This window comes from Balaenoptera acutorostrata, chromosome 12, assembly GCF_949987535.1.
Source record: "Balaenoptera acutorostrata chromosome 12, mBalAcu1.1, whole genome shotgun sequence".
Classification (NCBI taxonomy): Eukaryota; Metazoa; Chordata; class Mammalia; order Artiodactyla; family Balaenopteridae; genus Balaenoptera; species Balaenoptera acutorostrata.
In genome coordinates, this window is record NC_080075.1 from 14,841,791 (window position 1) to 15,129,223 (window position 287,433).

The window sequence follows — 287,433 nt, forward strand, 5'->3', positions numbered from 1 at the left end:
GTCAGAAGAGGGCGGGGCACATGGAGATGCACCGGGAGTTATGGATGCCCTTAATGCCACTGCAGCCCTTGCCTTTAAGATATAAACGGGTACACGGACTTCCCTGGCGGTCTGGGGGTTAAGACTCCGCGCTTCCACTGCAGGGGGCGCGGGTTTGATCCCTGGTCGGGGAAGATCCCACATGCCGCATGGTGCGGCCAAAAAAAACAAAAACAAAAAAAACCCAAAAGACTTGGAAACTCAAAATCTGAAACGTCACAATGAAACACTCATTTTCTTTGCCTTTATAGTCCTGTATGTTTGACACGAGGACTGTAAAGCATAGCAGCAGCAGGTAAAGAAGACGATAAGAGGATTGAAAGAAAGAAGAGATGCAAAGGAAGGCTGAAAATCCACTCATTAATCATTTCCTGAGCCAAGTCCAATGTCAACAGAACTGATATTAACCAGGTTAAGAGCTGACAAATAACAGAAAAGCAAAGTTATAAAATTTAAAAGCTGACTTGGTTCAGTGTCATAAAGAAGTATTTAGTATTTATGGTGCTAGATTACAGTCACTTGTTGATTTTGATGTGAATTTTCATATGTTGTTAGACTTGACTTGGGGAAATACACAGGATTCCAAGGAGATGGACCCGGGTTCTGTGACTTACTAGTTGTATTTTGGGTAACGTATTTAACCTTCTGTGAGCTTCAGTTTCTGCAAATCTAAACTAGGGACAGATAATATCTCCCTTGCAAGGTTGGTATGAGGGTTAGCCGTCTTGTGGATACATGCTGGGACGTAGTAGGTGTTAAATAAATTCCACTTTTACATATACTTGAATGTCATTTAGATAGACCCTTTAATGTAATGAGATGTTTTGTTGTCAAACTATAAAATCACTGTAGATGATAAGCCCTGCTACCCATAAAACAAAAATTACATGTATGAAAATTCCCTTTCCCCTAAATCATCTGCCTGTCAGCCCTTCCACTTCAGTCCATCTCTGGCTGCTGGGGCCTTAGCCAGCCCTTGTCTCTACCTCTCCTGCCCCTGGCCTAGAGAGGAAACCAAGGTGCTCTGAGGCCCAGGGACCCTGTTGTCCACATTGCACTAAGAAGTCACGGAGGTGGTTGAAAAGGCTCCTCCTCCTCAGCTTCTTCGGGCACCAGATCCATCCCGCTTCCAGGGGTGAGTGGAAGAGGTAAGGAGCCAGGCAGGTGAGAAATGATGTGGAGGCCTTGTGAGGGACTGGCTTCTGCTACCCCAGAAGCATGAGGAAACGAAAACCCATCAAAACAGAAAGCCATTCCATGTGTCAGGTTCTTGAGATTCTTGTCTCAAATCAAATGTCTGTTCTTGGGCTTCCCTGGTGGCGCAGTGGTTGAGAATCTGCCTGCCAATGCAGGGGACACGGGTTCGAGCCCTGGTCTGGGAAGATCCCACATGCCGTGGAGCAACTAGGCCCGTGAGCCACAACTACTGAGCCTGCACGTCTGGAGCCTGTGCTCCGCAACAAGAGAGGCCGCGACACTGAGAGGCCCGCACACCGCGATGAAGAGTGGCCCCCGCTTGCCACAACTAGAGAAAGCCCTCGCACAGAAACGAAGACCCAACACCACAGCCAGAAATAAATAAATAAATAAATAAACCAAAAAAAAAAAACCAAACCATTAAAATGTCTGTTCTTTATTAACTGGTCCCATAAATAGACACACGCTTGGCCTTGGAGCTTTAGAACACTCTCTTGTCACTTTTCCTTTTAGTGAACACACACTGGTTTCAAGGAGTTCCTCCAATAATCCTAGTCTAACATGCCACAGAATTCCAATTTGGTTACCTTTTATCTTAATCTATTAATAGAGGAACTGCATCTTATCATCACCAACTATTATATTAAAGGATCTGAAGCAGTAATTGAGGCATAATTGTATTTAATAAGGGTTTTTCAACCAGTCAAAATGCTCTGCTCTTTGAAAATGCTTCCCAGATGATTCTGACGGGAGAGTGGAGAACCACTGCCCTAGACTATAAGCATCCTGAAAACCTGAATTTTCCTCAATGCCACTTACCTGACCCTCTCCATGTGAACAATGCTTAACTTTTGCATCGTTTCTAAAAATGACTGAGATTACTTTTCCCCTTTAGATTCTACAATGTGTCTTTGGAAAATTTTGGAAAAAGTTTACCCTCACAATTAAAAATATGAAATCTCAAGTGGATAAATGAACTTTTATAAAATACAGTATCTTTTAACTCTTGGTTAAAAAGTTTTTGTCTCCACTTATACAGCCTCTTTAGCTTCACGAATGAGCATACTGAAAGGCTATTTCATTTACTCCTCTCAATAAAAATCCTGTTCCAATGAACTAAGTGAGAACTGTTATGAATGCAGTGAGCCTAGTAACCCAGACGTGTTACCACCCCAGGCTCACCTCTGAGGGAAACTGCTCACGTCACTATTTTTGGCTCCATGTGAACCTGCTAGCCCAATCAGATGGGCCAGGGTGGGCTCCTGACCTCAGAACAGCCAGCCCTACACTGGTCGGTGACCCCTGGTGAGGCCTGGTGTAAAAGGACAAACTGACCCAGTTAGAGTCTCTCTGCAGTTAGTTAGAGACTGGAGGTAGGAGCTGAGGGTCACGACGTAGAAAAGTACCTCAAAGGTGCACGCTAGCTTTACTATGGGAAGCAGACAGTAAGAGTAAACAAAAGCTGTGAATCAGAGAAGTTGGTGAGGAAAGAGAATGGAGCCAGTGATGTAAAAAGAACTGAGCCCCGTGCATGGCAGACCCCCAAGCCTGAAGATCCACCACTTCTGCTGCTGAGGCCCCTGGAGGTGCCTCAGATCCAGTATCACCGTGTAATTTCTGCTCTTCCTGAGGCCTGGGGGTTAGTTCTGGGTGGGAGATGGGGCTGTGAGGTGCTCCTGCGTTCCCAGGCACATATCCTTAAGATAATGTCACACTGCTTGAGCTAAATTGTTAGCTTTACAGTCTTTTTACATTTGTCCTAGCTGGAGATTCCTTGCAACTAAATAAGCCTAATTGGAACAACTATTTAAGCCATTACCATTTGTTAAAAATAATCAAAATTTAAAATTTCGATTTCTCTGAACAAATCTGGGAATGTTTAATCCATTAAGTTTTAAAACATTGGTTAAGTTTAATGTTGGTACTGCATGTTTCCATATCAGTTGGTACAATTTACATCATGTCTTTGTAATGTTGGGCTTATGAGGAAAGAGAAAATACTTAAAAAAAAATGTATTTGTCAGCACAGATACTATTTCATCTTCACAAAGACATCATATACACAAAGATACACATTCAATAACTGGGAAATCGTAAAGCTTCTGATCTATACTTTCAGGTTTGTTCGGTCATGATACTTCTGATAAAGATCATCAGCATACCAGTTTCGCCTCTTCCAGAATGACGTTGTCATTTTATCTAAGAGCTTACTTTGGGTTTTATTGCAGAAGACAAATTCCCTCAAGCGTCTTTTTCTTGCAACCGTCTTCTTCCATAATTTTTTCTTATAACCAGCCTGTAAGATAATATTACAAATACAGTTTAAAACATTATATAGGAAACAACAGATATGTTAACCACTCATGGTTCATAGGTCCGCTGGAAACAAAGACTAAACTTTCATAGGGGCTGGTATGTTTTTCAGAAAAATGTGATTCTCAGTATGGGGTTAGACAGAGAAATCGTGTGTAGTTTGAAAAAGGAATACTAATAATTTAGGAGTTTTAAAAAGATTATTTAAATTAAAGCCACAGCAAATAAAGCTAAATAAATCGTTGTGGCTGGTGAAGTACAGGGTAATGATATGTAATTATAACAGCTAACTTTATATGCATTACCTTATTATCTCTTCAACAATCTTCAACAATAGCATACTATTATTCTCATTTTACAGACAAAAGAGAAACAATTAGAGCAGTTAAGCAGCAGACTGAGGTCGGAGAACTAATAAGAGTTCTTAACCACTACACTGCTATCTTCCTAAAGTGGAGGATGATGAAGGGAGTACTGGCTAGTTGGTGACACTTACGTTCATTTAAGGGGGCCTAAGTATTACAAAGGCTGAGAGGCAGAGTTCTCAAGTATACTGTGTCATTTATTCTTTTCACACACTGGGGGGACCAGTTTCTACAGTAAGTACTTTTCTAAGGAATAATGACTGCAGGAAAACTATTATTGGGAGTGGTGAAGGAATAATCCATGCATTATTAATTTTGAAGAATTTTTGGAGAAATAGATAATTAGATCGAATATAAAACTATAATCATAGCCTGTTTATTTTTTTTCTTTTGGCCGTTCTGCACAGCCTGTGGGATCTTAGTTCCCCAACCAGGGATTGAACCCAGGTCCTCGGCAGTGAAAGCGTGGAGTCCTAACCACTGGACCACCAGGGAATTCCCAATCATAGCTTATTTAAACTAGAAGAAACCTTAGTTGCCGCCCAGGTTAGTGCTTGGCTAAAAGAGACCTTAGTTGCCCCTCAGGTTAATGCTTGGCTACAGTAATTTATAGGAGAGGTGAGACTAGAAACGCAGCTACTGGTAAGAGCATTTGGGTCCTTTCAAACCAAGGGCTCTTTAGGGCAGCACACTAACTGAACAAAACCACAGCTCTTTGCTGAGAAGGTGCCTTGGGGTTCCTGACATGCCTTGGTGTCATCACTGTGACCAGCAACTTCTACAGTACAGTGATGCTTAGAAATAAGGAAGGGTCATTTCAGAGTTCTGGCTTTAAAATGCCAGAGATTAGATGGTTACTTCTCATTACTTACAATTCTAAGTTGAAAGATAAAAAGAAAAATCCCCGTATTTGTGTAACAATTTTCTAGTTTGCAAGCCAATCTGGGTCCCTGTGGATCTCTGACATACAAACAGCTAGTTTGCTGTCCTGCCCATCAACAGCAGAATAATCTCCTTTGAAGATTATTCTGTGGAATGTAACCACTGTTAAAATGCTCGAGACTTTTTAGACAATCTACAGGTTCAGAAATGGAAGGAGGGAATAAGCAATAAAAATTAGGGACACCTGGATGAAACTGTGCTGCAGAAAATGCTTTCTCTTTTTATACGTTAGTGTAAATTAACCCACCCAGCTTTTTGTTTTCTTCTTAAAATTAGATTTTGATGAAGCAGGCCATTCTGCATATGGAATACTTTTGGGGGCCTTGAGCAGGAACTAGGTATTATGATTGGAGAATTCGATCAGGTCATTTATAACAGTGTGAGGGTTTCAGGGCCCAGTAAAAGGGATGTGGAAAGGAAGGCAAGGAAACCACCCATGTAATTTTATCTAGGGCCAGATGAGGACCTGGAAATAATTAGTATAACAAAGGGGAGGAAATGTTTCCAATGGTCCAAAATTCATAACTGTCTGCTGAATTACTTAGTTCAGCTACTTATGGATTATATGAGCTTCTACTGACTAGTGTAGGAAACTAACTACCACAGTATTGTTCCAATGGAGAAGTGAGCTGAGAGTTCCAATTAACTTATTTGTCTACAAATTTAGGATGGTTTATAACAGAGTACCTTTCAAATAGTGTGAAAATGCTACCAATTATCTTATTTTCACAGGGAACAAATTTTGATCTTTAAAGAATTATTTGTTTGTTAACTCCCAAGTAGTAAAAGGGAATTAGGATTTGAAGTTATCAAAACTCAAAGGTGTTTTGCAAAACTCTGGTCTTCAGCTGCTTTCTAATTATCACCTACACTGTTTCCATGAATAATAAGGACATGAATGGAACAGACCTGCTGCTGTGGGAGAAGACAGAGTAGGAATACTCTGTCAGAGTCCCCCTCTAGAGGCCATGGTCCCTGGCCAGAATAAGTATTGGAGTTCTGTCTGATATGATCACCAATCATACACACCAACAGAGAAAAACTTACAAAGTCAAATTTAAAACAAGTATATGAGGGGTTAATGTTCCGCCATAAAGATTAAGCCACCTGGAGAACCCAATCCAAGGTAGGCTGGAAGCTATTCGGTCCCAAATCTGCACCACGGGACTAAGTCCTCGCTGAAGTCCGCTCCGCTGTTTTAATGCTTTGGGCTTAAACAGAGCCTCCCCACAGGTTATTTACATATCAGGGGCTTCAAAGGGATTCCGGTAATCATCAGACAAGACAGACATGTAAGAGACCTGAGATGAACCTGTCCTGCAGTGAAGACTTTCGCCATTGTGAATAATATTTTGTTGTATGAATAGTTAAAAATGTTTTCTTCACATGTATTCACTTACATGAAGAGATGCCTGCGAAGCCGGGACTTAAGCACAGCACTGTATAAGCTGCTGGTAGGATGGGGGGAAGATGTGTCAAGGAACAGGCTGACTTCTGCTTCAGTTTAATCTAACCTCACACTCCTTTTCTAAGCAAGTAACCGTGTGAAGACTCACCTTCCTCCTTAGCCACAGGCCAGAATGAAGTCGAAGAAACCTATAGACGGCAGCTTTCACAGTCTTTCTCTTGCCTTTTCTTGAACTGTAGTATGTTACAGTTCTGACTGGTGGCTTCAGGACGTTTGGGAGCAAGGGGACCACTCTAAAATATATTAAAAAATTTTTAACTCAGCAATAAGACATTAAAGGATAAAATCCACTTCTATACTTAGAAATGAAAGCAGCAGCTCCACTGGAATAGAGCTCACTTTCAATAAACATTGTTACTCCAAATGATCCGTGACACTACACATAAGAATGGCAACTATCATCAATTTGCAAGTCCTCCATAATCTAGCCCCTCAATCCCTAGGAGAGAATTCATCCTGCTATATTTTAATCACCTGATTCCTTATCCATCTGCCACTAGATTATAAACTCCTTGAGGACTTTAACTTATTTTTATCTTCGTATCGTTTTTGCCAAGTATGGTGCTGGGCACCCAGGAGCGCTTAACTAAATACCTGCTGACTGAATGAGCACGACACGCAGCCGAGCCTTGCAAGTTGAGCATCTTGTTCACCCCCCCACTTTGGCTGACAGCTTCCACCCAGCAAACCACATCTTAGAACATCAGAAGTGGGCCCTGTGTAGTCATCCCTGATGCTGGCATGTATATTCTCCCATCCTTCAGGCAAAGTCTATATAATAAACCGGCAAAGAATATCATCTACTTCTAAGATGTTGTAGGCATGAAGATTTTAGAATTTTTGCCCAAGCATCATGTTTACTGAAATATACTCAACCTATTGAGGACTGTGGCAGTCTGCCCACATGTCAGGTTTCTGACAGATGTGATCAGTCTGGGAGCAGAGGACACAACCAGTGTCTGAATATGACTGAAATGTTGGGAAGACAGTGCAGAACTAAGACAGGCATTCTTGGAGCAGTTTCGATAGGCTGAAGATGCCAAAATATTCAGGGGCCGTAAGATTCCTGGAGAGAGAGAGAAGCATATATACTTAATATGACACTCCAAAATACACATCCAGGGAATTCCCTGGCAGTCCAGTGGTTAGAACTCAGCGCTTTCACAGCCGGGGCCTGGGTTTGATCCCTGGTTGGGAAATTACGATCCCGCAAGCTGCGGGGCGTGGCCAAAACAAAAACAAAATTATGCATTCAGATATTTAAAACGAAGCAATGTACCAAAGCAACCAAGTATTATACATAATTAATGGGTCCTGAGCATCAGACTCACACGTGGAGCTTTTTATCCTTGCTGAGGTATAGCTTACGCACCACAAAATTACCCATTTATGTACAATTCAATGCTTTTTAGGAAATTTAGAGAGTTGGGCAACCATCATCACAGTCCAGTCTGATGTGTCCTAGTTCTACACTCAACAGTAGGGGACAAAAGACGTGTGACATTAATTCCCACCACCAGATCTTACACTGTGAATACACAGAACTCCCGCATGTAGGGAACAGCATGGCAGAAACACAAAAGCTCCTCGGCTCCGCAGAGAGACGGCAGGTGGCAGGAGGAGGATTCATAAAGAAAACAGAAGAGGTACTTGAGCTTCCCTCTAGAAAATGAACAGGCCATGAGAAGAGGAGACACAGAGTCCAGGCAGGATGAACAACATACGCAAAGGCAAGGAAGCCGAAACAAATCCATGTCGGGAGCGGGGACTGGACCTGCCACAGAGACTGAGCACTGTTTGCCTGACTATCGGAGATGCCTGGGGAGTAGTGGGTAACAAGGTGGGCAGCTCAGAAGGCAGATCATGGAAGGCCTAGATGTGTGGACTGAACGCAGTCCTCTTTATCAATCCTTCACACCATCACCGGACTCAAGAGTCCACGGCTGCAAAGCAGAATCACTCACAGAGCTCTGACTCCACTTGTAGATTCTGAGTGAGGCTAGTGTGGGACTCAAGAATGTGCATGTTAACAGAAACAGAGTCACAGATATAGAAAACAATCTATGGTTATCGGGGGGAAGGGGGAGAGGGATAAACTGGGAGATTGGGATTGACATATACACACTACTATATATAAATAATCAACAAGGGCCTACTGCATAGCACAGGGAACTCTCCTCAATATTCTGTAAAAACCTATATGGGAAAAGAATCTAAAACAGAGTGTACATATGTATAGGTATAACTGAGTCACTTTGCTGTACAGCAGAAAATAACACAACATTGTAAATCAACTATACTCCAATAAAAATTTTTAAAATAATAATAAAAAAAGAATGTACATGTCAATAAAACTCCACAGGATGATGGAAATGTCTGAAAAGAGGATTGCGGTGATAGCTGCACAACTCACTACATCAAACTGTACACACAGGGCCTCCCTGGTGGCGCAGTAGTTGGGAATCCGCCTGCCAATGCAGGGGACACGGGTTCGAGCCCTGGTCTGAGAAGATCCCACATGCCATGGAGCAACTAAGCCTGTGCGCCACAACTACTGAGCCTGCACTCTAGAGCCCGTGAGCCACATCTACTGAGCCCGCGTGCCTAGAGCCAGTGCTCCACAACAAGAGAAGCCACTGCAATGAGAAGCCCAGGCACTGCAACGAAGAGTAGCCCCTGCTCGCCGCAACTAAGAAAGCCCACACACAGCGACGAAGACCAAACGCAGCCAAAAATAAAATAAATTAAAAAAAACTGTATGCACAAAACAGGTAATTTCATGGTATGTAAATTATACCTCAATAGTTGGTTAAAAAAAAGCTCCAGAGGACTTCCCTGGTGGCGCAGTGGTTGAGAATTTGCCTGCCAACACAGGGGACACGGGTTCGAGCCCTGGTCCGGGAAGATCCCACATGCTGCGTAGCAGCTAAGCCCGCGAGCCACAACTACTGAGCCCGCGCACCTAGAGCCTGTGCTCCGCAACAAGAGAAGGCACCACAATCAGAAGCCCGCGCACAGCAACGAAGAGTAGCTCCCGCTCGCCGCAACTAGAGAAAGCCCACACGCAGCAACACAGCCATAAATAAATAAATAAATACATAAATAATAAATAAATTTATTTAAAAAAATCTTCACAGGTGAGTCTGATACTAAGTGAGGGCTTGGAATCACTTTCTTATTGTCCACTGCACTGATTTCACATGACAAATGAGGGGCAGTGTGGAGAAGTGAAATGCCAGTGTTTGAGCCAGACTGGGTTCATATTCTAGCTCTACTACTTACCAGCTGTATGACAATGGGCCAGTTAGTTAACCTCTCTGTGCCTCAGTTTCCTCAAATTTAAATGAGGTTAATCATGGGCTTTCCTGGTGGCACAGTGGTTAAGAATCTGCCTGCCAAGGCAGGGAACATAAGTTCGAGCCCTTGTCTGGGAAGATCCCACATGCCGTGGAGCAACTAAGCCTGTGCACCACAACTACTGAGCCCACGCACCACAACTATGGAAGCCTGCACGCCTAGAGCCCACGCACCGCAACAAAGAGCAGCTTCCGCTCACTGCAACTAAAGAAAGCCTGCATGCAGCAACAAAGACCCAACGCAGCCAAAAATAAATAAATAAATAAATAAATAAATTTATTGAAAAAAATAAATGAGGTTAACCATGGGCAGGTAATGAGAATTAAATAAGATAAAATATGTAAAGTACTGGGAAGAGTGCCTGGCATAGAGAAAACATTTAATAAATGCTAAAAGCAGACAATAGAAGAGCTGAGGAATGCTTAAAAAAGATGGTATAATGTTAACAGGTGGCAGAAGGAAGATGGAATACTTAAAACCCTTATTTTGCTTTTCTCTTCTCCATTAAAGATAACAATTTCCAGTCACCTGGTGACCTAGTGGTTAGGATTCTGGGCTTCCACTGCTGTGGCCCAGGTTCAATCCCTTCTAATCTCCAAGTATAAATAATTAATATCTTTGAAAGATTAAGTGAATAGGTGGATTGTAGACAACAAAATGTCCCAATTTTCACAGATCATCGGAGCTTGATATATCTCAATTATAAAACACAACAAAACTCTCAGAAGTTCTTGGAAACTGCCCCTGAAGGAGGTGAGCAGATGCAGTCCAGAAATAACTGGGTAAACTTATCTGTAGAAAAAAAAAATGTTAGGATGGATAAATAGAAATGCACAGAAAAAAAAATTTTTTTTCATCAACCGGGAGTGAACTGTTCCTTGAAAAGAACTTCATTTCACTTTTTGATGTAGTCACCAGCCTGAGAAATCATGAGAATATCTAGACAGTGTATCCTGACTTTAGGAAGGCATGTGAAAAGGTTTCTTATATTCTAAATAAATATAGAAATGTGGGCAGGACAATAAATTAGGTAAATTCCAAGCTGATTGGAAACTGTACTCAAATTAGTTGATTGCTGCTCTCCTGGTGGAAGTGTCTTCCTGGCTCCCTAATTGACTCTTATTTTTCCCCAATTTATATGAAGGTCCTGAAGCTGTACAAGGCATGTTTAGCAAATCTGCATAAAAAACAAGCTGGGAACCATGGCTTATTAACATACTTGTGAAAAGATAGGCTATCTAGACTCAAAGTGATCTCAGTAAAAGGAAAAACAGACCAAAATTAACAAAATGAAACCAGGGATAAACAAACTGAGGTTAGAAAAAAATGGTTCCTGGAACAACAGGAAGGGTGACTGTGGCTTGAAAGCAGTTTCTGGGAAAATGACTTGGGGGGCTTTATCCACCATACCCTCTCCTGGACCAACACTTTGATTTAGCTTGTAAAAACCAAAGTCCAACTTAGACTGTGTTAACCAAAGGGCAGCTCACAAATCAAGGGCAGTAATTAACTGCTCCTTCAGTCTTCTGCCCTCTTTGGGAATTTCAGTACAGACAGGCTTTCTCTTAAACACCCTCTTGTATGGAGAACACTGATGTTTTCATGAAGGAGGTGACACAAAACCAGTTTCGAAGGAGTAAGAGGAGGTAGTGGAAACAGGAGGCCAAAAATGGAATACGTAGTATGTTTGGGGTGCTCTGTTTGGGGAATTACAAATAGCCCCCCTGTGGCAGGAATCAAAGGAACATGGGGGTAGGGGGAGGTGAGTGTGACAGTGTCTAAACTAGTGGTCTTCAAGTTTTTTTGTTTTTTTTTTTTAATTAATTTATTTATTTTTGGCTGTGTTGGGTCTTCGTTTCTGTGCGAGGGCTTTCTCTAGTTGCGGCGAGCGGGGGCCACTCTTCATCACGGTGCGTGGGCATCTCACTGTCGCGGCCTCTCGCTGTGGAGCACAGGCTCCAGGCGCGCAGGCTCAGTAGTTGTGGCTCACGGGCCCAGTTGCTCAGCGGCATGTGGGATCCTCCCAGACCAGGGCTCGAACCCGTGTCCCCTGCATCGGCAGGCAGACTCTCAACCACTGTGCCACCAGGGAAGCCCCCGTTTTTTTTTGATCCCATACCCTCTAAATGAATTTTGAAAAATTATGTACCCTTTCACAAAATTTCAAGTAATATCTAAAATTTTAAATAGTTTAAAAAGGATATAATTTCCAGTATATTTCTAAAACTGACATTTAAAAATAAGCTGTCGCGTCACTCTTTTAAATGTTTTCAATGGAATCTAAATACCATAGTGAGTTAATACCCGCCTACATCATCAATTGTTAAAAAACAAGGACAATAAATCCAAATTGATGAAAATAAGAACTTTTCAACAAAAGATACTTTAAACAAACTAAAAAGTCAAGCCAGAGTGGGAGAATATATTGGAAACACATTTAAATGAGAACAGACACACATCCAAAATACATAAAGAACTACTATAAATCAGTAAGATAATTCAATAGAAAAATGGGCAAAATATTTGAGTATTTCACAAAAGAAATTCAAATGGTTAATATACATGTGGAAAGGTATTCAGGCTCATTACTAATCAGGGAAATGCTATTCAAACCGCAACGAAGACACCACTAAATACTCACCATATTGAAAAAATGTACAGGTCTAACAATACCAACTGTTGATGAGGATATGGGGCACACAGTGCTGGGTGACTTTAAATAAGCGCATCGCTTTGGCAGCATCAGGCAATGCAGAATATATACATACTCTCTGATTCAGCAATTCCACAGCTAGTTTTATATGTATAAACGCACACACACCTTAGAGAAACTCTTGCACTCATGCACCATGACACAAGGCCAATCAGCTTTGTACCTAACCGCCCCAAAGTGGGAACACCCAAATGCCCATCAATAGTAAAATGGAGATTTGTAGGGTAGCCCCATAAGAGACTATTCTATAGCAATGAGAAAGCATGACAGCTACGTGTAAAATGAATGAATTTCACAAAGCAAAAGAAGACACAAGGGTACATACTATGTGATTCCGTTCCTGGAATGTAAAAAAACAGGCAAAACTAAACAATATATTACTTAGAGATGCACATATAGATCTTAAAACTATTACAGAAAAAAAGACAAGGTAATAATAAAAGTGAGAATAGTGTTTATGTTTGGTGGAAAGGGGCAATTTTGGTTGAAGAGGCACACAGAGGTGAAGGCTCCTGGTAGTGTCCTATGTCCTGGCCTGGGTGTTAGTTATACCGCATGTGTGCCAGGGAGTTATTTGTTAAGGTAGTCGTGTATGCTATATACATTTTTCTTTATATGTTATATTTCACAATTGAAAAATATCCCACAAAAACCAGCTCTTCTGTAACAGTTGGAAACTTTACCCTTTTTTCTTTCTAGTCCTGTTCCACAGAATTTTATCCTATTTTGTGTGAACGTAATTTACCGATCATCGTATCTTATTTGAATGATCTTTAACTTTTGCAAAAGTCCCTACAGTGAAGGTAGCCCTTCACTTCTGTCATCTCTCTGTCAAGAAGTCCTTAAGGCTGCCCCAGGGCCGCCACTGAGTGAAGCAAGCAGCCGCACTCCCTTCACGTTGTGTGCATTTCATACAGCCACGCTTACCACGTGTCGGGTACTACACGACGCGCTTTACGTGCTCGAGCTCATTTAGTCCTCAGGTGGATGGTGTTATCCCTATTTTAGAGCCGTAGAATCTTAAGTTCAGAGATATTAAATAACTTTTCAAGGTCAAAGCTCGTGAGTGGCGGCTCCTAGCCTCGGTGGGACTTTTCTGTCTTCCTCGCCCCCCACCCCCGTCCTTCTGGTTTGTTTTCTAGGGAAGGCGGAAGGGCTAGGAGCCGGTAAGGAAGCCAAAACTGCGGGACACCCCGGTTCGCGAGGGTCCAAGAATCTCGGGGATCTCCGGTGCTGGCGGCCGAACACAGGCCGCCCCGGAGAAAATTCGGAACAAACCTCTGGCCTCATATAACGACCCCCCCCTCCTTTCTCTTTTTTTTTTTTTTTTCCCTGTTAACCTCCACGCTAAACGCTCACTCCATCCCGCACCAGTCCCTCCTTCTGTGAAGGCATGAATCGAGCTCCTTGCTGCCCACTGACCTGAGGCTGCTCTCACAGTACACGCAAAAGCGGAGGCCGCCATCTTGCCGCCTTGCTTTACGGCAGCCGAATTGGATCTAAAAGCTTCAGAGCACGAGGGCGCTAAGGAAAAGTAACCTGGGCGGAGTCGGGGAAGGGAGTTAAAAACATGAATAAAGGAACGGTCAAGTCTATCTTTATTGAATATCTTCTTTATGCCAGGCTGTCCTTCACCGCTGTAAAACAAGTGGCTACAGAATAGTGCCTGGCATATAGTAGGCTCTCGGTAAATTCTTACTGAGCATTTGATTGAAAGATGTATTTAAGTACCAGCATATTTGAAACAATTTCTTTTTGCTCATTTCATTAAATTAGTTTGAAAGAATAAAATGTATCCTTCCAAAGCTGGGATATGTTAGGCTAAATTAACAGGAAATAGCAACATTATTAGAATTTTTTTTTAATTGAATGCCAACTCTAATCAAATGAATGTAAGTATCCCGAGGACATCAGACACACACACACACTTTTTTTTTTCTCTCTCTCTAATCAATAACACTGTTATTTGGTAGAACAGCACCTCAACTCTTCCTGAACAATCTACATACCTTATCTTATTCCTGAAAATTAGTGATCATACATTTTTAAACAATGTTCATTCAAACAAAATAAACAGCAAACCTCTCTCCCATCCTTGTAGTCTAAGATACTTGACGCATATACAATATATGGCACTATTTACTGGTTGAAATGGGTAAGGGTCAAACACTGAGTCTCAAGGAGTTCACATTTAATAAGGAGACAACTACAGACCATAATAGGCAGATAAATGACTGATGGGGCAGTTCAAAGTTAAGGAGGGAAGGCTTCTGGTTGGGGTGATCAGGGACAAGGAGATAGAGTATAACATGGATCTTAAAGAATGGGGAGGATTTTTTAACAAGGGCAAGGTCACTGTTGGCAGTAAGAGCATCAAGAGCTAAGGTGAGAAGAGAGGAAGCCAAGACAGAGACACAGGATTTATTTAGAGCAGTGGTTTTCAAACTTTTTGGTCTTGGAACCTCTTTACATGCTTAAAAATTGTGGATCCCAAAGACCTTGTAATTATATGGATTATATCTATTAGAACGTATTATATTGGAAAGTAAAATTGAGAAAAACTTTAAATACACATTGTACTAGTTTCCTATAGCTGCTATAACAAATTAACTCAAATTAGGTGGCTTAAAACAACACAAGTTTATTATCGTACAGTTCTGTAGGTCAGAAGTCCAAAATGGGTTTCACAAGGCTAAAATCAAGGTATCCAGGGCTGTGTTCCTTCTGGAGGCTCTAGAGAAGAGCTTGTTTCATTGTGTTTTCCAACTTTTAGAGGCTTCTTGCCTCCTTCCATCTTCAAAGCCAAGAATCACATCACTCTGACTTCTGCTTCCATTGTCACACCTCCTTTTCTGATTCTGACCCTCCTGCTTCCCCCGTCACTCCTAAGGACCCTTGTAATTACGTTGAGTCCACACAGATAATTCAGAATAGTCTCTCCATCTCAAGATTCTTAATCACACCTGCAAAGTTCTTTTTTGTCATGTAAGGTAACATATTCACAGGTTCCAGGGATTAGGAGAATGTGGACCTATTGGGCGATAAGTATTCTGCCACTGCACTTATTAATTCATTTTAAAACAACAATTGTAAGGACTTCTCTGGCAGTCCAGGGGTTAAGAACCTGTGCTTCCACTGCAGGGCACAGGTTTGATCCCTGATAGGGGAACTAAGATCCCGCATGCTGGCGTCGTGCAGCAAAAAACCCCAAAAGACCTATTACATATTAACACAGATATTTTTATGAAAAATAACTATTTCAAAATTTTTAAAAAATTAGCGAGACGAGTGGCATTGTTTAACCTTTTTGCAAATCTCTGTAAGGTCTGGCTTAATAGAAAGCTGGATTCTGAAATTTGCTTATGCATTCAATTTGTTGTGGTATCACTTGTAGTCTCTGGGAAAACTCTACAATTATGTATAATTAGTAAAAACAGCAAATAATATCTTAATATTACAAAGGTTGTTTTGATTTTTTAAAAATATATTTATTTATTTGGCTGTGTTGGGTCTTAGTTGCAGCACGCGGGATGTTCTTTGCGGCAAGCAGGATCTTTTAGCTGCGGCCCTTGGGCTCTCTAGTTGTGGCGTGCGGGCTCTAGAGCGCACATGCGTTCTGTTGCCCCGTGGCATGTGGGATCTTAGTTCCCCAACCAGGGATCAAATTCGCGTCCCTTGCATTGGAAGGAGGATTCTTAACCACTGGACCACCAGGGAAGTCCTATATGAAGATTGTTTTGATTTTATGGACCCTCTGAAAGCGTCTCAGGCTCACCACGGGTCCCATACCACACTTCGAGAACCACTGAGATGCTTTCTTGCGTTAATTCTCCGGAGTCACACCTGCCCGGTTTCCGCGCGGACCAGAGCCCGAGTTTCAGACGCACTGCTACCCTTCTCATTCACCGAGCAACCCGAGCTTGGGGTAACAGCCAAGAACCCCGAGCGCGACCCGGAAGGAGAAATCGCCCTTTCCGCCTAAGCAGGGCCCACCCTCTCCCAGCGGCCTGGACAAGGGCGAGAGGGGGCTGCGCGTGCGCAGTGGCGTTGGCTGCCCTTCCGGTACGCCCGGCGCGGAGAGGCGGCACGGACGCAAGCACGCACGGACGCAAGGTCTCCCCTATTTGCGCCGCCGCCCTAGGTCCCACTTACACCTGCAGCGCGGTCAGTCCCGCAGAGATGCTGCGAGCCTGTCAGTTATCCGGCGTGACCTCCACCGCCCAGGTGAGGACGCGGGCGCCGGGAAAGAGCGCGTGGTGAAACTGACTCCCGGCAACCGGCGGAAAATAAGGGAGGCTTTGGCTCTGCCTAGGCCCGGGGACAGAGGCGTGTCTCAGGGCCGCCCTTATCGCGAGAGTCCCGGGTGAGCCCTTGAGGCAGCTAATTCGGGAGTTCGGTGGACGGGGATGACTTGAGGGTTATTGCTGAATAGGGATGGGGCGTGGAGAAGAGAAGGTGGCGGGGAGGCGGGCGTAGGACGGGAGGCACGGCTTCGGGGACATGCCATCCAATCAGCCCCGCGCTGCCCCAGTCTAGGACCAATTGAGGCTGCTGGCGCCCGGGTCGCCGGTTGGGCGCTTGATAGGTTTCGCGCAGCCAGTGGTTGAAGGTCGACGGGGGAAAACTGCAGTTCCCAGCAGGACATGCATAGCCTTGGCTTGTTGCATCTTAATAAGCAGGTACCTGGACTGCTAGAGTCCGCGTTTTAGGGGTCAAGGTTGTAATTAATCAGGAGGGGCTGCCTTTCTTTTCGTAGCGGAGAACACCTCTTGAGCTATTCTTACTCTGAACAAAAATGAAAGATTGTAATTTATGGAGCTTGAACACCTGGTACTCGAGGAAGGTTAGGCGTCATGACCTTGTGCTCATTTCTGAGATTAGCCTGAGGATCTGTGTCTCTAGGTGCTGGGACAACTTTGGCAGACATTCAAGGAGCCCAGACACCCAGTTATTTTTATTTCTGCATAATTATCAAAGTAATTTTCTGAAATTAAAAAAGGAAACCTATTCCCATTGCTCACAATTGAAAGAAAATTGGTATTTTGGCAAGATGTGGTATTTGCAAAACAGGTACTGTGACTCAAGCAATTGAGCAAAATCCCTGGACACAGTGAGTTAGAAATAAAAGTCAAGATTTTTTTTTTTCAAGTTTGCTTATCTCCCCTTTCGTTTCCAGCGTAGGAGAAGCAGCCTCTTCTGTAGGAAAGTGCAGGGTGGTGTTAGTTTTCTATTGCTATATAACAGGTGCCACAGATTGAGTAGCTTAAAACAACACATTTATTATCTTACTGTTTCTGGACATGAATGGTCGGGGTTCTCTGCTCGCTGTCACACAAGGATGCAAAGTGTTTTCCCTGCTGTGGTTCTCATTTGGAGCTCCTCTTCTAAGCTCCTTCAGTTTGTTGGCAGAATTCAGTCCCTTGCAGCTGTAGGGCTGAAGTCCCTGTTTTCTTGCTAGCTCTCACCTCACCCCTCCTGGGGGCTGCCTGAAGTTCCTTCCCGCAAGGTCCTCAGAGGCAGTTTGTAACACAAATGTTTACTTTCTTGCAGGCTACCAGGAGCTTGTCTCTCAGACTTCAAAATCTCTTAACTTCCCTGTTTCTGATCTCCAGACCCAGATTTAAACGGCTTATGTGATTAGGCCAGGCCCACCTGGGTAACTCCCTTTTGATTAGTTCAAGTCAACTGATTAGAAACCTAATTACATCTGCAAAATCCCTTTTGGTATGCAACTCTAATCATGGGCTTAACCTCAGGGGGCAGAGATCATGGGAGCCGTCTTAGAATCTGGCCTATCATAGTGCCCAAGTGGGGCTAGGAGGTTGGAGGAAGCAGAACTGCCTTTCAGGGCAGAACTGGTGAGGTATGTTTTTGGAGCCCTCCTTTCAGGCCCAGTCTTGTTACATCATGGTTGTCACTGATCTGTCTCTGTCTGCCCTGAAGTCCAAAATTACTTTTTCCTTCCTTGCCTTTATCAAAATATTTTCCACTTAATGGGATCCCAATTAGGAAATTAGGAGAAAACTGGTTAAAACTTCATACTAAACTATGAGCAGGCTTTTCTAGCCTGCAACCAAGATTTCTTACCTTCCTAAAACTGCTGTCTTGAAAAATTCATTGGTTTATTCTTCTTATCTCCTCTTCATTCTATAGTATTTGCTCCTGTTGCTTTGTGAAACTCTTTTTGCTCTTCTCATGTAGTATCTTGGGTCCCATTTTACCCTTCATCTCTTTTATTTTCCTTTGTTGAGTCGACTTCTTCTTGTACCTCTAGGAACTCTAGTACCCCAATGAACTTTCCCCCTCTCCCCCTTTCTCTTTTCATTTAAGACATTTTTCTCTTTTCATTTAAGACATTTCCAGCAAACTGGAGGGCATTCCCCATATACCCTGTGCCTGAGGGATGCATAGCCTACCCCTGTATTAAGATCCGCCACCGGAGTGTTACATTTGTTACAATTGATGAACCTACATTGACATATAATAATCACCCAACATCCATTGTTGACACTAGCGTTCACTTTTGATGTTGTACATTCTGTGGATTAAGACACATGTATGATGATATGTATCCATCATTATGGTATCATATAGAGTATTTTCACTGTCCTAGAAATCCTCTGTGCTCCACCTGTTCATCACTTGCCTACCCCCACCTCCTGGCAACCACCAATCTCTTTACTGTCTCCATAGTTTTGCTTTTTTCAAATGTCATATAGATGGAATCATACAGAATGTAGCCTTTTCAGATTGGTTTCTTTCACTTAGTACATTTAAGGTTCCTCCGTGTCTTTTCATGACTTGATGTTTCATTTCTTTTTAGTGCTGAATAATATTCCATTGTCTGGCTATACCACAGTTTATTTATCCATTCACCTACGGAAGGACATCTTGGTTGCCTCCAAGGTTTGGCAGTTAAGAATAAAGATGCAGTAAACTTTTCAGTGCAGGTTTTTACGTGGACATACATTTTCAGCTCCTTTGTGTAAATACCAGGGAGCACGTATGCTGGATCATATGGTGAGAATATGTTTTGTTTTGTAAGAAACTGCCAGTCTGTCTTCCAAAATGGCTGGACTATTTTGCATTCCCAGCAGCAGTGAATGAGAGTTCTCGTTGCTCCACATCCTCACCAGCATTTGGTTGTGGTCAGTGTTGGGGATTTTGGCCATTCTAAGAGGCATGTAGTGATACTGTCCCATCTCTTTATATGCTCTCTTACCGGGATTACATCAATTCTCAGAATTTTAATCCCTAAGCAGATGATTGTCTAGCCTCCGCTTTTGAACTTTGTACTCAAATTTCTAAATTCTTGTTTGATTTTGTCAAAATCCTTTCCACTCCATCACACCATCTTCTTAAATGTCTTCTGGCTTTTACTGTTGCCCTCCTAGAGTCAGTTCTTCACCTGGTTGTTAACAACGGCCTTTAAAAAAGCATACAGACCATGTCATGCCCTCCCGTGACATCCCGTCTCATCAGAGTAAAATCTAAACTCTTTACCGTGCCCACTGGGCCCTTCATGATCTGGCTCTTTGCATATCTTATTTTTCTACTCGGCCTCATTCTCTTCTTCTCACTGCCTTTTCATTTGCTGTTTACTCTGAAGTCCTCCCATACATCTTTGCTTAGCTCACTCCCTTCAGGTATTTTCTCAGCTATCACCTTCCCTTCAGAGAGGCCTTCCCTATCTAAAACAGACCTCTGACCACTCTCTCCTTTGCATCACTCTGAACTTACCCTTACCCTACTTGGTTGTACTTTGTAGCTCCTACCACCGCCTGACATACTGTGTATTTATTGTGTATTTTCCACATTAAAATGGAAGCTCCTCAAAGGGACTGTATCCATATCAGTACTCACAATCATCCCTAGCTCCTAATAGATGCTCAGTAAATAAACATGTCTCATTTGTGGCATGTTTGAATGAAAGAATAAATGTGTTCTGTGAATTTTTCTTAATTTCTGTAAGTGGATGTGACCTCCCTTAAACTTAAACCTCCATTGGTTTTAGAACCTCCAGAGAAACAGAACCGATAGGATGTGCAAGTAGATAGAAAGATTTACTATAAGGAATTGGCCCATGCAGTTGTGGAGGCTGGCAGGTCCAGCGTCCGCAGTGGAGGCTGGCAGGCTTGATACGCACAGACCCAGAGGAGCTTGCGGTGCTTTTTCAGTCTGAAGGCTGGCAAATTGGAGACCCAGGATAGCTGATGGTGCAGTTCCAGTCTGAAGGCAGTCTGCCGGAGAATTCCCTCTTGGCTTGGGGAGACTGGTCTTTTTGTTCTATTCCGGTCTTCCATTGACTGGATGAGGCCCACCCACATTATGGAAGGCAACCTGCTTTATTCATAGTTCATTGATTCAAATGTTAATTTCATCCAAAAACACCCTCCAAGTTGACATATACAATTTACCATCACGGCTGGCATCTAGCTTATCCTCGTGTCTGGGCTTAATCATCCTTAAATTCCTTACATGTGGGTATTCAGCAGAAATGAATTGCTCTTTCTTTCTTTCCCAGAAATGAGCTTCAGAGCTCTGGTTCTTCCTCACTTTACTTCCCAGACCTAACACCATCTGTCTTGTTTTAGTCCCAGGACTGCATGGCCAGGCCCAACCTTTTTTGAGGTGGGCATTGGGTTTGGAGGACCTGGGCTTTCAGCCTAGCTGGCCCTCTCCCAGACTACAAATTTGGGAGTGGTCATCTGCATGTGCATTGATCTTATCTGCGTATAATTTTGAAAAAGAGAAAGAAACATTATTTTTGAGGGTTGACTAAGCTAGCTTATTTAACTAAGACCAAGTTTGATAGCAGGGCTAGTTTAGGACTGAACTTGTGTGTGGACATTTTTAGCTATCATCTTCCGGAATTCTTTCTTTTCATTAGGGTTATAAAACACTGTTACTCAATAATAGATGTAGGTAGTGAGGCACATGTGGTAGAAAGTAGTTTAGTATATGATGCAGCTTGTTTGCTTCTATGCATATTAGAATCCTTTTTTTTTTTTAAATAAATATATTTATTTGTTTTTATTTTTGGCTGTGTTGGGTCTTCATTGCTGTGCACGGGCTTTTCTCTAGTTGTGGCGAGCGGGGGCTACTCTTCATTGCGGTGCGTGGGCTTGTCATTGCGGTGGCTTCTCTTGTTATGGAGCACAGGCTCTAGGTGCTTGGGCTTCAGTATTTGTGGCACGTGGGCTCAGTAGTTGTGGCTCGGGGGCTTAATTACTCTGCGGCATGTGGGATCTTCCGGCCAGGGCTCGAACCCATATCTCCTGCATTGGCAGGCAGATTCTTTTTTTTTTTTTTTTTTTTTTAAAGGATTTTCTTATTTATTTATTTATTTATTTATTTTTGGCTGTGTTGGGTCTTCGGTTCGTGCGAGGGCTTTCTCCAGTTGCGGCAAGCGGGGGCCACTCTTCATCGCGGTGCGGGGACCGCTCTTCATCGCGGTGCGCGGGCCTTTCTCTATCGCGGCCCCTCCCGTCGCGGGGCACAGGCTCCAGACGCGCAGGCTCAGCAATTGTGGCTCACGGGCCCAGCCGCTCCGCGGCATGTGGGATCCTCCCAGACCAGGGCTCGAACCCGTGTCCCCTGCACCAGCAGGCAGATTCTCAACCACTGCGCCACCAGGGAAGCCCGGCAGGCAGATTCTTAACCACTGCGCCACCAGGGAAGTCCAGAATCCTTTTATATTATTCTTCATTTTTATTTCTCTGGGCCAGTTGCTTTCAGACCATTTTGAAATACATTTTACATCGTAACTTAGAACACAAGATTGAGAATATATAGGTAATATATATTTTCACACATATATGCAGAGAAAACTAGAGAAATATCACCTGCCTGCTTTTGCCATACTGATGAATATCTGCTATTTCCTTGTCATAACTGAAGAGCACTTTTTCTCCTAGATATAGAATATGTTTTTACTGGGAAATAATACTGCTTTCATGCCAAACTTAGTTGGATTTGTGTATGTGATATATTTTTAACCTTAATGCATGATTCCTATAAAATATTTTTAGTCAACTATAGAAAGAGTTGTTGGATATTAATCTGTAATTCAAATGTAGAACTTGCCATTAACTTCTGGATACCTTTTGTTTGTTTGTGTGGGAGGAATCCTTATGACAAATCTCAAAACCAAAATGTCAGTTACAGCAAACCACATCTAGAAGGGAAACCTGCAACCTCCAGATAGGGTTCATATGTGGGGACTTGTATTCTAGTCTCTGTTTCCAGGATTGTGGTTCCTTTTCATATGTTCACTTTAATTTGGAAGAGCTAAGGAATAAGTGGTCTTTGCAAGAACATTACAGGGCTTCCCTGGTGGCGCAGTGGTTGAGAATCTGCCTGCCAATGCAGGGGACACGGGTTCGAGCCCTGGTCTGGGAGGATCCCACATGCCGCGGAGCGACTAGGCCTGTGAGCCACAATTGCTGAGCCTGCGCGTCTGGAGCCTGTGCTCCGCACCAAGAGAGGCCACGATAGTGAGAGGCCCGCGCACCGCGATGAAGAGTGGCCCCCGCTTGCCGCAACTAGAGAAAGCCCTCGCACAGAAACGAAGACCCAACACAGCCATAAATAAAATAAATAAAAAAAAATAAAATAAAATAAACAGGGACTTCCCTGTTGGCACAGTGATTAAGACTCCACGCTCCCAAGGCAGGGGGCCGGAGTTTGATCCCTGGTCAGGGAACTAGATCCCACATGCATGCTGCACCTAAGAGTTCGCATGCTGCAACTGAGGAGCCTGCCTGCCGCAACTGAGACGGGGCCCAAATAAATAAATAAAATACTTAAAAAAAAAAAATTAAAAAAAAAAAATAAACAGGAGCTGTTGTTTAAAAAAAAAAAAGAACATTACATGGGAATTGTGTGTTTTAACTTGCTTTTTTGGGGTTTGTTAAAATCATGTTTCTATAGGTTGGAAGCAGCAATGCTAACCTTATAACATTTATTACAAGGCTATGTGTCAAGGCAAATTGTTTTGAAACAGTATTGTCTTTTCTACATTGTTGGTTATTATTAATAAAAAGGTATTCCAGAACTAAGAAGTGTCCAATATTTTGTGTGTTAAAGTTAGGACGTTTAGTTTATATAAATAGAGAGTTTAGTTTGGTGCTTAAGAAAGAGAGTTCTGAAGGTAGACCTTGGATTTGTCAGTGGTTTCTTACACGTGACACCAAAAGACACAAGATAAATTGGATTTCACAAAATTAAAAGATGTTTTGGGGCTTCCCTGGTGGTGCGGTGGTTAAGAATCCACCTGCCAATGTAGAGCCAGAAGTAGATAGTGGCTGCCAGGAGCTGGGGAGAAGGGAAAATGGGGAGACTGCTTAGTTGGTACAGGAATTTACTTTTGGAGTGATGAAACTGTTCTGGAACTAGGTAGTGGTGATGGTTGTACAGCATTGTGGATGTACTATATGCCACTGAAATGTACACTTTAAAATTTAAAGTGAATTTTATAAGCCAATTTTACCACACAGAGAAAAAAACAAAACACTTAACACCAGGCAGTTGCAGATGGCCTGATATATACAGAGCTAGACTCAAATATATATATATAATTAAAGTAATATAAAATAATATATAATAAACTTGAAGTAGCATCCATAAGCCAAAAATGGGACAATTTGAGTTTTCAAAAGGATAACAGTTGCAACTGGTTTAAGTTCATCTAAAGTGTTTAAATCCATGAATTGATAAAGATCTTGTTTTAGTTTGCTAAGGCACCTTGAGCTTGGGGTAAAAGATTTATTTACTGCCTCTCTCAGTTCTGGGGGTTTCCTGGCCTCAGCTGGGCATTTTGTGTCCCTCGTGAGGTTTTAGTCAGGCCATGGCTGGGGCTAGAGTCATCTCAAAGGCTTCCTCACTCCCGGTGTCTGGCAGTTGATACTGGCTGCAGCTGAGACCTCAGCTGGGACTGTTGGCTGGAACACCTACATGTGTGTCTGGGTTTCCTCCCAGTTTGGCGGCTGTGTTCCAAGAGCAAGTGTGGCGAGAGGCAGAGCCAGGCAGAAGCTGTATCCCCTTTATGTCCTGGTCTCAGAAGTCACAGGGCCTCACTTTCACTGCCCTCTATTAGTAAACTAGTAACTAAGGCGTGCCCTGGTTCCAGGGAAGGGCTCAGTTTGCTGGAGGAGTAGCAAGTTTCTGGAAGAGCATGCGTTACAGGAAATATTGTTGTAGTCAGTTTTGGACAATACAGTCTGCCTTGTAGCCACAACAACTTGCATTCCTCCCACATGTGAATACATTCACAGCCTTCCTCATAACCCTCCAGAACCTCATCCCATCACAGCATCAGGCTTAGACTAACGGACCAGGATCTTGCTGTCAAATCAGTTCCCTTTGCAGGTAAGACATCTTGAATGTGGTCTGTTGGGTACAGTTCCTTAAGTGCCTTTCCTTTCAGTCTAAAGACCTGTGAACTAAAGAGACAAGTTACCTGTTCCCCATATACCCTACACACAGTACAGCGTGACACTCCCATCCAAAGAGGCACACAGCAGTCACCGTTCACAACAGATGTCAAATCCAACTGGCACATGTTGCTGCTTGCTTAATTAGGACTGAGTCCTCTTGCTTGGGAATGTTTCTCCATAGCTCTTTTTTTTTTTTGGCTGCACTGCGCAGCATGCGGGATCTTAGTTCCCCAAACCCGAGCCCCCTGCCGTGGAAGCGCGGAGTATTAACCACTGGACCGCCAGGGAAGTCCCCCTCCATAGCTGTTGGTTCTACCCTCTGGGCTTCAGATTTCACCCTTTGAATCATCCTTCCTTTTCTTTTTTTAATTATTTAATTAATTAATTAATTTATTTTTGGCTGCGTTGGGTCTTGGTTGCTGCGTGTGGACTTTCTCTAGTTGCTGCGAGCAGGGGCTACTCTTCATTATGGTGCGTGGGCTTCTCATTGTGGTGGCTTCTCTCGTTGCGGAGCACGGGCTCTAGGTGCACGGGCTCAGTAGTTGTGGCTCGCGGGCTCAGTAGTTGTGGTGCACGGGCTTAGTTGCTCCACGGCATGTGGGATCTTCCTGGACCAGGGCTCGAGCCCATGTCTCCTGCATTGGCAGGCGGATTCTTAACCACTGCGCCACCAGGGAAGCCCCATCCTTCCTTTTCCAGATATGTCGCCTGTTGGCAGCTGAATCGTTTTCTCAGACTGCTTTCTGTCTGTAGAAGTTCTAGAGTCCAAAAACCTCTATTTGTTTTATACTCTTTTCACCTTTAAATCCAGGCCGGCCTGTTTTTTTTTCATCTTAAGGACTTTGTGGGTTTCTTGTGGGTCTTACTGGGGTTTTCTCCATTAGACAAAAGCCACACCCACAAATCTGATCAGAATAAGCTCTTCTCCAATTTTGGGCTCGCTGTGAGGCTGCTGTGGTCTCAAACCCCTAAGATTTTCAGTTGCCCTGTTGTTTAATAAAAAGAATATGGGATGCATACTCTTAAGATCCTTAATGGGCCTTTTCTCAGTATAAAAAGTTCTGTGAGGAGCACCTCCTGAGATCTTTCTGAGGTCTTAAAGGATCGTTGCTAACTGGAGAGGCTGAGAATGAGAAACAGTCTTATTTTTCAACCCACCAAGTACTGGCTCCTTTATATTTCCTTCAAATTTTGCTTGAAAGCTAAACAGTTTTTTTTGGTTTGTGTGTGTTTCAGAAGCCCGGCTCTATCCTTATCATACTCTGCTAAAAGGAAGCAGTTGGCACTTGTGAACGTTCTGCTTAGTACTCTCTTTAGCTAAATCCATCAGTTCATTAGGTATAGCTATACCTAATTTTCTATTTTCCATGTCTTACCACGGAGGTGACGATTTTGATAAACTTCTGCCACTACATACAAAGATCCCTCTTTCCTCCAGGTTCCAAAAATATTTTTCTCACTTTTCTTAAGCCCTCACCAAAACAGCTTCTGTGAAGGCCATTAGGCTTCTGCTGACAGTCTCCTCAAGGCCCTTCCAACTTTCACTCCCCACCCCCCAGTCCCAAAGTCATTAACACGTGCCTTATGTTTTATAGTAGCACCCTATTTCCAGGTACAAGCATTTGTTTGGTTATAGCTGTAAAACAGATCACCTCAAACCTAGGCTTTATTTATTCTTTTACGGTAAATAATATTTATTATTATACAGATAAAAATTATATTGTATTATATATACTTATAAGGAAATAACATATAAGTAAATATCTTTCATTTCTAAGGAGGTTCCATTAGGAGGTTCTTGGGGTCTCACGAGCTTGCAAGGTTCTGGGGAAGTGGCAAGGTTCTAGAAAAGCATGTGAGATGTGAAATATGGCAGTTTTTGGAAAATACAATCTGTCACAATTAATAAATGAAAACCAAAGAACCGCACAATTGTTCATCATCAGAGGATAACTGGATAAAAGGATAAGAAGAATCAACCATTTATCCTGCCTTTCCTATATGAACTGTACTATTGAGTAATCAAATTGTAGATGAGGGGAAGCATCTCTTTATAAAATACGTCAAATTATAAATGAAAAATAGAATTAGAGACCACTTTTTGCAACTTCCAATAAATTAATGGATCTAGACATTGTACATAAGCACAATTGATAACAGCACAAAAAGAGAGGCAAGCAGACGTTGTGTGCCTCCCAATGAAAGAAAACACCACCCCCTAAAGTCTTGCCAAAGAGACTAAACCTGAGTCTGATCAAGTGTCTGGTTCCAGCTCCAGCTTGCAGGAAATACAGAGGACAGGAACGTGTTAAATTGCACCTTGAACAAAATCCAGTCTGTGGAAAATTCTGCAGGTTGAACAAGCAGATTTCTTCAACTGAATGATTACTGGAGGGAACACCTATAGAGTAAAAGACCTATGGATTAATAGACTTAGAAGATATCCATATTTTTTTAATAGGCAAGACTAAACTTTGTATCTAGGGATTCATACTTGGGTGATAAAACCGTAGAAAACTTAAATTTCCTGACTCTTAAAGCTCTGTTTGGAATATGAAATGCAACATAGACTATGACGGTAGCCTAACGAACAGGATACTTAAATTTTTTAAACCAGGAGCCACTATTTCAGATAAAAATCTATTTATTTGCGTCAGGATACAATCAATTTTCTTTTTTTTGTACAGAAGTATGAAACTTCTTTTAAATTAATTTTTAGGCTGCGTTGGGTCTTCATTGCTGTGCGTGGGCTTTCTCTAGTTGCGGCGAGCGGAGGCTACTCTTTGTTGTGGTGCGCAGGCTTCTCATTGCGGTGGCTTCTCTTGTTGCGGAGCATGGGCTCTAGGTGTGTGGGCTTCAGTAGTTGCAGCGCGTGGGCTCAGTAGTTGTGGCTCGCGGGCTCTAGAGCGCAGGCTCAGTAGTTGTGGCACACGGGCTTAGTTGTTCCGCAGCATGTGGGATCTTTCTGGACCAGGGATCAAACCCATGTCCCCTGCATTGGCAGGCGGATTCTTAACCACTGCGCCACCAGGCAAGTCCCAAGCGTGAGACCTTTTATTGCTACTATTTTTTGGTCATAAAAGATGAATTTTTTCACATTTTATCCCTTCTTAAATCAGGGTGCATATTACAGTTGTTTAATTGAAAGCTCAGCTTTCAAAAACAAAAACAAGAATATCCAGAAAAATTCTGAAAAAGAATAGTACTAGAAGAGAGGACTAGCTCTACCAGGTTAAAACCTAATTCTAAGATGCAGTAGTTAAAACATTGTGGTATTAGTCTATGAATAGAAGTGTGTGAATAGGTGGAACAGTGGAACAAATTAGGAAATCTAAATGCATCAAGGAATTGAGTATATTTTAAGGTGGCATTTCAAATTGTTGGGGAGAAAAAATGGATTATTCAGTCTACGATTTAGGGACCACTGAATAGACATTTAGGAAAAAATAAAGTTGAATCCATGCCGTATACTTTACACTGGATTCAAAGATTTAAATATAAAGAAGATGAAACCATGAGAGTAAAACCATGGAAGACTTATTTTATCATCGGAGGGTGGCTTTCTAAGAATAGGAGAAACCCCGGAAGTCATAAAAGATGGACACTTTTGGCTATAAAAGTATCACAAACTGGATAAAACCATTTGCAAGTAGCAGGGACATGGCTAATTTTTCTTCATATGTAAAGAACACTTAGAACATGAAGATGATCAATCTTATTTAAAAGTGGTCAAAGGATACACTCTGATAGTTCATAGAAGAGGAAATAAAACAGATCATAAATATATTAAAAGATGCACAGTCATAACAAAGGAAACTGTGGTTAAAACTGCACTGCAAGGCTGTTGGAGAGGCTGTGGGAACCCGCGTCCCCTGCACTGGCAGGCGGACTCTTAACCACTGCGTCACCAGGGACGCCCCTAATAGGGCAATATTTACCAACGTTTCAGGTGTTACTTTTAGGAATACTTTTAGGAATTGACCCCAAATGATGTATGTTTCTCATTGTTTATTATAATAAAAATTTAAACAAAACCTCAGTCACCATCAAAAAGAGGCTGGTTAAATATATTAAGTGACAACTGTTGGAGGCCAGAGGGAATGAAATGTACCCACCGAACTGAGAGCGTCTTGAGACCAAAACACAAGGCAGGCAGCTCCACATAATCAACAGATCAGTTTATTATAAGGTAACTTACAGGATGGGATCCGGCAGACAGTGATCCGGAAGCATTCACAACTGCACTCCGCACGTCTGAGGGGCTATTGGGACGATTTTATAGTTAACCTAGAGTACAGGGGTACGTGCTTGGGAACAGGACGTGCATTCCTAAGTCAAGATGATTGAGTGGGTAACTGGTCTCATGGGTAGGGGAATACGTCAGCAAAGGTCTTCAATGTTTGGGGACTAACAGAGCATAGAGGCCCCCTGGTCCTAATGATTATTAAACAATATCTATTAAGTACAAAGCCTTTGATGACAGAGTAGCGATTTACCACACAGTACCATCCTGGGCAGGGTCTGTGGAAGGACAGGAGGAACTATGTGGGCCTAAGATGGCATCAGTTATGCTAACAGCCGTGCAACCAACCATACAGTGGAGTACTGAATCACTCAGATCCAGTAGGAAGATTTTCATGTGCTGATATAGAATGAGCTCAAGTGTATATTGTTGAGTGAACTTTAGTACAGGACTGGGTGTATGTTATGGTTTCGTTTGTGTAAAGGAGGCGTGCCCGGAATTCTCCGTCACAAAATATCTGAATATATAAGAAACAGATTAGCATTGGTTGCCTATGGAGAGGGAATCTAAGTGGCTGGAAGACAGAAGTATGAGGGAGACTTCACTCTGTATGTAACTAAACATTTTGAATTTTGATTTTGAATTTTAGATTTTAAATTTACTTAATGCTAGGAACTATAAACTTACAATCACATCAAATATATCTGTCAAAGGGAGGGAGGAGGGGCAAGGTAAAAGTAGAAGATGGATAAAGGAGCAGATTAAAAAATATATATTGCTGTGAATTAGGGTGTTCTCAAACTCTAGTGTTGAATTTGGCTCTGTATTACACAGAATCAAGTATCCATTATTATGTTTGCTGCTTGACATTCCAATTAGCTAATTATCCACTGTTAACAGTGCCTTAATTTTTGACTTGAATACCTTTTTATACCCATTGAGGTAAAAAAAATGCTTTCTTAAACAAAACACAACTTTAATGGTTTCCTAATATTTCATCCCTAAGTGAACAAAATGGAGTTGTTGATATATGAAAGTAGATGCAATTCTGTTTGAAATTTCATGCTACTTGTCTTATAGAACAGTAGGGAAACACCCTTTTCTTGTAATTTCGGTTGAGAATTCTACACTAAAGGTACTAATTGAAATACTTTTAAAATACCAATTATAGCTGCTTTACACATTGTAAAACATACAGTTTTTCCTCCCCCAAGTGTATTAATATGTTAATTTGATGTTTACCTCTAGGCTTTGGCAAATAGAATGTAAGTGCAGCTATAATTCTAATAGAGTAATTTCATGTGCTCTCTGACATGTGATATATTTTCTTAAAATTTAAGATACTTTTAAAAGGAAGTTTGTGTTTTTCTGTTATTCCTTAGATGCAGTTTCATCAAGGAACCTAGAGAAAGCATTTTTTTTCCCTTGCTGCTGTTTGATTTCCTACTTGGTATAAAGAAAGATTTTATTTCTGGATACAATAAGTTTGAAATTTCAAATTGATAGCTATGAATGGCCTTAAGTTTATCAAAACCCTCCCCAAATAGTATTTAGATGCCCAATTATTTGTTTTATTTAAGGGATCTACATTTTGTTAAGAAACATTTGATGTTACGTGCTTTACTTTGATTAAAACAAATCACACAACATTGTCTTGATCATTTGCTTTTGTGTAAAGGTAGACAACTTATATGGAGATAAGTATTTATATGAACATTTATGACATTAGTAAAATTAGTTTTTTTTCTTAAAACTATTGACTTTTAGTCTAATTACACATTAGGAGAAACCAAAATGAACTTTCAGATTTAGATGAATGCCTGTTGGAATTGAGTAGCTACATAATCATCGTAGAGATGGGAAACTTGGTTTTCTGGGTAGATTAAGCTAAGGTTGGATCTCTGCCCTGAGTGCATTCATATGTATCTTATAGTGCAGTGTTGTTTGCTAGACTCTGTAGGTGATTTTTCAGATGTCTGCGTTTACAAAGTGAAAATAGATATTTTATACTTTGTTTTGTTTTTTCTTGCCAATTAAGAAAACATGGTGCTTCCCTGGTGGCGCAGTGGTTAAAACCTGCCTGCCAACTCAGGGGACACGGGTTCAAGCCCTGGTCTGGGAAGATCCCACATGCTGCAGAGCAGCTAAGCCCGTGTGCCACCACTACTGAGCCTGCGCTCTAGAGCCTGCATGCCACAACTGCTGAAGCCCACGTGCCTAGAGCCCGTGCTCCACAACAAGAGAAGCCACCACAATGAAGAGTAGCCCCTGCTCGCCGCAACTAGAGAAGGCCTGCACACAGCAACGAAGACCCAATGTGGCCAAAAATAAATAAAATAAATAAATTTATAAAAAAGAAAACATGGCAAATTGTCTCTAAGAAATAATTAGCATACATAACATTAAAAGTGCTGATTGGCACCCCAGTGTTATAGCAGCAGTATTTACAATAGCCAAGAGATGGAAGCAACCTAAGTGTCCATCAACAGATGAGCGGATGAAGAAGATGTGTGTGTGTGTGTGTAAAATGGAATACTACTCAGCCATAAACAAGAATGAAATTTTGCCATTTGAGCAACATGGATGGACTTGGAGGGCATTATGCTAAGTGAAATAAATTAGGCAAAGACAAGTACTGTATGATATCACTTATACGTGGAATCTAAAAAATACACAACAAACTAGTGAATATAACAGAAACAGACTCACAGATACAGAGAACAAATCAGTGCTTATCAGTGGGGAGAGGGAAGTGGGGAGAGGCAAGACAGGGGTAGGGGATTAAGAGATACAAACTGCCATTTGTAAAATAAATAAGCTACAAGGTTATATTGTACAACACAGGAAGTATAGCCAGTATTTTATAATAACTATAAATAGAATATAACGTTTAAAAATTGTGAATCACTGTGTTGTACACCTGAAACTTATACCGTACATCAACTATACCTCAATTTAAAAAAATGCTAATTGATCATGGTCTCATAGTCCCTTTTTTTTTGAAATCTTAAAAGTAGTTTGGGCTTCCCTGGTGGCTTAGTGGTTGAGAATCTGCCTGCTAATGCAGGGGACACGGGTTCGAGCCCTGGTCTGGGAAGATCCCACATGCTGCGGAGCAACTGGGCCCGTGAGCCACAACTACCGAGCCTGCGCGTCTGGAGCCTGTGCTCCGCAACAAGAGAGGCCGCGACGGTGAGAGGCCCGCGCACTGCGATGAAGAGTGGCCCCCGCTTGCCGCAACTAGAGAAAGCCCTCGCACAGAAACGAAGACCCAACACAGCCAAAAATAAATAAATAAATTAATTAATTAATTTAAAAAAAAAGTAGTTTTATATGAGCCTTGGGGCGCAGGAAGCATCACTGTTTTTAAGGGTTTGTAAATGTTTCATGGTAAGTTGGTTTCTGAAAGTAAAATAAATTTTTGTTTAATGAAGACGCTTGTATTTGTAATAAAAGTACTACTACTGAGTTCCCAACCCTAAAGTCCTCCCAGATTCTTATAACTCTGTTGGTTGTGGTGTTTTCTCCTTCTTTTCTAGAGTTGTCTCTGTGGGAAGTTTGTACTCCGTCCATTGCGACCATGTCGTAGATACTCCACTCCAGGCAGTTCTCGGTATGTAGCATGTCTCCTTGTAAATAAATAGGCTTTTAACTGTATGCTGAGGGGCGTGTGTGTGTGTTCGTTCTTTGGATATGAGAACATCTGCTTAAAGTCTTTTTTTTTAAGGGGTACAAACACTGGAGCTTTGCCGTAATATCTTTGGAGCATTATTTATTTGTAGGTGAAAATTTGTTATGGTGCGCCTTTCGGTTCTTTGGTGACTGGATGGAATCCAAGGTAGACCCCCCACCCCTTTATGGCAAATAGATTTACATCCAGAACTCAGCACGTTGGAACTTAAAAAGTATTTGTTCTACTTGACATTTGTTTTATTGTATTTACGGAAATGTTTAAGGGAGAGGACTGTTGAAAATTAGTGATACTTGTTTTTTGGGTTCAAAGGAAACCTCATGATTGTGAACATGCCAAGGTTTTTTTTTTTTTGATGTGGACCATTTTTAAAGTCTATTGAATTTGTTACAATACTGCTTCTGTTTTATGTTTTGGTTTTTTGGCCCAGAGGCATGTGGGATCTTAGCTCCCTGACCAGGGATCAAACCTGCACCCCCTGCATTGGAAGGTGGATTCTTAACCACTGGACCGCCAGGGAAGTCCCTGAACATGCTAAGTTTTAAGTGTTAAAGGGAAGATTGCTTCATTCTTCCTATCCTAGATATTACTGTTAAAAAATTATCCATAAAGAAATATTATTTTTTGTTGTGAACATATTAAAAAACAAATCAGGGAAAGGTGATGTGCAGCTGTGGTGATAAACTGGGCTGCTGTGATCTGAATCAGTGATAGAGAAATAGAGGCTTGAGGTCTTTGAGACTCTTACATTAGTCTAGGGAAGTAGGTTTAGGAGAGCCAAAAAATAAAAATGTGTTTCCTATTTCTTTCACTTAGGTTGTCTCCTAGCAAAATTGCCGGAGCTGGCATCTTGTTTGTTGGTGGCGGTATTGGTGGCACTATCCTGTACGCCAAATGGGATTCCCAATTCCGGAAAAATGTAGAGAAAACCATACCTTACTCAGACAAACTCTTTGAGATGGTTCTTGGTTCCCCACCGTATACTGTTCCATCGCCAAAGAAGCCGGTAAGAGTTCTAAGCACAATTTCAGTTTATCCTAGAGAATACTTTGAAAAGCAGGTTGTTTTCATCTTGAAAATATTTTGCTGGGTATATGTTTTCATTTTTTTAAAAATTGAAGTAATATTATGTAGAGCTGGGTTTTTATCCCGTGGAGTCCCATAAGTGCTCTCATTTAGTCCACGTGGTATAGAAAATAATTATGTGGCACACAAGGCTAAATGGAAGGGGCAGCTCGGGCAGAAGTAACCCCAGCTGCCCTGCGGATGGAGGGGGTTCTGTGTCAGCCTACAGCATTGCAGCTCTCAAACTCTGACTTAGAAGACTAAAAACATAAATGTAGAATGGCCATGACACAGGACCCACATGTCATAGTTAGTAATGGCTCCTTTTAGACCTCAAAACAGCCACAGAATTTTCAGCTACATACTGATTCTGTGACGGGAATACCTTCTAGTATTCCTGGAAGTTTGTGCATATTCTTCAGTTTCACCCTTTTTTACCCCGTCAGGCTTACAAATTTTTTTTTAAATATCTTAACATATTTCTTCTTTCAAACGGGTGCTTGAAAAAAATGTATAAAAGAGAGCATGAATTTTTGGTGATTTGGTATTGGATATTTCTTTATGCTGTGAGGCTGGACATGGCTGACCAGTTCTTTTTTTTTTTTTTTTTAAATCCATCCCCATGGGGCCATTTTATTTTTTATTTTTTTAAATAAATTTATTTATTTATTTATTTATTTTTGGCTGTGTTGGGTCTTCGTTTCTGTGCAAGGGCTTTCTCCAGTTGCGGTGAGCGGGGGCCACTCTTCATCGCGGTGCACAGGCCTCTCACTGTTGCGGCCTCTCCCGTTGCGGAGCACAGGCTCCAGACGCTCAGCCTCCAGACGTGCAGGCTCAGTAGTTGTGGCTCACGGGCCTAGCCGCTCTGTGGCATGTGGGATCTTCCCGGACCAGGGCATGAACCCGTGTCCCCTGCATTGGCAGGCGGATTCCTAACCACTGCGCCACCAGGGAAGCCCCCAGTTCTTTTTTAGAAACTGAGTAGACGTCTGTTCTCCAGTATCTAACATGGTCTCGAGACCAATCCTATGACAGAGTTATTATGTGGAAAAGCAGGTGCCCTCTGATTTCTCTCACCTCCACCCCAAATGACTCAACATGTTCTTGGTCTTCTACATCATTTATTCTTCCATCTGAACTTTAAAATGTCTACGTGGGCTGAGGGAGGTAGTGTTGCAGCTTCAGTAGTCAAGGAGCAGAATCCTATGACTTCATTCTAAAGTCCTGGGCCTATTTTAAGCTCCATGACCTGGGAGAAAGAGCTGGAAGCAATTTCAGGAGCATACAGTCAGGCTGAACAGTTCAGAGTAGTGTTCTTTTCTCCCTTGACATGACTTCAGGTGTCATTCTCAATAGCCTTGGCCTCTTCTTGTTCCATTTTCCCTACCCTGCTGAACATCGCCACTTGTGAACTTTGCATGTCTGTACTCTACCACCTCAAAACTTGCACTCTTCCTGATTTGCTTTTCATGTATTAAAGATTGTACCACGCTGTCAAGTAGCTCCGTTAGAATTCTTGGATTCATCTTCACAGCTGCCCATATTTTGTAGCTATCCTATCTTTTTTCTTTTTAAATGTCATTCATTTCTTTTTTTTTTTTAATTCATTTATTTATTTATTTTATTTATTTATTTTTGGCTGCATTGGGTCTTTGTAGCTGCACGTGGGCTTTCTCTACTTGCGATGAGGAGGGGCTACTCTTCGTTGTGGTGCGGGCTTCTCTTGTTGTGGAGCACGGGCTCTGAGTGCGTGGGCTTCAGTAGTTGTGGTGTGTGGGCTCAGTAGTTGTGGCTCGCGGGCTCTAGAGCGCAGGCTCAGTAGTTGTGGCGCACGGGCTTAGTTGCTCCGCGGCATGTGGGATCTTCCCGGACCAGGGCTCAAACCCGTGTCCCCTGCATTGGCAGGCGGGTTCTCAACCACTCTGCCACCAGGGAAGTCCTAGCTGTCCTATCTTGTTAGATCTCTAATGTTTATTCTTTTTCTTTCCACCATCTTTATCTCATTTCTGACCTTTATCACTTTGTATTTAAATTAGCCCTGTTCCTCTCCCCTGACACACAGCCTTTCCCACTTCCTCCCAGTCTCCAACCCCCCAGTCTCTCTTCCTAACATGATCTAGGCCATCCTTATATCAGTATCAGAGAATCTTTTAGAATAAGTGCTGTGATGTTTTCATGATATTTTCATCATATCACTTAATCAAGAACTTTGATTCCTATTGTTTTAAAGACAGAAGAGAGATTGTCTCATGTTCTGAATAAGGAAAGTGAAACCAGGAGTGGTTAAATGTTAACCTGGGAGCTGGCTATTGGTTCCTTTATTTCTGTCGTTTATGGCTTTTGCTGGTTCTTAGGTTGATATTTATTACCCTTGGCATTCTGGCTCTCATTTACATTTCCAGTCTTATCTCTGTATGGTCCTGCTCATAAATACTTAGTTTCATACTTGTTTACCTTACAAATATGCCTTGTGCTTTTCATTCATTCATTTACTCAAATGTCACTCAAGTGATTATTATGTACCAGGCATTGTTCCAAGGTCCTTGGTAAACTAGAGAACTAAAGAGTGATCCTTTCCATTTGTACAACTCTTCTCATGTCTGTCTTCTACTCAGAATGACTTCCTTTCTTTTGTCTTTCAGTGTTCTCTTCAAGGCCTGCATCCTTCACTACACAGCTGAATTCCAATAGGAATTAATGTTTTTATTTTTTTATTTTTTTTTAGGGCTGGGTTGGGAGGAAGGTTGTGACTTTATTTATTTATTTATTTGTGGCTCTGTTGGGTCTTTGTTTCTGTGCGAGGGCTTTCTCTAGTTGTGGCAAGCAGGGGCCATTCTTCATCGCAATGCACGGGCCTCTCACTATCATGGCCTCTCTTGTTGCGGAGCACAGGCTCCAGACGCGCAGGCTCGGTAGTTGTGGCTCACGGGCCCAGCTGCTCCGCGGCATGTGGGATCTTCCCAGACCAGGGCTCGAACCCGTGTCCCCTGCATTGGCAGGCAGATTCTTAACCACTGCGCCACCAGGGAAGCCCAGTGTTTTTATTTTTTAATTTGTACCATTTATTCAGCACTCTATACTGTTGTGTGTTCTTACAAACTTGTTTCTTTTAGAAACTATGCATTTTATTTCATGGTAACCCTTTTAGTGTCAACATGGTTATTTATGCATAGACAGTAAATACTGAGAGAAGATAAACCTAAAATCTTTTTGATGGACATAGAATAAGACCTGTCTAAATGGTGACAAATGTTATGTTCCTGGATGGGATGTAATATTAAAATGTCATTTCTCTTAAGTATATGCATTTCTCTCAAATCTCTCTTAAATATGTATATATTTGAGAGAAATAATGTTTTTATGATGTGTGTGTATGTGTACATAAATACACACACAGACATCTAATATGAATTCTAATTGATTTTTCCAGAGGGTAAAGAACCAGACAAGATGATTTTAAAGTTCATGTGGAGGAATAAGTAATGTATAAGACTAGTCAAGGACATTTTTAAAAAGTGTTGGGGTAGGGGGTCAGAGGTCACTTGCTTTTCCAGATACTGACTGTTATAATCCTACTTTCATAAAACAATAAGGTTTTGACGTAGGAATAGAAATTAGAGGAACAGAACAACGGAGTCTGGAAATAGATCATATTTATACACAAACACATACACACACATTTGTTGTGAGAGTGTGAGTTGCCAGAACCTTATGTGAAAGTGATAATATCTTAAAAATATACAAGCCCTCTGACCCAGCACTCCCTCTTCTGGCAGCTATCCTGCAGACATCACACTCTAGTGCTTTTCAGTTGTCTGTGGACAAGAATGCTTAACAAAAATCAGGAAACAACTTGAATGTCCATAAGTAGGGTAGGAATTGACCAAATTATGGGATTTGCCACTCCATTAGGATATACGATTAAATTAGGATATTATTCAACTAAAAAGAGTTTCTTGACCGGAAGCGAATGTACATAATGTGTTGTTAAATGAAAAAAAGCAGGTTACATGATAATTTGTATAATATAAAATTAACTATTTTAGTTTGTTTAAAGAAATGAAAAATTGTATATGTATATATACCTGAGCTCATGGGTGGAAGGATTAATTTCAGGGCATTAGCAGTGGCTCCCTGAGAGTGCTGGAAGGAGCAATGAAGGGGCAAACTAAAACAGTGATGTATCTTGATGTTATTTTGCTTGTTAGATAGTGAGCATGCATTTCATGAGTTAAAAAATAACAAAATTTTAATAGTAAGAAAATGGCTATATTTCTGATTTCTGGTAGTGACAAAATTCAGAACCATTTCTATTATGTTTGAGTAGTCATCTTAGGGATATCTGAGTCCCAATGCCAAGTTCTGGCAAAAAGGGGGACCACATAGGTGGTAAATGAAAACATCTCTGTCACTCAGTAATTTTCTGCGGCACATTGCCTGGCAGTCCTGTTAATGGGCGGTGCCTTAAGCTTAAGGCAGGTGGTTACTGAGAAAGAGAAAAACAGGCATGACTCACAATTGGATCATATATCTTACAGTGTGCAGGTAGGGGAATCTTGGAGATTAAAGAGAAAAAAGATGAATTTTCATTTTTACTCAGAGCCTTCTAAAAACAAATTTGATTTTAACTGAATTTATTTAGAAGACACCATAACTGGATTTAGAATGCGAATGGAAATAGCCTTCTCAGTGTTGTATATATAAAAGGACTGGTGTTTAAAGGGAAGGTCATATATCATGTACTTTATTAGTTGCCCTAAGAGAAGTCTTTGTTGCTATTAAAATATAGACCAGTCATTTGGAATGACATTTTTGGACTGCGTTTTTCTAGTACGATGGCTTCTCTTACTATGGTTAATAAAATACATTGTTTTGGCACATATATACAATGGAATATTACTCAGCCATAAAAAGAAACGAAATTGAGTTATTTGTAGTGAGGTGGATGGACCTAGAGTCTGTCATACAGAGTGAAGTAAGTCAGAAAGAGAGAAACAAATACCGTATGCTAACACATGTATATGGAATCTTTAAAAAAAAAATGGTTCTGATGAACCTAGGGGCAGGACAGGAATAAAGACGCAGACGTAGAAAATGGACTTGAGGACACGGGGAGGGGGAAGGGTAAGCTGGGACGAAGTGAGAGAGTGGCATGGACATATATACACTACCAAATGTAAGATAGATAGCTAGTGGGAAGCAGCCGCATAGCACAGGGAGATCAGCTCGGTGCTTTGTGACCACCTAGAGGGGTGGGATAGGGAGGGTGGGAGGGAGACACAAGAGGGAGGGGATATGGGGATATATGTATATGTATAGCTAATTCACTTTGATATAAAGCAGAAACTAACACACCATTGTAAAGCAATTATACTCCAATAAAGAAGTTTAAAAGAAATTAAAAAATAAAATACATCGTTGTAAATTGTTGATACCTTTATGTTAAAAGCCTGAAAAACTTGACTTTTAAAATAATACAAGATACTTTGTGCTGCCTGTTTTTAAGAACACTCTCATATCTGAAATGTTAAATGTTTTTCATTTCCAAGATTCAGTCTGGTCCACTAAAAATCTCTAGTGTATCTGAGGCAATGGAAGAATCTAAACAGCCTGCTTCACAGCTCCAAAAACAAAAGGGAGACACTTCAGCTTCAACAACAGGTACCTATATTTAGAATCATTCTTTTAAAATTATAGGTAAATGAATTGTTTTAATGTATTTGTACCCATGGTCAAGAGGGGGGCCCGTCCCCATGAAGGACTCTTCCCTCACCTTGGGGAGGGAGTATTCTCACCTGTCATCTTGGCTCTCATTTTAAGGGTTGAGTGGGATATGAAATTGGGCTTTATTGTGAACAGCTACTAAGTAATGGTAACAAGAATTGTCTTGCCTGCAGCACACTTATTTTTCTGTTACTTTTTCCTTTTCTCTGACTCCTAGCTTTCCCTCTCTTTAGATTTTAAGATTTGTTCTCTTTCCACACCTCTTTTTTCTCCCTGTTCACCAACTCTTTCTTCTCTCTTCTTTCTTAGTGATGAAGTATCTTGATCTAGTTTTGATCTGCAGATTTTTTTTTCCCTTGATGATTGTAATCCCACAATAACTTATAGCACTTCCTAGTCCTAACCTGGTCTGCATGCATTTGAATTTATTATGTTTCTCCTTTCACTTCTGTCCTTGATTAAATCACCTGACTTTCACTCAGTAAATACTGAGTATCTACTGTGTGCCAAGTGCTGGGTGTCTTTTAGGCACTGGGGTTATAGCAGTGAACAAAACAGTAAAAACAAACACACAAATGCTGTGAAGATTCCTTAGTGGGATGAGGGGAGGGAAGTCGCATATAAATATACAAGTAAATTATGTATAGGATGTCATGCAGTGATAAGTGTGGGAGGGAATATTGCAATTTTAAATGGAGTGGGTAAGAAAAGTTTCCTCTGGAAGGTGTCATTTGGGCAGAGACTAGAAAGAGATGAGGGAGTCAGTCATGTAAAGGGCTGGTGGGGAAGAGCTTCCAGGCAGAAGGATTAGCTAGTGCAGAGGCTTGGCGTATTCTAGCAAGGAGCAAATGAAACCCAGGTAGAGTAAGAGGAGAATAATAGCAATAGTAGAGAGGGAGCAGAAAGCCTATAGTGGCAGTCTTTGGAGGCCATCATAAGAGTTTTGCTTTCTAGTCTGTGTAAGATGGGAAGTTGTTGGGAGGATTATGAGTCAGGGGATTGATAGCTGACTTTTAATAAGATTACTGGCTATTGTGGAGAATAGATAAAGGAACCACGGACAGAGCAAGGAGACCAGTTAATGGGCTTTGTGATAGTCCAACTTTAACTCTTAAATGGGACCTTCAGTTTATTTAAAAATTTTTTTTCTCCATTTTGTTGCTCCCCACCCCACCATCTATTCCACCTTCAGAATTACTCATTTCTCTTCCATCAACACTTTTATTTATAATTTATAAGCTCTTGATTTTTCAACCTTCTTTTCTTTAGAAATATGTCTATGAAGTAATTTTTTTAACTGAGTCCTGTCCTTTACTCACTTGCCATCTAAACTGTGAACTTTTCTCGTTTGTGTTTAAAATTGCCATCCTGTTCTTGCCCGCACCTCTTTCATCTCTACCACTCTTCAAAGCAATTAAAAAATGGTTTTTGGTTACTTTCTTTTATCTACCTTCTTCATTACAGGCTGTTTTCTCATTTGTTATTATATTTCCATGCTATGTAAATCTTATGTCCCCTTCTCATGTTAAGATTTAGTACCATTTAGCGCTGTTATTAGAAGGCTTGCCTGAGAATAATGGTTAAAATGCAGGTGGATGCTGACCAGACTCTCTTCTCTTGTGCTCTCCCAGCCATTGCTCATTGTGTGTGGGTTTGTGCAGTGGGCAGCGCCCCTGACTGTTTGTGTGTTTGAGTAGTGGCAGCACATGTGTTTGTGTCTTTAAGGAGTCAGATGTGAAGTGGGAGGTAATAGTAGTGGATTCCTGTGTGTTTCTCTGTTAACCCAGGAAACTGTAAATACCATGTGTAACATATATTTATAGCACCTACAGATGCAGCTCAAATTATTTCTGCAGCAGGTGACACACTGTCCGTCCCAGCGCCTGTGGTTCAGCATGAGGAATCTACAGGAACTGATCACCCTGAAACTGGTGAAGGAAAACCCAAGCCTGCAACTTCAGGTAGTTAAATTATCTGTATTTGTGGTTATGTAAACGATATGCTCATCAAAACTATGCAATGTCTAGGCATTCCCTAAATTTCAAAGTCTGAATAAATCTTTGAAAACAAGGGGTTTAAGAGCTGACCCTTTACTTCTTCGTGTTGGAATCATTGAGTGATGATGTGGTTTTAGAATCTTCATCACAAAAATGCCCTCAAGTTGATACATCTGGCAAGCACAAATGATGGTGTTTTTATGTCCCCATTAGCTGTTGAAATTCTGTGCTGAAATTTGATTTCCTCTCATTTAGTTTTGCTGCAAGAGGAAGCATCCTCAACTTCTGTAAGGGAGCGGCCACCTGAAGAAGTTGCAGCTCGGCTTGCGCAACAGGAGAAGCAAGAACAAGTTAAGATTGAGTGTATGTAAACCTGACGCTTCTTAAGTACTTGGGTCATCTCTCTCGGTTGCTCTCTTCAGCTGTCGCACAAGTTTCTCATCTGTCGGCTCTTTGTGGTTTCTTTAGTGGTGTTGCTCTGTTCACCATCTTTATTTCATCACTTGTGTTCTTTCCATCTAAACTTTTACCCAGGTGACAAGGGCTATTCTAATCCGCATAAATTCAAGTGATTCACGTACTTTGTCCTTTTGTTTTTATTATGGTTAGTGCTGAAGATTCTTTGTACTCTGCGGAACAGAAATTATTTATGTTTTGGCCACTTGCCTAAGAGTCTTCTGTTACACTCATACATATATTTGTGCAGGTTGGAATGGCTCCCACTCTGGTTTATTACCTGGCCTCTGGACTCAGTCTAGCTGCCCCCTTATCTGACATCATTGGGGGATGGAATGTTCCACACATTGCTGGTTTCCACCGAACCGAAGCATATTCCTTTTTAAGTTTCAGTTTTACATTAGGTTTTTTGATGGCTTAAAGAAAGATGTTAGTGGGACTTCCCTGGCGGTCCAGTGGTTAGGACTCTGCGCCAAGGGCCCAGGTGTGATCCCTGGTCAGGGAACTAAGAGCCCGCCTGCCGCAGGGCCAAAAAAAACACAGGTATCAGTTACCTAAAAATGTATTTTCCTGTCTTAAACGAGGTACATGGAACATAATTTATTGTACTGTGCTGCAATATATTGATGTCCCTGGAGGTAGTGTGCATGTAGCTTTTTGCTGGACCAAGAGATGTTAGTTTTAAATTCTTAGGACAGCTGTTTATAGTTTTTTGTTTTTTTTTGTTTTTTGTCTCCACGTTTTTCTGTTGTTTTTTTTGCCTTGAGTGGTTCTTGTTTTCCTTCAACTTGCTGGCTCTGTCCTACTCCTAGGAGGCAAGTTTGTTAGAATTGTGTACAGAGTAGAAGAGCCAGAATGAGCACAGATGTAGGGCATTCGTTTGATTACTTGGATTTGGTTTTTCGTCTCAGCTGTGTGGGTTTATTTTGGGGCTCTTTATTCTGTTCCATTGATCCATATGTGTCTCTTTTTCTTTCAGTACCACACTGTTTTGATTACTGAGCTTTGTAGTGTTGCCTGAAGTCTGGGAGTGTTATCTTTCCAACTTTGTTCTTTTTCCTCAGGATTGTTTTGGCGATTTTGGGTCTTTTCTGGTTCCATATAAATTTTAGGATTATTTGTTCTAGTTCTGTGGATAATGTCATGGGTATTTTGGTAAGGGTTGCATTAAATATGTAGATTACTTTGAGTACTGTGGACATTTTAACAATATTAATTCTTCCAGTCTAAGAACATGGGATATCTTTCCATTTCTTTGAATCATATTCAGTTTCCTTTATCGGTGTATCGGTCTTTCACCTCCTTGGTTAGGTTTATTTGTAGGTATTTTATTTTATTTTTTGGTGTGACTTTAAATGGGAATTGTTTCTTTACTTTCTCTTTCTGATGTTTCATTGTTAGTGTAAAGAAATGCAACAGATTTCTTTATATTAATCTTGTATCCTGTCACCTTGCTGAATTCATTTATCAGTTCTGCTAGTTTCTGTGTGGAATCTTTAGGGTTTTCTATGTAGAGTGTCATGTCATCTGCATATAATGACAATTTTACCTCTTCCCTTCCAATCTGGATACTTTTTATTTCTTTTTCTTGTCTGATTCCTGTGGCTAGGACTATCCAGTACTATGTTGAATAGAAGTGGTGAGAGAGGGCATCCTTGTCTTGTTCCAGAATTTAGTGGGAAGACTTTCAGCCTTTCACCGTTGAGTATTATATTGGCTGTGAGTTTGCCATAAATGGCTTTTATTATTATGTTCTCCCACATTGGTGAGAGTTTTTATCATGAAGGGGTGTCGAATTTTATCAAATGCTTTTTCTGCATCTATCAAGATGATCGTGTGGTTTTTGTCTTTTCTTTTGTTGCTGTGGTGTATCACAGTGATTGATTTGCATATGTTGAACCATCCTTGTGACCCTGGAATGAATCCAAATTGATCATGGTATATGATCCTTTTTATATGTTGTTGGATTCGGTTTGGTAATATTTTGTTGATGATTTTTACATCTCCATTCATCAAAGATATTGGCCTGTAAATTTTCCTTTTTTTTTGTAGTGTCTTTGTCTGGTTTTGGTATCAGGGTGATATTGGCTTATAGAATGACCTTGGGAGTGTTCCCTCCTCTTCAGTCTTTTGGAAGAATTTGAGAAGGATAGGTATAAGTTCTTTGTATATTGTTGTAGAATTCCCCAGTGAATCCACCTGATCCTGGATTTTTGTTTGCAGGGAGTTTTTTTAAATTATAGATTCTATTTCACTTCTAGTGATTGGTCTGTACAAATTATGTTTCTTCTTGATTCAGTTTTGGCAGGCTGTATGTTTCTAGAAACTTGTCCATTTCTTCAAGGTTGTCCACTTTGTTGGCATATAACTGTTCATAGTATTTTCTTCTTAATGATTTTTTTGTATTTCTGTGGTATTAGTTGTTATTTCTCCTCTTTCATTTCTTATTTTGTGTATTTGGGTCCTCTCTTCTTGGTGAGCCTGGCTAGAGGTTTGTCGATTTTGTTTACCTTTCAAAAAACCAGCTCTTGCTTTGATTTTTTTTCATTTTTTTAATCTCTGTGTTATTTATTTCATCTCTAATCTTTATTATTTCCTTCCTCCTGCTGAATTTAGGCTTTGTTTGTTCTTCTTTTTCTAATCTTTTAGGTGGTAGGTTAGGTTATTTATTTGAGTTTTATTTATTTGTTTTTGAGGAAGGCCTTTATTGCTATGAATGTCCCTCTTAGGACTGCTTTTGTTGCCTCCCATAGATTTTTGTATGGTTGTGCTTTCATTGTTGTTTGTCTCAAGGTATTTTTTGATTTCTCTTTGACCTATTATTGGTGTTTTAGTAGCATGTTGTTTAGTCCATATGTAATAGGTTTTTTTCTCGTTTTTCTTTCTGTGGTTTATTTCTAGTTTCGTGCCATTATGGTCGGAAAAGATGCTTGAAATAATTACTATCTTTAATTACTTATCCTCAATTTGTTGGGCTTGTTTTGTGTCCTAGTATGTGGTCTGTCCTAGAGAATGTTCCATGCGCACTTGAAAAGAATGTGTATTCTGGTTTTTTGGATGTAGTGTCGCTGTAGATAGCAATTAAGTCTAACTGTTTTATTGTGTCATTTAGGATCTCTTTTGCCTTGTTGATTTTTTGTCTGAAAGATCTGTCTGTTGATGTCAGTGGGATGTTAGTCTCCTACTATTTATGTATTCCCATCAGTTTCTCCCTTTATGTCTGTTAGTATTTGTTTTATGTGTTTAGATGCTCCTATATTGAGTGCATATAAGTTAATGAGTGTAATATCCTCTTCTTGTATTGATCCTTTTATCATTATATAGTGTCCATCTTTGTCTTTCTACTTTGTCTTTCTCCATGTCCTTTATTTTAAAATGTATTGTTTCTGGTACGAGTATTGCTGCCCCTGCTTTCTTATTGTTCCCATTTGCATGAAATATCTTTTTCCATCCCCTCACTTTCAGTCTGTGTGTGTCTTTCGCCCTAACATGGATCTATTGTAGGCAGCATATTATAGGTTCTTGTTTTATTATCTAATCTGCCACTCTGTGTCTTTTGATTGGAGCATTTAGTCTATTGACATTTAAGGTAATTATTGATAGGTATGTATTTTTTGCCATTTAAAATCTTGTTATCCAGTTAACGTCTTCTTTGTTCCTTTCTTCTTCTTTTGGTTTTTCCTTTTGTGGTTTGATGGTTTTCATTTGTATTATGCTTGAATTCCTTTCTTTTTGGTTTTTGTGAATCTGTAGCATGTTTTTGATTTGTGGTTACCCTTGTTTTCAAGTGTGTTAACCCATTGCTATATCTGCTTGCTTTAGACAGATAGTCATATAAGCTCAAACACATTCTAAAAGATCTACATTTTCTTATTCCCCTCCCCCACATTTTGTGATTTTGATGTCCTATTTTATATCTTCATGTTTATCCTTTTGCTGTTCACTGTAGTTATAATCGCTTTCACAAAATTTTTTTGATTGTTTCTTAAACTATATGCTGGCTCATTTAAGTGATCTTCAATCCTTTTATATATTTGCCTTTCCTATTGCGATCTTCCCTTTCATATAGAAAACACAAAACATGTTTTATTTTGAAAAAATTCAGATATACATAAAAGTAAAAATAGTGTAATGAACCTGCATAGATTCACCATCTGGATTCAGTGATTATTAATATTTTATCATACTTTTAAGTGAAATTTTGATTCACTTAATCTGTATTTTGTTTGTTTTGAGGGGGAAATGCAATGCAAGACTCAACAGGTGAAGAGGGAAAGATTAAAGTCATTTGGTAGGAGGGATCTAGTTTTTAACTTTTTTTTTTTTTTTTTTAACTTCAGCACTAGCCAAGAGCTTAGAAGATGCTCTGAGCCAAACTGCTTGCACTACTCAGCAGGCTATTGTGGCTCAGAATGCTGCGGTCCAGGCTGTCACTGCCCACGCCAACATACTGAAAACAGCCATGGACGATTCTGAGGTGGGCCAAAGAATGTTAGACATGATTTCTTCCTTCTAAGTTGGGCTTTCTCTCAGTAAGCGAAAACGAACTAGAATGATGGTCTTTTTAGAAAAACAAAAAAAAATGAAAAAAAAAATTTCAGGTGTTCTTTTTAATGAATTTTATATATGGTGCTTTATCTCACAACAGTGATATGGTATAAGAATTAGTTCAGATTTGCTTTCATATCTTAATAGTGCTTGAATGTATTTGTTGTTTGCCTTTTTTCTTTTGCTTTAAAATCGCCAACTATTTTTTAAAATAAACTTTTTTTGTCAGATACTTTTAGATTGACACACAGTTAAAAGAATAATACAGAGATCCCAGGTACCCCAAAACACCAGCTACTTTAAATGCTTATGTTGATTATTTAACTTACATTGGACACCTCAAAGAATAAAGTAATTACACTAATTAAAATGTAATACTGGGACTCGGGGCTTCCCTGGTGGCACAGTGGTTAAGAACCCACCTGCCAACGCAGGAGATCCGGGTTTGAGCCCTGGTCCGGGAAGATCCCACATGCTGTGGAGCAACTAAGACCGTGCACCACAACTACGGAGCCTGCACTCTAGAGCCCGGGAGCCACAACTACTGAGCCCATGTGCCACAACTACTGAAACCCGTCCGCCTAGAGCCCGTGCTCCCAATGAAAGAATCCACCACAGCAAGAAGCCCGAGCACCACAACAAAGAGTAGCCCCCACTCGCTGCAACTAGAGAAAAGCACATGCGCAGCAACGAAGACCCAATACAGCCAAAAATAAATAGATAAATAAATTTATTAAAAAAAAATGTAATACTGGGACTCAATAAATTTCCTTTATAATTACATTCAGTTATTCACTATATAAAAATGTATCTTGACACCAAGTCATTTAAAGAATAAAATGGGGGGCTTCCCTGGTGGCGCAGTGGTTGAGAATCTGCCTGCCAATGCAGGGGACACGGGTTCGAGCCCTGGTCTGGGAAGATCCCACGTGCCGCGGAGCAACTAGGCCCGTGAGCCACAACTACTGAGCCTGCGTGTCTGGAGCTTGTGCTCTGCAACAAGAGAGGCCGCGATAGTGAGAGGCCCATGCACCGTGATGAAGAGTGGCCCCCGCTTGCCACAACTAGAGAAAGCCCTTGCACAGAAATGAAGACCCAACACAGCCATAAATAAATAAATAAATAAATAAATAAATAAATAAATAATTTTTTTTAAAAAAGTTCAAGTTTGGGTTGAAAAAAGATTTGGTCTGCTACTTCTAACAAATGTAACTTAAAAAAAAAAAGAATAAAATGAAATAGAGAACCTATAAATCTGAGGAATCAGGATCATGCATGATCCGTAAAGTTACTTTGCTACCATGACTGTGGTTTTTAAAATATTTAAATACACTTCAAATTGCTTTAGTTGTATGTACGTGCATCACGAAGGAGTTAAATTAGACCTCTGATGCAAACGGTCAAGAAACTACAACCTTTGAAAAATTAAAAGAAAATTCTGTTTTGTTCAAAGTCCACGAGAAAAATTTAAATCTTAGAGTTCAGTCAGGAAAGTAAAAAGCACACAGGAAATACTTACTATGCTGGTTATACACATGTATAGAGAAGGCTGGAAGTTGCATGATAGCAGGAAGTTGAGTTCAAACCCAAGTAGGTTCTTTCAGAAGGACAGTGATTAGAAGCTTTAGATGTCCATGGTACTGCTTTGGGGGAAGGCTGCATAAGAGGGTATTTCCTCTTCCCGCTGAACACATAACATGTAGTGCATGTGGATTAGACAGTATGAGATCGTTTACAATAAGGATGTTACAACTAAAGGATACTTTATAGTAGCACAGTTAACCAGATTCGGGAACATTAGCTGGTGTTAACAAAATAATCAGAAAAACGTATTGAACACAAGTTTTGAAATGTTAAAAATTGATCCCAACTCTGTTTCTTGTAGCAAAAGAAGCTGTAGGTGTACATGGGCTCGTTCTATAATATATACTGAGTTAATTTCTCAAAGCATTGTTTGTAAACAGTTGGACCAGGCTTGATCGTAGGGGAATCCGATGTCTGTTTTACAGGACAGCTTATCCTTGGACCTCTATAAACAGGAATACCTTTAACACAGGGAGACACATTTTGGCCCCCAGATATGTCATTGACATTTACATGATTCATGAGTCTGTTTGGGTTAGTTATGAAGAGTTACCTTAATACAATACCAGGGTCTTGTAACAGCATATGATAAAGTCTTGGAAAATTTTTTATACAGGATACTGATATGGCCCAAACCAACAACATTTTTTGATGTATTTTATTTTGCAAGATGGCTAAAGTGGCAGTTCACTGAATCTTCAACTTGATTATTCACACCATGAAATTAATTGGTTTTGTCACTTTGCAACAATCTGTGTAGAACATAAAAATTAGAAAAGTGAGATACAAAGATAGAAAAAAAGTACCAACTATTTTCTAAAAGCAGGGGTTCTTAACCTAGAGTTGGGTCTGTGGATAGAATTCAGGGGCTCGCTGAACTTGGATGGAAAACATCTTTATTTTCCCTAGCCTCAAAAGCTTTTCCTTCAATTACGAATAGTGACAACAAAAGCAGTAGTGTTAGTAGTATCCATAACTTTATTACCAAGAGAAAGCACAGGTATTTTTGTATTACGTTATGGTACTTGCAGATCTCTTGAAATAGCATTTATGCTCATCACTACTTCTGGATTAGGGTATTTATTAGTTCTACTACTAGATCTTGGTTTCTATTTCACAAAATTAAAAAATGTATCTTTTATGACCATATTTCAATGTAATTGGGCTTCTCTGCAATCTAATAGTTTCATTTTAAGCATTTAAAAATGTTACCCTGAGAGGCTTCCTCAGACTGCCACAGTGGTCCGGTGGCAGGGTTAAATCCTGCCTTAAGGAGCTTGGTTGTTTAAACTTTGCATTGATAATGGATGTACCTTTAAAATCGAGATCACACTAGATGTCAGTAGGAACATAATGTGGAGAATTGCTTGTGAATGACCCACACCAGAGGCATTACTTTTGCTGAGCCCTTTTCCCCTTAAAGTAGCAGGCCTGGGGCTGCAGAGGCAAAACCACTTCTGTTTCTAACAAGGGAAGATACGGGTTGGGCATCCAAGGCCCAGGACACTGCACTGAGATTGCACTCGTGTTTCAGGTGTGCAGCAGCCCCTGTAGTGGCCCTCTTTGGGCGACTTGAAATATAATTACTGAACCAATTCAGTCGTTTTTTTCTTTGATAAAAAATATTTCATTCTTTGGTAATTTAGTATGTTCCTATTCCTCTCTAAGGTTCTAGCATAGTATATAGTTACCCCTCGGTATCTGCAGGGGATTGGTTTCAGGACCCGCCACGGATACCAAAATTCACAGATGCTCAAGTCCCGTAGTTGGCCCTCCTGCATCTGTGGATTCAGCCAACTGCAGATTGTGTAGTACTGTGTTGAAAAAAATCTTTGTATAAGTGGACCCATGCAGTTCAAACCTGTGTTGTTAAAAGGTCAACTGTACTTTGAAGAGAAGCCATAAGGTGGATTTTGCTTCATATCTACACATAATATACTACTTTAAACTATATGTACTTGGCAAAAGAAAAGGGAGGGGAAAAAAGTCATTTAAAATAGTTAATAACTAATTTTAAAAATAGTTTTAAAGAGTTGAAACAGTTCCAAACAACATTCCGCTCATTGTTTATATGATGCAAAGTGAGAGGGGGATGGAAGCTGGACTCGCCTATGCCACGCCTTCAGTGATCGGCTTTCTTACACCTCTCTTGTGTGAGCATCTTGCTGCACTGAGTGTGATTATAGTGTTAGAGGTGGTTTTTGTTTTTGGTATGATGTATCCCCTAAGTATTAGCCAACTCTGCTCAGTTGAAGAAGTGGCTGGCAGTCAGTTCCAGTGCTGGAGCAAAACATGTTAGACCTGCCTGAGGAATTTTCAAGGGAGACATATATATATATATATAAAGATAAAATTCGCCTTCTGTAGAAGTCAGCCCAAGGTGGAGTGGGGTTCTTGGGTTCTTTTTTTTTTTTAATTTAATTAATTTATTAATTTATTTATTTATGGCTGTGTTGGGTCTTCATTTCTGTGCGAGGGCTTTCTCTAGTTGCGGCAAGCGGGGGCCACTCTTCATCGCGGCGCACGGGCCTCTCACTATCGCGGCCTCTCTTGTTGCGGAGCACAGGCTCCAGACGCACAGGCTCAGTAATTGTGGCTCACGGGCCTAGTTGCTCCGCGGCATGTGGGATCTTCCCAGACCAGGGCTCGAACCTGTGTCCCCCGCATTGGCAGGCAGATTCTCAACCACTGCGCCACCAGGGAAGCCCCTGGAGTGGGGTTCTTGACAGTAGTTGATTTTCTCATTAAAAATTATGGAGGCTCGGGCTTCCCTGGTGGCGCAGTGGTTGAGAGTCTGCCTGCTAATGCAGGGGACACGGGTTCGAGCCCTGGTCTGGGAAGATCCCACATGCCACGGAGCGGCTGGGCCCGTGAGCCACAACTACTGAGCCTGCGCGTCTGGAGCCTGTGCCCCGCAACGGGAGGGGCCGCGATAGTGAAAGGCCCGCGCACCGCAATGAAGAGCGGTCCCTGCACCGCGATGAAGAGTGGCCCCCACTTGCCGTAACTAGAGAAAGCCCTCGCACGAACCGAAGACCCAACACAGCCAAAAATAAAGAAATAAATAAATAAAGTAGCTATAAAAAAAAAAAAAAAATTATGGAGGCTCATTCTTTAGGGTAATGTTTTGGAGGAGTAAGGACCCTACAGATGTGTAAACTTTCTACTTATTCTTACTATGATTTCAGTAGACCTGCAAATAAAATTTTAAGCACCGGTGCTTCATTGAAGAATGATTTAATCAACAAACAATTCATGACAAGTTATTGTTCTTACTAATCTTTTCTGCTTCATATCTCCTTTTGAGACTCTGATAAAAAATATCTCTCCTTAGAGAATGCTTGTGCGCTGGAGCACAGTCTTTTACAGTTTTGGTGCGGGTGGTTGACGGGAGACGGTTCATGGATTTCTTTGAGCCTGTACGTGAACATTAGATTAAGAGTTCCTCTTCCGGAGAAATAGTGTATATAACTTTTTACCTTTGACTTTCATGTCACTACTTTCTGCATTTAGTCATGTTATTGTGACAATAATAGCAGTTTATTCATGTTTACATAATTAAAACTGTTTGCTTAGATTGCAGGTGACAAGAAGTCAGCTCAGTGGCGCACAGTGGAGGGTGCCTTGAAGGAACGCAGAAAGGCAGTAGATGAGGCTGCCGATGCCCTTCTCAAAGCCAAGTAATTACTCATGGGCTTTAACAAGCAATTAGGGCCTCCGGGGGGCTTTCTTTGTACTGTCTGCACAGAAAGAGGAGGCAGAGAAACCCTTCCCTACCCTCTCCGCCTGTACTGTATTGGTGATAGGAGCACGGAAGCTTAAAAGGGAGAGAGGGAAAAAAATATTGATATATAATCCAGCCAAAATAAGCTTGGCAGAAGCCTATATAAAAGATCTTGTATAAAAATCAAGTTTTTCTTTGGATTATTATTTAGGTGATATGTGTTCTACAGATTTACTGAGGCTCTGCCATCATTTCAGGATTTTTCTGGGATGGCTTGAGCAGTTTTATCAGAAATTAAAGAGTATGTCACAGTCTCGTTGCCTTAACTACCAAAGTAGTTAGCGTATAATGAGTCTAGTTTTATGCCACCTTGACCTTTCCTGGAAGTTGGCTAAAGCTAGGATCAAGCAAGCAAACCAAGTACAAGATCAACCTCTGACAATGGGAACCTACATTTGAATAAAGGGCTCTCATCAACATTATGGAATTGTTATTGGGTGGGCCAAAAAGTGCCTTCGGTTTTTTTAAGTAAAAATGAAAAATGTATTTTTCATTTTCTCCAAGAACTTTATTGCACAGTGTTTTCACCCTTTTGTTCCACTGCCTTCTGCCATTTTTCAGGCAACTTCATAATTCCATCTTCCCAAAACTTTTTATCTTTTTGAGCAGAGAACTGTTCCAGGTGCCTTTTACAGTCTTCCTGGGAATTGAAATTTTTTCCATTAAAAGAATTATGTAAAGACCAAAATAAATGAAAATCCGAAGGTGCAGTCAATGTGTGGCGAATACAGTGGATGAATCAGAACTTCCCAGCCAAGCTGTAACAGTTTTTGCCTGGGCATCAAACATGCAGTCTTGCGTTATCCTGATGGAAGATTACGTGTTTTCTGTTGACTAATTCTGGACGCTTTTCGTCGAGTGCCACTTTCAGTTGGTCTGATTGGCAGCAGTACTTGTTGGAATTAATCGTTTGGTTTTCCGGAAGGAGCTCATAATAGAAGACTCCCTTCCAGTCCCACCATAAACACATCACCTTCTTTGGATGAAGACCGGCCTTTGGTGTGGTTGTTGGTGGTGTATTTCGCTTGCCCCACGATCTCTTCCATTCCACATTATTGTACAGTATCCACTTTTCATTGCCCATCACAAATTTGTTTTAAAAATGGAATGTTTTCATTACATTTCAGTAGAGAATTGCAGGCGGAAATATGGTCAAGAAGGTTTTTTTCCGCTTAACTTACGTGGAACACAAACATCAAAGCGATTCACATAACCAGGCTGGGGCAAATGATTTTCAGCGCTTGATTTGGATATTTTGAGTATGTCGGCTATCTCCCATGTGGTGTAACATAGATTGTTCTCAATTATTGTTTCGATTTGATCGCTATCGACTTCAACTGGTCTACACGACCATGGAGCATCGTCCAGCAAGAAATCTCCAGCACGAAACTTCGCAAACCACTTTTGACACGTTCGATCAGTCACAGCACCTTCTCCATACATTGCACAAATCTTTTTGTGCGTTTCAGTTGCGTTTTTGCCTTTCTTGAAATAAAGTGTAATATGCCGAAAATGTTGGTTTTTTCTTCCACCTTCAATATTAAAATGGCCACACAAAAATTCACCAGTTTTGATAATTCTTTTTTTAAATGCGTGCTGATATGACAGCTGTCACATACAATCTAACGAAATTGTTTAAGTACTACTAAAGCCATCTTACGGAAAAAACCGAACAAACCTTTTGGCCCACCCAATCAGTATTTGTCATTCAAATTTTTGCTGTCTTCTTAACAAAATATTTAGAGAAAGAGAAGCCTTCTAATAAAGCCAGCATATCTTTTAGGAGATTGAAGGCATTATGCTCACATCAGTAGACCATGAGTCAGGGCTCTGAGTTCTGTGTTCTGTGGTTGGGTAGACCATAGTCCATCCAGCCTGAATCGTGAGGGCTCCTGAAGACCCAGCTATTTGCTTAGTGAGCTCTTAGGCCTCCACCCTTGCCTTTGCCTTCCTCAAGCTCTCATTGGCAGGGGAGTCAACCTAATCCTTGCAAAAGCTGCCATTTATTGAGTGCTCCTGATGTAGCAGGCACTGTGCAAGGTACTTGGCATGAATTACCTCTACTCCCTATATAAGCGTGAGCAGCAAAGGAGAGGCTGGTCTGGGAGCTGAATCCAAGTCTCTCTGGTTCTGAAGCCTATGTGTTTTCCTGTACACCATGTTACTCGTCTGGTTCACTCTATAAATCTAGCTTCTCACCAAGGTGTTTTCAATTGTTGATGAGGAAAGGTTCTCTGCCTGTTGACTGAAAAAGCATTGAGTAGTTTTATCCAAATTAAATTTTTCATAGACTTAACAATTGTTTGTCATATTCTTTAATAAAGTTGATAAGGACTAATACTAAACCTTTGTTTTGTTTTATTGGTTTCCAGAGAAGAGTTAGAGAAGATGAAAAGTGTAATTGAAGATGCAAAGAAAGAAGAGGTTGCTGGGGCCAAATCTTATATAACTGCTGCAGAGGGGAAACTTCACAACATGATAGTTGATCTGGATAATGTGGTCCAAAAGGTGTGTTTCTTAGATCTTGTACAAGTACTTTTTATTTTTAAATGTAATTGTTTTGTCAAAGGATTTTTAAGAATTCCGGAAAGTAGTAAGATTCCTATCATCTTTCTCTCTTTTCCCTTGAAAAGAATATTAGTTGTAACTAATTTTAAAAACTTGCTTTGGACACGAAGTGGATTCTTCAGTATTGTTGATACTTTTTATAATAGGTAAATATTTACTCATGGTCATTACCACTTATGGAAATTTCACAAGTCTGCATTTGTGATGTGTATGGGTAATTTCCCGTGACCCAGAGAAAGAGGGACAGGGGCACAGTGAGATGGGACAGGGCCTGTCCATGGCATTTGTGTAGAATTAGAAGGAAACAAAGACAAGACTTACATTCCTTTTTCTGAGCTTGAGATTTCTTTCTATATATTGCTTATATATTCACAACCAAATGTAAATAAATAAATGAATATGACTTAGAATATTCTGGAATGTTTATGGCACTTTTTGTTCACTTTAACCACATACCCCTTGTATCTGTTCAGGTTAAAGCAGCTCAGTCTGAGGCTAAGGTTGTGTCTCAGTATCATGAGCTGGTAGTCCAAGCCCGGGATGACTTTAAACGAGAACTGGACAGTATTACTCCGGAAGTCTTGCCAGGGTGGAAAGGGATGAGTAAGTACAACTGAAGTGTTGGTACTTTCCCTTTTGTGTTTTTTTTTTAACGACTGATCAACTGATCTAAACTTGCTTCAGCTCCATTCTCTAGTCTAAACCCCTGTGGCATGCATATCTCATCTGATATGCAGTATCGTGTTTTCAACATTTTATTTCAGTCACACCTGTGACAGGTGACACACCTGGTTTAGCCATGGTGGACACAAGTTCCAGCCAGTGTAATTTGGAATCTAAGTGAGTGAAGTGACATAACCTTGACTCTATTAGCATATTATATATATGTAAAATTATTCAAAACCTTTGTTACTTTAAAAATATTCATAATGAATTACTTAAGGCACACCTTATGACTGCTCTGTGACAACACTGTGGTTGAGAACTCACCCAGGGGTGCTGGGTGAAAAGGAAATCTGCTGTGTGGCCTTCAACTTGCAAATAGCTCAGACTGCATGGAACTTTGATGGCTCAACAATTACACGTTGTAACTGCAGGGAATGGTCACATTTCCTTGAAGCTCTGTGAGAATAATAAGAATCACGGAGATTACCAGTCTCAACAAAATCAAAACAGTACTTCCTAAATGCCAGTGTCTGTTAGAAACTGAACATCCGGTAGCACCTGAAGAACTGGCATTATAGACTTCTCTGGGGTGAAGGTGTCAAGGCTGCATCACAGAACCGTGGCTGGTCTAAGGAGCTCAGGTAATAAAGACAGTGCAGGAATTTTAACAGCGTCATAGCCAACCAAGGAGATGTCATGGCAAGAAGTAGAGTCAAGGCTGTTATTAACTCAGATATGTAGTTAGTTTTTTTAATGTAGTTGACTCACTTAAGAGGGAGATAGATACCAGATTCTTGTCAAAGCAAAAAATAAAAGCAGGATTTGTAAGAGAGGATTAAATGGAGAATCGCACAAAGTTCAGTGTGGGAACAGTGAGTCAGTCTTATTTAAACATTGTTGGTTAAACTTCTTTAAACTGACTAGCAGCAGAGGGGACAGTGTGTCCTTGAGCAGGCTCCCTTAGGCCACAGCTGTACCATTTCCCTAACCAGAATTTTCCAAGGGCGGCTTCATTGAGGTTATAACTGAGACAGATATTATTATTCCCAGAGACATCCTCCTCCACAAGTCACTCTACCACATTACCTTTTTTTAATCCTTCTGAAGTACTTACTCACTGGTTTTTGTTTGTTGTGTGTGTATCTCTGTCCATTGGATGTAAGCTCCTTGGCTTAAACCTGACGTTGGTAGACAGTAGGGAGTCTAGGTTGGCTGCAGTAAATTAAATAAGATTGAAAGGGCAGGTCACGCTTTGCCTATGGAGAGTTAGTTATGAGTGCCATCCCTAGAAATTTGCATTCTCTCATCTAAAATACTTGTCTTTGGTCTTCCCAGTAGGCTAAATCCTACTCATTTTTCCATGCCAGCCTGTGAAGTTTTTAAGCTTAAAAAGTTGGGGGGCCTGGGTCGGGGGGAGTTCCTTGGTGGTCCTGTGGTTAGGACTCCGTGTTTTCACTGCCAAGGGTGTAGGTTCCATCCCTGGTCAGGGAACTAAGATCCTGCAGGCTGCGTGGTGCGGCCAAGATAAAAAAAATAAAATAAAAAATAAAAAATTTTTTTTTGGCTGATTTAAAAAATGCCCATTGTAAAGCATGAAAACATTAAAGCAGGTGTTCTCAGCTCAGGGCATTTTGCCCCCAGATGATATTTGGCGATGTCTGGAGACAGACTTGTCACATTGCGGGGGGGGGGTAGAGGCCAGAGGTGCTGCTCAGCATCCTGCGGTGCACAGAACAGCCCCTCCAACTAATAATTACCTGGCCCAGGATGTCAGTAGTACCAAGGCTGAGAAACCCAGCATTAAAGAAGCGTATCGTATAGAAAGGGAAAATCCTCTGCAGTGTAATCTTTGGATTATTTTTTAGAGGGAGGAAGGCAACGTCCATTTAATTTCTTATTTTTAAAATAGATTGAAAGGTACAAATGGCACCTGCTGAAGTTTTTCCTTTCCAGCCATGCCTACAGCTGCAGAGTTTTCCTGCCAGTGCTGCTGACTTCTTGTGTCCCTCTGGAGATAGTGACTTATTCCATGATTACCTCAGCCCTCAGTGTATGTTCTCGCTTTTAAGACCTATACTAAGCTCATTAGTACTGATTTGTGTTACCAGTTACTTTTCTCTTATTAGTCTTATTTCCCTAAGTTATAAGTATCCTGGTGATACTCATCTGTCTAGTACTTTTTCTGTGTTCTCCATAGCTGAGCACAGTGGCAAACATAACAATATTTAGCTAACATTGTTGAGCATTATTTTATGTCTAGCACTGTGTTCTGAGTGCTTCACATGTAGTAACTTTTTTAAAGTTCATAACAGTCCTTTGAGGTAAGTTTTATTATTATGCCCGTTTTATAGATGAGAAAACTGAGACACAGAGGGCTTAAGTAGTTTGTCCACGTTTGGGGCTAGGACCAGGATCTCATTCTTACCTACTAGCCTCACTGTTCTCTGGCTGATTGATTCGTGTTGGCAGCACAGGACCCCCTTTTGAGCTTTTGAGAAGAGGAATGATGTGATTATAATAAGTAGGAAAATTCATTTTTATGAGCTTGAGGGTGAGTTTGATGTAGGGAGGGATGCCTCAGGGTAAGGAAACTATTTATAGCTGCTGGAGTAATCTGAGGGTGAAGTGATATGGGTCACCACCCAGTGTGTATGCCAAGGGCACTGAAAATGAGGAATAGGAAAGAGACTTAGAAGTGATCATTCACCAATTGTTTTGTTTTGTTTTTGGCTACACCGGTGTGTCTTGTGGGATCTTAGCTCCCCAACCAGGGATCGAATCCAGGCCCCTGTCAGTGAAAGCGCCGAGTTCTAACCACTGGACTGCCAGGGAATTCCCAGCAATTGGTTTGTTGAACCATAACTTGTATCTAGTGAAGTTGACGATGTATATACTCCCGATCCAACAGTTCAGTTCCTAGGTATGAGCTCAGGAAGACTCACACAGGTGCTCAGGAAGATTCATTAAAATGTTTATAGCAGCACTGTTTGTAAGAGCAGAAAAATCAGAGACAGTTAAATACCACACGTATGGCAGTGCAAATGAATGACCCAGACCATTTCTCTTGAACATAAATGTTAAGGAAAAGCAAAAAGTTGCAGAAGAATATGTAAAATAGGATACTGCTTACATGAAGCTTAAGAACATGTAAAATGAAACTATATGTTGTTTAAGGATGCATGCATATGTGAAGTGTAACAAAATGAATGATAAACACTGTATTCAGATAGCGGATACCACTGTGGGAGGAGGGAGGAGGAGCCACTAGGAAGTGTGCACATGGGTGTTGCCAGGATGAGAGGATGAGGTGCAATTTGTAGGTTGTCAGTATTCCCGAGGGACATTTCCTTTATTGCTAGTAGACTAGTATATATAGCCATACTTACCTGCCATGTTCAGACTGACCTATTATCTCCTAACCTTGTCCATCTTTTGCCGGTTTTTCCTGCAGCATTGGGACAGATCCCTGTGTCTTTGGTTGAATACCAGATTAAGTAGTTGAACTTTTAGAGCCATTTTGGATGAAAAATACTTGTCTTTGAACTTGTTGAATCCAAGGGTCATACCCAGGATGTTAAGAAGCTTATTCCGAGGGGCAGGAGACTGTCTGCGGGTCCCCTCCTGTCAGGTGTTCACGCAGTGGTACTTGTGATCATGGTGGGGTACATCATCCAAACTCTTTAGAATGGTATTTTTTTTTCCTTACCGCCACGTCAGGCAGTCGTAGTTCTTAGTTTAATTTGCACACATTAAGCACAAATTTAATGTGAGTTCACTGTTTTCACATTTCCAAAGAAGAAAAATTAATTTCTTAAGTATTTGCAATGTTAGGAGAGGCGTGGTATTGAGAACACAGTCAGGACTGTGACTTTGTGAAATAGTCTACGAACTAATGCAGACGGGATAAACGAGAATTGTAGTTTCCATGTAAAAACTAAGTTGATTGCTTTACAAAAGTAGTTAGAGATGAGTCCCCGGAAACCAAGACTACTTTAATATCATTGACTCTCTTATTTTCTGAAATGTTAGAATTTACCTTGATTTATGTAATGTTTTCTGATCCTTTAAAAAATTTTGCTTTCCAGTACTAAAGTATGCTTTTTCTACTACTAGCTTCTGGTTCCTTCTTGCTTTCTTTTGGATATTCCTACTTAATGATTAATAACTGAAACATGTACTTACTTTTTTTCAAACTTATTCTTTTTCTTTGTAGGTATTTCTGACCTAGGTGAGTAATTATGTGTATTTTATGTTTAAAGGCTTCTGTTTTGAGTCTTAAAAGACTCAAGTCTTTTTGTTTTGCCTATGGTTCTTATACTAAACCATCTAAATTAATCTAAAGTAGAATTATGTTGCATGTGATAAATCTGATTTGTATATTTTTGTCATCTGTGTGCTCTCAGGAACAAAAATGTTTTCACTATGTGATTGGAAACCTGTAGATGTGATAGATATATATGTATATACATTTTAAAGTTTTTATTTTGTAAAATTTGAAACATTAATAAGTAAGAAAACTATAATGAACTCCTGTTTACCCATCACCCAACTTTAGCAGTTACCAACACATGGCTGGTTTTGTCTCATTTATTCCCCCAACTTATGTTGAAGCAGATCCCAAACATTATATTCTTCAGCTTGTAAAAACTTTCAGTATGTTTTTTAAAAAATGTGATCACCATACCATTGTCCCAGTCAACAATAATTCCTTCATGTCATCAAAGATATCTCTTAAGTGTTCAAATATCCCTAATCACTTTATAGAATGAGTTTTTTTAGTTGTTTTGTTCAAATCAGTATCCAAAGGAGCTACACATGGTGAATTTGGTCAATAAATCTCTCATCCTCACTTCGTTTTTTGCTTTTCAATCTACGTATTGTGGAATTGAGTTGTTTATCATAGTATTTCCCATATTCTTTATTTTGCTGTTAGAACCATAATTCTTAACCTGTGATAATATATCAGAACACTTCTGGAGTGTGAGATTGGGGAAAGAAAAAGAAACGCATCAGAATCAGACTCTTTGGGTATGATTATTTTTAAAAGCTCTGCAAGTGATTCTGATGGACAGCTCTGGCTGCAGGTCACTGTCCTGGATAATATTATCTGTGTCAGAAAAAGTAGAAAACTCTTATTAGGGAAAAGTCTGAGAGAATTTGGATTTGATTCAAGTTTTAGCAGAAAATGTAGAAGTGAGTACATTTGTAAGCTTTGTATTTGTAAGCTTTGTCCTTAGAGGCAAAACTATGGTGAGTTACAAAGCCAATTTATAATCAGTTCAGATTGGAAGTACTACTAATTTGGGTTCCTGGAAAAAAACTGATTGTGTACTTGGAGGCCTCCCTGAATTATTTTGCTTGGGATTGAAAATGCTTAGTTGCTGGCCACGAGCTGTGAATTTCTGATTACACGGCAGCCTCTACATCTCTTTTTTTTTTTTTTTTAATTAATTTATTTATTTATTTATTTTTGGCTGTGTTGGGTCTTCGTTTCCGCGCGAGGGCTCTCTCCAGTTGCGGCAAGCGGGGGCCACTTTTCATCGCGGTGCGCGGGCCCCCCACCACCGCGGCCTCTCTTGTTGCGGAGCACAGGCTCCAGACGCACAGGCTCAGCAATTGTGGCTCACGGGCCCAGCCGCTCCGCGGCATGTGGGATCCTCCCAGACCAGGGCTCGAACCCGTGTCCCCTGCACCGGCAGGCAGACTCCCAACCACTGCGCCACCAGGGAAGCCCTACATCTCTTTTTAAATGTCAGCTCCTCTTGGCTTTTCTTCCTAGCTGTTTAAATTACAATCAGTTGAGGCAAGTTACCTTGTAGATGTATGATTTTGGTGAAATCATTAACATTTTCACGTGGTTTTGTTTAGCTGACAAGCTGTCCGCCGACGACCTAAACTCCCTGATTGCTCACGCGCATCGCCGCATCGACCAGCTGAACAAAGCGCTGGCTGAACAGAAAGCCACGGAGAAGCAGCACATTGCCTTAGCCTTGGAGAAACAGAAGCTGGAGGAAAAGCGGGCGTTTGACTCTGCAGTAGCAAAAGCATTAGAACATCATAGAAGTGAGATACAGGCTGAACAGGACAGAAAGGTAAAGAAATGAGCAAAACTGCCTAATGTTTAAAGTGAATCTAACTTGTTTGCTTCTAGAGGTAATACCAGCAGTCACTGACTTTAAAATACTAGCTGTAAGTCAGGCCAACCCCCCTCTTGAATGGAACTTTGGCCCTTGTTCTAGTCAGAACTTCTAGGGAAGGATTGGTCTAGCAGAGAGCCTTTATGTTGAGCTGATGCAGGAGTGTCAGAAAGTAACGAGCTGCTGGCATTCAGGATTATCTAGCTTGCCTTTTCCCAGTGGAGCCTCTGTCCCCTTAAGCAGTGCTGAAAGAGTCTGTTGGATTCTAAGTATATTTTTCTCCTCAAGTGTTTTTTTTGTTTCTTTGTTTATTTGGGGTGTTTTTGGCTGCAACACATGGCCTGCAGGATCTAGTTCCCTGACCAGGAATTGAACCCGTGCCCCCTGCAGTGGAAGTGCTGAGCCCCAACCGCTGGACCGCCAGGGACGCCCCTCTCTGCAAGCATTTCTAAGTAGTTAGTGGTGAAGCATGGACGAAGTAGCTGTAGTCTTCTGTCTGAGCACATCATGTATTAAATAGGTGTCTACAGGCTGATTTGGGAACCTGACTACTCATCCTACCTTCGGGTTTTCTCAGCTGCACAGTTGACCATTCCCTCCTCCTTTTTAAAAAAAATTAATTAATTTATTTATTTTTGGTTGCGTTGGGTCTTCGTTTTGGTGCGCGGGCTTCTCATTGTGGCGGCTTCTCTTGTTGCGGAGCACGGGCTCTAGGCACGTGGGCTCAGTAGTTGTGGCGCACGGGCTTAGTTCTCTGTGGCATGTGGGATCTTCCCAGACCAGGGATTGAACCCATGTCCCCTGCACTGGCAGGCGGATTCCTAACCACTGCGCCACCAGGGAAGTCCACTTCCTCCTCCCTGAAGCTCTTTCTTCCCTAGGCTGCCAGACCCCACACTTGCTGGCCTTTCCCCCGCCTTGCTGACGCTCCTTGGCTTCCTTTGCTCAGCCTCTCAGATATCCACGTGCACTGGCATTGTTCTGAAACCTTTTATCCATCTAAGCTGCCTCCAGGTGCTCTTTGCTAGTCCTGTGGCCTTGAAGTTTAAATACCGTCTATTACTGACACTTATATTGCTGGCTCTGACCTCTGCCTTGGCTTCAAGGGCTGTCCAGCAGCTGACTTGATGTCTTCAGCTGGATTTTCAGTAGTCATTTCAAACTCAGCATGTTCAAAACAAATTTCTTGATTCTCTCCAAACTGTCTCCCAGCCCCTCAGCTGTTTCTCTCTAAATAAACCTCCATCCACTCAGTTGATCAAGCTAGAAATCATGCTCAGTTGTTCCTCCATCAGTTTTTGCATCCAGACCATTGACAGAGTCTACCAGCTCTGCATTCAGAATAAATCCCTAAACGCTCCACTTTTCTCTCTTTCAGTCACCACCACCTTAGTTCAGAGTATCATCTTAACAGGGTCCCTGTGTGCATACCCATCTTTCTATGTCTATTTACACAGGCAAGTGGTCCTTATAAAATGTATTCTCATCAGACACTATGCTGCTGAAAATTCTCCACTGACTGCCGACTGTATTTAATATAAAATCCAAATTCTTAACTTATACCAAAGAAGCCCCTTGATCTCATTCCTGTTTGCTGTGAGCCAGGCTTCCCTTACTTCCCTTATTTCCCTAACGTACCAGGTACCTTGGGTTTTTTTTGTTGTCGTTTTGGTGCCTTGACTACATCTTTTGCCCTGGGGTAGCCCTGTCCTGTTCCCTTCAATCTAAAGTAGAGTCTCTGTATTACTTTCTCTCATATTGCCCTATTTATTTTCTTAAAAACAAGTACCACAGTCTGAGATGTCCACTTTGCCTATCACTGACTGCCCTCTTGAAATGTGTACTGCAGAGGAGCGAGAAGTGTGTCTGCCCTGAGCACCACGGCGTCCAGGCGTATAGTAGGCACTGCCTGGCACCGGGCTGGCACTTCGGAAGTATTTATGCACTGACTGAATGGATTCATTTATTAACTATATTGTTTCTGAGAAAAAGGAAGTTACGATTTCCAGGTAATTGGTATTAAATAATTTGTAATATGACACACGGCTAATTGTTAGGCCAGACATTATAGGCTTTTCATAGTTTTGGCTTGATTTGGCCTGTGTTGAATCTAAATTCGTATTAAAATAAGCAGTTTCAGAGGAGCTTTCTTTGTTGAGAGAAACTGTGTTCAGTAACTGTCAGATACTTGTTAACTTTTCTTAACAGTTCTGCATGGTAGGCCTTATTATTCACAGACAAGAAAATGGAGACTTAGAAGATGAATAATTTCCCTAAGGTCACACAGATGGTTGCGGTGAAGCTGTGTTTGATCCCAAGTCTTTGTAGTTAGTTCTGTGGTCTCGGATTTATTGATTCTCAGGGGAGTATGTGATGCAGGAAATGAGTGTTTGCTTTGTACAGGAGGCAGCCTGGTGATATGGAAGAAACTCAAGTCTGGGGGTTAGAGAGAGCCCTGTTTGAAATCTGATTTCGCCACAGCCATGCGACCTCGTTTGAGTTACCTTCCAACATTCAGCTTTCTGACTCATGAGAACTCGAAATAAGAATGTGTTCCCACGCACGGCTCATCGTAAGGGGTTCTGGACGTGGAAGCTGCCATCATCGTGGTTACTGGTCTTTCTCTCTTGCTAAAAGCGTGTGTGGAGAATTGAGAATTCCTCATTACTGTACTTGGCTTCACAGGTGGAGGAAGTCAGAGATGCCATGGAGAACGAAATGAGAACCCAGCTTCGCCGCCAGGCTGCTGCCCACACCGATCACTTACGAGATGTCCTCAGGGTCCAAGAACAGGAACTGAAATACGAGTTTGAGCAGGTGAGGACCTGTCGTAAAGCGTCGTCTCCCCTTCAACCTCCTTTTCCCCTTTACGTTATAAACAGTCTCTGCTTTCCTTCTAATGTGCTCCATGTCGTTCAGTCTGAGAGTGTGGAAGAACGGGGAAAGATTTCTAATGGTGCCTATCCTTGCTGGAGGGGGACTTTTGTATATTTCACACCTGCTCCTTTTTACATAAAGGTGTACCTATGTGTTACTGATCAGATGTGTTTTGTATTTATGTCCTAGTCATTTGGAGCCTTCAAAGCTTTAAGGAGGGTTGGTACAGGGGGTTTCAGGAATGCAGGTAATAATACTTGACACATGTATCTCCTGCTTTATCTCCACAAACTCTTGTGGATTATGTGGTAGTTCTGAGATTTTTATATTTGAGGAAACATGCCGGAGAGGTTAAGTTTGGAAACCACAGCAAACCATCAGGATACCTTTAATCATAATTAGTTTCTACTCAGCAAGTCATTTATACTATATTAACTTATTATTCTGTCTCACAAGAAGGGAATGAGGTTTTCCAAGTAAGGAAATCTTCCAGAAAATTGAAATTTATGCCGGTATGAAAAGGTATATTACTTTGAATTCTCTTTGATGAGTATTTTGAGAAAAGTGAACTCTTAAAGTGGAAGATATTGAATACAATTTAATGTCTGGGTGGCCACAGAGTTACTTTATTTTCTAAAGTTGTCATTTTCTCATTTTAATAGACTTCTTTCTTCCCCTCCTGGTCTTCTTCCTCTAATATTAGGTTCCACCGGTAAATTTGTAGAAGATGAACCATCACATATAAGCTTTAGGAAATTTTTGAAACCTTACACATAATGTAGGAGTTTCATGACACCTGTTTTGAGATGTTAAAGGCCCTCTTTACTTTTGGAGGCAGCAGTTACTGGAAGACTTAGTGGCCCGATAAGTGACATGCACTGAGGTAGCATTACTTTTCTCTGTGCACTGTTTACCATTTCAGGACCTGTCTGAGAAACTCGCTGAACAAGAATTACAGTTTCGTCGCCTCAGTCAAGAGCAAGTTGACAACTATACTCTGGATATAAACACTGCCTATGCCAGACTGAGGGGCATCGAACAGGCTGTTCAGAGTAAGCACACGGGCCTCTTACAGCTAATTTCATTCAGCCCTACTTCTCAGGGTAAATTCTTGCTATGAGGATAATGGTATACGTGCATTGACATTAGGGAATAAAGATGCCGAAGTCCCTCTAATAAATTTTATTCATTTCTTAGAAAATTAGCCCCAGATTTAATAAGTTTGTAGTATAGAGAGTTGTGAGAAGAAATTTTAAAGGATCTAAAAATTAAACCTAAGTAACTTGAAGTTTTACTCCTTATGTGACCGGCATGAGATCACCATTTACAAGGCGGTTTACCCAACACACTTTGGTTGTGTCTCACGTGCCCTGAGTGGAGAAAAAGGTCAGTGTGCTGCATGTTCGCCCTCCAGGCTCTGGTGTTGGAGGGTTACCTGGAGGTGGTGATTTGCTGGTTCCACCCACCAAATGGATGGTAGTTATGCTGAGGCCTCCATGTGCCACACTGGAAGGGAAATGCCCTGACAGTGAGGATGCTATTAATAAAATGGGTTTCTGTGGGATGTGATGGAATCTTTTTTGTCAGGTAAGCATAGCAATAAGCTAAGTACTCATGAAATTTCAAGATCCAGTAGTCTTCCGTTCCTTTGTAGAAAGTTTCTGATGGCCTTAATGTAAGTCTTGGCTTAATTTAAATATCACATTTCTTTCTCAAACATTTCTAAAGATAAATGTATCTGAATTTAGACACCCTGCATTCTCCTAGATGTCACAGGAAGAAAGAAGGGAGACTCATCTGTGCACATCCACCCTCCCAGCTTTCTCCACGGCTACAGTAAAAACAAGTGTTCAGCAGATTATGTCGTGCCTTGTTGCCTCGTGTGAAGAGGCCAGCTAGGAAAGAACGCACCATAAATAAGTGGTGGGATGGGCTTGGAAGAGGCTCTTTCCAGCCCTGTCTTCCACTTCTGTGGAAGGTGCACCAGTTCTCTGTGTGTATGAGTACATAGTCAGGTGGAGAAAAAAGTCTGTCTTTGCCTTTTTTTTTTTTTTTTTTTTTTTTAATAGGTCACGCAGTTGCTGAAGAGGAGGCCAGAAAAGCCCACCAGCTCTGGCTCTCGGTGGAGGCATTAAAGTACCGCATGAAGACGGCATCTGCAGACCTGCCCACTGTTCCCCTGGGTAGCGCAGTGGAGGCCATCAGAGTCAACTGTTCCGATAGTGAATTTGCCCAGGCTCTAAGCGCAGCCCTCCCTCCAGAGTCCCTGACCCGTGGGGTGTACAGTGAAGAGACCCTTAGAGTCCGTTTCTATGCCATCCAAAAACTGGCCCACAGGGTAGCCATGATCGATGAGACCAGGAATAGCTTATACCAGTACTTCCTCTCCTACATACAGTCCCTGCTGCTGTTCCCACCTCAGCAGCTGAAGCCACCAGCAGAGCTCTGCCCTGAGGACACAAACACATTTAAGTTACTGTCATATGCCTCCTATTGCATTGAACATGGAGACCTGGAGCTGGCAGCAAAGTTTGTCAATCAGCTGAAAGGGGAGTCCAGACGAGTGGCACAGGACTGGCTGAAGGAAGCCCGAATGACCCTAGAAACTAAGCAGATAGTGGAGATCCTGACGGCATATGCCAGTGCCGTAGGAGTAGGAACCACTCAAGTCCAGCAAGAGTAAGGTCCAGGAAGAGCCTGGTAAAGTCGCATTTCATGTCAAAGGAAATCGGCAGTAATACATGAAGGGTTTGCAACAGGGTCTCAGAATTGCCTAGAAATGAGCAGGTTACAGGTACTGTTCTAAATGTTAACACCTGTTGCATTTATATTATTCCTTCTTGCTGTCATGTCAGTCAACTCCAGGAGCACTTTATTTGCAACTTGTGTAACATTTTCTGTTTTTCAGGTTTTACTGATCAGGCTTGTGAGCCAACCAAAATAATGTTTGCCATCACTGTTACTATTGGTTTTGCCCTTGGAGCAAACTGAATAAAACAAAAATTGAAAACTGAGTAGCTTATCCCTTTTCAAAAAGTATCATTTCTAGTTTGTTGTGTATATGGAAAATTTCCTTGATTAGCAGAAGTAGCAACTCCTGGGTGCTCAGAGTTTCCAGGCTGTGAACTGGGTTTCAGAAGCCCTAGGCCTGTTCTTGGATTTGAAGGTCCTGGTGAACTGATTGCTGCTGGTCAACCTCAAGAGTGATGTAAATATAAGCCAAAATGCCAATATATTTATAATTGGAGATACATCATTCCAGTGATTCAAAGGCACTAGAGATAGTATGTATCCCAAACTTTGATTTCCACAGGGAAAAATTATATTTTATACTGGGACCCAGTACACCCGCATGCACCCTTATGTGAATGTATACATGAAACAGTTTCTGGAACCATTGCTTCTCCTTTCTACTTGTGATGTACTGTGTTCTGGTCTGTGGCATTAGAAAAATGGTGTCTTCTCTGCCCACAAATTAATTCCACAGCCCTCAGAAAAGTTCATGGCTCCCAGTTCTGGAACACTGGTAGTTGACCTTGCTCCTTTCTGGCATGTTGACTGTGAATCTCTCCATTGAAGTAGGGGTGGTGAGCCTGGAATCTTAAAGGGATTCAATAATTTTGTGGTATATTTGAACTGGATTGCTGTAAAACCCAGAGAACTTGCTTACATAGTTCACTTCTCTGAAGATTAGAACAGTTGCCATATTGGATAAACATTAACCAGTGTTTACCTTTCATTTTTTACTTCATGAAATTACCGTCAACATATTTTTTCAAAATCATGATTTTTTGTTGGTTTTTTTTTTTTATAAATTTATCTTATTTTATTTTTGGCTGCATTGGGTCTTCGTTGCTGCGCGCGGGCTTTTCTCTAGTTGGGGCGAGTGGGGGCTACTCTTTGTTGCAGTGCGCAGGCTTCTCATTGCAGTGGCTTCTCTTGTTGTGGAGCACAGGCTCTAGGTGTGCGGCCTTCAGTAGTGGCTCGCGGGCTCTAGAGCGCAGGCTCAGTAGTTGTGGTGCACGGGCTTAGTTGCTCTGCAGCACGTGGGATCTTCCCGGACCAGGGCTCGAACCCATGTCCCCTGCATTGGCAGGCGGATTCCTAACCAGTGCACCACCAGGTAAGTCCTTTTTGTTGAGGTTTATGTGTTCATAAACAGATTATTGAAGAGGCATTTTTATCTGAGCAACATATCTGGAAATCATGAAAAAAAGAGGGTTGTCTATATATTTCTGCAGGTGTATCCAGCTCCTGATTGTTACACTCAAGTCTGCATGGCACTTGACGTTGTCCTTTGATTTGGGGATCCAGTGGTTCGTTTGGCGTTATTAACCGTCCTTATGTTCCTCCTAAGTGGATTCTTAATTCAACACAATACATCTAGTTTCTCTGACTGGAACACACACTTCGTGTGATGTCCTTAATCTCTGCAGGTAGAGGGACTCTTGGCACCTGTGGGCCATTAGGCTTTTACTAGAAGATAATGAGGCTGTTCTAAATTAAGCCTTTCTTCCCTTTGGAATAGCATGAAATTGTAGAATACATTAACTTGCAAAGCTGACTAACTTATTTGTCATGTTAGAAGTGTTCATAATTTTTATTTTACTCAGGAAATGTGTAAAACATTACAGATCAGAAGGAAATAAATTTCTCTAGGAGCCCAGGAATAACTTCCTTCAGATGTGATTATCTGAGCTCACAGGAAGCAAGCAATACTGAGCGGTTTATTTCCACTCTCTAAATCAAAATAACAAAAGCCACTGGCTTTCAATTTTAGTATTCCTTTAGCAAACCTCCCCAACCCTCATTGCATATTGAGAAACAAGATGTTGAAAGGGGACTCTGCTTGTCCAGACCTTGATTTTTCTTCCTGATGCCCAGTAAGATTCACATCTTCCTGAGCTATCATTCAGCAACCCCTTAGGTGAAAAGGGCCTTTACTTGGGCCTAAAGAGCCTTTACGTGCGTTCTCAGTTCTACCTTCAAGAAGGTGGAATCATTAAAACTCTGATTTTTGCCTTAATGTTTAAAGTTTCTAAATCAATAAAGAAGGAAAATGTAAACTTAGGCAGTCTCTTTTTTTTAAGGCACGGTACTTCTGTATTCCTGAGTATTCACTTAAACCCTCTGCTTTCTTAACAGGTTCTGCATAAAAGCAGTCTCCAAGTCCCAAATTAGTTGTAATTTAAACTTTTAAAGTAATTTGAACTCAGTGCAGAAGAACAGATAATTTAACATAAACGGGAAATAAAAAGTGATTACATTTTAGGCAAATCACTCATCAGGTCCAGTGGGCACCATTTACCTGAACCAGGGCTCGGCTCAGCTCCCCTGGTTTCCTCCCTGTGGATGCATTCAGGGGCTGGGGGGCTCTGAGAAAGCAGAGGGAGCGTTGAGGAGGAGGGGCTTTGCCTGGCCACGCCACCCTTTTCCACATGGGGTGGTGACATGGTTTCACTGCTTGGTCCGGGTTAGCTGTATGGACACTGCCCTGGGGTCTCAGGAAGAAAGAAAGAGGAAGGGGCTCTGGAGGGACTGTGGGGCACAAGCCAGCAAAGGCGCTGCTGTCGTGGGAACAGATGGCGCTGGTATCGGCAAAGCTTAGGTTTTCCTGGGGATGAATTCTATCGTGACCTTCACTTCTCTTGGACGTTCTGAGTTTTCAAGAGTAAAGTCTTGCTGAGCTCTGTAAACTTGGGTTTGATCTCCAGTGTTCCTTCTAAAATCTTCTATAAAGTCCACAGCTATGCAGGTCAGCTAGACAACTTTTTTTTTTTTTTTAATAAATTTATTTTACTTACTGATTTTTGGCTGTGTTGGGTCTTCGTTGCTGTGCGCGGGCTTTCTCTAGTTGCGGCGAGCGGGGGCTTCTCATTGCGGTGGCTTCTTGTCGTGGAGCATGGGCTCTAGGCACGTGGGCTTCAGTAGTTGTGGTGTGCAGGCTCAGTACTTGTGGCACACGGGCTGAGTTGCTCCACAGCATGTAGGATCTTCCCGGACCAGGGCTTGAACCCATGTCCCCTGCATTGGCAGGCAGATTCTTAACCACTGTGCCACCAGGGAAGTCCAAGGACAGTATCTTGATGTTGAAGGTGATCATATGGATGATGGTTTCTTTGTCCAGGGAAGGCCCTAGACAACATTCTTTTACAGGTTAGGCTCCTTCCTGGACCAGGCTGGAGACTCCCTCACCCCCCCTTTGTGTACCTTACATTTGCTCACTCCATGTCCTAGCACACTGCCTTAATCAACCGAATAAAATATGCCCATTTCTCAGGTAAGTTGCCACTCTACCACTGAGATCTAATCTAAGTGATTCTGTAAACCTTGCCCTGCCCATCCACACTCCTGGTGACTGCTATCTCACAGCACATCCTTTTACCAGCAGTAAAATAATTTACATCACCATCAGGTACACTTATACGTGTTTATCAATATGCATACATCTGTGGTGCTGTAAAAATGTCAAAAAACTTTAACGTATGCAATGTACTTAATTTTCTAATCCATTTCATTAAAATATTCTAGTCATCATCTGCAAAAATTGATTTCAAACCCTGCAGTTTGAAAGACGTAAGACAATCCATTTTATTAAGAGTACTCAAATGTTCTACTGGACCAAAACCAAAATTGATAGGTTATTAACTTCGGCATAGAAAAACAGAACACCTTATACTATTAGAGGCTAAAGAGAGAATGGAGACCAGTCCTACAGGCCTTCCTTAATTTTTTTCTGAAAAGCTGGAAGCAGTTATTTTGCCCAGAATCGGAATCTGGAATATCTGTAGCACAGAGTGAAGACCACATGGCCACGTCATCACCCACTTGGAAAGTCCACTACAAATTCATGTGCCATCGGCCCAGATGGACCTTTCCCCCATCAACGCCATAGCTGCAAAGCACGATGCTGAGGATTGTTCTCTGGCAGGATTCCCCGGCAATGGAAGTGTTCTGCATCTGTAAGGATTGCACTGAATGGATACTCAGCCCAGAAGAATCAGCCATTTCCAGGTGCTGATGAACCAGAGGGAAAGGGAGGGGCCGAGTTTACAGAAGCTTCCAGGTAGCCAAGTTCTCTTTGCAAGTTTTAAGGCAAGATCAGAGGCTAATCTGCCCTACCTATCCCTTTTGCTCATTTGCTATGTCAAGGGGCTACTGGGGCGATGCACATGAATACTTAAGTAGCTAGTTACTGTCATTTCCCCTGCCCTCTTTGTGTCTCACTTAGATATCTTAAATTCTGGTGATCGATCGAGGAGAAAACATGAGTCAGTACTTAGGTTTCTGAGGATGTATGACTGGGTCCTGGCCAGAGGATAGCAAATGGAGATGGGGACAGGCACATGTCACAGACACATGTACAATACAGCAGCCCACAAATGGCAACCCCGGCAGGGTAAGGATGAAGTTGCTCATCTGAGAACTCCTGGGATGCCTGGGTAAATCTGGCAATCAGATTATGAGCTAAGCAGCCTGCGCTAGAAACCCCTGTAGCTCCTGCAAGCCTCACAAGTTCCTGTTTGCTTCCCATACCACTTGCAAGTCGTGAGAGAGGCTGGAGTAGAGGTTCTTGACCTACTCGATTACCAGCAATACACAGTCATGTCAAGAAGACACTTCAATCCTCTTGTCACCACATACATTTAGACCACTTTAAGTACAGCACAACTGAAGAACGTGCCAGCACTCACACAGAGAGAAAGGGAGAGACGAAACACTGCTGTGCAAGCCCCAAGCCTAGTGGGAGACTATGGGCTATTTTATAAAAATAATGGAAATGCATACATATGTACCTTGGTTACAGTATTTACAGTCTTCATCTTCCCCGCTGTGCAGCCTGAACTCCTGACGTTGTTTAATCAGTTCTAAGATGAATAATTTCCCACATATAAATATCCCTGAACTTGGCTACTACTGACCCAGCACCAACTGTGATGTGATTGTACAAAAACTTCCTTTAGACGCTTTCTGAGTTGGAGGAAGTGTCAGGTCATAGCATCAGCCAACAAAGGCTACAGTCCCCAATGGGGGAGGGGCAAACCACACTGACATCAGCTGACAAACACTGCAGTTGTGCAGAGCTTAAGAACATCACAACGTGTGTCCAAAGAAATGAAAATGGTAGTGCCCCTTCTGTTCACATGGTAACCCTGGCATGGATGGTTTAGTTCAGGAATTAAACGTAAATAAGTAAGCGTTGTTATCAAGTTTCACGAAATCTGTATTCTCTTGTTTTCTTCACATTACAATTAAATACTAACGTCTCAGTTCTCAAGTGTAATCACAACAGCCATGCTAGGCCACAGGAGCTCCTGATTCGACCACTTTTATTTGCCTTCGCCGACGTCATTGTCACTGTCACTGCTGCTGTCACTGGTCAATGCAGTTAGGTCTCCCAGGGCTTCCCTGTAAGAAAAATAAATGGGAGGGTTACATTGCAACTCAGGCTTGGGGCTGGGGGACTCTGCAGCTGCACTAAGCAACAAAGGAAAAGGTTCCAACCAGCGAATAAACCTATAGGCCTCCCTGACTTTTATGACAAACGAAAAATATCGTGAAACCAATACTTTCTGCAAGGAAAGGAAATTCAGGGGGTAGAAAGCTACAAACATCTGAATGGGCAGACAGACAAATGGTCTGCTCCATTTTCATAACTTTCCTTGATGGTGATGATACAGGACCCACTTACTTCTGCTCCTGGCTGAGGGTGAAGTCAGCCATTAATGTCTGGGTGAGGCTCTCACAAATAGGTAAGCTGAAGGCACCCGCCAGCTTCACTATCTCAATGGCCTGGGCAGGGCTGCCGGATGCTTTTGCACTGCCCATAAACTCATTCAGCAACTCACTCCTGTAAAAGGCAAAAATGTCAGCATTCCCCAACTAAACCCCTCAAAGATTTACATACAAAATCTAGTATCTTATAAAGATCAGTCATAAAATCCTCAACAGTAGCTTTGCAGACAGTTACATGAAGTCTAACTTTAAAGGGCCAAATAGATAATGAACACTGATTGGTTCATTATGCCTTCACTGAGGATCTAGCCAATGTATCCCCAGTGTGCTGTCATCACTGAGCACAGATTAAAAAAAAACAGTGCTTGCCTCAGGATGCCTTAGATGGTAGGAGTGACTGATCACCTACTTGCCTAACAGAAAAGTGCCCAATTGCCATGGCTGAGGTATGTGAGGAAATTCCAACCCCCTTCCCCCAATAAGAGTTAAACGCATGTGGCTAATCCAGGATGTACCCAGGCAGCCCTGTTAACTTGAACTTACCTAGGGATCTTATTATGTGTCCTGAAAAGCCCCAGCATTTTCCTGTTCAAGATGAGATAGGAAAAAGATTATGAATACTAATAGAACAGAAGGCAATCGAATGACCATAGCTTTTCTCCTGGACTCAGAGACCAAGTGTCCTTCCTAACAACCAGAGAGGAAGCTCCTGAAGACACACGTCTGTGAGCTCCACCAGCTCCCAGCCCTGTCTTCCCATCAGAATCACCCCAGGTGCCTCAACTTCCTCTTCCCAAACTTCATATATGCACATTACGTTACAAATTTCAAAGGCAAATCTGCTTTGTTGCCAGTGTTGAGAATTGCTGGGGTACATCCTCCTCCAGAGGATCACTTCAGTCCCCCCAGGGAGGGAATGTATGATATTATGTGGGCAGTGGGAAGAGAGGGACGCAAATACAATTTGATCTCTTTTCTCTTACAATCCAGCGTGAGTTCAGTGTGTCCTATGATGACGTTATGAAGAGCAGGCTCAGATTCAGGCATCAGTCTCATGTAAGTGCTTGCCGTCATCCTGCCACACGCAGGACAAAGGAGAAACACGTACACTCAGCTCCCATGATCAGCTGAGGTCCGTACCCCTGCGCCAATCATCACAGCCTGGTTCATAACAAGCGTGTGTCACCCTGCCCTCGTCAACAAGTCCAAGCATCAAATGTTAGTCAGCAGCTGTGTAGCCGGCTGTGTGATTCGCCACCAGCTACGATCAGAGGAGGCAGCAAAGCCTTTACCAGCCCTTCCTGGAGAGAGCAGACACCCACACCGTGGACTGACCATCAGGTTCAAATTAAGGTCCTCGCTAGTGAACAGCCAGGCACAACAACCCCGTCACTGGCTCTTAAAACCAACACACGGTTATATCCAAAACAATACACATCGGAACCACCCAACTGTGACCGCCCCTAGCAAGGACTCTTCCACTGACTTCTCCACTTTTGGAAAAACCACTATGCATAAGGTCTCTATTCACAGTTAAACACCAGAAATTAGTATGTGAGTGAAGTGCTGACGAACACACAGAACTAGAATACAGTGGCACAAACCAAAGACGGGTTCTAGTCAAGGCCAGGTTTAGTAAACACTGGTAAAATGCCAGTTTCTGGAAGTCCCAGTACACAGCCCACATTTTAAGCTGGGGGGTGGGGCGGAGAAGCATCCAGGAGATGACTTGAATAAACCAAATGACCAAAACATTTTCAAAATTAAGATTCTCTGATCACTTTGTTCTACTTAAGTGAACGGAGAAGTGACTTGCCCACGAATACAGAAAACGAAAATGGAAAGAGAATGAGCCCACTGAACCACGTCTTCTCTTAAACACATCATGTATACTGGTTCCTCTTCCCCAAGTTTGCTTTTTTAGTGGGTATTTGGAAATTCCTATAGAAAACTCAGTACGTAGAAAACTCGTTTGTCTCCTGATAAACTACACAGTATACAGCCAAATTAGAGAAACTCTAATGACCAGGGTAAAAGTTCTCTGAGATCCAAGCACAGATGCTTCCAGTGACACGTGTGGCATGTACTGTACTCACCAGGCTTCCTGGGTTCTCCCGGCCCTTAAGAAGAGGACGGCTATGTAGTTCAGAGAGCTGGCCAGCCAACTGGGAGCCGTCTGTCTGGCATCCTGGCTTTCATAAGTCGATTTGATATCTGCAGCACAGTCAGCAAACGCCACCTGCAGCTGAGATGCTCTGAGAGTCAGCAGAATTGCCCAACTGGTTTTTTTTTTATTTTTAAATTATTAGCACCTTTTAATTAATTAATTATTTATTTATTTATTTATTTGGCTGTGTTGGGTCTTCGTTTCTGTGCGAGGGCTTTCTCTAGCTGCGGCAAGCGGGGGCCACTCTTCATCGCGGTGCGCGGGCCTCTCACTATCGCGGCCTCTCTTGTCGCGGAGCACAGGCTCCAGACGCACAGGCTCAGCAGTTGTGGCTCACGGGCCTAGTTGCTCCGCGGCACGTGGGATCCTCCCAGACCAGGGCTCGAACCCGTGTCCCCTGCATTGGCAGGCAGATTCTCAACCACTGCGCCACCAGGGAAGCCCCCAACTGGTTTTATGAGAATTTAAGTTCAGGAGACTCCATAGGACCATTAAAATTTTTAAGCAATGCATTTTACCGTGGGAACACATCACATGTACGGCACACAGTAATACAGTATTTAAAAAAAAAAAAAAAGCAAAGCACTCTGCCCTGGGGTAATAATGGGATCAGCCACGTATTTCAAAGCCAACTATGGGTTTTCTTTTTAGAGAGAAATTTAAAAAAAAGGAAGAAGGCAAGCTGCTATTAATTGTCAGGATTGAGAGGATCCATTTTCATGCGGCTTGCTTTGGACTAGAGGAATAAGACTGACTTCAGACGGCAGAATTCTCCACAGTGATAGGCAAAACCATGGAAATGACCCTCACCGGGCCATCAGTATTAGAGGATACACTGGTTAGTATACATCTAACAACGACAGCAAAACCTGAGTGTCAACACAAGCTTACCTCTGGTGGGTGCCGATCCCTTGCCATGAGCATCAGAATCTCTTCTTTAAGGTCACGGCGAAAAGTATGACCGTATTCTTTACTATCTTGAAACAAAAAAGAACAGAGTGAGAAGTGATCACTGGCATGTAAAACCAAGACTCTTTGGCTGACCTCTGTCCACTGTCAGCAGCCACCCACATTTTTTGGGGGGGTGAAAATACATTGCTGACATGTATTCCAGGATTCCAGAAAACTAGCAGGATGATTCATGGTAGGAAAGGACAAATGAGCAGTTAAAGCCAGCACCAGTAACGTGCTCCCAGGCAAGCGTTAACACGGCACGTGCACTACTCTCCAGCAGCCACCAGCTCTACGTGGTTTTTCAGCACGTGGGAATCGTCACTAGTCCTTGTACACGATCATTAGAGCAGCCTTGTAAGGTAGGAGGGCAGGGCTGTAGTCTCTGTCTCAAGGGAAATGAGGCAGACAGAAACTGATTTTATGATCAGTCACCTAGTGGATGAGATACAGCATCTTCTGCAGCCAGTTTACACACATAACCACACACACAAACCCACAGTCATGGCTGTTTCCTAGAAACCTGAGTATCACTGATTGGTTAGCTTTTTTTTTTTTAATTTATTTATTTAACTTATTTTTTAATTTTTGGCTGCATTGGATCTTTGTTGCTGTGCGCGGGCTTCCTCTAGTTGCGGCGAGCGGGGGCTACTCTTCCTTGCAGTGTGCAGGCTTCTCATTGCGGTGACTTCTCTCATCACGGAGCATGGGCTCTAGGTACTCAGGCTTCAGCAGTTGTGGCACGCGGGCTCTAGAGCGCAGGCTCAACAGTTGTGGCGCACTGGCTTACTTGCTCTGTGGCATGTGGGATCTTCCCGGACCAGGGATTGAACCCATGTCCCCTGCACTGGTAGGCGGATTCTTAACCACTGCGCCACCAGGGAAGCCCCTGGTTAGCTACTGAAGCACAGTGATGCAACATGGTATACAGGAATGAACGGCACAGGCTTTGGGGGTTGATATTTTGGGTGTCCCAGGTAATTAACACTAATGTCACACAAGTGCACAAAACCCAGCCTTTTCTTGTCAGAAAGGAACTAATTTAGGTCTTTTCCACTACACTGTCACTCATGCAATCCAATATGTAACATGAGCAAATGACCCTGAAGTAGACCTCAACTATTGCATTCAATTTAGTCAAAAATGGAAGTTTTTGGGACTTCCCTGGTGGCACAGTGGTTAAGAATCCGCCTGCCAATGCAGGGGACACGGGTTTGAGCCCTGGTCCAGGAAGATCTCACATGCCGCAGAGCAACTAAGCCCGTGTGCCACAACTACTGAGCCTGCGCTCTAGGGCCCACGTGCCACAACTACTAAAGCCCTCGCGCCTAGAGCCCATGCTCCGCAACGAAGAGCAGCCACTGAAATGAGAAGGCCGTGCACCGCAATGAAGAGCAGCCTTGCTCGCCGCAACTAGAGAAAGCCTGCGCACAGCAAGGAAGACCCAAACAAAGCCAAAAAATAAAGAGTAGTAATTAAAAAAAAAAAAAAAGGAAGTTTTCTTCCCTAACAATGTTAACATGCTTGTTAATCAAAACATAAGACAAGGGCTTCCCTGGTGGCGCAGTGGTTGAGAGTCTGCCTGCCAATGCAGGGGACACGGGTTCGAGCCCTGGTCTGGGAAGATCCCACATGCCGCGGAGCAACTGGGCCCGTGAGCCACAATTACTGAGCCTGCGCGTCTGGAGCCTGTGCTCCGCAACAAGAGGGGCAGCGATAGTGAGAGGCCCGCGCACCGCGATGAAGAGTGGCCCCCGCTTGCCGCAACTAGAGAAAGCCCTCGCACAGAAACGAAGACCCAACACAGCCATAAATAAATAAATAAACAAATACTTAAAAAAAAAAAGTAAAAGTCTATAAAAAAATTAAAAAAAAAAAACCAAAACATAAGACAATAAAATGAGATGGGTCGGGACACATAAGCTGAAACTGACCTTTCCAGATCTGAGGAATCAATTCTAGCCGATTGGCCACATCTAATGCTTGGAGAAGATCTATCAGTGTTTGGGAATGTGGAAAGAATACCTGATTCAGAAAAATAAAAATACATTTTCAAGTATTACTCAGCAAAGACACCCACAAACATCTACAATGATAAATGGTAAGTAATGAATCATCTTACTGAAGGTATCAGGTCCTTATACCACTTCAAGGTGACATCAATTTGTTCCATTAGACAAAGCAAACCAAAGAACTTGGAACTGTAATGGAGAAAGAAAGCATGTTTAAAATCCGTGCTTAATAGGGGAATGATTAAATTACAGCACAGTCATATAATGACATTACACAGAATTTAAAGACAATAAGTTACACACAATTTCAAGTTACACAGGCCAATGCTTGACCCAGGAGGTGCTGCCAACTGTGCTTTCCGGACTTCCCAGTTAACACCTTCTAATCCTCAACCGGTCACTGATGCCACCTCCTGGTTATACTCTCAGCTCATGGTGAGGAGAGAGTGGATATCCTATTCATTTTAAAAGCGTTCAACGTAAAGCGAGGATTTGGACCACATAGAAGAGAACCATCACACACCTATAAAAAGGCTGCCTCCTTAAGTTCTTGTTTTTCTCTGCTTAAAAGCAAACCCATTTAAGGAGTCTCTTTGGGCTCCAACACGTTCATCTTCAAAAACAAATGAGGCTGTGATGAAATCTTTAGGGACCCACCCTCCTATGAATTCAAAAACATAAAACAGGAGGGTTTACAGGGAAAAGATATATGGATTTAAAGTGTTACAGGGACATCCCTGGCAGTCTGGTGGTTAAGACTCCACGCTTCCACTGCAGGGGTTGCGGGATAGATCCCTGGCCACGGAACTAACATCCTGCATGCTGTGCGGTGAAAAAAACAAAAAACAAAAACAACAACAAAAAACCCCAAAGTGTCACAAATAAAAACAGCTTAAAAGATACACAGCAGACATCTCAGTCTGACAAATCAGTTTTACCACTGCTTGACTCTTCAAGTGTTCAATTAACTTACATTGTTAAGTCAGGGTCAAGCTGCCTAAAATCAGGCCGCCAACAGCCTCCCACTTGCAGAACTGACTACTGGTTGCATACAGGTGCTCCGTTAATGCAGAAGGATATATTTCCAATACACTTACTAATAGAAATTACGCCGATGATCGGGTCCAATGAATTTCCGGTTGTCTCCAGTGTTTAAAAGGTCATGGACCTGGTAAGCAAGTTCTAGATCTCTGAGAGATGAGCACTGAAAATTTACAAGTAGTAAATAAGCATCATTCTGCGATCCTTATCAGCCAGAGTGGCTCTTATATAAAGAAAAAAAGTACAGTTACCTGCGGAAACATCTATGCTGATTTAACATTATTACTGGTTGACAGCAAATGAATTACAAGAAAATGGGGGGGGAGGGAGGAATCAAAACAAATCACCAAGTTCTGTGAAATTTAAAACAAAATAACCTTAATCTAGTAATTATACCTATATTTAGTAACTATATGAAAACACCTGGTTGCCATGCACAAGACAGCTGGAGTGCTCACTCCAGCATCACTATACTGGCAAAAAACCCATGAAATAACTCCAAAACCCACCCACAGAAGTCCTTCCCTCCTGTGAAATAACTGTACTGCTGTCAACAAACAAGATAACATGGAAATGAGTCTGGACATGCATGTTTGAATAACCAAAGGAGAAAACCTGGAAGGACACACACTAAAATGGAAAGCAATTATCCTTAGGGAATAGGATATGCTAATTCATTCTGAAACTGCTTGAAAATTTTTCCTATGATTAGCATGATAAGATGAAAAACCAAACTTAAAAACCATCAATTTAAAAAGTTACCAATAGGCAAATATGAAATACTCTGAAACCTTACTTTCAAACCTTACTTTCTGAAGAAAGGTATGAAAAAAGATAATGTATACAATAAACACAGGGCAGGAATGTTATGATTTTGTAGAGATTTTAGAGGAATAAAAAATTAGAACTAAAGACGTGAATATAAGTAAGAGTCAGGAAGTGAAAGAATCAGGGAGAATCCCCCCACCCCCCCAATGATGAATTTAGGAGACGGATAAAAGAAAAAAGGAAAACAAAAGTTAAGCGAGAAATTGTACTTACAACCCTCATGGCTGACTGAAAAAACATATCTGAAAATCAAAGTTCACAAGAGCCTTGGTTACTATGGATAAACATTTTCAAGTCAGTAACATTAATAAAAATCCTGGCAACAAAACTGGTAACATCGGCATAAAAACTCAGGACAGGAAGTAGAGGAAGCATACAGCTTCCAAAAATTACTAAGCTAAATTAAACCCTGTCCTCATCACAAGGCTCTAAGACCTAGCAGTCAGGAAAACGGGGCTCTCTGTCTTATACAAGCAATTTCTGTACATACCGTCATCCGGGTCCTTTGGAGAAAATTTCTTTCCCATTAATTCGTTCATGATGTCATAGATGATGAGGGACGATCCTTTTGAAGGGCTTTCTGCAGAACAAGAAGGCAACTGGGTTTTCTCACGAGTCCACTTCCTGTACAACCACCGGGTGTGCAGAACTAGTCCTAAGGCCGCATTTCTCCTTCCTCCACCCAAGGCACGGAGCTGGCCGGGCACATCCCTGCTAGAGGAACGAGTGCACCCTCTGCACAGAGAGCAGCTCTCCCCAAGACCCGGGGCAGTTACAGGTGCTCCCAGCAGAGGCTCTACCCTTCCTTCTTAGGCTCCTCACAAGGTCGACTTGCATTGAAACGGGAGACAGACAGACCCTCACTAAGCCTGCATACTTAGAAAACAAACATGTTTTTGCTAATAAACATTTGTGCTCCTTTTAAATATAACCAGGATGAGAGCCAAGAAAAAGAAAACTGTAGAATTAAAACGCACCTATGACATTTCCAGTTAAACATTTCACATTATTAATCCACATCCCTTCCCCACCTTATCCATATGCAAGCGGTAATATACTTTCCATGACAGCCCAGATGTACTTTTGAAGTTCAAGCATGTTTTCATTTGTTAGCGATCCTAATTATTCTATTAGTTTTATAATAACCTATTTTATATGTATCATTTCTTCATTATTTTAGGCTTTCTCCTTTGGGTAAATTCCTAGAAATTATTATTACAGGCAGCCAATTTATATCCCTCAGACACACCGACACTCCTCCCCCCACGGCCCTGGGTGTTACTCAGGAAGCACAAGTACCAATGACTTTAGTTAGCAACCGAACCAAAGTGATATGTGATGTTGAGGAGAAATGGAATAGGCTTTGGGGTCAGAAATAACAGTTTCAGCAAAATGACACCAAAGTTGACTAAAATTTTGGAACACAGAATTACCGTGGAAACTGTTTACCTGTTTTCAAGATAAAGTCAGTTAACTGCCCTTACTTCCCGATAGGTGAGAATGTGAATTTTGTTAAAACTAGCCCTCCAAAATAGATAATCAAGGTTTTCTGTTGTTTTCACACGTAAAGTCTACCACAGGAGAGAAGGACTAGAATTGTCATTTCTGAACCCAGAGGTTCTTCCTCAGATTGGGGCAAATGGTTAAGAACCAACAGACTGTGAGCGCCTACTACCTGCCTTCCAAGCACAGGACAGGACATTGTGCATAATTCATTTCATCATTACACCGTGATGGCATCACTCAAGTAAGGTATCCAGTTCCTTCTGACACAGGTGGTAAATGGTAGAGGTAAAATTTCAACTCAGGTGTGCCCTGCTCCAAAGTCCATTCAATAGAGCACAGCAGACCTAAAACTAGGTGACAAACAGAGCCTCAAGGTTCTCCCATGAGGTTTCAAAATAAGGTTACTGTGGAGCAGCACTGTCCAGCAGCTTCCTGCAAGGATGGAAACGTTCTGTACCTGCATCGCTGAACACGTAGCCAGCAGCTACAAGTGGCCACTGAGCACTAATACAATGAAGGAATTTTTAATTTTATTTAATTTTAATTAAATAGCCATGTGTGGCTAAGTGGCTACTGTATTGGACAGCACAGCTCTGGAGAGCAAAAGGAATTACAGTTTCTCCTGACCAAAACTGTACACCATCCTTTCTTTTTTTTTTTTTTTAAAATTAATTAATTAATTAATTAATTCTGGCTGCATTGGATCTTTGTTGCTGCGCGCGGCTTTCTCTAGTTGCGGCGAGCAGGTGTTACTCTTCGTTGTGGTGCGCGGGCTTCTCATTGCGGTGGCTTCTCTTGTTGCGGAGCTCGGGCTCTAGGTGCATGGGTTCAGTAGTTGTGGCTCGTGGGCTCTAGAGTGCAGGCTCAGTAGTTGCGGTGCACGGGCTTAGTTGCTCCGCGGCATGTGGGACCTTCCCGGACCAGGGCTCGAACCCGTGTCCCCTGCATTGGCAGGCGGATTCTTAACCACTGTGCCACCAGGGAAGCCCCACTATCCTTGTTAGTATATTTAATGACCTCCCTCCCCTCCAGCTCAAGTTTTACATCACAAACAAGATGTTACTCCCCTCAAGAATAACGTTTTGCTCAGGCTGTAGACAAGGTTATTTTGTGAACTGTCTAGTCTTAATTCGTAAGCAGTGAAGTTAGCCTAATTTCTACATAAATTAGTAGCATAATGACATACATACCATGTTGATAAAACAGCTGAATAATATAGTGATACGTTGCAAGCGAGGGTTCTTATGTTACCAGGTACATAGAGGAAAAAAATAAAAGAAGTCATACACAGCTATACAAAATACAGCCTACTGAGGCACACTGAACTAAAAACATACTAATGTTGATATTTAAGTAAAAGATACATTTCTGTTCCTCTGAACAAAGACATTTGCTAGCTCATATGATTAATGTAAAGGTGGAAAGGTGTCACAGAGATTGAATTCCTCTTAGAAAGTCCAGACACCTATTACAGCCAATGCACAATGAGTTTCATTTAAGAACACTAAAGCATACTGAAATGAATTGATTCCCAAAACATCCTTCAATAAAGTAATTACTGAAAAATATACAATACACTAGCACACAATTGGGTTCAAATAATTATGCTAGAAAATGTCACGAGTTTAAAACCAGCCAACTGTAGGAGAACAATTCTCCCTAGAATCAAGAAATCCGTAAAAAAGTACCTAAAATACTAAAAGAATGTAACTTCCTATAAACAACACAAAGATGATAAAAGAGCTCCCATCATAGTAAATACACGTAATTAAAATGTGCCGAATGGTGGAAAGGAAATTCCCAACACACTACGTAAACAGCAAAAGAGTTTACAGTCTCTTTTTTGCTTGTCTGGACCTGAAACCTCTGGTCAGCACTGTCTTCAGTGAGGGACACTAGGACACATCCTCACCTATTCCAATGGCTTTCATTTCCCGTAAAGTCTGTAAGGCTGGCAATTTTCCAAATGCATGAAATCGTCGGAGACATTTCAGAATAGTATTAAAAGTCTGTAGATTGGGTTTCACGTTCTGTGCAACCATTTGTTTCAGCAGGTCCTAGGTGAATCAAAAGCAGGAAGTCTTTTTTATGCCTGGTAGGTAATTTATCCAATAAACTAATGTAACATACTAAAAAAGACTTGGGCTCTGTGCCTATGTTTAAAGTAGATTAATAAATACATCCCCAATTTCAGAATTATCTAGTAACTAGCAGGACCAGTAACTCTGCCCCTTAGAGAAGCCCCTCCATCAGTTACCCTGACCCCACGTGATCAAGGTGTCCAACTGTCTTTAGCGGCCTAGTGAGTCTGAGACTGAAGCAAGAGAGCAGACTAGAATGGATTGCATTTTTTCCTTTTTTACATGCGCAGTATGGTAATAACACGGTTTCTATTCCTGCCACTTCAATCCAGTGATTTCAATCTTTGTGTTGCTGCCGTGGGCTTTCTTTAGTTTTGGAAAGCGGGGGCTACTCTTCGTTGCAGTGTGCAGGTTTCTCATTTCAGTGGCTTCTCTTGTTGCGGAGCACGGGCTCTAGGCACGTGGACTCAGTAGTTGTGGCTTGAGGGTTCCAGAGCACAGGCTCATCAGTAGTCGTGGTGCACGGGCTTAGTTGCTCTGCGGCATGTGGGATCTTCCCGGACCAGGGCTCGAACCTGTGTCCCCTGCATTGGCAGGCAGATTCTTAACCATTGCGCCACCAGGGAAGCCCCTCAATTTTTTAAAACTTAGCTAATAAATTTTTTCAATAAATGTGTCTCATTTTAATGAAAAAACCATTATGAGAAATAAGTAAATAAAGCAAGCCAGGTCTTCCTGGATTCGAGCTGTATGCTTGGGTCACATGTCAGATACACCTACGTAAACTACACGGTCGCTGGAAGGGTGTGAACAGGTCACCATGAGCTGAGCGCCCAGCACAGTGACTGCCATGAAGATGCTCAGTGAATGCTGCCTCCAGCCCACGTACTCCTAGCAAGGGATATTCTAGGCCCATTAGAAGACAAAGTGAGGGTTCCTCCTTACCAATATATTATTCCATTTTTCTTCAAATTTCTCATTCACCACCAATGCTGTTGCTTCAATCAATGAATTGAAGGTGTGTACATCAGCTATAAAAGAAGACAACAACTTTAACAAAATTTGGGGTTGAAGATTAAAGGCAAAGTGGTCATGCACACATGTCTACAAAACTAGAAAACTACTCTTTTCTCTGGCTCTGGACTCCTGCTTCAATCACCAATACCACAGGAAAAGATTAAGAATGAACAAATGGGCTTCCCTCGTGGCGCAGTGGTTGAGAATCTGCCTGCCAATACAGGGGACACAAGTTCGAGCCCTGGTCTGGGAAGATCCCACATGGCACGGAGCAACTGGGCCCGTGAGCCACAATTACTGAGCCCGTGCGTCTGGAGCCTGTGCTCCGCAACAAGAGAGGCCGTGACAGTGAGAGGCCCGCGCACCGCGATGAAGAGTGGCCCCCACTTGCTGCAACTAGAGAAAGCCCTCGCACAGAAACGAAGACCCAACACAGCCATAAATAAATAAATAATTAATTTAAAAAAAAAAAAAAAGAATGAACAAATGATTGAGGTAAGATCCTATGATTTTATAGATGCCTGAGAGAAGGAAAGAAAAGGAAGGACAGAGGGGAATTCTCCAAACGCACTTACCACGAAGTCTGTTGTTTAATAATTCAGTGTACAAGTTTAATGCCTGCGTAGGAGCTCGGTGCTGGAAAAGGGAAAGTATGAAAATTAAGGATCATCAAATTTGTTCAGTTAAGAAATATGTGCGTATCGACTGCTCTAGGGTTTGGGAACACAGCAGTAAACAGACATGGTCTCATTCTCAAGAAACGTATCCTCCGTGCAGTGGTTCTCTACTGGGGCAATGCTGCTTCCCAGGAGACATTCAGTAATGCTTGGAGACATTTTTGGTTGCACAGCTGGGGCGGGAAGGATGGACCACCAGCACCCAGTGGATAGAAGCGGCTCCTCAACGTCCTTCAAGGCACTGGACAGCTCCACAACAACAGATTATCTGGCCCAACTGTGAACAGTCCTGAGGTTGAGAAGCGGTGACTTGGGGGAAGATAAAGATATATAAAACAAACGTTACCTTCACCATTCCTCGGATCATTGTGCAGTAGGAATGTGCGTTTTTCTCTGGCATTAGAGCAAAGATTCTCTCAGCGTTGTTTTTTGCTCTAGACACAAGAAAGTAAATGTGAACCAGAGGAAACAGGAAAAACCAGTAATAGCCACCAACTTACCATGTTCCAGGCACCGAGCTAAGCATTTTATGCATATAATTTCAAGTAATTCTTGCCACCCAGAGAGGAAGACATGGTCATCATCATTTTGAAAACAGGAAAAACTGAGGCTCAAAGACCTTAAACTGACCAAGGCTTTACAGGCTAAGTGGCAGAACCAGGACTTAAAAGGTGTAATATGTACTCAAGGTATTAAACAAAAAGCCAACTGCACAGCAGGGTACATAGTGACGTTACCCCACCCTCTTTCAATTGGATACAATTCCCCAGAGGCAACCACAGACAAGCGGTGTCTCTAGAATCCTTTGTCCTGTTCTAGCCTATCAATGTGCTATGTTATACAAATCACGCTGTACCTTGATTCTCCCTGTTACCAATATGTCTTGGAAATCAGACAGAACCAGGATTTGGGCCAAAATGGTACTCCAAAGTCAATGCTCTTAACCACTATGAGAAATTATTAATATCTACTGAAAAAATTTAATTTTTGATTCTATTCATTTTATCACTTCAAAAAAGACTTTAGATATTAATGGTAGCTTCCCTTTTCCAGATATCCATATGAAATACCTTTCTTTTATTTAGATATTTCTACTCAGTTAATTTAATTCTGAAATGTTAAATGATATTCACCTTTTGTTCGGAAGTGAATACTTCTGTTTGCTGGCCAGTAGTCTGAACTTAGAACTATGGTCTAGCATATGTGTATTCTAACATAATAAAAAATTATGAACCTTTTAGAATTAGAGGTATATATTGCAAGGTAGGACTACTGATGAAACTACCGAAAGAACCATACCATGAAGGTTACATGGAGTTAGATGGAAAAAAAGAAGTCAGGTGTCAACCTTGTGCTGCTGGTTGGAGGTAAAGATCTAATAAAAAACGGTCCAAACACATATGAAAACCAACTGAGCCATTTATACTGCACACTGAAAACAAACTGCATTTTAGAATATTCCAGGATCGTACCTTCTTCAGGGGCTGATGGGGAACATTCCACGCACTGTACAGAGCCATAACACAAAGTTCTAATCATGCTGTAACATACCTCCAAGTAACTCCAAGCTGATGACCAGCCTTCTTCTTAGGTTTCTCGTTATTTCCCTCTGTGGCCTCTTCCTGAAATGAACCATCACCAACAGATATAAAACAAAATATGACAATAGAATGCATTCTCTGAGGAAACTTCAGAAAAGCAAAGGACATACAGATCCCCTAGAAGGCAAAAAGGAAACCCAGTGTTTATTAAGAAGTATCAATTTCTAAAGTATAGAGTATGCTCACTCCTCTCTGCCCACATATGTATGAATTTTTTAGGGGGCTGGGGCCAGGGGTTTTTCCCCCCCGTCCCTTACACATCATACTATCACTTTAAGTAACAACAACAAAGGGGCCTGTCCAAACATTTCTGGTCAAAGGTTTGCTGCATGTGGCAGGCAAGGTCAAAATATTTTTAAGGAGGGAACCAGGGCAAAACAATTGTTAAAATCCGTCTCTTTCTCCACATCACTTTTTGTCCAGGCTACGTACTATGCCACACCACACCTCAGAACAAATCTCTTCGACCCTAACACATGGCACAAGAACCTGCCTTAGTCTGAGGAGGTATTACTACCAAAAGAAACTTTAAAAATCACTGCCAAAGCCATTACCAACTCTTCTGCTTGTTCACGTTGTTGAAAATTATAATTAGTTGAGGGCTCTTGGTTACCACAGTAACACAATAAATCCAAGAGACAGTTAGCTGTTTCCAGAGATACGGTGGTTCCTGTGGGTAGGAGAAAAAAAGGGAAAGAAACCTTGAAACATCAAAGAACTAAAGCCTATTAGATTAAAATTCTTCACTTTTTCTGTGAGCTGTGGCCTTCCCGGCTACATATTCAGTCTCATCCACCACTTCCGCGATGGATGAGTGTGCACTCCACGTCAGCTTAAACACCTGGAGTGATGCAGACAGGACACAATTCCTAACAGTGCTGTGTGACAGAAAAGATAAAATACAAGATCACGTTTGACCCTGTGCTCATTTGTTTTATGTACTCATATCCCCAGAGAAATTATCTCACGGTTCTAACTATCATCTTCAAACTGAGCCCTCTGCAAATGATTGCCACGTTGTCCCCCGGGCCCAGTTCCATTTTTACAAATGCAAGCAGAACTATTCCACTTGGATCCAGGCCCTCACTGAAATCCTTGCCTAGAAATACTAGCATAAATGCCTAATTATAGTAGCCTTTAAAAAATTATTGCTCAAAACATTATGTTCCCGTCTTGACTCTTATGAAGGGGGAGAAAAGGGAACAGGAAGAAGTATGAAATATAATTTAGTGCTTTAAAAGAAAACTAACTGTGTTTTTCTAAAGAAAATATACTGATAATACAAATGCCCATCAGGAAACTTAAAAGCCCAGAAAAGACAGCATGGCAGAGTGGAGGGGACACCGGTGATGGAGTGTAACTTGACTGGGTCTTACCATCTCAAAGCTGTGTAACCCTAAAGATTACTTGTAATCAGTTTCCTTTATAAAATGACTATAAGCACACCAACTCATAAGGTGTTGTAGAATTAAATGCATAGCAAAGTGTTTGGCACTTATTAGGGCCTTGATAATAAAATTTTGTTTCCTCTCCCAGTATGTTGCCTCATTCCATTACTCTGAATGAGTCGAGTGTTATGGGTTTGACACACTGTCTTTAGTAATGCTTACTGAACGTCTGCATGTGCCTACACCACACAGTGTGTAAAACAAAGGAAGACAAGTCTTAGTACTAAGATGTTTATCGTACTCAATAAGCAGAGGGAAAAGCCTTCCTAAATGATAACCTGCATCAGCAATTCATTTGTACACCCGAAGCTTTAACAGGCTACACACCAAAATTTTCAAATCAAACACAGCTTTCTGCAAATGTTTCTTGTTGTGTTTAAGACTGTATTGAGTGGTTCAGTCCAGTTTCTCTCTCTTGCATGTTTGGCTGATTTTTCTCCTAAATCACTGAACAGCACTCGGGATTCTAAAACTTAATGCTGCTGCCTTCCATGTTACTATAGGTACATTCTCATGACAGCTTACAAGCCCTGCCACCTAGATCTACACCCCTGGAGGTTCATCCAGATCAAATTCAGAGAGCCGCAGGATTTGACAGAAGTGACTTTTTCAAGGCCACAGTGCCAATTGGTGCCAGAACCTATCCAAACCTCTGATCCCGCCGCTTAGCGCTCTTTCCTTTTTAAATATTTCTTTTTTGTCTGCTTTATGCCTTCCAAACATACTTAAAGAATATGGGAAATGTGAATAGAGTATGTACACACCTGATGTTAAAAACAGAAGCTAAGGAAGAATAGCTGTATAATTTCTCTACCTGTGATACAGCACAAGAGGACAACATACTAACAAAGTTGCAACTCTACCCCACCCACAGTTTTAAAATGATGCTCAAGCAGAACATGGAATATGACTTATTAAACCATAAAAAACACAAATATAGCCACTGAGCAGAGGAAGTAGCATAGCACTTGTAACTTGTACTCATAACTTATCTGGATCACATACGTAACTGTGGCCCACTTCCAAGCCCATGTTCCCAGAGAGGCTTCAAATGAACTTAGTCACCTGTTTGCAAGAGCTGATCAAACATGTCCACAGAAGCTTTGACTTTTCTGAGCTTGATTCGTTCCTGCAGAGCAGCCTCACTTATACCTTCAATCTGAGGTTCAAAGTACTCAGGCATAAAACACTAGGAAAACAAGATGGCTAAAGTTATTGCAAACAGGGCAACGTGAAAGGGAACTGAGTAGGACAAAATTTTGATCACCAACACACCAAAATAAAACTTCACTGCTCCGATTCATGCTTCATGCACCAGATACTATTTATCATTTTAACAAGAATACCTCTGTAGGGAATATAACTTATTTCAAAAAACCTCTCCAGTCTCCAAAACAAGATTACTTAGCGATCTCCTAGCTTGGGGCAGAGAATTTAAAAGCACCCAAACATAAATATTTAATCCATATCTGAAGAATCTAATTTCCAACTAAACTTCCAATTTCAAGGTGAACTTATTTTTCCCTTGCTAAAACCATCCTTCCTACTTTCCTCCCTATCTTGGTTAAAAGTGCCACAGTACACCCAGTTTGCAAAGACAGAAACCTTTCATCCTTGATACTTCTTTTACTCTAAATGTTTAGTACTACCAAGGTATGTTGATTTTACCTCCTCACCAATGTACCCAAATATTTATTGAAGGCCTACTACTTGATGCCAGGCACTAAGCTAGACACTGGGGATAAAGAGACGGAAGTCATTCTCTACCCTCAAGATGCTCACAATCTAACAGAGAAAGCAAATAAGGAAATAGTTATGATACAGCGTGAATGATAAATGATGTAAGAGGTCTCAGAGGTATGGGAATGCTGCCCGCCATGGGGGCACGGGATCCACGGACGGCTTTAAGCAGAAGTGAGCTAAACATAGAAGAGTAACTGTTAGAAACATAACGGGGAAAGGATGGCCAACAAATGATCATTCCACTGCTGCCACTGTCTTAGTTCAGGATTCTAATATTTTTATGGACACAATCACACTGACTACCTAATTTGTCCCCAAGAGTCGCTGCATGAGAAGCACAAGAGGGTGTGTCTGGGGGGTTTGTGTGTGTGCATGCTTTGGAAAGTAGGGAGATGTGAGAGGGAGCAGTTTTAGACATAATGAGTCTGAGTTACTATTTCCACTAATAAACTCAGGAGGGCAGTGCCCGTGTTTCGCTCACCACTGTATGACACGCTAAGCACAATGCCTAACACACAGCAGGCCCTGCACACTCCTCATGACTACAGAACAGAGGCAGCTGGAAATACAATCTGGAGTTCAAAGTAGAGATACCTAGGCCAGATATACAAGAATGCCAAATGGAGTATAAGGGTCACTGAAGCAGGAAGATTTTGGACAGAAAAAAAAAAGAGAAAGTGACTGAGCACGGAACCCTAAGAAAAAGACACCAAGGCTTAAGGAGTAGATAGAAAAGCTACTGAGGGAAACTAAAAAGGAATAGTCACAGAGATAAAGATGTAAGAGTCTGGTGTCACAGAAGCCAAATGGGGAAAATAAAATGAAGAGCAAAGACATATAGTTTAAAAATAATAATAATAAAGGTTAGTATTTATTGTAAGCAAAGATAACCGTAAACATTAAAAGACTTTTCAGCCAAATACTGTAGGCATTCAAATGGCTACTTAAATATTAGCCATGAAAACTTAGTTTAAGTTACAATTACATAGTATTATCTGAAAATTGCAATTACTTCTCCTTACCGGTATATGAGGTTCAGCTATGTCTTTCTGAAAATATTTGGGATATGAATTAATAACAAATTTTGCTGCATTCTCCCCGGACTTCTTTGCCAACAAAAATGAATGCTATATAAAGAAAAAGATTTAGATATAAGTTGATATTACCTGTAATTTAAACTCAAGAGATCAAAGTCACACCCTCAGCAAAAATTATTCTGCCCCCTTAAAAAAAAGAGAGAATACAGTGATACACAGAATCCCAATTAGAAGTTAAACTACATAATTATTATTTATCTACCTCTACTTAGTGTGACGTAATTTCAGGTCACATCTTATATACAGCTTGAGGTATATAAAAGCAATGTGTTTAAACCAAGTGGATTGCTCTATAGTGGTAAAGAGCCCTAAGTATTAAAAACCCAAACCAAATACTCTCTCCACAGCCAATCTCTAAAACTTTTTGATAAAAGTAGTAAAAATTTCAGAAAATCTACCAATTTATCTATCAGCATCTGCAAACTTTTCAAAAGTTTTTACAGCTAAGCTAAGTTATACATGTACTCTTGTACCCAAACCAACAAGATAAAACAATACTAGGAAAGTTTCATAAAAATACTCACAGATTCCATAGAGGATGTTGGTATGAGATAAGGGTCATCTTGAAATGCGTAAGGGGCAGCTGTAGCATCCTGTGGGGAAGACACAGAAGTCTCTTTAGCTAGATTTTTATTAAGAGGACCCTGTGGGTTTTGGTGATGACTAAAAACTCTGTAAAGTAAGTTTTAACTATACATGTATCACAGAAGCAGAAATATGTATGTTTGCAGACACTAATACCTACGCTGTACCCGTGGCTCTGTAGACTTGGTTGTAATTATGCACAACTTAAAGCAAACAATGGCTCAAACCCCCATGACTGCTTTTTAATTGAAGGCTGCTATCACCAGGGATAATTGCTGTTTTAAACTCAAGGTCAAGAGCTTCGGAATTAACTAGCCTGGGCACCAGCTTCCTGCACTAAGGTCTCCTGCAAACGGAGGACAGTAGTTCCTGGGCCCTCTCAGGAGGCGGGAACAGCAGCAGCTTCTCCCGCGTCCTTTTGTCCAAGGTTCTAGACTTCTTCAAATTGTTCTAGGTAGAACCCTGAGCAAAATTAACTCTCCAGCACCACTAGAGGCTCACTTAGAACGGCCCTCAAATTACTTCTTCTAGCCTTCTCCCATCCCTTGGAGCCCCCTTCCCTGGGCCTTCTGGCAACTTTGTTCCACAGGAAGAACTCAACTTACATCCTGAATGTCTTCTGTCCCGTTGATGCCTTGTCTTACTGACCCGGATTCTCCAGGGACAGCCTCGCTGCGGCTCTCACAGGAAGGGTGCTCATGCCTAGGGCCCGGAGGCAGTACTCTTCGGGGCCCTCGCTTCCTGATGCCCGATGCTGTATTCCCTTTATACTCATTTGAGGCCCCTTTCATTTGGTTATACCACTCTCCACCAAGATGTGGTGGGTATGTAACGGCAACCCAGAGGGAGCAGTTCTAGGGTAGCTGCCCTGGACTATTGCTCCCTGATTACCAACTGTTGCTTGGCTCTGTCCTGTCCACCATCCTTATCCAATACCTGTCTGGGGCCCCTAGCTTTGCGACGTGCTGGACTTCCCTTACTAGACTTACTATTTGTTTCCTACATTTTCCTCCCTCAGTGATTTCCAAGCCCTTCATGGTTTCTGAGAAACAACTTCTCTACTCTGGCCCTGTAGCTCAGATGCCTCACACTAGATTTATCCCCAACTGAACTTCCCTGACAGAGCTACTTCTCCCTCATATCTTCTCTATCTCAGTGAATGGTACCGAGCACTCTGCAATCCCAGCCAAAGATCCTCTCCTACTACTTCCATTCAACTAACCTGTCACCAGGTGTGGTCAACTCTAGCTCCTTAACATCCCCTACCTACTCCACCGTCCCTTATCCCCACTGCCACTACCTTAGTTCAGTACCTTCCTTATTCATTCATTCCATATTTACTGAGCACCTCATATGTGCGAGGCATTATTCTAGCTACCAAGGAGACAATAAAATCTTATCCCCCATAGAGCTCACTATTCAGTGGGGAAAAAAATCTCCAGAAAACAAAAATAAATAAAACATAGAGTAATTTTAAAGGCAATAACTGCTATGAGAAAGGGAGGGAGGGAGGGAGGGAGAACGAACTATCAGAGAAAAGAACCATACATTTATTTTTTTAATCCTTTTTTTAAAAATTAATTAATTTATTTATTTTTGGCTGTGCTGGGTCTTCGTTGCTGCGCACAGGCTTTCTCTAGTTGTGGCGAGCAGGGGCTACTCTTCGTTGTGGTGCACGGGCTTCTCATTGCAGTGGATTCTCTTGCTGCGGAGCACAGACCCTAGGCGCATGGGCTTCAGTAGTTGTGGCACACGGGCTCAGTAGTTGTGGCTTGCAGGCTCTAGAGCGCAGGCGCAATAGTTGTGGCGCACGGGCTTAGTTGCTCCGCGGCATGTGGGATCTTCACAGACCAGGGCTCGAACACATGTCCCCTGCATTGGCAGGTGGATTCGTAACCACTGTGCCACCAGGGAAGTCCCCGAAACATACAATTTTAAATGGTGTGGTTGAGGAAGGCCTCAATGAAAAGGCTTAAAGAGATGAAGGAGGAAATTATGTGGATATCTCAGGGAAAAATACTCCAGGCAGAATAAACAGCAAACATTAAAGCCCTGAGGCAGACCCGGGCCTACTAAGAAACTGAGAATTAGCCAGGAGGCCACGTAGAGCAGAGCCAGCAAGGAAGATGGTAGGCGATGTGGTCAGAGTGGCAGTGGGGGTGGTGGCTGAACACGTAGGGCCTCAGGTGCCCTCGGATGGACTTCAGCTTTTATTTGAATTATGACAAATGAGAAGCCATATTATGATAAATGAGAAGACAAATGAGTCCTGAGTAGAAGAGCGATGTGATTCAACATTTTAGCAGGTCACTATGGCGGCTTAATCGAGAACAGTCTGTAGGGGGCAGAGGAGGTGAAGAGGACAGAGACGGCTGTAATTAATCCAAGACGGTAAGAGATGATGGCGGCCTGGATGACCAAGGTGATCATGGTGATGACAAGTGCTCAGGATTTGGATGCTGTGCAGGAAAAAAAGTTACCAGGCTTGAAATTGCTATTCTTAGAAAGGCCTGCTTACAAGGCCTGGTGGGCATCTGGGAACTTGGATCTTGGAGGGTCCCCACCATTCCCAGTACTGATCTAAACTGTACTATGTGGTTTATGCTGAACTCCTGCTTTCCTCTGGGAGTGTGGAATTTTGGTATGTGCCAGGCATAGACTCCGGGCACTGAGTCTCTAAAGAGCTTTCCTGGTAGACTTTTCCACGTGTTGTCACAACTCTGCTGGAGGAATTAAGTGTGTCCTTTGTGACTCCACTGGGAAAACACTCTTGGAAGCTTTCTCCTGGTTTCCTTTGGACTTTACCCCACGTGCCTTCTTCTTCTACTGATTTTGCTTTGTGTCCTTTCGTTGTAATAAAACATAGCTGTAGGACCATACGCTGAGTCCTGTGAATCCTCCTAGCAAACCACTGAACCTGGGCGTGGTCTTTGGGACTCCATACACAAATATTTTGATGGAAGAAACAGAGGATTTACTGAAGTGCAGCACATGAAAAAGAGGAGCAACTAGAAGCATGGAGCTGCCATTAATGAGATGGCAAAGAATGTGTAAGTTTTAGAGAGAAAGGGGTTGGGTTTTGGACATGTTAAGATCATTATTATACATTTGAGAGGAAAGGTTTCCCGTATCCACATTGCTGTCTTTTCTAAAACTTGCCTGATAATGTCACACCACTGCTTAAAGTCTTTCAGTGGACGTGAATAAAAATCAGAAGCCCCTAGCAGAGCATTCATGCTCTTGCCTCACCTCTCATTGCTCTACCCCACAAACTCTTGCTTCCCCCATACAACCTACTCATTCTATGCCTTTGTGCCTCTGCTCCTGGTGCTGCCTCTGCTAGGAATGCTCTTTCCCACCATCCTGGCTTCTCATCGTCCAAGCATCGATCCGATATCAGCTCTTCTGGAAGTTCTTTCCCAGTCTGGGTCATGCACCCTCTCCTCAGTGCTCCTTCAGCTTCCCTCTCTAGAAACTATGCAAGGACTCTGTCTTAATTCTACAACCAGCACAGTTGTGCTGAATGTGTGGTAGAATGTGTGGTTACTGAATGAATGAATGACTATCCCTTGGATTTTAAGTGCCCACACCCAGACAAGTCAGACAACTGTACACATAATTCTATAACTTCTTTGACTTGAAGGGGCCCTGGGCCATTCTCATTAAAAAACTGAGAACAGTCTCAGAGGCCTATTTCACGAGTTTACATTTCAGGTGCCTATTTATGGATAAGTGAGCTGAAAATCTCAATGTCTTGCTAGTGTGGAGATGCAGTATTTTAAAACCCATCCTCAGAAACTGCTAGGGTATATCAGTGCATATTTGGCCCGACAGCCTGTAAGTTTAACATCTACAATAGAAGAAAAATTCCGGAAATCTGTGATAACGGTCTCAGGGAGGGTCAGAATCCACACAAACGTTGCAGCAAAAAGAAAGGACTTAATTACTTTAGACATTTCCCCCACAGCTGAAATTGAAAGTACAGTTTGCAGCTAATGAAAAATACAATCTACAATCAATCAGAAAGTTCCATTTCTGAGGCATTTACCAGGGTTTCAGTTTATCTATCAAGACTACAGACTCTATTCTTGAACTGTCAAGAGAGCAAATTATTCACAAATAAATCACCAAGATAGCTGGAGCAATAATGAAATAGCTAGCACTTACCGAGCATGTCCTTTGTGTTAGGCACTGTCCTAAACCCTTTCACGTGCACTAACTTATTTAATTCTCACCCAAACCTCAAGGTTTGGTGCTATAATTAAATCCCCATTTTATAGATAAGGAAACAGAAGCATCAAAAGAAAAGGTAACTTTGTGATAAAGATGAAACAAAACATTTGGCTCCAGGACCCAGATTCTTAATCACTGAATTACTTCCAGCATGGTGGGTACACTATTCTCAAAGTTGGTCTACAGATCACTTGCATTAGACTATCACACCCAAACCGTTCCCCAGGAACATGCATTTCAACAAGCTCTTCAGGAGGTTAAGTTTAAAAATCACTGGCATAGTATAAAAACACTGAATTTGGAGAAAAAAGACATGGTACTAAGTCAGGGTTTTAATATCCTAAGTAGCCCTGGGCCAATCATTTTAAAAGCTTTAGTTTTCTCATTTGTCACATGAAGGGACTGGACTAGATATTTCTAAGAAACTCTCTAGATCTACAACAGTTTAATTGTGAATCATGCAGAGGTATGAACATTACATTTATTATTAGCTGAGTTAGATACAAAAACCTAAGATTCCTACTTACCCTGTGTACCGTGGATGCAAGGGCCTGAAGGACAGCCACTTTATCCCTAAGAATGAGAATCACAAGTTAACCCTCATGAGGGCTTTTCACACTCACAAAGCGAACAAGTGATCCTACTCTCGGAATGGACTGGCCAACAACGAAGTTCAGGTCTCAAGTAAAGCCAGTTCTGATCTCTCAAGATCACTAGAATAATAAGTTAGAAAATGAGAAAACTGTTTAGTTCTTTTGCCCAAAGGTGGTTAGTACACGTTCCATGCTACACTCTCTGGCCTGGTCCCTATAACCATCACCCAGGGCTAGCAATTTTCACCCTCATCTCATAAAACTGTCTAACCTGAATCTTACCTCCTCCTACCCATTTTTCTATGCATTCTTACTGTAGCTTTCTATAATATTCTTGCCTTTATTATCCAAACTGGTGGCTCTTAATTCAGCTGTATGTAAGAATAAATCACAAGCCGCACTCTGGACTTTTGAATCAGGACCCCCAGGTTCTATGGAGAACTGTCACATGCATTCTTACTGAATTCCCAGATGATTCGAGTTTAGAACCTCTCAACTATATAACCTTTATAAGAAGTTCGGGCCAGCCACCCACTGTGACTATGGGTAGAGACATTCACTAACTACTGAAAAGAGGAGGTTTCACTGGAATAATTGACAAACAAAATAATTTGGTTCCAAATGTATTTTTACTTGTGTTAAATTTTATGTGTTTCATTTCTAAAAGGGAAATAAGAATAAACTTAATAAACCAAATGTATTTTTCTAAATAAAGTTTAAACATACACTCATAATTTAAGTCATTTGAAAAAAAACACATAGGAAATTTTATACTATGTCAAGACTAATTCCCTGACATACACAACATCTACTGGATTTTCTAAAATCACACTTACATAATTTCAGCGAGAGAAAGATATTCTTTCATCTCTCAGTATTCCCTAACTAAATCTTACGTTAGCATTTTTTTTTTTAATAAATTTATTTATTTATTTATTTATTTTTGGCTGTGTTGGGTCTTTGTTTCTGTGCGAGGGCTTTCTCTAGTTGCGGCAAGCGGGGGTCACTCTTCATTGCTGTGCGCGGGCCTCTCACTATCGCGGCCTCACTTGTTGCGGAGCACAGGCTCCAGATGCGCAGGCTCAGTAGTTGTGGCTCACGGGCCTCGTTGCTCCGCGGCATGTGGGATCTTCCCAGACCAGGGCTCGAACCCGTGTCCCCCGCATTGGCAGGCGGACTCTCAACCACTGCACCACCAGGGAAGCCCCACGTTAGCATATTTAAGTCGTATCAAGTGAGTACATCTTTACAACATACTGAACAAATGTTAGTGAACAAAATGTAAGTGAAAAAATTATGAACATTCAGATCACTCACTAAAAATAACCTCAATGAATACATTATACTTAAAAAACAACAACAACAAACTAGACTATTATATCTGGCATCATTTTGTGACCCGCTCCTACTCTACTGTAAGTTTGGTGTTTATACTTCCAGAACTTTAAAGGGTACTTTTACACACATACCACCATAAAACTAAAATGAAAACATATACTGTCATTCTGGATACGTGCTTCCATAAGTTTGACTGTATTATCCATGTTACTACATGTAAATCTAATTAATTCCTTAAATGTTATACTGTATGATAACTGCTTTTTATTATCCCTACATATGGGCATTTGGGCTATTTCAACTTGTTATTATTCCCAAGTTGTAAAGAACACTGTCATCCATGTCTCCCTGGGCGTATTTGCAGGGGTTCCTCCAGAATGGCTAACCGATAAGGTGTGCACATTTTAGGCTGTGGTTCTGCCAACTTTCCCTTCAAAGTGTTGTTCCAACTGACTGCCCAAGCAACAAATGTATCTGAGCATCCATTTCTCCACATCCTCTTCTGGCCAATCTGGTAAGTTTTAACATCCATTCCTTTAATGAGCCCAGTTACCTATGCGCTGATCATAATTGGGCTCCCTGCCCTCTCTACAGTAACTACACCATCCAGATTAGCGTGCTCAGAACACTCTATCCTGTCACATTCCTATATGAAAACTCACAATGACTCTCTACAATTTGTTAGTCTTCTACGGCATCTGTGATTTGGGAAAGATGCCTTAAAAGCATCTTAACAGCCTTAAAAGATGCTTCATCTCTCAAATAAGGCAACAGGAATTTGTAGTCTTTATGGCTTCTTCTAGGTCTAAAAGCACAAATTCCTGAGCCTGGAAAGCAGAGGCTCTCTATCAGAGAGCCTCTATCAATCGCTTTGTCTGTAAAGGGACAGACAGTAAGTATTTTTGGCTTTATGGGCCGTGAGGACTGTTGCAACTACCCACCTCTGCCTTTGGAGCATAAAAGTAGGCACAGATAGTAAGTTAAAAAATGAGTGAGGCTGTGTTCCAAAAAAAAATTTAACTGACACTGAAATTTGAATTTCACATAATTTTCATGTGTCATGAAATAGTCTTTTTTCAACTATAAAAAATGTAAAAACCATTCTTACCTCATGGGCTATAAATAAATAGGCCTCAGTTTGCTCTCTATCAACTACCTTATTTCTCCTATTCTAATAGAGCATTTTTCACAGGCCTGCCTGCATGGTCTCCTACTACCACCAGACAGATCATGATCATGTCCCACCCTACCTTACTGTTTTCTATATTTGTGGGGCTTATACTTTAGGGTTTATAAGAATTACCTGCAGGAATATGTATTTTAAAAATTCCCCGGTGATTCTGATGCCAATAAAATCATCTGACCCATTTTAAGGTACACCTAAACTATGTTTTCAATAAAACTCACCTGATTACTGCAATACAACCACTCTTGATTTGATCATATCCCGTGTAGCCCCTAGTCATGTGTAAACAGTTATGTACACATGTAAAGTGGGTGTAAGATATAAAATATAAAATATGCACACAACTCAACTAGACTGTAGTCCATCTGAACACACCCTCAATACATTCCCTCTCGTGTATTCCCTGTGGTACCTTTGTCAGGGATAGAGGCACAATGGGTTGGTAAAGTGCACTGGACTGGAATGTCATTCAAGAAATGCCTCATTCACGATATGTATATTCCTACTCTTATCTTGGTTCTGATTCTCAGTCCAGGGAAAACATAAATGACCCTGAATATAACCATATAATAAAATACTATGTAATCATTCAAAATTTAAAACAGAGTATAGAACGGTACATCTAACAAATCAATTCTGCTAAACTAAATGTATACGTACAACTTCAAATGTTATATCCCAGAACTTTAAAATAATAGGTATCACCTACTGAGATCTGATTATGTGGCAGGAACTGTTCAAATGCTCATTTAATCCTGAGGCAGGTACTGTATTACCCACATTCTACTACGGCACAGACAGATTAGGTAACTTGCCTCTGAGTACAGTGATTGCTGGTAATTTTACTTCCTTTCTGCATGTTCAATTTATCCCACTGAACAATAACCATTAGTTACCTTACTAATTAATGGCAATAACCATTAATTACTTTAGTAATTTAAGAAAGTTTTTGTTTTTTTTTTTAAATGAGCCTGAATCTTCAGGTCATACTCAAAAAACACCTGGCTTTTTGAAGGATCTTTAAATGCATTCAATAATATCATTACTATACAAACTTTTGTAAGTTTTAGTTCTTATATATTCAACAAATGTTTCCTATATAAGGCAATTTGTTCAAGGATCTATCAAGTGAGTTAAAAAAGCTAAATTTGGGCTTCCCTGGTGGCGCAGTGGTTAAGAATCCGCCTGCCAATGCAGGGGACACCGGTTCGAGCCCTGCTGGGAAGATCCCACATGCCGCGGAGCAACTAGGCCCGTGAGCCACAATTACTGAGCCTGCGCGTCTGGAGCCTGTGCTCCGCAGCGAGAGAGGCCGCGATGGTGAGAGGCCTGCGCACCGCGATGAAGAGTGGCCCCCACTTGCCGCAACTAGAGAAAGCCCTGGCACAGAAACGAAGACCCAAGACAGCCATAAATAAATAAATAAATAAATAAATAATTAAAAAAAAAAAAAAAAGCTAAATTTTGCAGTGTGCACCATTTGTTTTATTCTACCTCAGTAAAGACCATAAAGATAATATTTTTTTAATTTCCCAACAACGTGAAAACTTCCTTTAAAAAAAAATTACTCTAATAATGATGCTCATAATTGACCATCACCACGTAAACACTAACCCAAATTTAGTTCAGAAGGTCTTTTAACTCTTAAGTAAATCTCATTCCCCCTTCACTCACTACTCTCTACCTTCCTCTTCTATGTTCTTTCAGACTCCTAAGCTTTTCTCTCTGCAATGGTTCCCTCCCCAAGAATGCTCTCCCATTGCTATTCCCGTCACTAGCTTCTTACCTAACAATGTTTCGCTCATAATAAGCACTTAACCACTTGCTGAATGAACAATGATTGAATACTCACCAAGTTTTCTTTTTTGGAATGACCACTTCTCCAGTCCCTTAATGTGAAAAATAAAACAAAGTGAATCAGTTTCCCAATATTACTACTATAAAGAACTATAATGCGTTAATATAAAAATGGAGTTATTTCAATATATTTTTATATACCTGTTGCATCAGCTCCTTCAACCTCTGGGACGGCTGCACTTCCAGAATAAAATCTACAAAAAAATAAAAGCCCTAAAGCTAATACTCATTAATGAACTTCCCACCTCACCTCCACTTATGTGCAACTCAGCCAAAATTTTCCAATTATCACGGATCAAACTGGATAATTCATGTCAACGTATGCTGAGAAGATATGGTCTCAATGGCAAGTTGAAAACGATTACAAAATATGTTCCAGATATAGACATCATATTGCCAAAAAAATTTTAAATCAGGCCATCTAATTAAATAAAATCAGGGAAAAAAGGAAAAATTTAGTAGCACTTGAACATTTGAGCAGCTTATCTGAAATATAAGGAACTTTCACCTTTGAGAACCCAAAACACTGAAGCTAAAAGGGATAATGTAATGAGCTCCTGATTTTACATGGATGATGCCCTGATGACAATAAAAGATTATCCCACTTAAAGCAATTTTGACAAATTATGAAACTAAGATCACCACAGCCTTTCATTCCACTTCCTTCAACAATCAGGAATGTACCAAATGTATGTGTCCTAATTTAAACTTGGAAAAATTTATATTATTTTTTTAACCGAAAATATAGAATTACTGACCCATGATTGAGTTTTAAAATGTTCTGATCACGCTAAAAAAATAGAGTCAATATACCACACATATAATGTACACTACCCTGTAAGTATTTCCGTCCTAAATAGCATTGGTACCATTCAGAAAATTGTCAAGATGTGATTAAATGAAGAATTACTTCCTCTACTAGTATCTGGTCTCGGGCATCATTTTAAAACAATACCTCTCTGCTAGGGATCAACTTCAGAAAGGGATCAATTCTTTCAAATCATGCTGTTTCTCGTGACATGTATGTCACATACACCACTCTTGTCTTGTGGGTGAATGCTGAGGGAGAGATGCTGCGTCCAAATCAAAGGAAATGGGTAGAAAAACAACAACACTGGGCACCACCGGGAAAAGGACTGGGATTGAACAGCAGCATTAAGGCTTCTGCAGTACCAGGTGGAGCGTCTTCTCTTTTGTGAGGATTGAGGGAAGGTGTTATATATAAGATGTATACTGTAAATTACACACCTCACTTGTTACTCACAATTTTCTGATGGCTACTACTAGCTCCACTTTACACATAAGGGAATTTGTCTACTATAACCTCACAAAGGAAATGGCAAACATCGAATCCAAAATTAGGTTATTCCCAAATTTTCACAAGTTCCTGCCTCTCATACTTCCACAACGCCAGTTTGTACCGAGTGAAAAAAACTACACAAATGTTACATGCGCCAAGTTTTAACAATCACAGCAATCCTATTCAGATTGGGTTCAGATCTTTTAGACTTTCCTGTTTTTATGAACACCTGGATGATTTCTTTGGCCAAACATCCCCACAACATCCAGCATACAGTGAAACTCGTAAACTGCCTTTAATTTGGGAAAACCTGATTTTTCCCCCCTTCCTCCCGGTGGGTGAAAACGGGTAAGAGCGGATACAATTTTTCTTTCTTCTAAAACTTGGGTAGGGGTTGCCAACAGCCACACTTAACAGAATGCAGGCTCCACGACAGCAGGATCCTAAATCTTGCCAAGAGTTCTAACCCCGGGGTAGGCGAGCCCCAGCAATCAATATACCCCTAACTAGCGCGTGTGGAGCCCTTCTTCAAGTACGCGGACTCCGCGTGCCATCTTTCCGGGACACGCGGCCGCGAGCGCACGCACGCGCATTCCACTCCAAGGTACCTAGTTCCCCAGCTCTCCGGGGGGAAAAGGGATACATATGGCCCAGGTGATCCTGGGGTCTTTCTCATGGATTCTCCAAGCTTCTCTTACCTGCTACTGGGGGCCCGTCCGCAGAGACCTGCCCGCCGACCCGTCAGCGGTAGGCAAAGCCCGCGGCGGACCCTCAGCCAGCGAGCCGACGATACGGCCGCCATCTTTGGCGTCTTCGCATAGCGTGCGGGAAAAGCATGCCCTCCACCTTAAGGCGGGGTGGGGGGGAGATGGGCGGGGAATAGCTCGGCTATTGGCTGAGACGGAACAAGACGAAAGCAATCACAACATAGGAGGTTACAGTCCCATGGTTTGAAAGATTTTGCTTCGGAAGTTAAAGGCTCAGTACACCTCATTTGCCTCAAAGACATTTCCTAAAATATTATTTTAATGTCTTATATGTATTCGATTATTTTCAAAATAAAAGGGCGAGTGAGAGTCGTGAAATTATTTTCCTTCTCCCCCTAGATCGGAAATGTTATCGTCCACGTAAATCTTCCCGTGAGTCTTTCTCGCGCGCGCAAGCGCAGTTTAAATCACATGGTGGCTGCGGGCCGGAGGCAGCGTTAAAAATATACCTGTGGTGACTGGAATTTCTCTCTGGGTGTCAGAGCTCGGAACTGACCTGGAGGATGTTGGGCTCAAAGAACATGCCCTGGCGGCGGCTGCAGGGCATTTCCTTCGGGATGTATTCGGCCGAAGAGCTCAAGTAAGGAGTTGGTGGGAAGCATGCAGAGCTTCTTGGGGTCGGGGCCACAAACTACCGTTCCCAGAAGGTCTGGCGCCCAGTTTCTCCTCAGAGTCCATGGCTGTCTGGCGCATGGCCTGCTGGGACCCGTAGTTCTGGGAACGTCCTGGGCTAGTGAGCACTGCCTAGAACCCAGTGTGGCTGGGGAAGAGTTTGCCCTTGGGAAGGTGGGGGTACCCAGATTGCAGCGTTATTATCCGCTAGTCTCCTCGTTAATTAGCCTGCGTTTGTGTAGTTACTATAATGTCTCTGACGTGGTTTATTAAGCTCATGGTTAGTCTCCTCTTGTCTATAAAATGATCGTTCGAGACTCAATTCATGCGACAACTTCTTGCTAGGACCGCTTATATTCTCTGCCTAATTACTAAATCAAAGGGGCCCTCTTCAGTCCTCATTTTGATCACCGTAGCATTTGACAGTCTTTCTCTTTTCCAGCACCTTATTTATTGTTTTCAGGTTCTTCTATTTCTGTGACAAGTACTACTTCTTTCTTCCCTTTGTCAACCCACAAACATTTATCCATCATCCAGTTTTTGCCAGGCACTAAGCTAAGCATTCGTGACACATTGGTGAGCAAGGTCCTTGCATTCGTGGTTTATATTCGAATTCGCCTCAGGCTCCTTAGCTGATTCCTCTTTTACTTAAATCTTGCTGTTTCTTGAGATTCTATTCTGGTCATACATGCTGCTTTTCTTGTCCTAAATGTCCTCCCTAGACAATTTCACCACTTTCATGAGTGATACTCTCAAATTTAAATCTCCAGCCCAATTTTCGTTTCCTGATTTTTCAGACGCATTTTTTTCAGCTGTTTTTTGGACATCTCTATTTGAATTTCACACCGAATTCTTAAACTCCTATACCAAAAACTCAACAACTACTTCCCCTAAAGGGAGAGGGAACTTGCCCCTCCAAAATGGTGTACCTAGTCTAGCGCAAAATGGTCACTATTTTGTGACAGGACAAATATTCTAGACCTATTTCTCCTGACATCTCATTTACTTATTGGGCTCTTACTGTGTGTCACCTACATGTCTATTTGTTCTATAACCTCCTTTTCAACACTACTGTTACTATCTTAGATCAGACCCTTATCTCTTGTTTGAATTGTCTTTTTCTTCCGCCTCCCCCGCCCTTACACCAGTCCAGTGCATGCTCTACATTGCTGTTAAAATTATTCTTCCAAAGTGCAGATGTGATCATGCTACTCTCACCCTTAAACCCCTCCAGAGGCTTTCCATTTCCCTCAGGTAAATGATACTTTCTTAGCTTAGCCTACAAGTTTACCCATGATCGGCCAATGCTGGTTTTTGCTAAAGCATGATCCCTTCGCTAGCCCTCACTTGCACATTCCATAAAGTGCCATCAGGTTTCAACGTCTGGGCCTTACCTCAAGCTATTTCCTCTGCATGCATTGTCCTCTCTGCCAGAGGGATCTGCTTCTCTGCTCTTGCCCCCGACCCCCAGCAGACACCTGGAGAGCATCTCTCCCCCTCTAAGGCTCAGCTCAACCTCCCTCATTTTCTGAGGTCTTTCCACACCTAGTACAGCTGTCTATTATGGTGCCTCAGTTACTTTTTTTGCTTGTTTATATTTCTGCCTCTCTCCACTAGCCTTGAGCTTCCTCATTTCTTTCTTTTATCCTCAACTCTGGTTGAATGACTTGATGAATAAACTGAGCTACAACGGTATGCTGGCCCAGAAATTTCAATTATATCATCACTAGCCATACATAGATACTGTTTCATCCAAAAGCAAAAGAATTGAATTTTTACAAGTTAATTGCAGAGTTTTTAGACAGGGAACTGCATAAGCAAATTTATACCCATTACTAGTATTATAGTACTATTTGAGTCTGGGGTTGACAAATTTCAATCATTATGCTACCTTTTATTGTGTTAAGTTCTAATAGCTTCCTGGGTCACTTGGAGTAAAAGCCAAGTCCTTAAAATGCCTTGGAAAGGTCATTCTGGCCCCTGCTACTTCTCTGAACTTACCTCTGTACTCACCCTGGCCTCCTTGCTGTTCCCGGAGCACCATAGTCACACATCCACCTCAGGGCCTTTGCACTCCCTGTTTCTTCCTCCTGTAAAGGTGACCGCATGGCTCACTCCCTCATCTCCTTCATGCTTTTGTTCAGTATAACCTTCTCAATATGGGCTCCCCCAGCCACTGGCCCACTCTATTGTCCTTCCCCTTTTCTGCTTTACTTTTCTTCATAGGATTTTCTGCCATCCAATAGACTGTGTGCTTATTTATCTTGGCTTTTGTCTCCCTGCCTTCAATAGGATGTAAGGCCCATGAGCACAGGGATTCTTATCTGTTTTCCCAGCATCTAAAGGTGTGTCTGGCACATAATAAGCACTCAATAGATATTTGTTAAGTGCACTCATGGGTGGATGGGGGAGCTATCTGTTCAGCACTTGGTACTATCAGTCCTTACTGCAACCATTTGTGTTGGTGTCTGCAGTTACAGGAGAGGAAATTCCTGTCCAGAGAATAAAATGACTCTCTAGGAGGCAGCAAAGGTCATCCTCAAACCCAAGTTTGCTAGTCTTAAACTCTTTTCTCTGCAGTGGAATCCTTGCTGATTGCTCTTCCCATTGCATCCCATTCCTGCAATGATTAGAGGAGTTTTCTCCTCCTCCTCAGCTAGAGAGAGGAACTTTGCTCCTTACCACATAGAAAGACTTAGGATGAAGACAAAAAAAAAAAAAAATACATTCAGTTTTGGATGTGAGCTGTTTGTGTTGCCTTGACAAGCACAGGACACAGTTCTTCTGCCAGTTGACACAGGTGTGTGCTGGCCCCACCTGCCTACTCTTTTTCCATCACTGTAGGCTCCAGGCAAGGGAAGTGAAGTACCAACTTACAGAACATGATAGAAAGAGGATCTAGTGGTACAAGTTTTTGCACCCAGACCTAATTAATTTGTGTTTGCCTTATGCAATAAATGTTCTCCTTGTTTATAACTCCAGTTAAGTTTTAGAGCTTAGTGTAAAATGAACGAGAAGAAATGTAGATGAATATTTATCCAACTTCGAAGGAGAAAGACTTAGCCCAAAGGTAGTGGAAGAAAGCAGCAGTGAGTTTAACTCATTAAAAAATTTTAAATTATGCAAACAATATCATCAAGAAAGTGAAAAGATGAGTCGGAAGAAATATTTGCAAATCATGTATCTGACAAAGGACTTGTATACTGAATATACAAAGCACTCTTACAACTCAATAATAAAACAGCAAATAACCCAATTATAAAACAGGTAAAGGATTTGAATAGACATTTCTCCAAAGAGGATATATAGATGGCCAATAGGTACACAAAGATGTGCTCAACATCATTAGTTATCAAAACCACAGTGAGATACTATGTCACACCCACTAGGATGGCTAGAATCAAAAAGTCAGATCATAAAATGTGTTGGCAAGAATGTGGAGAAGTTAGAGCCTTGGTGTATTGCTGGTGGGACTGTAAAATGGTGCAGCCGCTTTGGAAAACAGTCTGGCATTTCCTCAAAAAGTTAAACATAGAGTTACCATATGACTCAGCACTTTCATTACTAGATATATATCCATGAGAAATGAAAAAAATATATTCACACCGAAACTTGTGTACAGGACTTCCCTGGTGGCGCAGTGGTTAAGAATCCGCCTGCCAATGCAGGGGACACGGGTTGAAACCCTGGTCTGGGAAGATCCCACACGCCACGGAGCAACTAAGCCCGTGCGCCACAACTACTGAGCCTGCGCTCTAGAGCCCGTGCGCCACAACTACTGAGCCTGCGCTCTAGAGCCGGCGTGCCGTAACTGCTGAGCCTACATGCCACATCTACTGAAGCCCGCGCGCCTAGAGCCCGTGCTCCGCAACAAGAGAAGCCACCGCAGTAAGCCCGCACACTGCAAAGAAGAGTAGCCCCTGCTCACCGCAACTAGAGGAAGCTTGCGCGCAGCAACGAAGACCCAACGCAGACAAAAATTAAAATTAATTAATTAATTAATTAATTCAAAAAAAAAAAAAAGAAGAGTACCCAGGAAATTTCCAATGCATTTGTAATTTAAACAAAATAAAAACAAAAAAACTTGTATGTAAATGTTCCTGTCAGCATTATTTATAGTAGCCAAAATGTAAAACTAACCCAATAAAATATGGTGTATCCATGCAATGGAATATTTTTTGGCTATAAAAAAATGAAATACAGATACAGGCTACAACATGGATGAACCTTGAAAACATGCGAGGTAAAAGAAGCCTGCTATAAGAGAGCACATAGCATATGACTTCATTTATGTGAAATGTCCAGATGGACAAGTCTCTGGAGGCAAAAAGTAGATTAGTCATTGCATAGGACTGTGAGGGAGGTAGAGGCGGATGGAGAGTGACTGCTAGGGTTTCCTTTACTGGGGACGAAAATGATATTGTGGTGATGGTTGCACAACTCTGTGGATACACTAAAAAACACCGAGTGTATACTTCAAATGGACGAGTTGTATGGTACGTGAGTTACAGCTCAACAAAGCTGTTTAAAGAATTTATAAACTTTCGCCTGTGAAAAATGACAAAAGACATCACAAGCTAGGAAAGTATTTGCCACCAAAAAAGGTTAATGTCCTCATATGTAAGGAGCTCATGTAGACAATAATAAAAAAGTTAAGATTTTAACTTAAAAATGAGTTAAATTTTATTTTTTTAATTAAGTAAAGGACCAAAATGGCCTTTAAAACAAAACATAATAAAAAGATTAATTAATGTGACAAGGAAGGGGGTGGGTGGGATGCTGATTCACTTTGCTGTACAGCAGAAACTAATGCAACATTGTAAAGCAACTATACTCCAATAAAAACTTTTTAAAAATTAAAAAAAAAAGATATATCATAATTTCTGTTAAAAAAAAAAATTTAACGTCACAGTGGGTAGCATTTTTTCACCTTAAATTTGGAAAGTTTTTAAGTGCTAAGACTCAGTGCTGGTTAGGACAGACAGGCAATCTACTTACTGTTAGCCCATCTTTTCTGGAATGCAAGATGGCAGAATATATCAAGAGCTTCAAAGCAGTTCGCCCTGGGACTTCCCTGGAGGTCCAGTGGTTAGGACTCCAAGCTTCCACTGCAGGGGCCCCGGGTTCAATTCCTGGTCGGGGAACTAAGATCCTGCAAGCCTCATGGGAGGCCAGAAAACAAAACAAAACAGTTCGCCCCCTTTGATTCAAGGATTTCCCTCCACCAAGGAACTAATTATATTTTTAGGAAATAGTTAAAAGTTTGAATTATGCTATGCAAAAATCTTTATGCAGATAGGTGGCATGAGCTTACTTATAGTGGAGTTTGGCTAAATGAATTATATTAATTGACATATAATGAAAGATTGGGTAATTCTTAATTACCCAGTCTTTCCAAAGAATTTTTAGTGACCTGAAAACACTTAATGCATAATGAAAATGACAAAGGCAATGCTAGAAATAGCAAATGATCCCAGTTACCGTTTTTAAGAATGTATCCATAGAAAGAAGTCTGTTAACAGTGGTTTTCTCTGCATTGTGAGATTTGGATTTCATTATCTTTATTTTCTAATTTACAAAAAAATAAAGTTTAAGAGCAAACTTGGCATGAACATAATTTTGGTAAAAGTAGTTAGGTGTCCTATGGGAGCCCGCTTTCAACCAAACATAAAATACTGCAATGAAACCTTTAGTAAAGCAGGTTATACTTCTCAAAAGTTTGCATATTTATGTTTAACTTTTCTCAATTCACTGTTCCTACGTACTGGGATTATTCCCTTTGTTGAACTCTGTGGGTTTGGGGTTAGGTCTGGTCCATATCTCACCACAGCCCCACCATTCTGGGCTTTGTCACCTGAATTAAATCACTAACCACTCTGAGCCTGTTTCCTCCTCTGAAAAACGCATATAGTGATGCCCATCTCATAGGGTTCAAGTTAGACTAAATGCCGCTTATGATGCGTTTGGCGTGTTAAGTCCGTACTTCTTTGTATAAAGTCGGCCAGTGTGTTCGGTTAGCGCAAGATTTGCACTAAATCTGGGTTTTAAAGATGTTACCACTCACTGCTCTTCGTTCAGCACGTATTCATTGAGCACCTGTTGAGTGCAGGCTCTGGGCTAAGTGCTGAGCTGCAGTGGGGAGCAAGGCAGACACCGAGTCTGCCCTCTGGAGCCGTCAGCACGTCTGAAGACACAAACATTAAATCATCCCTTTGGGGCTTCCCTGGTGGGGCAGTGGTTAAGAATCTGCCTGCCAATGCAGGAGACACGGGTTCGAGCCCTGGTCTGGGAAGATCCCACATGCCGCGGAGCAACTAAGCCCATGAGCCACAGCTGCTGAGCCTGCGCGTCTGGAGCCTGTGCTCCGCAACAAGAGAGGCCGCGACAGTGAGAGGCCCGCGCACCGCGATGAAGGGTGGCCCCCGCTCGCCGCAACTAGAGAAAGCCCTCGCACAGAAACGAAGACCCAACACAGCCATCAATAAATAAATAAATAAATTTATTAAAAAAAAAATCATCCCTTTGTAAGTGCCGAAGAGGAAATGTCCTAGAAGTTGGGTAACCTTGTCTCACCTGGTCTTTTTTATCTCCCTAGGAAATTAAGCGTTAAGTCCATTACAAACCCTCGGTACCTAGATAGCCTGGGGAACCCGTCGGTGAACGGCCTGTACGATCTGGCTCTGGGCCCCGCAGACTCCAAAGAGGTGTGCTCCACCTGCGTGCAGGACTTCAGCAACTGCTCCGGGCACCTGGGACACATCGAGCTCCCGCTCACTGTGTACAACCCTCTCCTCTTCGAGGTACGTTCTGGCCTGGGCCACCCTGGCCGCGTGGGTCTCAGGGCGCGGGTGGGATTTGTGAGTGCCACCCCTCTCCCCAGGGCAGGTGTCTCAGGAGGTCAGCTCCCGACACTTTGAGTGAAAGTGCTGTTTACTTGGCGATTTAAAACCTTGAGGAGCGAAATCCAGTACATTCAACTTGGCCTCTAGCCCTGCCTAAAGGAACTTGAGTTTGATTCCCATTGAGAAGAGCCACAGCTGGATTCTGTTTACACAGAGGGGAAAGCGTTCAGATCCATCCCTAGACCTTTTGTTCTAAGGGCTTTATGTCTTTCAGAAATGTGGGTGGGGCTTCCCTGGCAATAGAGGACTTTGGATTTCCCCAGGCCTCCCTGGGCCCTTCAGGTGGATTTGTGGGCTCTTGCTTAGTGGCAGGAAGAGCAGAGCTCCAGAAGGCCCAGCACTGAGCTGAGAATGAAGTTACTGTGCAGTCCTACTTCAACACTTTCAGCTTCTTAAGTCAGTTAACCCAGCCTCCGGGATTTGTTTTAAGCAACACAGATGATAGTGTACGTGGACATGATTTTTGTCTGTTAATCGTATTAGGGGAAGAGAATTGTCTTAAATACTAAACATTTGAAACATTATTTTAAATGAAACATTTTAATTAAAAGTTTTCAGTATTTAGGACTTCCCTGGTGGTCCAGTGGGTAAGACTCCGCATTCCCAATGCAGGGGGCCCTGGTTTGAACCCTGGTCGAGGAACTAGATCCCACATGCTGCAACTAAACATGAAGCAGTGAAGATCCCACCTGCCACTAAGACCTGGTGTAGCCTAAATAAATAAATATTTAAAAAAAAAGTTTTCAGTATTTAAATGAGTACTAAATTTAGTATTTAAATAAAATAAAGGTAGTTTCCGACCTCAGACCCAAAGTAAATTTCTAGTATTAATGGATTAAAATGAAATCATAAGAGAAAATATAGAGGAATATTTATCAAGTTCTTAAGGTGAAGAAGGGCTTTCCAGGTACATAGGGTGAAGTGGAATTCTTAAAGGAGTAAACTGACAACATAAAAACAAAAATCGTAAGTATGTATTACATTGAAAATCACTTTGACTGCTACGTCACTTTCTAATATCCTGTCTCTTTTATTCCCTCTCTTCAGAAACTCTACCTGCTGCTCCGGGGTTCCTGTTTAAACTGTCACATGCTGACTTGCCCCCGGGCTGTGATTCACCTGCTGCTCTGCCAGCTGAGAGTTCTGGAAGTCGGGGCCCTACAAGCAGTGTACGAGCTGGAGAGAGTTCTGTACAGGGTAAGTGGGTAGTGGCTGTCATGGCAATCAGGCAAGCCAGAGTGGTGGGTACAAGAGCTATTTGTGTGTGGCCCCTAAGAATAGTCACCAGAATGCTTGAGCTTTAAGTCTTGTGACTGAGTACAAATAGCTAGGTGTGAAAACATGAAGCCATAAGAATAATTAAAGGACTTCCCTGGTGGCTGAGTGGTTAAGAATCTGCCTGCCAGTGCAGGAGACATGGGTTCGAGCCCTGGTCCGGGAAGATCCCACATGCCACGGAGCAACTAAGCCTGTGCGCCACAACTACTGAGCCTGCGCTCTAGAGCCCGTGTGCCACCACTACTGAAGCCCTCACGCCTAGAGCCTGTGCTCCGCAACAAGAGAAGCCACCTCAATGAAAAGCCCACGCACCGCAGTGAAGAGTAGCCCCTGCTTGCCGCAACTAGAGAAAGCCCGTGCGCAGCAGTGAAGACCCAACACAGCCATAAATAAATAAATAAATAATTTTTTAAAAGAAGATATTGTCCTTGTCTCCAGGAACTCCCTCTCTTTATCCTCCTTGTGTGCTTATTTTTGACAGTTTGTCATTGTACTTAGCAAATTCTTTGTAGGAATAATCTGAGGTCTGGGATGCTGGCTGCCTTCCTCCAGAGAGGGTTCTTACTGCTTTTGCAATACGCTTGGTGGCCTGGGACCATCGTAGTCTGTGTTCAAGGCTGGACTGAACTGCAGGCTATGGGAAGCCAGGTGATTCTGTTCCAGGGCTGGTCTAGTTCCCAAGGACATAGCCCTTAGGGTCCCCAGCCTCCTGTGTTTGTGGGGTGCGATATGGCATGAAGATATCCTGTTAGATTCCTGTCCTTGCACTAACTCTAGGCTTTCATTTCTCTCCGCTTTATCATTTAAGACCTTCAAAATGAAAAGTTCAAAAGTTTTGGATTGTAGAATGTTTCCAAGGCCAGACTAACATGTTGTGCAGCTCCAGGGATCATCACAAGTCTGTCAGCATCTTCCCCGGAGGGACATAACTACCCTGAGGGTTGCCCGAGAGCCGTGCAGTGCGGCATCCCTGCCTCAAAGCAGCCTCGGCCCCTGTGCTCTTTGACCTGAATTCCCATTTTCCCTTCAGTTTGGCCTTGGTTATCCCTCACTGTCCTGTCAGTTCTTCGGAGCTTTACATTTTTAAAAATATTTTATCCTGTCTTGGTTCTTTTCACTTTTTGGTTTGGTCTGAATAATCTAGCCGACCACTACTGGAAGCAGAATAGTCTAAATTTTTATTTTTATTTTATGTTTTTAACAGCAGTGTGGCCAAACTGTTTTGGAAATGCACCGCAGCAGCCATGAGGTTTCTTTCTCTCCCCTCAAACAAAACTCTCCCATCCTTGCAGAGGCTGCCCCCTGGTGCTGCTCACCATACACTTGCTTTACTTTGATCATACAGTTTTTTTCTTTGTTTTCCAGTTTCTGGAAGAAAATGCTGATCCTACTGCCTTCGAAATTCAGGAAGAGTTAGAACGATATACAACCAAAATCCTACAGAACAACCTCCTGGGATCCCACGGCGCACATGTGAGTTATCCTGTCTCTCTGTTTCCCAAACACTCGGTTTTTAGCATAATTATCACAGTTGCCTCCGCACTGTCTTTTGCGTATCCTTTAGCTTCCCAAAGTTTGAATCCGAGCTCTGCCTCTCGTGAGGCCTCTGACCTTGTAAGTTACATAACCATCCCTGAGCCACCGGGTCCTCATCTTTGATGCCTGCCTGCAGGACTGAGGAGAAGGTTAGGTGAAATTAGTGGCTTGGGTACAGCATCCGGTGAGGCTTATGCTCTGGCTTACGGTCTCACTTGGAGAATGAGGCCCACGCCCTGTTCTTCTTTCTCCTTCCAACACTGCTGAATGACTGCTGCCTCCCTGTCCCCCCCATCGCACCTGTGTTAGTGTTAATTTGTTCAGGGAATGAGTGGTCTAGGTAATCAACCTGCAGGGCTAATCTTGAGATCTGATTCACCTCATGCCCAAGTTTCACACCAGAGATTCTGATTTAATTGGTCTAGGGTAGGGCCCCAGGGGAGGGTACAAAAGCCCCCCGGGTGGCTCTCATTTGCAGCCAGTTCAGAACCACTGGTGTAGCTTAACTGTGGATGTGCCTTCCCTCGGAACTTTGAGGTCCATTCAAGGGAGGCAGCAGCTGCATCCAGAGAGGTTTCTTTTTTTTTTTTTAGTATTTATGTATTTATTTGGCTGCGCCGGGTCTTAGTTGCGGCATGCGCGATCATCGTAGTGGCATGGAGGATCTTTAGTTGCGGCATGTGGACTCTTAGTTGTGGCATGCAAACTCTTAGTCGCGGCATGTGGGATCTAGATTCCTAACCAGGAATCGAACCCGGGCCACCTGCATTGGGAGCACGGAACCTTAGCCACTGGACCACCAGGGAAGTCCCCAGAGAGGTTTGTTTTATTATTTATTTATTTATTTATTTATTTATTTATTTATTTATTTATTTTTGGCTGCGTTGGGTCTTCGTTGCTGCGTGTGGGCCCCCTCCAGTTGCGGCGAGTGAGGGCCACTCTTCGTTGCGGTGCGCGGGCTTCTCATTGCGGTGGCTTCTCCTGCTGTGGAGCACGGCCTCCAGGCATGCAGACTTCAGCAGTCGTGGAACGCGGGCTCTAGAGCTCAGGCTTAGCAGTTGTGGCGCATGGGCTTAGTTGCTCTGCGGCATGTGGGATCCTCCCGGACCAGGGCTCGAACACGTGTCCCCTGCACTGGCAGGCAGATTCCCAACCACTGCGTCACCAGGGAAGTCCAGGTTTGTTTTAAATTAAAGTAGCATTTATTGATCCTTGCTGTATTCCAAGCTCCCCCATTGCATTCATGATGTCTTTATCTTAGTAACAGCTTGGTAAGGTGGTCATTATTCTCATTTCCATATTATGAATGAGGAAACTTAAGGAAAGAAGTCGCTCAGTGATTGGTAGCGTTTGGCTGTATTAGGGTTCTGTGGGAAATTTTAAGAAAGGGGTGGCTTCCTCTGGTTTTTCAAAAAAAGGTGAAAACCACAAAATGAATACCTACTGGATTCTCTTCAGAATGGCACTCTGAGTTTCCTTGCCTTTTTTTAATAGGTAAAAAATGTCTGTGAGAGCAGGAGCAAGCTCATCGCTTTCTTCTGGAAGTCACACATGACTGCTAAGCGATGTCCCCACTGCAAGTGAGTGCCTTCCCCTCTGTTGTTGTTTTAAATTTTATTAAAGTATAGTTGATTTACAATGTTGTATAAACTTCTGCTATATAGCAAAGTGATTCAGTTATACATATATATATATTCCTTTTCATATTTTTCCACTATGGTTTATCACAGGGTATTGAGTATGGTTCCCTGTGCTGTTTACCCATTCTATATATAGTAGTTTGCATCTGCTAATCCCAAACTCCCAATCCTTCCCTCCCCCACCTGCCATTCCCCTTGGCAACCACAAGCCTGTTCTCTATATCTGTGAGACTGTTTCTGTTTCATAGATATGTTCTTTTGTGTCGTATTTTAGATTTCACATTGTTCGGGTTTTTTTTCTCTCCTCAAAACTGTCCTCGTGTCTAGAACTGGGCGGTCAGTTGTCCGAAAGGAGCACAACAGCAAACTGACAATCACATATCCGGCCATGGTGCACAGGAAAGCTGACCAGAAGGACACTGAGCCCCAGGGTAAGCAGGCCGGGCCCTAGGAGGCCCTCGGCATGTCTTTCATGTGTGGCCATCAGACGTGTCCCGAGCCTCGGGGATCCCTGGTCCTCCACACCACGTGTTTCTCAGCTGCACATTTGTGGTGGGCCAGCAGATGGCAGGTGTCCAGGCTCTTAGGGCCAGTGGGCATCCTTGCGAGCTCCCGGCCCCGGCCTCTCGCGCAGAACTGACGGCTGGGCTGCAGGGCAAGGCAGCCCCTCACAGGCTGAATGACTCACCTCTTGCCACAGGTGGTTGGTTTTCTGAAAGATTCTTGAGGAAGAAGTTAAGAAATTTACCTGGCAAATATTTCACACCATTTTTGTTGTCAAACAAGTGTGGATTTATTTTGAAGTAAAATGTAGGTGAATTTTAAAGAAAAACTGTGAGCAGCCAAAGACTGTTAGCGCCTCCTGCAGGCTGCTCCTGACCTCTCAGATCCCTGGAGTAGCTCTGCTCTGCCCATGGGGGTACCTGGGAAGAAATTTGAGAGACTTGGTACTCCTGCTTTTTCATTTTTGTAGTTGTAAGTTTGTTTAAAGGTGCTTTTTGTTTTTTCTTTTGAACTGAAGATTAAATAACGTGTTCCATTTGAAGTACTGAGACCAGTGCCTGCTATGTCTTATGTGCTCTGTAGATATTGACCATTTGTTTTTTGTTATACAGTCAGTGTACCAGGGCAGGAAAAGCATCACCTGTGATGGACACCTCACTCTGCTTCTTATTCTAAGGGGCTTAGAGAAGGTCACTTCTTGGACCTTAGGTTTCCATCTCTATATAGTGGCAGCGACAGAACTTCTTGCCCAGAGTTGAGGAAATTTCATGTGCGAAAGTCTGTAGCATATTGTCTCTAAACCTTATTCCAGAGTTAAGAACCATAGAATAGGCAAGGAAATAAGTTCTCTTCCTGGAGTTGCATAATCTGTCTTTTGCACTGAGGACTATGGCAAGGCCTGGAGTTAAGTAACTGCCTTACCCATTTGGGCCACTGTAACAAAAGTACCATAAACCGAGTGGCGTTTATAAACAACAGACATTTATTTCTCACAGTTCTGGAGGCTGGGAAGTCCAGGGTTGTGGTGCTGGCACATTCGGTGTCTGGTAAGGGCCCACTTCCTCAATGACAGCCAGCTACTCCCTGTAACCTCACGTGGTGGAAGGAGGCAAGGGAGCTCTATTGGGGTCTCTTCATAAGGGCACCAGTCCCAGTCAGGAGAGTTCCACCTTCATGACCTAATCACCTCCCAAAGGTCCGACCTCCTAACAACACCAGCATTTGGGGGGTTAGGATTTCAACACATGAAACTTGAGGGAATACAAACATTGAGACCACAGCAACAGCAAACGTGTTTATTATTACTTTTTAAATAAACCTTCTATTTTAGACTAATTTTAGACGTATAGAAGGGTTGCAGACATGGTACAGAGAGTTACTGTGTACTCTTTACTCAGTTTGCCCTAACGTAACATCTCAGATGACCATGGTGCATTTGTCAAAACTAAGAAATTAACATTGGTGCACTATTAACTGAACTACAGACTTTATTTGAATTTCACCAGTTTATCCAGTAATGCCCTTTTTATGTTCTAGGATCCAATCCAGTATACCACAATGCATTTAGAAAGCCTGTTTAATGGTTAACTGTAAACAACCACAAGGGTGGATTTTTCTACACTATATATAGCCCTTAAAATAATTTTTAAGGTTGGAAACTGCTGCTCTAGCCCTTAGGGCACCTTAGAAAATGTTCATAGATTGAGAACAAAGACGGTCAGAAATCTAGAGGATAACTATTTCTTTGGGGCAAATATCTAAAAGTTAGGTAGCCTTTCAGTGCCTTTGTCAAATCCATTCTTTGAAGTAATCTTCACTGCAGCTGTGAGAATATGATAGTGCCACCCAAAATTCTGTGCATTAGAAACAAGTCAGCCGTAGTCTTCGATAGTTTTTGGATTGGGTTTTTAGTATTTAGCAGACATTTACCTGTTGGGCACTCAGCCTCGTGCCCAGGACCCTGCCTCTGGCCGAGTCCAGTGCCAAAGTGGAGACCTGACCTTGTGGCCTCTGCTCTTGGGGGAGGCTGCGGGTGACGCAGGTCAGTAACTCCAGGGGGAGGTGATGTGGAGGCAGGTGAGCATTAGGAGCAAGGATCTGGCCACGTTCCTGGTATCGAAGGGGGCCAGGCAGTGAGGCCGGTGCCTCAGTGATCCCCACGTACTGGTGATCCCACGAGGGGCGCTGTAAGCTCGTGAAATTCACGTTCACTCCAGAGTGTTCCTCAAGCCCCACAACGCTAGCATTTTCAAATGAGAATTCTTAAAGCCGAGGTGCTCCACCCACTGTGATCTAGTCTTCCCCAAGTTATTTGACTTCCCGACATTTGTTTTTGACACGGCAGCTCTTAGAGCTAAACGAAACACACATTAGGGCCGTTCTGAGGTCCCATCGAGGCGGATTTCATTTTTTTTTTTTTTAAACTTTGGGTTTATTTATTTATTTATTTATTTATTTATTTATGGCTGTGTTGGGTCTTCGTTTCTGTGCGAGGGCTTTCTCTAGTTGCGGCAAGCGGGGGCCACTCTTTATCACAGTGTGCGGGCCTCTCACTATCGCGGCCTCCCTTGTTGCGGAGCACAGGCTCCAGATGCGCAGGCTCAGTAATTGTGGCTCACGGGCCCAGTTGCTCCGCGGCATGTGGGATCTTCCCAGACCAGGGCTCGAACCCATGTCTCCTGCATTGGCAGGCAGATTCTCAACCACTGCGCCACCAGGGAAGCCCCAGATTTCATTTTTTGCAGGCTGCAAATGTGTCCCGTTAGGAAGGGTGCAGTCCATGTGAGGAGGTGACATCCCACAGGTCTCTTCTCACTCAAACCCAGTGAGTGAACAACCCCGGTCTGCTTTAGTCTGTGACTAAACTGTGGTGGGATCACTTTCTGCACTGGCAGCCCTGGGTCGGGGGCTGGGGAGCACTGCCAGATGCAACTCATCTGCCTCAGCGCATCAAGCCAGTTTACTAAGAGAGAGGTTCTTTCCAGAAGTGCCTGCAAAGTGGTTCTTTAGGTTAATGGGGTCTTTTCTCCCCACTGAACGCACGTAGCTTTCTAACTCTGTGGTTTATCCCTGAAGGTCAGAGCCTCTCTTCATTGCATTCCCCACACTTCCTTCAATTGCATTAATTGGTTGAAATGTTTTGCTTTTATAGGAATCAAAATTTTAGACGTGTAACATCTTGACCGAGCAATTCCACTTTAATGATTTTATCCTAAGAATTAGGCATGCCCACAGTATGAAGTTGTTTAAAATTGGAAATGACTACAGTGCCTGTTAATAGAAGTAATTAAATTATGGTACATCTATTAATTGTTATCCAAGTTACAGATTTCTCTAAAAACTTTCAATGACGTGTCTTCTGCAGTTGGTAAAGAAACCAACTAGAGAATTGGAGGTGGAATGAAGCTGGATTTTACAAATGTGGAAAAAAGCAGAAGAGTAGGGTTTTTTTTTGTTTTTGTTTTTGTTTTTGTTTTTTAAGAAATTCACGTTCTTTTATTTATTTATTTATGACTGTGTTGAGTCTTCGTTTCTGTGTGAGGGCTTTCTCCAGTTGCGGCGAGTGGGGACCAGTCTTCATCGCGGTGCGCGGGCCTCTCACTGTCGCGGCCTCTCTTGTTGCGGAGCACAGGCTCCAGACGCGCAGGCTCAGTAATTGTGGCTCACGGGCCCAGTTGCTCCGTGGCATGTGGGATCTTCCCAGACCGGGGCCCGAACCCGTGTCCCCTGCATTGGCAGGCAGATTCTCAACCACTGCGCCACCAGGGAAGCCCAAGAGTAGGGTTTTTAAAATATAGATTATCTTACGATATTTCGAACATGTGTGTTCAAGCCAGTGAAAATTTAGTATCTGCTGGGTCCTAGATACTGTTAGGTGTTAGGAACACAGACAAGACACAGTTCCTGCCCTGATAAGTACATTAAAAAAGAATACTGAGGGCTTCCCTGGTGGCGCAGTGGTTGAGAATCTGCCTGCCAATGCAGGGGACACGGGTTCGTGCCCCGGTCTGGGAAGATCCCACATGCCACGGAGCAACTGGGCCCGTGAGCCACAATTACTGAGCTTGCGCGTCTGGAGCCTGTGCTCCGCAACAAGAGAGGCCGCGACAGTGAGAGGCCCGCGCACCGCGATGAAGAGTGGTCCCCACTCACCGCAACTGGAGAAAGCCCTCGCACAGAAACGAAGACTCAACACAGTCATAAATAAATAAATAAATAAATAAATAATAAAAAAAAAAAAAAAAAAAAAAGAATACTGAGCAATTAAAAAAATTTTTTTTGGCCACCCCGTGCAGGTTGTGGGTTCTTAGTTCCCTGACCAGGGATCGAACCTGGGCCCTCAGCAGTGAGAGTGCAGAGTCCTAACCACTGGACCTCCAGGGAATTCCCAAGCAATATTTAATTTCAGTGAATGTATTCCAAAAGAAGTTGATAGTTTTGAACCTAGAGGGTCACATTACTTACTTATCTTTGTTAATCATCTAAGTGCTTGGGGCCACACCTCCTGAATGGCAGCCCCAAGTGTGATTTTTCTGTCTTACTCCGGGTATAGCTGATAAACAGTATCCCAGAGTCATCTTGCTTAATCTGAGAAACCAAAATCAATCTACTTCTTACACACCAGCAAGATATTTGTAAGAAGAAATTAAATATACATTTACCCATAAAAATGTTCATCCTCATTTCTCCATAATTCTGCTGTGAAACTTTCTGGTAAAAGCCATGTGCATAAAGCTATTTATCACAGTGTAACTTATAATAGTAAAAAGATTGGGATCAGCTCAGATATCCAACTATTACAGTGTGGTTCAGTCACTCAGGAAACATCCTCTCAGAGGAATATCATGCAGCCATTAAAAATGATGGTGATTGGCCTGACCGGTGCCCTAGGCCAGAGCTTCATCTTCATGACAGTTGTGTATTTTGGTCCCCTGACCTGCTCCATGATCACCACAACTCGAAAGTTCTTCACCATTTTGGCCTCCGTTATCCTCTTCGCCAACCCCATCAGCCCCATGCGGTGGGTGGGCACTGTGCTTGTGTTCTTGGGTCTCGGTCTCGATGCCAAGTTTGGGAAAAGAAGCCAAGAAGACATCCCACTAGGAAGAGAGAGACTGCCTCCACTCCAAGAATATTTAAGTTATTTTCTGGAACAGTGACATCTCTTGGGAAAACAGACAAAATAGAGATAAAGGACTAGGTTTCAGTCTGGGTTAAAAAAAAAAAAAATGAGGGTGAGACAAAAGCTATAGGGGGCAACATGCAGAAATGCTCACAAGATGACACTAAATGAGCAAAGTAGTACAAAATAAATCCACACCTGAGATTATAATGATCTAAAACTGTATAAACCGAAGGACCAGAAAAGAATATATAAAAGTGGTAATTGTGTTAACATGATGAAATCGTGGGTGATTTTTTTTTTTCCTTTGGCTCTACTTTTTTAGATTTCATACACTAGTTACATGGTTTTCATTACTTTAGAAATTAGGTTAAGGGGGGAAAAATTCAGAGCAGAGAGTATGCTGTCCTAGAGATTGATTTTTGTGGTCAGATTGCAGGCTTGGCAGGGTGGGGAAAAGAATTGATAAATCCCATTAAGGAGGGAGTGCCTGTAATTAACTTACTGTGCTCTGATTCCCCTCTTCGGCTCCAGGAATTGAGGACGCTCAGGTGGGAAAACGAGGATACTTGACACCCACCAGCGCTCAAGAACATCTCACGGCTCTTTGGAAGAATGAAGGTGCTGTACCAGCCTAAAGAAATAGCCCTTTGCTTTCCTGGACTCCTTTACCCTGCCTTTTTATTTTTATGTTCTCAAAATTGTGATTCTTGTAGATGTCTCCTGAAATCGAACAGTAGGTTTGGGGCAGGCTTCAGGGTACATTGTTGCTGATGCCTTATTATGTGGGGAAGGCATGAACTTGACAGTTACTGTAACTGAGCCTGGTTGTTAAATGACAGCTGCAGGTGGGCATCGCTTAATACAGTTTGACATAAGTCTCGAAGGTTCAGTGTAACTCACTTTATTTTAAATGCCCATAAATAAAAGTTGGGGTTTTTTTTTTTTAAGGTGTCTATGGGAATTCCTTCTGTGAATCAAAAAATGAACTCTGTTTTTTTTTTTTTTTTTTTTTTTTTTTTTTTTTTATTTATTTTATTTATTTATTTATTTATTTATGACTGTGTTGGGTCTCTTAGTTTTCGTGTGAGGGCTTTCTCTAGTTGCGGCAAGTGGGGGCCACTCTTCATCGCGGTGCGGGGGCCGCTCTTCATCGCGGTGCGCGGGCCTTTTCACTATCGCGGCCCCTCCCGTTGCGGGGCACAGGCTCCAGACGCGCAGGCTCAGTAGTTGTGGCTCACGGGCCCAGTTGCTCCGTGGCATGTGGGATCTTCCCAGACCAGGGCTCGAACCCGTGTCCCCTGCATTGGCAGGCAGATTCTCAGCCACTGCGCCACCAGGGAAGCCCTGTTTTTTTTAAATTAGGATTTTCATACATTTTAATTCCCTACAAATAGGAAAGTCTTCCATTAGTCTTTGAGTTTATAAGAAAAGCCCACATATCACCCACCCTCTGAGAGTGTGTGCTGGAACACTGAATGTAACTGCTGTGTAATGACAAGCACTTAAAAATGAAAATCTTGCTAAAGGGATAAGTGATGTCAGAAAAAAAATAGCACTCAAGTTAGTATGAGTGTTGTTGGCCCTGACATGTTTTATTCATTCTCTCTGTAGCTTTTTTTTAGGTTACCAGACACTTGAAACACAGCTTTGATCCATAGACGATCTTGGTAGCATCTATGTGGAGGGTTTTTTATTTTGTTTCCTTTTGTTGTTGTTGTTGTTGTTTTTTTAATTGGGGTATAGTTGCTTTACAATGTTGTGTTAGTTTCTGCTGTACAATGAATTGAAACAGCTATATGTGTACATATATCCCCTCCCTCTTGGACCTCCCTCCCCATCCCACCCATCTTAAGAAGGCTAACTATTTTTTGATTTGATTTTTGTTTGTTTATTTCAAATACGTGTTCTTATAAATACCAGAGTAATAAGTGTGTGTGTGCACGTGCGCGTGTGAGTCTAATGATCCAGGAAGGTGACCAGAAGCACGTGAAAGTTTTTGTTTCCCATCCTTGCCCATCTCAGCCCCTGGGCTGAGCACTGTCATCCCTGTAGCACCCGTCTTTAAACCCATCATCTCCCCTGTGTGTAGGCTCACAGCACCCAGAGAATGTTTTTTTGCTCATTAGTTTTTATAAAGACAAATGTAATCTTACTCTACATATTGTCCTATGTTCTGGGATTTTTTTTTTTTTTCCACTCAGTAAAATTTCTGTGGTCATCCTTCCATGCTCTTACATATAGATTTAAATGATCCTTTTGGTTTATTTCAAACACAGGATTCTTTCTGAATTACCTTTTTCTGGGACTGGAAGATGTTGGCATGGAGTCGAGATTCAATCCCAGTATGTTCTTTCTGGATTTCTTGGTGGTGCCACCCTCAAGGTAATGCCCTTTCATTGGCTCTATTTCACCTGACAAAGGTTTCTGGACCAATTGAATAATGACCTCTGGGAGAGGATGATGGAAGGGTCAAGGGCACTGAGAAGTAGCGCATCTGTTCCACTCCCAGGTGGCAGGTGGTAGGAGCATTTTCCTTTCCGTTCTTCCTGCATGCAGGAGGGATGTGGGTTTCTTTCTGAGTGTGGGGGTGGAATAGGGGCCGGTGGGAGGCTGAGGAACACGCCCTTCATGCTAAGCATCCACTGATGCCACGCGTCCTCCTACAGGTACCGCCCCGTCAGCCGCCTCGGGGACCAGATGTTTACCAACGGCCAGACGGTGAACCTGCAGGCTGTCATGAAGGATGTGGTTCTGATCCGAAAGCTTCTGGCGTTGATGGCCCAAGAACAGGAGCTGCCAAGTGAGGTGGCAGCACCTGCCGCAGATGAGGTCAGGGCCGCCTTGGAGCTGATGTCGTAGTTCTGACTCCCTACCCTCTGGGTCCTGGGAGATGCCTGTTAGCAGTTCTGTACAGCTGTGTGTGAGCTGTGGGTTTGGGAGGAGCAGGCAATGTCTGGGGGAACGCGTGAGTCTGAGCGTGGCCCCCGCGATCACGCCCGGGGTGACCTTGGTTGAGTTGCTTTAACTTCTTGGTCGTCTCCACTATAAAATGCATGTGGTCTGTGGTGGGATTTTATATGTGGTGTGTTCTGGGCCACCTGCTCTCCCTGGCAGCTCTAGAAACACCAGTCTGCTGCCCTCAGCTCTAAGAATGTCCCTCCTGGGTTATGGTACCAGAGCCCATGCCACCCAGCTCTGGTTTTGGCTCAGGAAGGTCTCCAACATTGGGGTCAGGAAGGCAGTGTTGTCATTTGTAGGAATTTCCCAGAATAGGACTGTCAGATTTGGGGCCTCAGCTTACTCTCCAGTAAATGGTGGAACTGAATTCAGTTTTCCTGTTTCAGCAGACATTTCCCGAGCGCCTTCAGTGGGCCAGGTCCTCTGTGGGTATAAAGATGAGTCAGGCGCTCAGGAAGTTGGCTGAGATCACTGACATCCTTCCCAGCTCTAAGATGCTCTCTGGATGTAAATAGGAAGGACCGTCTCAGCCTTGAGTAGATAGTCAGGGCTTCCAGGCTCCCTTCCCCTGCTGGGACAGGCCCGTCACCAGGTGGCGCCACTGTCTGTCCCGGACACCCATGCTCTGGGTTACTCGGCCTTTCTGCTTGGGGTTTCTTCGGTTTTGCTTAAGTTTTCTGATCTGCTGGGGCAAATGTGCTTTGAAAAATCCTCAGTATTAGAGAAATCTGCCATCTGCAGGTCCTAGTTCAGTTTCGGAGGGAAGGCCTTAGGATAGACGGCTGCAGTGACCAGGGCTGAGGATTTTACGTTGATATCCCTTGAAACTAGGGCAGCCTTTTGTGCAAGAGAAAAAGCTAAATCTCTGCAGAAATGAACAGTATCCTGTCTGATTCCTGAGGTCCTTGCTACCTGAAGTCACAGTGCCCTCTTTCCATCTGATTAGTAGGGTGTGTTGTTTCTTCCCACGCTTGCTCCCAACATCCCGTTCCCATGGCGGCCCTCTCACGAATCGTGAATGCCTTGTGTGGGTGGGCTAGCGCCGCTCCAGGCACTGAGAATGTACAAGTGAGACAGGCTCTCACTCATTTCGCAAGTAGTCCCACGGCCCTGAGTCAGGTGCTGCCAGGAGAAGTGAGTTAGTCTGACCGGGCCTCTGTCATCATGTAGGTGACCGTCTCTCCCTGTGAGGCTCCTTCTGCCAGAACAGAAAATACACCTGTCCTCTCTGTAACTGAGAAGACCCTTCTATTCCTCAGGATTGAGGACAAGCCCACTTTATCACTAATGGGTTCCAAGACATTCTCATTTACTGGGTCTTCCCCCACCCTCCGCTTTCCCTCCCCTCAGTGCTGGCAGCTTTCTTCTCTCATCTGACCCACACTGGGACAAAGGACCATATGTCTCTCTCCTGTGTCGTACCCAGCCCCATGAGACCAGACAGTGTCAGTAGGTGGTGCTCTAGGGCAGCTTACTGCCTTAAGGCCTGTCACCTGGGCAGGTGTGGGAGAAGAGGAAGAGGCAGAGCCAGGGACAGAAATATTGAAAGGATTGGTTAAATATTTCAGTGAGGCCTGGAGATCAGCCAGTAACTTGACATAGCCTTCATCTTAATTGATGGCACAGGAAATCATAAGGCAAACATTTTTCCTTTTAAGAAATTACTTCACCTGCATTTTTATGAGTGCTTTGGATTAAGTTTTTCCAAAACCATAAATAAAGCCGAAACTCCATATTAGAATCAGTTATCTCGCAGGATAACAGAGCTACATAAGAAGAGTATTGATATGGGAATAATTTCTAGGGTTGCCTTAAGAATTAGATACTAAGGGACTTCAGCTGCTGCTAGCAGATACATCCATTACCTTCTTGGCTTGCACACTTTGAGGGAATAAGCTACCATGTTGGAGAAACCCATGCAGCAAATAATTGAAGGTGGCTTCTGGCCAACAACCAACTAGAAACTGAGGCCCTTGGTCCCGTAGTCCTCAAGGAACTGAATCCTGCCAACAGCCATGTCAGCTTAAAAGTGGGTCCTCCCCCAGTTAAACCTTCAGATGAGACCCTAGCCCTGGCTGACTCCTTTATTGTGGCCTGGGGGAGACTCTGAAGCAGAGAACCCAGTTAAGCTGTGCCCAGATTCCTGACTCTCAGAAACTGTGAGATAATAATTGTGTGTCAATTTAAAAGGAAAGAAAGGAGACTTCTTAGAAATTTGAGTTCATTTTACTCCCAGAAAGACACGGGCTGGTAAGTAGGTAGTGGGGCTGATGTTTTGTTGATGCATATGGACAAGATAGATTTAGGAGCACTTTTGCCGCTGATCTGTCAAGTTCAAAAGACATAAAGGCAAACTCCAGAGCTCATCATTTGTCAGAGCTCTAGTAAGAAAGAAAAATGGAACCAGGCCTGGCCTTTTTGAGGTTCTGCCATCACGCCTGTTTTCTTGCTTGTGTCTTGTCCAGGAAAAAGACCCTTCGATCGCTATGGACCGGTCCTTTTTGAGTCTACTTCCAGGCCAGTCCCTCACAGACAAACTTTACAACATTTGGATTCGCCTTCAGAGCCACGTCAATATTGTGTTTGATAGTGAGATGGACAAATTAATGATGGAAAAGTACCCTGGCATTAGGCAGGTGAGCAGTAAGTTGGATCCCCATTGCTAGCCAAAGGGGTTAAATAATAAACATGTTTGTCTTGAAGGAAGAAAATGATAAACATACTTGATTTTTTTTAATGCTTTCTGTGGACTTTTTTCCCCATAAAGATCCTGGAGAAGAAGGATGGTTTATTCCGGAAGCACATGATGGGAAAGCGAGTAGACTACGCAGCCCGCTCAGTCATCTGTCCGGACATGTACATCAACACCAATGAAATCGGAATTCCCATGGTGCGTGCTGTTAGGTGGCGGATGGGAGTGGCGAGGAGGGCTGGGGAGAAGGCATGTGGCCGACTGCAGTGGCTTGGGTGGGGACAGCCTCTGCCTCTTCCCGGACCAGCTGTTCGGCGGGGACCCTGAGGCCCTGGGGTAGCGTTGCTCTCACTCCCTGCCTGGTCTCCAGATACCCTCTACCCACAGGGAAGACCCACCTCCCGGGCCACCAGGGAGCAGGCGGCAGGGTGCACATCCCTCCCACCTAGCTTCTTCCTGCCTGTCTAGGCCTAAGCTTTAAGCCTTCCTAGTGAGCTTGAATACATGACAGAGATGAGGAGGAGGGAAGGGGGGGGGTCTCCGTCCCGTGTACCTGCCGGCATCAGGAGTCAGGCCGCGGAGGAGCCCCAGAGAGCGGGCATCGCCCATCCTCCCAGGTCTGCAGGGGTAGGCGGTTTGCCCCATCCGCCCATTAGTGTTTCCTCCAGGAGCCAGCCTCCTTGTCTCACTCCCCCACCACGTCAAGCTGTGGTGCTCGTTAGCAGCGGCCCCTTAATCGGCTTCCTCCTTAATGGGCCTTGAGGTCCGTAATAGAAGGTGGTTTAATTCCCTCCACGGAGAGGCTCATTTCCTTGTGCACGGTCCCCCTGCCGCTCTCTGGGGAGGACCGGGGAGGAGCAGAGAGCAGAGCTCAAGTGTTCCGATGGCCTCCCACCTGCTGCCACCTCCTCCCTTGGGCACACATGGGCTTCCTGGGCAAGGGCTCTCGTGTGAGGGGACAAGAGTCAGAGAATGCCCAGTCCGATGCCCATGGCCTCCTGGGAACCAGGGGTCTTTGCATCTGGAAGCTGGGTCGGGTGTCAGGGAAAGGCATTGGGAAGTTCCAGAGTCCGAGGCCCTGGGAGGAGACCTGTTTGTTGCTCTCTTTGGACAGAGGGCAGGGGCTGCCCCTTTTGGCTTTGGCCTCATGGTGCCTCCAGGGTCCCCGGCTGTGGGAGAGACCTTTAGAGTTGCTCCTCTTTCCACCTTCAAAGGTCCTCTCTTTCTTGGATCCGGGTTCATGTGGTAATGGAGGGACTCTGAATTTCCCCCTCTGCCTATCTCCAGCCTGCCCCAAGCCTCAGGGCCATGGTGGCCTGGGGTGTGACTCGCAGGATAGCCGTGAGGAGCAGGGTGTGTGAAGCTGCCTCTTGGTCCCTGTGGCACGCCCTTCCCATCTAGCATTGTGGACAGGTGTTAACAGAAGCAGAGGAGGTGAAGTCTGGGAAATAAGCTAGAGACCCAGCAGGGAACCAGACAGACTTAGCATGTCCCCTGCGAGGCTTACATTCCATCAGTGGAGACGCACCAACAGATACACAAGTATAGATCTTCCTCGACTTATGATGGGGTTATATCCCTGTAAACCCATCGTAAGTTGAAAATGCCGTGGGTCGAAAATGCATTTAACGGACCTAACCTACTGAGCAGCATAGCTTAGGTCTAACCTACCTTAAATGTGCTCAGAACACTTATGTTAGCCTACAGTTGGGCAAAATCATCTAATTCAAAGCCTATTTTATAATGAAGTGTTGAATATCTCTTGTTAAGTTATTGAATACTGTCCTGGAAGTGAACAACAGGACGGCTCTGAGTGTATGGGTTATTTACCCTCGTGATCACGGGGCTGACTGCCAGCTGCAGCTTGCTGCCCCGCCCTGCTTCAGGAGAGTATCATACAACGTTTCAGTAGCCCAGGAAGAGACCTAAATTCAAAGTGGGGAGTACAGTTTCTACTGAACACGTATTGCTTTTGCACCATCGTAAAGTCCCCAAAATCCTAAGTCGGGCACAGTCTGTACATATACACTCTCTCAGGCAGTGGTCAGTGCATTGGCAGAAGTGGAGTGGGCCACGGGGCGGGGAAGGAGGGCCTCTCACACAGAGCCACTCACGTCGAGACCTGGCCAGCATTTAGCAAGTTCCTTTACCTGGGACTTCTCAGAGTCGCTAATGTATTTATACGTGCCTTTTGAAGTATCAAAGGGTTTTAATATTCAGTAGCTCAGACCTCACTTAACCAGGGAATTCATTTTTCTTGGAGTGTGGTGCAGGTCCGGTGTGTCAAATGGAGCACTGAGTTTTCTCATGTATCAGGAGACCAAATCAGTTTCATCTCAGGCCGAGTAAAGAGATTTGGATGGCATGTCTGGGCTCAGGGCATGGGCCACCATCAATTAGTGATGGCTGCTGGGGGCGTGGGGGAAGTGTTGGCGGGAGAAGGTGGTACTTGAGGGCGGGTATCTGCTGTCTCTCTCAAGCTAGCGTTCCATGCTATTTTCCGTCTTTCGGGACTAAATGAGTGTATTGGCAGACCAGGAAATGGTGAAATTTTTAAATGGGTTAAAAAAAATTCCACTGTATAAACTGCAACACTCAGATTGCTCTCTTCGAGCAGACTCTGCTAGAAAAGAAGACCCAGTCTCTTTCCTTAAGGGAGCGAGTCTGGAAAAATGTGGAAAAGACAGGGAGGATGCTGCTTTACTTGCTGAAGGACGACCTTCTTGGCTCAGAGAGAACCTCTGCATCTTAGGGAAAGAGTAACACAGCCTGTTGAGTCGGATCTGGGGGTCCATGTAACCTTTCTGCCCCCCCTGAATTTTCACATCCACTCCTTGTTTCCAGGTGTTTGCCACAAAGCTGACCTACCCTCAGCCAGTCACCCCCTGGAACGTTCAGGAACTGAGGCAGGCGGTCATCAACGGCCCCAGTGTGCACCCAGGAGCCTCCATGGTCATCAACGAGGATGGCAGCCGCACGGCCCTGAGCGCCTCGAACCTAACCCAGCGGGAAGCCGTGGCCAAACAGCTCCTGACACCAGCCATGGGGGCACCTAAGCCCCAGGGGACAAAGATTGTGAGTAATGGGCAGATTTGGTCAGGGGCTCGGCCAGCTCCTGTTGGCTCCCCGTGGCTGCCGGCTGTCGGCTGTGGCTTCAGTGAGTGCCGATGCAGGAATGCTGTGAGAGCAGTTCCTGCCTCCCCTTCCCTCCCCCCACCCCCCCGCCCAGAGGAAGCTGCCCCCAGACGTGGGTGTTCCCTAGGGCCTGAACACCATGAATAAAACTTCATTTGGCCATCCCAGCGCAATTCTGGGTGCATGTCGGGGCTTGAAGAACGCTCTTTAATTATAACTCCGTTGTGGTTTGCTGCCCCTGAACAGGGCTGCTCACAGGGTGGTCCTCAGAGCAGCAGCGTCCCTGGAGCTGGTAGGAAATGCACATTCGTTCCTTCCCCTCTCCCTCCCCCCACCCCTGAATTAGTCTCTCTGGGAATGGAACCTAGGAATCTGTATATTAATACGCTCTGCAGAGGGTTCCTCTGCATGCTAAATAAAGTTTGAGAACTGCCCTAAAGGAAGGGAACATTCTGTGTCTGATAACTGCAAACTGACAGTTTTCATCTGATACTTCACTTTCGGGGGACTGCTAGTTCTTGCCTGTAGTACTGTGTAAAGGGATCCTGAGGCTTTATCTGGGCTTCACCAGAAAGAGTACATGATCGATTAGCAATGTCTGCTGAGGACAGATGGGTGGGTGACATCACTTGTGTCTGTGTCAAATAATAACCATTCCTGCTGGGAGGGGTATAGCATATAACGCCTAACCAGGCAACAGTGGCGGAAGTTGCTAGAGTGAAATGGACTAGATTTGGGATTAATTTGTGGTGACTGCCCAGAGTCAGGGGATGACTGAGTGTGTCTTCTGCACCCACTTGCACGTTTGTTAGACCTCCTCTTGGCCTCTGACACATCCAGACCCAGTGGCCGACTAGGTCTTCTTTTTAGTGGGTTTGAGCTCTACAGAGGACCATTGGTCCTTGAAGGAACTTTGGTTGGAGGACAGACGGGGAGAGGAAGCCTTGTCACGGTGACCATTGGTCCCCACTGCTCTTCACCACGGCCTGTCCCCTTGCTTCCTCTCCATCTCACCGCCATCCCGAGGTCAAGCAGTAACAGGCCATGCGTTTTCTGCTTTGGTGGCAGGGGGCACATGCAGACACAAATCTAGTCACCTGTTTTGTTTTTTTTCTCGTGCATTAAGTGAGGTTTGTGTTCAGGCTCACGGGATTATTCTGCCATTTTTAAGTGCCTAGTGTTTTGCTAGGAGCTGTGAGAAAGATGCAGGAGAAATCAAGGTGTGTTTTTCATAACTTATGGTGAAGCAAGGCAAACACTGGTAATCTTCATACTAACTCAAGTCAAGCATGTGAAACAGTCTCACAGTAGGACATTTTGAGAAGAAAATTGAGAGAAGAGAGCAGAGTGGGGTCAGGTGGTGCTGTGCTGCACTTTGCCAGGCACCGTGGATGAGATCCTGCTGTCTCGGGGTGGACGGCCTGGTAGGGGCACCCCCAGGGAATGAGGCCATAAATGTGTCACCACTGCTGAGTGGCATGGTGGACACAAGGGAACAGTGATGGGGGATGATGACTTTACCCACATGAAGCTGGAGAAGAAAAGAGGGCTGTGGGCAGGGTGGGCGTGCAGGGCAAGTTTGGAGTCATCAGGAGGCAGTTGAGGGCCAGCCTGGGGGCTGCAGGGGAACCGAGGGTGAAAGCAGGGTATGTTTCAAGGGGACCTTGAAGTAGGGGGGCTTGGCTGTAGGCTGGGTGTCAGGGCTGTAAAAGAGCGAAGGTGAGAAAGAAGCGTGGTTTCCACTGCCCTGGAAGGAGGTGTGTCTGGACCCTTCTGAACTGAGGTCATGGTGGAGAATCTAAGGGCTAGCTAGTCTCCCGTAAAAGGTAGAAATGTGGCACTTAGGTTAGGGGGCATAGAGTTAAGAAATGAAATTATCAGGAATTCCCTGCCAGTCCAGTGGTTAGGACTCTGAGCTTCTATTGTGGCGGGGCACGGGTTCCATCCCTGGTTGGGAAACTAAGATCCCGCAAGTCACGTGGCGCAGCCAAAAAAAAAAAAAAAAAAGAAATGAAATTATCAGAGTTAAACTCTTTGAGCACAAAGTACAACAGAGAGAAAATGCGGGGGGTTGGGGAACCTGTGGAAGCAGGAGGCAGGTAGGGAAGGACGCTGAGGGAGAGAGGGCCGGCCGGGCTCACTCTCGGTGTCTGCATCTGTCTCCCACCTGCGCTGGGGGGGTTTCTTCCCGGTCAGGACCAGCCCCGGAGTATCTTTGCTTCTCCCAGAGGCACTTAGTAGGTGTTTGTGGAGTTAAATATGAAGTTTAAGAAGAGTGAGGAAACGGAAGGAAGATGCAGATTTGTCCACATGAAGGTCACGTGTGACACAGGAGAGCCGTTTGAACAAAGTGGGGGGAGCTGGGCTTCAGGGCCTTTGTGATGAGGCAGCGAAGCAGTAGTTTCATCTATGACTGGAGCAAAAGCAAAAGGATATGGGGGTTTCTGACATTATTGGGGAGTGAGGATGGGCAGACGCGCAGGGGAGCTTCCTTCCCGTGGCCTTGTTACGTCTGTGGGGCTGGGGGTGGGCTTAGGAGAGGGCAGGTTGGCCTCACTGCACACTCAGGTCAACTCGTGGGAAGCGACGGAAATGAGTTCTCAGCAGCCAGGAGATTGAGTGAGGTTGGCCCAGTCGCCTGTCCCCCAGCCTAAGTTCACATCCCGAGCACGCTGTCCCTGCCTTGTCTCCCAGCCCCACCTCTCGGCGTCCCATCGACGTGGGCCTCTTTCTCCCCTTCAGGCCTTGAACTTGCTGTCCCTGCCGGCAATACTCTGTCCTCCCCGACACTCCCCAGCCGTGGCCCACTCGTCCTTCTGCAAAGCCTTCGTTCCTCTAGGGCAGGGGTCCACAGCCTTTTTCAGCCAAGGGCCAGATAGTAAATATCTTAGGCTTTGCGGGCCACACGGTCTCTGTTGCAGCTGCTCAGCCCCGCCTACATAGCGTGAAAGCCACCACGGCAGTACAAAGTGAATGGGTACGGCCGTGTTCCAAAAAACTCTAGTTACACAAGCAGGTGGCCTGCAGTTTGCCACTTTTACAACACGAATGGGGTCCCCCCCCTGTGTCCCACCTCACCCCCCCCCACCCTCATTGCGTTATGTTGTCACTCCAGGTACCGCCATCTGTCTGACCTCGAGTTCCTAAACCCCGTGAGGACAGGGCAGGGTGTTCGGCCCTCCACCCTCCCCAGCACCCAGCGTGTAGGAGGCGCTCGGGAAACCCCTGTGGACTGGACCGGTCCAGGATGAGGTGCAGGAGGCTCTGAGGTGTGAGGGCCACATGTGACCTGAGGGTGTGGCCCTGGGGCAGAGACAGGGAGGGCACTTATGAGACAAAAGTGGCCCTTATATCGGGACCTGGGGCCTAAAGCTGACTAGCTTTAGTTTCCAAAATCTCAGTGATGTCATGTGTAATGTTTATATATGTAGTCAGATACGTGTGCATTTACAATTCATTTGTAATTTGTAAAGTAATTTTTTGGTTAATGTGTTCCGTATAGATCAGGGCCTGGGCCAAAGGGCCGGGTGACGTGACTGGGAGGGAGAGACCCAGGTCCAGGAAGGGACAAACTGCAGGTTAGATGAGAAGGGGGAGGGGTGAGTGGAAGAAGCCATTTCCCCTGGGAGGGGTGAAGTCTCTGCCCCTTCTCCTGGGCCTTGTAAATGGAGTAGGAAGTGGCCAGGGCGGCCAGGCCTCATTTCCCGGCCCAGCAGTCAGCCAGGAGCAGCTCTTTGGCTCCGGCTCTGCCTCTGGGAACTCTGACCCGGGCACTGGGGCACACTAATTTTCGCTGCGGTATTTATTTAGAGACAAGAGAAAGGAAGGGCCTCAGGTTTGGGTTGGCGAGGAGAGCACGCTGTGCTCCAGGGCTTCTGTTTGGATTGGCTGGTGCCTGCTGGCCGGGCCTGCGAGCCTTCCCAGCTGTGGGGTTTGCTTACGCCGGAGGATGTCTCGAATTTTCGAGACTCAGACCCGAGGCGAGCCCGGGGTTTGGGACCCAAGCCACAGGTCCCGGCAGTTTCTTCCTTGAGAAGCTAAAGAAATAGACCTTGAAAGTCAGTTCAGGCTTCGTGACGTGCCCTAGGCAGCCACTCATGGGAATCCTCCGAATCCAGGTCTCCTTGGAAACACGGACATGGGGGTGGGGGGAGGACGGGTTTGAATTCCTTGGGGAGCAGAAAGACTGCCTCCCCGCTAGCTGCTTTTAGGACTGCCTTTTAGAATTTGAGGGGTTTGCTCCCTGCTTCCCTGCGTTGGAGGACACTTTCAGCCCAGCTGAACAGGGATGGGGTGGGTTGGGAGCATCTCTTGTTGACCTCTAGCCTCTTTCTGTAGCCAGCTTTCTGATACAACTTCATAATGTGGATGACGTAAGAAGAAACTAGACCTGGAGTAATTTGTTTCCCCCCAACCCGTTATCTGCTGGATAATTTAGGGGAGACTTGGGGTGGGGGTAGGCCTCACTGAGTCTCCATAATTCCTCTGGGCTGCTAAAGGCAGCCTGCAGAATGACTGGGGTAGCAGTTGCCTCATGCATTTGTTTTTTTATTTTTATTTATTTATTTTTAAAATTTTTTTGGCCCTGCCGCAAGGCTTGTGGGGTCTTAGTTCCCCGACCAGGGATTGAACCCAGACCCCCACAGTGAGAGCACGGAGTCCTAACCACTGGACCGCCAGGGAATTCCCATGCATTTGTTTTTTTAAAGTGGCGTCTCTGTTCATCATTTGGGAAGCCCAGTAATTAATATAGCGTAAGATTAAGGGCCTTATACTAAAGTCAGCTTTGTGGGCGAAGGTGTTCTGTCAGGAGGACATGACCAGTGGCATGTTGATATTGGTAAGGAACGAGAAAGCGTGAGCGTTGGTTGTCTTTAAGGAGTAAAGTTACTTGTGGTTTTCATTCTCTTCTTTAAGTTTGTCTGTATTTTCTGTATTTTCCCCCACAGTAAACATCACTTGTGCAGTTTTTCTTCCTTTCTTTAGAAACAGTCGAAGATCTTTTAAAGAAATTTCATAGAAGTAATACATGCTCATCGTAACACGAACGTCACTAAGACGTATAAAGATAAAGGTGAAAGTCTGTGCCTTACTCTTCCTCCCGTGTGTCCCTGCCTCAAGGAGAGCATAGAAACAGCTCAGTGAGGATCTAAGTACCCTTTTCCCTCGTGTATATAAACCCGTAGAGTTGGGTTGGGTTTTATTTATTTATTTTTTATTTTTTGGCCGTGTTGTGTGGCGTGTGGGATCTTAGTTCCCTGAGAACCCACGCACCCTGCAGTGGAAGCCTGGAGTCTTTTAACCACTGGACCGCCAGTGGAGTCCCCTGGGTTGGGTTTTAAATTGCCTCATCCTGTCACCTTAGATGGCACCTGGATTGTTTTTCTTTTACTGGAATACATTATTGCCATCACTTCAGGACTGTTATAGGGTTAAGTCATCCTTTTTCATCATTACATAGTATTCCATAGTACATACCATGATTTAGCCACCAATGCCCCTTCTGTGGGGCAGCCAGGTTTTTCCCAGTTCTTGCCACTGTTAACACTGCTGCATAAACATACACGTTCTTAGAACCTCGCGTTGACACCTGTTTTGTTCTGAAAGGCCAAAAGGAAATGAGTTTTAAATGTTGTAAAATCTATTGTGAAATTGCTTTCCCAGAAGACCATGCAATTTAAACTTATTATTAATTTTTAAGTGCAATAAAACATTTGCAGAGAGCATTGAACTGGGAATCAGGAACCCTGTGTTTCAGTCCTGGCTGTGCTGGATGAGGTTGGGCAAGTATTTCTAAAACGTGGAATTCACATTTCGAATAACGTACTCAGATGTGGCCATGGCGGGGATTCTAGAGGTCTGCCAGATCCTTCTAGATCTGGTAGACCAGGAGTTTTAGGGTTATATGTAGGTATGCTGTCTTCAGATGTGTCTATTTCTTTCTTCAGATTAATTCGCAGAGGAATTCAAACTCCGGAAAGGTCATGCATCTCTGAAGAAGACAGAGATTACTGGACAGGGGCCTGTAGCCTCATTGGCTTATGCCTCTGTGCCCAGAGCCAGGACACGACTATGCTGGGCTAGCAGCTATTTCTCAGAGTACCAGAGGGGCTTAGTAGCTATTTCTCAAAGATTTCTAGGGTTTCACTCCAGACTAAAAGTTCTCCTTTTATTTAGTTGAATAAAACCTGAGACAGACAGAAGGCACACTCAGCCCGGGCCAGGGTGAGCGCTTGGAATAGTAGTGACGTTGCCGAAGTTGCCGCCGCTCACCCTGTTCTCTCCCCTGCCCCCAGGTATGCCGGCACGTGAAGAATGGGGACGTTCTCCTCCTGAACCGGCAGCCCACCCTGCACAGGCCCTCCATCCAGGCGCATCGCGCCCGCATCCTGCCCGAGGAGAAGGTCCTGCGGCTCCACTATGCCAACTGCAAGGCCTACAACGCCGACTTTGATGGAGACGAGATGAACGCCCACTTCCCTCAGAGTGAACTGGGCCGGGCCGAGGCCTACGTCCTGGCCTGCACGGATCAGCAGTACCTTGTTCCCAAGGTAGGTCTGACCTTGAGGCCGTGCCATGGTCATCGCCAGCACAACTTGGCAGTCCAGGTCCGGGCCCTTGCCAGCTCCTGGAGTCAGTGGGTGGCTCTAGGGCAGGGGCATGTGGAACAGAAGGTCTTGGCTTCTTCCGGGTGGGGTCTTCAGCTCTCTAGTGGCTAGAGGCAGGGAAAGTGTTCTCTCTTGCTGCCCCTTGAGGTGGCAGGAGAGAAGTTGTAACAGTCATCCCAGAACGCTGAGTTTAGTAGCTGCATAACAGGTCTTGTCTTCCAGTCTGTTTGGATTCTACAACTTATTAGCCTCTGGCAAGCATTAGCATCCCAGCTGTGAGGGTCCCCAAGGTCCACAGATGACTCTGATCCTTTGAGTCTGGACAAGCAGGAGTTTTAAGAGACAACTTAACCCCAAGGGTCCAGATGAAATTCCCCTCCAGCCCATGAGCAATCTCCTCTGTGAATCCCTTCCTTTATAAGCCGTTTGCGTCACAGTGATTCACAATGACACATCATTCATTTGGGCTGCAGTGTGGAGTAGTAATAATAATAAAGAACTATGGCTACCGTTTGCCAAACACTTTTTCAGTGTCAAGACACTACAAAGCACGTTGGAGGCCTCTCCTTTCTTCCTCCCCACAGTCCGTGGGGTAGGTACTACTAACGTCCACATTTACACATGAAGAAACGGTGTAGGGAATTCCCTGTCGGTCCAATGGTGAAGACTCCTTGCTTCCATTGCAACAGGTGCAGGTTGCATCTCTGGTCGGGGAACTAAGATCCCACATGCAGCGCGGCGCAGCAAAAAAAAAAAATGGTGTAACTTACCGAAGGACACAGAGCTGAGGAGGAGGAGGAAGGGCCAGGAACTCCCAGATCCTTGTAGCTTGTTCTTTTCCGCTGTGCGAGCCCTGCTGCGCTGCCACAGAAGAGAGGGAGACCTCCGCACCCAGGAAGCACCAGAGGCTGCTCGGACATGTCCCTCATCCATTAGTAACCTCTCCTCCTGGGAACTTCTCTTCCCCCGTCAGTCCCACCTGGGGAGTCAGGCACGTGGCCAGGGTCCTAGCGTCCCAGCCTCGTTGCCGACCAGACACACCACTGTGGCTTCGTCCTGGACTCAGTTGTTTGAATATAACTTTCTTTCCCTTCTCCGCCCACCTTAGCTGGCTGTTGATTAGTGAAGGGGCTGACAATAGGCAGGAGGGGTTTAAGGGCCCACTCAGGTCCCCCAGAAATTAGAAGAAATAATTTGATTAATTTTTACTAATAATGTTACTAGTAATTAGTAATAATTTTGCTAATAATTAGAAGAAAAAGAAGAAATAATTAGCCTAATTTGAAAATTGGCTTTTTGTCTTTTTAAGTAACTAATATCCGTGGTAGCGCTGATGGCGGTGGCAATAAAAGCCACAGTCTGCTGAGCGCTCCCTGTGCCTCAGGCACTGCTCTGAGCAGTTTGCAAACATTCTTAGTCCTCACAGCAGCCTTAGGAGGTGGGTGCAATTTTCAGATGAGGAAACACCGGTGAGTGACTTGCCAGCCAGTGACGAAGCTGGGACTTGAACCCAGTGCCGTTGACCCCCAAGCTTGTGTGCTCAGCGTCATGTGTGATCAGCCCCGTTGACAGGCGAGGCTGGGCCTGGGTGAGGGCACGTGGCAGTGAGTGGCTCCCAGGACTGAACCGGCCGCCTGGCTCTCTAAAGGAAGTGTCACATTTCACCCTGGGGGATACTACCAGCGAGCAGCAGGTGGTTCATTTTTTGCTGGCAGAGTGACCTCTGGACTTCAGCCTCATGGGGAGTTGGGGGTGCTCCGAAGTTCTCAGGCCAATGAATTTGAATGTGCTATACTTGATTTTGATTGAATAAGGTAGCATAGGGGACCTCATTGCTTACAGCATGTCCTGCGAAGGGCTGGACTATTTAAAATCCAGATGTGCCTCATCATATGCTCACCTGCCTATGAGTTTTAGGTCCAGAGACAGGGAGAACACAGATAAATAAGCTTACATCAACAAACTGAATTCTTAAAAAGTAAAAACAAAAAACAACAAAAAAAACCACTTCTAGGGGATGACCTGAGGGTTCACTTTACTTTCAGACAGATTTTTTTTTTTTTTTGGCCACCCTGCGCAGTTTGTTGGAATCTCAGTTCCCCAACCAGGGATTGAACCCGCGTCCTCAGCAGTGAAAATGCAGAGTCCTAACCACTGGACCGCCAGGGAATTCCCTCAGACAATTTCTTTTGTCAGAGATAAAGAGCTTTTGATTCTTGATAAATTTTGTTTAGTCCTCAGTGCAATTGCCGAGAGGTGGACTCGTTATTTTATTGCTAATCATTATAAAAATGAAACATGTACTTTGGTGGCAAAGTCCTAAAAGGACAAGAGCTGGTTTCCCTAAGCCATTTTTGGGTAATTTTTCTTGGTGTGTCTTTATTTCCCTTTGTTTCTGTTTCCCTTTGTTCATTATTCTATTTCTTCTCTATTTCTAGGTTCTCTTCCTTGACTAACCATAGTACCAGATTTAAGTTCATTTTATTGTTGGTTATATGTGTTTAATAGGGTTGGAGGTTGTCTTCTTACTTAAAATAGGAGATGAATGGAACTTTAGCTGTTTCTTTTCCAAGAAAACAGTTACACTTTTCATTTACATGTTTCTTTGTGGATTCTTTTTTTTTCTTCTGTTTGTTGTATCTATTGAGGGCCAATGCTTCGTGGAAGTTTTTTTTAACAAAGCTTGAGACATAGTTTCCAGACTTTGACTTAGCTGCGAAATTCAAGTCACAGAATACCCTAATTCTCAAAGCATCCTGACCAAAGACATCAATTGTAATGTCATTTTGCTGTGATATTAAGTGGAATAGGATAGCTGACAATTATCTGGGTTTTTGATTCAGAGATGGTCTTTCTGATCCTAAGCAGATTTAGGAAATTCAGAACTGTAAGTAGACCCTTAGTAAATTGCTTTAATCAGTATTCCTCCCTAGAATTCATGATTATTGCATTGAAAGCAATTTAGCCATTAAGGTAATTTTCTAGTCATGGAAAAATCTGGATGGAGAGAGAAGGCACTGACTAGATCCCATAACTTATAATTATGTTCTTTAAAGGAAAAAAACAAAAGGGAAAATCTATATCTGCCCCCAAAGACTGTGGGATGAGTCAAATGCCTAATACTGTTTTGGGTTTTTCCTCTAAGCAAAATAAAACCTTGTCTTTGGAATAAGACACAGAGTGTAATTTTTTATTCATGTTCATAACTCAGAGCCTTCGTAAGAAGGGCTGCGTGCCCCATCTGATCTTGCCTTCCATCTGCACCACCTATTCAGCTCATCTGTAATAATTATCTTTGAGTTTACGTAAAGCCCGTTGCCACAGTATTGAGACTGTTTGACAAGCATCCTTTTTAGCCTTTGAATTAGTGTATGTGGTTAAATTCCTGGCGCTTCTCCATGGCTGCATTTGTGAGTTCCTTAGTTATGAAACATGGCCATGATATTGGACAGTATTTAACAAATAAGCAAATGATAACAATCTGTAGATCCAAGGCACAGATTTTTCTCAAGTTCCCATACCCATTGAAAAGGTTGCAAAAACTGCTTCTTAGAGAATGTCAGTGGGCACAGCTATTTTTACTTTGGTGTGCCTTATGTTGCCGTGAATGCAGACCTGCAGATAGGGTTCAGGAGACTGGGGATCAGAAAGGCTGTGGAAAGATGAATGTACCCACCCAACTGGGGCTTGCATAAAGGCCCTTGTTTTGACATCTGGTAAATAACAGCCTACCATGAATACGTGCTACATTATGAAGAGACGCTGACAGCAGGCATTCTTTCCTTCTGCAGTCACACACGTCAAAGCCCTCCACAACCCTCTTGAGGAACCTCTGCCCAAACCCCACCCTCCCTGCGCTGGCCCACTCCAAGTCACTCCTCAGGCCAAGATGCAGTCCTGCCCCTCAGAGAGACCATTCCTGACCATCCTCCCCACCCCAAATCTATGTGATGACCCATCCTGTTATTTTCCTCCAGTATTTAAAACTCTTTGTGATAATGTATCTGTCCAATCATTTGTTTACTGTCTAGCTCTTTCTCATCATGAAGGATCGTGTCTGCTTGGGCCACTGGAGTAGATTGAAGGTCTAACCCAGTGCCTAGGCATACAGTAGGCTCTCAATAAATATTTGTTGAATGGATGACTGATTTAGAGGAGAACCAGGCCAGAAATGTGTGAAAAATACCAAAGCGTAAAACCAAAATATAAAAACAAGGACACAGCTAACAGCAGCCAGACCAAATTTATGCGTAAGTGCCAGAAATATGCTGGAGTAACTAGAAACAGATAGGATTATGGAGAGAAGGCTAGGGGGCCTGGATGAATTTGCAGCAGTATTGATACAGAACAGTGGGCAAAAGGCAAAGGTGGGAGCTGGTCAGGAAGCCCTGGTCATGTGCTCTGGTAGGCAGTTTGCTCTCAAGATGGGAAGCCCAAGCACCGGCCTGGTGCGGCTCAGAGACAGGACAGTACGGGGATGTAAAGGAGGGCTGTTGCTAGCAGGCAGCTCCCAAGCACAGGGTTAGGAATTAGAATGCCACTTCAGTTTTTTCTTTGCTCTTCTCTTATCTGTTTTGGTTTGTAGGATGGCCAGCCGTTGGCAGGGCTGATCCAAGATCACATGGTTTCGGGTGCAAACATGACCATTCGAGGCTGCTTTTTCAGCCGGGAGCAGTATATGGAGCTGGTGTACCGAGGACTCACCGACAGAGTGGGGCGCGTGAGGCTCTTTCCTCCTGCCATCCTGAAGCCCTGTCCGCTGTGGACAGGAAAGCAGGTAATTGGGAGAAAACAAATGGTGGCTATAAAAAAAGGAAACCGGCCACTCAGTAAAGAGGTTTTTGTTCCCAGGAGAGCCCAGACCAGAAACAGAAATGACAAATCAAACAATAGTCTGACTCTCTCTTTGCTGGGGTTTTTGGGTGTAGATGGTTTCAAGGGAGTGTCTGCTAAGCGTAAGCTGCATGGTTTCTGTCCTTTGCTTCTAACTTAAACTCAGTGTCCTCATAATCCAGATATGGTGGTAATAGGCAGTGGTGCTGATGGTAGCAGTAGTTAAGGTTTGTTGGGAGTGCTTCAAATATGTTATCTTACTTAACCCTCACAACCAACCTGCGATGCAGAAACCATCATTACCACCATTTAGCAGATGAGGGTAATGAAGTTTGGAGAAACTGTTACATGCCCACGTCCATAGGAAGCAGAGCTGGGATTCAAACCCGGGACTTTCTAACACCCAGACCATCCTACTATACTTAATCAGTTATGTGATCTTGGCTCTGTCAGCCTCAGTTCTTCATTTATAAAACGAAAGGGTTCAGGTTGATGAGCTCTAAGGTCTCTCCCAGCTCTGCAGTTCTTTAAATCTGTGGACCTGGGACTTGACTGCTTTTTAGTTACTAAGCCAACTTGTATTCCTGAGATAAACCTTGCTTGGTTATGAGGTAGTATTTGCTAAACTTTTGTGTAGAATTTTTTGTATCTGTGTACATGAGGGATTTTGATCGGTGGTTTTCTTTTCTTGTCATATGTTTGCCTGGTTTTGGTATCAGGGTAACATTGGCTTCATAGGATGAGTTGGGAAGTATTTACTCTTCTTCAGTTTTCTGTAAGAGTTTGTATAGTATTTTTTTTTTAATAAATTTATTTATTTTTGGCTGCGTTGGGTCTTCATTGCTGCGCACGGGCTTTCTCTAGTTGCGGCGATCGAGGGCTACTCTTCATTGCAGTGTGCGGGCTTCTCATTGCAGTGGCTTCTCTTGCTGTGGAGCACAGGCTCTAGGCACGTGGGCTTCAGTAGTTGTGGCTCACAGGCTCTAGAGTGCAGGCTCAGTAGTTGTGGCTTGCAGGCTTAGTTGCTTCATGGCATGTGGGACCTTCCCGGACCAGGGCTCGAACCCGTGTTCCCTACATTGGCAGGTGGATTCTTAACCACTGTGCCACCAGGGAAGTCCCCAGAGTTTGTGTAGTATTGATATTATTTTTTCCTTAAATGTTTGGTGGAATTCACCAGTGAAGCCGTCTGGACCTGGAGTTTTCTCTTTAGGAAGGTTTGTTTAACTAAAATTTTTATTCCTCTAATACATATTGGGCTATTTAGGTTATCTCTTTCTTCTTGGAGGAACTTTACTGCTTTGGTTTTTCAAGGAATTTCATCTAACTTATTGAATTTATAGGCGTAAAGTTATTCATCATATTCCTTTACTTTCCTTTTCTATTTGTAGAATCTGAAGGTGGGTCCCCTGTCTCATTTCTGATAGTGGTAATTTGTGTCTTCTCTCTTTTTCCTGCTCAGTTTGCTTAGAGGTCTGTCAGTTTTATTGTTCACAGAGAACCAGCTTTTATTGACTTTCTCTATTTTTCTGTTTTCTGTTTCATTGATTTCACTTTGATCTTTTTTATTTCCTTCTGTTTACTTTGGGTTTGATTTGCTTTTCTTTTTCTAGTTACTTAAGGTTGAAACAGAAGTCACTGATTTGAAACTTTTTTCCTTTTTTAATATTGGCATTTTATATATAAAATTTCCCCTAAGCATGTTGTAGTTTCATTTACATTCACTTCAGAATACTTGCTAATTTCTCTTTTTTTGACGCCTGAGTTATTTAGAAGTATATGATTTAGTTTCCAAATATTTAGGGGTTTTCCAGATATCTGTATTACTGATTGCAAATTTAATTCCACTGTGGCCAGAGAACATACCTTGGATAACTTGAATCCTTTTCAATTTATTGAGATTTGTTTTATGACTTCAAATACAGTCTGTCTTGGTAAATGATCTGTGTGTTCTTAAAAATAATATGTATTCCGCTGTTGTTGGATGGAGTGCTCTGTAAATGTCAGTTAGGTTCAGGTGATAGATAGTTCAAGTGTACTATATCCTTGCTGATCCCTTTCCTTCATTTCCTAAGGTCACTGTATTGAAAACCTTTGTTTTATATTCATGTTTCATGTTCATGTCTGCTTTTGTCGTTATTGTTTTGTTTCTAGTGGATGTGAAATCAGATCACCATTGTTCTATCCTGGCCAGAAACAGAAGTTGATTTAACAGAATAGATGGGGAATTTTGCAGTTAAGTTTAGTTCAGGGATTGGTGAGCTTTTTCTGTAAAATCCAGATAGAAAATATTTTAGGCTTTGTTGGTCATACAGTCTCTGAGTTAGAACTACTCAGCTCTGCCATTGTAACGTGAAAGCAGACATAGACAAGGCTTAAATGAATGAGCATGACTGCGATTCAGTTTAACTTTATTTACAAAAACAGATGGTGGGCCAGATTTGGCCTATAGGCTGTAGTTTGCTAGCCCCCAGTTTAGCTGGTTATATGTATTTGTCCACTTATTATTCCTATTTATATTCTTTTTATTATTTCTTTTTTATGTCTTTATTTTGTAAGTCATCTCAAGTTATCTTGGACATAAAGGGATTTTAATTCTTAAGTAAGTGTCCAGAATTTATTAGGATTTTGTTTAAACATAAGCAGTGAGTTCAAAATAGAACCAAATAGTGGACAAAGACTGTATATCTAGAGCTACAAATATGTTCATTCCCTTCAATCTGAGAATCCAGCCTAAGGAAATCATCTGAAGTATAGTAAAAGATACTTGAAAAAAGCAGTCCATGACATCGTGGTTTATAGTGGTGGAAATTAGAAAAACCTAGCTACTCAGCACTGGGGCTAAGTAAATTGTGGGACATCCATTTGCTAAGATATTATGTAGTTGTTTAAAATAGTGGTTTTAAAAGGTTATGTAACAGTCTGGAAAATTCTCTGACATAATGTTGAAAGAAGAAACAGACTACACAGTTCTATGTGTAATCACAGTTGGAACATGTTAAAAACGTATATGAGCAAAAACTTTGACATAAAAAAGATCAAAATGATAGAGTAATTTGGTTTGTGTTAGGAATAATTTCTTTTTCACTGTTTAACATTTCTGGGCTATGCTTATTTTATAATGAAATAGAATTGGAAAATAGGCCCAGGTTTTATTTCTGTTGCAGTTGAGATTTTTCAGTGTTTTTTGAGAGGTTGGTACAGGCTGGTATTTCTTTGCAAACAGATGAAAAGGGGAAGAGTGACTGCACTGCGCAAGAACTTGTTAGTGACTCAGTGTGATTCTACAGAGAAAAGCCATGTTTTGAATCAGGAAATAAGGAACTTAGCTTGGGAAATTTATTTGTACTGCCCTAGAAAATTAAGTCTTAGGCTATTTCTCCAGGGCATTTTATACAGCCTCTTGAGTGGTTTTCTTTCCACCTAAGAATTGGAGGTCTCTCACCATTTGTTGAAAATGAGAGAGCATGCAAAGGAAGAAGATTTGCCCATCACTGCAGATCTCGAGCATATAGCTCAATGAGTGTTCACAAAGTGAATACATAAGTCGTCACCTAGATCAGAAAGTAGAATATCACCAACACCCCCAGAAGACTCTTCCAGGCCCCCCTCAATCTCTGCCCCTCCCCAAAAGTAGCCACTCACCTGACTTCTAACACTATAGGTAAGTTTTGTCTTTTCTTGAACTTTACATAAATAGGATCATAGAGTAAATCATATCTTTGTGTGAGTCACTCATGTCATCACATATGGTGGTAGTTTATTCACTTTTGTTGATGTGTGGTATTATATGAATATACCATTATATATTTGTCCATTTTACCGTTGATGGACATTTGGGTTGTCTTCGATCGTCTTCATTTGGCTATTACAAATAGGGCTACTATGACATTCTTGTACATGTCTTTTGTTGAGCGTATGTATGCATTTTGATGGGTAAATGCCAAGCAATCAAATTGCTGAATCATAAGATCTACCTTCAACTCTAATAAATAGTTTAATAAACACTTTTCCAAAGTGCTTGTAGCAATTTACACCTCCACCAGCAGGGCATGAGAGTTCCAGTTACTCCTTATTCTCAGCAGAACTTCATATTATTGTCCCATTTCGTTTGGGTGTTTTTTATTTTTTGTTTTTTCCCCCATCTGTGTAAATTTAGCCATTGAAATGGGTGTGTAGTGGTGTCTTATTGTGGTTTTAATGTACATTTCCTTAATGACAAGTGAGGTTGAGCACCTCTTCATATGCTTATGGCCACTGGGATCTCATCTTTTGTGAAGTGCCTGTTCAAGTCTTTTGCCTTTTTTTTAGTCTATGCCATTCTCTTATTAATAGGTAAGAGTTTTAGAAATATATTCTAGTGTAAGTCCATTGCCAGATATATGTATTACAAATACCTTCTACTTGATGGCTGGCCTTTTTGCCCTTTCACTTAATGCTGTTTTCTAATGATCAGAAGTTCTTTATGTAATATAATTCACCAGGCTTTGCCTTTTATGGCTAGTCCTGTATAAAAATTACTTGGCTGCCCCACGGTCATTAAGGTATTTCCCTGTATCATTGTTAAGCAGCTTTATTGTTTCCCCATTCATGCTTAGGTCTACTGTCTGCCTGGAGTTGAATTTTGTGGATGTTGTTGATGTGAGGAAGGGGTCAGGATTCATTTCCTTCCCGTAGGACTATCCAGTTGATACAACATCACTGATGAAAAGACCATTGTTTTTCCTCTGCTCTTTAGTATCTCCTGTGTTGTAAATCAACTAATTGTATGTGTGTAGGTCTACTCCTGGACTCATTTCACTTCCATTGATTAGTTTGATTCCATTGCACCAATACCACACTGTCTTAATTATTGTAGCTTTATAGTAAGTTTTGATTTTCGATAGTAAAAGTTTCCAGCCTTGTTCTTCTTCATGACTATCTTGAATATTCTTGGCCCTGTGAATTTCCATATAAATTTCAAAGTCATCTTGTATATTTCTGCAAAAAAGTACCTGCAAGGAGTTTTTTTAGGATTACATTCCAGTGTTGAATCTTCCAAATTATGAACACAGTATGTCTTTCAATGACATAAAAGTCTTGTTCATCTTTCATTAGATTCATTCCTAGGTATTGCTATTATAGATGATATTATGTTTTAAATTTCCTAATTGTTTATGGTTGGTATATAGAAATACAATTAATTTTTGTATATTGTCCTTGATTCAGCAACCTTGCTGATTTCATTTATTAGATCTCTGCCCTTTAAATTATTTTTAACTATAGAAGTAACGTAAGTTTTTCGTGAAATAAAGAGACAGTAGGGCTTCCTTGGTGGCGCAGTGGTTAAGAATCCACCTGCCAATGCAGGGGACACGGCTTCGAGCCCTGGTCCGGGAAGATCCCACATGCTGCAGAGCAGCTAAGCCTGTTCGCCACAACTACTGAGCCTGCGCTCTAGAGCCTGCGAGCCACAGCTACTGAAGCCCACACGCCTAGAGCCTGTGCTCCGCAACAAGAGAAGCCACTGCAATGAGAAGCCCGCACGCCGCAACAAAGGGTAGCCCCCGCTCTCCGCAACCAGAGAAAGCCCGCGGCAGCAACGAAGACCCAATGCAACTAAAAATAATAAATAAATAAAATAAATAAATTTATAAAAATAAATAAATAAAAAGACAGTAATATGAAAGGAAAAAGGAAAAATTTCCTCTCTGTCCAATCCCATTCTTCATGTATGTGCATACTCTCATAGAAAAGAAATAAAAATGGAATCATATTATACCTACTCAGGAGAAGCATGAACCATGATTAAATTTGACATTCAATTTTGAGCTTGTATTTAAGACCACTTCTTTATCCATGATATTCTGGTGCCTGAGGCGTGCACTTACCTCATCCTCAGGCACGTCGACCTCAGTTTTAACTGGTCTGTAAGACGGCTTACTTTGAGTCACCAGGTCCTCCAAAGGGAATCCCATTATTTCAGGCAGTTTGTATTTTTAATTTGAACCACCCTAACACACTCCAAATATAGCATGAAGTTTATTTAACTGTTTTCATGTGCTAGGTTGACAGAACCTTTCTTGTAATTGCTTTGTGACATATTTAGTTCACTTAATGCTGTATCATGGGGTCCATTCTGTGTCTGTACGTGTAGATTGACTTCATTCTTCTTAACCCATTCTGTGTTGTACCCAATAACATGGATATATATAATTGATTTAACTGTCTCTCTATTGGCAGACATTTAATGAGTGTCCAGTTTTTTTGTTGTTGTGGTTTTTTTGTTTTGTTTTGTTTTTGGCCACGCTGAGTGGCTTGTGGGATCTTAGTTCCCTGACCAGGGATCGAATCCAGGGCCCCGGCAGTGAGAGCGCTGAGTCCTAACCTCTGGACTGCCAGGGAATTTCCTATTGGCAGACATGTAGATTGTTACCTGTTTTTTTACTATTCTGAACAGTGCTGTGGTGGACACCCACTTATATCTATACTAGTGTACTTTTCGTTGGTATATATTTTAAATGAATTCCTAGAATTGTGATTGCTGGCTTAAAGGGTATACACATTTCAAAACATTTTTTAAAAAGAAGTCCATTTAATTTTTAGAGCATTTTTTAAAGTTCAATACAGGCTTCATATAAATAATTTAAATAATAAATAATTATAATTCTTATAGATTTTGCCTCCCTTCACAGTTTAAAAGAATGTTGCAGGTATGATCTTTCCTTCCTAGCATAGTTTATGACCAGAAAGTAAATTATGCACTTCTAGAATATTACTGTAGGTAAGGACCTCAAATCATCTTGTCTGGCATCCTTGTTTTTTTTATTGAAATGTAATTCATACTTACCAGAAAAGTTACCATTTTTGGTAAGTATATAATTCAGTGATTTTTTTTTCGGTGTATTCTTTATGTTGTACAATCATCACCACTAATTCCAGAACATTTCCATAACCCCCAAAAGAAACTCAGTACCTATTGGCAGTCAGCCCTGATTCCTCCTTCCCCCATTCCCTGGCAATCACTTTCTGTCTCTATTGATTTGCCTGTTTTGGACATTTCTTATACATGGTATCATACAAGTTAGGTACGCTTTTGTGGCTTGTTACTTTTACTTAACATAATGTCTTCAAGATTCATCCGTGTCGTAGCATGAACAGTACCTCATTCCTTTTCATGGCTGAATAATATTCCATGGTATGGTTATACCACATTTTGTTTATTCATTTGTCAGTTGATAAATGGAATATTTGGCTCGTTTCCACTTCTCGGCTGTTATAAATAAGGCTGCATTGAGTATTCGTGCACCAGTTTTTATGTGAATGTGTACTTTGAATTCTCTTGAATATATAGCTAAGAGTGAAATTGCTGGGTCATATGGTAATTCTGTGTTTAACTTTTTTGAGGAACTACCAAACATTTTTCCAAAGCAGCTATACAATTTTACATTTCCACCAGCAATGTACGAGGGTTCCAATTTCTCCACATCCACGCTAACACTTATTTGTCTTGTTTTTTAAATAACCATCTTAGTGGGTGCAAAGTGGTGTTTCGTTGTGGTTTTCATTTGCCTTTCCCTAATGATTAATAATATTGAGCATCTTTTCATATGCTTACTGGCCATTTATAATATCTTCTTTGGAGATATGTCTGTTCAAGCCCTCTGCCCATTTATTAATTGGGTTGTTTGTCTTTTTAATTGTTGAGTTCTAACAGTTCTTTATATATTGTGGCTATTAGATCTGTATCACATATATGACACACAAATATTTTATACTATTGTATGGGTTGTTTTTTCACTTTCTTGATAGTGCCCTTTAACACACAAATATTAATTTTGATGAAGTCCTATTTATTGACTTTTTCTTTCATTGCCTGTGCTTTTGGTGTCACATCTGAGAATCTGTTGCCTAATCCAAGGGTACACAGATTTACAGCTGTGTTTCCATCTAAGAGTTTTATGGTTTTAGCCCTTACATGTAGGTCTTTGATCCATTTTGAGTTAATTTTTCTATGTGGTGTGAGGTAGGGGTCCAGCTTCATTCTTTTGCCAGTAGATATGCAGTTGTCTCAGCACCATTTGTTGACAAGACTATTCTTTCTCCATTGAATGTTCTTAGCACCCTTGTTAAAAATCAGTTAACCACAGATGTATGGGTTTATTTTTAGACTCTCATTTCTAGTCTATTAATCAATATGTCTATTTTTATGCCAGTATCATGTCCTAATTACTGTAGCTTTGAAATAAGTTTTTTTTTTAATTAATTTATTTATTTTTGGCTGTGTTGGGTCTTCGTTTCTGTGCGAGGACTTTCTCTAGTTGCGGTGAGCGGGGGCCACTCTTCATCGCGGTGCGCGGGCCTTTCACCATCGCGGCCTCTCCTGTTGCAGGGCACAGGCTCCAGATGCACAGGCTCAGTAGTTGTGGCTCATGGGCTCAATTGCTCCACGGCACGTGGGGTCTTCCCAGACCAGGGCTCGAACCCGTGTCCCCTGCATTGGCAGGCAGACTCTCAACCACTGTGCCACCAGGGAAGCCCCCTGAAATAAGTTTTAAAATCTGGAAATGTGAGTCCTCCAGCTTTGTTCTTTTTCAAGATTGTTTTGGCTATTTGGGGTTCCTTGCATTTCCACATGAATTGTAGGGTCAGCTTGTCACTTATGTAAAACTGGCAGTTGGAATTTTAATAGGGATTGCATTGAATCTGTAAATCAGTTGGGGGAGTGTTGCCATCTTAACAATGTGAAGTCTTCCAATCCATGATGTCTCTCCATTTACTTAGATCTTCTTTAATTTCTTTAAATAGTATGTTATTGTTTTCCACTTACAAGTTTTAGACTTCTTTGGTTAAATTTATTCCTGAGTATTTTATTCTTCGTGATGTTATCGTACATGGAATTGTTTTCCTAATTTCATTTTCAGATTGTTCATTGTTAATGTGTAGAAATATGGTTGATTTTTTTAAAAACAAATTTATTTGTTTATTTATTTATGGCTGAGTTGGGTCTTTGTTGCTGTGCACGGGCTTCCTCTAGTTGCAGGGAGCAGGGACTACTCTTCGTTGCGGTGCGCGGGCTTCGCATTGCAGTGGCTTCTCGTTGCAGAGCACGGGCTCTAGGCATGCAGGCTTCAGTAGTTGTGGCACGCGGGCTCAGTAGTTGTGGCTCGCGGGTTCTAGAGTGCAGGCTCAGTAGTTGTGGCACACTGGCTTAGTTGCTCTGCGGCATGTGGGATCTTCCCGGACCAGGGCTCGAACCCATGTCCCCTGCATTGGCAGGCGGATTCTTAACCACTGCACCACCAGAGAAGCCCTACGGTTGATTTTTGAATGTTGATCTTATATCCTTTAGCTTTGCTGAAGTCATTTAGTAGCTCTAATAATTTTTTGTGGATTCCTTCGGGTTCTCTCTACATAAGGTTATGTCATCTGCAATTAGAGGTAGTTTTCATTCTTACTCTCCAATCTGAAAGCAGCTTTATTCTTTCCATGCCTGATTGCCCTGGCTAGAACCTCTAGAACATTGTTGAACAGAGTGACAAGAGCACACATTCTTTTCTTGTTCCTGATCTTAGGCAGAAAGCGTCGTCTTTGCTCACTGAGAATGGTAGATGTAGATTTTTCATTGATGCCTCCCCTTTATTAGGTTGATGATGTTCCTTCCTATTCCTAGTCTGTTGAGTGTTTTTATCATGAAGGGGTATTGAGATTGTCCAATGCTTTTACTGCGCCCTTGATTTTACGGATGAGGTGGCAGGTCACATCTCCCTGTCCTTAGATGGTTGGATACGTATGTTACCTTTCTCTCAGACTTCCCACCCTGACTGTGCCCAGCTGGCGGTCCCCACGGGGCATGTGGCACTGTGGTTGAAGGGCAGCCTGTGGTCAGCATCCCGGGGAAGTCACCCTCCTGCCTGTACTCCTCGCCCCCTCTCCTGGCAGTGCCAGCCTTGTGAAGAACGGGGGCCGTGACCTTCCTGGTCATTTTCTGCGGGATGACAAGGACTTTTGTCTGCTCTCTTTAACGATGCTGTTGCCAGTTGTCCCTGGTTCCCGGAGCACTTGCGTGAAAAGACAGCTGCTCTCGTAGCTGCCCCGACCCCATTGTGCACATACAGATGCTTCTTTGTGGGGCACAGGCACACAAAGAGCTGTTGATGCCAGCTGATGGCTCCCAGCCCCTCCTCAGCCCTGGGCCTGTCAGACCGGTCTGCCTGCCCCCAGCCTGCCGTGTCTTTGGGAATGCGTGCTCTTGGCCTCTGTGGAGCTGACCCGTGGTCGTCCCCAGGTATGGCTGCCCCCATGTGGCTTCTCTGTGGAGCAGCTGTTTGTGAAATCGCCTCTCTTGGCCTCCTGCTGGCAGCCGTGTATTGAGTGGATGGCCATACTGATGGGCCCAAGTGGGCAGGGGAAGGACTCCCCAGCCCTTCAGTAGCCATAATTAATCCCAGTCAAATAAATTTATTTCTGGTATTAGCTATGTAAAAGTGAATTGTGTGGGAGCCGTTGGGTGGCCGAGCAATCACATCCCCGGCGCGCCCTGTGATAGACCTCACACAGAGACAGCGTCCCACGTGCTCCCCACTCAGGACGCCTTAATAACTGCTTCTAAAGTGCCAGTCCTTCTTGTCAGTGTCACTTGGGAGGCTTATTCTTTGCAGCATTTATTTAGCTTCAAAGTCCAGACAAGGAATGTATTTGGAACAAGTGATCCTGCTGAAAGTTAAATCCGAGCCTGTCACTCCTTTGATCACAACTTTCCAATTACCTTTCCTTCTCACCCAGACGAAAAGCCTTCTGCCCAAAACGCATGATCTGATCTCTGCAGGGCTCCCTTCTCCTTCGTGGTGAGGCTTTCCCTGCCTATCTTATATGTAAAATCCCAGATACTCTCTCCCCCTGCTCTACTCTGGGTCCTCCTTCCCCGCTTTATTTTCCTCCAAAGCGTGGATCCCCTCGGGATTGGAGGCTCCACTGAGGGCAGAGACTGTGTTATTCGTGACTCCCCCAGCGCCTGGCTCAAAGTAAGCACTCGGTATATAATTGCTGAATGAATGAACGGATCTCGTCTGTATGCTACACATGAGCAATGCTAAGGCTAAGAGAACGTAACCCTTTGCCCCCCAGCCCACGACCAGTCAGTGATGGAGTGGACCCTGGGGCACCCCCTTATCCCCGAAGCTTCACTGCAGCCCGCTTCTCGGTCACATACCTCGGGCCTCCTCTGTGAAGCTCTTCAGAGGGAAAACGCTGGATTCTTAGTCTGTACATCCTTTCCTCCTTGGTGCCCACCAGAAAGTCAGCACTGCTCTGTGGGAGGACATTACTAACTGTATGCGATAATTGTCATCTGTTTTGATGTGGCCTGAAAATGAGAGAAGGATGCCTCTGGCGAGTGTTCCTGGACCTTTGCCTCAGTCCTGGGGCTCACGCTTTGCCTCAGTCCTGGGGCTCACGCGTCAGGGCTGCCTTTCCCTGGGCAGTGTTACGAGCCCCGCCATCTCTCTCAACCCTGCTGTCTTTGTTTTCCTTTTTTTTTTTTTTTTTTTTTTAACCACATACAAATTTAAATCTTCCTCTCCTGTGATCCCACAGCAATTTATTTTCCTTTTCTTCCTTTGGGCTATTCAAGAACTTAATTTCAAGTCTAGGGCATTGTTCACTCTAAGAAGAAGTGAAGTTCTTAGTGGTATGTGTTTTGTTTCCAATCCGAAACTCCCTCCTAAGTCATGTAAGCAGAAAAGTAAAAACTGAGAGCTTGTCCCACAGACAAGAAACTGTCCCTTTTTTGGTGGTGGTGGGTTTTTTTTTTGTTCGTTGTTTTCTGCTTCACCTCCAGCTCGTCAGAATGGAGTTGTCTGCGTTTCAGGATGAACAGGGACAGGAGGTCCTAAAAGGGAACGTCTCAGCTTCCCTTCCCGCCATCCGCTTTGTCTTCTTTTTCTTTCCAGGTTGTGTCCACGCTGCTCATCAACATAATCCCAGAGGATCACGTCCCACTGAACTTGTCAGGGAAGGCGAAGATTGGCGGGAAGGCCTGGGTGAAGGAGTCTCCGCGGCCCGTTCCCGGCTTTAACCCCGACTCCATGTGCGAGTCCCAGGTATGGCTGCCCAGCTGTGCGGGTTGGAGACCTTCTAGTGCTGGGTTTAGGCAGCTTGATTTCAAACCAGGACAGAGAGATGGAGACACGTGCACAGAAAGAGGAGTCGTGCCTGAAGGGAAGGAGTTGTACCCAAACTGTGTCGACTTCGGTTTTGGAAAGAGTAAGAGTTGACCGTTAGCATTTGACTCTCAGTATAAAACTCATAACCAGCACGGAAAGGCTTCTGTGGCAGAAGGCCTCTGAACTGGACTCAGCAGAGCTTGGAAATGCAGACCCTGTGTTTTCCCCTGAGACCCCTGAGAGGCTGAAGATCATTACGCTGCTATGAGGTTTCACACCCCGCAGCTCTATGCTTAGGAACCAGGCCTCGGGGGAAGCCCCAGGGCAGCCAAACCGGGGGACACAGTGCTGCTGCGGGAGAGCGACACACTGAAGATTGCCAAGGCCTCTGTGTGCTCTTGGTGGGGGAGTATCCCCAAGGCCCCAGCACACAAGTGCTTTGTCACAGGGTCTAACACACATTGCATTTGGAACGCAAGCTGCCCCTCTTCTTTCCCTTCGTAGATTATACGCTTAATGTGTGTGGCACTGTGCAACTGGAAGTCCTTCCTTGAATTAGCTTCTAATGCTTGAACCCAACTTTATGGAAGTACAAATTCAGGCCTTAAATGATATTAAAAAGGTCGTGTTTTTCTTATTCCCAGGGTACAAGGAAGGGAGTACCTAGGCCAAGGTCACGGTTATGAAGTTTAGACGCTAGGTGTTCTCATTTCCAGTCACAAGGCTTTTGTCAAGGATCCTTGACTTTAAGTCAGTACAGATGGGTGGAGGGAGCAGGGGGGCATAAGAACACACTGAAATATCTGTGTGTGTCTGTGTGTGTGTGTGTGTGTGTGTGTGTGTAGTCTTCTTTGCATCAAGGGCTTGAGGCAGGTTACAATAAGGTTAACAAGACACGAGATGGGGTGGGGTTGGGGGCCTCACACAGGAGGCGTTGTCTCCAGCCCAGCGTTGGTGGCCGTCCCTCTGCAGGTGATCATCAGGGAAGGGGAGCTGCTCTGCGGGGTGCTGGACAAGGCGCATTACGGGAGCTCCGCCTACGGCCTGGTCCACTGCTGCTACGAGATCTACGGCGGGGAGACCAGCGGCAAGGTTCTCACCTGCCTGGCCCGCCTCTTCACCGCCTACCTGCAGCTCTACAGAGGCTTCACTTTGGGTGAGTGTGGGCAGGTGGCCCTGGGGCCCCCTCCCCTGGCCAGCACGCCCACCGGCATGTCTCCCCAGCTCTACTAGCAGCCTCCAGGGGAACAGCAGGCTCCTTCTACAAAGGCAGCCTCACTTGGCCACCAGCGACATTTCACAGCCTTGCTCCTTCTCAGTGCTTCCCCCACCCCCCAACCCCCGTTTCTTCACACAGCACAGAATGACACCCCCCTGCACCTTCATCTCCATTTCCATTCTGTCCCTTTCTCAGCCCCACCCTTTCTGGTTTTCGGTCCCTGAGACCGATGTTCTCACACTCACACTCACCTCCATTCTCTCTTGCAAGTGCCCTTGCAGAATCCTCCAGGCACTCTGCACTCCATCTAGGGTCCTCCCTGTTGTCAGAACTGCCTACACCTCCCGACGCAGCAGGTGAGGTTGGAAACACCATGTTGGGGCAGACCTGTCAGGTGATCCTAAGATAGAAGGAGGAACTCTCTGGTTTCCTCCCTGGAAATGAGAGCCCGCTGTTTTAAGAAGTGGGCTTTGGTAAAGGAAACAAGTGTGCAGATACTTTCCGTGCCCTGAGCTCATTCAGGGCAGCGCGTCTCCAGGTGCACAGAGCGGAGCCCGAGCCCTTCGGCAGTTCCCTGTGAGGAATGGGTGACGGGCTGCGTGCTGAGCAGGGGCCCCAGTGAGCGTGGGAATCGTCCAGCCGACAAGACCAGCAGCGGTGGGACTGAGACTCTGTGTCCGTGGTCTGGCTGGCGTGCAGACACAGGGCCGGTGGGCCTGCCGCAGCTGGAGTTTGCTCGTCGGCCTGCAGCGGGGCCTGCATAACTGTATAATTTATATTAACTGTGGAAAAGTCAAAATAATGTAGTACAGGTGTGAAAATAATTTAAAATCACCCAGCATTCCACTGCCAGAGATAACCAGCAATGTCGATTTGATGTGTGTCTTTCTAGACTTTCCAAGTGCAAACACATTCAGAAAAAAGGGGATCCTACACTACCTAGTGTTTTGTAATCTCCCCTCCCTCCATTTGCAGATGTGTTTTATAAATGTCCTCTTGGGTGAGCAAATATAAACCGATATCCTCAGGTCTGTGCCTACAGACTCCTCTACTTGTGTAGACGTACCGTAGCTTATTTAACCAGTTCCTGTTATTAGACATTTAAGCTCTTTCCTGGTTTTCACGATATTGCTGGGATGAACACCCTTGAACAAATATCTTTAAAAACGAAAAGTAGAGGAAGATCCCACACCCAGACAGTGACGAGGACCAAACCGAACAAGCAGCTCTGCTTAGCACATGGTACGAGGAGAAATTGACCAAAGTGCAAAGACCATCTGGTGCCTAGAGACTGAGAGGGCGCAGGGCCAAGCTGGGCGTCGAGCTTGGAGGGAAGGCCGGGCTAGCCATGGTGCCTTCTAGCCCTCGCAGCTGGAGGTCACTGGAGGGACAGCAAGGCGGTCTGGAGCTGACCCCATGGAAGGGCCCACTTTCATGGTTGTGGCTTCCGCACAGAGGGACAGTTTCTTTCCCCTCCTGCTCACACAAGTTCTTTAGAGGCTCTCAAGCTTCCAGGAGATTGCATGCGGGAGTCCCAGCCATCTTAGCCCAGCTTTGGAACAGTGCAACCTTTGTCTCCCTTCCCACTCAGACCTTGGCCGAGGGACTTTGGAGTCCAGTAGCTCTCAGATGTAAACAGAAAATAGTTCATTGAAAGAGAAAGTGGGAAGACTTCTTGCCCAAGGTGAGGACTTCCTCAGCCCTTTGAAGCCAGAAGGACAAGCTTAACTGAAGTGACCCAGGCTTTCCTCCTTCCAGGGCAATGAAGGGGACCCTGCGGTGGTGGTCCCTGTCGCCCAGGCTTGAGCATGTCTGTGTGTGTGCCTGCACACGCATTCTCACAACCATATAGGCTGGTCCCTACGACGTGTGACTTCTGGGAGTCAAAACTAGGATGTCCTCTCCCTCCCTCTCTTCTTTCCTCAAACTCAGTTTTTCACCCAAAACGTCATCTTCACCTCTAGCCCATCCATCCAACATGTTTTTATTGAACAGAGGGAGTATAGCTGGTGGCTAAGAGCACAAGTTTGGGACGTGGGCTTGGATTTACTTTCTGCCTCTGTGACTCTGGGCTCAAGTTCGAGCCTCAGTTTTGTCATTTGTAAAATGGTAAGCCCTTACGAGATGGTACGAATGTCACCATCATTATTCAGGTGCTCCCTGCATGCGTGGCACTGTGCTCCGTGCCCTGACCTCACCAAGTTCACGGCCTGGTGAGAAGTCAGGCCCGGTCGCATCCAAGCTTGTCTATTTCACTTCACAGGCGTGGAAGACATTTTGGTCAAGCCGAAGGCAGATGTCAGGAGACACAGGATCATTGAAGAGTCCACCCACTGTGGGCCCCGGGTGAGGAGGGCCTGGGCGGCCACTGCCTGCCGCAGAGGGTTGGCCGGGCTCCAACGAGATGAAGCCCACACCCTCCTCACTTGGCTGCAGCCTCCGACGTTTTCCTTTTCTCATTCTAGGCTGTCAGAGCTGCGTTAAACCTTCCAGAAGCGGCATCGTGTGATGAGGTCCGAGGGAAGTGGCAGGATGCCCATCTGGGCAAAGACCAGAGGGATTTTAACATGATTGATCTGAAGTTCAAGGAGGAAGTGAACCATTACAGCAATGAAATTAACAAGGTTAGTCCAGCAGTGTGTGCACTTACCACCACCATTTTGAATGCTGGTTTTTTAAAAAATTACATTTTGATTCTCACTCTGGGCCCTTTGGAGCAATTTGGCTGTTTAATAGCTGACTAGGTGAGACGTGAGGTGGGGCGAGTAGAATTGATCGTTTTGAAAAGCCAAGGGCTTCATTCCCTCAACCCGTTGGGGTCTGGAAAGGTTTTTGATTAATGCTGAGAAAGAAGGCATTGCACTATTTTTCTTTTTTCCTTTTTTGTTTTTTTTGACCACACACAGCTTGTAGGATCTTAGTTCCCCGACCAGGGATTGAACCCAGGTCCTTGGCAGTGAAAACACTGAGTCCTAACCACTGGACCTCCAGGGAATTCCCCACTATTTTTCATTTTATTTTATTTTATTTTTTTTATTTTTATTTTTTTTAAAGGATTTTCTTATTTATTTATTTATTTATTTATTTATTTTTGGCTGTGTTGGGTCCTCGGTTCGTGCGAGGGCTTTCTCCAGTTGCGGCAAGCGGGGGCCACTCTTCATCGCGGTGCGGGGACCGCTCTTCATCGCGGTGCGCGGGCCTCTCTCTATCGCGGCCCCTCCCGTCACGGGGCACAGGCTCCAGACGCGCAGGCTCAGCAATTGTGGCTCACGGGCCCAGCCGCTCCGCGGCATGTGGGATCTTCCCAGACCAGGGCTCGAACCCATGTCCCCTGCATAGGCAGGCAGACTCTCAACCACTGCGCCACCAGGGAAGCCCCATTTTTCATTTTAAATGTTTGTATTTTGGGGTAACTACATTAAAGGGGATGGAAGAAAATCTTTGCCAGGGGCCACTGCAGGGTGGAGGGGCAGAATGAAGGATCAAAACCACCAGTGCTGCTTGTATGGGGGACCCAGGGGTGAAGGCCTGGGCTCGAGTCCCGGCTCTGTCGCGGACTTGCTCTGACATCTCGGGCCTTGTGTGATGTGAGCGGTCTGAGCCAGGTGTCCTCCCCCAGGGGCGTGGGGATGGGAAGAGCACCGGCCTCGTGGGCTTGCAGGGAGGACTCAGGAGCGAATGTGCACAGTGCCCTGGGTGAGGTGAGCGCCCTGCCAGTCCTCCAAAGCCCCTTCCTGCGCAGCTGAGAAAGGAGAGGGACGTCCCCGCACAAGCCAGCATGGCAGCCCCGTTCTCTCGCCTTCTCAGCCCAGAGCTGGGGCTCCCAGTCCTGCGGCTTGAAGGAGCCCACCTGGCCCTCACCCTGCCTCCTGGGCCTTGAGGCCCCACCTGAGGAGGAGAAAGGGAGGCGTGGCCGGTGCCCAGCAGAAGTCAGTGTTTGCTCGTGGAGCCCTCTGACTGGCTGTCAGCATCCCCTCAGCTGCCAAGAATGCAGACCCTGTTGGTACAGTTCCGTCCTTGAGAGGCGTGGTTCAGAGGAGCCCTCCAGCACCGCATGAAAACCAGGAGGCTCAGCTTCTAGGGCTGACTGGGGATGCTGCATGGGGATACTGGGTGGGGCGTTGTCTCAGAAGCATCTTAGGGTTATTTCTTGTTCCTCCATCTCTTCCCATCCACTCTGCCTCTCCTGTGTGGGGCTGGGTCTCTGCAACCCTACGCAGAAGCTTAGATAGACTCAGAGCTCCCCCCACCTCAGCATCTCCCTGGTCCCCCTGGGGGCTTTGCCTGCTTCCGCTGGCCCAGGAGCCAAGGTGAGCCTCCTGCTTGGTACTTGGGCAGCATGTTGGGAAACGTGAATGTGACACAGACGTTGGTCATCATGGCTACTGTCCAGGGCCAGGCCATGCTCTGCTGGACAGGTTTCCAAGGGCATCACCTTAGGTTTTATTTTTAACCAGCTGCTTTTCAGAATCACGAACTGGAGATGCTGGCCCCTCTGCATCTCCTTTCCGGCTTCCTGGCAGAGGTGTCAAGAGAACGCAGCGCCCTGGGCCATCCTCTTTTTTTTTTTTTTTTCTTTTTTTTAGTTTTTATTGGAGTATAGTTGATTTAAAATGTGTAAGTTTCTGCTGTACTGGGCCATCCTTTAGACTTCTCTCTAGGGCTTCTAGCCAAAGGGTTGATGCCGGATGAGATTTCTTACCTCGCGTGGGATCTGGCGCTTCTCTCTAGATAAATAGTCTGTGTTGGCTCCTGCATCCTGGATTTACCTTCTGAACCTGGGATTCCCAAGAGGGTGAGTCACTGACCAGTGCGTGTGTTCTATCCGCAGGCATGCATGCCTTTCGGCCTGCACAGACAGTTCCCAGAGAACAACTTGCAGATGATGGTACAGTCTGGAGCCAAAGGTTCAACTGTGAATACCATGCAGGTGTGAGCAAAGGCGGGTGCTGGCTGGTTTGCAGAAGGGTGAGGTAGTTGCAGGAGGCACTTTTCAGATTTGTTTCTATTTTTAAAAGGATCCACATTCCGTACAAAATGTGGCAAGTAATGAAAAATACAAAAGTATGTAGAAATCAGTGCAGGTGCTAACCACTGTTAAGTGTTATAGGCAGATACCGATATTAGTATACAGATACTGATGTGTATCAAACAGATACATATTGTAAACTTACATACTGTATTATTATACAGTCACATTATATATAAACACGGTGTGTGTGTATTTATAATCTTAGCTGAGATCCTGAAATTTTGCATGATCTGCTTTTTTCATTTAGTATTACATTATAGGGATTGTCGTAGAGGTTTCTTAACCTTTAATTTTTGGCTCATTATCTCCTCCAATTACTGCAGTGCTATCACAGCATTTTCACAAATTTTAGCAACTTTTAAAAAAAATCTTGATGACCTTGAGAGGGTCTTAAGGACCATCTCGTTCTCTGGTGAGTAGAGAGCAATAGGAATGGGCTTAAAAGGCTGGAGGCCATCAGGAAGCCCTTTTGACTAAGTAAAATCCAGACCCGCTGCTCTTTTCCCCCCAAGAACATTAATAGGCGGTTTTATTCTCTTTTGACCTGAGAATGTTAAAGATCACAGTAAACTACTTTTTCTGCTAGTCTCAGTTTCCCTGTTAGGACCTGGGGGTCCTGTCCAAGTATAACACGTGATGCTTCTGAAACATGGCTACTTTTACAAACACCGTCCATTTCAACCGAGTCCAAATGCGAAAATTGCCGTCATGGAAAGGAAGACATAGTTATCTTCCTGAAAGGTCAGCTTTCTTGGCTCGTTCAGCAATCTGGGTTGGCCTTCAGGAACTTGGATCCCATGCAGTTTTTCTGGAAGAGCAGGCCCCCCATCCCCTGCTGGGACAGAGCATCATTTAACGAGCATGTGGGTCTTCAGTTGCCTTTGGGTTTCCTTTCTCGCAGATCTCGTGCCTGCTGGGCCAGATCGAACTGGAAGGTCGGAGGCCCCCGCTGATGGCATCTGGCAAGTCACTGCCCTGCTTCGAGCCTTATGAGTTCACCCCCAGGGCTGGCGGCTTCGTCACTGGCAGATTCCTCACCGGCATCAAGCCTCCTGTATGTATTTTGGTTTTTCCTTAGGCCTGTTCTCCTCATCTCTTAGGCTCAACAGTAAGAGGCCTATGACCTTCACCAGCAGCTTTAAGCAAAGACAGCCAAGTAATAAGTGCCAGGCTATCCCTGCTTACCCACTAGACCCTGGGGCCTGCAAGGACCAGAAGGACGCAGCCATGTCGTGTTTACCATCATAATGCCAGAGCCCAGCACGGTGCCTGGCACATGTGGGTGCTCGGGAAGGATTGCTGATGAATGGGAAGATGAATAAGATCAGTCCCAGCTCTGCCTCTTCCTGCTGTGTGCCCTTCCTCAGCCGGTTCTTCCCTGCTTCTGAGGGCAGCTGGGGACGGGGAGACCCCTCACCAGGGTGCTCTCTGTTGCCAAAAGGAGCATCACAGAGATTTACTTCACAAAGCTTCCCTAAGAGAATCTGGCTCCCTGCTCCTCCTTGACCGTGGGAAAATTGACCAGCTGTAGCAAATGTCTAGTTTTTCCTCGGTCAGCAACAAAACTCTCCCTTAAGAGAAAGGTTTTCTCCTCACACTTGGCAGAAATGGCTTTTCGACTGTTAGTACCTCCTGTTCCCTGGTCTAGTGCGTCTCTGCAAGGACGCCCCTTGTGGTCAGACAACTAAGTCCAGGTTGTGAACGGGACCGACCCTTCGTGTCAGGGCCACCAGCTGCTCCCAGGGCTCCCCCTCAGTCCCACGCGGACCCTCCAGTGGTCATCCGTGGCCTCTGGCAGAGGGCGGTGGAGAGCTGGCGCAGACCAGAGAGTTCTGAACTCTGGTTGCGACCCCTTAGTGAATCATGAAATCATTGTAATAGGTAGTGATTGACTTCATGGAGTGAAACAGAGTAGGGTGGTAAAGAAAGCATCAGAGTGAGGGATGGGGTCATTTCATAGAGTTTTAGCTCGAGTCACGTTATCTTTATCGGCACGTGTGTGTATGTATGTACGTGTTTGCTGACTACTGTGATAAACCCATTTCTCGTGGAATTTTGGAAAACACTACTACATGATGAGGCACCAGTGCCATTTCTGTTTGGAAAGTGGGGTGCGTGTGGGGTGTGGGACATGGCACTGAGGACGGACTCCTGGGAATGGGAGCTGGCACTTCTGTTCCACTTGTCCCTCTGCGCTCGGGCAGAATAAGACAGAGGCAACCCCAGGAGAGGGCAGAAGTCCCTGGGGCCGTGGGAGACGTCACAGCTGCCAGGGGCACTGGCTTGAGCCACCCTTTAGGAAGCACACTGTCCTCACTGCCACCCCTGGGACCTGGGTCCCCGCTTCTCCCACAGGAGTTCTTCTTCCACTGCATGGCCGGGCGAGAGGGTCTGGTGGACACCGCTGTGAAGACCAGCCGCTCCGGCTACCTCCAAAGGTAAAGAGCACCTGCTCTGCCACCTTTAGGTGGCATCAGCGTCGCAGGTCCATTCACCTCTGTCATTTTTTTCACATTTTCATTGACAATTCACTTAAGAGCCCTTTGGATGAAAAAACTGCTAGAAAAAAATGCCCATGGGTGGCCCAAGACAGAAAATAGCAGATATTCTTCCCCTCCTAGAGGACTGGTAAAGTGTGAGCTCAGAGGTTTATAGGAAGGGCCCGTGCGTCGGCGTGTGCGCCTTTCCCGGGGGGAAAGGTCCTGGGTGGTGGTGAGTTGGTCCCCCCCCCCCCGGGAGGGCTCTGCGGTTGGGGCAGAGAGGATTCCAGGCCCCCTGAGTCTGGCACTCGGAGCCAGGCCGGTCTCAGTTTCAAGCTTCAACCTCCCACCTGCCCAAACAGGCCAGTCAGAGAAGCTACGTGTTCCCTTTCCTCCCAGAGAGGAGATTACACAAGCAGGTCTGGGCTGGGGCGCCCTGAGTTCCTGCATCCGGCGTGGATTACAGGGCCAGATCCACCTGTGAGCAGGGGTTACACGCCACCTCCATCCTCTTAAATCATTCAAGGATACCTGTGGAGTGTAGAAAAAGCTAGGAAACGAGTGATCACGCAAGTCTTGGGGTGGGGGGTCTGTGTGGAGCCATCTGAATGCAGGGCAGGGAAGAGGAGGGTGTCAGGGATCCCGCCTGGAGTGAAGAACGGCAGCCGCTGGGGCAAAGGGCACAAAGGTCCGCAGGACCCCTCTGCCCGTGGAGGGTCATGGCAGAAAGGGCGCGTGCCTTCCTTCAGACAGCAGGGGCTGTAGGCTGGATGGAAGGCTGCCTCTTGTGGGTGGCGACGGAAAGGGAGAGGCCGACGCGGCGAAGACGTGGGGCAACCGGCTGAAATGCACAAGGGGCAGGAGGCATCAGGCCTGAGTGGCAGCACAGTGGCACGGTGGACAGAAAGCAAGACGCTGCAGAGGGGAGAGAGAAAGTGTGGCTGGCGTGAGGGGGCAGCGGCAGGATAATCAAGGGGACACGTTCCAGGGAGGGGGCCTGAAGCTCGGGAGAGGCCTGGAGATGCAGCCTCCGGGGCCGTGGCTGGTGCTGAGCGCTGCGGCCCTGAGAGGTGAGTGGCACCTCAGCATCTTCAGCAAAGGGACATGGGTGCTCAGCTCCAGCCTTGCCAGGCCCTGGGCTGGGTGCCAAGAAGATAGTGCCGAGCTCTGTCCTTGGAGCTCAGGGGAACAGTGGCTCCTAGGAAACCCCCTCTGAAGGTGGCAGGAGGAGAAACCAAGGCAGGGTGGCCAGAGAAGTAAGCTAGGGCCAGCGCCAGGGCAGCAGAGGGGGGCAGGTTGAGGGAGGCAGCTGACTGCTGGGAGCACTGAGGAAAAAAGGCACTGGGTTAGGGCTGTCACATCAGCATGTAGTTCCTAAGGTCCCCTTTGTCCCTGACAGTCTCTGGACTAATGGCGTGAGAGAAGCATTGGATGGGGAGACAGCCCCGCTGCTTTGCCTGCCTCCTGGGTCTAAGGACACTGGTCCCGGGGGAGCTCTGCCGTGCCGGGGAGCGACAGAGCAGGCAGTGGTCCCAGCAGCTGGGGCTGGAGATGGGAGCCAGGGTCGAGCGGGGAAGCCAACCTCCTCAGACACGTGGCTGCAGCCCCTGGCCACGAGGTGCTGTAGCTCAGAGCCTGTGCTGGGGGCTTGCCTGGCTGCAGAACAGCAGTCCCCTTTTCTGCCCTCCATCCGCTCCATCAGAGGCTGCCCTGGGAGGTGGCGAGCCCGGTGGGCGCTGAGCCAGTGGTCTCCGTACAGGTGCATCATCAAGCACCTGGAGGGGCTGGTCGTCCAGTACGACCTGACGGTCCGCGACAGCGACGGCAGCGTGGTGCAGTTCCTGTACGGGGAGGACGGCCTGGACATCCCCAAGACACAGTTCCTGCAGCCCAAGCAGTTCCCCTTCCTCGCCAGCAACTATGAGGTAGCGTGCCGGCCCCCGGCGCCTGTGGGTCGTGGGGCGGGGGCCGTGCGGTGGGCCTCCCGCCCTGAGCCTTGCGCTCAGAGTGGCCGCTGAAAACTAGAGTGGGAAGAGTGCAAAAGCACCAGGCGATGCCTTGGAACGCCTGACAATGTCAGAGCCCCTCCCTCTGTGTGCTTCATCCCGTGAGATGGCGGAGAGGCACGCATACGTCTAGAAAAACTGCACCGTGTGGGGCATTTGCCTTGTGCTGGGCCCTAAACTAGAGCGCACCATGGCTGCTGTCTCCCTTCCTCCTCCCTGCAGCCTGGGGACGCAGGTGGCCCTCTGCCCATTTTGCAGCCAAGGCAGCTGAGTGTCAGGGTTTAAGTGACGAGCTGGTGAGTGGCAGGGCTTGTGTCTGCACCCAGGCCCTCTGACACCCAAGCCCGCGGTTTTCATACCACGCCTTACTGCCCCGAGAGCGATCGTCACCGTTGGCTCAGCGGTCCCCCTGTTCTGCAGATTGGGAAGCTGACACTGACATGGCCTGTCCGAGGTCATGAAGCAGGAAGCTGACACTGACATGGCCTGTCCGAGGTCATGAAGCAGGAAGCTGACACGGACATGGCCTGTCCGAGGTCATGAAGCAGGAAGCTGACACGGACATGGCCTGTCCGAGGTCATGAAGCAGGAAGCTGACACGGACATGGCCTGTCCGAGGTCATGAAGCAGGAAGCTGACACTGACATGGCCTGTCCGAGGTCATGAAGCAGGAAGCTGACACTGACATGGCCTGTCCGAGGTCATGAAGCAGGAAGCTGACACTGACATGGCCTGTCCGAGGTCATGAAGCAGGAAGCTGACACTGACATGGCCTGTCCGAGGTCATGAAGCAGGTGGTCGAATCGAAGGTTGTGCCCCGGGGTTGGCTCCTTTCCATCCTGGCGCCATGTTCGGGAGGGACTCTCAGTGTCACGGTCTCTCCCCTGTGACCTCAGCTCCTGAGACCGCCAGCTGCCAAGTCTGACTGGCACAGAGTGAGGGCCCTGGTCAGCAGTGGGTGCTCAGACCCCCCCAGGGGCATCGTGAGGGCTCCACACGGGCCACCTCCGTCCTGTGAAGTTGTGTGACGTGGCCCTTGTGTTACGCCCTCAACTCTTCGGTTTTGTCTGTGTGGTCTGTTCGTTTAGGTGATAATGAAATCGAAGCACCTCCATGAAGTTTTATCCAGAGCAGATCCCCAGAAAGCTCTCCGCCACTTCAAAGCCATCAAAAAATGGCAAAGCAAGCATTCCAACACCCTGCTGAGAAAAGGCGCCTTCTTGAATTATTCCCAGAAAATTCAAGCAGCTGTGAAAGCCTTGAACCTCGAGGGCGCAAACCAGAATGGCCGCAGCCCTGAGACTCACCAGGTAGTGCTGGGGTTGGGGGGGTGGGGGTGGGCGATCAGTCAGGGGTTCAGGGGATGAGGAGTTGTTTTCCCGGTGGAAGGTGCAGTCATGAAATCTGGCTTCGTTCGGTGCTGGTCAGGAAACATGGCACTCAAATAGGGATTTAAGGAAGGGAATCTTTACAGAGGTGTGGACAGGGTTCCAGGAAACGAACTAGGGCTGGTAAGTTGGGTTTCCACCCACCCCCCACAGGCATGAACAGTCACCAGGAGTGGAGAGGGTGGCCGTGGGCAGAGGCCAGCTGACAGGAGCCCTCAGCAAAGAGTTCTGGGCTCCGAGGTCCATTAGAGAGGGGGGGGGGGATGAATGCCCAGCCTCACTCTCCTCCCACATGCCCTTCTGCTTCTGGGACCTCCCATCAGCCAAGCACAGCTGGGAGCCGGGAGGCAGGGGAGCGCTTTGAAGCAGTTGCTGTGGGACAGCTTTGGGGCATCGAGCGTGTGAAAGCCTGGGTGGGGGACAAACAGGGATCTGGCACAGTCACCTGGCTTGTGGTGACTGTGTCTTTGTTGACCTGAGACAGCCCTGGCTCTGCCTCTCATCCCAGTATTATTATTAATAGTGCCCCATTTTACGCTAGAAGACACTCAGTTTGGACAGTAACTTACGTGGTCACCCTGCCTGTGCTTGAAGGGCCAGGACGAATCACTTGTAGAGTCATGGTCACGCAGTCCACCCTGGGATGGGTTCGGTTTCTCCGTGTTTCAGATGTCGAGATGGCTTTCTCATTGCCGTCAGGTTTCTGTCTCTTTCCCCTATTCTCATTTGAAGCCAGTGCCTTTGATCCTCCTTATCCTACTGGACCTCCCAGGAAGAGAAGCCTATTCCTGGTGTCCTCCAGCGTAGCTGAGGCCCATCCTTCCTTTCAGATGTTGAGGATGTGGGCTGAGTTAGACGAGCAAAGCCGGAGGAAATACCAGAAGAAGGCGGCTCCTTGTCCTGACCCCAGTCTGTCTGTCTGGCGCCCAGACATCTACCTTGCATCAGTGTCAGAAACGTTTGAAAAGAAGGTGGATGGCTACAGTTGCGAGTGGGCAGCTCAAGCAGAGAAGAGTTACGAGAAATCGGAGCTCTCTCTGGACAGGTAATGACATTGATTTATTGCACAGCACACGAAGAGGGAGAATCTGCTTCTCAGGCCCTTCCCTGCCCACTCTGGCAGCCTCCTGGGTTCAAGGCTCCAGCAAGAAGGAGGGAAGTGAAACAGAGGGCACCTTGCAGGCCCTGAGGGCTGTGGGACGGATGAGAGCAGGTAGGCAGGAGTGCACCCCCCACCTGGGCCACGACAGAGAAGAGCGCTCTGCAGGGACAGAGCCCTGCACAGGTGGCCCCTCTCTTGAGTGTGGTGTGGTGGGCACGGTTATGTGAGAATCAGGGAATCTGGTCAGCAGCTGCCAACCCTGTGACCCGGGACAGACCATTCTCTCCCCCGTGACACCACAGCTCAGCCTTTCCTAAGGAGTTTGGTCTGAATATTCCAGCGATCCTTTGAGTTTGGGGTTTCGAAGCGTCAAGGAAGAAGGACCCCATGGAATCCTGAGCTTAGACTTATTCACAGAGAAATAAGACAGGAAAAAGAAATCTCGTGGCCTAGGCAGGTGGGAAGCCAGGCATGGACCAGCACTGAGCCACAGTGAGTTAAAACATCAAAGCTGCCCCCAGGGAATGCCTGCTGGGGCGTCGGTCTCAGAGCAGTCATCCAGGGATCCTTCCCACTCCGCTCACCTAGCCTGGCTTGCAGAGCCGCAAGCCTGAGATCATCCGCTGTAGCCTGGCTGCTTGTCCTGCACCCGGTGGAACCCAGCCAGGTGCACGGAGAGGCTGAGGGTCCAGGGAGTAGGGCTGCAGCAGGGGGATGAGCAAAGAAGAACACTTGGGTGGAGGACCTGGAGGGCAGAGACAGGGCTCTTACTTTTTATCCTTTAAAGTACTTTCTCCAGCCAGGCCTCAGAGATCCGAAGATGGAGTAAAGCATGCCGGGTTGTGATTTAGCTACCAGCCAGGCTTTCCTTAAAAGAGCAAGACCCTGCTCCCCAGCCCCCTTTGCCTGCCTCCCTACAGCTCAGGATGCTGCCCTTTACCTTCAGAAGGACCATGTGGGTCCTCCCTCCAGCTGTGCTGCATCCGGAGTGGGGCGAGCTTGGCCCTGGGGAGCATCACTTGGGTTCAGGGGGCCGAGATAGGGAGGCAGCGTATGCTGCAGTGGCTCTCACAGGGGACCTGTTAGCAAGCAGCAAGCTCTGGGTGCAACTCCAAAGTTCTGGAAGTATTTAAAGGTTTTTCCTGTCGGGAATACTGATAGGCAGTCAAACCTCACTGGTTTGAAGTAATAGGGAGAGAAGAGACATCAGGTCCGCAAAAAGTCTGACTTTTGAAAAGAACTTGCATAGAAACGTAGTTTTATTACCTTCCTCTGTGTTCAAACGTAATGTCCCGTTTAGTCTCTGTCTGTTGAGCTTCTTCCTTGTCCTATGTTCCGGGGTAATACAGTGTTCCTTGGCTGTTCTAAAAGGGCCGGCATTCATAGGAAGAAGGGTTAGTAAATTACGAAATTGTAGAGTGCGCACATTTCCAATGTGGCCTGTAGCCATTTGCACTAATTAAGAAAGTAAGCACCCCTTCCCGCCTCCCCCCCATATCCCCATAATTGCTCAGTGAACCTCTTCCTAGTTTGTACAGAGGGAGGTTTAAGCCCTCTCCAAGCTGTCACAACTAGTGGGCAAAAAAGACTTAACAAAGGGAAACGTGAATAGTGAGCTCACTAGTTCCATGACGTTCTCAGGGTGAATGTGAACAGTCCGAGCATGGACATCTAGAGCTTCAGCTACCCAGCTGGGCTCTGTGCTGTGTCATTTAGGACATTTCAGGGTCACTGGCTGGAATTCAAGGCTTAGAAGGACCATTTGCTTAGGAAAAAACAAGCCCAGAAAGAGGGAGAGGTAACAGGTCCATGTACCCTGCTTGCGGGTGGCATCGACAGCTCCTGACGGGCAGGTAGTGTCTGTGCCCCTGACTCCTGCTGTCCCCTGCCCCATCTCCAGGCTGAGGACTCTTCTGCAGCTGAAGTGGCAGCGCTCGCTGTGTGACCCGGGAGAGGCCGTGGGCCTGCTGGCCGCACAGAGCATCGGGGAGCCCTCCACACAGATGACCCTGAACACCTTCCACTTTGCCGGCAGAGGCGAGATGAATGTCACCCTGGGCATTCCCAGGTGGGGCACTGCGAGGGGGCAGGGGGGGGTCTGTCCTAGCCCGCTCCTGGGGAGGAGGTCATTTCATTAGAGAGAGAGAGAGAGAGAGAGAGAGAGAGAGAGAGAGAGTGTGTGTGTGTGTGTGTGTGTGTGTGTGTGAGAGAGAGAGGGGCAGGGTCTCATCAAAGCAGGGGTCAGGGTTGGAATTTCCAGAGCCCAGTGGCTTCTGTGGTTGGATCCATGCCCAGGCCTCTTAGCATTAGCATCTCCATTTATCTCTCCACCAACTCCTGTATCCAAGTTACCCGGGATGCTTGTGAAACTACGTACTCCTGGGGGCAGGCCGTCTGGTCGCCCAACATCGGGGGCACCACTCACCTAGAACATGACCCAAAGGGGCCCTGGCCCTTCAGGTAAAAGTATGCACCTTGCAGGACGATGGCCGCTGGGCGAGGGGAAAGAATAGAGATCAGGCTCACCTGCCTGGCCCGGCTACTTTTTAGCAGAGTGACTCAGGCACCTCAGCTTCCTGTGGGAGGGAGGAGGGTGGGGAGCACCGTGCAGTCGGGCCCTGCAGGCTGACTGAGCCATGGCCGAGGTCTAGCCGTGGTCCCTGTGCCCAGTGGGAGCGCTGCAGACGCTGCTTCCCTTCCCTGCATCTCTCATTGGTTCAGTAAGCACCCACGCTGTAATGCGAGGCACAGGTGGTAGGAAACAGGAAGAAGACACAGCCCTGTCCTTGAGGAGCTCGTGCTCCGGTGGAGGAAGCTGACAGAAGAGTCCCTTGCTGTCACACGCGGGGCCAGAGCTGGGACTCCCTGATCAGCATATCTCCCCCACGAGATCCTGTGGTCTCTGGCAGATCCTGAAAGAACTGTGACATCTTTATGAGGAAGGCCTCGCAAAAATACAGAATCCGGGTGCCTCTTACGATCAGATGCGCCCTTGTTCTGTGACAGGCTGAGGGAGATTCTCATGGTGGCCAGCGCCAGCATCAAGACGCCCATGATGAGCGTGCCTGTATTCAGCACCAAGAAAGCGCTGAAGAAGGTGAAAAGCCTGAAGAAGCAGCTCACCAGGGTGTGCCTCGGGGAGGTAATTGTCTCCCTGGGACCCAGTGCAGGCTGGCTGCAGGCGTTTTCCTGCATCCTCCCACCCATCCTCCCACCTGTCCTCCCATCCGGGCAGAACAGCCTTTGCCAGCTGTTCAGACCCTGGCTCAACTCCACCCAGCGAGAGGGAGGCTTTCTCTGCAGCTGCTAAGCAGGGATGGATCAGGAAGCTTTAAAGGTAATCACTGGTCTGCAGCATTCTTCCGTGCCTTAAGAATAAGGGCACTTTCTGGGTCAGCTTACCAGCCCCGCTGGAGACTGCGCCCTACAGCCTCAGGCCGTTCTCTGGAGGTATGCCTACAGGGTGGGGGGGTCTCTCTCCCCACCCCTCCAGGGATCTACAGCAGCAGAGCTTGTTGGAATTTCTTTGGGATTTTGGCCTGTGGTCCCAGCCCCTGTCCCTGCAAACTCTCAGTTTTCCCATAACCCACTTGTAATGCTCAGTCCCAGGCTTTGGGCAAAATTAGTTTCTGTCTGTCAATCTGGTTCTAGGTGTTGGAGAAAATTGATGTCCAGGAGTCCTTCTCTATGGGGGAGAGACAGAACAAGTTCCGGGTGTACCAGCTGCGGTTTCAGTTCCTGCCACACGCGTACTACCAGCAGGAAAAGTGCCTGAGACCCGAGGACATCCTGCATTTCATGGAAACAAGGTCAGGACTCAGGCCATGCTTATTGCTTGACTTTGTCATGGACCTTGAGGGCTTCTGGCCACAGGACTCCCAGAGACTGGGTGCTTTTGCCCAAATGATTCCTTCAAAGGAGGTGTTTAGAAAAAGAACAGGTCCTGCAGCCTAATCTGGCTTGTGGGTATGACTGCATTAACTACATTCCCACCTCTGCCCCCTATTCTTCTCTCTGGCCCATGAGTCTCGTGTACTCGGGTTTGTAGGCTTTGAGATGGAGGAGTTCATGTACCATAAAGAGAACAGTGCTCCGTCGCAGTGGTGCTGCTGTGACGTCAGACCAGCACGTGGTGTTAATTTCTGTCATGATGTGATTCCTGATACGTTTATATTCTGTGAGGAAGGAGCAGTGTACTGACAGCATGCTGCTCTTAAACACAGGTCTATAACTGGGGTTACCTTCAGCTGCTTAGAGAAATTCGGGTTCCCTTCTGGTGGGGAGAAGGAACATCCATTTTCTCTCCAGTTCAAGTCACTGTTGGACATTGGAAAGCACGGCCCACAGTGCTGAGTGCACAGGAGTAGGAGGGTGGTCATATTGGGGCTGGGGAAGCCAGGAAGAGCCAGCGAGGCACTTCTGACCGGCCACCTGACCCTGGATCGTGGTGCACAGACTCAGATGGCTGCGGGGCCGGCAGGTGAGAAGGCTGGTGAGGCAGGTTGGGGGCCCCCGTCCGGCTGGAGAGCACGCCACCGGCCTCAAGCGGGCAGGGGTGTGGGCCAGCGTGGCCAGACCTTCTGATTCAGAAAAGTAAGAAGAAGAAAACCGCCTGTCTTTTTTCTTTCTTTGGCTGTTTGCTTGCTTTTACTTTTTATAGATAAATCTCCTCTAATTTGTAAGCATTGGCAACTAATTCATATCTTTTTAAAAGCCTGGTGAGGGGACTTCCTGGTGGTCCAGTGGTTAAGACTCTCCGCTTCCAATGCAGGGGGCACAGGTTCGATCCCTGGTCAGGGAACTAAGATCCCACATGCCACACAGCACAGCCAAAAAACTAACTAACTGACTAACTACATGCGATGCAGCACAGCCAAAAAACTAACTAACTAAATTAATTAATTAAAAAAAAAAAAAAAGCCTGGTGAGGCTGAAATAGATCCCATATGTCAGCAGGATTTGGCCACGGACCACCAACCACCGTCTTCAGTCTAGAACAGCCCTCAGGTTTTCCAGAGCTGCTTGGAAGTAGCGAAGTGATGGCAGAGTCGAGGCAGGACGTCCGCGCACTCAGTCGTCCCACAAATATTTACTGAGTGATGCCCACTGACAGGCTGGGCCCCAGGGCAGTGTGGCTGGGAGGGAGTGACTGTCCTGCCGTCACCTGAAGATGTGCACTGGCTGCAGCCTGGCCCCCTGAGCAGGTGGCACGTAGGATGGCGGGTGCTGTGGTAGATGAGCTTGGACGTGAACTCAGCCCTTTGGACAGGGGAGCTTGCTGGGCCTCGGAAGCACCTATGTCGCTCTTCGCCCGGGTGGAGGAGGCTCGTTTTATCAGGCAGGCCCAGTGCTGTCGGGGTGCTGGGTCACGTCGCAGGAGACCTGTCTGTGCCCCCAGCTGCCGGCTCATTAATTAACCGGGAGGAACGTCACTCCCAAGCGTGCCGCTGTTTGTGCTGGCCAGGCGGCCCTTTTCTGAGAAATAGGAATTCGGATCACGTGGACTCCTGAGAATTAGCGAGAGCAGGCGGGGTCGGCGATCTGCCCCATTTCTATGCATCTCAGGTGTGGGCCTGCCAAGCAGGTAGGTCGCATGAGGCATGCCGCAGGCTGTGCTCAGAGTTCTTCCTCTTTACATTGCCTTGGGGAATTGAGAATTCATCACTTTTTAAAAATTTCTTCTTGGTAAGGAAGAGCCCTGGCTTTTTCCCAGTGGTGAAAGACTTAGTCAACTCCTTCTTTGTATTTGGCTTGTGCACTTGAAAAGCTGTGATGAACAAAGCCATGTGCAGTCGCTCTTGGTGGAGCTGCCCTGTGACTTGGGCAGGGGGGCCAGAGAGGGAGCAGCTCGTGGAAGGGGTTGTGGTTGGGCTGCCTTTGCCAGGCCTGGGCAGCGAAGCAGCCTCACGCAGGCCCCCTGGAGACCGCACGGGGATGGGTGTGTGCCTTCAGAAGAGGGGACCCCCCCCACCGGGAGCGTTTTCTTTTTCCTTTCTCCCTTCCTGTTCCCCTCTCTCCTCTCTCATCTCCACCCCCTTTTCTCTCTCTTCCCCTTTTCCCTCCCTTTCTTCCCTTCTTCTTTCCCAGCTGTGGGATCTTGAGACTCTTTTGACACAGATTGGAGAAAAAAAAAAAACAGAGACACAGAGGCGCTTCCCTAGATGGAGGTGTATAAGCCGTGAAGCTCCCCTAAATATCTGTCCTGGTGCCCATCCCTTTGGATATGTGTGTAAATGATCTGGAAGGTGGGCCGGGGTGGTGAGGTGGCAGGAGTACTGAGCTAGGAGGCAGGGGTGTGAGTTCCGGCCTCAGGTCCCCAGCTGTGTACCACCAAGTCGGCAGTCTGCAGCGAGAGCTTCTGTGAGTCTGACTCTGCAAACAGCAGGTGGTGGAGCTGTTGGCAGGCACTTTTGGAAACAGCCGAGGGTCATGTTCCCTGTTGGTAATTATTTATGTGGGACGGAGGTTTTTCTGCAGCTGCCCCCCTCCAGTTCCCCCTCAGTTGCCACATTCTGACAAACAGCACGACCTTCACCGAGCAGTCACTGTGGGCCTCCGGTTTCCTGGCTCTGGGCAAAATCACAGAAGGGCAGACTCTTTGTACCCCCGGGAGAACTTCTGGCACACAGGTGACATGCCTGCCACTTACCGTTCAGGGTGTTATTCTCCTTTCTCACCTTCTGTCACGTTCTGCACTGGTCCTGTTCACCAGAAGAGGCAGGCAGGGTAGAAAGGATTTGCACCGGGGGGATTAGGGAAGGTCTCTTGGGGGGTTCCATCTGCGCTTAGACCCCACCGTGGGCGTGGGCGCGGCTCCAACAGGTCGATGGGAGGCTGGGGAAGTTGATGGCGGTGCACATGGCCCGAACAGAAGCCCAGCGATGCACGTGCAGGGGGTGAGAGCAGGTGGGTGACTGGGGTTGAGGCCAGTTGCGGGGATTGAAGTGCTGGCGGGGGAGCCTGAGAGGGGTGATGTCACCTGAAGGGACAGGCCAGGGCGGCAGCCCCACAGCAGAGGGAGGCGACAAGCAGCTTGTGTGTGCGGGGCGGCCCAACTTCACACCCCGTCCGTGTCATTTCACGCCCTGCAGTCTGCGCTGCAGGCTCAGGCATGGGGCAGGGGCGGTCCCAACACTTACAGACGGGGTCAAGGCCCTCGTCTGTCTCTGTCTCCAGACTCTGGCAGAACAGAGACTTGAACCAGAGCCTGTCCTTTCGGAAACATCTCTTCCGCCCCCTCCTCCCGGGTGGACACGTCTTTCTAAAGTCAAGCCAGGCTTCCCCCCTGTCTGGCCCTCTGGTCCCTGTCCACAGCACCTGGTGACCAGGCTCTTCCTTGGATCGGTGGTGAGGAGGCTTTTTTCTGCCAAGGGCAGAAACTCAGCCAAAACCCTGTACAACTTTAAAAAGTTGGGGAAAAAAAAAATGGTAGGGAGGGAGAGTAGCAGTCTTTTGTTTTTAATGAACAAAATAGTAAACATCTGACCTGCCTGTTTCTCCAGTTAAAGCTCTTAAGTGCCTGTCTTTTCAGCCTTGCTTTGCCCTCAGGGCTGGCACATGGTGGACCCGTCATAGGCGATTGGAGAACACAGGATGGCTGGCTGGGCAGATGAGGAACTGATACTTTATATAATTAAAAGAAGGCTGTCTGGTGTGCTGCTATGGCCTGATGCAGAAGACAGGCAAGAGGTTATATGAAGAAAGGAGCAGGGGGCGGGAGACAGGGTGAGGCCCAGAGGAAGCATTAAATAGATAACTCAGGAGGAAGGGCCCAGGGGCCAGGAAAGGTCCTCTGGGCTCTGCCTCAAGTTGGTCCTTTTAAATTGCTTTCGTTCTAACCTGTCGACATGATTTACTGCCACAAAGTAAGTTGTCACCGCCTTGGAGATCCCGATAAGCTCTTCCACATCTTAGTTCTCTCATCAAATTGTCGGGGGTCCCACACCGAGGAGACAGGAGTTGCCAGCCCCGAGCAGTGCCACTTCCTGGAGATGCGGTAGGCAGCGGGCTGGGGGCGGCCTGGCCTCGTCCCGGCCTGGCCTCCCCTCTCCCGCTGCAGGCCCTGCCACCCGAGTTAGACGGCCGCCACATAGCACCAAAAACTGTCACTTGCTGAGCAGCCAGCCTGCCAGGCCCCGTGACAGGTATCGGATGTGGCATTGTTTCTAATCCCTAAAGCAAGACTGCATGGTGTCTATTAACACCCGCGTTTTCCGGAAGACAGAGGTGAAACTCAGGAGACCATCTGTGGTGATCGAGGCCACGCACCCTGGGAGTGGCAGGGCACGTGTTCAGTCCGGGCCTATCGGGTGTGGAGCAGTGTTCCTTCTGAAGCGCCGTATACCACCCAGAAACAGCAGGAGGGGGAAAAGGGAGCTGAAGGGAGAGGCAGGGTCTCCGTCTCCTGTAGAAATCCCCGACATCACCTTCGGTGGTGTGAGATCCTTAGAGCGTCCTGTCCCCACAGGGAGGGGAGAATGGAGGTGCTGGTACTGAACGGGGCTGCGTGGCTTTCTTCTCGTTTCAGATTCTTTAAAATTCTGATGGAATCCATCAGAAAGAAGAATAGTAAAGCGTCAGCTTTCAGAAGCGTAAACACGCGGAGAGCTACCCAGCGGGATCTAGACAACGCAGGCGAGTTGGAGAGGAGTCGGGTGAGCGAGTCCCCTGAGGGCCCCTTGGGAGGGTCCAGGGCTGGGAAGCACATCGGGTGGCGGCTCACTGAGTCAGTTCTCCTAGGACGGCTCTGTGACTATCCTCGGTGCTCCTCGAGCCCCTTCCTGCTGTTGGCCCATCTCTCCGCTTACATTAGCATTTATCCACTGTTCTGAGAGAGCCGGAAACCAACATTTTCTTCTTCTTGAGTGTGGCAGGCCATGTCGGGCAGCATAGTCTGCCTGGCCCTGGGTGAGGGCCCCAGGTCATCCATCTCTCTGCTCTCAGGGACCCCTCTGTCAGTGATTTTTTTTATCCTGAGGTTAGACTCAAAGTAGTGGTACCCACAGAGGTCTTGGAAGTTCTTTTTCTGGTTTTGTTCACTCTGCCTTTGACTTCCCTAGGCCAGATGAATTGAGGCCCACAGAGTACTAGGCAAGGACCAGAGAGGCATTTTGAAGCAGGGAAGTTGGGCTACAGTGACGAAAAAGGATAGAGCCAGGGAAAAACCATTGGAGGCAAAACAGTCCAGGAATGATGGTACCTCATCTGCGAAGAGGCCCAGGAGCAGTGTGGGGCAGGTCCCTGGGTGTCCTCTGAGCCAGCAGTTGGTAGGGCTGTGCTGTGCTTGGACAGGGCCACAACGAAGACTGGTCCTGTCCCTTCCCGGCTCGGTGACCTCAGCTATGTCACCTCCTCTCTCTGGGCCTGTCTCCTCATCCCTAAGATGAGGGCCTGGCCTACCTAGACAGAGAGAGTGCCAGGTCTCCTGCCCCGGGGTCTACCAGTTGGCTAACTCAAGCACAAATGGGCACAGGATGTCTTTGAAAGGCTGCCCAGTCTTAATTCTCAAATCACCCAGAAGGAGACTATAAGGAACTAAGAGCCAAGGCCAGGAGAAAGGTATAAATATTTGGTTTTTAAAATACCAAGACAACTCTTTCTCTTCATCTCCACCCATAACAAAAATATTTGGAATGACACTAGCACCATTTTCTTTTAATGACTTGAAAAGCCTTGGCACTTTCTTTCTTTTTTTTCTTTTTTTCTTTTTTTTAAATGCAAGATTTTGCGGGTGGTACGTGTAAAGATTTAGGCTGCAGAGAAGGAAGCGTGGAATCCAGGGGTGGGTACGGGGGTGGAAGGTAGGTCGATGGATAGTTGGGAAGGTGATAGGTGGCTGAACGATGAGTGGATGGGTGGGTGGGCAGGTGGGTGGCTGGGTGAGTAAGGAGAAAGGCAGGTGGATGGGCGAGTGTGGGGGGTGGAGAGATGGATTCACCAAGCACTGGGTATTAGAGCTCATCTTTCTCTTTCTTGTCCCCAAACCCCAGGGAGAGCAGGACGGCGATGAGGAAGAGGAGGGGCACATTGTGGACGCCGAAGCTGAGGAGGGAGACGCTGACGCCTCGGACGCCAAACGCAAGGAGAAACAAGAGGAGGAGGTGAGGGGACTCTGAGGTGACACTTTCGTCACACATGAGGGTTCACCCCCTGGTGCGTAAGGCCACACCTCTGTGTCGTGCTGGAACCATCAGGGGCCTTGAAGCAAGGCAGTCTGCCCAGCGCACCACTCGATTGACAAGGCGCTGTTCATGGGGTGGCGAGTGGGCAAGGGCTGGCTGTCCCTGCGTCCGAATCAGATTCGAGGACCCAGAGGCCTTGGGCAGGGAGAGGAAGTCAGGCCGCCTCCTGTCTTTGCCATGAAAATACCTCCTTCTCCTCCCCGTTACTGGTCCTCCACTGCCACAATTGCTGCCAGGACAGAGGGCGGTGAGGCAGGGCTGAGCGGGTTCACGGGTGAGAGAGCTAGAGGCGGGGGGCAGGGTTCAGCTCAGAGGAGGGGGCCCTGGGACTGAGGGGCTGGCATCCCCAGGGGAAGAGGGGAGGACGGCGGCCGGGCCGACGGATCAGGCGGGGCCGGGGTCAGCCAGCGGCTGAGGCCTCTGCAGGGGTGCCTGTTGTGCAGGCCAGGCCCAAACGGCTGGTGGGGCCCGAGTGACACGGCCTGCGCTCCGCCCCCCTCCAGGTCGATTACGAGAGTGAGGAGGAGGAGGAGGAGAAGGACAAGGACGACGACGACCTGCAGGAGGAAGGGACCGTCCTCGGGGAAGGCGTTCCCCAGGCCCCGGCGCAGGAGGAGGAGGGGGGCTCAGGCCCCGAGGAGGACTCGCTCCCCGCCGCCCCCCTGACGCAGCCGTGGAAGCCCGCCCGCAGCCGGGAGCCCCAGGGCGCCAAGGCGGTGGAGCGCCGGGTGCGGGCGGTGCGCGAGTGCCACCCGTTCATAGAGGACTACCAGTACGACACCCAGGGCGGCCTGTGGTGCCAGGTCAGTGCTGGGGCGGCCGCCGGCTGCTCTCGTCTCAACCCCAGGTCCCTTAAAGTGGCAGATGCGCACCTGCTGCCCCCGGTCATGGCCTCGCACATTCGACTTTCACACCCTCGTGGGCCAGTCCTCTCGCTGCGCGGGGATCTGAGCCACCAGACCCTACGGGTGCTTTCACGTTGTACTTCAGGCCTCGGTACAACACGTGCGTTAACGTGTATCAGTTGTCATAGAGACCAGCAGAGACACTTCACTCCTCACACCGTCTTTGTTCCTGGTCCCCAACTTCAGCATTGCAGTGTTCCCTGAGAGGCTCGGTGGCTTGGATGCTTGGACGTCTACACACAGACTGGCTTTTTAGTCCTTTCCTTTGATCCGACTCATTGGTTCCTAAATGGTAGTGTGGGTACGAAGCCTTGACCGGGATTACACACATGAAAGGACACATGTTATGCTTTGTGGTAATTGAAAGGATATCAAGGGTGATGTGAGTGGGTGTGATTTTCACCGTTCTCACCGACATCTGTGAAAACGTTGCTCTGCTGTTTTCACCTCAGCCTGTGTGACTGGAAATGGCTGCTGTGTGGCCACGAAGGCACGCAGCGTTCACAGGCCCGGCCCGCCACCCGCTCACCCCAGCATGGCCGTGGTGTTCCCTAATGGGGCTCTAGAGGCGTCTCCCGGGGAGCCCGGGTGGTGGGTCTGGGGCGGCCCTCTCCCCCGCCCCAGCTCTCCCTCCTCTTGCAGGTGATGGTGAAACTCCCTCTCATCAAGGTCAACTTTGACATGAGCTCCCTGGTAGTGTCCCTGGCCCAAGACGCCGTCGTCTACGCGACCAAGGGCATCACGAGGTGCCTCCTGAACGAAACCACCAACAGTAAGAACGAGAAGGAGCTCGTCTTAAACACAGAAGGCATCAACCTCCCGGAGCTGTTCAAGTACGCCGAGGTGCGTGGCCCCTCCGGGTCGTCTGCTGGCCCCTCCGGGTCCTCACGCCGGCTCAGGCTCCCTCCTGGGCCATTCGCGCTCCTAGCCCAGGGTCCCCAAACCGAGTCTGCATCTCCCGGCCCACCTCTCAGGGATCCCCGATGCACGTGAGCCTGGTAAGGCTTGCAGTACAGAACCTGCTTAATTTTACGGAACCCAGAGTTTCCCAAATTACTTTGAGTACAGTTTCTTCTCCTTGAAATTAAAACCTTCCCGAAGTAGACTTGTAAGAAGTAGTTTTCTGAGTCGCTGGCCTGGGGGCTGCTCACTTTACCGGGTGAAGGAGGCCCTGGGTGCAGAGGGGGCCCCGCCCCGCCCCCCACGCCCGGCAGAGGCCTGTGCGCCCTGTTCCGCCTGCTCCACCAGCTCACCCACCTCTCCTCTGGGCTCTCTCCTGCTTCCCCCCCCGCTTCACTGAGCCTCCCAGAACCTTCCGAGGTGCTCTCGACCCGTGGGCGCGAGTTTTCCCCACAGAATTCTGAGTTGCCGGGACCAGCTCACTCTTCCGTAGTCCGCGCGCACCAAGCTGGCGAGGCTCTCGGGCCTCACACGCCCCCTCCCCGCCCCCACCCCGCACAGCACTGCCCCACAAAGGCCCCCTTGTGCCCCGGAGCCTCTCACAGGCTGCTTTCCCAGAGGACGGAGCAGGCAGGGCTCAGGCCTCCCGAGAGCCAGCCACTGACAGGCCAAGCTCCGCGTCGTGCTCGTGGGATTTGTCCAGACGAGGCCAGGCAGGCCGCCAGGGTCTCTGCTGTTGCCTCTGGGGGTGACCTGCCACAGTGCAGAGCCACCGTGGGCCCCCCGGGGCAGCCGACCTGGAGCCCCAGGCCCCTAATGGGGCCCGGCTGACCCCCATGCAGCGGGCCCAGCCCTGCTCCCCGTGCCTGGGGGAGGCGTTCGGGTCTCTGCTGGGGAACTTGCCTCACCTACTAGGGGAAGCCTCCATCCTAGGAAACAGGTCTCTCTGTTAAATAAACAAACACCTTTCTTCCTGTTGACTCTAAAGCGGGTACCAAGTCTTCCTCTGGCCCTGGTGATGATGAGACAGACCTTGGGGCCCGGCCAGCATGCTTGTTGGCAGCTCTGCCTACACTGTTTCCTTTCGCTAGTCCTGGGCCACCTTGCGACCACTTTGTCATCAGCTGCGCTTGAGCGCCAGCCAAGGAGGGAGGGCGGCCTGGGCGGGATGTGTCCGCAGGAAGGGGCAGAAGGCCAGGCCCTCCTAACCAACCCCTCCCGCCTCCCCCAGGTCCTGGATTTGCGCCGCCTCTATTCCAATGACATCCATGCCATGGCCAGCACGTACGGCATCGAGGCCGCGCTGCGGGTGATCGAGAAGGAGATCAAGGATGTGTTCGCCGTGTACGGTAAGAGGGGCTGTGGGCGGCGCTCGGGAGGTCCCGGGGTGTCAATCCCGCTCCACAGGGAACTGAAATAGGGACACGGTGAGCGTGGAGCCCGTAGGGGATCCTCAGGGCCACCGTGCAGAGGGAGTCCCTTGTGGGTCAGCCTTGTCAGTCCCGTCCCCGAGGCCTCCTAGCGTGTTTCTCATCTGCTGGCCTCTGAGGGAGAGTCTGCTTCCTCATCCTGCCTTCAGGGTTTCAATTCCCAAGTGCAAACAGTGCTTTAGGGTCTCGTGTCCTGCGAGGCTGCTTCCCACGCTGCCGGATGGAAATGGAGAGAGACGTAGTACTGGTGACGGGGGAGGGAGGGCTGCCCGCCGAGGTCAGGGGTTGGGGAGCTGAGTGAGCAGGTGGCGGAGCTGGAGGGGCGCCCTTGTGTCGGGTGGTGCTGCTCCCACCGTCCCCTCGTCACTGCTTAACCCTCCCTTCGGTCGCCGCCCGTGTGACAGGCATCGCCGTCGACCCCCGCCATCTCTCCCTGGTCGCTGACTACATGTGCTTCGAGGGTGTTTACAAGCCACTGAACCGCTTTGGGATCCGGTCGAACTCCTCCCCGCTGCAGCAGATGACGTTTGAGACCAGCTTCCAGTTTCTGAAGCAGGCCACCATGATGGGTCAGTCGTGGGCAGGTGCCCTTGGCCTCCCCTCTCCTGAGTCTGCTCTGGGCAGACGGGCTCGTCCCTCAGGCACCTCTCCACGCGCCTCGCATGCAGGGGAGATCTTGGCATCTCACTGCGGGAAGCAGCTGGCAGGGGCGGGCAGCAGATGGGAGAGCTGCCTCTGCCTTTTGGAGGAGAGGGAGAGGGTCTTCCTCTCTTTGAAACGCAGGAGCAGCGCGGCCTCATTCCCGTCAGCCCCCGAGCCTCAGCACCACCCCTCGTGGCCTCGGAGGTGCCCCACCCGCCCAGCCTCAGTGTTGAGTGCCGCCCCCCATCGCCTTCCACCACCCCCGACTTCTCCCTCAGCCACCTAACGAGCACTCTTGTGTCTCTCCCAGGATCCCGCGATGAGCTGAGGTCCCCGTCAGCCTGCCTCGTGGTCGGGAAGGTCGTCAAGGGCGGGACAGGCCTCTTCGAGCTCAAGCAGCCCCTGAGATAGCAGCCCCTGTGCACTGGCCACCTGGCCCACCCGTCACAGGAGAGGACCGGGAGACCGGAGTCCCGGGCGGTTCGTGGTGACGGTGCAGAGCCCAGCAGTGACTCTGGGGGGTCCAAAAAGCAGCCGGCCTCTGGGCTGGACCGGCTTCACCTGGAAAGTGGCCACATTGCTCATCCTCGCCCCTCCCATCTCAGGATGCGCACAAGGTTCACCAAGTCCCCCGAGCCCCTCCGAGGCGGCCGGACCTCCGCCTGTGCTGCAGGAGGCCTTGGAGGTGGAACCCCTGGCGCCCCCAGGGTAGGGGCGCGAGGTCTCAGTGCTGCGAGCAGCCAGTGACTGCAGGCAGGCTTCCTGCTGCTCCGTGGCCTGCTCCTCCTGGCTACGCCAGCCCCTGGGGACAGAGTCCCCAAAGAGTCCCCCGCTAAGCCTCTTTCTCTGGAACAAGCACAGGATGGTGGAGACCTTCACCCACCCAGCTTCTGTGCCTGGGGCAGAGCCCTGGCCCTGCTGGCATGTGGCTGCGTGTCCTTCTGAACCGGATCAGCCCTGAGTCTGGGGCTGGTCTCTTCGGGGCCCCAGCAGCTCACCCCCAGACATAAAACCCTGGATCCCCAGCCGGGCTGTACCGCTTGAGCAAGTTGCCCGGCTGTCTTTCCCTAGCTCTGCTCTCAAGCCAGCACTGAGGCCTGCGTCCCTGTGCAGGCTCTGCCCCATCCGGGGTCATCCGGGCTCCCTTGACCTCTGGTACCCGCAGCAAGGGGCCTTGGCATGGACAGAAAAGTCAGAGGACTTGTACCGAGGCTTTGTAAAACCAGAGGCTGTTTCTATTTTTGTCTAATGTTATTCCAACTCAGGCTGAGTAATAAACATCACTGGAACTAGCTGTTGGGAGGAAAAAAATCTACAAGACTGCGGGCTTTTTGGTTTTGTTCTTTGCTCTTTGGTTTGTGGTTTCTACGCCTGTGACTTGAGAGCCTGGGACTGGAATTACTCAGCGCAGTCACATCTCGGATCCCTCTTCCTGTTTTTTTGGCAGGCGACGTGGAGGGAGAGAGCTCAGCCCTGGCAACCTCCCACTCTGACCCCAGCCTGGCCCTGTGGTGTCCCCCTTCCACAGCCAGCTTCTGGCCCTGAGGCCAGGAGAGCAGAAGCCAGTGGGAAGGAGCTAGCTATGTGTGTCTGGGCTGGGAAGGGAGGCCTCGCCTGGGGAGAGTCACCATGCAGCTCCCTCCAGGTACGTGACGACGGGACCCAGCCTGTGTGTCCTGTGCCCACACTGGAGAAAACCTGTCAGAAACAAGGTTCACCTGGGACTTCCCTGGTGGTCCAGTGGTTAGGACTCCGTGCTTCCACTGCAGGGGGCGCAGGTTCGCTCCCTGGTTGGTGAACTAAGATCCCGCGTGCTGCACAGCGTGGCCAAAAAAAAAAAAAAGAAGAAATAGGGTTCAACCAGGGCTTGGGGACAGAGGATTATGGACAGCTTCTGAGGGGCGCAGGAAGAAGGGTCAGGATGGAATCCACACCACAGGTGAAGATGTGCACTCTGGGTGTTAAAGGCCCAATGTATAACCTGATGATTTCCACTCATACTGGACTGTGGGAGAGGGTCTTCAGAGGAGGTCACAAGGTACCCATTGGACAAATAAGCATGTGGTTACCTGGCCCCAGGGCTCGGCATAAGCACTTGAGTGTCATGGCTCAGCTCCACCTGGGAACTGAGGGTGCGGAGGTGAAGAAGCGAGCCCCAAACGTGGGCAGGGCTGACGTGCTTGCTGAAATCAGACCCCTGACCTGCGTTGGGAGGTGGGTGACGGCCCCCTGCCCTTCCTGCCCGAGCATCCATGCGTGTCCTGGGCAGCTCAGTTCTATGCGTGTTTCTCTCCTGGGAGACCTACCCCTGGTTTGTAAGCAGACGTTGCAGGCTTGCACATCTTGGCAGACCAGGACTCCCTTTCTCCCCTATGGGATTTACACGCTCACTTCAGTGCCACTCTTTGTTCAGAGCCTCTGGGGGTGGCCTCCTTTGCCATTTAAGATGGCATGTCCTTTGGAATATTCTCAGTATTGTAAAGGCTCCTCTCTGAGGGCAAAGTTGATTTTTGGAGAGAGCCACAAGTAGGTCCAAGTCAAATCTGATGAAGAGAATAGATCAAGCTGCATGATTTTTTTTTTTTAATATTTACCAACTTCATTTCTTTATTATTTTTTAAATTTTTTTATTATTTTGGCTGTGCCACGCAGCTTATGGGATCCTAGTTTCACACCCAGGGATTGCACCCACACCCTCAGCAGTGAAAGCATGGAGTCCTAACCACTGGCCCGCCAGGGAATTCCCCTGAATGATCTTTTTTTTTTTTTTTTTTTTTTTAATCAAAGTGGAATGGATTGTGATTGGCGGGGTTCCCAAACTCCGCAGAAGCTACGAGTTCTTGCAGAATCCCAAGGTGCTAGACCAGACACTGCTCCTGGATGCCCTCCCCACCCTGCCCCTTTGTGTATCAATTCCTACCTACTTGCTTGCTTCTAACAACAGTTAAATTTTTAAAAAATCTCCCCACTCTAGATTCTCATCAAAAACACTACCAGCATTCCCACAGGTACCCCAGTGAGTCTTTTGAGACATTTTCTACCTGAATCGAGAAGAAAACCAAGGAATGGATAAAGCCCCCTGTCCCATTCCCAGTCTGTCCCCTTCCCCCAAAATACAGGTGCCAAAATACATGTAGGTTCCCCTGGGCCTCCCTGGGCCTTTCAGAGCTGTTACAGGCCATTACTCTGATAAACCACTTCTGGTGAAAATGTGGGCTCCTTCATGTGTGCCCACCCCAGAACTAGGCTGTGGGGTTTTGTTTTTTTTTTTTAACTTTGGTAAAAATAACATAAAATTTACCATCTTAACCATTTTTAAGTGTGCCGTGCAGTGACATTAAGTAGTTTCATTGTTGCATAACCATCACAGTTACCTTCATCGCAAAACTAAAACTGTACCCATTCAACGATAACTCCCCATTCCTCCCTCCCACCAGCCCTTGATAACCACCATCCTACTTTCTGTCTCTGAATCTGACTACTGCCTGATATAGGTGGAATGATACAGTATTTGTCCTTCTGTGATTGGCTTACTTAACATGATATCCACAATGTTCATCTATGTTGTAGCATGTGTCAGAATTTCCCTGTTTTTAGGGCTGAATAATACTCCATTGTATGTATGTAGCATATTTTGTTTATCCGTTTACCTGTCAGTGGACTTTGGGGTTGCTTCCACCTTTTGGCTCTTATGAATGATGCTGCTATGAACATAGGTGTACAAATATCTGTTGAAGTACCTGCTTTCAATTATTTTGGGTTTAGACCCAGAAGTAGAATTGTTGAATCACACAGCAGTTCTATTTTAATGTTTTGAAGAGCTGCCATACTATTTTCCACAGTGACTGAACCGTTTCACATTCCTACCAACAGTGTGCAAGGGTTCTCCACACCCTTGCCAATACTTGTTATTTCCTGTTTTGTTTTATATGTTTTATATACATAATAAAATCCATGATGAAATACCATATATATATATATTGGCCATCCTGATGGGTGTGAGGTGGCATTTCATCGTGGATTTGTTTTGGGTTGCAGGACCCAATAAGATGTTGGGGCCCTTAGGTGGTCTGCACCTACAGAGAATTAGGAACCACTTAAGAAGTGTCTCTTTGTTGCTTGCCAACCCTAAAATTTTGAGTTTACGATTGATTTGGGGGCTGTAGGAGTCCAGAGAATGCTCTTGAAATAGGAAAGACTGGTCCTCAAAAGCTGGCTGGGTGACAAGTCGTCCATCAGCGACTTCTCTGCTCTGTGACTTCACCCACTCATGAGTGGGTGGCACTGGACCGCAGCATGAGCGAACCAGTTGCCGCTCGTGTTTGCGGCCACGCAGTTCAGGTGATGGATTTGCTGGACTCTGCAGGTATCCCAAACCTGGTGTGATCTTCTTTCTCCTGCCTCGCTTACATAGGGCTCTTAGTTCAGTCACAAGTGCCAAAATAGCTACAGTCTAAAATTTCAATATTTCTACACCATCAAGCCCCCCTTTTGCCAAAGTCCACTTAGAACGGAGGTCCTCAACTCTGCGCATTGGAAACACCTGGAGAGCTTATAAAACCTGTGATTACAGGACCACTGTCCCAGAGATTCTGATTTAACGAGCCTGGGGCATGAGTCTAATGTGAGCAGGGTTGAGAATCACCGACTTAGAATAAGCCCTAAGTTGTGCCGAGTCACGGCCACTATCCCCTCCTATTGGTGTGTTGACTTCTCGACAAGTGAGTCATGGACGCCAGGTTTCTCCACAGAGATCTTAAGGTCTGATCCCTGTCTTCAGAAAGCAGGAGTGCGTGTGTGTGCTAAAGTTCTCATGGTGCCAAGAATACAGTGGGGTTCAAAGGACGCCTTGATCAGCTCTACCTGGGGGCTCAGCAAAGAAAGAGGTGGTGATGCTGCTTCCCAGCCCAGCACATCAGGGGCAACGGCTTTTTTAACTTACACGTTCCTACCAGCAGGGGACCTGCAGGGGCAGGAGGAGGGGACACAACCAGCAAGTGTTTCTAGAAGCAGCTCCAAGAGAAGTTTCCATTTAAGAAGCTAAGCTTGAATTACTGAATGAGGACCATGCCTCAAGTTCTTTAAGCAGCTCTTGTCTCCTCCCAGGAGAGGTAATCAGGAGCTCTGCTCAGTTGAAAACTCCTCACAGCTCTGCTTTGTTCACAGATCCAGGGAAAGGCCAGAACCTAGTCCCAGGGGGCAGAGCTGAGCACCTCAGCTCACCAGGGCTGGGCTTGGGTGTCACTGGAGCTGCTCAGCCCTTGAGCAATTGCCCCTCTCCCACCTCCTTCCCTCATCCTGCACCCACCCAATCTTGATGCCCACTGCACCAGACCCCCAAGGATGCAAGAACTACCCAGGCTCTGCCTTCACAGAGCTCATGGTCTAGGGCCCCAAACAGACGAGCCAACAGGAAATTCAGCCCACTGTGACCCGGCCACAGGTTGAAGAAGCCACCAGGCATCGTGTGAACATGCACCCGCCCACCTCCCCTGCCGCTCCGGGTAGGACTGTTGCCCACCCAGCTGGCTGTAGCGGGGCTCTGGGGAGAGGGCAGTGTGGGAAGGACAGTGAGGAGGCACTTGGGTGCTCAGAGGCCAGAAGGGAGAGAAATGAGAAAGAATCAGGTGTGCAGTCATCAGCATCCGCCTCCTGCACCTGCCCCCATCCAAGCTCCTCCACCTTCTCCCCCCGACCCCGGGGTTCAGCCTCTAGGCCTTTCTCTGCAAATGGTGGTCAGCCCTGCTCAGAGGTCAGGCGGCCCTGCTGGCTGATGCTTTTTGGACTGGCCACCCAGCACTGTCATCTCAGGGAGCCAAGCCAGCCCTGGGGCTGTGGCCTCATATGTGACAGTTTCAGACACCACAGGCCTGGGCTCCCCTTCCCTGACCCGTGGTTCTTGCCTGGAAACGTGAATCTGAAGTCCCGGTACATTCAACCAGTTGAACCTCAAAAATGTAGTTGAGCAGCGTGGCTGCAATTCAGGCAAGAAACCGAGCTATGAAATCAGACTCCTCTTGGAATCTCAGGTCCTCAGCTGACAGTTACTTGGCCTCTGTGTGCCTCAGTTTCCTTATCTGTAAAATAGTGATTAAAATTAAATAAGTGTTCATTAAAGCATACGCAGCTATAAATGTTTACCTATATACCAAGTGGTTTTCAAGCAGAGGTGGGGGACAGTTGTGCCCCCTGGACATTTGGCAGTGTCGTCCTTGGTCATCACAACTGGAGAGCAGGGGGTGTGCGACTGTCATCTAGTGGGTGGAAGCCAGAGATGCTGCTACGTACCCTACAATACAAGGACAGCCTCTGCAGTCAAGAATTGTCCCCTCCTTTCCCCTGGCTGGCAGTGCGGAGGCCCCACGACGCCTGGAGTTACTGTGAAAGACGTGAACCAGCGGGAGCTCGTCAGAGTTCTGGCAGCCTTCCTCAGAAGGTCCGGGAAGCTTGAAAGGCCCTGAATGGGTGGACACAGTCAAGCTGGCCAAGCACAAAGAGCTCACGCCCTGTGGCTCTACACACGAGCTGCTCCCACAACACTGCACCTGTCCCTCCGGCGTGGCGCTGGGACGGCTCCATGACCGAGATCTCTGGGGGGGACGGCAGAGAAAGTGTCCTGCCCAGCCATTTCAGCACGGGCTCCAGGAGCGGGGCCCGCCGGGTCCTCTGAGCCCCAGAGGGGCTGAAGGTGGTGGGAAAGGACCAAGATGGGGGCTGCAAACTGACATGTTTGGGACAGAGAGATCTGGACAGGTGGCAGCTGCCAACAAGAAGCGTTACGACAAATGATGCTGGGTTAATAAGCTGCCTTATTCATTAAGAAAAAAAAAAAAAAAAAAAAAGAATTATCTGGCCCTAAATGTCAGTAGTGCCGGAGTTGAGAAAACCCTGCCACATACACATCTATGGGGGCCGGGGGAGGGGGGAGGAACATTGTTTCTTTTACAAAATGGAATCATCGAAATTTTAGCCACTCTGAGAGGTAAACAACGCCTCTCATTGTTACTTTAATTTGCAATTCCCTATTCATACTTCTGAGCCTCTTTTCAGACGTGTATTGGCTAGTCTGATTTGCACTTAAACGAGAATTGTCTATTTGTATCCTTTGCCCATTTTCTATTGGTTGGTTTCTATTGACCTTTACTGTCAATTTTTAAGAGCTCTTATTTCTTACAGATATAGATAACCTTGTGTCATCCGCATTAAATACTTCCATCCCTTCCCAAATTAAATGAGATAATACAGGCCAAAAATTCAGTGCAGAGCCCACACTGTGGTTAAGGAGGTTCGCTGCTGGCCCTGCTCACCCCTAGACTCTAGTTAGGGCAGCTGGGCATCTTCTGAGGTCCGGAGATCGACTGACAGAGCACGCTTCCCCTTGTGAGGGACCAACAGGAGGTCTGCACACAGCATCTCCATAGTGCTGCAGGGACTGTGGTAACAGCAGAAAGTTCCCGAAGTCAGCAGCAGAGCACGGAGAGGAGCCCTGCGCTCCTGCACAGCTGTTCTTAGCTGGGTCCCAGGTGCGGACACCCACCCTCCCCTGCGGCTCACCCAGGGCAGCGGGGGATACGGTTACGCTCCTCCTTCCCCCGGAACGCGTGGACACAGTCAACATGTGGAGGCACGAGCGAGGATCTGCAGCCCGACCGCGGGCTCCAGAGCCTGGGCTCCGGGTCTCCGCACTGTGCCCATCCCCTCTGCTCAGACCCCAGGGAAGGGGTTTTTGCATCAGAGGCCGCCTACGTGGAGCGTGGCTGGCAGACGGGAGGGTACCAAATGTCTCCCCCGGCCAGGGAGCACCCCTTCCGAGTGTGCCTTCCAGAGGTACAGACGGGACAGCCAGGTGTGGGGAGGGGGTCCTGTGCTTTGCCTGGCTGGGGAGCTGGCAGCTCACGGGATGAAACTGGAACAAATAAACAGCAAGCAGCTGCCTTAAGGAACTAAGAACCCCAACCTATGGCCCCAATCAAAGCGGAGGTAAATTTTGAAGAGTTTGAGAACTATGTCATGTGTGTTACCAGAAAGAATCTCAGAACCTGGGGGCCAGCCCTTGGCTGCAGAGGAGAGAGGTACCAGTTACCCAGGATTCCCGTGATACTAGCTGGTATGATCCCCTCAGCCCTTCGGCACTCATCCTATTGGTCCCATTTCTTGATTGAAGAAATAGGTCTCGAGAAGGTGAAAGCAATGCCCTAGGGTCAGATCAAATTCCAGGGAAGACGCCCAGGTTTGGCGTCCCTCTTGGAGCTGAGCCTCTGCAGTTCATCTCCTGGCGCTTTTGTTGGGTTCTGATGATGAACACAGGGGACCATATTAGGTTCCATTGATCGGATTGGTTTGTGATCTCCTTTGAAAATAGAAAAGGGGGCCCTGAGGAATGAGACCCTGGTCCGTTAGGGAGGAGAGGGAAGGTCCAGGGAAGCCTGATGGATGAGTCTCTGGGAAGGTGGACTGGAGGGTCCACCATGGGTCACGGGGTGGGACACAAGGACGCTGGAGCCTTCAAAGAAAAATGTCACAAGCTGGCCATCTAAGGGCCAAGGGCTGATTGCCCCTAGTGCCCGTGGACCTCTGCCCCTACTCACTGAGCCTCTCAGCCTGCTTTCCAGCCCTCAATCTGCGGGATCTTAGTTCCCCAACCGGGGATTGAACCTGTGCCCCTGCAGTGGAAGCGTGGAGTCCTAACCACTGGACCGCCAGGGGATTCCTCCAGCCCTGCCTCGGAAGACCTAGCCTGGCAAGCGCCTTAGGGCTGGGCTGCCGGGCCTGGCACGGCACCATATCAGGTGCCTCTCCCAAGACCAGCTCCTCACCCAGTGTCCTGCTGTGTGGGCACCACCTGACCCCGGGGGAAGGCTGCCCCGGCCTTGCACAGTGCCCTGGGCTCTTGCAGGGCCTGGAAGGCTGCCTGGGCCCTCGCCCAGAACATGGTATTTTCCCTCCCCCCGGCCGCCTGACTCATGCAGACTCCTCTGCATCCGGTCACAGCACAGGCCTCGGGCCCTGGGCAGCCAAGGACCATCTGGTCAACCCAGGCCAGACTCTGTGCTCTAATAATAAATGTTGGACAAAGGAGGAAGGAAAGAAACAAGAAAGGGAGGGGAGAGGAAACGAGGGATGGCGGGAACTCATGTGTCCGTGGTCTTCAAAATAAGCATCTTTTTTCCTCCATTTTCTAGAGCCGTGGCTCTCAGAATGCAGTCCCCAGATGAGCAGCCTCAGAATCACCTCAGCAGCCTCAGAACTTGTAGGAGAGCAAATTCTTGGGGCCCACCCTAGCCTTCCTGAATCAGGAACTCTGGGGTGGGTCCGTTCTCTGTGCTAACAAGCCCTCTGGGGGATTCTCAGTCATGTTCTAATTTGCAAACCACTGCCCCAGAACTGTCTTGAGGAAGTGATCTTACTGAGCTGTCCTCTTTTTAGCTATTTCAGCCCCGGGGGCTCTTCCGGCCTTGTGGAAGCAGCCTCAGCCTTTGCAGACCGTTACCCCAGCAGAGCCCCTGTTTGACCCACCAAGAAGGGTGCGTGGAGGGCAGCCCGGGAGCGGAGGGTGGGTCTCCAGCAGGAAGCAGCATCTCTGTGTCCCTCACGTCCATTAGTTCACTTGAACCTCCTGACAATCTGTGAGGTAGGCGGGTCAGTACCAGCACCTCAGTTTTATAGCCAGAAAAAGAGAGGCTTAGAGAGGTTAAGGGCTGTTCTCCCTGGAGAAATTCCCAACTCCTTGGGGGGCAAGATCTATGCCTGATAAACAGTTAAATAACCGGGCAGAGAGACTTTCTGCACCTGGGTGGTGGTTCGGGGCTCCCGCAGCCCCACCTCCCCCCGCAGCAGGTGAGGGGTGCCTAACCAGGACATCCTGGTGGGGAGGGGAGAGCAGTGAGGAACCTGGGGAGTCTTGGGCCTCCTCCTACTTTGCTGGTGGGCAGCATTTTCCCCTGGACCCCAACGAAGCCCACCAGCACCTCTGACCCATATAAAGTCCTTTATGTTAAAAATTCCTCTGGACACAGCAGTCCCACTTCTGGGTATATACGCAAAAGAATTCAGAGCAGGGACTCCAAGAGATATTTGCATACCCATGTTCATAGCAGCATTAGTCACAATAGCCAAAAGGTGGAGACAACCCATATATCCATCAATGGATGAATGAATAAACAAAATGGGGTTCATGCATGCAATGGAATATTATTGAGCTATAAAAAGGAATGATGTTTCAATACATGGTACAACATGGATGAACAGTGAAGACATTATGCTAAGTGAAATAAGCCAGACACACAAGGACAAATACTGTATGATTCCACTTATATGGAATAGAGTCGTCAGCGTCATAGAGACAGAAAGTAGAATGGTGGTTGCCAGAGGCTGGTGGGAGGGGTATTGGGGAGTTAGTGTTTAATGGGTACAGAGTTTCAGTTTTGCAAGATGAGAAAGCTCTGGAGATGGATGGTGGTGATGGTGCCCAACAATGTGAACGTACTTAATGCCACTGAGCTGTACACTTAAAAATGGTAAATTTCATGTCATGTATATTTAACCACAATAAAAATTGCTATCCGTTAATGAGTCCCACTGTCCCCACCCCCCAAATCCTCTGGATGTTGGAACCAAGTTCCAGGAAACATCATCACACAGATCATTCTGCAAATCTCCTACACAGCCATACCACCTCCCTGACACCATGGTGACAAGGGTAAGAAAGCCCTGGACATTGGGTTCAATTTCCTGGGCTCCCATGTTCTGGCACTGTGACCTCATCTCAAACTCGCAGTCTCCTCTTTCATGAAAGGGACCAGTACTATCTTGGGGTTCTTGTGAGGACTAAGAAGGAAGCGATCTGAAAGCTTCTAGCACATAACCAGTGCTCCATCAATGGTAGTTAATTTATGGTGTTTCCTCAGCCTGGAATGTTCTCCCCCTTCTCTGCAGGGTAAGCTCCTGTTCATCCTTCAAAGCCCAGCCAGCTCAAATCCCAAGGCTTCTATGAAGCCTGTGGTAGCCCACAGGATCATTCACCAAAGCAGCTCCTTCTCCCTGTCTGACGTCTGATATCGGGCACAACCATGCAACTCGAAGGAGCCAGATGGTGCTTTGCCGTGACTTCTCTCCCTCTGCTCTGGCCACCTGGTCCCTGGGAGCAAAGCCCCAGCAGCTCACAGTGGACAGGTCACATGAGTAAGAAACAAGCCTTTGTCACTTAAGCTTCTGAGATTTGGGAGTTGCTTGTTTCCTCAATGTAACCCAGCTCAGGGCCACTCAAAGCGTGGTTTCACTTCCGCAGCCTTGACATCCCCTGGGTGCTGGTTAGGGATGCAAATTCTTGGGCCCCACCCTCGACCTACTGAACCAAATTCTGTGTAAAGCGCTAAGCATGGCTTCTCTCCCGTAAAGGTGTTCAGTGGCTGTTATTCCCCCCCCCCCACCTCTGAGACTTCCACAGAAGACTCTGCTAGTGGCCTACTCAAAGCCGTGCTCCCCTTCTCCCTACTGAGAATTCAGGTTTTTGAGGGGATGAGAATGTGCTCAGGTGAAAACATTCAGTTTCCCAGACTCCCTTGCAGCTAAGCGTGTTCACGTGACCTGGTTCTTTTCTGGCCCAGAGGAAGTCAGAGTGGGGCTTCAGGGAGAGCTCGTCAAAGGCCACAGGCCCAGGTGGCAGGTGCCTCTGGCTTTGGGACTTGTCCTTCCCCTTCCTTCCTGCCTGTTACTTGGATGTGGTGGCAGATCATTACCCAGGGGCTCCAAGGAATCACACCTCCCTCTATTCACACTCTCGGGCAATCCCCACCCACGTTGAATCTGGGCTGGCCTGAGCCTAACTCTGACCAACAGCACGTGGCTGCAGTGAGGTTCAGGGACTTCTGCTCTCAACCTGGGGCCTGCCTACAGGAGCTCTCCCCATGGGAGACCACATTCCTGTCAAAGGGAGGGACATCTATCCAACCCATCGTCCAAATCTGAAACCCGGGACTCACCTCACCTCTTCCTCTTAATCTGCGGCCAAATGGTCAACAAGCCTGTCCTCTCACATGGCTCAGGTCCATCCCAGGCTTGATCCATGGGGCAGCTATCTACTGACCTCCCGCCTCCATCCCTGCCTGCCTGCTATCAAGCCTGCACATAGATGGATTGTCGTCAGATTGATTTCTTTTTTTTTTTAAATTAATTAATTAATTTATTTTTGGCTGCATTGGGTCTTCGTTGCTGCGCATGGGCTTTCTCTAGTTGTGGCGAGTGGGGGCTACTCTTTGTTGTGGTGCACAGGCGTCTCACTGCGGTGGCTTCTCTTGTTGCAGAGCACCGGCTCTAGGCACACGGGCTTCAGTAGTTGAAGCACGCAGGCTCAGTAGTTGTGGCTCGCGGGCTTAGCTACTCCGTGGCATGTGGGACCCCCCCCCCCCAGACCAGGGAACAAACCCGTGTCCCCTGCATTGGCAGGCAGATTCCCAACCACTGCACCACCAGGGAAGTCCCAGATTGATCTTTATAAATGCAGACCTGAAGATCATTCCTCAATGCTTTTAGGGTAAGTCCCAAGGCCCTGGCATGGCCTACACATCCACATGTGCTATAGTGGCTGCCTCGCTCTCCAGTCCCATCTCTGTCCACTCCCCTCTCTAAACATCATGGGCCCTGGACATACCATGCTGCTCCCTGTTTCTGACACCAACTTCACTTATCAATACCTCCATGTCTTTGCCCCAGGAATGACAAACTTCAACCTTCATGTTGACTCAGTGTCTTGGTCTGCTCAGGCTGCTATAACAGAATACCACAGACTGGGTAGTTTGAACAACAGAAATTTATTTTCACAGTTCTGGAGGCTGGAAGTCCAAGATCAAGGTGCCTGCAAGGTAGGTTTCATTCTGAGGCTTCTTTTCTTGGCTTATAGGCAGCTGCAATCTTGCTATGTGCTCACATGTCCTCACATGTGAGAACAGGGAGAGAGGGAGTGAGCTCTCTGGCATCTCTTCTTATAAGGACACTAATCCTATAAGATCAGGACCCCACCCTTAAGACTGCATTTAATCATAATTCCTCCATAGGGGCCCAATCTCTAAATACAGCCACCCTGGAGGTTAGGGCTTCAACATATGAATTTGGGAGGGAAACAAATATTCAATCCATAACATTCAATTAGGAGTAGCTGCCTAGAGAACTGTGTTGAGAGGAATTCTGAGGTCCTTCCCAGGTTCTGTGATAAAGAGAGCTATGCTTGATTAGTCATGTCTGCCTGGGGCTTAGAAAGGAGGGACTATGGTGGCTCATGTACTGTATATTTTATTTCTCTGTTTTATGTGTTTATCTTTTCTACCCTCTCTCTTGGCTCAAGCACCATGCCTGACACATTCTAGACTCTCAACACATTTTCGATGAATGAGTCAACAAGTGAGTAGTTGTCTCAAAGCGCATTTCACATCTATGATCTCATTGAAGTTTCACAGCCGACTGTGAGGTACGGCAGAACGATCAAAGATGCTTGGAAATCTCCTTGAAAGTGTTCACCCCTCTCTCTCTTACCCCATACTGGAGATGCTACATCTCTACTGGAGATGCTGCATTTTTCCTATAGGCTACATGGATGCCTGGACCAGGGTCTGTCCAGATGCCAAGGTGGCTCTTGCTGCCGTTGTCTCCTAGAGCTGCTGAGGTCTTTGCCCTTCCTTCTGCCCCACCACCCCTGCACCTCCACTTATCCCAGCACTGCCAACCTCATCCTCTGGCTGACGTCACTTTGAATGAGAAGCAAATACATTCTGTGGCCTCCAAGCCCGGTAGAGCAAGGGAGGGATTGATTTGTCTTCTGATGGGAGACAAGGGGCACGTGTTAACCATTGCTGTGACACAGGCAAATGAGAGCAGGTAAGGGTGTATGTGATGGGGAGAGGGTGCCACGGTTAAAGGGGAAATGGATTCAATTCTCCAGTATACCTGTTAGAATGCAGCTCATGTAATTGTGAGCGTGTGTCTGAGTGTATGTGTGTTGGGGGGCTGCCTCTCCCCTGCCTGTCACCCCTGTTCCCAGGCTCAGCTGTGCTGCCCCTGCCATGTGCCACGTGCTTGAGCCCTTTGAGGGTTGCAGATGGACCCACTGCCCTGGCCTTGCTCCTGCTCTGTCTGCTGTGGCCTCTCCCCACTGAGCACTAGTTCTCAGCCAGCGCCGTGCTTAGCCCTGTGAAACGTGTTCCAGCCCGTGAGGAGCTCGTGGCCCGTCTCAGCAGCAGGACCACCCTGAGCCATGTGTTGGGAAGGCCAGAGGCTGTGCCCGCTTCTCGTTGGCTGGGGAAGGCAGGTGAGCAGGCACAGGGCTGGGTGGGCGTGTTTAGGCCAGTGCATCCCCCTGTTTGCCTGCAGTCGAAGAGGGGAGCACGGGGCTGAGGAGAGGAGACCATATCAGGAGGGATTGCTGGAGCCATACCGGACAGCGAAGAGCTAGCACCAGCGCCTGCTCTCTGGGCCTCACAGCCTCGAGAACAAAGCCAGGACTTCCTGCAGCTGATTCACTCCGGGTTCTGTCTCCTCACCATGGCCACTGTCTCATATAGTTACTGCTGGGAGAGAAGGAAGCCAAGCCCAGCTCTGCTTAGGGCCCAAGGGGAGCCCAGGACCCAGCTCTCAACCAGGACCTGGCCTCCAGTGAGTTTCCCAAGGCTGGATAAAGCCTGTGATCATTTCCCAGGCCCCTCACAGATGTTCCCAGGAGACCCACCCAGAGGGCGCTGGCCTTTCCACTTCCTCAGCATCTTCCTGGAGGTCCCACGAGTCCAGCCAAGAAGGCAGTCGAGTCCCTGGGGGTGGAGTCACAGGGAGAAGGTGAGGCCTCTGTGCTCTGGGGGAGCAACCTCCCTGCTAAGTGCTCGGTGCCCTCAGAAGCGCTTTGAGAAGGTCTCTGTTTGAAGCCCGCCTGTGGACAAACCCGAGTCCCGTGACAAGAATCCTGGGTGGCTCACTCTCTGCGAGGCTCCTTACTCCCCAGCAAAGTTGTTTGATGTTTATTGCATTGTAAAAATGGAATCTTTTCACAGCCATTTTCTGCGCATTTTGTGTCTTCTACTGTGGGCCCTCAGAAGGGGACCAGGGCTGTGCACCCTCGGCCCCTGCTTCCCTTACTAAGAGAGCCCCACTTTCAACCAGGCTGCAGTACACCCAGCCTCTGATTAGTCTAAGCCAAGAGTAACCCCACCCCCTTTGCTCTTGACCCTGGCCGACAATGACAAGTAAGTGGCTTCTGGGAAGATCCATGTTTTCCATATGGAGGAGGGCTGTCCTCGTCCTTCCCTTCCTGCTGTGCATGGTCCTGCGAGGGTGCAGAGCTGAGACAGACGTCCTGCTGCCACTGGGAAGACCAGGGAACCCCTGGGAAGTGGCCAGAGGGCCACTTCCGGCTGACATGGCAGAGCCTGTTGTCATAACCAAGCAGGACCCTATTGGGCCTTCCTAGGACAGGCCCCTCCCCCATATCCTCTACTGTAGCTCCTCTCTGAAGTCCTTAGATAGTCGTATCTGATGCACATTTTCAGAGTTGCTTTACAGATGCTAAAACCCCAATCAAATGGAAGAAATTAACTAATTGATGACCATGAGCACATAGGCCTGGACCTACTGGTGCCTAAGAGTTGATAATGTTAACCCCTGTGACACCACCCTGTGACCTCACCATCAGCCAATCAGAGAATTGTTCACGAGCTGATCACAGACCCTGGGAGGCCCCTCCCTCACCTGGCCTTTAAAAATGCTTTGCTGAAATCCTTCAGGGAGTTTAGGATTTTTGAGCATGAGCCACCCATTCTCCTTGCTTGACACCTTACAATAGAGTTATTTTTTTATTTTTTTTTTTATTGATTAATTGATTGATTGATTGATTGCTATGTTGGGTCTTCGTTTCTGTGCTAGGGCCTTCTCCAGTTGTGGCAAGCGGGGGCCACTCCTCATCACGGTGCGCGGGCCTCTCACCATCGCGGCCCCTCCCGTTGCGGAGCACAGCTCCAGACGCGCAGGCTCAGCAATCGTGGCTCACGGGCCCAGCCGCTCCGCGGCACGTGGGATCCTCCCAGACCAGGGCTCGAACCCGCGTCCCCTGCACTAGCAGGCAGACTCCCAACCACTGCGCCACCAGGGAAGCCCAACACCTTACAATAAACGCTGCACTTTCCTTCACCACAACCCGGTGTCAGTAGATTGGCTTTACTACATGAAAGCAAGTGGACCCAAGTTTGGTTCAGTAACACTGTGACCAATTTCAATTCTGCATTGTATTTTAAAGTTCACCTATTGTCATCAGTCTTACATTTTACAAAGAGGACCATGCCTTTCACTGTTTTCCTAATTTTAAGAAAATCTGCACAGTCTTCCTATGTAAGTTGAGTAAATTAGAATGAGATCAATGAGATCAAGGGAAGTTCACTGTCACCTGGACCGGTGGATAAGATCAAAGGCCTATTCAAATAGAATTTTCAACTTTATGTGAACAAACTCAGTTTTCTACAACAAACGTTCTGGTAAATGTTACTGGAACAGACATATTCTGGTCTCAAGGTTTTTTTGTTTTTTTATTTTAATTAATTAATTAATTAATTTGGCTGGTCGGGTCTTAGTTGCAGCACGCGGGAGCTTTTGTTGAGGAGCGTGGGCTCTCAGCTTCTGGCCCGAGTGCGCTCAGTAGTTGCAGCAGGTGGGCTTAGTTGCCCCGCGGCATGTGGGATCTTAGTTCCCCTGCCAGGGATCGAACCTGTGTCCCCTGCGTTGGAAGGTGGATTCTTAACCTCTGGACCACCAGGGAAGTCCCTGGTCTCAAGATTTTGTAAGTCAATGATTCTTAGAACTATGATAGCAAACTTTCACTATTTCAGGAAAACCCTTTGTCCTTCTTTATTAATAAGTGAATAGGCAGAAACTGAATTTTATGATGAAACTATACCAAAAAAGTATAGTTTTAACTTACATTGTATGGTAATAGGTATTTAAATATTTGCTTTTTCTTTATCTGATGAGATATAATGGCTAGCTCAGGACCTGTCTTCCTTAGGCTTCTGTGTCATTGACTCCCATTCTGTCAAGTTTCTTCATTAACCTCAGGCTTGCAGCCTTGAACTTGGATTAGACTTTTCTAGCCTGGGCTGAATTAAAGAATATGTGGCTCATATAGTTTCCTGTTTCCACAAACTCCTGAACCAACTTGGAACTCCTACTTCCAGGCATTTTTTATGTGATGTAATTAAACATCTTTATCATTAAAGCCCAGGCATTTGGGTTTTCTGTCACTAGCAGCCATTGCATTCCCGACTAGCACAGAGAATTTCCAGGAAGGATTCCAAGGAGGTGTTTCCTGCAGACAAGTTTTCCCTTCTAGGGTTCCCTGTCACAGCTACTCACACCCAAAGCCCGGAAGACGTTGTTGATCTTTCCTTCACTACCCTCCACCCTCCCAATCTATCACCTACTTCCCAAGTATATTTCGAATCAGCCCATCTCTTTCTATTCTTTGCCATTAGTGGAATCCCAGCAATTATGTCACCTCCTGCCTCTGCCATGTCACCTCAGTAGCCTCCCAAATGGTCTCGCTGCTCCCACACTCATCCTCTTGAACCAGCCAGAGTGATCTCTAAAAAATATACATTTGATCCTGGCACTCCCATCCTTAAAGCAACCCATAGATTCTCCTTGGACACAGGATAAGATCTTAAATCCATAGCATGGTATATTAGTTCCTTTTGGCTGCATAACAAAATTACCACAAACTTAATAACTTAATAGAACACACATGTATAATCTCACAGTTTCCATGGGTCAAGAGTCTGGGTGTGACTAAGCTGAGTCTTCTGCTCAAGGTGCCACAAGGCTGCAGTCAAGGTGTCTACTGTCTGTGAGTGCTCATCCAAGGACTCATCATGGAGTGTCCTCCCACTCACGTTTCATTGGCCGAAGCTGTTTACATGACAACACCTAACTTCAAAGAAGGCAAGACAATGCAGCCCTGCTATTGATACCGAGCAGGACCCTGTGGGGCTCCTGGGCACAAAAGCCTTTCTGTGTCCCCCATTTCTTGATTACAGGAAATTGGCTTCATTCAGCCTCCATACCTTCCCTGAGTTCCTTGAGCAGGTTCAAATAGTTGCTAATTAGGGAAGGGAGGGGATGCAGAGACAGGGGAGGAACAGTCAAAAGAAACAATAGTGCAGCCTTGGGGCAATGTCCTGGTTCCCCATCATGGGATACAGACAACAATATCTTTGAGCTGTTTTGCAGATACTGAAACCCTCACCAGGTGGGAGAAGTGAAAGGTTAATGATGGTCTGCTGCCCACAAGCACTAGACACTAGACCAGTTGGAACCAGAAGGTTGATGATGCTGACTCCCACTTACGTCACCACCAACCAATCAGGAGAATGGGGCACTAGCCCTCTGTGGCCCCCTTTGCCTGACAAAGCAATAAAGCTATTCTTTTCTACTTAACCCAAAACTCTGTCTCCGAGATTTAATTCGGTGTCGGGATACAGAGGTCAGATTCGGCTCCACTATGTGAGTGAGAGGAGGAGAGATAGAATCTTTGTGCACAGAGCTAATGACTATCCCGGCTACTATGAGGGGCTTCATTATCTGCCAGTGGAAACCAATGCACTTCACCTAGCATTCTTTGACTCTATCTCTTTAGTAGCTCTCTCATCTATCAGCCTGGTGACTCTACAAAGAAAGAATATGAAATTAGTTTGGCATGATTTATTCCTAGTAAACTTACACAGGCTCATGGGACTTCCCTGGTGGTCCAGTGGCTAAGATGCCATGCTTCCAATGCAGGGGGTGCAGGTTCAAACCCCGGTCGGGGAACAAAGATCCCACATGGTGCGTGGCCAAAAAAAAAAAAAAACAAGAAAAGCTCACACTGGCTCCAAGGACCAGTATTTTCTCTATCTTTTTTTTTAAACTTAAAAAATATTCCAATTTAAATTCTTTTTTTTTATGATATAAATTATTTAGTCCTGCTTAATTTTTATCTTTATCCTGAATACGTTAGTTTGAAGATCACAGATCTAGGATTAGTAATGCCTGGTGATGACACGAGACCACTAATGAATGAGCATAATGCTCTTAAAAAAAGCTAATGCACAATGTCACCGGGATAAGGACATAGGAGGCTCTTGAATTTCCCTCCTCTCATGGACACACCGAATATACAGCTACACATGGAGCAATTCCCTGTAATGAAAATCCAGACACTGTCAACTTGTCTTCCAAAGTGTTGTACGTTTTGCATTCCCACCAGCGATGAATGAGAACTTCTGCTCATTCATAGCACACCCTCACCAGCATTTGGCATTTTCTTGTTCTGTGTTTTGGCCATTCTAATAGGCGAGTAGTGGCGATATTTAAATTCTTTTTGTTTCCAATCTATATTCTAAGTCAACCATCACCAGCCCTTCTGGCACCAGGGACCGGTTTCGTGGGAGACAATTTTTCCACGGATGGGGTGGTGGGGGGTTGGTTCAGGCAGTAATGCGAGCGATGGGGAGCCATGGGGAGCGGCAGATGAAGCTGCGCTCACTCTCCCGCCGCTCACCTCCTGCCGTGCAGCCCGGTTCCGAACAGGCTGCAGACCCTGTTCTAAGTGATGACAATCTAATGTGTAGCTAATTGTTCTGGCATTCTCTCAGGGATAAACGAAACTTACAAATCTATGGTTTCTTAAGTCATGCATAATCAACTGCCAAAAAAGTAATTGCATGATATTCATTGTTACAGTGTCGTAAAGGCCTTTTTTTATATAGTCAAGGCAATTACAAAGTCTGGAATGAATGATCAAAAGTAGTATGGACCCTCAAAGCTCTGTGTGTGTGTAACCAAAGATGGTTGAAACCAACTGAGGCTTAACCTCAAATACAACAGAAGACTTGGGTTTTCTAGGAAGACATGGGGTGTCCTGGCATTGACAGGCCAGGTCGGGACACGCCATCCGAAGATAAGCAGAATGTGCCGTGAATGCACCTCCCGGGGGAAGCCCTTCCTGGTACGTGCTTAAGATTCCCAGGGAGCTAAGAGCAACCCAGTGTCCAGGAATCCACAAGACTCTGACGTAACCTTTGACCCAAGCATTTAAATGAGACAACCAGGGGTCCCAGGACTGTCTGTGAAGAGAGAAGCAACTAGCACCACCACGTGATGAAACCAGAGAGTGAAATCTCACGGGGAGGCACACACAAGGTCCCCTGAGGGACCACGAGTGATATCCAAGTGGGCAAGCACAGACTCTTTAACTGGCCTGAACTCAGCTATCCTTCCCTCAACCCTTCCTCCTGGACCCTCAGCAGTCCTCTTCGGAATGGTAGGAGTTCAACGGGAGCAGTCACCTGTGGCTGACAGGGCAGGGCAGGCCTTACCTGGAAGTGGGATTTGGACTGCACATTTATTATTATTATTATTATTATTATTATTATTATTATTTTTGGCTGCGTTGGGTCTTTAGTTGCGGCATGCGGGCCCTTCATTGTGGAGCACAGGCTCCTCTCTAGTTGTGGTGTGCAGGTTTTTTTTTTTTTTTTTATTCTCTCTCTAGTTGTGGTGCGCAGTCTCCAGAGTGCGTGGGCTCTGTAGTTGCGGTGCGCAGGCTTAGTTGCCCAGCGGCATGTGGGACCTTAGTCCCCTGACCAGGGATCAAACCGGCGTCCCCTGCGCTGTAAGGTGGATTCTTTACCACTGGACCAGCAGGGAAGTTCCTGGGCTGCACGTTGATGAAAAGATGGAGCGGGTGGAGAAGGAGGATTGGCAGGTCAGTGAGGAAGCTGATTCATCAGGAGCGGGAAGTTCCTGGAAAGGGAGTTAGGCCAGAAAGTTGAGTCGGGGACCAACGGCAGAGGCCTTGAATGTCGTCGGGCTGAAGCTTTCAGATGTTTCACCAGGAAGCTGTGGAATGCTTCTGATGTGGGACTCGACGACACGCACAGGCCTGCGTGAAGCCAAGACAAATCTGACAGTGAGCTGTGGAACAGACTGGGCAAGAGAGACTGGAGACAGGGAGGTCCGACCTAGGCTATGGTCATGGTCAAAGCCCAAAGTGAGATGTGCATGGGCCAAACTGGAAAAGGAAAGGAAAACACAGAGATTCTGGTGACCAATCCAATGAACTTGGGAGTGAAAAATACAGAGAAGTTGACAAATTAAAAATACCCTCTGTTCACAACCTGTATGATGCTTGCTCGTAGACAGCTGTGCCCTAAGAAAGAGAGAGGGCCCTAACTGAATTGGTAGCATATTCCTATTTCCAACTCTTTTATGTGGGTCACACTCTCCCAGGAAAATGGAGAGTTTCTTTCAAAAGAAGTAACTCCCCCTGCAGTGCACATGTGTTATTTTTCCCTACCAAAAGAATCCCGGCTATCTTCTCGGTTCTGGGTATCTTATTTATAATTTTTATCTCAAAGGCCTTCTAGCTCTTTATCCACTTCCTGCGGGAGCCAGAGTGGGAGGTGGCGCAGGGAGACAAACTTCTCCCTTGATCTCATTGAATCACCAGAGTCCCAGCAGGAGAGAGATGGCAACAAAGTTACAGCCTTGTTACCTGAGAGAACATAATAAGTGGACCACGTGTAGAGACTTTTACAGAGATGTGGACAAGATGAAAGGAAACCAACCAAGATGGTAGAGCACCTCCGGGATAGTAACGAGGAGAGCCATCAGCACGGTCAGCTTGAAGGGACCAGGAGAGGAAGTGGTTACGAGAACCCAGAGAGGCCTGTAGCTGAAGGATGGGGTCACTGGAAAGCTACTGTGGCCTTCAGTGTAGGAACCAGACACACGGCTGCCAGCCCACCCCCACTGGCAAGGCGCTAGAACAATCAACACCCTGCAGGCTCTTTCCTCCTGCCCTCCTATTTCCTGCTGGTGTCTACTATGGGCTGAAGTCAGCCAGAACCCAGAACGGGGGGGGGGGGGGGGGTGGGGGGGGGGCGGGAGCTCCAGGGACAGTTCACACAGGTCAGCCCCTGGGGACAGAGTAAGGTGGAGGAGAAAGGGGAGCAGATCTGGAGGGACAAATGGAATATTCAGCAAGTTAATATTGACATACAAATCAAAGCAACCCAGTAGAAACTGGCCTATCCTTTACAGAGCACAAACTATGGACCTAGCTTGAGGAAATGATGTAAAGCCAAGGCTTTACTTGGTGAGTGAAGGGGTCTTTCTCTTTGGAAGCTGGTCTGCAGGGAGAGGAGATGAGTTGAGGCCCCAAGAAGCAGGCACCCAAGAGCACGTGGAGACAGGGCAGGATGAGGGACACTGCAAATCCCTTTTCAGGGTCCTGGTTTCAGTTTTCTGAGAGGACTGGTGGCCTGTTTTCATGAAAGTCCCTTAATTCCATAGAAAAAATTCCCCTTTTACAAAGAGCAGCTTGAGGAAGTTTCTGTGTGTTACAACCAAAGAACTTGAGGTCCGCTTCGTTTGAAACAAAGGAACCTTGAGCACACGATTTCATTTAATCCACGTAACAGCCCTGATGGAAGGTAGGTCCCCTTATCCCCATTCTATTTTATTTTATTTTTATTATTACTACTTTTTTGGCCACGCGGCTTGCGGGATCTTAGTTCCCTGACCAGGGACTGAACCCAGGCCCCGGCAGTGAAAGCGCGGAGTCCTAACCACTGGACCGCCAGGGAAGTCCTCCCTCATCCCCATTTTAAAGATAGGCTATTCAAGGTCTGAGTCAGATCAGGCAATCTTTGTCTAGGGGTCAGGGACTCACACACTTGGGTCTGCCTCCAACGCTCTGGAATTTTCAAGGACTCCGCAAGCTGGCAAGCCTGGCCAAAAGCAATTTCCAAAACCAGAAGGGAACTCCACCTTTGACCAAGGCACCCCGCGGGGACGCTGGCCTCTCCATCAGTTTGCCAGCTAAAGCAGCTGGAATTCTGGGAGGAGCCAGCAGGCACAGCCACCCAGAGCCTAAATGTTTGAAAGGGACCAACCTTGGACTTGGAAAACTGCAGCCGAGTTTTTTTCAAGTACTCCTGGGAAAGCAGTGTATTTGCAAATGCCGTAATTCCTCAGCTAAATACCAAGGATGGGAGCATCCCCGCATCCCCCAATTCCAGAACCCCCAGCCCCAGAGGTAGACCGAGTTGTTGGAGGACGGCGGCCTGCTCACTCCGGCCCCCAGGAGCCCGGGGTGGGGCTCTCAGCCCCCCATCTCATCCCCCCAACCCAGGCCCACTCCCTGTCAGCTGCCCCGCCTCAGAGCCGGAAGGTGAAGTGAGGTAATGTCTCCACAGACCAGCGGTGGCCAGGAGATGAAAAGAATCTCAGAAACACTGTGTTAAATTTAAAGCAGACCCACCTGCCTTAGCCAGGCTGCAATTTCACTCAGAATAACCAGTTTGTTTTTCTTGGACATTCCAGGAACTAACTGGCCACCCTGTGTAAAACCCCAACAGGAATGTTAGGGGGGCCCCCTTGCAACTCAAACATTTGCTGCCTCGTTCTCCCTCAGGCCAGGGACTCCTGCCTCAGGCGGGGTCGGGCCTCTCTGGGGGTCACTTGAGGGCTCTCCATTTGCTCCCTGTGGTTCCTTTATCCCCGAGAGCCTGACTTGGTGCCCAGAGTTGTGGGGAAAGGTCGTCAAATGGGTAATAGCCGCACCTGCTCTGTTCATCCAGCGCTCTCTCCGTGCCCTGCTAAATTCATCGTTTACTGTCCTGTCCAGTCCTTACCACATCCCAGGAAGGTGTGTCAAAAGTGTTTACTGCTCCCTTTTTACAGATGGTAAAGCTGAGGCTCGGGGAGGTTACCTAACTTCTCCCAGGTCACCCAGCTGGGACTGAAGCCCCCCAAGCGCTGGTCCGAAGCCCAGGCTCCTCTTGCTGCCCATCTGGACATCCCACCCCTCCCCCAGCCTGGGGGGCTTCAGGGGCTGGGCTTAAAGGCGGTGTCCTTGTTGGTTATATTGTTGTCAAGGGAGTGCCCTGGGGACACCTGGGTGACAGATGGTGAGAGGCGGTGCTGTAATTACAAGCCCTGCCTTCTGATTTTGACACCCTCACTTTGGACTGGATTGGCTTGGGGTCTTCCAGCCCCTGGGAGTTTTGCTGCTTCGGGGATCTGTTGAACCCCTGGCTCCCAGCAGGGTGAAATGGGTGTGGGCAGGGCCCAGCCTCTCTCCAGCCTCAGCTTCCTCTCTGTAAAATGGTAAATGGGGATGGAGAGGGGGAGGGGCACGGGGCTCAGAGGTCTCGGGCCTCTGTTTACCGGACACTGGGATTCCTGCAGCTAGGCAGGGCCAGCAGGGGGAAAGCGGGTGCCTCTGGTGGGGTGGGGAGCCTGGAGCTGAGGCCTGGCAGGGGGACGGTGATAAGGGCCTTCTGAGGGGGCCCAGCTCAGGGGACAATGGGCTTAGTGTGGGAGGCCTGGGCTGTTGCTTTCCCTCTCTGCTCCCAAGAGAGGTTTCCATGGCACCCAGACCCGACTTGGACACAAGTGTCAATGGAGACATTGTGTGGGAGTCCTTGACTCCCAGCCCCTCTCTGGGGGGTGGGAGTGGCGGGGAGAACCCGCCCCAGGCCTGCAAATGGCCCCTAGCGCCGTGCAGAGGGCCGGTCTCCCCCACCCAGGAAAACGGGGACGATGTTGGGGGTTTTCCTGGGAGGGGACTGTGTGGGGTCTCCACTGAGGCCTGCTCATCCCGGGAGGGGGGCAGCCAGGTGACACATAGCCTTCTTGTGCATTTTTCCCAAACCTAAGCTAATAAATGAACTCTCCCTTCTACTGACTCATCTGTAGGAATGATAAATTTTGGTGCCAAGTTTGGAGAAACGGGAGGCATTTCACAAATTACCAAGCCGTGAGGACATGCCACTCTTTTTTTTTTTTAAAGAAAGAAGCATTGTAGCTAGTTAACCTAGTTAAGACTTAGCACAAGGCAGCCAATGGCAAATGCTATCATTAATGTACAAACAAAATGCTGCCACAGTGGCCTGGAGGTTCTAGGAAGGGTTTGTAGAAGAGCTGGTATAGGAGCTGGGCCTCAGCAGGTACAGTCAGTAGGAGCAAAGGTGAAGAGGTGGGAATGTTTAGGGCATCTCGGGGCATGGGAGTGAGTAATGGAATATGGCCTGCCATATCAGTAAACAAAGGATGTCTCAGTCATCAGCCATTGCAGCCACCGCTGGTGAGCTGGTGAGCCCTGAGGGAATTCAGGAAGGAAGGAATACCTGCCATCCAGCAGCCGTCAGACTGCAGCCACTCCCCACTGTGAGCCCTGAGGAAACTCAGGATGGGAAAACACAGGATGCTGGCCCCAGATAGCTGAGGTGCAAATCAAAGGAATGATTTAGGTGAGCCCAGATTCTTGCATCTTTCCATACATAGAAAAGCACGAAACTCCTTAACCGAGATATCTAGTCTTCTTAACAGTAATCTTTTCTTCCTACTACCTGCCCTTTGTTGCAAAACTGCTATATATCCTAGCTCCCCGCCTAGCCTCCTCGGAGCAGTTATCTCAGGGTTACTTGAGATACTGCCTCCCGGGCTTGAAGTCCTAAAAATTCCCACCAACTAAAACATAACTCTCAACTTGTAGGTTGTGCATATATTTTTTTAGTTGACAGGCACATGGTACCAGGTAATGGGAGATGAGGTTCCCACAGATCACATGACCCTGGATTGGGCTCACGAATCTAGACTTTGTTGGGCAGGTGGGGGAGACACTATTTAATTAGAATGGGTCTTCAGGGCTTCCCTGGTGGTGCAGTGGTTGGGAGTCTGCCTGCTAATGCAGGGGACACGGGTTTGAGCCCTGGTCTGGGAAGATCCCACATGCCGCGGAGCAACTAGGCCCGTGAGCCACAACTACTGAGCCTGCGCGTCTGGAGCCTGTGCTCCGCAATAAGAGAGGCCGCAATAGTGAGATGCCTGTGCACGGCGATAAAGAGTGGCCCCCGCTTGCTGCAACTGGAGAAAGCCCTCACACAAAAACGAAGACCCAACACAGCCAAAAATTAATATAAAAATAAATTTTAAAAAAAAGACCTAAAAGAAGAAATACATGGCGAATATCTTAAAAAAAAAAAAAAAAAAGTGTCTTCACAGAAATAAACCCATGCACCTGTGGTCAGTTAATTTACGACAAAGGAGGCAAGACTATACAATGGAGGAAAGACAGTCTCTTCAATAAATGGTGCTGGGAAAACTGGACAGCTACATGTAAAAAAATGAAATTAGAATGTTCTTTAACATCATACTCAAAAATAAACTCAAAATGGATTAAAGACCTAAATGCAAGACCAGATACTATAAAACTCTTAGAGGAAATCATAGGCAGAACACCCTTTGACACAAATCACAGCAATATCTTTTTTGAGCCGTCTCCTAGCGTAATGGAAATAAAAACAAAAATAAACAAATGGGACCTAATTAAACTCAAAAGCTTTTGCACAGCAAAGGAAACCATAAACAAAATGAAAAGACAACCCACAGAATGGGAGAAAATATTTGCAAACGATGTGACTGACAAGAGATTAGTCTCCAAAATTTACAGATCAGCTCATGCGGCTCAATATCAAAAAAACCCCAAACAACACAATCAAAAAATGGGCAGAAGATCTAAATAGACATTTCTCCAAAGAAGACATACAGATGGCCAAGAGGCACATGAAAGGATGCTCAACATCGCTAATTATTAGAGAAATACAAATTAAAACTACAATGAGGTATCACCTCACACTGGTCAGAAAGGCCATCATCAAAAAATCTACAAACAATAAATGCTGGAGAGGATGTCAAGAAAAGGGAACCCTCTTGCACTGTTGGTGGGAAGGTAAATTGGTGCAGCCACTATGGAGAACAGTATGGAGTTTCCTTAAAAAACTAAAAATAGAGGGACTTCCCTGTTGGTGGGTAAGACTTCACACTCCCAATTCACGGGACCCAGGTTCGATCCCTGGTCGGGGAACTAGATTGCACATGCATGCCGCAACTAGGAGTCCACATGTGCAGCTAAGAAGTCCGCATGCTGCAATGAAGATCCTGCATGCCACAACTAAGACCCGGCTCAGCCAAAATAAATAAATAAGTAAATAACTATTTTAAAAAACCAAAAACAAAAAACAAAACTAAAAATAGAGCTATCATATGATCCAGCAATCCCACTCCTGGACATATATCGGGAGAGAACCATGGTTCGAAAGGATACATGCAACCCAATGTTCATTGCAGCACTGTTTACAATAGCCAAGACATGGAAGCAACCTAAATGTCCATCGACAGATGAATGGATAAAGAACACGTGGTACATATTTACAATGGAATATTACTCAGCCATTAAAAAGAATGAAATAATGCCATTTGCAGCAACATGGATGGACCTGGAGATTAGCATACTAAGTGAAGTAAGTCAGACAGAGAAGGACAAATATCATATGATATTGCTTATATGTGAAATCTAAAAAAGTGATATAAATTAACTTGTTTACAAAACAGAAACAGACTCATAAACTTAGAGAATGAAATTGTTAGCACAAATTCATGTGCCTGATACACAGTGAGGCCAAACAAACCAAAACGTCGGAGTCTGGAACAGAAAAAGGTTTATTGCAGGGCCATGCAAAGAGATGGGTGGCTCATGCTCTAAAAACCCTGAGCTCCCTGAAGGGTTTTGGCAAAGCATTTATTATTATTATTTTTTGTACTTGATATTTACTTTTATTCTGATTGTATATGCATTGATATTCTTTTTTTTTTTTCCAAAAAATATGGAATGCTTCACGAATTTGCATGTCATCCTTGTGCAGGGGCCATGCTAATCTTCTCTGTATCGTTCCGATTTTAGTATATGTGCTGCCGAAGTGAGCACTGGTAAAGCATTTTTAAAAGCCAGGTTTGGGGCGGGGGGCAGGTTGCAGGGTATGTGATCAGCTCGTGCACAGTTCTCTGATTGGCTGATGGTGAGGTAACAGGGTGGTGTCACAGGGGTTAACATTATCAACCCTTAGGCTCCAGGAGGCCTGGGGCTCCGTGCTCATGGTCAACAAGTAGTTAACATCTTCCATTTGGTGGGGGGTTTTCACATCTGTAAAACAACTCAGGAAATGTGCATCAAATACTGTTATCTATGTACTTCAGAGAGGAGCTAAAGCAGAGGATATGGGGGAAGGCCTGTCCCTGGAAGGCCCCATAGGGTCCAGCTTGGTTACAAACTTATGATTACCAGGGGGAGAAGGGTTGTGGGGGAGGGATAGATTGGGAGTTTGGGATTGACATGTACACAAGGCTATATTTAAAATAGGTAACCAGGGCTTCCCTGGTGGCGCAATGGTTGAGAATCTGCCTGCCAATGCAGGGGACACGGGTTCGAGCCCTGGTCTGGGAAGATCCCACATGCCGCGGAGCAACTGGGCCCGTGAGCCACAATTACCGAGCCTGCGCGTCTGGAACCTGTGCTCTGCAACAAGAGAGGCCGCGATAGCGAGAGGCCCGTGCACTGCGATGAAGAGTGGCCCCCACTTGCCGCAACTAGAGAAAACCCTCGCACAGAAACGAAGACCCAACACAGCCATAAATAAATAAGTAAATAAATAAATAAATAAACCCAAAAGTTAAAAAAAAAAAAAATAGGTAACCAACAAGGACCTACTGTATAGCACAGGGAACTCTACTCAATACTCTGTAATAACCTAAATGGGAAAAGAGTTTGAAAAAGAATAGATATCTGTATATGTATAACTGAATCACTTTGCTGTACACCTGAAACGAACACAACATTTCTTTTTTTTTTTTTTTTGGCTACGTGGCATGCAGGATCTTAGTTCCTTAACCAGGGATTGAAACCACGCCCCCTGCAGTGGAAGCACGGAGTCTTAACCACTGGACTGACCGTCAGGGAAGTCCCCTAACACAACATTTCTAATCAACTATGCTCTAATATGAAAAAAATTTTTTAAATGGGGCTTCTGAAAGCCCACTCTGATAAAGAGCTCTGATCAGGAACAATGCTCTCACATAATTGTCATGAAATGGCTAATTGTGAAAGCAATCATCAATCCCATTTTCCCCAGTAAAATGTCCACCCCATATGAACCCGTGCCCTGCTGTATCACCTCCACAGCACTGGTGAGTGCTGTTGGGTGAAGTGTAGAGGGTGGATTTGTAACAGGGAAGAGACAAATCTGACCCCATATTGGATCTGTTTCTTTTAGGTTAACCTTTGCTTTTCGTTGCTTTTCTTACTATAATCATACATAATGGCCTGCCACAGAGAACCCTGCCCCTCTGCCTGAATGTTAAACTAAAGGGCCTTTGTTCAGCTCACAGGGAGGCATTCTGACCCTGCCCACGTGTGAATGGCTGTAGGAAAGAAGAAATTAACACATCCCCTCCCCCGTGCAGGCCATGCGAGATGCTTTGCAAGACTGATGGCCTTTTTACTTTACTTCCTCCCCTCCCCCTCCCCCAGTTCTATAAAAGAATCTGGCATCCAGACCCCATAAGACGGTTATTTGGGGACCTTAGTCCGCCATCTTCTTGGTCTACTGGCTTTCTGAATAAAGTCACTATTCTTTGTTTCAACACCTTGTCTCCTGATTTATTGTCCTGTGGTGTGGCAAGCAGAGCTTGGACTCGGTAACAGATTGGGGAGGGGAGACCAAATAAGGGACTGTGGAAGTAGGGACCGTGGAAGGAAATGGAGGGTGATAGGAAAGACACAGGGGGTGCAGTAACCTTGGCAAAGGCCTCTTTTACAAATGAAGAAACTAAAACTCAGATAGGTAATACTAGATCTGGCCTTGCCTCTCTGCAAAACTTGTCTTTTTCCTTTGGAGACCCTGAGTGTCAGGTAAGCAATTCTCCAGGAGGACAGATGTACAGGAGCATGGCGGTGGGGGGGCATGTATGAGAGGTGGGCGAACTTCTTTCCCCCCCACCCCCCGCAACCCCACTAAAGAAGATACAGGGCTCAGCAGGGTCAGAAGGGAAAGACCTGGGGGGCACACTTGATTCTTCTGCATCATCCTTTCTTTCTACTGGTGGCAGAGTGGTCCCCCAGGAAACAGACTCTGAGGTGGAGATTAGTGGGCAGGAAGTTTATTGTGCTGTGCCCTGGGGTTAATGCCCCTGGGACGGGGAGGTGGAGGCATGGTGGGGAGAAGCAGAAGTGAGCAACAGGAGAAATCGGGCGGCCAAGCGGACTCAACAAGGGCCTCAGCCCAAGCCACAAGGCGCTCTGGAGCCGGGATGGCCTCTGAGAGCTGTCCTGAGTTGGGACAAGAAGGCTGGCATCTGGGGAAATAGCCCCCTCAGTCCTGGAGGAGGGTCTGAGCAGCACTACACACAGTCCAAGTGGGACCAATGTCTCCAGCAAATGCAACTTCCCTCTGAGTTCCAGAGGTCACATTCCTGAGACAGAGGATGTGACTGACCCAGTTTGTTTTTCGGAGCCAGGATACACAGGTCAAAGGCCACTGACCGGCCCATGGACTGGCTGTGTTTGGGTAAGCCATGTGAGATTCTCAAAACTAGAATTTCTTTCTTTCTTTTTTTTTAAAAACAAGTATGTACAACAGGAACTAACACAGTATTGTGACGCAATTATACTCCAATAAAGAGCTATTAAAAAGAAACGAGTAGGTGTAAGTTTTGTAGTCAGGAAAAAAAAAATACATTTACGTTGTAAAAAATGGACTTTGTGCATTTATACAGCTGTGTGTCGTGAGGGAGGAAGGTGAGAGATAAGTGCATGGTCTAGGAAGGGACAAGCAGGAATAGGCTTGCATGGTCACATGCAAACCTATGACTGCGAACACCCAAAAGCCCTATGAGTCTCAGGCAGAGAGAGGAATCTTGCAGATGCTATGCTGAACAAGAGATGCCAAAAGAGTACATACATCCTGCATGATTCCATTTATATGCAATTCAAAAACAGGCAAAACTAATCTACGGTGACAGGAATCAGAATGGTGCTTACCTTGGAGGGGAGGATTTGACCTGGGAGGGAACAGAGGGAGACTTCTGGGGAGATAGAAGTAGTCTGTGGTGATCTGGATGGTGCTAACCTGGGGAGATCTGTCTATCTATCATCTGTCTATCTATCTATCTATCTATATCTAACATCATCTATGTAATAAGTCATTAGGCCATACTCTTAAGATGTGTGCTCTTTATTACACATGTTACATTGGAATTTTTTGAAAAAACAATAATAGAGCAATTTTCTGCTCAGCCATAAGAAGAAACGAAATAGTGCCACTTGCAGAGACGTGGATGGACCTAGAGATTGCCATACAGAGTGAAGTAAGTCAGAAAGAGAAAAACAAATATCGTATAATATCACATATGTGGAATCTAGAAAAATGGTACAGATGAACTTATTGGCAAAGCAGAAATAGAGTCACAGATGTAGAGAACAAACTTATGGCTACCAAGGGGGGAAGGGAGGGTGGGATGAACTGGGTGATTGGCATTGACTTGTGTAAACTACTGTGTATAAAATAGATAACTAATGAGAACCTGCTGTTTAGCACAGGGAACCCTACTCAATGATTTGTGGTGACCTAAAGGGGAAGGAAATCTAAAAAAGAGTACATATATGTATATGTATAACTGATTCACTTTGCTGTACCATAGAAACTAACATAACATTGTAAAGCAACTATACTCCAATAAAAATTTTTTTAAATAAAAATAAAAAAATAAACTAAATAAAAAAGAACAATTTTCTCATGAAGTTATTTGCACTGAAGTTCAGTGGGGATCTAGGCCAAAAAAGACATTGGCTCTAATGATAGAATGTTACATTTTTCTAGAGGGCCAATAGAACCTTGAAGACACCTTCTAGGCTGTGGGATTCCATTTTCGTCAGCTCTCTAAATTCTGCCTCTGAACCTCCTGGTTCCCAGGCCACTAATATCCTGCCTCACATGATAGGGACTATTTTTAGAGATGATTCAAGAAAAACTTCCTCTGGACTCAGCACGACTCCTATCTCACGCCTGCAGAAGGGGATGCTGGCTGAGTGCAGGGCTCCTTGGGGTGGTCTGGGCCTCCTGAAAAACTGGGTGGCCCCTGGGCCCTCTGCTTACTTTTAAAGGCTCTATTCCAACAACATATCAAACACGTTAAACACAACCTGCACTGACTATGATAGATGTATGTATATATACATATAACATACTCACATATATGTGTGTGTATATATATTTTTTATTGCCAAGTATTTTTAACTGGCTTTAATAATTTTGCTTTTTAAAATAATAGGACATGAACAAACAACACACGTTATTTCTGGGCCATCTCCACGCACTCTTGCAGAGGAGAATATGTTACTTTCAATTCATTTTTCAAATGTAACGAAATTATTATAAATACTAAATTTACCAATTAATGTAGCTGACATAATGGTCCACTTTGTAGACATTTAATTAAACATGTATTCATTTTGATTATGCAGTTTTTCTTTGTATATTTTGGAGCAAATTAATTTTTTCCCTGGAACTCAAACTTTTCCTGTGTGGATAGCAGTCAGTGGATAAACTGGGTCTGCCTGGGCTTACCTTTTGGGCCAGGTGGGTGGGCCTGGTCAGGCGCATGGGGATCAACAGCAGACCCCACAGCTGGGGTGGGCAGACAGGTTGTGGGTTGTGGGCAGTGAGCATGGGATGGTCTCAGAGAAGAGCTGGCCATTTCCCAAGAGTTGGTGAAAGTCGTTTTTTCTGTCCTGTGGTGATGAGGAGAAAGTCAAGTTTAGCAGACCCTCGGAATCATGGTATTCTATTGAGTCTGACCAAAAATATGAGTCTGATGAATCATTTTATTTATTTATTTATTTATTTATTTATTTATTTATTTATTTATTTATTTATTTATTTATATAACCAAGGCTCGTGGCACACGGGGTCCTAGTTCCCTGACCAGGGATCGAACCCTCGCCCCCTGCTGTGGAAGTACGGAGTCCCAACCACTGGACCTCCAGGGAAGTCCCCTGATGAATCATTTTAAAAAGTCCTCTCACATGGTAGATCTTTACGAGCTGATGTGAAGAGATGTCCAAGGCAAGCCAAGTGAAAGAGGCAAATCTTAGCACAGTGAGTAGTAGCATCCTGCAGTGTGTGTGTGTGTGTGTGTGTGTGTGTACACACAAGCACAGACATATCTGGAAGAATGCACCAAGGACTAGAAACACTGATTATATCTAGAAAGCATAATTATGGGGGAACTTTCACTTTCTAAGTCACCCATATCTGTGATGTTTGAATTTTCACAATGAACATGTAAATCCATCTCCTGCTTTATGTGATAAGTCCTGAAGTATGTCAGTTCACTCAAGATGCTTACCTCGAAATTTCAAAATAAAAAAATCAAGAGCACTAGTGATATATTCCAGTAGGTTGAAAACAGCATGCCAGGGATGTCCTTTTTTTGTCATTGATTAAACATAGACAGAAAATTACCCAAATAAACATATATTAATGATTATTCAAGAAAAAAATAGGCCACCTGGCAAAGAGGGCACCTGCAGCAGTGAAGCTGCAGGTGGTGGCTTTGGCCTATAACCATTAAGTACGTGTTTCTCCTTTTTCTCCGTTTTTGAAAACCTTGCTTCCAAAATGTTTGCTGTGAGTGACATTTCAGTCTTTGTCCTTTAAAAAATTTAGTAGCTGTTTGATAAGGTGAAATTTGGTTGAAAGGTGAAGCTGGAGACCATTTCTCTAAGGGCTGACAACTTTTTGGTGATAACGTTTTGGCCACTTGTTCATTGAGGATCTCCCAAGGATATCAACTGACATTTTTTTCTGTCCTGATATCCCTACAAGGTAAACTCCCGGGGAAATACACATCACAAAGTGTCATCTCAGACCACACACAGGACACAGCCTCCAGGGTAACTGGGAGCCCACGGCACTTTGCATCATGCTGTGAATGTCACCAAGTTTCTGAACTTGGTGGTCATGGAGAAGACCCAAAAAAGGAAGGCAGGCAGGTTATCCCAAAACAAGCTCTGTATATTTTAAAGGAATTAATTTCTTTAGCAATTTTTTCTAAAATGTGTAGAAATGAATACTGTGCAAGTTGACTAATCAGAATAAGTCCTGCAAATGAAAATTTCAAAGGAGAGGCTCCAGCTCTGGGTGTCCAAGTTTCCATTGGTTGATTTGCTTATTCATTCATTCAGCATTGGCTGTCCCTAAAGGAAGGGCTGAGGGAGGCTGATGCAGCAAGTAGAGTGGACATGTAGACAAGCCATATATGACAGTAAAGAACTCACAGTCTGGTATTTCCCAAACTCTGAGCACTGTCGTTGCATTTTTTGCCATATCTGAGTACCACATGTACTATCGTTTACTTAAGATTTTTCTTTAGAGCAACTGATATTTTTTCCTTCAGTAAATTTGTTTCTAAGGGAGTCTAGGTATCTATTATGGACTCTTTGTGTCCCTCCAAAATTCTTATGTTAAAAACCTAACCCCCATGTGATGGTATTAGGAGGTGGGACATTTGGGAGTTAATTAGGTCATGAGGGTGGAGCGCTCATGGATGGGATTAGTGCCCTCATAAAAGGGACCCCAGAGACCTCTGTTTCTCACCAAGTGAGGATATACTGAGAAGGTGGCCATTGGCAACCTGGAAGAGGGCTCTCACCAGAACCCTGATCTCACACTTCCAGCTTCCAGAACTGTGAGTAATAATTTTCTGTTGTTGGTAAGCCACCCAGTTTATGGTGTTTTGTTATAGCAGCCTGAACTAAGAGAGTACCACTGTGAAATATAGATTGAATGTGATAGTCATAATTTTTCTAATATACATTAAAATAAATATAAACTATTAAAATGGCAGCATGGCATGTGGGATCTTAGTTCCCCAACAAGGGACTGAACCTGCACCCCTTGCAGTGGAACCGCAGAGTCTTAGCCACTAGACTGCCAGGGAAGTCCCTAAAATGTTTTAAATACCTGCTCACATATCACCTAAAGACATCTTGATTATCACCCACGGAGTGAGCAGCAGTCAGGGAAACATTGACTTTGTAGAGGAGATTGGACGTACACAATAGGCATTAATAATCATAACCTAAAACAAGGCCCAATTCATGGGTGTGAGACCAGGGCAGTCACACAGGCCCCATGGTCAGAAAGTCCCTGCATTTGCGGTTTAATGCTCTGTGGGCATTGTCTTGAAGTTTTGTTGGGTTTTTAAAAAATAAATTTATTTTATTTATTTATTTTTTGCTGCGTTGGTTCTTCCTTGCGGTGCGCGGACTTCTCATTGCAGTGGCTTCTCTTGTTGCAGAGCACGGGCTCTAGGTGCATGGGCTTCAGTAGTTGTGGCTCACAGGCTCAGTAGTTTTGGCCCATGGGCTCTAAACCGTAGGCTCAGTAGCTGTGGCACGCGGGCTTAGTTGCTCTACGGCATGTGGGATCTTCCTGGAACAGGGCTCGAATCCATGTCCCCTGCATTGACAGGTGGATTCTTAACCACTGCACCACCAGGGAAGCCCTGTCTTGAAGTTTTTAATTACTTTTTAAATTGAGATATAATTGACATATAACATTATATTAGTTTCAGGTGATTCATGTTAGTTTCATAATGATTCTATATTTGTATATATTGCAGAATGATCACCACAATAAGTCTAGTTAACATCAGTCACCATTCATAGTTACCTAGTTAACATCAGTCACCATTCATAGTTACAAAGTTTTTTTTCTTGTGATGAGAATCTTAAGATCTACTCACTTAGCAACTTTCAAATATGCAATACAGTATTATTAACTATGGTCACTATGTTGTATATTACATCCCCATGATGTATTTATTTTATAACTGGAAGTTTATAACTTTTGACCACCTTTACCCATTCCTCCCATCCACATCCCCAATCCACCCCCTCACCGCCCTACCTCTGGCAACTTCCAGTCTGTTCTCTGTATCTATGAGCTCAGTTTTGTTGGGTTTTTGTTTTTTGGTTTAGATTCCACATGTAAGTAAGATCATATAGTGTTTGTCTTTCGCTATCAGACTCATTTCACTTGGCCAAATGCCCTCAAGGTCCATCCATGTTGTTGTAAATGGCAAGATTTCATTCTTTTTTATGGCTGAATAATATTCCATTGTGTATATATCTATGGATGGATAGATGGATAGATAGATAAATAGATAGATAGATAGATACCATGTTTTCTTTATTCATCTGTTGATGGACACTTAGGTTGTTTTCATATCTTGGCTATTGTGAATAATGCTGCAATGAACATGAGGGTGCATGAAGCTTTTAATAATTTTATCTTTGAGTTTGTATTTTCTTTTATTTTTTTAATTTTTAATTTTTAAAAATGGGATCTTAGTTCCCTGACTAGGGATCGGGTCTGAGCCCCTGCTTTTGAAGCTCACAGAGTCTTAACCACTGGACGGCCAGGGAAATCCCTTTGAGTTTGTATTTTGTAAGTGAAGTCCGATGGGACAGTGAAGCATGTCCTGGTGGTTTGGAGCCTTGGCTCACACACCACGCTGTCTCCCTTCACTTCCCTGGGCTGTGGTCGTGGCTGCCCACTCCCCTGACCCACAGTGTCCCAAGGTCTCCCAGCTCCGCTCCTTGCTGCTGTCCAGAAACCACTGCCCCTCTTAGCCCTGGCTGGAGGGGCCTGGGCACACGGGCCCTGCTGTGTCTTGGGACAGGGTATGGTGGCAGCCGTCTCTGCCCTGGGCTGGTACTCAGCAGGGGCAGACCTCTCGGTCTCCCCTGATGTGGGTACCTAGTGCATCCCCCTTGGGGATTGCCCATCTGCCATGGGTTGGGGCACAGGCCCACGGGAAGGGAGATGCCTGGCTCTGCATGCTGATCCAGCAGCTGTGGTGGGAGGGGAATCAGTCAACCAGTGATGAGTGAGCACCCAGTTGCGGAGAGCCTGCTTTGGGAGTCAGATGGGATTTAGACCTGCAGGGCTGAGGCAAGGCACACTTCGAGAAAAGGAACAGAGGTGGGAACTCAGGGTCTGCCCAGGGGACTACAAAAGTGAGGTCCCAGGGGACTACACAGGTCAGGGAACAGGAACTGTGGGAAATGATTCAGAATGTGGGTTGACTCAGGTCAACTGATCCAGGAAACTTGTTGTAGTCTGGGACCGCAGACAGGAAGACCCTGATAGCTGTTGATCAGGGAAGCAACAGGTGTGAGACTATGATGGTGGTGATGGCAAAAGGCCTAGGAAAGGAAATCCAAGTCTGGGAAAGGGGTGAGGTTGGGCCCCTTGAGGTGATTATACAAGTAGCAAGTCACCCTTTTCTTTATAAACCTTGAGAGGTCAGGAACTGAATTGCAGCAAGAGGTAACTCTGTGAGGAGAGAATGAGACTAAAGGCAGGGTGGAGCATGGGGAGAGTCCAGAGAGGAAAGAGGCTAGATGTGTGTTATCCAGGCCAAAAAGAAAAGATCTATCCCAAGTGTCTCCAAACTTTTTGGATCACACACCCATAAGGTATTTTTGAGCACACACCCTAAGATATATATCTTATTTATGCATAAATTATGCACGTGCACAATTCTATTATGGTTGTTATGAAACAAAAGCAAAACCAACTTTTAAAAGGATAACTAGAGAATTCCCTGGCGGTCCAGTGGTTAGGATTCCGGGATTTCACTGCCAGGGATCCAGGTTTGATCCCCGGTCGGGAAACTAAGATCCTGAAAGCCGTGAGGTGCGGCCAAAAATAAAACAAATAAAATAAAATAACAGGATAACTAAAAATGAGGATAAAAAGACGTTCTGATGTCCTCTTTCACCCCGCAGTGGGCTGCCATCTTGTCCCCACTGGAGCTCTGGAGCCTGGTATTTTGCCTGGAGGCCTCTTGCCCGGTTCTATGTCCCCAGTGGCAGTTCAAGACTGTCCTCCCAGACCTTGTCAAGTAAAAGGGGGCTGGGCTTCTGGGCCGTTTGCATTGTACATGTGGGTGGAGTGAGTTCTGTGCAGAGTTGTGCGGAAGAGTCGGGGGTCGGGGCAGCAGATGCTGACTTAGTGGAGTGTCTGGGAAATTCCTGGGCGGAGAAGCCTTGGGGGATCCTCATAGCACCCCCTGGGCAGAAACTGTTGCCTCTAGGCTATTAGGAGGATGCTGGCCCAAAGTCACACAACTTGACCAGGATTCAGACCCAGGTTTGGCTGACTCCAGAGCCCGTGTCTGCCCCACTGGGCTGCACCACCTCCTCTGGTCAACTTCGGGTCGGATCTGTGTTTCTGGGAAGGAGCAAGTTGTTGGGTTTTTCTCCGTTGCCGGAGGAGGGCTGGTTGTTGGAAGGGGAAGGCCACTGCAGAAGGCCCTGCCAGCACCCTGCCCACACTTGCCAAGGGCGTCCACCTGCAGGCTGTGACCCCCATCCCAGGGTTTTGTCCTGGGGTGCACTGGAAGTTGAGGGGCATTGGAGGAAATCTCCCCCCTCCGTCTCCTCTCAGGTGGGGCAACTCTGAAGGGTGGTCCCCACTCTCTCCCAGAGGAGCCCCAGCCGAGCCTCAGATGCTCTTAGAGGTGACCTATTTAGTAAGGCCCCCTGCACCTCCCTTTCCCTTCCATCCCTTCCCTGTTTCAATCCCTGTTCCTGGTATCATTTCTTTTCTTTCCTTTCTTTCTTTCTTTTTTTTTTTTGGACCGAGCCACACGGCATGTGGGATCTTAATTCCCCAACCAGTTATCGAACCCGTGCCCCTTACAGTGGCAGCACGGAATCTTAATCACTGCCTGGACCGTCAGGAAAGTCCCCTGGTATCGATTCTTGAACAAACTGCTTGCACAAGAGTCCTTGTCTGGAGTCTGCATCTGAGGAAGCCAATCTCAGCAGGCCCATCGGGAAGGAGCCTTGTCTCAGGGGATATAACTTGCCTATCCCGTTCCCTCCGCCTAGGCCTTGGCAGACATTGCCAATCAATCATGGCCTTCCTCTCTATAAGCCCAGAGCTCTCCACGGGGCATCTCAGGACACTATTAACAATCGGTTGGAATTGACGAGTGAGTTGGAATCTGCTTGCCAGAGACAGAGCCTAAGTGGGGATCACCACAGGGAAATATACCCCTTTGCTTCCAGCCCTTAGTGCAAAGAAAACCCACCACCAGGTTAGCAGAAGGGGAGAGTGTGAGGCGGAGAGAGGGGGCTTCTCCCCTACCACAGAGCACCCCTCCCCATACAGCTTTGGTGACAAGTCCCAGCAACCATAGGAACGGAGAATACAGTTAGAGGTAAAGTTAGTGCCATTTATCAAGTGCCTGCACCCTTTATAACATCATTGCTAAACCTCACCTGCGACCCAGGCCTCACTAGGCATCAGGTGCAAGTGGAGGGCCTGTTGCTGGCAAGGCCTGTATTCTTCCCACCCTGTGCTGCCCTGCACACAGCACAGGGCCTCCTAATTCAGCCCCCAATTTAGCAGCTCGTTAGTATTTGCCATCACACACGTGGCAAACGTACATCCCAGTTTGTCCAAGGTGGTCTGGCTCTCACAGCCTTTTACTCTTTTCATTCCAGCATTCAAGCCAGGAAGGGTAGAGCCAGCCTTTGCCAGATTTCTATGTAATACAGATTATCGATATATTATAATACGTATGTAAATACAATTGCAAATCCGAAATCATTTGTCAGACTATGTGTCCTGGTTATTTTAATTTGGAGACCCTGATTGTTGTTGTGTCCGGGCCAAACCTCCAGCGGGACTGGGGTGCCAGAGAAGGGCAGTGTCAAGGGGGTGTCATTTCTGAGCCACGGGCCTCAGTTAGGTCTCTGAGTTGGGCTTCCTTCTTTGGAAGGTGGCAACATCTAGGCCTTGGGAACAGAGCACTGCTTCCTTTCTGGAATGTGTTATTGAAACACCCAGCACATTTGCATGCTTTTTCTCCGCATCTTCAACATTTCTGGGAACTGCTACAATTTTTTCTTTCTTTTAAAAATATTTCTTAAACTAAGGTGTCAGGCTTCTGCATTTCCATACAATTTGAATTTATTTGCATTCAGCACAGGTTGTAAGAAGCCCTGTTTCTCTTGTAGTTTCCTATGCTTGGGATATGTACTTGGGCGGGCGAGACTCCTGGGAGAAGCTGCTGGCATTCGCCAGAAGCCAGAAGTTTACCCTGGAAGCTTTTGCTCAGTGTCCCCTCCTGCCCCCCGGGCTGATCCGTCCCAACAACCCAGCTCTGGGTAGACCCAGCTTTTGCCTTTTTAAGGACAAGAAATCTTTCCCTGCATGCCCCATTTAAGACACATTACTTCAACACCTCCTGGAAGGGTGACAGAAGGCTCAAGCTGGGTGTCCCGAGGGCTGAGGGACAGGAAGGCCCTAGGCTCCCAGAAAACCAAGCTCCTTCTCGTCTGGGCTGCACCAGTTCCTCTAGGTAATGTCCCCCCAGCCCCCTCCCATCTGGTCTTCCATCTGACTCCTAGTCCGAGATGACGGTGTTTAAAGTCCTGGCTTTACCTTTAGGGAAGTCTTGGTTTTACCTCTTCTATAAAGTGAGAACTCCACCCTCTTCCTCCTAGAGTAGATGTGGGATTAAATGAAATGTGAGAGAGAGCCTGGGAGAGCTCTCACCGTGAGGCCTGCCCTGAGACGAGCGGGTACCCCAGAAGGCGTACGTGTTTACTGCCTCAGGGTCCATATCTGTAAATGGCACGTGTTCACTGCCTCGATGTCCATATCTGTAAATCGTGATGGTTACATTTCACTCACAAGGGATTCTCATGACATGGAAATAAAATATTCCATGTAGAAACTCCCACCCAATAAGTGGTGGTACTTAGTTCCCCATTGCTGATCATTGCTCATGAAGCCTCTGTTGTCCCGCCTAACCCCGGAACTATGTGAATGATGAGATTTCTGAGCCAACCATTCTTAGGAAAACCAGTGGATACTGAGCACCAACCCAGTGCCAAGCACTGGGGATCAGACATGGAGGTGAGAGATGAGACACCGTGGCGCCTTTAAGGAGCTTGCACACAGACCAGAGGAGGAAGACAGACTGGTCCCCGCCATCGACAAATGTTAGGAGAAGGTGCATAAAGCAGAGCGGAGGCACAGGTGAGGGAGCATGTCTGATCTGCTGGGAGCTGGGGGAGCTTCCCAAGGGAGACCCTGGCACTGGAGTGATGGGACTGAACTTGTCAGGCAGAGGAGGGGGAGTAGGGATTCCAGGCGTGGGGAAGAGAGTGACAAGGATACCTGAGCAGGAAGTCATCTGGAGAGGTGTGGGGAAGCTGGATGGCTTGGAACATAAGACAAGAGGTGAGGCTGGAAAGGGGCCAGGGTTTGGCTTTTGTTCCAGCATCACTGATAGAACATCAAAGTCCCTGCCCTTCCCTGTTCTCTCTCTGTCTAGTGTCTGGGAGTTGCTTCTCTGAGAAGAAAGAATAAGGCAGGACTTGAAGGGGACAGGGGTAGGGGTAGGTTTGACACTTGATACAGGGTGATCAGAGAAGTCCTCTTTGATAAGATGACATCAAAAGTAAAGGAGTATGTGGGACTTCCCTGCTGGTCCAGTGGTTAAGACTCCGTGCTTCCAATGCAGGCGACCTGGGTTCAATCCCTGGTTAGGAAACTAGATCCTGCATGCTGCAACTAAGAGCCCGCATGCCACAAAGATGATCCCGCACGTGTCAACGAAGACCCGCATGCTGCAACGAAGACCCGCATACCACAACTAAGACCCGGCGCAGCCAAATAAATGAATTAATTTTTTTAAAAAAAGTAAAAGAGCATGTTGACTATCCAGGGGAAATTGTCCCAAGAAGAAGGAGCAGGAAAGTGCAAAAATCCTAAGGTAAGAATGTGCTCAGTGCATCCAACCGTGGCCAGTGAAGCTGAAGCAGAGTGATGTGGGGAGGAAGTAGGAGATCAGGTGAGTGGGGCAGCAGAAACCAGATAATACAAGGCGTGTGGGCCATTGTAAGGACTTGGGCTTTTGCTCTGTATGAGATGAGAAGTCACAGGACGGTTTTGAGCAAAGGAGCAATTTGATCTGACTTGAGTTTTAAAAGGTTTACTCCAGCTGCTTAAGTGGATGTAAGGATGAGGGCAGAGGCAGGGAGACCATTTAGGAGGTTACAGCAGTAATTCCAGCGAGAGATGATGGTGGCTTGGACCATGTTAGAAGCAGTGGAAAGAAGCACTGGGTTCTGATGTATTATATTTTGAAGGTAAGCCAACATGATTTACTAATTATTGCATGTAGGGCATGAGAGGAAGAAAGGAATCAAGGATGACTTCCAAGTTGTTTTTTTATTGCCTGAGCAACTGGAATTGTCATTTTCTGAGATGAATAAGATCGGGAGGAACACTTTGGAGGGATAGGAGATGGTAAGTTTGGGATGTCCTTAGACATCCAAGTAGAGAGGTCAAGTTGTAAGTTGCAGATAGAAGTTTGGAGTTTGGGGGAAAGATCTGGGCTGGAGATCTAACTCTGGGAGTCATTCAGTCCTTGAGACTGGATGACGTCAGTGAGGAGTGGTAGAGGGAAGGTCCAAGGCCTGAATCCTGGTGTCCCCCAATGTTTAGGGTCAGAGAGATGTGAACAAGCAGCCAATGAGGTCGAAGGAGATCCAAGGGGAGTGCATGTCCACACCAGGAATGTGTCAGGAAGGTGGAGTGAGCTGCTCCATCAAAGGGTCAAACAAGATGAGGTCAAAGAATCGCCCATTAGATTTGGCAACAAAAGGTCCTCAGAGGTCTTGACACAAACTGTTTCAGTGGAGTGAGATGACAGAGCCAGTGAGGGCGGAACCAGCAAGAAGGCGAGAAGAGGAATTTGTGATAGGAATTGGACAACTCATAAGGAATTCTGTCTAAGGGGAGCAGAGAGGGGAAACAATGTCTGAAGTGGGATGAGGGATAAAGGGGGAGACATCTGTTGTCACTTTGTTTCTCCATCTTGTCATTGATTAGACCAGCTGTGCTGAGGTTCTGCCAGGCAAATACAACGGAGGATGTGGGTGTGGGCAAGAAATTCTGTAACGATGAGCTGTGAACTCTAGGTTGGGTCAGGAAGGGAATGAGGCAATGAAGGGGCTAATTATCAGTGAAAACATGGTTGAGTCATAGACTGTAAGTCCTGACTGGAAGAAGAATTATTGCAGTCTGAGTAAGAGAAGGAGTGAGCTGGAGAGACAGAGCAGAGTGGCTGGAGAGTGGCCACTAGAAACGGAAATAACAGAGAGCTGTAGTCGGTGGTGGTGACGGGTGCCAGAGTATGACCGTGGGAGGGAGTGGTCGGGGTGGAGGTGTCAAGGTCATGAGTGGAGAGTAGGTCATGAACTGCAAGGCTGGGTGCTATAGACTGAATGCTTGTGTCCCCCTGAAATTCTTATGTTGAAACCTAATCCCCAATGTGATGGTATTAGGAGGTGGAGCCTTTGGGAGGTGATTAGGTCATGAGGGTGGAGTCCTCATGAATGAGATTAGCATCCATATAAAAGAGACCCCAGAGCATTCCCTTGCCCCTTCCACCAGGTGAGGACACAGCAAAAAGATTGTCATTTAGGAACCAGGAAGTCGGTTCTTACCAGACACCCAGTCTATGGATGCCTTGGTGATCTTGGACTTCCCAGTCTCCAGAACTGTGAGAAATAAATTTCTGTTGTTTATAAGCCACGCTGTCTGTGATCCTCTGTTATAGTAGCCCAAATGGACTAAGACACTGAGACATGGGGAGGATCTTCTATGTGGATACTGAAATCCCCATGAGATAAAACAGAAGTAGTGCTGGAGAGAGTGAGTGTGAACCCCAAGTCCTCAAGGAGCCTGGGGTCAGCGGATGCTGGCAACAAGCAAGGGGTCAACTGTATAGTTTGATGAGATTCAAAGGGAGATTCAACCGGGTGGTTTTTTAGGAAGGAAGGAAGGAGGGAGAAGGGTTTGGCATCAGCACCGAGGAGCAAAGATGATACCGACCCTCCCTCCCCTAGGACCTGAGGTCTGAGAGCCGGAAGGCCAGCAGCCCTACTATTGGCTGCAGGAAAGTAACAGCTTCATAGGAGCACTTTCTGAGCCTCTGAAAGGCTCTACATATCATTTTCACATCACCTAAAGTGCTTGAAAGACAGTACTTTCTGAACCCACATGTGATGCTGACAATGGACATTTTAACCCAAACCACAATTACCAATTCACATAACATTACGACAGTTTTTCTCCTCCATTTATGCAGTAGGTATATATATACGTCATCTTCAGAGCTTTTTAAAGGTATTTTTAAATGACCTTTAAAATCCCTGTTTACGAAAACATGCAACTCTTTTCGCTGTGAGGTCTTATCTCCAGGGAGACTTACTAAGTTTGTGTTTAAAGTTTTTTGCCTATGTTTTTCACCAGTGTCATCAGATGACCTTTATAAACATACAAACAAGCACTGGCTGAGGTCATTTCAGACTAAAGCATCTTCCCCAGACAGTTGTCATAACTTAAGAGGAAGGAAGGAAGGAAGGGAGGGAGGGAGGGAGGGAGGGAGGGAGGGAAGAGGGAATGAAGGAAGGGGTGGGGAGGAAGGAAGCAAGCAAGCATGCAAGCAAGGACTCCCATGTAAGACTATTTGGAGTTAGTCTTTTCTGGGGGATCATTTTCAGAGAAAAACAGTGCCAAGAAATATTTGTGGAATGAATTAACTGATTGCTATTGCCTCCTAGTCCTAGCAAGGATTCCTTCTTGGCCTTTAGGACCGTGGGCCTGTGGTCCTAAGAAAAACAGCTTCCCCTCCTACGCCCACCCCGTGCTCTAGGTTTGCTCAGCTACTGAGCTCTAACTTGCTTCTTTTCTCCTCCAACATGTGTGTTCAGAAGCTCTTTGGCTTTTATTAAATGCAACTCTACTGTTAATACATTACAGAACATAATCTTGTGCCAGCCACACCCTGGCACTGGACTCGGCTGGGTAGGGGACCAGATTTCGAACAAAGTCCTCCCCACCAGTGATCAAGTTTGGTTAAGAGGTGGGATATTCACTGCCAGATGCAAAAACTGCAGAATGTTTTTCCATCTGCATTGAGGACTCTGTTGACGGAGTTTAGAGGTACTCTGAACTGGGAGTGTTGTGAGGCAGGAGCTATAACAGAAAGATGTAAATAAAACAGAGGTGAGGGCAGTATGGGGAGCTCGGTCTGGCCTGGAGGAGGAGAAAATAAACTATGTTGCTACAAGCCTCTCCAATCTTTTACACCCCTAACCCCATCTCTCTCCAGGAAACCTGTTGATGAAAATTAAATTAACTATCACGTTAAGAAGAAAAAAAGGGAATTTTATTTGAGCCAAACTGAGGATTATCACCCAGGAAGCAGATTCTCAGAAAGGTCTGAGAAATGTTCCGCCTGTTAGAATTCGAAGCCACAGTCATATACATTTTTGAGACAAAGGATCATACATCAAAATGACATATTGATATTTTACATAAAGTTCATCAAGGATACCTAGTCCAAGTAAGCACTTACAAAGTGAGCAGCAAATCACCTTGCTGCTCATGACCCTCTACAGAGCTGGGAAAGAACACTATTCTTTTGGGGACTTCCCTGGTGGTGCAGTGAATAGGACTCCACACTCCTAAAGCAGGGGTTCCAGGTTCGATCCCTGGTCAGGGAACTAGATCCCACATGCATGCCACAACTAAGGAGCTCACATGTTGCAACTAAGGAGCCCGCCTGCCACAACTAAGACCTGGTGCAACCAAATAAATAAATAAATATATATTTAAAAAAAAGAGTACTATTCTTTTAAGAAGTTGCATTGCTAACATCACAAGAAAGAAAAGATTGATCTTTACGGTCGAGCAGGCGTTCCCATCTTTGAGGAGCTCTGGTTAATGGGTAATGCAGATGCACACTGCACATTAGGGAGGAAGGAGGCCGAAACAAACACACACACAGAGAATTTTATGTTTAATTTTTTCTTGGCCTGCCTTAAAATATCAATTTTATTTCATCAAGTCATTGTCTGGACCAGAGTTGGCTTTGAGAGTTCTGAGAGTGGACATTTTGATAACACATGGTGAGTTTCTAGACCAAAGCATATTGAGATGGTTTTCTTCGAGGAAATGCATAGTTCATTTTGCAGTCTCCTGTGGGGTCAGGTAGTTTTGTTTGGTTCCACCAAGCCCTATTTCAGCCACAAGGGCACAGGGCCATGGTTTGGGGAAGAGTCCTCACAAACCATCCACTTGGCTCTTGAGTATACGATAGAATCCTCATTTGATGACCCAAGTCCTTATGCGCTCCGGTGAGATGAAAAGGGAAAACTTCCAGAGTGAGGCTCTACAAATACCTTTGAGGATGCTCCAGGTGAAACATCAGTCACTTGTAATGGCATGGAGAGTCACGTGTTCTTCCCACCTCTGCATCCTGGAGCCTGGAAATTCCTGAGACCTTCACAATGCAACTCAAGGCTAGGAAGGAGACAGATATAATTTTAACATAAAAAGGTAGAGCAGAAATGCTAGCAGGTGGTTTATTCTTCTAACACTATAGATGCACTGCCCCAAAGCTGATCATCACAGATCTAACCAAACCCACCATTCCACCTCTTACCTCCCCCTGCCCATTAACCAGCCATGGAAACAAACATGGCTGAGAAGGACCCGCCATCCATACTGGAGGCCAGGCACAGGGGTAGCTCATAAAAAAGACCAAGGGGCTGGAGGAGCGGGGAGAGCAAGAAGGAGAGGCTCCAGGGGCAGGGAGGGTGGTCTTTGCTCATCAAGATGGTGGCCACGTCAAGTGTCCTGAGTTTTCCATGCTGGGCCACAGCCATAGAGATCCATTCAGTGGTTTGGAGGAGTCACACCAAACCCCGACTCTGTGGCTTCCCTGGGAGAGACCTGAAGCAGGGGACCCTGGGCGCCCCCCGTGTGCTGGAGGCCAGTGAAAAGATGGCTTGTCTTGAGCCCTGTGCTGCCCCTCTCTTCACAGCAAGGGCTTGAGGCGTGGTTACTGTGACCTGTGTTGAGTGCCTCCTACGTACCAGTTACTTTAACACACATAGTTCCCTCAGCTGAGAGAAGCCATGTCGCCTGCCTAAGGTCCCACAGTGAGTGAGTGAGAACAGGGTAGCAGCTGAAGGCTGATATGTGCATCACAAAGGAGGCAGCCTTTTTCTTCTTTCTTTCTCTCTTTTCTTTTTTTTGGGGGGGGGCGCTGTCCTGCGTAGCTTGTGGGATTTTAGTTAGTTCCCCCACCAGGGATTGAACCTGGGCCCTCGGCAGTGAGAGCTCAGAATCCTAACCACTGGACTACCAAGGAATTCCCTTTTTTTTTTCTTTTTAAAGCACACACTGAGGCCCACCTCCAGTCCGAAACCCTGTCACACCTGCCAAGGTCCTCTAGTTGAGCTGCTTTCCTGCCCAGTTCGGTCCTATCTGGTGTGAACCCATTTCACACCCTTCTCTGATTTGTTCCAGGCTGCCAAACATACCACACCCATCATGTTCATTTCGGTATTTTGTTGAAGGTGAAAAAAACATGTTGGACGAAAGCTGGGAGAGTTACAAAAAGGAGGAACCACATTCTTGATGCAATTTCTTCTTTTCAGTCCTATTTCCTCCTTGGCAAAGACCCTCAGCACAGATCAGCGCTCCCATCTTGGGGAAAGGCAAGATTACAGAGACTGTCCACGCCTGTGTCTTCTTATTGGTCCCCTAGCATAGATGTTCTCAAACCTTGTTGTGCTGAAGTAGCACTTGCAGAGCTTGCTAAAACACATTGCCGCCCCCCACCCCCCACCTCTAGAGATTGATGTTTCAGTAGGTCTGGGTGGGGCTGGGGCAGAATCATCATTTCTTTTTTTTCTTTTTTTTTCTTTTTTCTTTTGGCCGCACTGCATGCGGGATTTTAATTCCCCGACCAAGGATGGAACCCATGTTCCCTGTAGTGGACGCGTGGAGTCCTAACCACTGGACCACCAGGGAATCCCCAGAATCATCATTTCTGACAAGCTCCCGGATGTTGTAGATGATACCCCAAAATATGGCACTTTGACATATCGAATGTCTTAAGCTGAAGGAGGTTGAGAAAATGGCAGAAGCAGGAAGGTCATTCTGATCACTGCCTGTTTCTTCCCTGAAACAAGTCATGAAACTCCCATGTGAAAGGTGCCCTCCCTGTACCAGGAGGAAGGAATACATTCTCATGACCAGAGACGGGGAATTGGGGCCAAGAAATCTGTACAAACAAACATTGTTAAACTAACCCTTATCTTCCTAGCTAATTCTTCACCACTTACTGTCCCTAGTCCCAACCCCTTTGTTTTGTCAACTCTTCAAAAATGGATTATTTCTTTGTCTAAAGTTATAAAAGCTTCCTGTTCTGGTCACTTCTTTGGCTCTTCATGCTCTTGTGAAATCTCCATTTGCATGTATAAATTCAATAAAATTGGTAGGCTTTTCTCCTGTTACTCTGTCTTTGTCAGTTTAATTTTCAGACCCAGCCAGGGACCCTAACGGGGTTGAGGAAAACTTTTTCCTCCCCCGCACGTAGGCTCTTAGTCAGCAAATGCATTGAGTGGCACTGCCTTAAGGATGACACAAGTGGATCTTCTCATGTCCTGGCTGGATTTGCCTGCCAGTGCTGGGAGAATGGAGAACTTTCTAGATTGCCCTGAGGGCTCCTGGGAAATGTGGTTCCTTAGGGTGTTACTCTTACCCAGGAATATCAGACTGTCCCCAACTTTCTCTTCCCCACACCAACTTGGTGGGGAGAGGCTTGGAAAGAGATGGAGCAGGCAGTAAAATAAACTTTGCTGAGTGGTAATTTTGCTGAGACCATACCTGCCCAGAGGTTTATTAGAAAACATAGTTGTGTTTGATCCAGATCTGAAGACTTGAGGTTGGACATGCATATCAGTTTCCTTATTTGTAAAATACAGAAAATACTACTACCTTGGGGATTGTTATGATTAAAGTCAAAAAAAATAACTGTTGCACCAGAGCCAAAATCTGGTTTCTCAGAATTTCAGAACAGTGCACATATTAGTAACAACAGTATTAGTGGTTCCCATGGAGTGAGTGCTTACTAGGGTCCAGGCAATGTGCTAACTGCTCCACAGACAATTTTCCATTTAAATCTCACAATACCCCAAGGAGCAAGATATTATTATTCTTACTGTACCTCTGAGGAAGCCCAAGTTGAGAGATTATGTAACTTACCCACAGTCACAGAGCCAGGGCTGGAACCCAGGTCCCACCCACAATGAGGCTGTTATCACCTCACGAATCCCAGGAATCTTCCCATCAGTGCCTCTCAGTAAACTATTAGATTGGCTGCAGCCCAAACAGGGCTGGGAGAAGGGAGACTTGGGACACAGTACTGACTCTGCTATCACAGAGCTGTGTGGGCATGGGCAAGCCACTTCCCGTCTGGATCTGTTTCCTAACCTGTAAGGTAGTGTCTAAGGTCCCTTCCAGTGCTAACATGTCTGCACCCTACTACTTTTTTGTTAGGGCTTGGGAACCAAGTTTGGTTCCAGAACTTTCTCACATTGCCCTGGAACCTCCAGGTTTCCAGCAATAAACCAGGTCCCAGGAAACTACTTAGATGCCTGTAATTCTCCCCAGCTTGTAGAGAAGGGGCCTCTATGTTAATTAAAAATGTTAAAATCTAGATCAAAATACAGAATTTTTTAGGAAAATACAAATTACCAAAATTCATACAAGAGGACATAGAAAACCTGAATACGCCAATAAACACAGAAGAAATTAGAACTATTGTCAAAGTCCTTTCCCTTAAAACCAAAGCAAACCAAACCACAGGCTAAGATGGTCTTATTGGTGAACTACATCTAATTTTCAAGGACCTGATCGTTTCTAGGATACATAAATTCTTCCAGAGTGTAGGAAATGAACAAGGCTTTATACCAAGCTGGCAAGGGTAGCATGTGTGTCAGCTGCGGGCTCTGGGAAGCATATGCTGATGGGAGTTGGGCATACAGACAGTTTATTGTGGAGTAACACCTGTGAAAGGGAAAGGGCAGAATCCAGACTAGGCAGGGAAAGCTCTCAGACAAGGATGCAGGTCTGACCAAGTCTTTGCCAGCCCAACGAGAAGCTCCAGAGCAAAGACTGCATTAGAGGATCCTACAGAAATGGTCAGGCACTTGTACCTTCTTTATAGTCTTGCTTAGTTATTACCTGGAAGCCTCCTGAGAAAAGCGTGACCTTGGCTCCCCATGTCCCATTAAGGAAGGATAGAAGGAAAGAAAGAAGGATGGAAGGGAGGAAGGGAGGGAGGGAGGAAGGAAACTATAGGCTAACCGCACTAAAAACTTAAAGGCAAAAATTCTAAATAGACTATTAGCAAATGAAATCCAATGGTATTTTAAAAGGATTATATGTAGGGACTTCCCTGGTGGTTCAGTCAGTAAGACTCTGAGCTCCCAGTGCAGCGGCCCCGGGTTTGATCCCTGGTCGGGGAACTAGATCCCACATGCATGCCGCAACTAAAGATCCTGCATGCCGCAAGGAAGACCCAGTGCAGCCAAAATAAATAAATAAATGTTAAAGAAAAAGAAGAAGGATTATATGTAAAGAATCCAAAGCTGATTTTCAGCAGAGAATCTATTAATTTGCTACAGGACTAGATTAAAAGGGAGAGAAGATATTCCCATTACGATAAATGCTTTGATGAATGAATTTGATAACATATCAACAGATGCCTATTTCTAAATAAGAACATGAAATTCTTGGCAAGCTGAGGTGGAAGGAATCTTTCTTACCTTGATGAAGTCTAACTACCAAAAACAGTTAGTAAATATCCTATTCAATGGTGGAAAATCAGACATTCCAGAAAAATCAGGAAGGAGACAAGGCTGACCACAATCACCAGCACTATATAACAGTCTACTGGTGACACTAACCAATTCAATAAGGGAAAACCAATTTTTTAAAAATTGCCATTCATTGTTTTGAAGTTGATTTTGGTGGTGGTTGCACATTCTGTGAATATACTAAAGAAACATTGAATTGTACCCTTTATATAGGAAAATGGTGTGGTATATAAATTATATCTCCAAAAGCTGTTAGAAAAATCATTATCTTCTCTATTACAAGATTTTACTATTTAGAAGATACTTCTCTATTTAGAAAATGAAAGAGAATAAACTTAAAAACTAGTAAAACTGAGAGTTTAGAAAGGTGACCAAGTACAGTCAACATACAAAAATCATGTTCTAATAAACAAACAGTAGCCAATTTCAAAACATCACAGAAAAAGAATCCTATTGACTATACACAAAGCTAAGAATAGACCTAAGAAGAAATGTGGAAGACTTAAACTTAAAAACAATACAATTTTTTACTGCTGGAAACAAACTGGTATAAAGCATGGCTGCCACACATTCCCTGTGCCCCAGCCCCCCATTCAGGAATGGCTGGGGGGAAGTTCTTTTCAGAAGTGCCTCTGGACATCACAGGGACCATGAAGAATATGACTTATGAACGATATTAAACGCCTGGCACAAAGTCTGGCGAATAGTGAGCATTCTACAAATGTTAATTATTTTTCCAGATTCCATGTACAGCTAGAACTCAGGATCACAGAAATGGAAAACTGAACTTGATTCAGTGGTGTTGGCGGATTGGCTGGGAGGGTAGAAATGCTCAGGAAGGAGCGTGACATTTCTTTCAACAAAATATGTCCCTGAGATGAGGGGATCTGACTGGATACAAGAGCTCCTGGGAAGATGAATCATTATAGTTCAGAGACAAGACTCACTCAGTGTTTGTGTTTTGGGGTGGGGAGAGCTGTCTTACTTGTGGTGACCAGATCATGAGACAGTGGGGCTCCCTTATTCCCAAACTCCCCCCACCCCAAACCCAACAGCCAGCACCTGCCCCTCATTCTCAAAGGGCTATCCTGAGGCTACAGAGAGATGGACCGCCTGGGAATTTACTTTCCCCCAACAATTAATAGGGTGCTACAGCTGACCTCTGTTCTAATAGGTTGGGGGCCTGAATTGATTAGGGTAAAGTGAGCTGCTGTAACACAAAATGTAGAGTGACTCAAGGATGAACACAGCTTATTTTTCAGATAACGTCTAACATGGGTCTTCCTGATTTCTGGGTGGGTCTCCTCTAAGTGGGCATCTGGGGCCCAGGCTCCTCCTCTCTACACTTTGCCCTCTGAGCGCATGTCTTCCAGAGTCACTGTTCGTGAAAGATTTAGGGGCTGGGCCGGGAAATGTCACACATCACTTCTAATTACAAGGAGGCTGGGGAAGCTGGTCTAGCTGCCGACCCAAGGAGAAAAGGAAACTCGTTAGGTAAGCAGCTAAGCAGCCTTGGCCACTGTACCTGTGCCACCTTCGTGGTTAACTGTTTTGGATGCCAACCCCGGTCAGAGGACGTGGATTTGAGGCTCGGCTTAAATCGTAACTGAGGGACTTTCAACAAGATTTTTAACATCTCTGAACCTCAGTTTTCTTTAACCTAAAACAGTGATGATAATAATGATAATAACAACCCCTTCAGGGTTATTTGGAATTATACAGAAGGTTGTTTGCTAAAGGGCCTTATAAATGACAAAGCCCCCTGGAAATGCTCTTCACTCACCTACCTGGAACGCGCTGCCTTCTCCTGCCTTTATTTAGTTTCTATCCCCTGTTCAGAGGCTGGGTCTAATTCCTTGTGAAGAGTTCCAGAGTCCCCTATTCTACCAACTGTAGCCCTTTGGGGTCCTGGCACCACTGAATAGAAGACAAAAACCAGATTGCTTTGAAGTAGTTTGGGAATTTTTATTACCTGGGAAACCTGAGAGCAATCCTGACCACCTCAGCACTTACTCCTAATTCAGAATTGTTTGTTTCCTCTCCTGGTGAGCTTTTGGCAATTTGTGACATTCCTCCCCAAAGCACTGTGGATTCTTGGCCAGTGAGTAGCCAAATCCAACAACCAAAAAGGTGAATAACTCAGCGTAAGAGACATGGAAAAGAGGCTAGAGACTTATTCGTGCTTCATATTAGAAGAGCTGTGACTTCAGATTCCCCCAAATGTAAGTGGGGAGCCCAGGGCGGCACTCTAATCCTCATTAATGTCCCCTTAACAACCACCTCTTTTATGAAACGTTCTCAAATGTTACCAGCTCAAATTAGGCTCCACTTTCCCCCAGGGGATTGCATTTCCTAAATGCCACATGACAGAGCTCCCACTTCAATTCAAATCCTTCCCTTGTTAGTTTTAACTCTCACACAGATTAAGTTACTGGAGATCAGGGACTGTGTCTTTTGATTCCACACTAAAGATATGCAGATATCAGTAAAAGTGTGTTAATCTAGGACATTCCATGGGGAGTGGCATTCCTGGAATGGGATAGTTGTGTTCTGATCCTAAACCCACAATATAACGGTTAGGTTATCTGGATCCTTGAAATGTGATGTTCTTGGGCATTTATCAACGCAGGTTACCACTGCCCCGTGGCACTGCTCAGAACTGAACAGAGAAAGGGTGGATCATAGAAGGGTTTCATTCACTCCATTCGTTCATTCATTCAACAGATAATTGCAGGGTTCTAAACTGTTCTTAGCACCAGCAAGGAGCTTAAAGAGAAAAGGGAGATAAAGATTCATTTTCCAGTCTAGTAGAGTGAGACCAGGACAGAGCAGACCAGTAAAGTTGGACAAAGGACCAGGCAAGCAATTTAGAAGCAAGGTTGGGGGCAGGTAACTTTTGGGGCAGGCATGTGGGAACATGACCCAGAAAGAGGCCCAGAATGGAACAGATTTCAACAGCTGTCTTCACTTTTCAGACTGGCAAACATTTAAAGATTGACAACACCAGGTGCTGCTGGGGTGTGCAGAGCCGACTCTCACACATATCGCTGGGATGGAGTAAATTTGGGTCAACTTTTCTGCAGGGCAACCTCACAAAATGTGCCCATGTTTAAATCGCACACACATATGACTCAGCTATTCCAAACCAGGCATTTATCTTGGACAAATGAATGATTGGACAAATGAAAAAAGATGTCACTATCAGTATAGCATATTCATTGCGTCATTACTTGAAGAGGGGAAACTTGTAGGCATTGGATTGGGTCACACGCTCATCCTTGAATGAATCACAATGGCCAGAGGGATCAGGTCCTCTGATTGGCTGAACTTTAGTCATGCATCTCTCCTGTGTTGCCAGGGTATGGAGGAGAACCATGATGGACAGGCAAGGATGAGGACCAGGGGAAGGGAAGTTGCCCAAAGGGAAAAAAAGAAGAGTACTATTACCAGAAGAAGACTGGGGATGAGAAAGACTATTGAGTAAACAAAATCTATAGCTGCTTCCAACCGCTATAGCAGGAGTAGCTGGGGCAGAGGGAAGGATGTTTCATGTAGAGAGAATAGATTATTCTTAACAGATCCTCAGGGAGCCTTTATAGTCTGTGATGAAGATCCTTGTCCTGAGAGGATGAGAAGGGACATTGGGGAAGGTCAGCCCTTTGGAAGGAGAGCCAGATTGATAAATCCAGACACATGAATAACTGAATAACTTGAAAGATGGGGTTGAGATTGGGGGAGGGGGAAGTTTTAAGAAAAACATAAACAGGACAGTTGAGAATGCTATGAGTGGGATCAGGAAAGGTTCTGATACTGGATGGGCCCATGTCATGTCCACATATGTCAGTGTAACATTGGACAGATGACTTCATCACTCGAAACCTCAGTTTCCTTATCTCTAAAACTGAAAGAAGAGACCAACCTCATGGGTTGCCTGGGAGAATTTCATGAGACTGTGTAGGTGAAAACCCCTAACACAATGTGAGTTGAATCTAAGGAGAAGGGCAGGCCAGAAGGAACCCTCAAATTTAAACAAAAAGAAAAACAATTTGCATGGAAGACGTTAATTATGGTGGCCCCAGGAAGTCTGAAAGCCAGAGCTTTGTTCTAGGGCAAAGGGAGCCCTGGAGTTTAACTTGGGGACAGTAATGAGGGTTACAATCCTACTTGTAACCTGAAACTATGTTGAAAAACCAGAACTTGCCCTTCTGCAAGCTCTTAACCGTGTACAAATGGAACAAGTGTTTACTTTTACGTTTTTATTTTTCATGCGCACTTTTGCTGGCTGATGAAACACTTGAGAACAGGAGCTACTTAAACTCCCCAAGGCACCCAAGCCCCACCACCCTGTTGCTCTGCTTTGCCCTGTGTCCATGGTACCTCGGGCTTTGCTTCTGCCTAGCGTGCCTCTTCTCAGGATGAAGGATGGACCACTCATACAGAGGCTGCCTTGAATTTCCTTTGCCTCAAGCTCAGAACCAGTGAGTCTTGTGCCAACAGGGTGGCAAGCGTGTGTTGCCCTGTCCAGGAAGGAAGGAGAGGGCACGCCCCTGGGAAGGAGTGAGTGGGGAGAGAGCCCAGATGCTCCCACCACTCCTGACCTCAAAGTGGTCCAGTCTGTGTGCAAAGAGCCTTGAACCAGGAGCCCAGAGGCCACTGGGTACTGGACAAGGCCTGACCTCTCCAAGCCCCTTTCTTTTTCTTTTTCCCCTCCAGGAAATATTTTATTTTATTAAAAATAAAATTTTTATTGGAGTATACTTGCTTTACAATGTTGTGTTAGTTTCTACCGTACAGCAAAGTGAATCGGCTATACGTATACATATAGCCCCTCTTTTTTGGATTTCCTTCCCATTTAGGTCACCACAGAGCACTGAGTAGAGTTCCCTGTGCTATACAGTAGGTTCTCATTAGTTATCTATTTTATACATAGTATCAATAGTGTATATATGTCAATCCCAATCTCCCAATTCATCCCACCCCTCCAAACCCCTTTCTTCACTCTTAAAATGGTGGCAATGTTATCTCAGAGGACAGCCGTGGGGAATGGGAGAAACCCTGCGATGACAGAGCCTAATAAACAGCGGGGCCCTGAGCAGGTGCCTGTTATTATCACCCTTCCACGTCTCACGGGGTTTACAGGGCGTCGGAGCTGCGGTCTATGTCCCAGGGTGAGAAATGGGTGGTCCATCTGGGTCAGATTACCAGGCACAAAAACGAAGCCAAGAACCAGCAGTCATTTCTGAGAGCCTGTCTTGGGTTTTTGTCTGGGATCCAAAGCAGTGCTGTTGCCATGGACACCAGGAGTTCCTTGCCTGTGTCCAGAGGGAGAACTGACGCGGTGGTCAGGAACTCGCAGAGCTGTTGTGGATCAGGACAGAAGTAACTCCGCTGTGCACACAGAAGTGTGTGCCCATGGAGAGCAGAAGGGAACAGAACGGGAAACAAGGAAGGAAGCAGAAGCGAACTTTCTCTCCCTTCCTCGGCACCTCGTCACACGTCCCGGGGCATAACCAGCCCTGGCATCAGAGCCCAGCCACCACCAAATGGCTTCACCCCACCACCAAGCGGTGGGCTCTCCCTAGAGGTGAGGTAGGGGCGCCACCAAAACAGATGGTAGTGCTCTGAGGCAAACGCTGCATTCCAAACAGCACGCGTGAGACAATTCCTGCATGCCTGCCCTCTGCTTGGTGCTTTGGGAAGAAACCAAAGACACAAAAGGACCTGTTGGCACAAGATGCTCAAAACAAACAGCTGTTCCGTACAGCCACCCCTGAAGAGGGACTTCCCTAGGTCTAAGCCACCAAGTAACATAGGTGGCATTAGGCTCACCCTCAGGCATATCGCTGGTCACTGGTGTCCAGTGTCCAGAGGGACGGCCTGAGGGACGAGAGGGTGGGGTTCGCTGGAGTGTCGTATGGCCCCCGGCCAACATGGAAGGGGCCCCCTGGAGGTTAGGTCAGGTTACTTGGCTTGAGAGAAAACACCAGATCAGGGCAGGGCAAATCCAGCAGAAGGAAGGCTGTGTCATCAAAGGGTGGCAAAAGCTCTATCAGGAACACGAGTGGCAGGCAGCCCAGGTGTGCTTAGGTGATGAGGGGAGGGGCCCCTGCTCGTGAGGATGAAGCCCTCTTCTTTCCCTCCCCTCGCCCTTCTTCTCCCCCTTTTCCTTCTTTCCTTTGATTCAGCAGCTTTTGACTTGATTGTTTCCCAAACAGCTGGATGTCTTGGAGATTTTACTGCTCTCACGGGCACTGAGAATCGGAAAGCTGCCCCGATGGTTCCAGCTCTTCAATATTCCTTAGTTGTCCAAAAACATTTCTTCTGAGGGGAAGGAGTAGCTGCACCTCCCAGGCTTATGTAGATTTTTTAAAAATTAATTAATTAATTAATTAATGGCTGCGTTGGGTCTTCATTGCTGCGTGCGGGCTTTCTCTAGTTGCTGCGAGCGGGGGCTACTCTTCGTTGTAGTGCAGGGGCTTCTCATTGCAGTGGCTTCTCGTTGCCCAGCACAGGCTCTATGCGAACGGGCTTCAGTAGTTGTGGCACGCAGGCTCAGTAGTTGCGGCTCTAGGGCTCTGGAGCGCAGGCTCAGTAGTTGTGGCACACTGGCTTAGTTGCTCCGTGACATGTGGGATCTAGTTCCCGGACCAGGGCTCGAACCCGTTTCCCCTGCATTGGCAGGCGGATTCTTAACCACTGCGCCACCAGGGAAGTCCTTTATGTAGATCTTTCATCAGTTAACTTCTAGCCCAGGGTCTGGTGAAACTTTGGGAGAACACATTCTGCTGCAGGAAACCCCTGGTCTCGTCAGCAGTACACAGCCGTCTCTCAGGTGGATCATTTCCTCAGAAGGTCACATACTTTATCCAACTCTCTGGAGTGTTGCTCTGAAGCTCAGGGCCATGCGGATTGATCCTTCCCTCACGTATTCAGGCCTTGGGCCTCTCTTAGCACGTAGGCTCTTTCTTGGGCCATCACACCCTCACAAGGTGAACTGAAGTGGATGGAACATGCCTGGAGCTTGTGCTTGGCCGCCCCGGGTGGAACCTTCCCTCTTTCCACCACGGGCACGCTCAGGTCATCTAGTTTCCGTGGAACACATGCCCCAGCACGTTGAGATCTGAATGGAATCTTTCTAGATGACAGACGCCTAACAGTCTCCCTTATCCCCCAGACCACCCCCAGGCTGGCCAGAACTATTTAAAATGCCAATCTGAGCCATCCCTCCAGTTGAAAAGCATCTCTGATCTTCATCATTACATCTCCAGCCCAATCGCCCTTTATTCTCCCCCAATAAACTGCTCAGAACGACTCAACCCCCGACTCCTGCCAGTACCCACCGCTCACCACCAGCTCCTGATAACACCCTGTGTGCACACACCATGCCTCTCCCGGAAAATCGGTCCCCATTCTCCTACATCCGGAGCAGACATGGCTGCACTGTGCACCTTCTCCTCCCACGGGCATGCTGTCATTCTGTTCTCAGAAGCTGGCTGTGCCACCCACATGGGATAACGGTACCTCAGCTGTTTAGCATCTGCCCCCCACCCCCTCTACCAGGGCAGCTTGAAGGCAGAGGCTGAGCTTAGCACCTGATAGGTGCTTATTACTTATCTACTGCTGCAGATAAGACAGATGCTAGAAGCTCTAATTGGAGAAGAATAATAGTGCATTGAGTACGTACTACGTGCCAGACATTATTTAAGCTCAGTTAATACTCACAACAACCCTATGGGACAAGTACTATTACAGTCCTTACTTTACCGTTAAAGAAGCAAAGAATGGTTAAGTAACGTACACAAAATCTCTCAGCAACTAAATAATAAAGCCAGGATTTGAACCCACAGTTTCCACTCTTAACCACTAACTTGTGATGCTTTTCAAACTAAGTAAGAATGGTCAAGAACTCAATTTTAGAAGTTTAGAGGCCTCAGCACCAAATGGACCAGGGTACAAACTTTGGCTCTGACCTTGACCTTACTCAACCAGGCTGAACCTCAATTTCCTCAAAAGTAAAATGAGCACAAGAATAGTATTTTGCCCTATCTACTGTTTGGTTGATTTTAAAACTATACATATCTTCTATAATCTACAACTGCAATTCAGGGGTGTGGTGGCCTTGTGAGGCTTTTAGATTTGAATTACTGCTGCCAACTCTAATCTCAACCCTCACAGAGAATTTCCTGGAGAATATGTAGGGTATCTCCTTTAGATTAGCCAGATGAATCAAAGGCTGTGCACTTGAACTCCTTTTTTTGGACACTGACTTTCCCTCAAACTATCCTACTTGCTTCCATGATCATTGCCCTTGGGTGCGGGGCCCTCACTGTGTACCTGAGATGATGGGGTTTCTTGTGGGCATTGGTGGTGGACACCCTGAATGTGAGTCAGTGTCCCTTACATGGGGGTCATAGGGACACTTCTCTAACACGAGTATTGTCTTCATCACAGGCACAATGCTAAAAGGAGGGGAACTGTTTTGATCTTTAATTGCTGTTATTTCTTAGGCAGGAAATAGCGCTTGTTTGGGAAAATATTTTGATAAGCTGCGAGGCATGGGAGTAGGAGCCCAAGATCTGCGTGTTTCCTTAAGTCAAGCAACTCAAGATAAGGCACAGACTGCTCTGCCTGAGATCAGGAGAGGAATTTGACCCTTGAGAAGGAGGAGAGGAAATTCAGGGAAGCCAGGTGAGAAGTGGGAAGGGATCCCTGTGAGAGGGTGGGTGAGGTGAAGGCCAGTGGCAGAGGTGCTATATGAATTTGCTAGGGCTGCCATAATAAAGTACTGCAGGCTGGGTGGCTTAAACAAAAGAAATTTAATTTTTTCACAGTTCTGGAGGCTAGAAGTCTGAGATCAAAGTGTCAGCAGAGTTGATTTCCTTGTCCTGTGGGTGGCTGCCTTCTCCCTGTGTCCTCACATGGTCTTCCCTCTGTACATGTCTGTGTCCTAATCTCCTCTTCTCATAAGGACACCAGTCATATTGGATTAGGGCCCATCCTAATGACATCATTTTTAACTTCATCTTTAATGACCCTATCTCTAGGGACTTCCCTGGTGGTCCAGTGGTTAAGACTCCACGCTCCCAATGCAAGGGGCCTTGGTTCGATCCCTGGTCAGGGAATTAGATCCCACATGCCACAACTAAGACCTGGAGCAGCCTAAATAAATAAATAAATATTTTAAAATAAATAAAGACCCTATCTCTAAACACAGTCACATTCTGAGGGACTGGGGGTTAGGACTTCAACATATAAGTTTTGGGGGGAGCAAAATTCAACCTATAATAGGAGCCAAAGGACATTTGAAGACCACCCCCCATCCTCCCAACCATGTCTTCCTGTGTAAATCTTCACTAGCTGCTTTGTGTGAGTGGAATCTTTTGTAGAGGTCAAAGCAAAGGTAAGCCTCACATCTGGGAGTCATGTGGTGTGGAAGAGAGGTACCCCTTGTGGGATCAAGAACTGTGAGAAAGGAAGCCTCCAGGGAAACAGAAGGAAACTTGGGACATTCTTTGGACCTCCCTGGGGCCTGGAGATCTTGGCTAGCATCTGGTTTGTATCACTGATCATGTTTCCTTCTCGATTTTCATCGTCAGGAAGCTCAGAGTCATATTGGAGGTCCCTTATAAGAAATGTTCGGGAACTTATGCAGAGTTACTCCCCAAGCTGTATCCTACTATTTGGCCTTCACTTTCTCTCGCCCCTCTATTGTGAACCTTTCTTGTCTTTGTCTACCCAGCATCCCTTCCTTTGAAGCATTTCACTCCCCTCCATATAGTCCCTTCAAAGCTGCCAATCATAGCTCCCAATGGGGAGTCTTCCCCTACACCCTACTGAGCAATGGCCTTAGAAATCCCTAGACAAAGGGGTCCTTGCAATTAGTAGGAAAGGGGGCAGTTGGTTTGGCTGGACCAGACACTGACTGCATTGCCTGGACTGTCCCTCTTTCTGCCCTGCAGAGCATGGAGTATCCTAGGAGCGCTCTGCATGGTTTTTCCTTCTCTCTGTTACCAAATGGGAGACGTATTGCATTGTTTCTGTTTTCTCTTTGTCACTGGGTGGTGGGTATATTGGAGGTGGTGGTGATGGTGGTTAAACTTATCTTTTAGCTCTAGGCTGCCAAATCCATGAAAGGCCGCTTTGGAACCTGATGGGAGAGGAAAACCCATCAACCAGAAATTCTGGTCTTGAGACTGAATGTGGCAACTAAACATGATCTTGGTTTTTAGTGTTTGTTTATAGAGAGGTATTTATAGAACTGTATTTATGGGAAGAAGGATGATTTTGTTTGTCAAGCTTCCTTCCCAGGAAGGACCATTTTTCTGACCCCATGTGGTCTTGAAGGGTCTAGGAGTCAAGACACTCCCATCCTTATTTCCATCTCCACAAAGACGGAACTTAACCCAGGCTGGTCAATCAGAGAACCCCATCTCTCTATCTATAGTGATTGGTTCAGTTATGGACACATGACCTAAGCAAGGCCAATTATGATTGACAGATGTGCATTAGACAAGAGAGGTCCTCTTTACCCAGAGAAAGCTGAAGAAGTAAAAGTGGCTTCAAAGTCAGCATTTTCTGAAAGGTTCTCCAGTCATTCTACCATCAGAGATTTTTCCCTAGCAGTTTCACCTTGTAAAAGTTTGGAATCACAGACCTTCAGTTTTTCTTGGACCCATGGCATGAGTTATTTAGATGATATGTTTTAATTTACAAATCTATAGATTTTTGTTGCTACTGACTAAATTCATTGTTTTTGTTAGAGAATGAGATCTGTATGAATCTGTATGTGATAAGTGTGTTCAGTTCTTTGAACTTTATTTAGACTTGCTTTATGTACTAGTGTGTAGCCAAGTTTTGTAAAACATATCTTGGGTGCTTGAAAAAAACGTTTTCCTAAATTGATTAGTGCAGAGTTCTATGTAAGTCAAACATTTTTGCATTGTGCAAATCATCAATATTCCTACTGATTTTTATTTGGTTTTTTTATCTACTTGGTCTGTAAATTACAAAGAGGTGTATTAAAATCTCCTATTATGATGACAGAGAAGTCAATTTCTCCTTGTTATTCTAATTTTTGTTTTCTATTTTTTCAAAACAACAATTTTTTAGAGCAGTTTTAAGTTCACAGCTAAATTGAGCAGAAAGTACAGAGATTTCCTGTCTACCCACTGTCCCCATACATGCATAGCCTCCTCCACTATCAATATCCCCCACCAGAGTAGTACATTTGTTACAACTGATGAATTTACATTGACACATCATCACTCAAGGTCCATAGTTTACATTAGTGCACACTTGGTATTGTATGTTCTATGGGTTTGGACAAATGTATAATGATATGTGTCTACCATTATAGTATCATACAGGATTGTTTCACTGTCCTGAAAATTCTCCGTGCTCTACCTGTTCATACCTCCATCAATGCTAATCCTTGGCAACCACTGATTTTTTATTAATTAATTAATTAATTAATTTTTGGCTGCATTGGGTCTTCGTTGATGTGCGTGGGCTTTCTCTAGTTGCGGCGAGTAGGGGCTACTCTTTGTTGTGGTGCGCGGGCTTCTCAGTGCGGTGGCTTCTCTTGTTGTGGAGCATGGGCTGTAGGGCGTGCAGGCCTCAGTAGTTGTGGCTCGCGGGCTCTAGCGCTCAGGCTCAGTAGTTGTGGCGCACGAGCTTAGTTGCTCTGCAGCATGTGGGATCTTCCTGGACCAGGGCTCAAACCCATGTCCCCTGCATTGGCAGGCGGATTCTTAACCACCAGCAAAGTCCAACCACTGATCTTCTTACTGGTTCCATAGTTTTGCCTTTTCCAGAATGTCATAAATTTGGAATCATACAGTATGTAGCCTTTACAGATTGGCTTCTTTCACTTAGTAATGTACACTTAAGTTTGCCCCATGTGTGAACGTAAATCTTCAACTCCTTTGGGTAAGTACCAAGGAGCACAATTGCTGGATCCCGTGGTAAAACTATGTTTACATTTTGTAAGAAACCACCTAGCTCTTTTCCAAAATGGCAGCTCTATTTGGAATTCTCACCAGCAGTGTATGAAGAGTTTCTGTTGCCCAACAGCCTTGCCAGCATTTAGTGTTGTCAGTGTTCTGGATTTTGAACATTTTAATATATGTCTAGGAGTATCTCGTTGTTGTTTTAATTTGCATTGCCCTGATGACTTATGATGTGAAGCATCTTTTCATATTTTTATTTGACATCTGTATTTCTTCTTTGGTGAGGTATCTGTTAAGGTCTTTGACCCATTATTTAAAAATTAATTTTTATTGGAGTATAGTTACTTTACAATGTTGTGTTAGTTTCTGCTGTACTCTCTGACCCATTTTAAAATCAGGTTATTTTCTTACTGTTGAGTTTTAAGAGCTCTTTGTATATTTTGAATAATAGTCCCTTATCAGATGTGTCTTTTGCAAATAGGTACTTTCTGTCTGTGAGTTGTCTTTTCATTCTCTTGCAGTGACTTTCCAAGAGCAGAAAGTTTTAATTTTAATGAAGTCCAGCTTAACAATTTTTTCTTTCATGTGTGTCATGCCTTTGCTGTCATATCTAAAAAGCCATCACCAAATCCAGGGTCATCTAGATTTTCTCCTATGGTATTTTCTAGAAGTTTCATAGTTTTGCATTTAACATTTAGGTCTATGATATAATTTTGAGTTAATTTTTGTAAAAAGTGTAAGGGCTATGTCTACATTCATTTTTTTTTTTTACATGTGCATGTCCAATTGTTCCAGCACCATTTGATGAAGAGACTGTTTTCTCTCCACTGTATTGCCTTTGCTCCTTGTCAAAGATCAGTTGACTATATTTATGTCTTAATTATTGTGGCTTCATAGTAAGACTCAAAGTTGGGTAGTATCAGATCTCCAACTTTGTTATCTTTCAATATTATGTTGGCTATTCTTTTGCCTTTCCATAAGGACGTTAGAATCAACTTGTCAATATCTACAAAATAACTTTCTGGAATTTTGACTGAGATTGCACTGAAACTGTAGATTAAATTGGGAAGGACTGACATCTTGACAATCTTGAGTCTTCCTATCCATGAACATGGAATAACCTCTTCTTTAGTTCTGTGATTTCTTTCAACAGAGTTTTGTAGTTTTCCTTGTACATATGTTCTTGTACATATTTTGTTAAATTTATACCTAAGTATTTCATTTCAGAAAGTGATAACGTAAATGGTATTATATTTTTAATTTCACATTTTACTTGTTCATTTTTGGTATATGGGAAAGCAATTAACTTTTATATATTAACCTTGTATCTTGCAAACTTGCTATAATCACCTATAGTTCCAGGAGGTTTTTTTTTTTTTTTTGAATATTCTACATATATAATGTCATCTTTGAACAAAAACAGTTTTATTTCTTCCTCTCAAACAGTATACCTTTCATTTCCTTTTATTATCTTATTGCATTAGCTAGAATTTCTAGTATGATGCTGAAAAAGGGCAGTGAAAGAGGACATCCTACCTTGTTTCTGATTCTAGGGGGAAGGATTCTAATTTTTCACCATTAAGTATGACATGATATTTTTTTCTCAGGTTGAGGAAGTTGCCTGTATTTCTAGTTCACTCAGAGTTTTTATCGTGAGTGGGTGTTGGATTTTGTCAAATGCTTTTTCTGCATCTATTGATATGATTTTTCTTCTTTAGCCTGTTGATGTGATGGGTTACATTAATTGATTTTCTAGTGCTGAACCAGCCTTGCATAGCTGGGATAAATCTCAGTTGGTTGTAGTGTATAATTGTTTTTATACATTGTTGGATTCAATTTGCTAATGTTTTGTTGAAGATTTTTGCATCTGTGTTCATGACAGATATTAGTCTATAGTTTACTTTTCTTGTAATATTTTTGTCTGACTTTGGTATTAGGGTGATACTGGCCTTATAGAATGAGTTAGGAAGTATTCTCTCTGTTTCTATCTTCTGAAAGAGATTGTATAGAATTGATAAAAATTTCTTCCTTAAATGTTTGGTGGAATTCACCAGTGAACCCACTGGGTCTGGTGCCTTCTGTTTTAGAAGGTTACTAATTATCAATTCAATTTCTTTATAAATATAGGCCTATTTGGATTGTCTATTTCTTCTTCTGCCTTTTGTGATTTTAAATGAACATATTGTGTCTTTCAAGGAACTGGTCCGGTTCATCTATGTTATCAAATTTGTGGGCATAGAGTTGTTCATAGGATTCCTTTATTACCTTTTTAACATCCAAAGGATCTGTAATGATGTGTTTTCATCTCTCTTCTTACAGTGCTCATCTGTTCTTGCATGCTGAATATTTTATCCTTAGAGACCTTAGCATATTAATCATAGTTATTTTAAGTTCCCTGTCTGATAATTCCAACATCCAAAGTCTGGTTCGAATGCTTGGTCTGTCTCTTCAAACTGTTTCTTTTTCCTTGTAATTTTCTCTTGATAGCTGGGCATGATGTAGTGGGTAAATGGATCAGTTGTAAATAGGCCTTTAGTGATGTGCTGGCAAGTATAAGGAAAGGGGAAGCATTCTATATAGTCCTATGATTAGATCTCAGTCTTTTGGTGAGCCTACATCTCTGGACTATGAACTTCACAGTGTTTTCAGTTTTTTTCTGCCCCTTAGGTGGGACAGGAAGAGTAGAGTGGGCTGGAATTAGGTATTTCCCTTCCTCCAGGTCAGTTAGATTTCTGATAAAACCCAGCAGGTTAGGCTTTGGTTAACTAGTTTCTTCTAAGGGCAGACCTTGTTAAGAAGAACAGAGTGCTCTTGTATATTTAAAAGCAGTTCCTTCCCCATCCCACACCCTGCTCAGAGCACAAGGGGATTTTTTTTTCTTGATATTTACTGTGAGAACCGGGTAGAGCTCCTAGAGGTAAAACTGAAAAAGCACACTCTCGCCCCTCCCCCCATAATTTTTAACTCTCAAACTTGTCCACATGTAGCCTCCAGCAATTCATCAATTATAAGTTTGCCCTACCCCAAGCTGGTTCCTGCATAGACTTCTGCTCTGGTATGTTGTGACTTTCTTTAACCACTTATCTGTTTCTCCAACTTGGGGACCAGAAGTTTGTCCTGTGACCTTACTTCTCTCACAGATCTAAAAAGAATTGTTAATTTTTCAGTTTATCCAGCTTTTTACTTGTTGTTAGGATGGAATGGTGACTTCCAAGCTCCTTATATGCAGAAACTGGAAATCGCTTTCTATATTTGGAAAATGTGTTAGTAGATATTTGCAAGTCTGAAATTATTAAATCTTCCTGTGAAATAAATTTTGTATCAATATGTGTAACTCTTCATAACTAGTAATATTTTAAACCTTAAAGTCTATTTCATCTATTATCAGTCTAGCTGCCCCAGCTTTCTTTCAATAGAATTTGCCTGATATATCATTTTCCATGCTTTTAATTTCAACCTTTCATGTTCTTATGTTTTACCCTGAGCTTAAAGACAACATATAGCTGTAGTACAAAAAGAATCAAGCTGTTAATCTTTGTCTTTCAACTGGAGAGTTTTGCCCATTTACATTTATTACAGATTAAAAAAAATGTTTTTTGGCCATCTTGCATGGCATGTGGGATCTTAGTTTCCGACCAGGGATCGAACCAGCACCCCCTGCAGTGGAAGTGCGGAGTCTTAACCACTGGGCTGCCAGGGAAGTCCCTATTACAGATATATTTGAATGAATTTTCATTTCTCCTTTTGTGCTATTTGTGTTACTTTTATTTTTTCTTATTTCCCATCCTTTCTTGACTTCACTTTAACTGATTGGATTTTTTCCTATCTTTCCATTTTTTTTTCTTACTATTTTTTAAATGGCTATTTGAGAAATTTTAACACAAATATTTAACAAAGTCCAAAGTTAGTATGCATGCTAGTTTGGGTTGCCTCAGAAGCAGACCTTGAGGTAAGAATTTGAGTAAAATAGTTTACTGGGGAGATGGCTTGAGTAAACACTGATAAGGGAAAAGGGAGATGAGACAGGGAAGGGAAGGACACCAATCAAAGGTCTCTATTTATGTTACCAACGTGGCCAACTAGTGCTAAACCCCAATAGGAAGCTCAAGGAGACAGTGTAGAATGTGTGCCAAGGAATGCAGGAGCTGGAGTATTTATCAGCTAATTCCCATCAGTTCCTAGTTGAGGGCTTCTTTTGGAGACATTAATTCCTCAGCACTTCCAGCTTGCCCTGCCCATGTACAGGAGAGCTGTAATGGCCAGAAGAAGCCCTCAGGAAAAGTTTCAAATGTTTCCATTTATAAGTTAAGCTAGAGTCCGGAAATGGTAAAGCCCAAGGCTATACAGGCAGGGCATTGATAGCATCTGTACAGCCACTATCTTTACCTTCCTTCCCAAAATACAAAGGCCTTAGAATGCTTTAACTCAGACTACTCTCTCCCAAATTATATGCTATTGCTGTCCAGAATTTTCGTTCTTTTTAACCACACGAATTAGAGATGACGATGATGATGATTTTATATGGTCGAGTGTTTATTTAGATTTCTCCATATGTTTATAATTTTTATTGCTCATTTTTCATTTCTAACACCTTTGATTGTTCTTCTGAGGTCATTTTTATTTTTCCTGAAGTATATCTTCTGAAGTTCTATCAGTCAAGGGTCTGTGGGTGTAAGTCCTGTCTGAAATGTCTTTATTTTGCTCTTGTTTTCAAATGAGAATTTCCCCGGATGTAAAATTCTACACTGACAGTTATTTTCTCTTCATATTTTGAAGATATCATTGAACTGTTTATTGGCCTCTGTTTGTGTATTGAGAAGTCATTCCCAGTTCAGTTTGTCATTCTTGAATTTAGTCACATGACCACACCTAGCTATGTGAGGCTGGGAATTATAGAACTTTAGTAGGTTGAATTACCTTCCCATTTATTTATTTATTTGCTTTTTTGTTTGTTTGTTTGTTTGACTAGCAGAAAGACAACCTTCCTGTTTAATCATGCAGTTTGAAGATACCCTACTATTCCAATACTGATAAATCACTCACAGCTACATCACGCTAGGAGGAAACAGCTGACCCACTGGCTCTTTGCACACCCAAGACGAATGTGTCTTTAAGACAGAAAGGACCCCCAGTCAGCCCCACCCCTCCTCCAAGCAGTGTGTGCAGAGGACCTGATCACGACAGCCAGCCAAGGGGAGAACTCTGGGAATTAGCAAAACCCGGAAACAGTCTCATCACTTTACACAGGGCGGTTAGCACTGGGATGGAAATTACTCAGACACACAGAGCCAGATCAAGTGACAACTGTCGGATGAGATCGTTTCAGTGAGGATTAAGAGGTAAGCTTCTTAGAACTGATTTTTTTTTTTTCCAATCCCTGGCTGAGTATTATGGTCTGGGGAAAAAACAGCGACCACTGATCACCACCGTGCGTGTGGGAAAGGCCCACTTTTGCGTTCCTGACACCGACCGGCAGGAGGGCTGACTCCACAGGGCTCCACTAACCTGTGGCAAATCAAGGACAGTTCCAGCCCAACCAGAAGTTGGTATACATTCATCTATATGTACTTCTGAACATGAAATTAGCTGGTGGAATAATCACTATTTCCTTGTCAACCTCCCAAATTTAAAGGCTGGATACATTTCAGGAATGACAGGTTAATAACTTGGCAGTTCAAGTGATTATTAACTCCAGTGTCCACAGATTGATTTGCTTATTGTGTATTTTGTTGAACTTCCTCAAAGGATTTTCCTTGTCAGACCAGGTGCCATGATTAGCTGCATCTGTGCCTCATTTAGGAGATGTGCACCATATTTCTTGGCCCTACCCCGCGCTCAACCGTTCAGAACTAAGGAAGGAAAATTACAGCATCAAAAGGGATTAAAACAAGAGATTTGCTGTTTGAGCCTTTCAAAAAGATCTGGAACACCTATGCTTCAGCAAATGGAGAATAACTTTAAGAAATAAAAAATCATTTAGTTGCCAGGGCAATGTGCTCCATAAAAGTAAACACTCTATGGAAACCCATTTCCTAAAGGGTGCCTCCAGGTAATGAAGGCTTAATATATTCTCTTCCATTCCCGTGTCCATATGCCATTTTTATATTCTGACTCGGGCCTGTCTACTACTTCCTTCCGTGCCCTTTGCGGGGTTAGATTAGAGAGGTAAGGTGTTAATGGTGGACTTGATGAAGATTGAAGACCCACTTTCTCCCTCTGGAGACCAGCCTGATTTGAACAAATCGAGGAGAACAAAGCAGCCCTTTTGTGTCCTTGGGAGGAAACCTGTTCTATGTCCGTTTCTGCAGCCAGGCCTGCTCCTCGCAGGGAGGGAAGGGGGGTAGTCCACAGGGATCCCGGCTCGGGGAGGACACGGTTCCTGCGCCATCTGGGCCCACCCGAGTCACTCCACACGTGCACCACCTTTATCGGTGCTGCTGGATGGCTGAGTACGAGTTGGAGCCTGGGCTGGAAGGCAGTGAGTTGCCGCTGGGGGCCTACAGGACGTGCGGGTCGAGCTGCTGACTGGCCAGGCTGGTGTCCCCTGTTCCCCAATTCCCCACTGTTTTCCTCCTTCTGGCTGCTCTGCTGCTCAGGACACTCAAAGTGGACGTAGTGGAACACCTCGTTTGCAGTGTTGTGTGTTCCAACGATCCGGATGAAGGAGGCCGGCTGTCTTTCAACAGTTACTGATTGCCAGGACTTGCAGGCGACTTTAGTTCTTTCGGCTACAATGGTCCACTGCTGCTGGTTGGTGGAAACCTCAACATGGTAGCTGTAGCTCTGATCTTCACAGTCCCACAGTAATAACCACCTTGACCTGATCATGTATGGCTGTGCAGGTTGAACCACAATTGTACCACTTCCCAGCTGATGACATGTATAGCCAGAATCCCAATCATAGTTCTTGGTGTCCTTGTTCAGCAAGGTATTTTGGCTCCGACTGACCCCTTCAATCACACTGGCGCAATCAGCAATTGTTGCAACGTTCTCCATGGGCACTATTAGCCCCTCCTCCAGAGTGAAAGTTTTGTTTGTAAACATATGTTCAAGAGCCACAATCTGAAAATTTTTATTCACTGTGTTATGAGTCCCAACTATTTGAATATACCTGCTGACATGGGCTGGAAGATATAACGTTTGCCAAGAACGACCCAGATATTGTGAATGATCAATCACTCTGATCCAATCAAGTTCATCCATTGACACTTCAATGAAATATGAATGAGACAGGCTATCTCGGTCCAACAGGAGTATCCGAATATGATTGCTAATGGACGGCTGACACAGCTTAATCTCGATGCCAGAACTGCAGTCATCATCAATCAGATGCCTAGAAAATCCATGATCCAAATCATAATTTTGAGTGTCACCATCTGATAAGGCAGACTTCAGCTGCCCTTTTACCACCTGGGCTGCATACTTCATAGTTGCAATGTTTTCTTCTGGTATGAGCATTTCTCTATAATTGAGGTCCATGTCCCGGCTCTCTGATTGAACTTTAATAGCATCCAGAATGGCATCAGGGGACAACAGTCCCAAAGGCCTCACATCATTCAGAAGTTCAGTGAGGCTCATCAAAGGCAAACACACAGCCTGCATGATTTCAGCATGATTCTCCTTTGAATTATGCTTACACAAGTTTAACAAGGCTAGGAAAATATCTTTTTCGGGAGCTGCAAATGAATCTTTTAAAACGATGTTTAAAAGTGCTGTTTTAGAAAGGGAGGGGAAGCCTTGGCTTGAGAACACCTCCTGAGCATTTCTGTCCATAAACATGCTGCACATGCAAGTTAACTTGGGAAGTGAGTAGAGACTGGCAACATCAAAAGTCATACAGACATTCTGAATGTTAAGTTTGGTGCAGAGGTACTCAGAGGTAGAGTCCTCCAGTTCTGGAAATCCATATGATAGCCAGGCTCAAAAAGTCCAGCAGCACCTCCTCCTTCTTATCTGTCAGCCTCGCCTGCCTAGTGTATTGAATAGATGTATGTAAGTAGCATTGCGAATGCTTCTGCAGTGGTGTCCTGGAGAGGGATTTTGACTTCAGGCTGAGATTGTCACATTCCACCATACAGTAATGCTCGAAAATATTGGCACCTGACTGCTAAAATTACCCTGTGGGCAAGAAAACGTTTCTTTTCCACAACAAATGTGACATAGCCATATTCTTCCCCAATCAACAAGGCACAAATATGTTCAGACAAATGTGCACATGATCAATTTCCCCCACTGCAGTAAAGCTGCAAAGAGGGCGGCTGTTAGTCATCTTGTAGAACAGATGATAGTCGTGGATCCCCACAATGTTCCTCTGCGACCTCACCGCCCTCACAGACACCTCTTCTTCCCATTCCGCACCCCCATCCTAGCCACGGCCCCCTCCTCTGCCGTCCTCGCCACCCCTGCCTACCTTCCCATTTAAATTTGTGGTTCTGACATAAGGAAAAGGAGGACAATGGCTCCTGGCATAGGCAAGTAGCAAATCTCTACCACAGTCTGTCTTTTGGCTATTAAACATCCATTTTGGGACTTCCCTGGTGGCGTAGTGGTTAAGAATCCGACTGCCGATGCAGGGGGCACAGGTTCGAGCCCTGGTCCGGGAAGATCCCACATGCCGTGGAGCAACTAAGCCCGTGCGCCACAACTACTGAGCCTGCACTCTAGAGCCAGCAAGCCACAACTACTGAGCCTGTGTGCCACAACTACTGAAGCCCGCCCCCCTAGAGCTCGTGCTCCGCAACAAGAGAAGCCACTGCAACGAGAAGCATGCACACCGCAACAGAGAGTAGCCCTGCTCACCACAACTAGAGAAAACCCGTGCGTAGCAACGAAGCCCCAACGCAGCCAAATATAAATAAATAAAATTTAAAAAACACATCCATTTTATACTCCTTTCCCACATCTAGAACACACTCGTCTTCCAAAAGAGAAACCTCAAAAGCCTCACCCTCTGACATCTAGCTCAAAGTCCTTCTTTTCAGGCTCAGATGTGACTCTTCATGTTCCAGTGACCTAAAAACTAAATGACAACCCATCTGCTGAACAATGATTGAGAATAGGTTTTAGTGGTTAAAACTCTCATTCAAAAAAGGGGAGAATGGGCAGCATGCAGCAGTCACTGGTCTGTAGCAATCACCAAGTGCAGTTGAGTAGGATAGCGGAGACCTCCAGCCCTGGCAGTAGAGTCTGCTGCCTGGTTCACTGCCAAGTTCTCTGGGTCTTTTATCTCATCACCCCACTGCTTTATAGCCCATGGTTTCCTTTCTCAAGGTCCAAGGTGGCTTCTGGAGCTGCAGCCCTCACACCTACGTACCAGTCAGTTGGATGGAACAAGGAAGGGAGAGACGCTATAGGACATAAAGGTCTTTTGTGGCTGTGGCTCTGCCTTCTCAGTTTCTTCCCTGTCTCTCATCCTCCATGGCCACATCTGTGTGGGCACTGGAAGGTCTGCTTCTCGGAGCCTCATTGCCTCCAGTCTGCTTCTGCTGGTGCAGACTTGGGGTTTAGAGTGTACTTTGGAGCGGGTTGAATTAACTCTCACAGGTTATATCAGGCCAGTCTTGGGATTTTTTTGGCAGTAAAGTTCCACTGAAAACTTAGTAGGCTTCCAGACATTTTTGCTTTCACTTGGACTCAAGATTGTTTCTTTTAAGCCTCAAGACCATCATCTTTCAGTTACTGTCTCTGTGCTGTCCGTCCTTCTCCCTTTGAAATACTCTATTTCATTGCTTCCAAGGCACAGATTCCTTTCTTTTCATTTTTATTGAAATGTAACATATTTACATAAAAGTGCGCAATTTACAGTATACAGCTTGACAAATTTTCACAAACTGATCACCCCTATGTGACCGACACTCAGCTCAAGAAACAGAACATCACCCAGAGTATAAACCTTCTAGCTACTACTTCCCTCAAGGGTAACCACTATCCTGACTTCTAACATCATAGATTTGCTTTGTTTTGCCTATTTTTAAATTTATAAAAATTATGTATAAATGGAATAATCAATATATGTTTTTTGTGTCTGGATTCTGTTGTTCAAAGCCCTAAATGTTTGTGGGTATCATCCATATTATTTTGTGTGGCCATAATTTGTTTATTCTTATTGTTGTGTAGTATTCCACTATGTGAATATACCACAGATTATTAATCTATTCCACTATTGATAGGCATTTTGAGGTAGTCACCAGTTTGGAGCTAGTATAAATGGTGCTGCTATGAATATCCTTGTATTTATATTTCGGTGAACTTATATACATATTTCTGTTAGGTATTGTCTCAGTTACCTATGGCTGCATGACAGTCTCATTTTAGTATACTCATTGATTCTGTGGGTAAGGAATTTGGATAAGATGCAGAAGGTAAAATTTGTACTCTGCTCTGCCTTGTCTGGGGCCTCAGCTAGGAGAACACAAATGGCTGGGGGTGATTCAGTGACCAGGGGCTGGAATCATGTGCGGACTTCTTCACTCACTTATCTGGTGTCTGGGCTGGGATAACTCAAAGACTGGGCTAAACTGGAACTAGATTTCAGGATACTTGTCCACAGTCTCTCCCAGTGGCTGAGGCTTCCTCACAGCATGGGGGCCTCATGTCGTCAGACTTCTTACCTGGAGACTGGGAGCTCTAAGAGAAAGTATTCTAACAATCGAAATGGAAGCTGTAAGACCTTTTATGATCTGGCTTCAAAAGTCACAGTGTCGGGACTTCCCTGGTGGTCCAGTGGGTAAGACTCTATGCTCCCAATGCAGGGGGTCTGGGTTCGATCCCTGGTTGGGGAACTAGATCCCGCATGCATGCCACAACTAAGAAGTCCAAGTGATGCAACTAAAGATCCCGCACGCCACAACAAAAATCCCACTTGCCGCAACTGAGATCCGGTGCAGCCAAAACAAATAAATAAATAAATAATTATTTTTAAAAAAAGTCACACAGTGTCACCAACACCACACTTTACTGGTCAAAACAGTCATAAACCCTCTGTGGTTCAAAGGCAGTGGATATAGACATCTGTTTTTTGATAAAAGGAGTGTCAAAGAATTTGCAGCTCTGTTTTAAAACTGCCACATACCTCAGACTAGAATTTTGGGGTCTTAGGGTATGCCTATGCTTAGCTTTTAGTACTGCCACCCATTTATGTGGCATACTTGTATCAATTTGTTACATGAGCAATGTATGAGAGTTCTGGTTGCTCCGCATTTCTGCCAACACTTGATGTCACCTTTTTCATTTTAGCTACTCTGGTGGTTGTAAAGTAACAGCACGTTGTGATCTTAATTTGCACTTCCTTTGCATTTTCCTGACAACTAATGATACAAGCTTGAGTGGGCTGAATGGTGCCCTCAAAAGACATCAGGTCCTAATTCCTGGAAGCTGTGAATATTATCTTATATAGTAAAGTTTTTGCAGATGTGATTAAATTAAGGATGAGATGAAGAGATTATCTTGGATTATCTAGTGGGCCCTAAATGCTATAACAGGTGTCTTCATAAGAGAGAGGCACAGAGGAGGAGGTGGAGGGAAGATGGAGGTAGAGATTGGAATGATGCAGCCTCAAGCCAAGGAATGCCAGCAACCACCAGAGACCAGAAAATGCAAGGGATGGATTTTCCCTCAGAGCTTCCAGAAGGAGTGTGACCTTGCCAGTATCTGGATTTCAGACTTTTAGCCCCCAGAACTGTAAGAAAATAAATGTCTGTAGTTTTAAACCACCAAGGTTATGGGAATTTGTTATAGCAATCCCAGGAAACTAATATAAGAACATTTTCATTTATTTATTGGCCATTAGGATATTCTCTTTTATGAACTGCCTATTCATATATGTTGCCTGTTTTTCTATTGGGTTTTCTGCCATTTTATTTATTGATGCGAAGTGGTTCTTTTAATGTATTCTGGATATAAGTTGAACTGATTTGAGTTCTCTGGGAAGCAGAGACTGAGGTGGAGTAAGTGGTATGAAAAGCTTATGGTGGAGTAGCACCAATGAAAGAAAAGGAGAGAAAGCAGGATTGGGAGGGGGCCATCAGACTACAGTGTAGACCTGAAGCTCTCTGACAGCCCAACAGGGAGCTCTGGAGCAAAGGCTGCCCATTAGAGGAGTCCCATGGTGGGGTGGAAACAGCTAGGACCTTGTACCAATGCCTTGCTTATCTTTGGTTGAGGAACACCCTGCAAAGAACACGGTGGTTATCAGTGCCTTTTTCAATCATTGGTCAAGAGCCACCACAAGAAGAACATGACCTGGGCTCAAAATGCTGATGTGGACCTGAAGGAGCCAACAGCAGGAGGTTGTGAGTTAACCACACTCCTCACAGGTATGCAGTGAGTCCTCTCTTGAAGAGGGATCTGAATTGTGCATCTCAGTCTGCCATGTGAGTCCTTTATTGTAAATATCTTCTCCCACTCTGTGCTTGCCTTTTCACACTTTTAATGGTGTCTTTTGATGAACAGAAGTCTTTGATCTGAACGTAGTCCAATGTATCATTTTTTTCCTTTATAACTTGTTGTTTTGTGTCATGGTGAGAAACATTTGCCTACCTCAAGTTTTATCCTAAAAGATTAGTTTTTTAACCTTTCACATTTAGATCTATAATTTACCTAGAATTGATTTTCATGAATGTGAGGTAGGGAGTCAAGATTTATCTTGTCCCTTTGGCTATTCGATTGCCTTAGAAAAGAACATCTTTTCCCCTTTTCCCCACTGTACTACTGCAGGTGTTGCCTTTGTCATCAATCAGGTGAACATATATGTTGATTTGCATTTCCCTTATGACTAATGATGTTGAGCATCTTTTCATGTGCTTATTAACCATTTGTATATCTTCTTTGGAGAAATGTCTATTCAGGTTCTTTGCCCATTTAGAAAATTGGGTTATTTATCATATTATTATTGAGTTGTAGGATCTCTTTATATATTCTAGACACAAGTCATTTACCAAATATATTAATTGCAAAAGTTTTCTCCCATTGTGTCATTGTCTTCTTACTTTCTTGATCATGTCCTTTGAGGTACAAAAGTTTCAAATTTTGATAAAGTCTAATTTTTCTCTCTTTTTTTGTACTTGTGTTTTTAGTGTCATATCTAATTCAAGATCATGAAAATTTGCACCTATCTTTTCTTCTAAGAGCTTTATAGTTTAGGCTCTAATATTTCAGTCTTTGATAATTTTGAGTTATGTTTTGTATATGGTGTGAGATAGGGGTCTAGACTGATTCTTTTGTATGTGAATATCCAGTTGTCCCAACACCATTTGCTGAAAAGATTTTTCTATTCCCCATTGAACTGCTTTGGCACTCTTGTTGAAAATCAATTGACTCTAAATGTGAGAGTTTATTTCTGGACTTTAAATTCTATTCCATTGATATATATATCTGTCCTTATGCCAGTACCACACAGCCTTGATTACTTTAGCTTTGTAGTAAGATTTTTAAAATTGAAATATAGTTGATGTACAATATTATGTTAGTTTCAGGTGTACTGTATAGTGACTTGACGCTTGCATACATTATGAAAGGATCACCATGATAATTCTAGTAACCATTGGTCCCCACATAAAAGTTATTACAATGTTATTGACCATATTCTTTATGCTGTATATTACATCCAGTGGCTTATTTAGTTTATAACTGGAGGTTTGTATTTCTTAACCTCCTTCACCTATGTCACCCCCCCAACCCCCCGCAACCACCCATTCGTTTTCTGTATCTATGAGTCTCTTTCAGTTTGTATTGTTTGTTCGTTTTGTTTTGTTTTTTAGATTCCAGAAATAAAGGAGATCATATGGTATGTCTCTTTCTCTGTATGACTTATTTCACCTAGTGTAATATCCTCTAGGCCCACTGATGTTGTCATAAATAGCAATATTTATTTTTTTCATGGCTGAGTGATATTTCATTGTATATATACATCATATCTTCTTTATCCATTCATCTATTGATAGACGCTTAAGTTGCTTTCATATCTTGGCTTTGTAAATAATGCTGCAATGAACTTTGGTGTACGTATACCTTCTCAAATTAGTGTTTTTGTTTTTTTTGGGTAAATACACAAAAGTGAAATTGCTGGATCATATGGCAGTTCTATTTTGAAGTTTTTGAGGAACCTCCATACTATTTTCCATAGTGGCTGCACCAATTTACACTCCCACCAACAGTGCATAAGGATTCCCCACATCCTTGCCAACACTTGTTATTTGTTGTCTTTTGGATGATAGCCATTCTGACAAGTGTGAGATGGTATCTCATTCTGGTTTTTATTTGCATTTTCCTGACGATTAATGATGTTGAGCATCTTTTCATGTGTCTGTTGGCCATCTGTATGTCTTCTTTACAAAAATGTCTATTCAGGTCCTCTGCCCATTTTTAAATTGGGTTGTTTGTTTTTTTGATGTTGAGTTGTATGAGTTCTTTGTATATTTTGGGTATTAGCCCCTTATTAAATATATGATTTGCAAATATCTTCTCTCATTCAATAGGTTGCCTTTTCACTTTGTTGATAGTTTCCTTCACTGTGCAAAAGTTTTTTAGTTTGATGTAGTCCCATTTGTTTAATTTTGCTTTTATTTCCCTTCAGTGAGGAGACAGATCCAAAAAAATGTTGCTAAGACTGATGTTAAAGAGCATACTGTCTATATTTTCTTCTAAAAGTTTTATGGTTTCAGGTTTTACATTTAAATCTTTAATCCATTTTGAGTTATTGTGTATATAGTGTGAGAAAGTAGTCCAGTTTGATACTTTTGCACGTAGATGTCCAGTTTTCCAATTTTTTGAGAAGACACCATTTAGTGAAGAGACTCTCTTTTCCCCATTGTACATTCTTGCTTCTTTTTTGGGGTGGGGGGCTGCACCATGTGGCATGGGCTCAACCAGGGATCAAACCCACACACCCTGCAGTGGAAGCATGGAATCTTAACTGCTGGACTGCCAGGGAAGTCCCTATTCTTGCTTCTTTTGTCATAGATTAATTGATTATATAAGTGTGTGTTTATTTCTAAGCTCTCTATTCTGTTCCATTGATCTATGTGTCTGTTTTTGTGCTGGTATCGTACTGTTTTGATTCCCATAGCTTTGTAGTATAGTTTGAAATCAGGGCACATAATACCTACAGCTTTGTTCTGCTTTCTCAAGACTGCTTTGGCTATTTGAGGTCTTTTAGAATTACTTGTTCTAGTTCTGTGAAAACTACCTTTGTTATTTTGATAGGGATTGAGTTGAATCTGTAGATTGCTTTAGGTAGTATGGTCATTTTAACAATATTAATTATTCTAATCCATGAGCTTGGTATATCTTTCCATTGGTTTGTGTCATTTTCAACTGAAGAAAGTCATCAATGTCTTATAGTTTTCAGAGTACAAGACTTTTGCCTATTTGGTTAGATTTATTCCTAGGTATTTTATTCTTTTTGATGCAATTATAAACAGAATTGTTTTCTCAATTTCTCTTTCTGATAGTTTGTCGTTAGTGTATAGAAATGCAATAGATTTCTGCATATTAATTTTGTATCCTGCAACTTTACTAAATTCATTGATGATATCTAGTAGTTTTCTGGTAGCACCTTTAGAATTTTCTGCATATAGTATCATGTCATCTGCAAACAGTGACAGTTTTACTTCTTCCTTTCCAATTTGGATTCCTTTTATTTCTTTTTTTGTCTGATTGCTGTGGCTAGCACTTCCAATATTATATTAAATAAAAGTAGTGCGAGTGGGTATCTTTGTCTTATTCCTGATCTTAGAGGAAATGCTTTCAACTTTTCATCATTGAACATGATGTTGGCTGTGCATTTGTCATATATGGCCTTTATTATATTCAGGTATGTTCCTTCTATACCCACTTTGTTGAGAGTTTTTATCACAAATAAACGTTGACTTTTGTCAAAAGCCTTTTCTGCATTTATTGAGATGATCATTTAATTTTTATTCTTCAGTTTGTTAATGTGATGTATCACAATGACTGATTTGTGGATATTAAACCATCCTTGCATCCCTGGGATAAATCCCACTTGATCATGGTGTATGAACCTTTTAACGTATTGTTGAATTCAGTTTGCTATTATTTTGTTGAGGATTTTTGCATCTATGTTCATCAGTGATATTGGTTTGTAATTTTCTTTTTGTGCTGTTTTTTCTGATCTTGGTATCAGGGTGGTGCTGGCCTCATAGAATGAGTTCAGAAGCATTCCTTCCTCTACAATTTTCTGAAATAATTTGAGAAGCATAGGGGTTAATTCTTCTTTGAATATTTTGTAGAATTCACCTGTGAGGTCATCTGGTCCTGGACTTTTGTTTGCTTGGAGATTTTTTAATTTAATTAATTAATTAATTAAGGCTGTGTTGGGTCTTTGTTGCTGTGTGCAGGCTTTCTCTAATTGCAGCGAGCGGGGGTTACTCTTCATTGCAGTGTGCAGGCTTCTCATTGCGGTGGCTTCTCTTGTTGCGGAGCACGGGCTCTAGGCACACAGGCTTCAGTAGTTGTGGCATGCGGGCTTAGTAGTTGTGGCTCGCAGGCTCTAGAGCGCCGGCTCAGTGGTTGTGGCACACGAGTTTAGTTGCTCTGTGGCATGTGAGATCTTCCCAGACCAGGGCTCGAACCCATGTTCCCTGCATTGGCAGGCAGATTCTTAACCACTGCACCACCAGGGAAGCCCGCTTGGAGATTTTTAAATTACTGATTCAGTTTAATTACTGGTAATCTGTCTGTTCATATTTTCTATTTCTTCCAGATTCAGTCCTGGGAAATTGTACATTTATAAGAATTTATCCATTTTTTCTAGTTTGTCCATTTTATTGGCATATAATGGTTCATAGTCATCTCTTATTATATTTTGTATTTCTATGGTGTCAGTTGTAACTTCTCCTCTTTCATTTCTTTCTTTTTTTTTTTTTTCAGAGACATCAGTGGTTTAATGGATGGGGGAGCTTACACATCTGAAGCAAGGTCCTGGAGCAAACCCCCACCATGTGCAGCAGACAGTGGACAGGACATGGTGACAGTCTTTGCTCTCATTTCTGATTTTATTTATTTGGACCCTCTCTTTTTTCTTAATGAGTCTGGCTAAAGGTTTATCTTTTTTTTTTTTCAAAGAAGCAGCTCTTAGTTTCATTGATGTTTTCTATCATTTTTCAGTCTCTATTTCATTTATTTCCACTCGAATATTTATTATTTCTTTTCTTCTACTAACTTTGTGTTTTGTTTGTTCTTCTTTTTCTAATTCCTTAAGCTGTAAGATTAGGTTGCTATTTGAGGTTTTTCTTGTTTCCTGAGGTAGGCTTGTATCGCTATAAACCTCCCTCTTAGAAATGCTTTTGCTGTATCCCATAGATTTTGGATTGTCTGTTTCCATTTTCATTTGTCTCCAGGTATTTAAAATTTTTTCTTTTTGATTTTTTCAATGACCCATTGGTTGTTTAGTAGCATATTAGATTCCACATGCTTGTGGGATTTTTGCAGTTTTTATCTTGTAGTTGATCTCTAGTCTCATACAGCTGTGGTCAGAGAATATGTTTGATATAATTTCAATCTTTTAAAATATGAGACTTGTTTTGTGGCCTAGCATATGAGCTATCCTGGAGAATGTTCCGTGCACACTTGAAAAGAATGTGTATTCTGCTGGTTTTGATGGAATGTTCTATCTATCTATCTATCTATCTATCTATCTATCTATCTATCTATATATATCTATATCTATCTATCTATCTATCTATATATATCTATATCTATCTATCTATCTATCTATCTATCTATATCTATATATATATATATATTAATTCCCATGGGTCTAATTTGTCATTAAAGCTAGTGTTTCCTTATTGGTTTTCTGTCTGGATATCCATTGATGTGAGGTGTTAAGTCCCCTACTGTTATTGCATTGCTTTCAATTTCTCCCTTTATGTTTGTTAAATTTGCTTTATGTATTTAAGTGATCCTATTTGGGGTGCATGTTTATTTTCAATTATTATATCTTCTTGTCGGATTAATCCCTTTATCATTATGTAATGTTTTTCTTTGTCTCTTGTTACAGTGTTTGTTTTAAACTCTATTTTCTCTGATATAAGTTTTGTTCCCTCAGCTTTCTTTTTCTTTTTCTTTTTTTGGTTGTGCCACCCAGCTTGCAGGATCTCAGTGCTCCGACCAGGGATTGAACCTGGGCCACAGCAGTGAAAGCCCAGGATCCTAATCTCTAGGTCATTAGAGAACTCCTTCCCAGGTTTCTTTTTGTTTCTGTTTGCATAAAATACCTTTTTTCATCCCCTTTCAGTCTGTGTGTGTCTTTAGATCTGAAGTGAGTCTCTTGTAGGCAGCATATATATGGGTCTTGTTTTTGTATCCATTCAGCCACTGTATGTGATTGGAGGGTTTAGTCCATTTATATTTAAAGCAATTATTGATATGTATTTACTTATTGCCATTTTGTTAATTTTTGGAGTTTTTTTCATAATTCTTTTTTGTTCTTTTCTTCTTCTTTTGCTCTCTTTACTTGTGATTTGATGACTATCTTTAGTGTTATGTTTGGATACCTTTCCCTTTCTTGTGTGTGTATCTATTATAGGTTTTTGGTTTGTGGTTACAATGAGGTTCATAAATAACAACATGTGTGTATGTGTGTGTATATATATATACACATATATATAAAATCATATATATATTATTATTTTAAGTTGATGATCTCTTTTTTTTATAAATTTATTTATTTATTTATATTTTAATTTTTTTTGGCTGCATTGGGTCTTCGGTGCTGCATGTGGGCTTTCTCTAGTTGTGGCGAGAGGAGCTACTCTTTGCTGCGCTGCATGGGTTTCTCATTGCAGTGGCTTCTCTTGTTGCGGAGCACAGGCTCTCGGTGTGCGGGCTTCAGTAGTTGTGGCGTTCAGGCTCAGTAGTTGTGGCACACATGCTCTAGAGCGCAAGCTCAGTAGTTGTGGCGCACGGGCTTAGTTGCTCCACAGCATGTGGGATCTTCCCAGACCAGGGCTCGAACCCGTGTCCCCTGAACTGGCAGGTGGATTCTTAACCACTGCACCACCGGGGAATCCAAGTTGATGATCGCTTAAGTTTAAATGTATGCTAACCACCCTATGTTATTACTCCCCCACCACGTTTAATGTTTTTGACATCCTATTTTACATCTTTTTGTTTCGTGTACCCCTTAACTACTTATTGTGAATATAGGTGATTTTACTACCTTTGTCTTCTAACCTTCCTACTAGCTTTATAAGCAATTGATCTACTACCTTTACTGTATATTTTCCTTTACCAGTGATAATTTTTCCCTTCATAATTTTCATATTTCTAGTTGTGGCCTTTCTTTTCCATGTAGAGAAGTCTCTTTAACATTTCTTATAAAGCTGGTTTAGTGGTGCTGAACTCTTTTAGCTTTTGCTTGTCTGTAAGACTATCTCTCCTTCAAATCTGAATGATAACCTTGCTGGGTAAAATGTTCTTACCTGTAGGTTTTTTCCTTTTATCACTTTGAATACATCATGCCACTTCCTTCTGGCCTGCAGAGTTCCTGCTGAAAAGTCAGCTGAGAGTCTTATGGGAGTTCCCTTGTATGTAACTAGTTGCTTTTCTCCTGCTGCTTTTAGGATTCCCTCTTTATCTTTATTTTTTGCCATTTTAATATAATGTATCTGGGTATGGACATCTTTGGGTTCATCTTGTTTGGGACTCTCCGTAATTCTTGGATGTGAGGTCTGTTTCTTTCCTCAGGATAGGAAAGTTTTCAACTATTATTTCTTGAAATAAGTAATCTGCCTCTCTCTCTCTCTCTCTCTCTCTCTCTCTCTCATCTCCTTCTGGGACCCCTATAATGTGAGTGTTAGTATACTTGATGTTGTTTCAGAGGTCTCTTAAACTATCCTCATTTTTTAAAACTTCTTTTTTTTCTGTTCAGCTTGGGTGATTTCCACTACTCTATCTTCCAGATCACTGATCTGTTCCTCTGCACCATTTAATCTACTCTTCATTACTTCTAATGTATGTTTAATTTCAGTTATTGTATTCTTCAGCTCTGTTTTGTTCTTCTTTATATTTTCTAACTCTTTGTTGAAATATTCACTCTGTTCATCCATTCTTCTCCCAAGTTCAGTGAGCATCTTTATGATCATTACCTTGAACACTTTATTGGGTAGATTGCTTATCTCCATGTCATTTAGTTCTTCTTCTCTGAGGTGGTATCTTTTTCCTTTGTTTGGAATATATTCCTCTGTCTCCTCATTGTGCCCAATTCTCTGTGTTTATTTCTATGTATTAGGTAATTCGGTTATGTTTCCCAGTCTTGGAGAATTGACCTTTTGTAGGAGGTGTTGTATGGGGCCCAGAAGCATGCTACCCTCTGGGAACCTGAGATATATGCTCTAGGGATGCCTCTTATGTGGGGTGCATGAGCCCTTCTGTTGTGGCAGGGCTTAATACTGTGGGTGTGCTGGTAGGTGGGGCTGGCCCCAGCCCAATTGGCTGTGAGGCCCTGCCTTGAGCAGTGGCTGCAGGCCTGCTGAAGGTGGGTGAGGGAGTAGGCCTCTCACCCAGCTGGCTGTGCCCAGGGGGTCGAGGGGCTGATGACAGCCTGCTGCAGGTCAGGGTCAGGTCCCTGAATGCTGGTCACACAGCCCTGTGGGGCTTGGGGTTGGTGCCAATGTGCTGAAGTTTTAAGTTTGGTGTTACATAAGGAGTATGAATTCCAGCTCCTAAAACAAATGTAAATAGGCTTATGATTAGGGATTATTAGAAGAGATCTTTTTTCCATTTCACTCAGAACCAAGGCCTAGACAACACTTTGAGGGTTGAGGCTTTTTTCTAGTTCACCAACCAAGACTGTTACCTTTCAGAGGTACTGGCTTCATGAAAAAGTCTCCAATCCTACTTCCTAGCCCACATACATCCCAGAGTTTGCTCCTGTTGCCAGTATACAAGACCTAGCACAGTACGCAAGCTCTAGGCCCCCAGGGATTGGCAAGTATCTTCTGGGTGAGTTCTAACTTCAGCATTTGCTTACCTCTGTATTTGGGTTTGCTCATCTTGGATCTCTATAGATTTCTCTTACTTTCCCTCTACTTTAACCCTATATTTAAAAAGATATTTTAAAAAATATTGTATCCAGCATTTCTGAGTAGTCTACATTGGCAGGGTTTCTCTGGCACCTTTGCTGGGAATGATCAAGTCTGGATGGCTGCCTGCTGACAAATTCAGCTCCAGGTTGACCTGAGCATATCCAAACCTACCAGGTGACCAGAGCTGAAACAAAAGGCCTATTGCATAACAGATTTTCTTCTTTATAAGGCAGTTGTAGTTGATCATAGAATTTGTTCCTTTCTGTTACAGTTCATACAGACAATTTGGAAATGATCAGTTGCTCTCAACTGGGGGCAATTTTTCACCTTCCTTCCCCACAGGAGACATTTCGCAGTATCTGAAGACCTTTTTGGTTGTCACAATTGAGAAGGGGGTGCTACTGGCATCTAGTGGGTAGAGGCCAGGATGTTGCTAAACAACCTACAATTCACAGGATAGCTCCTCCGTAACAAAGATGATCTCCCCCCAAATGTCAAAAGTTCCATGATTGAGAAACTTTGGATAGTAATCATAATGTCTTTTAAAAATCTTCCTACAGGAATCTTGAGTACAAGTGTGACTGTTAACTGTCTCTTCTGACTCCTTTGGCTTAGATATAAAAGTTGAAAATGTTTAATTGTCAAAAATAGATGAAGGAGGATGAACATTGCTACCATCGATGGAGCACCTTTTCTGCTTCAGGCATGGTGCTAACTGTGTTAATGAAGATGGTACCATTCATTTCATCATTTTCTCCAGAACTTTGGTGCTTTGGGTCAAAGGTTGACATAAAGCTTTCAGAGCAAATGATAGGTAGTCTGCAATTTTCAAGTAAATTATGAAATTCAAAGCAGAAACAATCTCAGTTGAGTTTCTAGGTATGAAAACATGTGGCATTTTGAAGTTAAATTTTATTAGGTCAGCATATCATAGCATGATTGATGTGACCACATCAATAACTTTCCTCTGACTTTTGGAAAAGTTAGAGACACAGAAACAAGCCTGACTTAGCAGCATTGTGAGTCAGGCTGCAGGTAAGAAACGCTCCTAGAATCACTTCCCTGGCCTCCATGACTCTACCTGTATCAGCCTGTATGGTCTTCCTTGCAGGGCCTCCCTTTCAGGGAAGGGGGAATTGAGTAATGACTTGAAAACTTGATCAGCAGCATCAAGCCCACTTGACTGGTTAGAAAGAAAAAAAAAGATAACAAATATTCTCACAAATATAGTGCCATTTGACTTGCAAAATCCCACAGGATTGTCCAGGGATCAGGGCAGTGGACAGGGATGGACCAAGCAGCTATAAATAAAAAATGGAATAAAGGTTTTATCTTGATTAGGAATGACAGTGTAGGGTGCTGAGAATGATCCTGAGGCAGTGTCCAAATCCAATGGGAAAGAGTACAGTCATCAACTGATGATAATTGGTTTATGCCATATTTGCTATGTCTGCTCTAATGTCCTGCTTTCATTTGAGAAAGGCATGACCAATCAGGAAAAGTTATGGGCTGTCTCAATCATGCCATTTATATGGGGTTAGGAGCAGGGTCATCCCACCCTTATTAGCATATGCAGTAGATAGGGTACAAATCCAGCTGAGTGTAGGCTCATGTCATCAAATTCATCCAAGCTTCCCCATTGTCTTCTAACAATTTCTGGCTCTCATCTTTCCTGGACCTAGAATTGGTGGGTTACAGGGGATGCACATTTACTATCTTGGTAGAGATTGCCAGATACCCTACAGCAGTATCACTCCATTTTTTTTGCTCCCATCAGCAGTAGATGATAGTGCCTGTTTCCTCACATCCTGCCAAATTTGGGTGTCATCATTCTTAATATTTGCCAATCTGATTGTTGAAGATAGCTGCTGATTTTGATCCACTCTTGTTGGCTCACCTTTCAATCTTGTGTTCCCACATTTCTGCCCCTAAAATTACTGTAATTACTCCATAGTCTAACTTTTACCTAGCCCTTGGGCCCAGTGGTTGGGTCTCTACCACTAGAAACAGATCTTGGAGGTCAGGATTCTTATATCTCAAATTTTTATTTCCTATTCCAGGGCCTTAAGTATTTTGGGAGGGTACAGGATAGTCCCAAAAATGCTTGCTGAAATGAGTGGATTTAGGCCAATGTCCACGTGGAGGAAGAGTGGAATGTTGGCTCCTGCATGGTTGGGAATTGGGTGTGATCGGCAGATTTGGGATGCACATCTCCCAAAGACCCTTCACTTGGGAAGTGCTCTATACACCTCCAGAAAAGGGGGCAGCATGAGTGGCCATATTTTCTTGGGAGACTCACCCTTGGTCATAACCGATTGGACCACAGGGAAGAACTGATCCAAGCTGAGCCAATTAGATTCTCGGGCATTCAAAATAAGAGACACAGAAACCAATGTATTGTGTTGTATTGTGGGCCACTGGAGTTGTAAGGTCATGGAGGGTTGAAGCTGTTTGGGGTAGAATGGTAACTCAAAACAATGAATTATTATTACAAAGCAGGAGATATTCAAAGCCCGAAGCAAAAGCTAAAAGAGGAAGAGATGAAGGAACTCAGGGAGGGAGGGATTGAGAGAGAGAGAGAGAGGGTGGAGAAAAAAGCCACCAGATCCTGTGAATCCCGGCTTCTGCAGGTGTGTTCCCTGAGGTTACCTTGTATCCTTACAATAAATTCTCCTTTTACTAACCCATCCTTGACCAAGGCTATGAAATTATTGCATAAGTCCAACTCTTTTTGCTCATTTTTCACAGTTCCCAAACAACCTTCTGAGAACTGCCCTTGACATCACGATATAGGAACACACATCTGTCAGTGTATGTTTGCCCATTATAAATGTGTGATTACAAAGGGGTTATTGAGTAACCTCATGTGTCTGGCGCTATGCTGGGGGCCATGTACACACCAGAAAAGTAGAGGACATAATTCCTCACTCCAAGGAGTTAAGGTGGGAGATAAAACTAATAGATGAAAGAATTACACCCCCATTTATCCTAAGGGCTGGGCCAAGAATGTCGTTCCTTGAGAAGACTGCTGAGATCAGATTGACATGTACCAGACACAGCTGGAAGGCATGAGGGGCAGCTGCTGGGTCAGGGGCAGCTCTAGAGAGGAGACGTCAGGTTGTAGTTGGAGGGACTATCCTTCATGCGTCCACCCACCACACAGCCATGTCCCGGCAACTTGGGGACCTCCCAGGAGGCTGACATGCCCTCTGGGGAACAGCCCTAAGGGCCAGTAGGTGTGCCCACAGTAGTGTTGCCCTACAAGCTGTCCTTTGAAAGGGGCGAATTGTTGTCCTTGTTTTGGGCTTTGCACAGAGGCAGGTGGAGTGGGAGGAGGCATCGAGCTTACCAGCCCAGGTGGGATGGAGGGGTCAGAGGACCTGGTCCACTCCAGACCCTGGACTCTCCAGGTGAAAAGCCTCCATCTCATTTTCTCTAAAAAGAAGGATACTTTGCTTCCTTGACGGGATAAGTTTTAAGACTTCAAGAAGCCAATGTGTGGAAATTACATTGCAACTTTTAAAATGCTATTTGAAAGAGAACTGTGACTATCCTGGTGATTATAACACTGAATGATTTTTGTGTTTTTTTTGACATTGAGCATTTCTTTTAAGGTAGCAGCCAATTGATTAGTTGTAAGTCCAGGCCTGCAGGCCCAGCCTGCCCCCTTTTCTGGACCCACTCCTGACTTGGGGTTTAGGGGCCCAATCGTGGCTGATGTGAATGGACACATCGCACGCCACGTAGTTCTAGGTGCGTTACATGCATTATCTGTCTCCATCCTCCAGAAGTGAGCACTACAACGATTCTACTGAGGTCGAGAAGGCCAAATGACCTTCCCAAGGTCACACAGCTCGGAAGTGGCAGAGTCAAGATTCAACCCAGGCAGGCTTATCCCGGAGCCCTTGCTCTTGACTCACTCTGTTGCCCTTGGAAACCTGCCTTCCCCGGGTGCCTTCCTCCTGATCCATGCCAGCACCGTGGGCCACCCCTTCCCCTGTGTGCTCCAAGCATCCAGATGGGAGAAATTCCTTTCCGCTCTTTGAATAAACCCATTTCTCTCTTGCCTCGGGGTCTTCGCACCTGCTGCTCATTCCTCTCCATCCATCTTTACTTGAACAATTCTACGTATTGTTAGGGTCTCAGCTTAGACCACATGCCCTCGGGGAAAGCACTTCCTGAATGCCCTGGGTCTGAATTAGTGCCGCAACTCTGGGCTCCTACAGAACTTCCCCTATTGTAGGGCTCATCGCTTTGGATTGGAATTGCCTTTTGATGTCTCTGTCTACCCAGCTGTTAGCAAAAGGGCTGCATTCGTTTCCCCCCACCCGCCAGGGTTAATCTTGCTCCCCGAGCATCCTGAGTGGTTAACACAGTGCCTGGCACATAGGCGCCCATACATACTTGATGGAGAAGGAATCAACTAATGACTGCTCTGCCCCACTTCCCTCACATCTCCACCTTGGACCGTGTGCGCGCTCTCTGGGCTCCCGCGAGCCCTTCTCAGCATGTGCTCACCTGGCAGTGCGGCCCCGTCTTGCATGGTGCTGACTGCTGGCCCAGAGCCCGCCCCCCAGACCCATTGTTTGTCTGCTGGACTGGATGCCCTCGCGGTGCCCCACGTCTGCCCCACCTGGAGAGCAGGTCTGGCTGGTCTAGGTCTCTCCTGGGACTCTCTTTCCACTGCTACCCACTGGGTCATATCCTGCTGAGTATCCACCTTTGGCTCCTTTCACAGAGATGGGCTTAATCCATATTTAGACAACATAAGTTTGACCATCATAAAAGACTTCAAAGCAGGCAAAGCTACCTTTCACCCATTCCCTGAGGACAGGAATGACAGTCAAAATACAGATAACAGGTATATCATGGACCCCAGTTGATCACAACCAAGGGACCAGAATCTGGTCTGGTCCTTGATATGTAAAGCAGTAACCCTTTCTTACGGAATCTGAGGAGTGTGGGCTTCAGGGGCCTAGGGACAGCAGGTGTGTACGAACTGATACAGAATGATTTCAATACCTAACAACTGATAATAACACCTTGGTGTGTTCTAGCTGAGCGCGTTGTTTATGATACGGAATTGGAGTGATTGGGCTGAATGACTGGAAAGGCAACTTGTCTGCTGTTGCCTAAAATAGCATCATCAGTGCGTATCAGCAAATTATTCATGGTCAAGATGGGGAGACAGACAATCCGCCCCTGGTGACATTTCCCTGTGACCTGGGGATTGAGAAGCACACTGGAGTCTGTGGAAGGACAAAAGCTGGTACCAACTCAGTTCCTGCCCAGAACAAGAGTTGACAAGAGTCGAGCAGGTGAACGTGTGTTTGTGGTGTCTAGATATGCACTATATGTGTGTGATGTGTGTTTATGTGTGGTCTGTATGTGTGTGTGGGGTGGGGGGTAGTATAAGAATGGTGTGTGTTGTGTGTGCTTCTGTGTTGTGTGCCGTGGATGTGGTGTGGAGGTGTGGTTGTGTGTACATGCCTCTGTGTTCTGGGTGAGACCACGAAGATGGTGGCTGGGAGAACAAAGAATGGAGGGGGCCCTCCCTTAGCCAAGCCCTTGAAGTACATTGTACGCCATCATCCCAGGAGGCCGGGTGAACAGGAGACTGGCTGGGACCAACCAGCAACCGACAGGACTCAGCAATGGTCTCCCCTGATTGGGAGGTTCTTCTCACCTCTGCAGGGTGGGAAGCAAACCTCATTCCAAAGACAATCTGACAAAAAAGGAAAGAAAGGACTTTCCAGCTTCCTTTGCAGCTTCTACACTGTTCTTTGTTGGCATGTTGTTTTTTTCGGTATAGCTCTTTGCCAAAAGAACTTGCCCTATTGAGCCTGTTGGGGAAAATTTACGGCCTGAGTCAGTCTCAGGCCACATCAAACAAAGCAAAGCCTTCAGCCCAGAGGAGATATCCGCCTTTCCTGGCAGTGACAGTAGCATAGGGATTATAAAGGATTTTGGTCAAGGGAGTGTCATAATGAACGAACTGTTCTAGGAGCCTGAGGCCCTGGATAGATTGGAGCAGGGGTAACAGACGCCTTGTCCAAGGTCACTGCACTGTTTCTTTCTGGCTGGGTGTCAGCATGGCTGGGGATGGATTTTTTTTTTTTGCTTTGTTTTGTTTTGTTTTTTACTTTTTATTTTATATTGGAGTATAGCCGATTAACAATGTTGTGTTAGTTTCAGGTGTACAGCAAAGTGATTCAGTTATACATATACATGTATCTATTCTTTTTCAGATTCTTTTGGGGATGGATTTATTGGTCAGTGTAGGTTATTGGAAGAACAAAATCTCACTCCAGGCATCCTGACCCCCAGCTGACAGGATCCTCCAATTCTGTGGTGCCTTCAGAATCTGATGATTCACGTGGGGCTGTGACCAAAATGTCACCATCTCTCCAGTCCCCAGGTCTGAGGGATTGGACAAGCCCTGCTCCTCAGCAAGGGAGCATCATGGGACCCTGACATAAAAGTCACCAGTAATGACATTTTGAGTTTACTGAGCAGAACCTGAGAGCCACTTGTAAAATTACTTTAAGAACCTAAGTGGGGGGACTTCCCTGGTGGTGCAGTGGATAAGACTCTGCGCTCCCAGTGCAGAGGGCCTGGGTTCAATCCCTGGTCAGGGAACTAGACCCTACATGCATGCTGCAACTAAGAGTTTGCATGCCACAACTAAGGAGCAACTAAGAAGCCTACCTGCCACAACTAACGCCAGGCGCAACCAAATAAATAAATAATTTTTTTTTTTTAAAAAGAACCTAATTGGATGGACCTCATTCTCCATTTTCAGAAACGCTTTCATAAATGATTAACTGATGATACGAAATGAAACTGTTTCCAGTTGGCTGCCGACCACATGTTCCCCCAACTGCCTCTCCAGCTGGAAGGTCATCAATGTTTCCATTAATGTTCAGGACACAGATCTCCTAAGTTTGCTCTTAGACCATTTGAGGAAATAGCCTGATTTTTAAAAAATATTTTTTATTGAGGTATAATTTACACACAGTGAAATGCTCAGATCTAACCTACAGAGTGTGATGCGTTTTGACAAATATTTACAAGGTGGAACCACTATTCCAATCAAGACATAAAACATTTCTATCACCTGGAAAGTTCCTTCTTGTTCTTTTCCAATCAATCCCAACTCTTCTTTCACCGTAGATTGGTTTTGTCTTTCCTCGAGTGTCTGTTATGGGCTGAATGTTTGTCTCCCTCCAAATTTCATAGGTTGATGGTATTAGGAGGAGGCCTTTGGGAAATGATCAGTTCATGAGGGTGGAGCCCATATAAGTTCCCTTATAAAAGGAATCCTGGAGAGTTCCCCCACCGCTTCCACTATGTGAGACACAGTGAGAAGATGGGAGCTCTACGAACCAGGAAGAAAGCCCTCACCAGACACCGAAACTGCTGGTGTCTTGACCTTGGACTTCCCAGCCTCCAAACTGTAAGAAATAAATTTCTGTTGTTTATAAGTCATGCAGTCTATGGCATTCTGTTATAGCAGCCCAGATGAACTAAGATTGTGTCATATAAATGGAATCATGGAGTCTTCTGTGTCTGGTTTCCTTCACTCAGCATGTCTGTGAGATTCATCTGTGTTGTTCTGTATATTGGTAATCCTTTACTTTTTATTGCAGAAGAGTTTTCCATTGTATGTGTAGTCCACAATTTGTTTATCCATTCATCTGCTGATGGACCATTGGGTTTTTCCAGCATTTGGCTACTAAGAATAAAGCTGCTATAAACCTTTATGTAGATTTCTTTGTGTGGGTTGGATATAGGTTTCATTTGTCTAAGGTAAAAGTATCTAGGAGTAGAACTCCTGGGCCATAAAATAGGTGGATATTTAACTTTACAAGAAACATGTGGCTTGTTTTTTAGATTACCTTTCTGAAAGGACGTTTATAAGTCAGCTTGCAAAGACCACACCCAAAAAATCTCCACAGGAAGAAGGTGGTAGCAGAGAGGTCACAGCCTTTATTGAAAATGGCTGTTTTAACCAACTCCTGAATACATGCTAACTTTGGGCTGTACACCAGAAAATGCTATTTGCATTACTAATGGAAATGGACTAAGCAGAGTGGCAATACTGAAATACACAGAAGGTTATTTATGCCAAAAGTTTGACCAAACCTTTCGGAATTTTGCCTCAACCAATTACAATTTAGCAGGTTGATTTATTGAGAATGTAAACTATGGAAAGGTCACCCTTTGAAAAGCTAATCTGAGTTCTGAATTTTCACTTCCGTAGACTCCATCTTACCCCGGGAAAGATAAACAGGCTTTTCTGTGATTAGAGGGCCTGGCTAACTGGGCCTTCACTGTCAGCCAGATGTATCAGCAACCCTTATTCTATGAGAAAGCAGCACGAGAAAGCTTTTGTGTCTGGGGGACTGAACAGGAGAAACGGATCTTACCTTGGCTGGACCCCTGGGAACTGCAGTAATGGAAAATGGCAGCCTGGTCCCACATGGAAGAGTCCTGAATTTCATGGAGACCCTGCTTCTCTTGGCAAGACCTCTGAGGAAATGTTGACAGGGTGGCTGGTGAGGCCGGGAACTAGGAATTGTGGCCTAGAAAGCTTATATTGGAGGCTGGGCTAGCCTTGTTCTCCCACCTGGAAAATGGGGCCATCAGAAGTGGGACGCTAGAGCAGGAGACTGCAGTTAAAGAAACAGCAACATCACTAGGCTCCTGGGAGGTCTTGGGGGACCAAAACCATGGATACTGCATTTCCTGGCAAAGTTGGTTGTTCTCTGTCATAGGATGAATCATTGTTTACCATTTTTCAGACCCTTCCTGAATTCGAATTTTACTCTCACTGTCTTTGACATGTGACTTTGCAGTGGTACGCATTAGTGTGAATGGACTATACCTCTGCCTTTGATGTTGGCATGGCCACGTGACCTGCTTGAATCAATGGAGTGTGGGCAAGAGGGACTCAAGAGGACTCAGGAGGCATCATGTGCCTCTGCTCAACTTCCTGGGCTCCTGCCATTTGCCATGAAAGGAACATGCCCTAGTAGGGCTGGTCATAGGAAAATATGGAGGAAGGTAGACGAGAGCCAACTTGAAGCTTCATCCTAACCCAGGAGATTTGTAGCCTCAAGCAGAGCTTTCCCAGCCCAAGTACAGACCTGAGAGCAAGAAAGGTCCATGCTCATTGTTGTATGCCATTGAGTTTTGTGTGACTTGTTATGCAGAATAATTATAGCATTTGCTGACTGATACATACACCAATACTGTTCTCCTCTTCTTCCATAATAATGCAAATCCCAGTTTTCATTGGCTCTTTGGAATAAGGCTAAATACCCCAGCCTTCCTTGCAGCTCTGTGTAGCTGTATAACTGAGTTCTGGTCAATGAGATGTTAGTAGAAGTGTTGTGTGGTAGCTTCTGAGACTCTTCCTTCAAGGCCAACGGCATGCAATGTTCATCCCTTTCTGCATTCTGCTATCTGGAACAAGGATGTGATGGCTGGAGCTCCAGCTGACATTTCAGATCCTGAGGAAGAAGGCCGTATCCTAGAGAAGATGAACAGTGAGTTACCTGGGCTATTCTATGAGACAGAAATAAACTGTGGTCTTTAAGCTTTTTTCTCTTTAAAATTCCCCTGCTGAGCTTACTCCTGACACAGTTCTCAAGACAGTTTTTACTAAATCTGATATGTACTTGTGATATTACTTAGAAGCAGACTATTGTGCAGCAACAACCAACTGTTACTACTAACCAACTGTTTGATAGAAATCAAAATGGGTACAACGTTAAACAGTCTGAAAATAAGTCTCTCGGGAGGGAGAATGGGGAGTGACTGATAATGGATGTGGGTCCCTTTAGGGGTGATAAAATTGTTCTAATATGAGATAGTGGTGATGGCTGCACAACTCTGAATACACGAAAAACAATGAAAGTGTATCTTTTCAAAGGGTGAACTTTACACTCTGTGAATTATAGCTCAATAACCTGTTAAAAAAAAATCGCTCACTTGTTCACTGCTTGCACCCTCGTGAGGCAGGTGCTATCATTTTCCCGTACGTCTCGGTACCTGAAACGAAGTCTCAGAGAGCTGAAGTGACTCTCTCAGTTTGTCTACCTCATAAATGTCAGAGACCAGACTGGAACTTAGGTCTCCTGACACCAGTGCCCATGCAGCTCCTACCCCAATCCCCCCGGTGTGGTTCCCACCTCCACCTTAGGGCTGCAAGGAAACCGGACTCAGGGGAGATTTAGACAACACTGAATTGTGAGTAAAGCTCATTTTCTGCTCTTCCTTCTAGCATTTTCTCCTCTGGCACCCTCTTCCCTCCAGCCACCCTCTCTTATGTCAACGGCCCTAGTGATTCAACATCCCTGCCCGCTCTATTTTACAAGCATTCTTGTCAAGAAATGTAAGAAGATACTTGACTGATAGAAATCAACATACGACGTAATTGCAAGTAATTTTTCCCACCTTGCCAGGTACCTCGACTCCCAAGTGCCCCTCCCCCACCACCAAGTGTCTGGGACAAACCACCGAGGGGCTGCCAGCTTCCATTGTTGTGGACGAAGCCTTTGCAAACCTCGGGAGTCATTTCATTTAAAGCTGCCACCTTTTCCACATTTTTATTTGTTGGGGTGGTTTGCATTTTATGCAATTGGTTTAAAATCAGTTTTTTCTTTCCCCTTGCCTAGGAAGAGTGGCAGAAGTAAATGAGAAGTAAGTGAGAAGATGCCAAAGATGGATGGGGTGGAGCAAAGTGATTTACTGGGTCACGGTAGATTTGCCATGACAGAGCCTGGCAGGAGACAGGCTATAACCATCAGTTTTCCATTAATTCTTGGAACCAGACCCTCCCTGGCACAGTGGTTAGGAAGGCAAGGTTGATTTTATGCTCAAAAATGTTGGGACTGGAAATTCCCTGGTAGTCCAGTGGCTAGGACTCCGTGCTTTCACCACCAAAGGCCCAGGTTCAATCCCTGGTTGGGGAATTAAGTTCCCGCAAGCCGTGCGGTACAGCCAAAAAAAAAAAAAAAAATGTTGGGACTGGAAGGGACCTTAGAATTACCTAGTCCGGTTGTTGTCAAGCATTTTAAAGGCATGGAATCCATGCTTTAAAGGAAATCTTCACGAAAGCCCAAATTCTAAAAATAGATCAAACAGGAGCTACTCTGGCTAAAGTGAGACTGGGGGCCCAGGGCAGTTTAAGAATCACTGAGTCCACATAGACATAGAAAACAGACTTATGGTTACCAAAGGGGAAAAAGGTGGGGGGGATAAATTAGGAGTTTGGGATCAGCAGATACAAACTACTATATATAAAATAGATAAGCAACAGGTCCTACCGTATAGCACAGGGAACTATATTCAATATCTTGTAATAAGCTATAATGAAAAAATATATATATATATATAACTGAATCACTTTGCTGTACACCAGAAACTGACATAACATTATAAATCAACTATATTTCAATTAAAAAAAAATAAATGAAAATGACCAACACACACACACACACACACACACACACACACACGAAGAACACTAAGTCCAACCCCTGTGCTACAGGTGAGGAAACTGAGGCCTAAAAATGAGAATGACTTGTCCAAGGGCACACAGCCATTTAGTGGCATAGCGAGCTCCCAGACCCAGACCTCTCAGGCTCCTTCAGCCTCATGCAGGTCAAAAAAGAGCTATTTCTAAAATTCTAGAAGACATTGGAGCACAAACAGTACATTGCTGAGACCCCTCTAACAGAGTGACACCGAGCAGGGAGAGATGTTCCCTCCCACACTGCCATAGGCACTGTGTCAGCTCTACTTTAACAGGACCGAGTAGAATTATCGGTGATGCTCAAGGGGAGGTGGGATGGCCCCAAGGATGTATATACAGTGGAAACAGCAGTGGTGTCTATGTGGTCAGGGTCCTAAAAGGAAGCAAATGGCATCTCAAACTAAGGAGAGTTTGAAGAAGGACCATTTACAAAGATGTGAGCAGTGAAGGGAAACCTATAAGGGGTTGGAAAGCATCCCAGGGCTAACAGCAGCAGGAAGACTTTACCTCTCCTAGACCTGAGGGCACAAGCAAGGAAGTGGCCACCTGGTCAGAGCTGCAGCCTTTGTTAAGGGAATCAGCCAACTCACTGCAGGAGGGAGCAGGCAATGAACACCCTGCCCTCAGTGCCTTCCACTGGCTGAACCTAACCAGAGGCCAAGACAAAGTAGCCTTGGATGAGGCAATTCATAAAGGTCAGCTTTGCAGGGCACTGAGCATGGCAGGGAGGGTGGGGAGGGAGTCTGGAGGGGCAAGTAGAAGATACCCACCACAGTGTGGTCCGGTGGAAGCAGCAGTGTCCAGCAGACCTCGGAAACAGCTGACTCTGCGTGTTCATGAGAACACCCCCAGGTACTCCCAGAAATTCTCATGGGGCATAGGCACTTCGCAGGGGTGGATGTAGGGAAGAACTTGAGAAACAAGGTCATGAATGTGACCTCATTTGTACCTATGGGGCCCGGGGAAATTTGCATACTTCATTACTGAAGTCCAGCTCCTCTGACGTTGTCAATGGAGGAACATGCCCCAGTTGCAAGGGCAGGTGAGGTCTGCAAAGGTCCATTTTGCCCCTGGAGAGCTCCTCGTCTCCAGCACTTGCTACCATGGCAGCCTCAGGGGAGCGTGGCTTCCTCTTTGCCTTTCACATCTGCATTCCTGCAATGCAATTCTGAACCTAACTACTCAGGGTAAGTGCAGACTCCACAGGCTAAGGGCACAGTCGCCAATAAGACTGCCTTCATGCCACATGCCGGCCACAAGTTCAGGGGTCTCTGAGCCACCCAGACTTCTGACCAACTGGCTACAAATCTGGGGGTTCCCACTACCCCCGCAGGTTGATAATTCACTAGAATGACTCTCAGAACTCAGGAAAGTGCTAGACTTACAATTTCAATTTTATTATAAAGGATACAAATCAGGACCAGCCAAGTGAAGAGGCTCATAGGGAAACGTCTGGGAGGGTCCTGAACTCAGAGCTTCCATGTCCTCTCCATGTGGAATCTAGAGCACATCACCCACCAGCACTTTTATGTGTTCACTAGTCAGGGAGTTCACCCGAGCCTCCGTGTCCAGAGTTTTTCTTGGGGTTTCATTACACAGGCTTGATTAATTGAATCACTAGAAGTGTGATTGAACCCAATCTTCAGCCCTCCCACCCCTCCAGACCAATATCACCTGACTCAAAACCCCAACTTTGTAGTCACATGGTTGGTCTTTCTGGCTTGGCCAACCCTCATCCTGAAACTCCAGGGCCCACCAAGCGTCACCTCATTAACATGAGCTCAGGTGTGGTCCCAGGGCCCGCTGTGAATAATAAAGACACCCCTAACATTCAGGAAATTCCAAGAGTTTAGAAGACCCATCCCAGGAATCCAGGACAAAGACTGAATAAATTATTTATACAACAATATCCCATAACATGGCTATCATAGGCTGAAATATTTAAGCTGAACCTGACTAAAGGCGAGCACTGAGGTGGCTAGGATTTTCCTTGGGTCCCAACCTACAATGATTTTAGTGACTGCCTGCAGTGCTGGGTGTGGAGGGAGGGCAGATTCTGAGACCACATCCAGGATCAACTGGAAAGAGTGATATGATTAACCAGCCATGACAGACTTAGCATAGAAGAGGATTAGAAGGGGAGGGTGAGAGCATGCATGTTTGGTACTTACTAACCCTGTGCTAAAGGATAAAGTTTTTAAAAAAGGAATAACTACCATATGACCCAGCAATCCCACTACTGGTCATATACCCTGAGAAAACCATAATTTAAAAAGAGTCATGTAGCACAATGTTCATTGCAGCTCTATTTACAATAGCCAGGACAGGGAAGCAACCTAAATGTCCATTGACAGATGAAAGGATAAAGAAGATGTGGCACATATATACAATGGAATATTACTCAGCCATAAAAAGAAAAGAAACTGAGTTATTTGTAGTGAGGTGGGTGGACCTAGAGTCTGTCATACAGGGTGAAGTAAGTTAGAAAGAGAAAAACAAATACCGTATGCTAACACATATATATGGAATCTAAAAAAAAAATGGTACTGATGAACATAGTGGCAGGGCAGGAATAAAGATGCATATGTAGAGAATGGACTTGAGGACATGGTGTGGGGAGGGGGAAGCTGGGGTGAAGTGAGAGAAGCGTCGACATATATACACTACAAAATGTAAAGTAGATAGCTAGTGGGAAGCAGCAGCATAGCACAGGGAGATCAGCTCAGTGTTTTGCGATGACCTAGAGGGGTGGGATAGGGAGGGTGGGAGGGAGGCTCAAGAGAGAGGGGACATGGGGATATATGTATGCATATGGCTGATTCACTTTGTTGTACAACAGAAACTAACACAGCATTGTGAAGCAATTATACGCCAATAAAGATGTATTAAAAAAAAAAAAAAAAGGAGGGCTTCCCTGGTGGTGCAGTGGTTAAGAATCCACCTGCCAATGCAGGGAACACGGGTTCAAGCTCTGGTCTGGGCAGATCCCACATGCTGTGGAGCAACTAAGCCTGTGCACTACAGCTACAGAGGCCGTGCTCTAGAGCCCGCTAGCCACAACTACTGAGCCCACGTGCCACAACTACTGAAGCCCGCGCGCCTAGAGCCCGAGCTCCGCAATAAGAGGCCACCACAATGAGAAGCCCATGCACTGCAACAAAGAGTCGCCCCCGCCCACCACAACTAGAGAAAGCCTGCGCACAGCAACGAAGACCCAACACAGCCAAAAATAAATAAATTTTTTAAAAAATTTAAAGAAAGGAATAACCTCAGAGTAATAAAAATGATAATACTGTTTGCAAAGACTGCTCATTAGAACATGTAAGATGCATCCCACTTTAGTTCCCATCCTAATGCCATGTAGCAAGTACCATGTTTAACCTTCGCCAGCGAGGAGGTCATATCTTTTTATTTCTCCTCCTTAAAATCTAGACTCATGAAAGGAAGACTCAGAAAGAGATGGGAGTGCCTCACCTGGCCTCTGAATTCTGATTTCCAAGCTAAGGAATAACTTCTACCCCAAATGACTGTCCTAGTGAATGTGGGTCCTTTTAGGGACTATCACGTCAACCCACATCTGGGCCGATATGCACTAGTTGCCATACCAACTGTTAATCGAAACGCTTCATACAGGTTGGTTAAAAAAAATTGCTGCTCCCTATTTCTGGAATGCACTTCTACCATTCTGACTTTCTACCCCATTCATGTGGGTAGAATGCACTTCTACCCACCCTCCGCTGGGACCAGGATGGCTACCTACAATAATTTTTAGAGCCCTGTGCAAAATAAAAAGGCAGGACGCCTTGTTTAAAAATTGTTGAGAATTTCAAGACAGTGTCAGCTGAGCATTAAACCAAGCACAAGACCCTCTGAACACATGGGGATCTATACAGCTGCACAAGTCACACGGCCACGAAGCCAGCCCTGCCCAGGACCCCTCCACACCTCCTCACAGTCTAAGGAAAGGGCTGATCCTGGCACAGATGGGGCCTCCAAGACCTCGTCCAGCTGCATGGCCAGCATCCTTCTGATGAACTGTAGTTGACAGAACACTCCTCCTGCTTACCCCCTCCCCACCAATGCAGGAGAAGCAGGAGCAGGAGCAAGAAATAAATCTGTTTTAAAGATACTAATGGAAGGTTGATTGTTACTGCAGCATGACTCAGTGCATCCTGACTAATACATACCGATACCCTACAAATTCTTACATATTTTGACAGTCACCCTGCCCATGTGGTTGTCTCCTTGATGCCCAAACAGGACAAGCAGAGTTGTTTTCTTGGAAGGAACATGACTTGACTCTGTTATCAGAAGCCCGCAGAAGTATACAAGGCACAACTATATTACCCAACACTATTTTTAACATGTGAACTTTGCCAGTAAACTCGTTTTGACTTATGTTTTCATTGGAAGGTTTTCTGCTTAAGAAAGTGCCAACTTCCTCTCACTGCTGGATCTGAGGTGAGGCAGTCCAAGAAGGAGGAAGGGAAGGAAAGCAGACAGGTTCAACTTTTATTGATTTGTGAGGATAATCTTCTTCACGGAGGGATATTGGGTGAGCAGAAGAAAAGAACAAAGCTGAGAAATGCTGGCCTCCTCTGGAAGCTCCCAGCCCCAGCCCCTCCAGCCCCACCCCCCACTCCTACTCCACCCCAGCGAGGTGGAGCATGGAGGTGGGTACAGGGAGTAGAGCATTTGGGATTTAAAACTAAACATAGCCACAGGATTTTTTTAGGCAGTGAAACTATTCTATATATGACACTATAATGGTGAATCCATATCATTATACATTTTGTCAAAGCCCATAGAATGTACAACACAAAGAGAGACCTCTAATATAAACCAAGGACTCTAATAACCAGGTATTATTGGTTCATCAATTGTACCTAATGTACCACACTAATGCAAGACGTTCATAACAAGGGAACCTTGGTGTGGGCGAGGGTGTGTGTGGGAACTCTGTATTTTCCATAAACCTAAACCTAAAACTGCTAAAAAAAAAAAGAGTCTATTAATTTAAAAACTAATAATAAATGTATATTAGAGGAAATGCTCTCATTCTTGCTTCTCTCTGCCTGTTATTACTCTTTCTCAGGCAGACCTGTCCTAACCAACAGACTGGAAAGATAAAGAGGAGATTTTGTTGTGAGCTCAGGGGAAAGGCCAAAAGATGGCCTTGGACCCAAGGCCACCGTGTACAACTGCCCAAGGCACCTTGTGCCACTGCACAAGGGCACCACGTCAAAGAAGGAACGTTGTCCTTGTTGACATTAGAGCTTTGTGTACTTATTATGCAAAATCCAAGAGGTACATTTCCCTATTTTGCTCAAGGCTAGTAGTAGTCCTAGGCCCTAAATCTTTCCAAGGTGAAGAGGTGGGCCATGGGGCCCAACCTTGCCTACCTACCTGGAGGCAGCTTTGGGGTTTGGGGAATAAAAACCTTTCTGCATTTACCTTTCTTCAGAACTTTGAGGTGTGGCAGGTCGTGGGGAGACCTGTGCATGGGAAGCCCAGAATCAGTCATAAATGCAAAATTGGAAGCCCTGTCCCCCAGGTGCAGAGAAGGAGAGATTTCCCAGGGCTGGTTCAGCCACAAGGTCAGGAGGAGCTGAGTAGTGCTGCTTCCTGAATGGCAGAACTAATGTCACATATGAGAGCGTAAGTGGTTTCGGGATGCTGACATGGCTGGGGGTGTAAAAGGCTGAGCGCCCGCAGCTCTTGGCTCCTCCACCCAGGTCGCCGAGAACACTGAGTTTCATGCCTGCCCACTGGAGGTACGAAGGGGAGTTGCGTCCATCCATTCATCACCACCTTTTACGCAGCTTATTTGCTGTTTCGAGAGCAAGTAGGCGCCCTGAACGCACACATGCCTGTCCTCTGGACTTGACTTAAGGTGTGGCCTCGGGCAGGACACGTGGAGTTGGCTGTGGCAGCTCAGTTGCGTGGGCAGCTCTCTCCATATAGGTAAACGTCTCTTAGCCCACTAGCATACTTACAGTGATGCTTTGTAGGGAAGAATTTTAGGAGGAGACAATAGCAGTAACATTTTGGAAGTGGGAACGCAAACCAAGGAGGAATAACGGGCCGAGCAGTCTTTTGAGCCCAATCCCAAGTCTGACTTGGAAAAAGATAGAGCAAATGTTTCACACCACAGATTCCTCAAACGGAGGAGGCGGGAGCCCCAGGGACTTCTGGATCCGGCAGGCAGATCATGTGTCATTAGGTGAGGGTTAGGAGAAGCGCTGTTTGAGGAGTAGTCAATGTATGTAAATATATGTTTATATATGCAAACAGATATGTAAATTACCTCATAATTTACCTGTAAATTACCTTACATACCTAGGATATGTAAATTACCTTGGACTTACCATCAGCAGTGTTCGCACTTGGTAAGCAATCTCTGAGTGTCTGCTATTACTACATTTTCTAGGTCCCTTGAGACCCTTTTTATTCCACTGGGCACCTACCCACCTCTCGCCGCAGCAGAAATCTGGAGTTTTACTCTCTGGAGAGGGTAACAGAGTGGGCCTCTGGGTTGAGGACCAAGGCACAGTGCAGTGTGGGGTGCAGAACAGAAGGATAGAGGACTCATGCCATTAATTTCTTTCACTCCACCCCCAGGCTGTGCTGTGTGGCTTGTGGGATCTTAGTTCCCCGACCAGTGATCAAACCTACGCCCTCCTGTGCCTCGGCAGTGAAAGTGCTGAGTCCTAACCACTGGACGGCCAGGGAGTTCCCTCATGCCATTAATTTCTAAATTCAGGGAGTCCCAGCTCTTCTTGCCATTCGGGGTCCAGACATGCTGGCAGCCTGACCCCACCTTCCAGGAAGGAGCCTGGAAGATTCCTCTCTGGGGAGTCTGTGCAGCTCTGGGCTGCGTGGGAAACAGCCCACCCAGATCCCCTACAATATGTTCAAGCTCCATCTCTACATGCTTGACTGATGAGGAAGTGCCACCTGAGATGGGCCTTGGGAGGCTTTAAGAGGGAAGTTAAAGAAATTGGGGTGGAAGGAATAGTATAACAAGTGTGCAGATACAGGATAATTTGAGGCCTTTGAGAGAGGCAGTGAGAGGGTGCTGGGCTAGGGAGCAGGGCAGGGAGAAGGGAGAATTAGGAGATGAGTTTGGAAAGGGTGTCTGGGACCAACAGGTGTCTGACAAAGGCACCGGGGTGAGCAGGGCAACGGGGCTCCCCAGCAGTTCAAATGCCCCTTTCTGAGCCTTGCGCCCCAACCTGGGGCTGCATCAGCCAGTGGAAACAGTGCGTCTGGCTTTGGGTCTGTGCTGGCTGTTGCCCTGGGGACCAGATGGAAGAAAGCCGAGCTCAGGAGATGGAAGTTATTTCGGTAGATAATGAGGAGCCTGATGAGAGTTTGGAAACAGGAAAGTGACATACAGAATTGAGTTAGACTTGAGAGAAGAATTAATTTATGAGCCAGATGCTGAGAAAGGCGATGCGGGACTACACCAAGGTGAACTGGAAAACTCTGATGAATCAGTGTCCATATTTATAGGATAAAGAAGAGATCAGGGACTCGAAAACGGAAATCACTCAAAAAGGAATTGAGCCCTTTGGATAGGAAACAGGAACTCTGATGGAACGCAGGAGGAAGGATTGAGCAAGAGAGAAAGAAAGCAGCTGCCAGCCTATCCCATGAAAACAAACACCTTGAACTTGACAGGCGACTTCAAACGTTACTAAACTCTTTGGCAGTTTTCTCCCCCTTAACCAGCCTAACACAGGAATGCAAGGAGAGAATTGTTTCCCTTTCCCACTGCTGTGGTGTTTTCAGCTTTCCAACTGAAAACAGCCTCATGGAAGCATCAACTTGTTCCAAGCAGCTGACAAACGGAGGAAGTTTGGGAAGTTGGGTTTCCCAGCGGGTGTCTTGTCCTTGGAAATTCTTTTCCCCTCAGCCTTCTGCACAAGAACTTCCCTGATGATGCAGATAACAAGGTCCGTCCTTTCATGAGGAGAGAGATGGCAATGCCAGCAAAGTCTCCCGTGAAGGAAGCAGGACCCTCCGACTCAGAAGTCCCTCTTCTCCACCTGCCTGCAAACTTGAAATTTATTCCCTACTCTTATCTCTAAATAAAGACATGGGAGGTCTTGGTTACAAATGCAAATAATTGTCCGGAAACGGAAATGAAAAGTTCATTACTACCCATTCACACCTTGGTTCATGTAGCAGGGCCCGAAGGAAGGAAGGGGTTCCAGAATAAATCTTAGTAATATATACTGATCAGGCTTTAGAGTAAATTGAAGACGTTCACACTTATCAACTTGATCCTCAAAGTCACACTGAGGACCTTATAGGATTATTATCTCCCTCTGACAGCTGAGGGAGTCAAGACCCAGAGAAGTTAAGTGACTTGCCCAAGAATACACAAGTAGTTGGTGTTGGGAGAATTAGGACTTGAGCTCCCGATGTCCAGTTTGGTGCCCTTTCCCATGTGTGGAGGTGGTAGGAGCTGTGACAGTCTGGGTTATGTGTGGTGGAAGGGTCCAGAGGATCTTGGGCACACCAGCACCTGCTAGGCTTGAAGCCACAGTTAGGCTCCTCTAAATTTCACCCATTGCCAAGGCCTCTTCCTTCAGCTCTGAGTCAGACACAGTAAAGAGAAGAGAATAGTGGGCAGTAAAACCCTGGCCACACATCAATCCCCAAACCCAACCCTCCAACCCAGTTCTTTTCCTCTAAAGGAGACAGTCCTGGAGAGCCAGCCCTACAATCACTACACGCTCCTGATTTCCCTGCCAGAGCCGATATCGCTGTCTAAGAACTTGGCCCCTTTTGGGGAACTCTGTCCTCCTGACATGTGACACTTTAGCTCACAGTCCAAGGTCCCTGAGGTGCTCGGAGCAGGGAGTTGACTGCCCGTGCGTCAGCCCACCATCAATGGTAAACACGGAGGCAGCTCTGGATGCTCTCCAGAAAGGACTTTGCCCCCCAAGCTCAGGCCCTGGACAGAGGTTCACAGGAACTATGTCTGAAAGAGGCAATAACATGGCTATGACTCTGGATTCAAACACCTAGATCCCAAATAAGCTGCCTCTGAGGCCAACACTACCCTTCCTCAAGGCCCCCATGGGAGATCCATACAGAGAGGGAAAAAGCCCAGCAAGAACAGTTGATAATTTGCGGGGGCTTTGACCCAACCTCAGATGTGGAGCTCAGCAAGGCCTCCTTCCTCTTCAAGGCCAAAGGAAGGAAGCAGGGAGGCCAAAGTGTTCTTTGGAGCTGAGTCCCTCTGGGAATTCAAGGCGAGCTCTGAGGCTCCTCCCCGACCCTCCCCCACCCCGTTCCCCAAGGTGCACACTCACTCAACAGTTTGCACATGATCACTGGGGTTTATAGGGCTGGTGCTGCCCATCTAAGGACCTCAGTTTGAGGACCCCGGACCCGTAATGAAACTGGATGACCACTTCCTTGCCCCTTTCCCTCAGGCCTCACAGGGGAAGAATAAGAGTATGGGAAGAGGGCCGCCCCGGGATGCCATCCTTGACTCAGACCATCTTATCAATATATCATTTGAAAATAAATAATCATTAAAAATGACCAGGATAGGCATTCACCTTTGACTCATCAGAACATCTTTCACACTTTAATGCTCTTGATGGGCCCAATGAATGCAATTTAATTCGACATAGCACAATGAAGGGGCTATTTGAGTCAGAAAGAGAAATCCAGCAAGATCATTCATAGAAGCAGTCATAGTGTCGTCAGGAAAACACATACACAACTAGTCACCATTCAGGCCAGTGTTAAGTTAGAGTTTTGGGAGAACAGGGGAGGCAATGATCCTTTCTGGATAGAGGAGAAAAGTTAGGTAGCAAGCATATATAGAGGAAGAAGTGTTTGGGTCAGGCCTTTGGGCCTCCCCCTGGGAAGGCCTCCTGATCAAAGCAGAGAGGTGAAGTGCAGGTGTGTCTGAGAAAAGGCAAGTACTCTGGGAGGGCAGATGCAGGACACACGTGAGTGTTGGGTTAGGGGAAGGAAGGAATGAGCCAGCTGTGATCCAGGTAAATCTGGGGTCCAGCAACAAATGGAGCAGGACAGGGAAGGGAGTGTAAGAGAGAGATTACTAAGGGGACTTGCAATACAGTAAGTCCCCTACATACGAACGAGTTCCATTCCAAGAGCACATTCATTAAGTCCAATTTGTTCGTAAGTCCAACAAAGTTAGCCTAGGTACCCAACTAACACAATCGGCTATATAGTACTGTACTGTAATAGGTTTATAATACTTTTCACACAAATAATACATAAAAAACAAACAAAAAATAAAGAAAACATTTTAATCTTACAGTACCTTGAGAAGTACAGTAGTACAGTACAACAGCTGGCATACAGGGCTGGCATCGAGTGAACAGGCAAGAAGTGTTACTGACCGGAGGAGGGAGGGGAGGTGGGAGACGGTAGAGCTGCAAGATCATCAGCAATAGGAGACGGAGGGCAAGCTGCAATTTCACTCATGCCTTGCGTTGATAGCACAGGTTCTGGTTCCTTGCTGAAACCAGATGCACATTCGCATCTTTGAAAGTTCGCAACTTGGAGGTTCATATGTAGGGGACTTATTGTATTGAACACTCGGGCACTGTTATCAGAACTGACCAGTTTCTCCCCTGAGAAGTAACATTTACGGTGAGAAGTGCATTGAGTCAGGGAGACCATTCCTAGCTCTGGCGCTCACAGCTGGGGGACCTTGAATGAGTGTGTTCCCTCCTGGGTATCAGCTAGCACCTGTACAGGTGGAAGGAAGGGATGCCTACCATTGGCGATGTTTGACATCGTATTCCTCCTAGCAGGAAGCAGATGGCCCCACGAAAGGGAGAAGTTGAGGAGGGCTCAGGGAAGGGATTGTTGACAAAGGGATGGGCACAATTAAGGGTGCTAACAGGAGATGGTAAAATGCCAGGGACTTGCAACATCTGGAAGCCATGACCACTCCTCCACCTGAAGGGATGTGTTGAGAAGCTAGAAGCTGGTGTATTGAATTAAGAATATGCCGATTATGAGGCTTCCCTGGTGGTGCAGTGGTTAAGAATCCGCCTGCCAATGCAGGGGACACGGGTTCGAGCCCTGGTCCGGGAAGATGTCACATGCCGAGGAGCAACTAAGCCCGTGCGCCAACTACTGAGCCTGCGCTCTAGAGTCCGCTAGCCACAACTACTGAGCCCACGTGCCGCATCTACTGAAGCCCCCGCCCTCTAGAGCCCGTGCTCCACAACAAGAGAAGCCACCACAGTGAGAAGCCCGCGCACCGCAACGAAGAGTAACCCCAGCTCACCGCAACTAGAGAAAAGCCCGCACGCAGCAATGAAGACCCAATGCAGCCATAAATAATAAAAAAAAAAAAAAGAAAAAAAAAAAGAATATGCCATTATGACCTGCTGAATGAGGAGACAGAGCCACTCCTCTAGGGGCATGGCCCGGAGCTCCCTCAGCATCCGAGCTCCCACTTCAAGGAAGTGAAACCCGTAGGGTCAACTTGATTGAAGACACAGTTCTAATACACCCACACAAAGGAAACAGAGTCATAAGATTTATTATTCACAAGATTCTAGAAGCTGGGGGAAGGGCAATCCTACATCCCAGGTCATGAGCGAGCAGGACAGAGAGAGCAGGGTAGCAAGCTGGGGTGGAGGTCACTAGGTTTTCAGGTTTCACTGCTTAACTCTAAACGGTTATTTTAAAGCTGCCTCTGGGAATTCCCTGGCGATACAGTGATTAGGACTTCATACCTCCACACTGTGGGTCTGGGTTCGATCCCTGGTTGGGGAACTAAGATCCCACAAGCAATGCTGCATGGACAAAAAACAAAAACAAACAAAAAAACTGCCTTGCAAAGCGGGAACTTAGGGCGGGCAACGTAAACTCGAGCCCATAACTAAAGTGTCCAGACTCTGGGTGCGAGCAGGGTTATTATACTGTAAAATGCCTAGGCAGTAACTCAGAAAAAACAAAAGT

General features: G+C 45.2%; 4 protein-coding genes, 3 non-coding genes and 1 pseudogene across 17 annotated transcripts; 2 read left to right on the forward strand and 6 right to left on the reverse strand.

Annotated features, from left to right (window-relative positions):
• Positions 1-3,123: 3,123 nt before the first annotated feature.
• On the reverse strand, positions 3,124-13,904 carry MRPL35 (mitochondrial ribosomal protein L35). 2 transcript variants are annotated; one of them, XM_007175328.2, is made up of 5 exons: positions 13,817-13,880; positions 12,720-12,734; positions 7,201-7,390; positions 6,413-6,557; positions 3,124-3,532 (listed from the first exon to the last, which is right to left on the reverse strand). In XM_007175328.2, exons 1-5 carry the CDS (start codon positions 13,857-13,859, stop codon positions 3,344-3,346), a joined length of 582 nt encoding a protein of 193 aa, XP_007175390.2. In that variant the 5' UTR covers positions 13,860-13,880; the 3' UTR covers positions 3,124-3,343. The 2 variants fall into 2 exon arrangements, with proteins under 2 accessions (XP_007175390.2, XP_007175391.2); XM_007175329.2 differs by lacking the exon at positions 12,720-12,734 and having other exon boundaries at positions 13,817-13,904.
• Positions 13,905-16,423: 2,519 nt separating this feature from the next.
• Positions 16,424-67,185, forward strand: IMMT (inner membrane mitochondrial protein). 8 transcript variants are annotated; one of them, XM_057558757.1, is made up of 15 exons: positions 16,447-16,618; positions 32,614-32,687; positions 33,582-33,771; positions 39,380-39,491; positions 41,378-41,515; positions 41,807-41,914; positions 46,348-46,484; positions 51,716-51,819; positions 54,296-54,431; positions 54,965-55,094; positions 59,371-59,385; positions 61,026-61,249; positions 63,980-64,111; positions 65,094-65,223; positions 66,241-67,185. In XM_057558757.1, exons 1-15 carry the CDS (start codon positions 16,574-16,576, stop codon positions 66,852-66,854), a joined length of 2,289 nt encoding a protein of 762 aa, XP_057414740.1. In that variant the 5' UTR covers positions 16,447-16,573; the 3' UTR covers positions 66,855-67,185. The 8 variants fall into 8 exon arrangements, with proteins under 8 accessions (XP_057414744.1, XP_057414740.1, XP_007175392.1 ...); XM_007175330.2 differs by having other exon boundaries at positions 41,411-41,515; XM_057558760.1 differs by having other exon boundaries at positions 41,414-41,515.
• A 4,707-nt stretch (positions 67,186-71,892) lies between these two features.
• Positions 71,893-103,018, reverse strand: PTCD3 (pentatricopeptide repeat domain 3). Its single transcript, XM_007175331.2, has 24 exons — positions 102,867-103,018; positions 101,010-101,062; positions 100,864-100,900; positions 96,422-96,467; positions 91,601-91,669; positions 91,002-91,106; positions 89,302-89,425; positions 87,343-87,458; positions 86,739-86,809; positions 85,534-85,621; positions 85,086-85,146; positions 84,439-84,524; positions 83,325-83,469; positions 82,603-82,653; positions 80,397-80,486; positions 80,120-80,148; positions 79,135-79,241; positions 78,148-78,226; positions 77,960-78,050; positions 75,966-76,051; positions 75,004-75,152; positions 73,451-73,492; positions 72,864-73,022; positions 71,893-72,580 (listed from the first exon to the last, which is right to left on the reverse strand). The coding sequence occupies exons 1-24, from the start codon at positions 102,968-102,970 to the stop codon at positions 72,502-72,504; spliced, it is 2,067 nt and encodes a 688-aa protein (XP_007175393.1). The 5' UTR covers positions 102,971-103,018; the 3' UTR covers positions 71,893-72,501.
• Positions 73,936-74,071, reverse strand: LOC114236868 (small nucleolar RNA SNORD94). The gene has a single exon (XR_003622716.1). It is a non-coding gene; the product is annotated as a small nucleolar RNA SNORD94 (small nucleolar RNA).
• A 328-nt stretch (positions 103,019-103,346) lies between the features above and the next one.
• POLR1A (RNA polymerase I subunit A) lies at positions 103,347-181,517 on the forward strand. Of its 3 annotated transcripts, none has more exons than XM_007175333.2 (34): positions 103,347-103,515; positions 110,143-110,347; positions 111,497-111,646; positions 113,093-113,200; positions 114,758-114,843; positions 115,231-115,334; positions 121,064-121,150; positions 122,809-122,914; positions 123,199-123,361; positions 125,956-126,126; positions 126,258-126,380; positions 129,027-129,257; positions 135,614-135,868; positions 140,511-140,702; positions 152,689-152,838; positions 153,874-154,057; positions 156,384-156,466; positions 156,586-156,744; positions 158,952-159,050; positions 160,054-160,206; positions 161,508-161,590; positions 163,392-163,557; positions 164,727-164,948; positions 165,857-166,071; positions 168,029-168,196; positions 169,135-169,270; positions 169,780-169,937; positions 174,656-174,782; positions 176,118-176,228; positions 176,813-177,112; positions 177,857-178,057; positions 179,346-179,463; positions 179,949-180,113; positions 180,497-181,517. In XM_007175333.2, exons 1-34 carry the CDS (start codon positions 103,439-103,441, stop codon positions 180,595-180,597), a joined length of 5,157 nt encoding a protein of 1,718 aa, XP_007175395.2. In that variant the 5' UTR covers positions 103,347-103,438; the 3' UTR covers positions 180,598-181,517. The 3 variants fall into 3 exon arrangements, with proteins under 3 accessions (XP_007175395.2, XP_057414394.1, XP_057414395.1); XM_057558411.1 differs by having other exon boundaries at positions 115,231-115,332; positions 121,056-121,150; XM_057558412.1 differs by lacking the exons at positions 103,347-103,515; positions 110,143-110,347; positions 111,497-111,646; positions 113,093-113,200 and adding an exon at positions 114,035-114,082 and having other exon boundaries at positions 115,231-115,332; positions 121,056-121,150.
• TRNAE-CUC (transfer RNA glutamic acid (anticodon CUC)) lies at positions 119,718-119,790 on the reverse strand. Its single transcript has one exon. It is a non-coding gene; the product is annotated as a tRNA-Glu (tRNA).
• Positions 181,518-207,914: 26,397 nt separating the features above from the next.
• Positions 207,915-208,021, reverse strand: LOC114236865 (U6 spliceosomal RNA). The gene has a single exon (XR_003622714.1). It is a non-coding gene; the product is annotated as a U6 spliceosomal RNA (small nuclear RNA).
• A 41,275-nt stretch (positions 208,022-249,296) lies between these two features.
• Positions 249,297-251,140, reverse strand: LOC103002287 (BTB/POZ domain-containing protein 9-like; annotated as a pseudogene).
• Positions 251,141-287,433: the final 36,293 nt, after the last annotated feature.

Coding starts and splice junctions, on each gene's coding strand:
- MRPL35 (XM_007175328.2), bottom strand. CDS start 13,859: ATGGCGGCCTCCGCTTTTGCGTGTACTGTGAGAGCAGCCTCAG. Junction 6,558..7,200: donor ACTGCCACAGTCCTCAATAG/GTTGAGTATATT, acceptor AATATATTTTAG/AGTGGTCCCCTTGCTCCCAA. Junction 3,533..6,412: donor GCCTGTGGCTAAGGAGGAAG/GTGAGTCTTCAC, acceptor ATTATCTTACAG/GCTGGTTATAAGAAAAAATT.
- IMMT (XM_057558757.1), top strand. CDS start 16,574: ATGCTGCGAGCCTGTCAGTTATCCGGCGTGACCTCCACCGCCCAG. Junction 33,772..39,379: donor TTCCATCGCCAAAGAAGCCG/GTAAGAGTTCTA, acceptor TTCATTTCCAAG/ATTCAGTCTGGTCCACTAAA. Junction 39,492..41,377: donor CACTTCAGCTTCAACAACAG/GTACCTATATTT, acceptor ATATATTTATAG/CACCTACAGATGCAGCTCAA.
- PTCD3 (XM_007175331.2), bottom strand. CDS start 102,970: ATGGCGGCCGTATCGTCGGCTCGCTGGCTGAGGGTCCGCCGCGGGCTT. Junction 86,810..87,342: donor GTGAACAAGCAGAAGAGTTG/GTAATGGCTTTG, acceptor GGTTCATTTCAG/GAAGAGGCCACAGAGGGAAA. Junction 73,493..75,003: donor GGGAGAACCCAGGAAGCCTG/GTGAGTACAGTA, acceptor CATCTTGAACAG/GAAAATGCTGGGGCTTTTCA.
- POLR1A (XM_057558411.1), top strand. CDS start 103,439: ATGTTGGGCTCAAAGAACATGCCCTGGCGGCGGCTGCAGGGCATTTCC. Junction 103,516..110,142: donor TATTCGGCCGAAGAGCTCAA/GTAAGGAGTTGG, acceptor TTATCTCCCTAG/GAAATTAAGCGTTAAGTCCA. Junction 126,127..126,257: donor AGTACCCTGGCATTAGGCAG/GTGAGCAGTAAG, acceptor TTCCCCATAAAG/ATCCTGGAGAAGAAGGATGG.